Source organism: Nyctereutes procyonoides, unplaced genomic scaffold (genome assembly GCF_905146905.1).
Source record: "Nyctereutes procyonoides isolate TBG_1078 unplaced genomic scaffold, NYPRO_anot_genome, whole genome shotgun sequence".
NCBI classification, from domain to species: Eukaryota; Metazoa; Chordata; class Mammalia; order Carnivora; family Canidae; genus Nyctereutes; species Nyctereutes procyonoides.
In genome coordinates this window covers 49,743,449-49,961,168 of record NW_026575146.1, presented here as the reverse complement: position 1 = coordinate 49,961,168, position 217,720 = coordinate 49,743,449, and the positions used below count along the sequence as shown (strand labels likewise).

At 38.5% G+C, this 217,720-nt stretch overlaps 1 protein-coding gene across 2 annotated transcripts; it reads right to left on the bottom strand.

Moving 5' to 3' along the window:
* Nucleotides 1-31,375: 31,375 nt before the first annotated feature.
* TRPM6 (transient receptor potential cation channel subfamily M member 6) lies at nt 31,376-157,002 on the bottom strand. 2 transcript variants are annotated; one of them, XM_055311216.1, is made up of 39 exons: nt 156,712-157,002; nt 134,934-135,013; nt 131,799-131,837; nt 128,434-128,611; nt 125,306-125,519; nt 123,567-123,691; nt 120,206-120,377; nt 115,008-115,176; nt 114,045-114,168; nt 111,243-111,315; nt 111,018-111,118; nt 108,183-108,317; nt 107,048-107,101; nt 104,395-104,535; nt 99,898-100,032; nt 98,230-98,510; nt 96,769-96,997; nt 94,183-94,335; nt 87,855-88,001; nt 85,450-85,578; nt 83,787-84,038; nt 82,031-82,205; nt 81,710-81,824; nt 77,940-78,133; nt 74,454-74,586; nt 65,854-66,995; nt 65,552-65,664; nt 61,297-61,420; nt 57,034-57,125; nt 55,490-55,548; nt 53,914-53,939; nt 50,406-50,456; nt 48,873-48,938; nt 46,764-47,050; nt 46,352-46,434; nt 45,406-45,611; nt 38,695-38,746; nt 33,994-34,100; nt 31,376-31,851 (listed from the first exon to the last, which is right to left on the bottom strand). In XM_055311216.1, exons 1-39 carry the CDS (start codon nt 156,727-156,729, stop codon nt 31,718-31,720), a joined length of 6,108 nt encoding a protein of 2,035 aa, XP_055167191.1. In that variant the 5' UTR covers nt 156,730-157,002; the 3' UTR covers nt 31,376-31,717. The 2 variants fall into 2 exon arrangements, with proteins under 2 accessions (XP_055167191.1, XP_055167192.1); XM_055311217.1 differs by having other exon boundaries at nt 46,764-47,047.
* Between the last annotated feature and the right edge of the window lie 60,718 nt (nt 157,003-217,720).

Here is a 217,720-nt window from a genome sequence, read left to right as displayed (position 1 = left end):
CACAGAAATAGAACTGCACCCATCTTTCTGTTGGGGCACCACTTGTGCCCCATGGTTTCTAATCAGGTCTTCAAATAACTGGTCAGAGACAGCCAATTCACGATCTCCATCTATCCCAGGCTTGTGTCAATTGCCACCAACAATTGATCACAAAACTCGTTATTGAAAAGTTATCAATTTTTTTTTCAGAAATCTAGATCTAGGCAGCATTGAAACACAAAAGGCAAAACTACTTTTAAACTCTGGTTGGACCATATAAGATGACAGATATTAACCTTTTTTTACAAAAAAGATTTTATTTATTTATTCATGAGAGACACAGGCAGAGACATAGGCAGAGGGAGAAGCAGTCTCCCTGCAGGGAGCCCAAAGTGGGACTCGATTCCAGGACCCCGGAATCATGATCTGAGCCAAAGGCAGATGCTCAACCACTGAGCCACCCGGGTCCCCCAGTTATTAACCTTTGATAGCATTATCATAAATTATGAATGAAGCCAGTTTTGTGCACAAAGCATTGTTCCATTCCTAGATCCTCTTCTCTATTTAAGAGTAAGAACTGGCAACATGTTCCCATAATCACACCAAGCTGGTGTCCACAAGATATTTCAGATATCGCAGGAGAAGCCGCCATTTGGCCCCATACTCCACATGGCAAATGGCTTCTTGATCCAATTAGAGAAGAGGTACAAGTGAGGCAGATCCCGCCACACCATCTTGGTGGGGGCGGCGGGGGTGTCTCCCATGGCCAAGCCATCATGCTATACAAGTTTTCTCTCTCTGTTTTCTGAACTTGAACTTGCTAAGTTTAACTGGATGAATAAATATTACTATAAAATAAGATGCTATAAAATTCTTTATAGCTGTGTCTCCCACATCTTTAAATCTCTCAAGTTCATGAAGCAGGGCATGGCTTGTATAAGTACTCAATAATGTGTCAACTACATGTATTGAGGTCCATTCTCTTGGTCATTTTAGCTTCCCAACTATTTGCTGTCGTTTCACTGGTTTTACCCTTGAACAAATGACCCTCTTGAAGAGACACCAGATTTAGACATGTTTTTGGTGTTGTTTTTGGTTTTTTACCATAAGCAGCAGGAGGGGAAATAGCAGCCCCTTGGCAAAAGCACTGGAAGAACTCTTTCCCTTCTTTTCTCCAAAGATTTAACCAAAAGCAATGAGACAAGGAGCCTGAGTGGCTGTTAGAGGTTGAACATGACTTCCTAGATTTTCACAAACTACTCAGCCAGGCAGGAAATAAAAAATAGAGAAACCAGAGAGCCCATTTTGTTAAAACAAATTGGATCTAAAAGCCTGGATTTGGCATATCCCTCTCAAATCACCTCATCCAGTCTGATTAAGTCACAAAATCTCAGTCAAGATGAAGGAGACTCCAGAGAACTGATCACTTCTTGTGCTATTTCACTGGACAAGTAAGAAATTTTAGAGAAGCTACTGCTTTTTAAGAGAGGGACATTATATGCTTGTCATATGCATTCCTCATGCAGTCAAAATGGTGAGCCAGATGTCATTCTTACATGTCACCTTAGTCACTGGACATTTGCATGTGGCCGGAAGATGAGGCAAGCAAGAGAGAACATGCAAGATTACATAGTAGGTTTGGATGAGGTAGGCTTATCCACATTCCACCAATCAGAATTGATCCAATGGTGCCACATAACAGTAAAGTTATAGGAGATGTAGTCCACTTGTGTGCCCACAGGGAAAAGAAAGCAGGTTGGAAACACTCAGCAGTCCTGACACAAATGTGAAAAGAATCCAGGAAAGTCTCTAATTTCCTATCAGGTACTGTAACAGACATTTATTCAACAAATATTTACTTCTACTACAATATGCCAGGCATTGTTCACTAGGTACACAAATCATGAAATATGACAGATGAAGATTATGCTCTTATGGTTCAAGAACGGTTGATATACAAGAGAACAAAGACATAACATAAATAACTATAAAAGATAAATTTTATTACAACCACCACACTAACTAAAAAATAAAAAATAAAAAATGCTCTTACAGATGGTCATTTATTCTCTAACTCTACTCTTGAACTCATTATCACTCATCATTCACTCACCATTGCCCATTCTGTTTAAAAAAAAAGTAATTAATTATTAATTTCTTAATAGTTGAAACCAAATCTTCCTTTTTTTTTTTTTTTACCCCTGATTATAGCTGGTTCCACTCATTGAAATTCAGCAGAACAAGTGTGTGTCCAAACCTCTTGGTCATATCAACACCTTAAATAAAAATACACCTTTCACTCTTGACTCCCAGTCTTCCTTTTCGTACACTAAAAATTCTCAAGTATTCCAAACATCTCTGACAACGTAATCTGCTCATTTTGAAGAACCTCTTCAGAACAACCGGTAAAACAGATCAATGACATGAGGGGCACTTAGGGATTCGATCTATATCAATGGTATTAGTCATCTATGCATTTAGAACATGTTTTTTTTTACACATACTTGTGTTTTAAAACATAGGTTTTGTTATTATTCAGGTACCATGAGGCCAACAGATCAGGAGATGAGTACCATTGAAAAGAGTTTGCTGCCAAAAGTTTCCAAGAGAAGGGGGCATCCGTTTCAAGCCATATAAGACCACATGGGGAAGCACCAGCTTGGAGGCAGAAAGAATGAGGGAGAAACCCAGGAAAGAGCTTTCCTCATGGTTTCTAAGGCAAGGAACTGATGAGACAAGGTAAAGAGGTTTAGGATTGGCCGATCTGGATAATTGGACTTGGATCATTTCAGCAGGCTCTGGGGTTTAGGAACTGTCTCCAATCTTCCTCTGTACCTAGGCCTGGGGTGATTAAGGTGGGGAGACAGTGAGCAGAGTGTGAGAGCCCAATTAGAGAAGCAGTTGGGGCAGGGACTCTGAATTGGTCACTATGCATTTCAAAGAGGCCACTCAGGAGCATCATTTCCTATCCTGGGAACCTGTCAGCCCTGGTGGGGGTGGGGAGTCTTCCGTCTTTGCAGGGTCAGCACAACCCCACATGTAAAAGCATCACAATAAAAAGACAGGCTAAATACAAATTGATTTGTACATATTGACCCACAGGGGAAAACACCCAATCTCAAGTCTTATATGTGAAGAACAGAACAATTTCTGTCTTTCATGGGAAGATATTTTTTGAGATAATCATCTGTGTTTTTACATTTTACATTTTTTTTTCCTCTGGTTGAGGTAGGCTTACACCTTAGGCTCTTCGTAATTCCTTACTCCAAGAATTTTTACAAGGCAGAGAGCTGAGTCCCAGGCTCCTGAGTCTGTCCCAGCAAAGATCATTCTATCTCACCTAGAGCACCAAAGAAGAGATCTTTCATCTTCAAGGTTTGGATCATGAGGAAATAAGGAAATATGCAGTGATTGTGCTGACTGGAACAAAGACACTTTATCACAATTTCTAAGCAGGACAGAGACCTCCCTAGTGAGGGGGGGCACTATGATTTATTAAGCACCCTACTACAGCCAGGCAGTGTGCGGATCATTACAATAATAGTTTGCTAGGGCTGCTGTGATAAAGTGCCACAAACTGGGTGGTTTAATGACAGAAATTTATTGTCTCATAGTTCTGGGGGTTAGAAGTCCATGATCAACATGTTGGCAGGCTTGGATCCCTCTAAGGGCTGTGAAAAAGAACCTGTTCTGTGCCTCTTACCTAAACTCTCGGGTTTTCTGGAAATCGTTCATGTTCCTCTCCTGATAGAAATAGCATCCCGATCTCTGCCTTCATCTGCACCTGGCATGCTCCCTGTGTGTGTGTATCTGTGTCCAAATATCTCCCTTTTATAAATCCTATTGATTGGGGCCCACCCTAATAAACTCATTTTAACTTGATTACTGCTGTAAACTCCCTATCTCTAAATAAGATCACACTCTGAGGAATAAGGAGTTAAGACACCAACATGTCCTTTTTTTAAGGGACACAATTCAGCTCATGAAAAGTAGGGGAAAAAAATAATGAACAAGCACACAAGTTCCTTCCTCTCATACAGCGTGCATTCCACTGACATTTTGTAAGTCCCACCTGTCCAATGAGATGACACTCAAATTTGATCTCAAGAAAATAAAGGTTTTTCTTGAACATTTGTATGAACCAACAATACACAGATCACACAACTCGTTCATAAGGGAAAGGAAAGAGGCCAAAGCAACCTTAGAAAATAACAGGGCAGAGGGAAGAGAGAAAGTTGTTTAAGGATGCTATAAGAGGCATTTAAGAGGTAAGTGAATTAAGTGGGAACTCAGAGATTCCAACATGGCCAGCCAATCCCAAACCTTCCAATCATCCTTCTATGAGCTTTTCCCGCAGACCAAAGGCCCCACTTCTCTATTCAAACAGGAACTGAGAATTTATACTTTCTCACCGCCAGCTAGAAATGCTTAACCAGGAAGGCAGAAAATGGAATTAACAATCCCTTTACAGCTCCAAGTAGCAGTAGAAGGGATCTGCCAAGTAGGGAAGTTTTATCAGCGCTATGTTCCATACAGATACTACTTAGTATCATCTAGAATGTGTTAACAACCTCGTCCTCAATACTCTCCATCATCACCACACTTTACAAACCTAAAGTCCTGAAGTTTCCTAACAAACTTGGGTAAAATGCCATTTTACTAAGGGTTGGGGATAGGTAAGCAGGGGAGGCAAAGTCAAGAAAGATTTTGCCAAAATAAATAGTAACTCTAAACTCAACCCTCAATCCACAGAAGCTTTCCTTCTGCAAACCTCTCACCCACATTGTTGGTCAGGGAATTCTTGTTCAGGAAGCCTTGAAACTCCCTCTGCACACACCAGACAAGATAGAAACATGACACCGGTGAAAACTGTTGTTTTGTTTGTTTGTTTGTTTGTTTGTTTGTTTGTTTTGTGCTTAAAGCCATGGAATCCTAAGATGTTTCTAGTCTTGGAAGAGAAAGTCAGAATATTTTAGGTGTTAAAATAACAGGCCCCTGAAAAAAAAAATCCTTTGGTGTATGTCTTAATTCTACATCATCCATCTAAAAACCAAAAAATCTTCATCGTCATTGAGCTTTAAAATTAAAACTAACTATTCCAGGTTCGTGAGAGGGTAGGGGATTTAAGTTCTCTCACTCTAAATTCTCTCCTCCAAAACACCATAGCCCTCTCCCCCAAAAGATTAAGAATTAAATTCCTAAAAGTAATGTTATAGGAATGTGTGGAGACTTATCCCTCAGATGGTTAAATGGCATCGTGCTATGGGAAATACTCATCGACTTCTTAGAATTTAAATCTCTTCTCCAGACAAATTCAAGGTAGCAGTCAGATTGCTTTCTAATTCATGTTTCAGAGAGGACTCCCAGGTGCCATCTAGACAGTTCTGTCTCATGTCCTGCTTTTGCCTCACTCACGCCCGCCTTCTCCTTCACCCTACGAGAACAAATGCCTTGTCCAATTGCCCTCAATGGACTGTGCAGTGAAATACTTTTTAAAAATAAACTCTTCAGTGAAAGGGCCCAGATACTAGCTCAAAATGGCCAGTAAATTGTTTTTCCCCTGCTAGCTTTTCACAGAGATTGTATTAGTTATTTTTCTGGGTGTCCCGGGAGGTCAGGAATAACAACTGCCAAAAGGCAAGGCATTGTGAGCAAATGTAAAAAAAATAATAATAATAATTAAATAAATATATAAAAAATAAATAACCCGAAAAAAAAAAACCCATCTGAAAGGTAAGCACAAAAGAAAGCTGAGCTCAGAGTCCTGTCCATTTCCCTCAGCCATCCAACAAACACTGAGTGAGTGCTTGCTCTGGGCTAAGCATCACAGCAGATCCGAGGATAAAAGGATGGTTAACCTGGTCCCTGTCCTTGAGGTTTTCATAGTGTGGCAAAGCAGGCAGAGTGGCGAGCAAGAGCAGCCACACATTTAAAAGCAGTATTTATAGAGAGGGTTCTGATCACTGTAAAGAAGGAGTCATTATATCTATTTGGGAATCGCTGTAGGAGAAAATGGGGCAGATCTAGAGAAATAGGGCCATTTGAACTGAGCCCTGAGGGTGACAAGATGTTTATCAGAAGGAGTATTTCCAGCTGGGGAAGAAGCCCGAGCCAACAGAAAGCGAGACGTCTAGAACATGGAGCACTGGAGCTGCATTCTGAATATCACCCCCAGATATGTTTTGCCTGTGTTATACTTAATTACATAAATTCTGTACGAAATTGGAATCTCCAGATGCTTTTTTTTTTTAAGATTTTATTTATATATTCAGGAGAGACACAAAGAGAGAGGCAGAGGGACGCTCCCTGAGGGGATCCCGATGCGGAACTCGATCCCAGGACCCTGGGATCGCACCCTGAGCCGAAGGCAGATGCTCAACTGCTCAGTCACCCAGGTGTCCCTCCAGATGCTTTTAGAAAAAATAGAAGATCTAGCAACATTGTGCACATATTCCGAGCTGGAAAAACTGTTGCTTTTAGATAAGACATGTTTTCTCTAGTTCTGCTCTTTACTCTTTTCCCAACCTGTCTGGTTCCTTCGACGATTGCGTTCATGGGGAGCGATGACAGAAGATCAGTGGAGAGAAGTCAAAGTAGCCTTGCTACAATGGCTCTGGAATGCCTACCCGAGAAGCTTCTGTAGTTCAGTGTTTCTATGACTGTGCCTTACAGAACTGGTCACTCATAAGTTGGATCAAATACCTGATCTGTTATTTCCTTATCAATCTTTTTTTTTTTTAAGTATTGGGATTGGTTGCCACTCTTCTATGCTGGTGTATTCAAAAAAAAATCTGTTATTCATAACCACAACTACTTCTTCAGGGAGACAGTTTTTGGTAAATAGAAAACCCTCAGTTTCATTGAGGGTTTTGGATTTACAAGTTTTGGAGAATACAGAGTTCCCAAGACAAAGGAAGTACATGAGGAAAGGGGAAAAAGACACCAAGAAAGGAGTCAGTGAGACCCTGAAGCTTGGGCACTGATGGGCCAAAGGATCAATGAGAAACTGTCAGTGCCTGAATGTCCCAAAGGAGTTTTAAAGCAAGGATGGTGGGGCACCTGGGTGACTCAGTCCATTTATCATCTGCCTTTGGCTCAGGTCCCAAGGTCCTGGGTTCATCTCAGGTCGGGCTCCCTGCTCAGCAGGGAGTCTGCTTCTTCCCCTTCCTCTGCCTGCTACTCTACCTACTTGTGCTCTCTCTCTCTGTCAAATAAATACATAAATAAAATAAAAAGGGCATTTATTTAAAAATAAATAAATAAAGCAGGGATGGTAAATGTATGGTTTCAGGTTATTTGCTGCTCAAGGAACCACATGGGACATACACCCCCATGTGAGACATACATCTCCCATTGATGTGGCTTCTGATTTTTAATAATAACAACCTCAAAATGCTATGTGGCCTTGAGGATTTAGATATGCAGATACTCACAGAAATCTTTAGAAGATGTTTAGACTTCTTCAATTAGATATTAGATGGAGATGTAGAATTGGTGTGCTTTAAGCTAGATCGTGGAAAATGAAAGCTCTGGCCAATTTTAAGTTTAGAGTAGAACTTAATCACTGGTGAAATAATATTTAAAACAAAATTACATATTAAATTATTTTATGACTAATCTTAATATTTGATAATAATGTATGATTTTTTAAAAGATTTTATTTATCTATTTATTTGAGAGAGAGACAGAGACAGCAGAGCCAGAGAGAGAGCATGAACTGGGGGTAGTGGCAGAGGGAGAGGAAGAAGCAGTCTCTGCACTGAGCAGGGAGCCTGATGCAGAGCTTGATTCCAGCAACCTGGGATCATGACCTGAGCCGAAGGCAGATGCTCAACCGACTGAGCCACCCAGGCATCCCATTAATGTATGATTTTTTTCTGTAAGGAGCAACATGGGTCCCAGCAGCTCTGACACCTGAATACACTTGATGAGCATGAAGCAAGAGACTTTCTGAGGCTCTCCAGTTCTCTGGTTGGGAAATGGTTCATGGAACTCAACCCAGGAGAAGCCAGAGAATATTTTCTCCAAGTCTCCATTTGCCTCACGGGAAGATAGCGTTCTTTTAGGCAAATACCCTCGCCCTCATAGGCAAGGTTGATGCCAGCTTGCCTGATTGCCCTTTGTTAATGAGCACAACCCTACCTGTGTGGACCCGAATCGCAGTCTCACCAGTTGGTGAAACAGCTTTGGTCCATAATTCACCTCCTGGCTCCTGATCCTTTTGCCTGATGGATGCACATCCCTGTGCTTCCCATTCCAAATGGTGCCCACAGTAAAGCTTCGGTCTCACAGTAAATCATCAGCTCATAATCCTGCCTTCAGCTGCAATGAAATGTGTCCCTTAGATTTCCCAGTCTGGAGACTCTTGCCGAGATAACAAAGGCCTGCCAGGTGGTTGGGGCTCAAGCAAGCATCTGCTTAGCTTTGTGTTTGACCAAAATGACCACAGGGATGCATGTATCCACAGATGTGTTATCAGAATCAACAGGAAAAAAAAGGGAAAAAAAGACCCTAATGTCTGACTTTAAAAGAAAGCTTTATATTGTAATTCATTTCTAAATAAAAATTCCCATGATCTACTGTGTCTCTGGGCACAGGGTTTCATATGCCTTTTGAAAAGGGTACAGATAATTGAAAAAGGAAATATGTGGTAAAGGTGGCCAAAATAGGTATCAAATTGAAAAAAAAAAAATTGAATCAGCACATACTGACTGAGTATCCACTCTAATAATAGTGACCAACCATGGCAGAGTTCTTCGTACCCTAAAATGCCTTTAACATATATTCTTCACTTGAGCATCACAACGAGCCCACTATGGGAAAAACAGGTGTTACAGAAGATCATCAATATTTGTAGCCAGGACTTGCAAAATTCAGCTGTGAAATGAAAAAGCATCCTTATAGTCTACACAATATCTAGGAAAGCCAAAAGACTACTTTTCAAAAATCTATTCAAAGTAAAAAGATAATTTCATTAGCTTCATGGATGATAAATATGCAAAAACCTAAATTTTAAATTACTATATCAGTAAAAATGAAGTGAAAAAAGTCTCATTTGCTACAGTAATAAATACTATAAAATTCAGCGAATAAATTGAGAGTAAAACTACAGAACTTATATGAACAAAATTACAAACTTTCTCAATAAGGCAGAGAGACTCATCACACAGCATTCCTAAATGAAGAATGAGAAAAGGAACAACAAAAACATAGTATGTAGAAAACATAATAAAATGACTCAATAATAATTTATGAGAAATGTGTTAATTCACCTTTCTAAAGGTAGAGGCACAAATCAGATTTTTGTAAAAAATTTAAATAGATCGTGTTTTTAAGAGAGCTTTAAAACAAATTGATACAGGAATGTTGCAAATAAAGAAACTTTAAAGGACACCCTAATAATGGTAACAAAAAATGATCTAAGGATGTAGAAATAGTAGTCAGGCAAAACAGACGTCAAGGACATTATAGTATGGACTAGTTAGCTTTTTTTAAAATTACAAATCCACCTAGAAGATTCAATAGTCATCTATTTTTTAACATACTTATCACTGTAGTTTTGAAATATATATACATCAAAATTTATTAGAGTTCCCAGCAGAACTTGAAAAAGCTACAGTGAACAAAAATCACACAGACCTCAGATCCTAGAAGATCAATCTTTTATCAAGAAAATTTAGAGATTTTAATACCACAGTTAACAACTTTGATCTAAGAGATAAATATTTAACTCTGTACCCAATAAACAGAGAATGCATATTATTTTCGAAAACATGGAACATTCATAAAAATGGACTATGTATTGAGCCACAAAGAAACTCTCAATAAATTCCAAAAAGATGAAAGTACACCCCACAATGGAAAGAACTAGCAGTTAAACAACAAATAGACAACACCATTACAAGAAAGAAAAAGAAAGAAAGAAAGAAAGAAAGAAAGAAAGAAAGAAAGAAAGAAAGAAAGAAAGAAGAAAGAAAAAGAAAGAAAGAAAAGAAGAAAGAATAAGAAAGAAAGAAAGAAAGAAAGAAAGAAAGAAAGAAAGAAAGAAAGAAAGAAAGAAAGAAAACAAACCTAGAAATTTAAAAATAAACTTCTATGTAATTCCTGGATAAAGAGGAAATCAAAACTTAAATTACAAATGATTTAGAAATAAAAGTAATCTAAGCTCTAAATACCAATACTTATGGGATTATATATATATGAGTATATATTCATATGTTTTAAGAAATAAAACTAAGCTTTCAGCTCAAGAAATTAGAATGAAATAACACACAAAGTTAAGAGAAAGAAATAATGCAGACAAAAGCAGAAATTAATCAAAATTAAGGAGAGTTGATCAAAAAAACAAAGAGTTGACCCTGGAAAATGCTTAAAACAGACTTCAAGAGAGGCCTCTCTTGCCAATGCATCTACAGGAAGAAGTACCTTCACGTCCCTCTCTATCCCCCTTCCCATGCTTTATTATTCTTCAGTGCATTTGTTGTATACATATTAGTGTGCAACGAAGAATTAACCTCACCTAAAAGGAGTTTTGATTTTGCCCTTCACTACAGGGAGGTGAACTGCAGGGCCCTGGAATGTCATAATAAGAATGTCGTTGTCTTGTGGTTTTGGGCACTGGAATGTGTAAAAACGTGATTTACACAGGGGACTTTGGGCTATGCCGCATCTGTTCCAACATCTAGAGGGATAGAAGATTGAAGGTAGTAGCCCAACGTCAGGAGGGTTTGAGCCTAAAAGACAACAGGGCAAGCTGCATATGTGATTGAGCCCAGTAAAATCTCTGGATCCCAGAGGCTCAAGTGAGTCTCCTAGGTTGCCAACACTCTCTGCAAACTGTCACACATTGTGGTCAGGAGGAGGTAATGCCACCATGACTTCATGAAGAGAGGACAACCAGAAGTTCGTACCCCTCTAAGAATCTTCCCTATGTGTCTCTTCCTCTGGTTGGTTCTAATTTGTATCTTTTCCCCTGTAGCAAACTGAGTCCATTAGTACAATTGCTTTTAGCAAATTCTGTGAGATCTTCTAGTGAATTATCAAATCTGAAGGTGGTTTTGTGAATACCCTAAATTTATAATTGGTGTCAGAAGTGAGAGCAGTCTTGTGGGAACTGTTCCCTCAGACCTTGGATTTTAGCTAACTCTGGGTAATTGGGTTATTGTCTTCCTCCCGCCCCATACCCCAAAGAGGTTGTCAGCTTCAAAAGGTTTGGTTCACTGTTGTATACCTAAAGCGTATAACCGTATCTTATACATAGAAACAGCATAATAAATATTTATTGAACTGATTAATTAATCCAAGAAGATAAAACAGTTCACCTTCAAGGGACAAAAATTGCATTGACTTTTGCAACAATAAACACTGGAAGACAATAAAACGCTATTTACTAGCTTTCAGGGGGAAAAAATTATTATCCAAGATTCCTACTCCATCAATTTCTTACTCCTATGTGAGGATGCAAAAAAATCATATTAAAATATGCAAGATTGCAGAATGATCATAATTAAATACTTTTTCTGGATAAAGAAGAAGTCACTTTCAAAGACATTTACCAAAACACTAGAGGATGAGCCAAACACAAAGAAAAGAGAAAATAATAATAGCTAATAGCGCTTGCTATATGCTAGGCACTCTCCCGGGTGCTTATAATAATTCAATGAGCCTTTTTGTGCAAACCAATGAGGTAGCTACTACTATTATTCCCCATTTCCAGTGAGGAGGATGAAACATAGAAAGGCTACTCAAAATCATACAGTCAATAAGAAGTGGTACCAGGATTTGAACTGCAGCATTCTGGATTTGAGTTTCAAACTTACAGACCTTATACCTTACTGCCTTTTTTTTTTAAGATTTTATGTATTTATTCATGAGAGACACAGAGAGAGAGAGAGAGAGAGAGAGAGAGAGGCAGAGGCAAGGGAGAGAGAGAAGCGGGCTCCATGGGGGGAGCCTGACATCGGACTTGATCCCGAGACTTCAGGATCAGACCCTGGGCTGAAGGCGGCACTAAACCGCTGAGCCACCCGGGGCTGCCCATCCTTACTGCCTTTAATAAACCTGTAAACATAATCACGAAAGTTAATTGATGAATCTGAATATTTACTTCACTTATTGCAAAGCTAAACACTAAAAAAAGAGTTTTTGTTTCAAATGGTACAATTATTTGAATGTACAGAACACAATGCAGAAAATTAATGAAGATTAAAAAGTGGAGAACACATCTTTAAAACAAATATGGCTGGCTCGGTCAGAGCAGTGTGTGACTCTTGATCTTGAGGCCATGAGCTCAAGTCCCATGTTATGGGTAGAGATTACCTAAACAAATAAATAAACTTAAAAAAATAAAAAAAAAGAATTCTCTTTTTAAAAAGCTTTGATGTAATCTCTCATAAAGTATTTAAAAGAATGTCTAGCTATGATTCAAAACATACTGGGACTTTGTCAAAATAAAAAGTGTCTGCACAGTAAAGGAAACAATCAACAAAACTAAAAAGCAACCTTCAGAATGGGAGAAGATATTTACAGATGACACATCTGATAAAGGGTTAGTATCCAAAATCTATCAAGAACTTATAAAACTCAACATTCAAAAAATGAATAGTCCAATTAAAAATGAGAAGACACGAATAGACAATTCTTTCCAAAGAAGACACACAGATGGCCAACAGACACATGAAAAGATGTTCATCATCACTCAACCTCAGGGAAATGCAAATCAAAACGACAATGAGATATCACCTCACACCTGTCAAGATGGCTAAAATCAACAATACAAGAAACAAAAGGTGTTGGTGAGAAGGGGGAGAAAGGGGATCCCTCTTACACTGTTGGTGGGAATGCAAACTGGTACAGCCACTCTGGAAAACAGTATGGAAGTTCCTCAAAAAAGTTAAAAATAGAACTACCCTAGGATCTAGCAATTGTACTATTAGGTATTTACCCAAAGAATACACAAACACTAATTCAAAGGGATACATGCATTCCAATGTTTATAGAAGCATTATTTACAATAACCAAGATATGGAAGCAGCCCAAGTGTCCATTGACTGATGAAAGGATAAAGATGTGCCGTATATATATATATATATATATATAATATTATTCAGACAAAAAAAAAATAGAATAAGGGATCCCTGGGTGGCGCAGCGGTTTGGCGCCTGCCTTTGGCCCAGGGCGCGATCCTGGAGACCTGGGATCGAATCCCACGTCGGGCTCCCGGTGCATGGAGCCTGCTTCTCCCTCTGCCTGTGTCTCTGCCTCTCTCTCTCTCTCCCTGTGTGACTATCATAAATAAATAAAAATTTAAAAAAATAGAATAAAATCTTGCCATGTGTAATGACATAGATGGCGTTAGAGAGTATTATACTAAGCAAAATAAGTCAGTCAGAGAAAGACAAATACCAAGGATTTCACTCATATGTGGAACTTAAGAAACAAAACAAACAGCCAAAGGGGAAGAGAGAGAGAGACAGAGAGAGAGAGGCAAACCAAAAACACAGACTCTTATAGCACCTGGGTGGTACAGTCAGTTAAAGTATCGGGGACTCTTGGTTTCAGTTCAGTTCGTGATCTCAGTATCATGGGATCGATCAAGCCCTGAGTTGGGCTGCATGCTCAGCATGGAGTCGGTCTCAGATTCTCTCTCCTTCTCCCTCTGCTTCTCCCACTCATGCTCTCTCTAAAATAAATAAACCTAAAAATACAAAAAAAAAAAAAAAAAAAAAGAACTCTTGGCTATAGAGAACAAACTGATGGTTCCCAGAGGGGGATGGGTAAAATAGGCGAAGGAGGTTAAGAGTACACTTATTGTGATGAGCACTGAGTAATGTATAGAGTTGTTGAATCACTAGATTGTACACCTGAAACTAATTTAACACTGTGTGTTAGTTTTACTGGAATTTAAATAAATAAACAACTTAATCGTGATGAACACCAGGTGATTAAAATAAACCTTAAAAAAAGAAATAGAAGAAAAATGGAAGTAGATATTTCGGAGAAACAAAAATAAGCACCATCATGAGTCAAAATTCAATAATGACAAAACATTAGCTAAATAGAATCAGATATGAGGCATCTAATTCAAACTTATTTGGGAAGCAGATAAAGCTTCCTTAAAAAGTTATGATATGGGCAGCCCGGGTGGCTCAGCGGTTTAGCGCTGCCTTCAGCCCAGGGTCTGATCCTGGAGACCTGGGATTGAGTCCCACGTCAGGCTCCCTGCATGGAATGGAGCCTGCTTTTCCCTCTGTGTCTGTGCTTCTCTCTCTCTTTCCCTCTCTCTCTCTATGTGTTTGTGTGTGTGTGTGTGTGTGTGTGTGTGTGTGATGAATAAATAAATTAAATCTTTAAAAAAAAAGTTATGATACTTGTTTCCTGCTTGCTCATCACCCCAATTCATTCTCCATCCTTCCCTGTGCCCAATGAGTGTCTCCATTAATTGAAATTTAATTCATTGCTTTTAAGCCATTTTAAACTCTTTTCACAAATGTAATTGCTATCAGGACACATATATACACACACATACACTCTTCCCAAAAACTGAAAAATTTTCACAAAACAATACATAACTTTACCATGTATGAATCTCTCTGATGCATTCTATGATAATTTGTCTTATCTCTTTCTTTTTTTCTTTTATATGTGGCTTATAATCAACTAAATTGATTTCATGACTTACCATTGGACTAAACCTGTAGTTTGTAAAACATTGGTTTAAAGGAGGAACAAGCCAGTATGCATAGGAAAAGATACTCAATATTGCTAGATAGCAGGAAAGTACAAATTAAAACTATGAGATACTACTACATAAATATTCAAGTCTAACAAAAAACCAAAGCAAAACAGAAACAAAGTCTTTACACACACAATCACGTGAGAAAAATCCCAAAAACATGTTAAGCAGAACAAGTCAGACACAAAAGGGTATATACCTTGTGATTCCATTTATAAAAAGTTCAAGATCCAGGAAAAAATGATCTATAGTGATAAAAATCAGTACCAAGGTTGGGGCTGGGAATTGACTGGAATGACACATGAAAACATTTTCTGAGATAATGGCATTATCCTCTATATTGATCTAGATGATGGTTATATGAATAATTTATCAAAATTCACTAGTCTGTATCCTTAAGATTTCTATATTTGACTATATATCAATAAATAAATATTGGGATTTTTACAGGCTAAGACTTAGCCATCAAAGGGAAGGTGGAGAAAGAAGACTCCAGGCAGAAGGGACAACATAACAAAGGCAAGAAGGAGGAAGTACAAGGCTGTGACCTGCATCCAGAGAGGTAAAGGGGACTCATATGCCACATTGGGTTTGGACATTATTATAAGTGCAGTAGAACCCCTCTGCTGGGCTAGAAGAATGACATTAATAATATTGCAGATTTTCATATTGGTAAGTCAATCTGGTAACAATGTGGGAGATTGAATAGGCCATTGGGAAGTCAACTGAGTGTCTTAAATATGCATCTGTGAGGAGGTAGGGAGTGTGGGTTTAGGGAAAGATGGGTTGCAAAATGAATGAATGAAGCAATCAATCAGTGTACATTGGCAGAGAAATCTGGATAAAGTTTTAATAATCGGAATCTGTAGGTGGTAAGATAGTGGGTGACTTGCACGTCCTTTTCAGGTTCTTTGCGGCACTGCTTGAATTTTTCCTACAACGAACATTAGATTGTTCTTTCATATACAATAACACTACTTTCAAAAGATAATAGAAATTTACATGTAATAAACCTTGAAAGTAAAAAAAATAAAAAAAAACAAAAAACTAAAAAATAAAATAAATAAAAAAAAACCTTGAAAGTAAATACATTCTCTGACACAGGCGTACAATAACTAAACCTTAGTTTTTGCTTTTAACATGTCTTCAGTTTACATAAAGAGCCAGAAATGAGTATGTACTGACATCAGTTTTAAACACTGTAAATTACCCCTTTTCAGATTATGACTAGACTGGATGCCCTTTATTGACAATATTAAGCCTAAGCCAGCCTGTGGAGTAGGTAGGTGTATATGTGTTATGTACATAAATTTCTGTGTGTGTGTGCAAATCTGCATCAGGACTTGGCAGGTGCCTTCCGCACCAGTGCTACAAGACTTCTTGCTAAAGAACCCTGCCTTTTAATGAGTTTACCATTAAAAAAAAAAAAATTGGGACACTGCCTAGCTCCACAGTGTTAAATGAAAATAACATTCAGAGTTGAATTAATCTGATTGCATGGGATCTATTTTCCCCTTTGCTGCAAATCAGAAGAGTTTTTCAGCTAACAAGAATGGGTGCCCTACTTGAACGGGCAGCGGGCGCTGCTGCTAGTCAGAGCAGCACTTAGCGTGGCATTGCCATCATAACATCCCCAGGTTCACGGCAATGAAACTCCGGGAGTGGCAAAGTCAAATCAGTTCAATTGTCTGATTGTTCATACTCATAAAGTGGGGAAGCTGGCAGGGGTCCGGCATAAAACTTGGGAGTTCGGCAGCAGAGCTCCTTTAAGGTAATTCATTGCCCTCTGCAGTAGCTTAAATCAGAAGGGCCAGCACGGTCACAGTAAATGCAGCTCCCCACACTGCTGGAGAGCAATATCGCAGATAGCCGGCTGCTATGCCAGATGTCAAAGGTGCACTAAAAGCACTTGTTTTTGATCTACCCCATTCCCGAGAAGTACAATGGATGGGCCTTTAAGTACTGCCATAAAAAAAGATTGTGATTAATGAAGCAGCACAACTTAATAAACCAAGCTGACTCCCGCTTCTTTCTCCTAGGCATTTTCACTGTCCACAAAGCAGTTCTTTTACTTAGCAGCAGGGACATGTAAAATGTTAATCATCAATCTGTGGGCCATTAAAGAAGTTGCTTTCCCTTTCTCAACTTGAAACCAAGGGGGAAAGATAATAGGTTTGGTTAACAGAGCTGTTCACATAATGGAGATGTGCGGAGGAAAGCTTTGATAGAGTCAGCGTGGGAGCCCTGAGCGCTAATCCATCCTGCTCTTGGGACCACGAGTTCAAGTCCTTGCTGGGGCTGGAAGGTTCAGTTATGGAGGCTGGGGTGAGTGTCTTGATCTGGCTGGATGTGCGGGAGGTAACCGTACCTCAGTGAGGCCAAAAATAAGATGAGAAGGCAGGGGTGTTTTCTGTGTCAGAAGAGAGGGACCAGAGCTGCTGGTATTGTTGACTTATCTGGCCCCCTTCCTTCCAGAAAAGAGAGTCAAAGTAGCCTCCCTAGAGGGCATGTGTCTGTCTGTGAAGGGGAGGCCTGAGCAGTAGAATCCTCCCTTGCCCAGAGGCCAGCGGAGTTTTCGGCCAATTCTCCAAAATCTAATGAAATACTTCCTCTGCAGAAGTCAAAGGTATGTCAGAGATACACAATTTAAAATTTTACTCTTGACATAAGAACTGCTTTCAATGGGGGCAGGACAAGAGACACAAGGCCCAGGCACAAGGTGTTTGATACAGTCAATCAGTCTATACTAGGAGAAAAAGTCAGTTTATACTGGTAGGAAAAGAGAAACCACTGGAAAGCAGTGCCAGATTAGGGCATTTTGAAATGCCTACAGTTTGGAAAGTTTATGCTAAAGCTAAGAACAGTTCCCTGCATCTCTTTTTATTCCTTTTGGGAAACTCCTGGTCTTGTCTTGCCTTGGTAGAGAAAGCTTAAACCAGACTGTGACCAGAGCATGTATCAGGAGAGGCCTCCCACTCCTCCTAGAGTATGTGTAGCCGATGGCCTCAATGAAGAGGACCCATGGTCCCTGGCATTTTCAGAAACCTCATCTGGTCAGCTGCAATGTTACTTCCCTGCCAGAGGTTTTAATCCTCAGTTTTCATGCTTTCTCTAAAAATGGAATGGGGCAAAGCCAGTTTCTATTGTTTAAAGTCACAGGTATCTACAGGTTTTTATGTTTTTCTCAGGAAGCTTCTCCTGAGTCCCCAAGTTAGGAGGTACAATGAAATCGGTCTCTTACTAAACCAGTTGTTCCTCTTAGTCTGAGGAATACCAACCAGGCTCAAATATGCAACACCCAACTTCTCAGACCCGGACACACAGGTCATGAAAGACATGCCAACAATCTTGCAAAGCAGACTATGGCCAAGAAATCTTTGGCAGTCTATGCTGGGGCCATGATATTCATTGTTTTTGAGTTTTTTTGCTTTTAAAGATTTATTTATTTGGGAGAGAGAGAAAGCAGGAGCAGGAGGGGCAGGAGAGGGAGAGAGAATCTCAAGCAGACTCTGGGCTGAATTTCGAGCTAGACTTGGGGACCCATCTTCTGACCATGAAATTACTACCTGAGCCAAAACCGAGTCCAACACTCAACTGAGTGCACCACCCAGTCGCCGATATTTGTCTTATGAGATTTCTTGGAGCAAGGGAATGAATTAATGGGAGAGTGATGCTGAGTCAATAAGAGTGGGCTTCCTTTCCCCCGTCCCTGCATATCTCACTTAAATTATTGTATAGTTGTCAAGGAACAGATCTTGATCAAATGAGTCTGGACACTTTCTTCAAAACCTTTCATTTGTCAAGGTGACTGCATCATTCTCCCACCCTCAACCTCCAATCTCTCCACCCCCCAAAAAACACAGCAATTGGTCCAAAACACTGATGTTCCTGCTCCCTGGCATGCCCTCTGTTGAACATGCTCTTCCCCAGTCTTCTCATTCCCTAGGACTCAAGACAAGTTTGGGCCCCTCCAGGAAGTCTCCCCATGCCACGCTCTTGCGTGTACCTGCTCGCTCTCTCTCCCCTGTGCTGTAACAACTGATTTGGGTCTTTGTGTCCCTCTAGAACACACCTAGTAGAGTACCTTGTGTACAGTAAAACCTGTCCTTGTTGGCTGCTCCAGACTTCCTGTACGGGGCAGCTACAGAGAGGGAACAATCTGATTGAAAGAGCAGACTAGGGATCTTTTCTTGCTTGTCCATTGAGGACATTGTTTTCATACAGGTTTATCTTGTAGATCAATAAAATAGCAGTATTTTCCAAAAAATGGATTTGACATAAGATTAGGAAAACTTCTATCAGCCACGTATAATGGTGTTAATGGTGATATGAAGTGAATTTGGAATGGGTTGATGGTGTGAACAATTAAAGCCCTTCCCAAAAAACCCCTAGAGCCATCTCTATTGGTTGTAACTGCTCACCAAACTGAAAGTTGCTTATGGGCAGAGTCTACATTATTCTCAGTGTTGTACTACTAAGGCCAAGTAGTTTATACTCAGTGGTTGGTTACTTAATTCATTAACCCAGTATCAACTGTGTTGAGAGCAGTTCCTTATTTCTCCAGCCTGCGTGGTAAAACTTAATTCCTTATAATTACATGAAAGGCTTTTAACAAATTTCCCCCGCTCTTCTCACATTTTTGTCTTGCCACCTTCCATCTTATTCCATAATGTGCTCTAGGAATAACCACCCATGGACTCATCAGTCCCCAACCATCTCTGCTGGCTACCATTCCCTTCTCCAGGTAAATTCTTATCATTCTCTGTGAAGCTTTCCCTTCCTTCTCGATGGAGGGAGCCCTTCCTTCACTTGACTCCAAGAGCATTTTGCAAATGTCTCAATTGTGGCTTGTGGTACAGGAAGGTTTCTAAACACTTCTGTCTTACCATGGACCTGTGAGCACCCACCTTGGTGATCTTGGCATAGTGGCTGGCAAATGCTAGACACTTAATGAATCTTAGTTAAATCAATGAATTAACGACTCAACCAATAAAGTAATTGAGGAGCCACTGGGGGCGGGGGTTACAAAAAGATCACATCTAGTCTAGTCTACATGCGCTCTATCATCCATGGTCCTTGGGCAGCTTAAAAAAGAGACAATAAATTTTCACAAAATTACTCTAGAAATGGCTTTCCTTTTAAAAATTGATAAATTGAAATATTTTATTTAAATGTTTCAATTCCCCACCCACTGCCCTTCAAGAAATGATCCAAGATGACTCTTGAAAATTATTTTCAAGCTTAGGCACCTAAGCTTTATTTTTTTTTAAATTTTTTTTGGCATGTAAGCTGTTTTTTTTTAAACATATATATATATATATATATATATATATATATATATATATATATATATATATATATATATTATGATAGTCACAGAGAGAGAGAGAGAGAGAGAGAGAGGCAGAGACATAGGCAGAGGGAGAAGCAGGCTCCATGCACCGGGATCCCCACGTGGGATTTGATATCCCGGGTCTCCAGGATCGCGCCCTGGGCCAAAGGCAGGTGCTAAACCGCTGCACCACCCAGGGATCCCTGGCATGTAAGCTTTAAAGTCAAAGCACCCTTTCAGGTCTTCTACTTTGTGGAAAAGGTACGTGATAACTCTCTTCATAAAATGTAGTCAATTCCCATCTCTTATGTACATCCAAGTTTTCCACCTCCATCTTAGCTCTTGCCGTGATGAAAATTTACAGTGATCATGGCCATTCAGTGTAAGAAATGAATTAACATTCTCCACAGGACCCTCATTTGTATAGTATATTAATAGACTTCTTATGTAAATTTCTACTCTTACCTCACTGCTTCTATGCCTGCTAGCTGATTGTATGCAATTTAGAAATGAGGGCAAGATATGTTTGATTTCACATGATGTTGCTTAAAGGGATGATAAGGCGGAAAATGGGTGGGGTTCAAGCAGTGGAAGGAAAGTTACAATGGACGTATTTTATAGTTGTCACCAAATTAACAGTGCTCAGTAAAGCCTACTCTCATTCTAATTAGATTTTACTCCTTGTGTCCAATAGTTTTTGCCATTATAAATGAATTATGGAAAAGCAATAGGGAATATATATGATGATATTTTGAAGATGGCTGGTGCAAGATATGGAGAGTTAGTCAAAAATGTGTCCTGTCCTAAATAAGGAGAACTTATTAAAAATTTCTGAAGAAAGTAAGAAAAAAATCCACTCTCCAAAGCCTTACCAAAAAAACACTCCACTTTCAGAGCCACACTCACTCAAATGAGGAATTAGATCAGACTAGATAATCCCTAATTTGGTAGAGATTTATAGCTATTCATCACATTCCTATTTCTCTTTTTCTTAGATATATTGCTAGACTGCACTTGCCTTTTTACAAGTAGGCATGACCTTGTGATTGAGTTGTAGCCAGTGTTATGAAAAAAAGGATGTTTCACTTCTAGGGATGGCCCATAAAACCTCCTATGTGTCTCCTCCATGGAACCCTTTTGGAACCCCTTCTGGACCCAGGGCTGTGGATATGCAACAAGGGCAATCATGGGATCCATCTGTTAAAAATGGAAGAACCACTGTCAGCCTGGGCCCTGGAATATTAAGTAAGAAAGAAAGAAATGTCTATTGTGTTAAGTCACCACATTTTGGTGTTTACTGTTATTGCCTAGTTTTCCCTAATATAGGACTCTCTTAGTTTTGGCATTCTAGGATCAATCCTATGAACTATCATATTAGTCTTCTGTTTGAAAAGAGAAGCAGATGGGGGAGGCTATGTATATGTTGGGGTAAGGAGTATACTGGAAATCTCTGTACCTTTTTTTCAACTTTTCTGTGAACCAAAAATTGTTCTAAAAAAATAAAGTCTATTTTTTAAAAAAGAGAGAGAAAGAAGCTCTAGCTCCACCAATCTTGAGTTGGAGGCTGTCTTGATGATGAAATAAAAATGTCTCAAATAATGATTATTAATAATTTCTTAATAAGTCTATTTTGTGCCAGACACTGCCCTGAGTGCTCTATGTATGTTATTTCTAATTCTCAAAATAATCCTGCTTGGTAGAGATTAGGTTGCAGAGATAATGTTCTCTATAATGCTCAGGTACAAGAAATGGCACCTTTCTTTATTTTTCTAAATCTAGAAAGAAGTTTCCTCTCTGTAAAATGATAAGAGTCAATCTCAGTCATACTTTCCAATTATAAAACAAGTAAAAACAAAGGTAATTTGTTGGAAAACAGGGAAGGCCTTCTAACCTTCAGGACATCAGGCCCCTGAGTGCAGCCTACATGATTCATTGAGAGGCAAGAGGTTCCATTTGATCCATGACTAGCATGGACATGTAATGCTCCCTGTGACTTCTCAGGCCGTAGTTCTTAGTCCTCCTGATATCCGTGAACTAGCCCTTTCACAAGCTCTAAACCCCTCACTGAAAACACTGCCATCTTTCCTATCTACAGGAATGAATCCCTCTTCTTTTTCCTAGGGTAGACTTCCTCTGCCTCATCAACTCCGCATTCTACCCCGTCAATTTTCCAGAAATCTTAGTGAGAGGTTGTCATGTTGGGGCTTTGCAACTTCTGTAGTAAGCCATGCCTTGAGGCAAGTGCATCCACCTACCTTCTTGGGACAGAAAATAGCAAGAAGAAACACAGGTCAGTATATTATCAGATTATCCTGCCATATTCAGATGATAAAATGGGTTCAGAGAGGTTTAATAAGTTGCCCAAGATCACCAATTTTTTAGTGGTAAAGATTTAATTCAAACCTAAGTCCACTATCTCCAAAGTCTAGAGAATTTTCTACCATTCCCATTAACCCATCCTAGGAAAACTCAAGGCATGTCGCAGGTCTAAGAGACTTTTTATGGTAATAGGAAATAAATCATCCTCAATAAATGAATATTTGACAGATTCATTGAAATCCAGGTCTTATACAATCTTTTCACTACGTATCTTCAATGGTTACCCAAGCCAGGTATTCAAATAGCTACTTTCCACTTATACAAGCACACATACACACATAAAATTAAAAAAATTGTTAAAATCATTAATTTGCAGTATCAGTTTGCAACTAGAATTCTAAAGTCACCTATCTAATGTAGTAATCTTATTGAGAAGCATAAACAATTAAATCTCATTTGACTCATCTTAATGACAGCCATATAAAGATTTCAAAGTTCAGAACTTAGTCACAGAAATATCTGAATATTTCCCAAGAAGACAGAGAAAGGTTTTAATACAACAGAACATCATTTGCCTTAACACAAATTCGATCACTATTAATATAAATGATGGTGACTTAGGAAAGCCTGAGTTCTAGTCCCTCCTCTGACAATAGTTATATTAACTTTGAGTGAAGCATGATCTCTTTGGCTCCCGTTACTTTCATCTGTCTTTGTAGTTCTCACATTTTCTAATTCTACATTTCTGAAAAAATTGGTACCTCACTTGTAAAATTAATGATTCTTGGTCCACATTTGCAGTCAATATAGTGTAAAAAAGATGTAACATAATGAGAATCAACTGAAATTCTGTTGCATCCTTTGGAATTAGTCTGGAGTTTTGTAGGCTTTGGTATTCCACTCCCACCCACCCTCTGGAGAAGATGGGATGAAACAGAATGTCTTAGCCCAGAACCATTAAGTACTTGATTTATCTAACTCTCTTTGTTCTGACTCCATGCACTTCAAGCAACCCTCTGATGATAATTCATCTGCCAAGTCCTTCAGGGACACAGTGTGATGGTCAGGCTGATTAAGTTTTTGTAGTTTGCATAGATTCTACTTTTCACTAAATTTGATAAACTGGAATGTCACTAGATGTTATCCAATAGTTGTTGTATTGACCAAAAAAATCTAATTGTCTAGGAAAACAAAAATAAATAAATAAATAAATAAATAAATAAATAAATAAATAAATGTACAGTAGAGGCAGAAAATTTCACTGGCAGACACAATGCTGGACCCAAGAGAACCCACTCATCATCTTGCACTTACCTTGTGTGATGTCAAAAGGGAAAGGCTTTACCATGGACTTACACAGTCTATAAGTGGTCATTGAGGTGCAGGAAAGATTTCCTTGATATTGACAGATGCAGAGGACACAAGGTAACATTCCACAGATGCCAGTTTGGATTTTCTCATCTGATGACCTAAATTAGGCCCTGACTTTCAAATCTGCAATTCAATCTGTTCCAGAATGCATGCTCTAGAATTTCTTCTTCTTCTTCTTCTTCTTCTTCTTCTTCTTCTTCTTCTTCTTCTTCTTCTTCTTCTTCTTCTTCTTCTTCTCCTTCCTTTCTTCTTCTTCTTCTTCTTCTTCTTCTTCTTCTTCTTCTTCTTCTTCTTCCTTTCTTCTTCTTCTTTTCTTCTTCTTTCTTTCTTTCTTTCTTTCTTTCTTTCTTTCTTCCTTTCTTTCTTCTTTCTTCTTCTTTCTTCTCCTTCTTCTTCTTTTAAATTTCAGGTATAGAATTTAGTGATTCATCACTTCTATACAACACCTAGTGCTCATCACTACCAATGCCCTCCTTAATACCCATCACCCATTAAACCCATTCCCCTCACCCATCTCCCCTCCAATAACCTTCAGTTTATTCTTTTGTTAAGATTCTCTTTTTCCCCCCACTATGTTCAATTGTTTTGTTTCTTAAATTCCACATATGAATGAAATCAAATAGTATTTGTCTTTCTCTGGCTTATTTCACTTAACATAATGCTATCTAGTGCTGTCCATGTTGCTGCAAATGGCAAGATTTTGTTTGTTATGGATGAGTAATATTCCATTACATATATATATTTATAAACATAGTTATATATACAGTTATATATGTAGTTATATATATCACATCTTTATCCATTCATCAATTGATGGACATTTGGGCTCATTCCATAGTTTGGCTATTGTCAATAATGCTGCTATAAACATCAGGGCACATGTACTCCTTCAAATCAGTTTTTTTTTTTTTTAAGGCCTGGGTGGCTCAGCAGTTAAGCGTCTGTCTTTGGCTCAGGGCATGATCCTGAGGTCCTGGGATTGAGTCCCGCATCAGGTTCCCTGCATGGAGCCTGCTTCTCTCTCTGCCTGTATTCTGTGTCTCTCATGAATAAATGGATAAAATCTGTAAAAAATGAATCTGTGTTTTTGTATCCTTTAGGTAAATACCTAGTAGTGCCATGCTGGTTCATATGGTACTTCTATTTTTAACTTTCTGAGGATTTCCATACTATTCACCAGAGTAGCTGCACCAGTTTGCATTTCCACCAACAGTGTAAGAGGGTTGGTTCCCCTTGTTCCCCATCTTTATCAATATCTATTGTTTCCTGTGTTGTTAATTTTAGCCATTCTGATAAGTATGAGATGCTATCTCGTTGTAGCTTTGATTTGTATTTCCCTGATGAGTAATGTTGAACATCTTTTCATGTGTTGGTTAGATATTTGTATATATCTAGTAATAATTAGCTATGGCTGAGGTCAAAGACATTGCTGCCTGTGTTTTCCTCTGGGATTTTGTTGGTTTCCTGTCTCATGTTTAGGTCTTTCACCCATTTTGAATTTATTTTGTGTATGGTGTGAGAAAGTAGTCCATTTTCACTCTGTAAGGGCTGTCCAGTTTTCCCAACACGATTTGGTGAAGAGACTATCTTTTTCCCATTGGATATTCTTTCCTGCTTTGTTGAAGAATAGTTGACCATTTAGTTATGGGTGCATTTCTGGGTTTTCTATTCTGTTTCAATGCCCTATGTGTCTGTTTTCATGCCAGTACCATACTGTCTTGATCACTACAGCTTTGTAATATAATTTGAAGTCTGGAATTGTGATGTTATGCTCTGCTTTTCTTTCTTAAGACTGCTTTGGCTATTTAGGGTCTTTTGTAGTTCCGCACAAATTTTAGGATTGTGTGTTCCAGAGCGCTGTGAAAAATGCTGGTGTTTTTGATAGGGACTGCATTAAATGTGTAGATTGCTTTGTGTAGTATAGACATTTTAACAATATTTGTTCTTCCAATCCATGAGTATGGAATGTTTTTCCATTTCTTTGTGTCACCTTTAATTTCCTTCATAAGTGTTTTTACAGTTTTAAGGCATACTAAATGTGCTGGCTCGTATTACCTAGCTTTCTGTTACTGATTTGATCTAGCTTTAACTCCTAGGTCCCCTTTGGGTACTGATTTAATCAAGTTACTTAACTTTTAACCAGCATTTCCAAATCTTTATAATGAGCATAGCCATCAGGTTGGTGTTCAGATAAATGAAATGACATGTAGTGTACATTCAGTACAATGCCTAACACATAATGAGTGCTCAATACATGTTGCCTATAATAATAACATTAAAAAGTTACCATTCTAATTGTTATTACTGCTGGGCAATGATGATCAGCATACTGTGAATTCCTTATTTGTCCTGGAGGACAATGGTCCTTATTTGACCTTTGAGGACAGAAATGGGTCTTATCTAATAAGTCTAACCTTAGTGTAAGGGATATCCCCAGAAGCCCTTTAACAGTAAGCAAATATCCAATCTCATGAAGCTCAGCCCATGCTTGTTTTCATCTGCAACATTCATGTGATCTTTCAGAACACACCATCCTCTACTCTCTCAATAAAGCAATTCACTAGTCCTACCACCACCCGTGGTACTCTATCCTCACCCCCAGCAGATGCATGCATCCCACAATCATTTCTCCTCCTCCTCTTCTTTGTTGATACCAGCATCTCTGATCCCCAAGCCCCTATCTACAAAATTTCAAAAGTAAGTAGGGAATTCCAAAATACGGCAACACATCATAACAGTTCTCTAGGGCTGCCATAACAACAAAGTAACAGACTGGGTGGCTTAAATGAAAGGACTTAATTCCCTCACAGTTCTGGAGGCTTAAAGTCCAAGATGAAGGTGTTGCCATGTCCAGTTTCCTCTGAGGTGTCTCTCGTTGGTTAGCAGGTGGCCACCTTCTGTGTCTCGACATGATCTTTCCTGTGTGTGTCTGTGTCCTAATCTCCTCTTCTTATAAGGACATCAGTAATACTGGGCCAGGGCCCACCTTAATGATCTGATTTAATCTAACTACCTCTTTAAAGTCAAATACAGTCACAATTCTGTTAGAATTTTAACACATGAATTTGGGGGTGAAAGGAGGGGAGGCACATTTTAGCCTATAACACACACCAAGAGTTTCTTTTGGTTACCAAAAGATCCCGAGGCTCTGTAAACTCTCAGTCGATGACTAATAGAGAAACAGAGAAAAAGGTTCATTAGAAGCCAAAATGCAATCACATGATATCAATAAATGGTTCCTCCAAATGTCTCCACGGAAAGGCATTTGGACAGTCATTAGCTAAAGGGTTTCTACCATAATACTTGTGAGGACTTTGTGATACTAATGTAGCAAATGGAATTTCTACAGGTTCACAATGAAAAAAAAATCATTGGGGAAAGGTGAAAATTCTAAAGGAGGCTATAGTTGACCCTTGAACAATGCAGGGATTAGGGGTACCAACCTCCCTTGCAGTTGGAAATCCATGCATAACTTTTGACTCCCCCAAAACTTAACTATCAGTAGCCTACTCTTGACCAGAAGCCTTATCAATAACATAAACAATTAGTACATATTTTCAATGTTATATGTATTATAAACTCTATTTTTACAGTAAAGTAAGCCAGAGAAAGGAATGTTATTATGGAAATCATAAGGAAAATACATTTACAATACTATACTATAAACAATCTGTGTATAAGTGGACCCATGCAATTTGAATCATGTTGTTCAATGGTCAACTGTAGTTGCTAAAAGATGCTGGCAAGCTAGAAGCCAGAATTTTCTTATTACTAAACAGCCCCATACTGACAAAATGTAAGTCACCATTAATTAGAATTTTTGTAAAACATCCAGCTTTATAAACATCAAGATTCTAAAGCTGCTCTCCTTTATTCCCAAAAGCATCACTGGTCATGGTGCCAGATTTGGGCTTTACTTGTTCCGGAAGGCTTTCTTTAGGCAGAAGATGGCAAAAGAAATTAACTGCATAAACCTAAATACACCGAAAAGCAAAATAAATAGGAGATACTGTGAAATGGTAAATGTCCTGATTTTGAGCTATTTAATTAAGCTTCAAAACAAAAAGGGAGCAATGAGCTTCTTCCCCTCGGAAACAGAGAAATAGCAGAGACCGCTTTTGTGTTTACACTGAAACAGGTCCACTGAGCATCCTCTATAAACATTAAATAATGATCACATAATATCAAAAATGAAAACCTCTTATTATTTATTGAACTGGATCCCATGCTCACAGGAAACCTGGTGAATGAGATTCTCAAAGGGCTTTATAAATGCTCTCTCATTATTGTTCACCTTTGTTTGAAAAGGTAAGCATCTCATCTCCATTTCAGAGTTAGGGGTTAAGACAAGGGTTAGGCAAATTATATAAAGTTATACCAAAGTCTGCCAATGATACAGACCAAGGTCTGTTACTGCTCGAGGACTAAAAAAAAAAAATCTCTCTTTGAAACATTAAGCAACTTACTAATTATTTTTAGGAGGGCATTTCACAAAAATATATTTTATCTGTACATCATGGTCTGGAAAGAAAAGTCACAAAATAATAACTGTGCGAAATAAAAAAACCAGTGTGGTTTCCGGAACGCTTTCTATTCTATGGACCCACCCATGTGGCTGGAGATTTGAAATGCTATTTTAAGTCTCATTTTCCTTCAGAAGCTAACCTCTGTGGAATAAAAGACTGTTAAGGGGGAAAAAAATCTTTTCTGTCATTTGACTTTAACTTATGATAAATTAGCTTCAACTAGTTTCTTAGAAAATTGCCCAAGAAATGACTACAGAAAATTAAATACCAAGACTTCAAAGAGGCAAACACACAGCCTTCAAATTCCGACCTCAGAGAATAATCCTCCCTTTCTCATGCTTTGGATAGATGTGAGTAAAGAAATCCGACTAGGGCATGGTAATGAACCATCTTTCAAATGACTTTTCTATCAATCTTCTTTTCAAAGGGTAATAAAGTGATGATTATTTCTAGGCAGTTTCTGGGAAGTTATCATCTCATTTCAACAGTCGCCAGTAAGAAGGACTGTACTCTGGTATCACAACAATGATAAGGGCAAGAACTGGTTGAGAATTCAATAGACAAGGTATAGGTTGTTAAAAGCTATTTCCTGGAAAATTAAAACAGAGAGAGATCAAAAGAATTGTGTTGGGTCTTAAGGAATTGGTAATCATTCCCTTCTAGACTAAAAATGCAAATCTGATTTATTACCTAGTGAACAAAATCCATTACCATTTGAAGGTTTTATTATTTCTTTCAACAAATAATGTTGGAAGCTTATAATGTGCCATGTTTTGTGCCAGATGCTAGTGACTGATGGAGAAAGACAACAGACTATGATGGGGCATTTGTATCATGCCTTCTAGACCCTCAGTGGCCCATCTTGTCTAAAACCGGTTAACAAACACCAAGAAAATAAAATTATTTTTTTAAACATTCAGTAAATGGTTGCTTCGGAAGTCTTAGTCACCTAGAACTTGTTTTGCAAAGCCACAGGAAATAACAATGAGGAAGAAACACCCAAAACTATATTTGATCTCATTCCCCAGAGTGGACAGAGGCTTTAAGATGTCATGGGGCAGGAGTCGCTCCAGGAACATACAACCTCCTGGAAAGGAGTATGTGTACACAAGATGCCCTCAGAAAGGACTCCTGGGAACCCGGCTGCTTCTCTGATCCCCCAAGTCAGATCCCATGTGTGAGATGGGCTTTGTGCTCATGCAAGGATTGTAGACTTTTGTTTTTCCTGAGTGGTTCCTAAAACCAGCCCTAGCTAGGTCTTCTTTTTGCCCTAATTCACTTATTCCAGTCAGAACCTACTACCCATTGGCAGAGGAAGCATGGGACACATCACTGGATCCAACATTCTCCACAGAAATCAGGGCTCTTTTTTTTTTTTTTTAAGTATTAACCAGAAATCCAAACTTGGTACCAAAGGGAAAAAAAGGAAAAAAAAAGAAAGAAACACGAGACATAAAGCTTTTTAAGGGCAAAGAAATGCTCCGTTCATTGCATCCTCATTGCTCACACAGTTCAGAGAAGGCACTTTGGTAAAAATCTGACCGAATAAAATAAAACTGACCGAATGAATGAATGGACATCCACCCTTCTGTGGTCATGAATCACTCAAAAGTCATGACTGTCACATCAGTTTTTGCATGCAAGCAATCCTATGGGGATCTCTGATCAGCACTTCATAAGTATATTATTTTGGTGGCTTTTCTGAAAGAAAAGAAGAGGAAAAGAAAAGAAGAGAAAAGAAAAGACGAGGTACAACACAGGCATTTGAAATCACAATGCATTTGTTTTCAAGTTCCATGCCAGGTGACAAATATTTGACCAATCAATGAGTGCCTTTAGTTTGGCTCTTGGATAGTAAAACTGCCTCTTTCCACAGTTCAGTGCAGCACCCGATAGATCCCTTAGTGATTTGCAGAATAGGATAAAGCAGTTAGGTCCTGAAAAAAAGCATTAATATTTTATCCCCATTGTCAATCTAGAAATCACCCAAATGTCCTCCCCACCACCACTTCCAAGACCAAAAGTAAAAGGGGTACAAATTATTTCCTTGCAAATCGCCTAAGAACCAACTGCAACCCTTGGCAAATTAAATCTGTGGCTCTCCAGCCCTGTGTGCTCGGGCCACATGTCCCCTGAGGTATAACCTGGAAATACAGGAAGGTGGGTTAAGCAAACCAGCTCATGTAAAGGCTAAAGATAAAAAGGAGTTTCAAGCCCTTCCACTCTCTCCTTGTGTGAAAGTCCCTGCTTGTTCTGCAAAAGAGGGTGCAAAAGAGGGATGGCTGCTTCCCCAAAGGTTCTGTGCAGTGCACCGTCCTGGGAGCCTTCCTCTGGGCCTCAGAAACTGATTGGCGTGTTCTGAGACCAAACTTAAAATGCACCCCGGGGCACTCTTTTAAGCCACCAGCGTTCTGCACTGGAATGAAGTGAACACCTTCAAAGCAAGTTTTCAGTAAGAAACCCCATCTTTCCCCAGAGGACCTGATAGAGTAACTTAGCCCATGATATTATATGCACAGCTTTGGAAAAGAGAGTCGTGTTTTAGAGGTTGGCCTAGTCAATGCTAACTGATAGTACCCCGGAGCTTAAGGGAAGGGGAAATACTTCTTTGGTAATTCCTAATTCTGCATATCCTCATTCCCCTTTAAGAAAAAAAAAAAAAAAAAAATATATATATATATATATATATTTTAAAGCATGCAGGAGCATTTGTTTTAGATTTCCTTTCTCCTTTCTTCCAGAAAAAAACCTGAAATGTCCAGGCATCCTGTGATTTACTAATTAAAAAAAAAAAAAAAAAACCTCAAATGCATCTAGATTTCACCAGGATACTACCTTTTTAACTGGTGAGACCATGCAGGAGTATGGTCTCATCTGTGCAAACACATCCCATTCCCCATTCCATTGCTTTGCTGGTTGTTGCTATTCAAAGCCCTCTGCCGTGGGAAAGGAGAAAGGAAGTCAGATGGTTTTTATATCCACGTCCACACAAAAACACAATATGCGGATGAGGTAACAAACAGCAGTGGGGGCAAAGAGTCAGCACACACAGTGAGAAAATAAATTAAATTCATTTCCCTGGTTCTTTGGTGCCCACCCCCCCACCCGTCCTGCTCCAGGGGTTCTAAGCCACCAGCTAAAGCAATGAGGTAGGAAGGAGCAGTCTTCCCACTGGATCATCTGAGTGTCTTCCCACCAAACTGCAGGAGGATGAGCGCATGCAGAGCACCATGCGCCCAGGTCAGTATCTGGGAGAACCCGTTCATCAGACACCAGTGAGGTCTTTCGGCAGGTGAGACTTGAGGCTCAGAAGGCGTGTCTCAAGGAGGGCCACAGGGTAAAGCCATCCTGACAGAGGCTCTGGTGTCACCTACGTTACTCCAATCCACCTCTGTTGCCAAAGATATCACGGGAAGGAGGGCAACGGCTGGAATCCTCTCGCTTCTCCTTCTCTTTTTACAGTCGTGTGACATCTTCTGGAGAGTTCCTCTCCGTGTTCCTTGCCAGAGCCCCCTCCGTGGGTTCCATTTTGATATCAAGTCCAAAAGTGGAAGTTATCCTTCCAGGGGAATAGTCATTTCTTTTTAAATCTGCAAGGAAAACAATGAAGACAGTTACAGGGGATCCTTAAGAAGGCAGTGTCCACACGGATAAAATGAACTTTAGGTCTGGCCAAGTGCTAAGAAAGGACCCAGCTTGCTTCCTCAGGTGGCAGATATGTGAAACTCGAGCCCTCCATGTCCAGACTACCCCTCTCCCCTGGCCCCAGAGTCTGTGTGCCACCCTAACTCCCTAGTGCTGCTGTAGGGGCAGGGGAGGGAAGATGTGATTGCTAGATTCCACACACTGCGCCCTAGAAGGCACAATCTGGCTGGAGTTGAGTGAGGCCAGCCTGGAAACAGGGCATTTTCATTGCTCAAAGATGCACAGGACCAGGTTGTAATGATTAAGTTTGTTAACCTTAAATGTATATTCCCAATATTATTTTTTAATGTTAAAAGGGGATTATCTGGATATAAAACTAATACATATTATAGTTAACTGATAACCAACATTTGTTGGACCTATGCATATATTGCTTCAATCTTCACATCAATTTTAGGAACTAGGTGTTATTAAACTCAGTTTATGGATGAGAAAAATCAAGGCCTGAAGTTCCCTAGCTAGTAAAACGCATTAGTGGGATATGAGCTCAACTATCTGGCTCTGGATTCCAAGCTTTTATACTCTATTCTGAACTACCTTTCCTTAAAGAGAGGGAGAAAAAAAAAAAAAACCATAATCAAGAGCAAAGAAATATCACCTGCAGTTCTGTTTTCCTAACTAAGCTTTTTTTATATTCATATTACCAAATGTCTGAATAAATGGGGATATTCCTAATTTCCACTTAAATGCATTAACTATAGTGTTGAAAGAAAACAAAAATTAAGCCCATACGTGGAGGAATTATTGAGTTACTCAACACCCACCATCATGGGTTAAAAAAAAAAAATGATCTCAACTTTAATCATGCAGAAGAGCTAACTTGAGCTCACGGATGGAAGCAGCGAGTTATGCCTCCCGCCTCCTGTTCTCCCGGCTGATCAGATACAGTCCCCGTGTCTTCCAGAGAGGAAGCCCCTGGGCAGCATGTCCAATGTGTTGTGAACTGATCTCTTTGCCTAAGTCTGCCATGCCACTGTGAGACTGGGTTCTGAGCTGCCCCAAGATGAGAGTGACGGTCCCCCTCTCTGCCACTCCAGTCCGATCTGCCCACCCCCACCGGCTCCCCCGTTGACAGCCCTGGCTGGCAGGCTAATTCCCACTGGAACTAGAAGCCTGCTCCCCATCCCCGTCTTTGACTATGCCATGCCCATGAGAGCTTCTCGACGTCCTACCTCTATCTCCAACAAGATTAGAAATTGCCCTTCTTTGTTGTAAATTTACACCTACTCCATCCCAAGCTACAAAGGATGATGATCTTTTACTGATTTCCGATTCCGGGCTTGGTCATTTATTCTTAGGCAGGAAGGGCTACTCGGCTTAAAATGTGAGATTCCGGTCTAAGGACAAGTTTGGTATGACCTAAGAAAAATAGTGAACAAGCAGGGACGGACATGAAGCATCCGTTCTGGAATAAAAGAGAAGAATTCGACAGAGCTGGGACTGCCAGCCTGGGGACACAGACGTCCAGCTGCTTGCTTTTATGCTAAGAATATTTGTCTGCGGTGACTATATCAGTTCCGGAAAAAGTGTGCCATATTATCAAATCAGATTTTTGAAAACATGCATTGCAATATATGTTTAACGTGGCAGGTTTTTTGTAGTGAACGGCACTACTTTAATTGACAGCTGTTGTGTCCCCAGATCCTTCATGGTCCCAAGTGTCCAATGAGTAAATAAGAATTGAAATCCTGTGGACGCCACACAGGACTCAGAGCAGGAGGGGTGGGGGTGGGGGAACCCGCCTCCGTTCAATTTTACCCCAATTAAGTCGGTAAACCTCTCCCCTTGGAGAGACTGTGACAAGAATTGGGCCCAATGTTGTTTTATCACATTTTGGCAGAACCTGAAGTAAATCCCCAGTCCTTGTAATCCCTTCAGAGACTTGAGAAATTTGCAGTCAGAAAGTCAGGCCTCGACTGTGAATGAGATAAAAATGTGATTGAGATTTTCAACTCTATCCCAGGTTACAATGGATGTTGTTCTAGGAGAGATTTACTCAGAGAGAAATAGAATTGTTCGGGGCATACCCGGGAGTTTGAGCTTCCGGCAGCAGGAGTTGCAACGATGTTTTGCAATGAAGTTTCTAATTGCATCTTCCCCTAAATTGGCTGGTCCAAACACCATTCCTCTTGATCTAGAGGAAATATCAGAATATCAATGAGATCACAGCGGAGGAAAAGGAGCTCAACTAGGATTCTCGGAGATACCGAGCAGTATCCCATAGTAACCCAGTAAACTTGAAGGAGCCAACAAAGAACTGAGCGCTTTGGGGAAGCAACTATGTTAGGTTTGCAAATTTAAAATTCAAATGCACTTCAATCTTTGTACCCAACTCCAAGACCTGCTGTGAAACTCATTTCAACGCTAATCTGATAGAAGAGTGAATTTTCTATGTACCCGCAGTAGAACAAAATACAGTGAGACCCTTTGCGATGCATATGGGGTGAGAGAATGACATTCATCACCAAATGTTCTTTCTACTCGAGTACCCGAAAGGTGAGGTGAGACGTAAAACAAACTTGTTATCAGAACACACCTTCTGAAAAGATTCACATACACTGTTTCCAACCCAAAATACTTTTCAGAAGATAACTGACGTCTTCAAAAATAAATGCCTGACAAAACCCTACTTCTAGTACTCACAGCTCTTGCGACAGTTGGTTCTTATCCTGCAAACTGCTCTAGCTGGGCTCCTTGGGGGAAAGACAAGACCACGAGGACACAGTGACTTTGTGGACGTAAACTACATATGCTACGTGTAAGTGACAAAATTATAAACAGACCAGCACAGACGAGGCACATTTTGAACACTCCAGAACACGACAGATCCCTAGAGGATTCTAGGATCGATGTTCATCCACGGTTAGATCCTGCACGACGCTTTTTTCAGGCTGACACTCCGCACACCACGGAACAGAGCACACCAGAGACACTCCCAAAGAGACTTCATGAAAGGTAATATTTTATTTTAATGACATGCAGAGTGGAAACAGCACATTCTAAAATCTGAACTCAATTACCACTCTTAAATACCACGTCTTAAGAAAAAAGAAAAAGCAAACTCTCACAAAAGGAAACAATAAACTTCGCTTCTGAGGAATGTGGTTTTTCAAAAGGGACGTGGTGTAAAAATGGACTTTTTTCCATCTGAGTATTGAAACATTTATCTCAATTTCCACTTCCTTTTGGCAGAACAACAGTAGCTGCTCTGAAGATGTGCCAAGCTCAGAATGAGGGCTGATGTCAGTTTGCTCTCGGATTGCCTCGTGGCTCCGAGGCGAGGAGGTGGAGGAAATCTCTGGGGAAGACAACGTGAACAGACACCCAGGATTAACTTTCCTGGTCACTCAATCGCCCTCACAAAGTGCGGCTCTGCTGGTATCTACCCGGCTGCATAAGCTGCCTCTTGTTAACTACTCCTCTCCTTCAGAGCATCTGCTAAGGAACCACTTTAATAAGACGAACCCAAATGTGGCAAAAACTATTTGTAAAAAAAGATAGAACCACTTGCAATTTAGTACCAGAACTCTTATGATGCTGCCGCTGGAGTGAAAAATAAAGGTGTTGTTTCAGCCATTCAGATGGAAGCATTCCTTTTCTATTCTCTCTAGCGCGACCCTGCTGGAATACTCCACTCCTGCATTCCATACTGTCATTACTTCCCCCCTACCCCCACCCCACCCCTAGAAAATCAAGAAAACCCCCAACTTAGAGGGTTTTCCTGATTCTCAGATAAAAGTGGTAAACTAGATCATTTCCCTCTCTGAGCTCTGTGAAAGTTAACACAGAAGGATCAAAGTGTCTCTGAAATGTCTACACGAGGGGTGTGACCACTCCCCGTGTAGGGTAGATGGGGAAGGAGTCATGGAAACACCTATTTGTAGCTATCAGGTCTACGATCCTAGCATGGCCTACAGACTTCCAGTCTCAGTTAAAAAAAAACAAAAACAAAAACAAACAAACAAACACCTGTTTTCCAGATTTTCCACAGCACAGGAAAAACAAGTGGTAGCTTGGTTCTACAAGAGAGGTTCGCCAATTAGTGCCATGTACACAGTTTAGATACAGATTTAGATACAGATCCTGTAATCACCATCATTTTGCACTTGTCAAAGGCCCCAAACCATCAAGGCAGGAAGTGGAAAACAACCCCAGACAGCCAGTAACTGAGGTTGCCTCCACTGAGGCTCAGTGACCTGAGGAAGTGCATTAAGTGGCCAGAGAGGGCTTGGGGAGGAGCCAGATGACCGTGTCTTCACACACACAAGTGTGCTCAGGGATAACTGGCACTACACTTAATATCAGAATCTGTACCACAAACACACACACACACACACACACACAAATCCAAAAAAACACAACCCTCTTCTCCTTTGGTAGAGGAGTCTGTCCTCTCATTGACTTCTTATCCTCATGGGCAAGTTAGCTCACCATCTTGACTGAGATTCAGTTTTCTCATTTGGGATCGGGGACAGAAGAAGCCTCCTCCAAACGTTGTTCTTAAGGGTAAAGCAAACATGCGAACGCGCTTGCTTAGGCACTTCTCAAGCTACAGTTTATACCAAATCACCTGCGGATCTCACCAGAATTCAGATTCTGATTCAGTAGGTCAAGGGAGGGTCTTGAGCGTTCGCAGGTCTGACAGTCTCCCAGATGGTACTGCTGTTACTGGTCTATGGCCTGTGCTTCGTGTAGCCCACACGGCACTCAAAAATGTGTGTGTTGGTGAAACAATTAGACATTGCCTGCCACCACTATGATAAAAGTTACCTTACCCAGGAAAACCAACTGCACCCAAAATTAGTAACCTCATGAAACCAGGCAGGCTACAGCCATCCTACCAATTTCCAAAGTTCCTATCTTCAAGTCATAAACGATAAAGTTTGCCATAAGACAAGAGGTGCCCATTCTTGGTTGCCCATCAGAACCACATGGGGAACTTCTCAAAAAATATAAACATCAGAGCCCCATCCTCAGAAATCTTGATGTGATACTCATTCTCAGAAGCTTTTCCTTTTCTTTCCTTTTTCTTTTTTTTTCTTTTTTCTTTTTTTTTTTTTTTTTTTAGTTTCCTCAGTGACCTTACTAGAAATTGAGACCCACTGGCCTACAGAACGCAATTAAAATACTCAACTGGGATAATATAATCCTCTGAATTCTAAAAGTTGGAAACATTCAGGTCATATTAAATGATATATATCAAGGTCGAAATGTAATAGATGATGGAGTATACATAAACTGGGTTCATTCTATACGCAAACCATTTTTCACTGCAAAATTATGAAGGAAGTACCAGGTTCCTGGTTCCCTACAAACCCATGGGCACACAGGGCTATTGAAGAAATAATAATAATATCCTTAGCTAAAAACACTTTAGCTCTGCTAAAAAAAAAAAAAAAAAAAAAAACAATAAAGCCTTTTTCTGAACCCTAAGGGTTACAACATGAATTCCATGCTCAAATATCATAGGAGTTGGATGCATAGGGCCATTATGGCTCACCTTTACCTTCTCTAACTCATCTAGTCCAAAAGAATAGCTAATATTACTTCTAGATGGACCTCTTTGCCTACAGATAAAAACATATTTAGAGGAAATCACCGAGGAAAGGAATAGAGCATTAAAGCAATGAATGTTTACAATGTGAGTGCTGTGGAAGAAAAGTAAAAGTTTCAGATTTTATTTTACAAACATTTCCCATCTATGTAATTTCTTTTATATATATTTTTTTCTACAATCCAGACATGTACAGCAACAAAGAAGTAAAAATACCACGTGCTAGCAGTTCTCAAAGTGTGCTCCAGGCAGGCAGCATCGGAATCATCTGGGAACTTGTTACCTTATTTGACCTCACCCCAAATCTGCCGAATCACAAACACAGCAATCTGTGTTTTAACAAGCTCTCCCGACTGTGATGGAAACTCATGTTTGAGAACCGCTGTCGTCTGCCATATTGATGAGTCCTTAATCAGCACCAACACTACTCTGTCCTCCACCTTTCTCAGAAGAACCTTGGACCCTCTGCTGCCAAGTTTTCCCGAAAGCCTATACATGGGATCAAATGCCCACGGGAATTCCAAGGCCAGGCAGACAATTCATTCTTCTACATAATTTAAACTGAATCCCTGAATTAAGTCAGACAATCTGATGCTTCATATGTAAGCCCCATTGTTTTGAACGCTTGCAGATTTGCTGTTACTGACTAGCACACTCTACGCCTTTCATTTTATAGGGATGTGATAGAAGACCCAGCCCATGACAAGAACGCAGGGACTCCGTTGTGAGCACAACAAGGGAAGCTGTGTTTCTCCTATGACATTGCTTCCTGGTCAAAGCCTATAGACACTGAGCTTACCCCATACTTCCCATTTGCTTGGGCCACCAGAAAACTCAGAGTTAAATTTGCAACAAAATCCTAGTTGCTGCATTGGTCTCTATACTTTCCATTTATGTGTATTAACTCCAAATTTCATCTTATTTTATTTCCATATGTTCTTTTTGCCCCTCTGTCCTCATCTATGCATTTTTCTTTATAAAAAAAATCTTATTGTATTGGATATAGATATATAGATATCCAACACAGATATCCAGCCTATAGGTAAATAAAGCCATCTCAAAATCTTTCTAGGATCTAGGCAAGAAATATATATGTTTAGAAATTAATTTTTAAAAGCCATGAACAATGTGTTAAGTGCAATTTTCTAAATGATAACATCATAAATCAACTTACTGTTTGTCTTCAGGTTTTATAACAGATGGATCAGTCAAATTTTCTCCAACACCTCCAAAGGAAAAATAAAATACATTTAGCAAATGGGGATTTCATTTCCTCAGGAATTCAAGTAAATAATAACCAAATCTTAATTTCTTTCTTTAAACTTACATTCACCCTGTAGTAAATTCAACATTATGTGACTTCAGTGTGCCATAAAAATTATTCAGGTGAGCATGAAGATTTTAGTAAATTCACTGTCTCCCACAATCCCCTGTTATGCCATAATAAACTTCGAGGCCACAAATGAACGTTTTAGTGTTGTGTTCACGGTTACTGACAGTGGCATCCATCATTCATTTACCATTTGCCTATACTAGACATTCTAATTATATTCCCTGTAATTCTCAGCAACTAGAAAGGAAAAGTATTAGCATCCTCGTATCCTCATTTTGACAACGAGTACATTGATGTTCAAGAAGATGAAGCAGTTTGTCAGAGACTGCACAGTTCACGAGTGATGATAACAGGATTCGAGCTGAGCCAAAGCTTGTGACCCTCCCATGAGGCTGTGATCTCCGTAGGTGGAGTCCATCAGTGCTCAGCAAGGCGCAAGGGGCTGCACGATTCTGTGGATACAACCTCTGCTCCATTGAAAGCACCTGTCATATGCTACATATTCAGCATTTATAAACAGATTCTTGATCTGGATGCTGGTTACACCTGTGCTTGAGAGGTATGCTTCTGCTGTGTGCACGTCCCTGAACAAATGTTTTTCTTCAATAAGATTTAGTTTTTTAAAAACTGACACCAAAACATAAAAGGACAGCACGAATGGAATTTAGTGCTAACACTGATCGAAACGGCAATCGACCTTCAGAATGAATCTGTTATAAAATGCAATTGGAGAGGAGCCGTCTTCCACCAGCAGTAACGTGTACAGACAAGCTGATCAGATGCAAATGCATCATTTGGACATTACCCAACAACTTCAGAGATCAGCCTCTGGTCTGTACTGGTTCTCTTTGCTTGGAAGAGACCAACCTTGCAGGAAAATTATTTAAAAATCATATGAAAGGGGTGCCTGGGTGGCTCAGTTGGTTCAGCATCTGCTTTCAGCTCAGGTCATGATCTCAGGGTCCTGGGATTGAGCCCGGCAGGGATCCCTGCTCAGCAGGCAGCATACTTCCCACCCCCTCTTTCAAATAAATAAATAATCTTTTTAAAAAATCATATGAAATGTAGAGCTTTATTATGTATTTCTATTTGGTAAAAAAATATTCATGTTTTCTAACCACTATTTTAAAAAGATTTTTTTTTTTTGCCATGCTCAGTATGTTTTACCATATGCTAAACTTTTCACAAGGAAATGTAATCCTTATAGTTTGTAGACCTTTCCCCCAAGAAACTGACTTCCTTAGAAAAATAACCCATTTAGGGTAGAGTTTTCAACCATTTTTGCGTCAGGACCCTCTTTGCCAGTCTGGGGAAAATAAGGGACCCCCTTCTCAAAATAATGTTTTAAAAATGCATAAATTAAATACATAAGATTACAAAGAAAACCAAAAATACTGAAATACAGTCATCAAAGTCTTTGTTTAAATTGTTCTGCAATACATGTGCCTCTTTATTAACACATTAAATAACATAATCTAGTGCAAGTCTATAACTACCATAACATCAAGTAATACATATAAACACTGTTTTTGTGATATCTGCCAACACCATAATGTGCTATGTTAATATTGGTAATTGCTATTGCAAATAGTCATGGGTACTGCTAATACCACTGTGATTTGTGGTCTCCCCTATAATTGAAGGAAATGATGAATTTCAGTTGTAGGTTAGTGAAAATAATGGTGTAATATGTCTTCTCATCAAAGTTCACAAACCCTCTGAATTCTCTTTAAGAGCATCTGGCTTACAATCTCTTCATTCTCTGATTTTGTATAAGGAAAGAAAAAGTAAGGCTGAAAGTCAGGCTCAGGGGGAGGTGTGTAAAATGTGATCTGCTCAGCCTCTATTCTTTTTAAAGAAGTCATGGAAGGATTGGGTTCTTTATACTTTTCTCATTACACATACAAGAAGGAACAGCCTAGGCTGACTCTGCTTTTCCAAAAATGTAGTAAATAAACAGAAAAACAGACAGAAAGATAGTCCAAGGATCATCAGTAGAGAGACTACAAAGGTTAAAAATCCTTTTCATGTTTAAGTTCAGATCTAACTTTAAGCCTGGACTTTGTAGCAATGATAAGCTTTAGGCTGATGGCTAAGGAAACTGTAAATTTAAGCTGAGAATACACATAGTACCTAGGGAGGTCATGTCAACCAGGAAAAAGAAAGTTTATAGGGAAGATTTTGATGTGATCAAAATTACATCAGCTCCAGTTTACTTTAAATCTTGTTGCCTATTATATAGGCAGGAGTCAAAAGGACTGGGTCCTATTCATGGCTCTATCACCATCTAGTTATGTGACCTGGACACCTCTAATCTCTCTGAATCTCAGTGTTCTCATCTGAAAGTGTGAGTAATAATGGACCTTATCTTACATGCTTACTGAGGATTAAATGAACTGTTGTATACAAGTTGTTTCACAAAGTATCCCACTCAGAGGAAGCCAAAAAAATGTCAACTACTATCTTTATTATCTTTATTCTATCAAGACCTCGTGTAAAGTAAAATTCTATTTTCTTACCACTGGTAAAATCATGTTCTGATGATCTCATTTTCCTAATGAATAAATCCCTCTAAAAGAATGAGAGTGGAGTTTCCACAAATCTGTGTATTCCTAAACTCAATCTAACGGTTCAAAGCATAACTACTAAATACATATTTTGAGGTCCTCCAATGGCAGAAGGAACATTCTAGAGAGTGATACAATATGGAAGAAAACTAGGCATTTCAACATCTCCATATCCCCATCACACTTATTTACCAACTTTAATAAGGTAAATGCCCATGTGCAGGTGGTATGTTGCATACCCTCGCAAGAAACCCAGACACATACGTTCTGATTCCAACCACCTTAAGATACATCTGTGAACCTCTAAATCTGTGGAAATAAGTTAACTTCTTTGTAGCAGTAGAATTCATGATGATGGTGTTGATGTAAAGGCTGACTCATTCTGGAAATTGCTTTGTTGAAAAAAAAAATCTAGTATCTCCAAAATTCTTTGAAGAATATAATGAGCTGTCAAAAAAAAAAGAAAGAAAGAAAGAAAGAAAGAAAAGAAAAGAAAAGAAAAGAAAAGAAAAGAAAAGAAAAGAAAAGAAAAAGAATGCTCTAGGGGTGCCTGGGTGGCTCAGTTGGTTAAGTGTCCGACTCTTGATTTTGGCTCACGTTGTGATCTCAGAGTCGTGATATCAAGCCCCGCAATGGCTCTACACTGGACATGGAGCCTATTTGGGATTCTCTCTCTCTCTCTCTCTCTCTCTCTCTCTCTCTCCTTCCTTGGCCCCTCCCCCAGCCTCTCTCTCTCTCTCTCCCTCTGGAAAAAAAGAAAGAAAGAGAGAGGGAAAAAGAGAATGCTCTAGACCACTTTGATTTGAAGTGTAATTGTTTTTCATTGCCATTGCTGGAAATCAAGTGTTGGATTTCATATGTAATGATGATGATGCAAGCCCCACATGTAGGATTTCTAAATGGAAAGAGAGTGGAAAACTATAGTATAATTACAAGTGAGCAGAAACTGGTCAAACCTTTCCTTAGAGTTCAGCTTCCAAGCCCAGTGTGGCAGTTCCTGGGTTAATGATTGGCACTCCCTTGGAAGACAGTAGAAAGGAGAAGAAAAAGAAAAGCTGCCAGGATAAACTGCCAGAGTGTTTCTCATTCCACTTTTCCCCCAAAGCACTAGGGAGCCACAGCAAGCTGATGAAGAGTCACTGCCATTTTAATGAGCTACATGGAGATTAATACTAACGACAACAATAATACGGAGGGCTTACTATAGATCAAGAACTTGCCTCATTTCAGCTCCTTAACATGAGAGATTAATAACAAGGTAAGTGCTTAATATTATTTCCCCAATTACAAATGAGCAAAGTGGGACTCTGGGTGGCTGTCCCCGGTTATACAGCCAATTCATGGTGTAGCCAGGTGTCCTACCCCAGCACTGAAACTCCAGGGCTCTTCCTCCAAACTGCTGGTACCAGGCCTCTCAGTCTCTACCTAGTACTACCTGAACAATTATACCATCATCTCTCCAAAAACTAGAAATCAATTAAATACAAAACTGAACCAAAAACTATGAAGGTATTTTAAGAATACATATATTCTCCCCATTTTTCCCTTCCAACTTGGTTTGGATTAAATATAATAATGCATTAAGTCTTTATCCAAGTGTCTGACAGAAAATAAGTGCTTGGTAAGCATTAGCTAGTAGTTGTAGTTGTATAACTGTTCATAGTTACTAGCATAGGATTCATCTTCTTCCATTGGCCTAACCAATTGGCCAAAGCTCTCCAGTAAGTATCTCAATTTCTTCACGCTCATCCTATGAGGCCCACTCTCCTTTTCTTTGAAGGTCAGTGTTTTGACACAGTTTATTTGGAGTGGCCTATTTCTGCAATTCACATAATTGCCCAGTAAAAGAATAAAGTTAATTCCATTTTCCCCCCAAGACTATCAACGCAGCATTTGTTCTGTTTAGTGTCACTTTGGATTACTTAGAGACATAAAAATCCCCAAACATAAACATCATTAAACAAAAACCTATTCAAGTGGCATACAAAACACACTAAAGAGTCATCATTAATTCCTTAAAGTTTTTCTTTGGTTGTTTTTTTTGTTTGTTTGTTTCTGTTTTTGCTTTTTAAACAACTCCACCCAAAACTCAAAGCACAGACACTCGAATACAGATGAAAACAATCAACCTCTCTCCAACATGAGCTACAAAACCAGATGCTGTGGGCATCAGCATGCTGGGCTTAAATGGATCATGTACTTGCTGGTTTAAAAGCTGAATCATGTTGACTCTTTTAACTTTGTTTATATTGCTTCCCTAAATATTGTGTTTGAGGGTTAGAAATATAACTCTGTAAACAGTGCAGATCTGAAAAGACAGAGAGACTTATTAATAAAAAGTCTATACACGTCCTTGAACACATGGCACAAATTTCAATCAGAATTTACTGGACATTGCTCGCAATGCCTCAGGATTACGTATCTTAGTTGTGCCCAGCCTCCAAGGTTGGCTTTTGGTACAGAATCCCAGGACTGGAGAGGTGGGGAAGTCAGAGAGGACAAGGATTGTGCCCAATCTGTTTAAATGAACCTATAACATGATTATGTCCTATGAAACTCATAAAGAAATAAAAGACAGTACAGTGAGAAGGAAAGAACATATAGATGGTCAAAACAGCTTCAGTCTGCAACCTGGCTCCCTCTTCAGTAGCTGTGCAACCTTGGGCAAGTTATTTGAACTTTCTGGGCCTACGTTCCCTATAAAATCTACCTTGAGGTGCTGCTTCTGAGATAACTCTTATGAAAGTCCCTGGCTAAATCCCTTATTTAAAACCAAAGCCCCAGTCAGTGAGCCCAAGGACTAAACTTTGACCTGAATACATATTTCGTTCTGTGTCTGCAAGGAAAGCCTGCTAGAGATACTCTGTTTCGTGCTGCAGGATTATAAGTCACATGTGAGGTGTTGATAGTGGGGAGATGCACTGATCAAAGGCTTCCATTAATTATGAGTGCACTGTGTTACCTCTCTCAGACTGAGTTTGTACTCTTATGAACTGTCATATCAAGGTACACAGCAAAGAGAGCAAGCTAAATTATAAACTGCCAAAGCACTGAGCTCAAAATCAGTACATTTAAAAAGTCTATACATGTCCTTGAACACATGGCACAAATTTCAATCAGAATTTACTGGACATTGCTCACAATGCCTCAGGATTATATATCTCAGTTGAAAAATGCCCATAATTTATACTTTCCCATGTGTATAAATGCATGCTGAAGTGTTATTATGAATATAAGTTCAAGGTGAAGCCATAAAACTAGAAAATTTGGTACAAAAATCATTCTTCACTTAGGGTTGCCTGGGTGGTGCAGTTAGTTGAGCAACCAACTCTTGGTTTCGGCTGAGGTTATGATCTCAAGAGTCTTGAGATTGAACCCCACATGGAACTCTTCCCTCAGCACAGAGTTTGCTTGGATTCTCTCTCTCTCTCTTTCTCTCTCTCTTTCTCTCTACCCCTCCCTGCAGTACTCTCGCTCTTTCTCTCCCTAAAATAAATTTTTAAAAAAATCATTCCCCATTTAGATAAAAGTTTTAGATGTATTTAAATTTTAGACAGCTAATCATCTGCCTATATTTTTCTCTTGTGCTAAGTGGGAAACAACATAGTAGGTGCTCACAATCATCACCACACGATGTCTCTGAAATAAATGCCTCTCCCTCCCTTCAAAGCTAGGTAGAGCAACTCCATACATTACACATCCTAGTTCTTATAAGGTTTCTTGGGCCACCTGTCTGGTTCCTTACACTTTAGACAATTTCACAAATAATACATTCAGAAAATGGATACAATCTTTCAATTTTCAAATTAAGAAACACACACACACTATCAGGGAATGTCTCCATTAGAATACCTTAATGATGGTTTTACAAAGAAAGAACCAAGGTCAAATGTAGTTGACAACGATATGGACAAACCATCCCTGGTTTGTCAATGTTTCCCAAACTGTACCTCATGTTTGTATGAAGTCTTAGGCTATTAATCACCTTGCAAATCTAAAACCAACAGCTCTCCCCGGGTGTACTCATAGGTCCAGTGAGAGAAAGCCAACATCAGCTCCTCCAAGGTGTTGCTGGGGGCAATTTCATCACCGTTGTTGTTGTTGTACTTCCGGAAGTCTCCTGTCATGTACTTCTCAATGGTCAACCATTGGTTGGCCGAATGGCAGTAGATTAAGAAAACTTCTAGGAACCTGTAAGGGGGTGGGGGGAAAGGAGGCCACTGAGTCCCCACAAGGCAGCAAAGGTAAGACTTACATTACCAAACAGTCAGCAGCAGGGGAAATTATCTAACTATGCACATGCCTCACCTTTCTATGGCAGGGACAGAACGCAAAGATTAAGCATTTTCCCCACATTTACCCACCTCCCTTCTCTTTGAGGAGACCTTTCAACTCCTTTATGAGTATCAGACTTAACTTTTCTTACTGTGCTCCATAAAGTTCCTTGTAATTGAAACAATAACACTTTACTATCACCCCCAGCATGAAATTATATCTGGCTTGCTAAATGAATGCCAGTGTCTTGAGACACTCAAGTGAAAGTAACAAGAGTTCAATCTCAGAAAGTCCCTAATTTCTCTAAGATATCAGGGGAAGAAACTGTGCTTCAAATAGAAATGATTTTCTTCCATAATGTTCCTGGACATTAAGAACTACTAAGGTCTTCATGTTTCACACAACTGAGACGTTAGTCATGGCCTCTGCCTAAACTTCTCTTTTCCACTCATTTACATTCAGCGTTTAAGTCAAGCTATTCCTGAGACATCTAATTCTCTTTTTAACAGAACCATAGAAGAAAGAATCCAAAAATAAGATCATGGAGAACTTCCCCACAGCTCTGGCATTTCTCATGACTAAGAGGGCTGAGAAGAAATTGAAAGAAATTCCCACTTAAAATGAAGGATCATGGTGCCCATACTCCCTGTACTCACCTTGGTGTGTAGGGAATGTTTTGTGGTTTTACTTGGTTGAAGGTATAGATTAGTTTTTGAGCAGCTCTTTGTTGTTGGATTTCCTACAAAATAGGGAGCATCGATGATAAAAAAATATTGGTTTGTTATCATATGCATGCAATCAATAATCACAGAAGAACTAGAGGGCCCCCCAGTATGATTTTTAGCCTCATTCAGCTCCCACAACACTCCATTCCACTCCAAAAGCAAAACCTCTACAAAACAAAAATAACGGAATACCACCACTTTCGGAACAGAATAGGCTGTCCTCTGCATTAAAGATAATCAATGGCCTCCAATCATTACATATATAATACATACAATTATGTATCTGGGTGTAGTCCAGAACTTTCTTTGACCTATCCCTCTAAGCTCTGGGTCTCAGACTTACCCTGAGGCAAAGATGAAGCACAGTACTCTCCTGGAAGATTTTGTGCCATGACTGTACCACCTCAGGAAGAAAGGACTTCACAATGAAAACCTGCCCTGGCTTGAGAACATCGTCCTCAGACCAAGTGCTGATGACTCTCATGGCTTTACGGAGCCCACCATCCATCTCCTCACGGGACAACACCTGGATTATCGCAGCTCTCCCTCGCTGGGACCAAGAAGACATGCTTTTATCAAGGTTCAGAGGGGAGCTCTCCTCCAGCCTGTAGACAGTTACTTCTTCTCCTGCTGCAAAAAGAAATACAGGTGAGAAGTGCAATGACATCATGTGTCTGTAACAGGTTACCATGTCCTAAATAACAACTCAGAATCAGTTTAGTTTCCCAAATGATCAGGAGAGAATGGGAATTTCAATTATGCATGAACAAGTAGAGAATAAAGGCATGGATTTTGGCCATGTTATTTGTCCCATAAAGGGAGAGAGTGGAAGAGGGAAGGAAGGGACAAAGCATCAAATGATACATAAGAATTAAGTTGTTCTTGTTATAAACTATAAGTAGAGACAAACAAAATCAAAGTAGCAGGGCTAGGATTCCTTTGTTAAAGACAAATACTTTCAAAGAGATAGTTTAGCCCTATGTTTTCATTATCATCCCCTTTACAAGCCTTATTTTTTCCTAATTCCTCCTTCCATGATATTCTAATACCAAAAATATACCATATATATATGTGCATGTACACATACAGTATGTACACACACAGCATCTACATACAGTGTATATACCTACTTATATATGTGCTTTATATGGAAAAAGAGGTTTCTGCTCCCTTGGGGGTGATATCACCCCACTGAGACTTCACGGTTTAACACAGTTGGAGTTAACACCACAGTCATACCCCAGAGCCTCACCCTCCTTCCTTTGTGCCCTTGGACAAGTTACTTAAAGCCTCCCTTTTCTGATGAGTAAAATGAAGGTAAAAATAATGCTCAACCTCACTGGGTTGTTGTAAGGATTAAATATGTTAATTTGGCTAATGTGACCTGAACTTCAGACACAAACTCAATCCCAGTTACAAGATTTTACACACAAAATGCTCTTTAACTCCCAGATAGCTGCCACTTTTAGGCTGCTGAACAGGAAGCAATTCAGCCTAGATCCTAGTGTTTAATGCTTTATAACAGAAGTAGCATATTCTATACATAACTTCTGTCCAGCCTGTATTTGATTTTCTTCTTACACCTGTTTCAAATACCTTTTGTTGTTGTTGTTAATACTATTCTGGTTTACAAAGAAAGGTATTTATTCACTCTCGAATGAATTGCTTACCAAAAAAAACACATCTAGGTAATTCTTAATGACATATTTTCAAATATTTATTCTTGGTGCCCAGATAAATGCCACTGAGGTCTGTTCAGAGTTCTAAATACTTAGAGAATTTACAGTACAGCTCCTGGGTTATGAAACCAGCCACGGAGCCATGAGGAAGGAGAAGGCATTTGCATCCATGATCAGAAGCCACCTATCTGTCCCTGTGTGAAGAGAATTAAGATCTAGGACAGAGTGGGGACCCTTGTTATATTGTCAGTTGGCTGGACAGAGAGACTCTGGTAGCCTTGGCTTAATGCGAGCTTGTTTTTCTTTACTACTCTAGCCTTTAAAAATGACATTTACTATCTGAGCTAAGAGCAATTAGTTTACATGAGACAAAACAAACTGAAAACAATATACAAAGATTTCTCTTCAGATGCCTGTTAGTTTTTACTGTATTGACATTTATCGCTTTCTTCTGTGTTTATTACACATGGTTGGTTGGTTCTTTTCTTTCCTACTTACTTCCAGCCTTAAATCAGTGAATGCCAGGTGCAACATTATTGCTTTTTTCCCAACTGCTGCTCATTATAGGTCCCATCCCCACAGTACTAGATTTTGACCCTAGATGCTAGCTGACCAGTTAACAAGAATTACCACTTTAGAAAATTAATCTCACTGCAACCACTGGCAAAACAAAATTTTCCACTAAAATGATGCAAAGTACTTTCTCCTTCAATTTAATCAGATGGTATGCCTCTGCTCTGGCACAGCCTCAGGAAGGTAGAAATGGCACTCACCAAACAGTTGGATTGGAGTAAATGGTATAGTCTGAGAAAGCCTCATTAAATTGTTCCTTTCAATGGCTGCAAACAAAAACAGATTTACTGTCTTAAGTATGCATCAGTGGACTGAATTGACAGAAAGCCTCCCCCACATCAACCTATTCATACAATACTAAATTATTTTATTTCAAAGACCCCTTATTTTTGCCTTCATCAAAAATATTATCCATAATCCAGCTTTTAAAATAAACTATGCCTTAAAGGGGAAGGATATACCCCCATCTTGAAGATTATATGAGATTATATACCATGGTCTGAGGTAGGGCTATCACCTCCACTCTCCTGAATACCAAATCACAGACTAATCCATACATATGTGGAACTTTCTTTCAAAGAGTGTTCTGTGGTCTTCATTCTCTGGTTTTTCTTTTTCCAGAGCCAATTTAATGCACAGTGGACTGTGGGGACATCTACTGTTGACTTTGTGCAGTTCACCTTCTTTTCCCAGAGAGAACCGGAGGCCAATTTTAATTAGAAGCAAGTGATCTGCATTTTCCTGTTAAGAGCCGTCTCCTAACAGATCAGAGTCAATATGAGTTACAGTATTCTTCACCAGACTTTCCAAAGTTGACAGCTGGAGTCAAAATATTGGATTACTGCTGAGCTGAAAGACCCAGTTATAAGAGCCTGGAATGCAGAGCCTGGAATCCACTGAAACACTGTTCACTACTGAGGAGAATTTAGGAAAAGGCAGTCTATTCCTGGACCCTGAACACATGTCCTTGATGTAATAATAATGGTAACTGTCACACCAGTAAACTTTTACTCATGTGCTGAGCTTTAGACCGTGTAAAAGCCTTGCCCGTATATCATCTCATCCAATGCTGAGCGCAATGACACGCAAAAGACCAACCAGTGGCACAAGTCCAGTGGGCTGTTACATTGCTTTGCATTTCAAAGTGTTTCTCTCTTAATTCTCAGCTAGCCCTCTGGCAGATTGTTCCTCAGGAAGGGCAAGTATAATTATTCCCACTCTGAAAGAAAGACAACTGAAGTACTGTGAAGCAATGCTGCTTATGAGAGTCAAGACCCTCGACATCTTGTTTAATAACATCCTTATACGGTGTCTTTGTTGAACTTTCTCAGTGGTGCTGGCATTCATTTAGCAGTTAGGTTTGCTGAGGGCCAGTGAGGGTATAAAATCCTCCTTCAAAGAACTAGTTTCAGGCCCCAGTCCAAAATATGAAGATCTCTGGCTTTGGACTTGGAAGGAATTTTTAGACTTCAAGGCCACCCTTTGTCACCATTTGGAACTTGCCAATACATTTTTCTTTTCTCAATCCTACATTCTCTTAAATCCTAACAATTTGTTTCTCCAAGTAAATGACAAGGTAAGAAATCCAAATGTTCTTCTCATGAGAGTGAACAACAGCTTTTCAAGTTAGGAATCATATCAATACTTTGCAATTCATCAATATTTCTATCTACAATTGCAGAATCACAAACGTTTGGCTCAGCTGACATGTCTGACATGCACATGCATCCTACCTGAATAATGATGGTGAGGCTCTGGAGGGCTTTTTAAGGAGGCTGAGATTTCTGAAATTATAGAGAAGATTGGCATTTTAATTACAGGGCTGGAGATAAATACATGCTTATGAATATATTGCCTTCAAAGTTATTATCGAACAGGTTAATCGGAATGGCTCCGCAGCATTTGAGAAAGATTTCCTAATATCCTTTAACCACATTATTGGGCATGGTATCCTGACAGCTTCCAATCATCAATGTAATATCTCCAAACATATTTATATGGGGAATTGAAGAAAGACAGGTAATATTAGCCTCAAAGATGTATTTCCTCCGAACCAATTACACCTCTGGGTTGCAGAAAGCACTGGGCTGCCCATCACACTTCATGACATCCCAAAAGCACAATTCTCTGAGCTCCCACCAAGATGCAGTACCCATATAAAGACATTATTAATACCAAGTTATTAGCAGTCTACTTCACTGACCTAAAATGACAATAAAGTGATGAAAACAAATTAAGAGGCATATACCAGAAACAAAGGAGGGGGCGGAGGATATGACACCAAGGGACTTGTTCATGGGGACCACTTCCTGCAAGTTTAACCGGTTCTCTTCTATCTCCTCAAGTCCTAAATTACAAGTCTCCGGAGAAATCCTTTGCAACAGTTTTGCCATTTCATAAAATTAAAATTAAAGTAGAGAGCCTTAGTCTCATGGTGGTAACTGCTTTATACCTAGTAGAGTAAGCAGCATAATGAGCCCAATTTCACAGATCTCTCTGGCTTCTTGTTGCTGGATAAGGAAAGGAACAAAAATCCCTTCCTTAGGGGGTGCTTAGTATAAAGTAAGATCAGCAGAAAGGACCCTTTCTTTTGAGTTCATTCAATAATAAAAATTAAAAAGTATTCAGCTCCCACTATAGGTCATGCTAGCCAAGACAGATGTGAAGAAGTTGTGGCTCCCACTCTAGAAAAGAGAAAATGAGAAATACTAGGAGCCAAAGACATGTAAACTATAGTCACAACACAGCTGGCAAAGTAATATAATAGATGTGTACACAGGCTTATGGAACCTTTATAGACAAGCAATGTGATATTCTTAAAGAGCATAGGCATCTGAATCTGATAATGCTGAGTTTCAATCCTGACTCATTTAAGGAGCTGTGAGAATTTGTTCACATTCATTCAGCACATATTTACTCAACACCTACTATGTGTTTAAGAGAAAGACCAGTGTAAAAACATATAAAATCTCTGGTTACCTTCTAATGAGAGGAAAAAAATTAATAATTATGTAAATATATAGTACATACAGTATTTTATATATATAAGGAACTAATTATATACATATATATGTATATGTATATATATATATAGTTAGAGGGCTAAAAATGGTAAGAATAAGAGAGGTTATTATTTTAAGGATGGCAAGTCAAGACCTCTGTAATAAGGTGAAATTTGAGCATAGACCTGAAGGGAGAAATAGGTCATATGGAAAACTGAAGGGTATTCCAGGCAGAGGTGACAGCAGGTGCAAATGTCCTGAGGCAGGACTATGGAGAGTGTAGTCAGAGTGGACTGTGCTGACAGGAAATGGAATTGGAGAGTTGGAGGAGAAGCAGCAGATCAACAGGGCTTTGTAGACCACATTTGGACTTCACTTTTACAGAGTGAGATAAGATGCCATTTGAGCAGAAGTGTGACTCGATCTGACTTTCGATTTAAAAGTGTTATTCTGGCTGGGGTCTGGAAACAGACTGTCAGAAAGCAATAGTTTGGAGGTAATCCTATAATACAGGAGGATATAAAGAGTGGTATGTGGAGGTAGCAAAGTGATCAGTTTCTTGATATATTTTGAAGGATTTACTGATGGTTTGGAAGTGGGGATGTGAGAAAGCAGGAGTCAAATATGATGGAGACTTTGGCCTCAGTAATTGGAAAGGTGCAGTTGCCATTTCATAAGATAAGTAAGGAATGTGGCATGTTTTGTTTGAGATACCTTGTAGACACCCAAATGAAGGGGTAAATAGATAGGTGGTCGTATTCTGCATGGCAGAAATGTTGAGTGAAAGAATGAACATGAGCCTGGAAATCTGGATGAGGGCCAAGCTGTCAAGAGCATTGAAAACGACTAAAGGGATTTGCAGCCTATCCTGTAGGTAATGGGAAGCCACTGGAAGCTTCAAAATAGGTGACGATTTATTGTTCAGAAAGATAATTCCAGTGGGAGCATGGGGACGTGCAAAGGGAGATAAACCAAACAGAATGCTAACATAAAATGGAGAGCAAAACTTTTTATATAGGAAAAAAAAATGTTGGAGACCCTAAGGCAGAAGCTGTGGGGTAGAGCAACACAGACAGTTTCTAAGGATGGGGCTGTGGGTAGTACAGAGGCAAAGCTGAGATGGGCAGAGTTGATGACTGGGAAGGAAAGGCATTGCACACGAACTCAGAGTCCCAGTTTGGGTAAAGGAAGAGTCAGTGATCAATGACAACAGTCAACAAAGTAATACAATTAAGAACAGCCTCAAAGAAACTTCAAAGATGGATAGAATGGTCAAGGATGTCAAATGCTGCAAGTTCCATGAGGTCTAAAAAGAGGTTGTGTGATTTAGCAGCTTCAGTCATGGTGGCCACAGACACCAGGCAGGGAAGATGATAATGTATTTTAATTAATTTGGAGGTGGACAGGAGTGGCAGTGTGAAAGTTAGGTAACATCAAGAAAATGGTTATTTCTTCTGTATATGAAATGACTTAAGTGTGTTTGTAGTTGGAGGAGAAGGACTGCTGCACAGAAGCTGCTGGAAAACAGAGTGGGATGCACAGGGCCATGGAAGGGAAGGAGGTCAAGAACATGGAGAGGAGCTCAGAGTCTATGGTAGAGTTTGAGAACAGCCTTGACAGTGGCTTTGCCAGGGAGTCATCTCACACGACCCAGCCCTACTCAGTCACAGAGTCCTATGGAGGCCAGGCAGGAAAAGGTGTCCACATAAAGATGAACAGCTCTTGGGGCAGCCCTGGTGGCTCAGTGGTTTAGTTAGTGCCGCCTTCAGCCCAGGGCCTGATCCTGGAGACCTGGGATCGAGTCCCACATCAGGCTCCCTGCATGGAGCCTGCTTCTCTCTGCCTATGTCTCTGCCTCTCTCTCTCTCTCTCTCTGTTTCTAATAAATAAAATCTTTTTTTAAAAAAAAGATGAGGAGCTCTTCAGGAGTGATATGTGAAAGAGTGATGGTAAGAGTTGTCCAAGAGTCAAAACGAGCTCAGTGGCAACACCCTCACTGATGGAGAACACTGGAAAATCACTGTCAGAACAAGGCAATTAAAAATATCTGTGAACAAGACCTCAGTCCTGATTTACATGGAGAAAGACAAATCAACTTTCTACTTTTCTACTGAAAGTTCTCCTTCATACACTAGACAAAAATCCCATAGAGAATTTCAAGAGCTATGAAAATCTCAGGAGTGTGAAAGTCACCATCAATAAGTTGAAAAGAATAAGATCTTTAAATATAAAAACTTACTGTCAGCTGCATTTGAACTTCTCAACCTGTTCGAAAAATTAAAGTTGTTTAGATAATGCTTTAAATTTTTCAATGACCAAAGAAAGGAAAAGTAAGTGCAACAGTAACAATACAGCATCTATATGTCTGTGTGTGTGTGTGTTATTTTCTTTGAAAGAAAAGTGTCATTGGACCCCAATCTATATCAGTAGAGAAATGGTTTACAACCCTACAACTATTTTCATAGAAAAACAAGCATTGCATATGTGTGCAATTCACTTAAAGTGCATGCCCTAAGCTAACCGGAAAGCAGTTGTTGGATTTTGTTTTTAATTAGCTATATGAACACAAGATATATATAAGATTTAACTGTGTTTGTGTTGTTCTGGATCAATTAAACTAAAGGGTTCCTGAACTATGCAAAGCAGATGCCTACAAATGAGTCTGCGAATGTCTCCGGACAAGCCCACAAATCAGTTTCATTAGCCCACGTGGCTCCTAAATGTTGGCAGGCTGAAATTAGCTCTCTGCAAATTGTTACTTGCCCTGCTCAAGTGCACACGTGGCCATAGGCAAGTCTGAATAAATGTGCTCAAAGAATATCTCTGGTATTGAAGGTCCTTAGGGAAGAGAGTACAATTACAATTATTGTTTAATTTCATGCTGCAATAACCCACTACTCTGCATGAGCACAAACTACCGAACCTCTGGGAGGAGAGAGTCATGTGCACTTGAAGTCTAGAGGCAGGCTTGCACAGAGACCTGCCTGTATGGGAGTTCCAGAAAAAAAGTCCATCTCAAATAGAGCTGGCTGCAAACTCCAAGTCATGTTCCACCTACTTGGTATCAACTGGCCCTTCATACAATAGATGGTTTTGAATTCTGCTCCCATAGCCATATGGACAATTTGATGATATAACTAGAAAAGTCCAGAAAACACTCCAAATGAAATGCAATAATTTTGCTTGGCTGGTTTTCAAACTTTATTGCTCTGAATAAAGAAAATTCCAGGAAAATACTCCAGCCTCCAACCATGTGAGTTTGCTAGCTCCTCTCTCTTTTGATCCCTATCTTCCCTTTGGCTTAATCTTCAGTGGGTTCTGCTTTAAAGACAGATACTTCGAATGTTCATGAGAAACCAAAAATGAAAAAGATCAACCTCATAAACTAAAATTACAAATTTGAAAAAATAATCTAAAAAGAAGACTATCAGGCCTTCAGTCTTTTTCCTTAGGTCAGACAGATTTGCTCCTACTCTTTAATGCAAATTTCACAATCTTTTCTGTCAGAAAAGATAGGATACTCATTATTCCACATGTGCTTTTATTTTTGACATTGAAAAGGCAAATGGTTAAGCTGCTGTGGTAGAACATGTTTCATTATATTCTTAAAAGGCATTTAAGGGAGCTCTTATTGCCAAGAGACGGGAAAACTTGGAGAATAAATTATTTTCCTTCTGGCTGACAAAAGAAAAATATTGTCATTGGAAATACTTTTCCCCCCTATTTTTCTGACCCAATGAAACCTTTGTTCCAAATAAGGTTAAAAAAAAAATAGCAGCCAAGGATACTTAAAACACACATTTAAAAATACTCACGGGGAGTTCCTAGGGAGGTTAGTGCTCCTAGAGTTCCACAATGAATTTTTGCTCAGATCCTAAGAAGAAGGGAAAGGTCATTACATGTTCACCCAACAGTCTCCTACCCCAGAAATACATTTGCAAAATACATGCCTTGGAGGTTTACTTCTTTTTTTGACCCTTCCTCCAGCTCAATATTTCTCTTACTGGACGCACTCAACTCAAGTTGGAAAGATGCATAATGTTAGCAAAATATCTGCATAATTCAGTGTGTTGACTGACTTTAATAGAATAAAATTACTTTTATGGGGACATCATAGAGAAAATGTATTTTATACAATGATTTTTGCAGAAATGAGAGTAAACAGTTAATGATAAAAAAAGAAGGGATGAAGGTCTAAGTTGACAAGAAACATCAGTCATATATTATATCTCTATGTCCTTTGTCCAAACATTGTTGTTTCAGTGGATAATTATTTAGAATAACATTACTTTGAATTTATCATTCTATTTCCTGTTTAGATTCAACTGTTACTTCTTGAAACCTACTATATTCCACGTATCACTCTAGGCATTTGCTCTGGTGTTATTTTGTTATCCTCAAACAATAATCTCAAAAGGATGGCATTAGCCCCATTTTAGAGATACAGTTAATGAAACTCAGATGTTAATTAATATACATAGTTCTGAAACCTAGCACATGGCAGACAGGTTCTTGCCTCCACTCACTTTCAAGCAGTCTTACATTTTATTTTCAAAACTTTCCACAGATAATACTCATGAGGTTATTAACTTCGTACATACATAAAAGTAATGTGGATAGTGTTCCCAAGTCCATAGAAATAATGTTCAAACCAAGACCAAAATTAGATTTTTGGGGTTAGTTTAACTAGACCACGCTTCCCACATGGTAGATGGCAGTAAAACAGGCACATATTTGCGGATAGTAAGGAAAAATGACCAAAAAATCAGAAAACCTCAGTGTCGGAGGGTCCTTTACCCTGCAATGCCCAAAGCCCCTTTGACACATCTGCAAAGAGGTTTGCTCAGCCTGTTTGACTAACCACCCTAAGCAAGGAACTTACTACTTCCAGAAATAAACCATTCCATCCTTAGAAAGTTCCAATTGCTAAAAATTCCTCCTCAAATTGGGCTGAAATCTGCCTCCCTGTAGTTTCTATATGTTGACTCTAACTCCGCCTCTTAACACGTATTGAAAATACCTATTTTTCTCCCACATGGCAACAGTCATATATTTCAAAACAGTTTCAAAAACTTCTGAATTATTTATCTTTCATGTTAAAAACACCCACCATAAATTACTAGGTGGACAGATAACTTGCATGGAGAAAAACAAGGAAAGCATAAAGGTTGTGGGGGGGGGGGGTGGCAGGCAGTGTGAGGGGAGTGAAAAAACTGAACATATATTCAAAGCAAGGATTAAATGTAATACCAATAAAAAGTAGGAGCCAATTAAGGGACATAAAGGTAAAACAGACATGGTCAAGGAGTTAGAGAAGTATGTGCATAAATTTTTTTAATATCAAATAAGATATTTTTACCTCTTGAGACTGCTTTAAATAATCACTGACTTGTATGGCATGCTGTTCCTTTTCTTTAGTTTTCATTTTCTGATATAGAGAGGGTTCTAGACCTTGTTAAAAGAAAGAAAAAAAATTAGAGAATACATAAAAATGTGTTACATTCAAATCACATTCCTAAATAGAAAGATCTGAACATAGTGCATTCATCTAAATTTGAATATAGCTTCTTTTTCTCTTTTTAGCAAGTGGTACCAAGATTCTTTTGTCCTTTTTTTTCTCAAGTGGTTGAAAGCTATATATCCTACAACATTTCTATTCATCAGTAATTTCCTGTGCATTTATAATCACTTATGCTCCCTAATCAAAGTCAAGAACTAAATGATCCATAACTTGAGTCCTCCCTGCAGAAGAACACTTACCAATTCTTTTTACATTCACCTTCTCCTGCACCCTATTGTCCATGCTTTATTTAAAACACATAAAATTATCATTCCAAATTGTTAGAAATCCTTCCTTAACAATTGTATCAAGCATCATAGTAGCCTACTTGAAAAAATAAAACAAAACATAAGCAAAAGATAGAAAAGATTGCCAGGAGATGTGTTTCGTTTTCAGCTCTTTCTTAAAAAGGAGGCAAGGATCATTATTGTCGTTATTTTTTATACTGGTACCTATAAAATCACAGGCATGCAGTAAGTGCTCAATAATAATTTTTCAATTGGATTAATTCTGAGAATAATGCTATTAAGAGTCCTTGGCTAAATGTAGAGGGTACCAGTAACTTTTTTCTCTAATGATTTTATGACAAAAATACACACACACACACACACACACACACACAAAGCGCAAAAAAAACCTATTGGAAAAAAAATCACAAAATGTCATATGATATTTTTGTAATAGCATAAATGGTTTTACTGAGAGCACAGAATTAAAATTAAGATAAAAATTAAGATAAAATATTTATAGGAAATATTATTTTTAACTTCCTTTTCATAGTTACATTCCTCAGAACTTTTTGTATTCAGGAAGAGCTACCTGACAGGGTATCACCCAACCCTCAAAATTTATTTTTAAATTCTTTTTCAATTAATCCATAACTGAGATACACTTCAAAAAAAAATAAAATTCTTAATTCAGAGTGTAGTTCAAGGTAGACACTGGGCCTCCTTATCTCCTCAGATAACTTGGCGCCTGGAGTCAGCCTATTTCCCTACATCTTCTTTCCCATTCTTATCATCAGACTTGAGATTCTTTCCCCAAATCCCCACTATCACCTTCATCTTTCTCTATTCAAAAGTCATTAGGAAAAACTTCAATAACTTGGGAGTGGAGGTTGAGTGAAATGGGTGAAGGTGGTCTCAGGTACAGACTTCCAGTTGTAAGATAACTAAGTCTTGGGGATCTAATGTACAGCATGGTGACTATAATTAACAATATTGTATATTTGAAAGTTGCTGAGAGAATAGATCTAAGAAAGTTCTCATTATCAGAAAATTATAACTATGTGAAGTGATTACTGTTAACTTATTGTAGTAATCATTTCACAATATATACATATACCAAGTCATTACATCTTACACAAAACGTCAATTATAACTCAATCAAAAAAGAACTTGAAAAGTTTAAGACATAATAACTTAAATATCAGTTAAACTATTTATAAAAATATAAAATATAAATAAACATTTATAAATAAAATAAATACATTTGCAATTGGTTCTAGAATCATATCTTTAGATATGGGACCTGATTTATTCAATATTACAGGCTCTCATAAACTGTGATTTAAGGCAAGACAATTGAGCTATCAAGTCATATCTGTAGGTTAAGGGAGTTCTGAATAATTTAATTTTTAATGTCTCTTTCAGCTTAGAGTCCACTTGATTCTCAGTGATTTAACAGACAATTGAGTATTTTAAAATATAAATTTGGGTTTTTCAACTGTGGCCGTGACATTTTGGGCTGGATAATTCTTTGTCAGAAGGAAAGACACTATCCTATGCATTGTAAGATGTTTAGCAGCATCTCTGGCCACTAGCCATTAGAGGTCAAGAATACCTGTACCTCCTTTAATTGGCATTACCAAAAATGTCTTCAGACATTGTCAAATGTCCTAGAGAAGAGAGGTGGAAGGTGTACAAAATAGGCAATTGGTTGAAAACCACCAAGCATAAGACAAAGCAAGGTTTTAAAGAAGCATAATATCATAAATTTCAATACAGTGTCTATTTGTACCTTAGTTTTAGTATTCCAAATTATTTTAAATATTTATGAGTCCTGATCACATAGCTCCTCCTGTTTAAAAATTAGTAAAAGGGAGCGTGAGGAAGGTGGTGATGAAGTATAAGGACCCTAGGCTCACCTCTTCCCAAGAATACAACTAGATAATTATCAAATCATCCTAAATACTCCAAAAATTGACCTGAAGACCGGCAGAACAAACTCCATAACTAAAGGTAGAGAAGAGGTCACACTGAAGAAGGTATTTGCACTCATGTTCATAGAAGCATTATTCACAATAGCAAAGAGGTGGAAACAACTCAAGTGTCCATTGATAGATGAATGGATAAACAAAATCTGGATACCAATTGCATTCCCTCTTGCCATGGCAGCTATGGAGGTGTCCTGCAGAACCCCATGTTGAACATGATAGAGCTACAACATGTATAGAACCTGGGTCCCTGTATCCCTACTTGGGAGGCTCCCTGTCAAATATTTGCATAGGGCTTTGCCTAAGTAAGAATAAACCTCAAATGTGGGAAAGCAAATAAAATAATTAGTAAAGGTCTCTTATTGTTTAACACAAGAAGTTCAAAGTTCTGACCATTGCTCCCAATTCTGACCATAATCTGGCTTTATCTCACTTGTCGAGTCTTAGTTCACATTCTCTTCCTACCTCATAGTTTTCATTCATAGCTAGTTGATCATCTTTTCTCCTTTACAAACACCATTAAGGGATATTTTCCCATGGAATAAATACTATATGTCAGTTGTAATAAATAACCAGCCACAACTCATCCTGCTGAGTTCTGTGTAAGGGTCCATATCAATGTCTCATGAACCTTAAGAATTTATAACATTAGATCACCCCCACTCCATACATCAGATTAAATGAACACTCCCTGAGCCAGGTTTAACAGCTCTGGATATGAAACTATCTAAACCTTAATCTTTCTTCTCTGGATCTCAACAACTATTCCATTAAATGAACAGAAATTTTGTCCTTTTCATAAAAATTAAAAATCAAAAAGTTATTTTTCTAAATGAATGTTGCCTCCCTCTCATTCTCTCATCTCTGCTTGATAGAATAGTTAGAATGGCTAAAATTAACAAGACGGGAAACAACAAATGTTGGTGAGGATATGGAGGAAGGGCAACCCTCTTACAATTCTGGTAGGAATGGAAGCTGGTAAAGCCACTCTGGAAGACAGTATGGAGGTTTATCAAGAAGTTGTACAATTGCACTACTGGGTATTTACTCCAAAGATAGAGATGTAGTGAAATGAAGTGGCAGCTGCACCCCACTGTTCATAGCAGCAATGTCCACAGTAGCCAAACTATGAAAGGATGAAAGGAGCCAAGATGTCCCTCAACAGATGAATGGATAAAGAAGATATGGTATGTATGTATGTATGTATGTGTGCGTGTGTGTATCTGTATATATGCGTATATATGTACACATCTTTTTATTCATTATCAGGAAGCCTTAGATCTGACTTAGTAATTCCATAGGACTTCATCTTTCTAAGGCTTCCTAATAATGAATAAAAAGATGTGTACATATATACGCATATATACAGATACACACACAAAAAAAATGGAATATTACTCAGCCATCAGAAAGGATGAATATCTACCATTTACATCAATATAGATGGAACTAGAGGGTATTATGCTAAATAAAATAAGTCAATCAGTGAAAGACAATTATATGGTTTCACTCACATGCGGAGTATAAGAAATAGTGCGGAGGATCATAAGGGAAGGGAGGGAAAACTGAATGGAAAATAAAAGAGAGGGAGACAAATCATAAGAGACTCTTAACTCTGGGAAACAAACTGAGGGTTGCTGGAGGGGAGGTGGATGAGGGGATGGGGTGACTGGGGTGATGTGATGAGCACGGGTGTTATATGCAACTGATGAATGACTGAACTCTACATCTGAAACTAATGATGTACCATACGTTGGCTAATTGAATTTAAGTTTGGGTGGTCCAGGAGTATCATGAGGAAACTTTCTCACAGTTTTTGAGATCCAAGAGTCTAGACTGTTACATACTTATCTGATTAAATTTGGACACTGTGAGCCAGTTCTTGCTGCAGACCTCTTCTTCTGAGATTTTATTTTCTCCTGGCTCTGAATCCAATTGGTCATTTTGAGAACAGGTGTCGACCGTTATGACCTGGAGAGAAAGACACTTGTTGGAACACAGTGACATTAACCTGAAAACATTCTGAGTCATTAATGTGACTCATAGAGGTACTATGGTGAACAGCAGTGGTTGTTAACATTGGCTGCGCATTAGAATCACCTGGAAATCTTTGAAAATTTCCATTAGTCAAGCTGGCAGGACACAAGCACCCATGATTATTCTTTGTGGTCATGACTGAGAACAAGGGTGGGGGCAGCAGTCGTCAAACCTGAGTGTCCATCAGAATCACTCAAGGCAATGCTAAACCACAAATTACTGGGTCCCACCTCCAAGATTCATGATTCAGTAGGCCTAGAGGGAGAAAGAATCTGCATGTCTAGCAAGTTCCCAGATAATGCTAATACTGCTGATAGAAGACCACAATTTTAGAACCAGTGGCGTAGAGCAAAAAACCATAAGGCTTGGATCCAAAAAGGACTTTTGTTGGAATTCTAGAGATCTATAACTTTATGTGAACTTCGATAAATCACTTAATGTCTGTGAGCCACTTTCCTTTTGTCATTAAAATAACAGATAATCAACACTAATGGCTGCCATATGTACTAACCGAAGACAGAGAAGAAATGAGATAAATTGACAAAATACTAAGCAATAAGCAAATGCAAGTTATTAGTACCTAAGCCTGGTTTCAATTTCTAGTTAAATTCTGGCCACTTTAATGATTGCAAAAAAACAAATCTATTGAATTCATATTTTGTAAGATTCCAGCAACTCATATCATTTTCCCTGAAAAAGAGTCTTTACAAGCTAAATCTTCCCCTGCAAAAAAAGGTAATTTTACATAATTTTCTTAATACTTTTCTCTTTGCTTCTGCTTCTCATTCTAAAAAGAGCTGAGGTGCTTTAAAAAATGCAACCAGATTATTATATGGAAAAATGAAGCAGGGCATTAAGATCATGAAAGATGAAGTCCTATGGAATTACTAAGTCAGATCTAAGGCTACTTAAAATGAATAAAAAGATTCACTAAATGAAAATGTGAACAGAACACTTTGGAATTTGTGGGATATAGCTAACACAATGATTAGAGGGAATTTTATAGCACTAAATGCCTGTATTAGAGAAGAAGACAGTCTAAATCAATGACCAAAGCTTCTATCTTAACAAACTAGAAAAAAAATAGAGCAAATTAAACCCCAAGTAAACAAAACAAAAGAAATAATAGAGCAGAAATCAATGAAAGAATATTCAGAGACAAATCAATGAAACCAAGTACTGGTTCTTTGAAAAGATCAATAAAGCAGATAAGCCAGTAGCCAGACTAATCATGAAACAAAGAGAGAAATACAAAATATTAGAAATGAGAGAAGTGATGTCATTACAGACCCCACAGACAATAAGGGAGTAAGGAAACAATATTATAAATACTATATGCCAATAGATTGAACAACTTAAATGAAATGGACAAATTGAAAGATACAAAGTTCACTCAGGATGAATCAGATAACCTAAATGGTCCTATGTCTATTACAGAAATTGATTTTGTAGCTAAAAACTTTCCCACAAAGATGATTTCTTTGGTTAATTCTACCATTCTACCAAACAATAAAAATTGAAATAGTATCAATTCTATACAAACTCACCTAGAAAACTGAAGAGGGAACACCCCAACTCAGTCAATAAGCCCAGCATTACCCTGATACCAAAACCAGACAAAGACATTACAGGAAAAGAGATCTATAGACAAACATTCCTCAAAAATACAGATGCAAAAAATCTTATTAAAATATTAATATTACTTAATATTCTAAATAGAACTTCTGCATTATAAAATTGATTAATATAATTAATTATATTAACAATAAAAAGGAAAAACCATCTGATTATATCAGTAGGTTCAGATAAAGCATTTGACAAATGCTAATCTCTATTAATGACAAAAAGTTTCAGAAACTAGGTGTAGAAGGGAAGTTAACTTGATAAAGGGCATTTACATAAAAAGGTATAGCTAGAATCATACTTATTGGTAAAAGCCTAAATGCTTCCCCCCTAAAAGCAGAGACAAGGAAAGGTTATCTACTATTGCCACTTTTATTCAATATTTTACTAGAGATTCTAGCCAGTGTAAGAAGGCAAGAAAAATAAATAAAAGGTAAAAAGTAAATTTAAAAAGTGAAACTATCTTCATTTGTAGATAACATGACCATTTATATAGGAAATCCTACAGAAGCAACAAAACTTACTCAAACAAATTAGTAAATTTAGCAAGACTGTGTGGTATAAAATCAACATTTTGAAAATATATTTCTAGGGGCGCCTGGGTGGCTCAGTTGATTAAGTATCTAACTCTTGGTTTCAGCTTAGATCATGATCTCATGGGTCATGGGATCAAGCCCTGTGTTATGTTCCACATTCAACAAGGAATCTGCTCAAAGACTCTCTCCCTCTGCCCCTCCTACAGCTCACATTCTCTCTCCCCCTCTCTCAAATAAATAAATCTTTAAAATATATGTATTTCCATATACCACCAACAAAAGAAATTTTTATAATTGCATTTATAATAAAATAAAATATATTAAATACTTAGGGAAACATTTTTAAAAACATGCAAGAACTGTATATTGAAAACTACAAAACAATGCTGAGAGAAATTGAGAAATATCTAAATAAATAGACATGTTCATGGAACAAAAAACTTATTATTGTTAAGATGCCAATTCTCCCCAGGTTGATTCACAGCAATTCCACTCACCCTAGTAGGCTTTTCTGTAAAAATTGCCAAAGTGAGTCTAAATATATGTGGAAATGCAAAGAAACTAGAATGGCCAAAAAAACAAAACAAAACAAAACACCAAAAAAACCAGAACTTTGAAAAGGAAGAAAAACTTTGGCAGGCCCACATTATATGATTTCATTATTTAATATAAAGTACAGTATTCAAGATAGTCCAATATTATCCTAGACACAGATAAATGGAATAGAATAGACTCAAATAAATCCATACATATTAAGGATATACATGGTCAATTTTTGACAAAGATGTCAAAAGGTAACTCAAGAGGAAAAAGACAATATTTTTACCAGAACATGGTAGAAAAGTTGTTATTTGTATTCAAGGAAAGGAAGGAAAGAGGAAGGAATAAAGCAAGAAAGAGAGAGGAGGAAAAAAGGAAAAGAAGGAGGGACCTCAATCCTTACCTATCATCATATACAATAATTAACTCAAAATGGGTGCTAGACCTAAAAATAAGAGAAAAAACTATGAAACTTCTAGAAGAAAACATTAAGAGAAAATCTTAGTGATCTTGGGTTTTGCAAATTTTCTTAAATAGGACACAAAAATCATAGACTATTTAAGAAAAAAAAAACAAGTATTGGACTTCACCAACATAAAAAAAAATGTATACACTGCAAAAGATATTTATGAAAAGTAAAAGGCAAGATCAAGAGAAAATATTTGCAAAACATATATCCAACAATGAGCTTATATCTAGAAAAACTTCTGACAACTTAATAAGAAGACAACCCAATTTTTAAAATAGACAAAATAGTCAAATGGACAGGTCACCAAAAAAAAAAAAAAAAGATAATGGATGGTAAGTAAGCACATAAAAGACACTATGCAGCACTCATTACTACAGAAATGCAAATGAAACACCATGAGATGCCACTACCTACCCCATACTATGGCTTAAGTTAAAAAGACTGAGCATACTAAGGATTGGTGAGAACGTCGACCACGGGAACACTTACAAACTACTCCTTATAAACTGGTGGGAATGTAAAATGGTACAGCCACTTTGAAAAACAGTTTGGAAGTTTCTTCTAAAATTAAACAAATACTTACCATATGACTCTGACATTCCACTCCTAAATATTTACCAAAGAGAAATTGAAACATATGTCCACACAAAGCCTTGTGCACAAATGTTCATAACAGCTTTGTTTGGAATAGCCCAAAACTGAAAATAACACAAGTGTCCTTCAACATGTGAGCTGATAAATGAGCTGTGGTGTATCCACTCTGATGACTCTTAAATTTACATCTTCACTCCTTCCAGTACAGTGCCATTTTATAGTGTGCCTGGTGCTTTAAAAGTCAGAGAAATCCAACAAAGATAGGCTACTACCTCAATCGCCAACAACACAAAAGACACTTACTGGCACCTGTAGTTCTTGTGTTTTCTTCTTTTTCTTTGACGATCTCTTATCCTTGATTAGCATTTTTGTTTTGATCCATGCTAACTGCCCTATCTCTGAGGATCTTGAAAGATCTGTAAGGGAAAAGGTTAGCATGAAAAAGTTTAAGATTGTGAAGGAAACCATTTGGTTTTACAGGCAATGGAGAAGGGGGAGAATGAGGATACACTCAGAGGTCAACTTTTTAAAAATAATAGCAATGCATAAAATTTAATAATTCAAGAGCACATTTTTTAAACAAAAAAAATAATTTCACTTCTTACTTTTAATCTTAGAGATCTTCAGTTTGTCCTCCTTGTGGAATCTCAAACTATGACTCCGAGTGAAGGGCCTATCTCTGCGGAAAGGATTGATCCAAAAGGATGTGTTTGGCTGTAGCCATGGTCCTACCTCTGAGCAGTCACTACTAGGGGCCAAGCTTGATGAGTTATCAGATAGGGATCTGGCCCGGATCTTCCTCTGGCCTTGGCCACTCTCTTTAGAGTCACTGTTACTCGTGGAGGCCAAGCAGGTCTGCCATTTTTTCTTGATGCTAAACACGCCAGTTTCATCACCTTCTGAAAATGCCCAGTTCACATATCCACCTCCAGTTCCCATGCTCTCTACTTGGGAGGGGAGGGAGGTCACTTGCATTGGCACAGATGTGCAAATCAGAGTGGGGAGACCTTGCTCCGCCTCGTCTTGTCTGGCCGGTGTCTGAGCGATTGACCTGTACCGTGCCTCGGGTTCGGCCACTGAGCCCTGAGCTGAGACAGGTGGGGTCTGCCAAGTCAGATGAACAGGCACTTCACCCTGGGGGACCTGTTCAGTTGCCAGCACCTTTGTTCCTGCTTCCATGGATGCTCTGAACAGAGGCAAGTCAGTTTCTGCAGAGAAAGGAACTCGCTTTAGATCAGAAGGGACCAGGAGAAACTGGCCATACTTCGGCTGCCCTTGCCCATGAAGGGACACCCCAGGAGCAACTATAGCAGTTTCTGTTTCTTGCTTTTCCTGCTCATCTCTTATATTTGAAGCCTCTCTCAGATTGTCTGTGATCTCAAGAAGGGGCCCCCTCTGTACTCTCAGGGTGTGCTGGCCTCTGGCCAGGCTCCGCAGCAAAGAAGGAGGCATGCTATAATACTGGTATTTCTTCTCCCCAGAGACCTCCACGCTGCCTAGAACCCCTGCACAGATGACATTGCTCCAGCTGTGGGGAAGTTTTCTGCAAGTAGTGTGTTTTCTGCTGGCCAGGAGAGCCTCATCCTCTTGTAAGGTGTCAACAGCAGAAAGTACTTTTAGGGTATCCACTGTCAGGGCAGAGAGGTCCTGCAGATGTCCCACTTGGCTGTCCAAGGACAGTAAAGAGTCCTTTATAAAAGACACTTTTTCATTCATTTCTTTCAGTTGGAAGTACATCTCTGTAACCCTGATGGTAGAGGGAGAGAGAAAACCAATAAACACGTTAAGCCAGTGGGAACTTGCCTGGCTCTCCTCCTGTCCTATTTCCATCTTTTGGAGCTGCCTCAGCCTAAATGCTTCCCCAAGTTGGGTGAGTCTTCTGTCTTCTCATCTCAGGTGACCTCACACCCTCCTATAATTCCCACTATTGCCCCAATGAGGAGGCATGATACGTCTCCTTTTCTAGCCCTTATTTCTCTAACATCTCACAACCATGTTTCCAGCTTCCTGCTAGTCATCCCTCCAAAAGTTCCATGCATCAGCTCTATTGTATTCATTAATACATTCATTAATTTACATGATAAACATCCCCAAATCTCCTAGTGACAAGCACTATGCTATTCTGGATAGGAAAAGAAGATCTTGAGGAAGAAGCCAGAATGAGAGGAACAGAATTAATGTATGTAAATATGTAATTAGAAAATAAACGTATAGATCTTAAAAACAATCCAAGTCTACAGTTCAAATAGGCTTCCCAAGCTTCAAGCTTCAAACAAAACCCATTTTAAGAGACCTACATTCTGAGAAAGCCTGTGGCAAATTTTTGAAGTCATTTTGAATACTTTAACTCAACATTACAATGTCCGGCCATTGATTCATGTAAAAGCAACGCAAGATATTTTCAGCTGTGAAAGTCAGAAGTTAAATTGAAAATAGAATCTAATTAAATGGAATATCTGATTCAGAGACAGGGAAAAGAATGAAGGAGATGTTGGTTAATATTATCTGTCCATCTGTAAATATTTCTATATCGGGATGGGTTTTGTGCTCTCCATCCCAAAAGAAATAGGTTGAAGTCCTAACCACCTAATACTCTTAGAATGAGACCTCATTTGGAAATATGGTCTCTACAGAGATAACCAAGTTAAAACAAGGTCATTAGAGTAGGCCCTAAGCCACTATGGCTGATGTCCTTAGAGAAGGAAAATTTGGACACAGTGAGAAGATGATGTGAATATACACAGGGAGAAGACACCCTATGACTTCAGTGACGTATCTATGAGCTCAGGAATATCAAGGATTGCCAGTAAATGTCAGAAGCTAGAAGAAGCAAGGAAAGATTCTCTACTAGAGTCATCAGAGGAAGCATGGCCCTACCGATTTCTTGATTTTGGATTTGTAACCTCCAGAACTGTGAGACAATTTATTTCTGCTTTATTTCTGCTGTCATAGGACACCCAATTTTTGATACTTCCTTATGGCAGCCCTAAGAAACTAATACAGCTTTCTAAGCTTTACAATACAACAAATTATAAAATGCATCATATTTGGTTACATAAAAACAAACTCATACACATAAAAATATAAAATTTTAAAATAAGCAGTAAGTTAGAAATTATTCTAACAAATGTGATGTTTGTATCCCTTAATAAATCATAGCTTTCACAAATTGTTACAGAAAAAATTACAAAGACTCCAAAGGACGTGAACAGACAATTCACAAAAGATAAAATACAAAAGATAAGGAGACATGGTAAAAATATTACACCTCATTAGGTATGCAGGAAAATGGAAATTAAAACAATGATAGATTCCTCTACATCCTCTACATGCAACAATATTTTTTTGTTTAGCCTAGCAAATGATTAAAATAACTAAATGGTGACAAGGCTGCAACATTGGGACATTCAATTAAGCAATGTACATAAAGAGACTATGATTTCACTATGCTAACACAGATACTCCTTGCGTTATGAAATAGAATATTACGCAGCCATTAAAAATCATACTTACATTGTAGAGTGTAATTTCCTTTGGCTATTTCTGATGGTAGGCATGGGGATGTGTATGTCTGTTATGTTCTATATTCTATGCTTTTAAATTTGGTATAAAAACTTTGTAAGTTGAGAAACAATAAAAGTTAAAAATATTTATAAATAACAATTATTTGAAAAGTATTTTTGGTGTGTAAAGGTGGGTAACATATAAACTTGTATAATTTTTTTAAAGATTTTATTTATTTATTTTGAGGGGGGCAGGGGCAGAGGGGAAGGGAATTTCCAGCAGACTCCATGCAGACCACAGAGCCCAACATGGGACTCAAATCTCATGACCATGACCAGAGACAAAAATCAAAAGTCAGATACTTAACTGAGTCACCCAGGCGGCCCCAACTTGTATAATTTTAACTAAAAATATATGGAAGACTAAATGGAAAAAAGAACAAAATGTTCACAGTGCATTCTGACTTATGACATTTTTTCTTTCTTTTCTTTCCCTGTTTTATTCTTTTATTTGGACAAGTGAGTATTCTGGCCCAATTCTCAATAATGAACATCTTTGATAAACAGAAATACAGGGTGGGGGGAAAAAACCCAACCCAGCAAGGGAGGGAATCTCATCAACAGTTTCATGGCTGACATGACCATATGCAAAAATTAAGAATGATCCCTGGTCTTACGTGGAGCCTGGAAGAAGCAGTGATTATGCTATAAAGGACTTAGCATTCAGCTGCAGAAGCACTTCCCAACATAGTGTGAGACATCCCCTCTCTAGAATGTATCCCAAGTGGCATGGATTGAGAAATCCTCCATTTCTTCTTTCTGGGAGCTTGGCAGATAGAAATTAAAGAACAAAGAGGCTGATATTTTCCGTGTTTATTATATCGTGGGTAGGACCCTCTCTTTCTTACTTCTGCTACAGAATTCAACTTCTGTAACTAAGTAGAGGCTTAATAAATGCTTCCTGACCTTCTGGAACCTGCAAAACGAGAATTGGCAGAGACGATGAGGGAAAGAGCACAAAATATATGTATACTCCCTTCCAAACATGCTTAATTAGAGCCTCTCCATTTAGTGCAGTGTTTCATCTAATTCAAAAACAGAACAGTCTGAACAGCAGTAATGGAGGCTCATTAAGTTCCATTAGCAGCAGTCACATCAAATGGATACAATAGAAACCAGCGACTATTCACAGCAACAGGTAACATTCGACAATAGAGACTGGTTAGACAAATAACCTGGTCACCCCCACATCGGGTTCTCTTGCTTATTTTTTTTTCCCTAAAGCATTATGTCCCATGAGACATATTTTAATCATATTTCTAAACCACCACCTATATTAATTTAATCTAGACTTTCAGTAATTCTGACATGTAAAATAAATTCTTAGAAGTTTAGTTTCCCCTGAGCACAATCTGAGGGTGGGGGGAAGACCAGTATAGCTATTGTTTTACTGTGGGTCCTTGGAGAAGATGTTTTAAAATAAGATTATAAGGAGTGTAATTATAATCATCATGATAATTGTAATATTCTCTGAGTGCTCACTAGGTGCCAGGCATGTTACAAGCCTCTATAGTATTATTTTATTTAATCTGCATAACAACCCTATAATGGAGGCATTCCTATTACTCCTTTCATAAAAGAGATTAGGTCATGTGGCCAGTTACATGGCTAGAGATGGAGTGAAGCTTGGAACCCAGACAGTCTGACTCCACAACTAGTAGCATGAACCCCGGCACTCTGGCACCTCAGAGCAACTCATCGGAGATCTAGGCAAAGTTCTCACAGAGGCCTTAGAAGCATGGGAAGTGCTAAACAAATGATGCCAACGTTTCCCATGCTGGGGGTGCTCACGAATGTTTCTCAATAAGGTTTCAAAGTAAAATGATGACAGGATGACAGGACCTGCTCCAATGATAACGTTACTGAGTCACAATATGACTTGTTTTAAAATGTCACATTTTCCAGGGACACCTGGTAGGCTCAGGTGGTAGAGTGTGCAACTCTTGATCTCAGGGTTGTGTGTCTGAGCCCCACATTGGGTGCAGAAATTATTTAAAAAACTAAATGCAATATTTCCAAAATATAACATGCTTAAAAGGAAAAATATCCAATTAACATCTTACTCCATAGAGCAGAAAGCAAGAAATGCTGGTTTGTGTTGCTAGGGTCAAAAAGTAGCCAGTGTTCTAGAGAAAGGAGGACATAAAACAGCCTTATACTTCTCTATTTCAGGTCTCACAACTCACTCACTTAATTCTGCAAGGATATAGGTGATCTCTCCTTCACAGGTAGGCAGCTGTGCAAATATCCTCCTAATCTCCTTTCCCTTCCTCTTCAAACTAGCTCAAGCTACCTCAGGAAGTCTTCTTCCCTCCCTCTCATGCTTCCATTGTGAACTCCCCAGAGATGACCTCAACAGGGCTGACCATGCAATTAGAAGGCTGGTGAGGTAGCTCTAGCATGAGGGAGAAATGATGATGTTTTGAAAAGTGAAATTAGGCATTCATAATCAAATTCTAGAACCCATGAAAGCCTCCAGAATACTATTCAGAAGTTACATAGCCATCTACCTTCTACTCCTTCCTCTACCCAAGGAAAAGACTCAAGAGGGATATAATGATATATGATGATTGATGGTGCTGGTCATATTACAATCACCTCCACCACCACTACTACTATTATTGAATTACTTGTTCATAAATGTCTAGTTCTCAAGTTTGCACACTGGATCCATTTGACTCATAACACTACCATTTCCTAGTTTTCCTTATTCTCCTCTGTTGGGTTCTGGTTAATCTTCCCCATAAGCCCCTCTTCCCTGTTCTGCTACACAGGTGTTGGCACTCCTCAGGGTTCCACCTTCAGCCCACTGAGTTTCCTCATCCTTCTTGCTTCCTGGGCATAATCACTTCCCCTGTCATGGTTTTATTTTCTCACAAGGGGAAGATGACTCCCAAATCTCCTTGTCTAGTTCAATCTTGGCCTCAGGACTTCATAGCCTCACATATAAAGCCTCCCAGAAATCTCTGGCTAAATGTGCCACAAGAGTCTCAAGCTCAACAAAGCTAAAACTCATTGCTTGCCCCTTACCCATGTTTTTTGCACATTTTTTTTCCTATCATGGTGATGCCATTTTTCACCTAATTACCCCTGCTACAGATATGAGAGTCATCTTGGACTCCACCCTCTCCCTTGGCTGCACGTCCAACCCCTAACTCCCCTCATGACTCGCCCTTTCTAAACATGCCTTGATTCATCCCTTCTGCTATGGTCTGAATGTTTAGATCTCCCTGAAATTCATATGTTCCATTCTAACCCCCCAAAGGTGATGGTATTAGTAGGTCGGGCCTTTGGGAGGTGAATAGGTCATGAGGGTAGAGTCATCATGAATGGGATTTGTGCCTTGAAACCCCACAGTGCTCCCTCACCCCCTCCGCCATGTGGAAGACACAAGAGAAGTCTGCAACCCAGAACGGGGCTGTCACCCAACAATGTTGATCTTGGATTTCCCAGCCTCCAGAACTGTGAGCAATTACTTTCTGCTACTTACAAGCCCCCAGCCTCTGGCACTTTGTTATAACAGCCCAAATTAGACTCAGATATGTCCTTTCAAACCTACCATGGCTGGTTTGGCTAGCCCCCGTCACTCATCCTCCTGCTGCATCAACCCCTGCTATCTCCATACTTCCGATTCCGACACCTCAAATCCACATTGTAACTGAAGGCATTTGCCTAGAACTTAAATCTGTCCATATCTGACCACCTAAAAATCTTTAGTTTACAGTGTAAAGGAGGGGCTTTCTGTGACCTTGTCCTCATTCATAATCTGGGGCAAGGAGGTCATCTCATCTCATGTATTTATTCTCTTTTTAAGTTTTGAAAGAAAATATGTATTTAAAAAGAAATCACACTCACAGTTTGGGGAGACTATTGTTACTTTCACTGTACCCTTACTATCGATCAGCACTCTGCCACATAGTCCATCTCTGTTACTTCATGCAATCCTCACAGTACCTCTAAGAGCTAGGTCTATTTTTGGGTGCATCTTACACATAAGAAAACAAAGGCCCAGAGTAAATTTGCCCAAATGCACAGAGCCAGTAAGTGACAGAAGCAGGTCTTCACCTGGGCTCTCTAAACTGCTATCTGGGCATGTGTTTCCTAGGAAACAAAGAGCCAGGCTGGCCCACAGGACTCAGCGAGCATATCCACCAAGGAGGCAGAATGTGCAGTAGAGGAAAAAGGTAAGAAAAGCTCATCAAGCTCTGGCCTGAGGATATTATTTAAGGAAAATAAAATTTGTGTGCTCACAAACCTTTATTTGATATCTTTTCCTCAAAATAAAATTTGGTCTGACATTCAACCAGCCACCTATATACACATTTACATAATATGATACCAATTGAAAAGTCCAGAAATATGACTTCTACCCATAGCAAACCATTTAGGGAGTTCTTCATGTAATTCAATTTTACAGAGAGCCACATTTAAGGATTCACTGTCTATCCATTTGGACATCAGAAAAAATATATGCATAATTAGCTATAACATTGTATATAGTCAGGTCTGTGTATATTCGAAAATGAAGGAACACATTTAAGTTCTGTCAATTTGCTTCTGGGTACAAAAAAATTCTGTGGGTTTTTTTTGTTTTTTGGGGTTTTTTTTTAAATGCATACAGGCATACCCTAGCTGCAACCTCTCTGCTGGCCCCCCTGCTGGGGGTGTGGGGAGCCCAGGCGTTAAGCCCTTTCTTGGGGCCAATCGCCTCTTCCCTCCTACTCCTGCAATTTCTCCCTTGCTGGTGAATCATCTCCAGGACCATACACATTTCTTTTGTTATCCCCATGTAAAAACAAAACCTCACCTGCCCTTGTCTCCCCAGTGCAACCATCACGCAGCCCTACAGCTTCTCCAGTCCAACCCACCATTGGTGGACACACACTGTTGCCGTGGGCATTCTCACTGGCTGTTCCTGCAGCCAGGAGACCATCCCACTGCATATCTGGCCTACCTCCCTCAGGTCTCTCCTCCTCCAACTCCTCCGTGACCTCCCTGGCCCAAGTCAAAGAGAGTCCACTCAACACCACCACTGCCTCCCACCCCCGCCTCCAACTCTGGCAGACCCCTCACTACCATCGAAAAAATGCAACTAGATTTTTTCTTCATTGCTCTTTAACTGATATTAAATTGCATATTTGCATGTGTTTCTCTGTGTATTACTTCTCTCCTGCTCCCGACCCCTCTGCCTGCACACACTAGTCCTATGAAGGCAGGGACTCTTGTCTCTTCTTATTCACTATCTCTTATTCACTATCTCTGGTGAGTAGAAGGGCACCTGGAACATAGGAGGTGCTCAATAAATACACATCCATTATGGAAATACTATATGCTACTAGACAAGATTGTAGAGCACCCAAACCTCTAGGTTTTGAAAGTCCATCTTTCTACTTCTTCAGACATTCTTAGTAGAATCAGGTTTGGGGGGATGCCTGGGTGGCTCAGTGGTTGAGCATCTGCCTTTGGCTCAGGGCATGATCCAGGGTCCTAGGATCGAGTCCCACATCGGGCTCCCTGAATGGAGCCTGATTCTCCCTCTGCCTATGTCTCTGCCTCTCTGTGAGTCTCTCATGAATAAATAAATAAAAACTTTTTTAAAAAAGCAGGTTTGAGGAGCTGGAAAAAAAAGACTTATCTTTTACCTTTCTGATGTTACTCGGATTCGTTCCTCATAGCTATTATTCAGACTTTCCGTCTTCTCGTGGAAGTATATTTCCACACACTGCTCTTCAAAATCATGAAGTCTTTTCAGATCCTCCTCACTCAGATAGAGTTCTATGTAAATAAGTATGGCACATAAAAAATCATTATTTGTCTTTAATAGGAAGCTGATACAGAATAAGAGTGGCTTTTCTTCCATTTGTGTTGAAAATAAAGTATAGCTTGTGTGATAAACTTTGCTGCTTCGTCACACCAAATTCCTAATAGTAATAGAGAAGCACTATGCAGAAACAAATAGAAATACCAGTTTGGATCTTTCCTATTATTCTAAAAACAGGAGTGGGGATTTGAAGATGACTCATGAGGAACACTTTCTGTTCAATATGCTCATAGGGTAGACTGTATCTACACATTAACCAAGCTTCATTATATTTATATGCAATGGGGAAAGAATCTCATTGTCATTTTTCCTCACCACCTGTTTTGTCTATCAAAATTACATAAGCAACCTGTAGGTTAAAATCAAGATAAGATCAAGTTGAAGTCTGTTAAATTAATCCAGCAAGTGTAAGAAAGTTTCACCTTGTTACACTGAATTTGTATATACACTTGAACCTTGAGCAACATGAAGTGTGAGGGTCCACTTGTATGCATCATGGTTCATTTTGTTTTGTTGTCTTCCCAGTAAATACAGTAAAGTGATGTATATGTATTTTCTCTCTTTTACTGTTTTCTTAATATAAACCTTTTCTCTAGCTCACCTTATTGTAAGTCTCAGTATATAACACATACATTACCCAAAATATGTATTAATTACTGTTTATGTTATCAGGAAGGCTTCTGGGCCACAGAAGTCTATTATTAGTTAAGGTTTGGGGTAGTCAAAAGTTATACACAGATTTTTGAGTCCGCAGGTGGCTGGTGCCCCTAACCCCCATGTTGCTCAAGGGTTAACTGCATTAAGTTACTCTATTGGAAACAGAGACATTATTGCCAGCCACTGGCTGAGACTATCCACTTTCTTTGACATAATCATAATTAACTCACAAAAAGACACATTATCATGATGTTACAAAGCTAACACAATTCAATTGTCAGACTTCAGTGATACATTCCGTCTACCACCTTTGGCCCTCATTCTGATCTAACAGAAAAGTATACTGGCTTATGAACAAGTTTCTAACACTTGGAAAATATATAAATGGTGCTGCAAAAGGTTAAAAAGGGAGCATTCTCTTCCTTCAGTGGTTTCACTTAAATTAGGGGAAAAAAACCCATCAGAGTTCCTTCAAACTTATTAGAAATCCAAACATTTCATTATTTTCCAATAAAATGAGACAAAAATATAAATTTTAAATTGAAAAGTGTGGCAAAGAGAAAACAATATTCAGCCATAAAAATATGTCCACAATTGCAATACACAATGTTTTCTGATCTTATGGTGTGAAAGAATGCTCAGATACTGAAAAAATCCAGTAACCACCCCCCAAAACTCTAAATACTCATTTTCATTAAGGAATCTCTTATGAGTGAGAAATTTTACAGTTATCAAGATTTGATCCTTCTGTGGATTCCTGAAAACAAAACCCAAAGACCAATCAATTCCAGTGACAGGTGCAGCTTGCACATGTGGAGCATTCTTGTGACTCTCCACCAGGTGGCACTGCTGCCCCATATGCAAACGTCAATCTTCACTAGAGGATTGGAAGAAGTTTTACAAAAATTCAAGATTTTTTCAGAACTCAGGATGAACACACCTCTATCCATCAGAAATTTACTTGAGTTATATACCAGAATCTTCCTATAAGTGCAGATGAAGGTTAAGCTAAAATCTGGCCAAATCCCAGCCAATTCCAGGATCTCTCCCCCAGTTCACACTCTCCTATTAGATTACAATAGTCCTCAGCCAATGCCTGGGATGGCTCTCTATTAGAAACCTAAAGATTATAGTATAATTATAAGCCTTTAAAGTGACTTCCGTTGTAGGGTGCTGGGTAGGTCAATCAGTTAAGTGGCCAACTCTTGATTTCAACTCTGGTTATGATCTCAGGGCTGTGGGATTGAGACCGGCATGGGGTTCCACACTCAGTGCAGAGACTGCTTGAGAGTCTCTCTTCATTTCCCTTGCTTATCCATCCCCCATCTCCTCTCTCTACAATAAATAAATCTTTTTTAAAAAGTAATTCATCTGTGCTTTGCTTTCCTCATACAGTCTGAATCTATGGAGGGGATGGGTGCAGGAGGGAAAAGAAAAGTAAATCTCCAAAGTGACTTAAGAAGAGAAAAATACCTCACTAAGCCAATTACCAGCAGGAACAAAAGCATATCATCCTATCAACCTTGTCATAATACCTGTCCCCTTAAGAGCCCAGGGAAATGGAAGAGTACACAATCCCTTATCTGAAACTCCTGGAACCCAGTATGTTTTAGAATTCAGAATTTTCCTTTTCTCCTTTTGGAAAGATAATATAGTGCATATGCCATAAATGAAGTAAAACCCCTAACTGAGGGGAGGGCAGTACCCTACAATCCAACACGTTATTTTTGTAGCAAAACCAATGAATATTCATGCTACAACAGATAAAGAGAATAAACGGCTTCACAGGAGTCCCATCAGCCTCTTTTGTCCAAATGAATCTGTAACTTAAGAAGAAAAAAAGCTTTCTGTTTTCAGGGATATTTTGGATGTAGGAATGGAGATAACAATTGTGAATTTTATGCCACCCCTTTTCTCTATGTGTAGGAATTATCTAGAAATGGGCCTGGTACCAATTGTGAAATTGCTTGAGAGAAACTACAATAGGTCTGTAAAACCATAATAAGAAATGCTCTATTATAACAATTAGTGTGAGAGTCATAGCATGCAGTGAAGATGTGGATAAGCAAAATGAGCTAGGAGACTCTCAAAATAGGCAGACTTAAGTATGGCAAAAAGAGAAAGAAGAAGAAAAGGAAAACAAGAATCTACGTTTCTGCATCTTGAATTGAAAATATGAAACAACTATGCAGAATAACCTCCATTCTCAGTAGATTAGGAAGCAGAGAATCAAGACTCTGGTTAATAAGTGAAGCCGAGTCTGTCTTATCAATTTCCCTCGGTCCACGAGACCTTCTGTGACTCCTTTCTGTTTGGATTCCATCTTCAAACAAAGCTTTTCCAAGTAACATAAAGCCTTTCCACACTCAAGGAGAGATTCTGTTCTTAACCTCTTCCTTTTTTCCAGAGTATTGGTTAGTTTCCTCAAAAGGTACTACCACCACCTGATGAGATCAATGTATTTCCTTCCACCCAGGTCTTCAGCTAGTTCTCTCTCTCTCTCTCTCTCTCTCTATATATATATATATATATATATATTGAGTGACCCCCCCCAGAGCCTTCTACCCTGTGCCCTAAATTGAACTGTGTGTTTTCACCTCAGATCTCCACTCTTTACTCTCATGCTGGTGCCCCACCAATGAAAACTTACTTAATCCAACATCACCCTCCTCTTGGTCATTTGGGGCCTGATGATGGCAAAGCCGGCGAAGGAGAAGACCAACATGGCTCAGCAGGATGAAAGGTGGGGGCAGCCAAGGCTTCTGGTGGTAGGTCATGATATAGCGATAGCGATTGTATTTCCATAGCTTATTGGAGATGGATTTCATATCCATGTAAACATTACTGTAAGTTGTAGTGAAGAGAGGGATAATGTTTTAGTATAGCATCCTGAAACATAACAGATTCTCTATTTTACAACTTTTATGACTGGTTTGCCTGACATTCTCAGCAATTAGTCAATAAAAATAATAGCTATTGCACTTGTGATTCTTCATCTAGCCAAATAAGATGCATTTAATCAACTTCTACAAGCAAATATGCTCATAAGAATAATAAACAAAAGATTGAAATTACAATCACAGAGAAAATGCTAATGTTTTAAAAGCAATGAACATATAACTGCCCTCTGTCCTATTCTTGGTTCCCCATCTCTTCTCAAAGAAGAAGCTCTTTTTGGTCCAGAATGGTAAATTATAAAATCATTAATGTTTCTATATCATCAACCTTATGAAGAGATTCTCCTACTGTCAAATGTGAGAACTGATAGAATAATCCTAGTTAAAATACTCGAGTGAAAGAATATTAATGAAGAAGCGATGGGGAAGAAAACTCAGTTCATCCTAAAATACCAAGAAGCAGAGCTTCTATTTAGAAACTAGATAAAATTGTTTACATTAACTTTACAATGAATATAACCTCTTATTGGTAGGCTACCTTGGATTATCACTTTAAGGACATCAATATTAAAATGCAGATAGTACGATAAATACCATTATAGAACCAGTGATGGAAGTTGTGGTGGGTGGTACAATTATTCTAAAACAACCTATCATCCCAAATTACTTAATGTGAAGTTTGTAACAGGATAGGAGTGGGGAGGGGACACAATGGAATGTCTGCCTTAACATTCTGCTTGGGCTAATGTTTAGTTTCTTTAGAGAAAGATGGCAAAGTCGTACTTGAGGAGGACAGCCAAAATTAGCCAATAAAAATACAGGAAACCCTAAACTTGAGCAAGGATAAAGAGAAGTAGCCAGAACTATTCTGGAGAAAGTCAGCTTAGAAAAAGAGGAAGGGGAAAGTTTCGCAGAATCCATCAAGTAAATGATGGAAAGATAGAAAAGTGGTTTTAACAGGAGTTCTCAAAGTGTGGTCTGAATCAGAATCAGCATCACCCGAGGACATGTCAAAAATGTAAACTCTCTGGCCTTAGCCCAGAACTACTGGAAACTGCAGCAGAGACATTATAGTGATCTGTGTCTCAGGAACCCGTCCAGGTGATTCTGCTGCACCAGCAAGTTTGAGAACCAAGATTAAATGCTGCTGTCACTCCAAGTCTGACTACAGCCTGCCCACCAGCAGGTGGCAATCTTCACAGTGTATTTCAGGGTTTTGGTAATTCTCGATATAAAGAATCTGGAATGGACCCCTGGACAAGTAGTCAGATCTGGGTTTCTCAGCTTGTTTGGTCCTCACTGTGTTCCTCTCTAGAGTGAGAGGACTGGTCTATGTGAGGATTTCTTAACCTTTTTCTTGACTCAACCTATGATTTTTGAGAAACAAAAATCTCATACTTAACACTCAATATTATTCAAAATGTCGAAAAAAATAGCTACATTAACTAAATACCAGTAAATGTTAGTTTATAAAAAGAGATGACAGTTATCATATAATCTTGTGACAGGCAGAAAGGTATGTCTTCCCCCATGTATTTGCAATAGTCATTTTTTTAAGTATTCTGATTTATTTTTGCTTCTCTCCATTTTTATTATTATTATAATTTTTTTTTACTTAGATGACAGTAAAATATCTTTTCCTTATGGTGCTTATATTCCTGAAGAGGAGAGCCATAAACAGGGAAGGGGGGAAGTATAAATAAATTATAAAATATATTTGTATTTATAAGTGGGTATAAAGAAAGAAGAGTAGGGGAAACCAGGCATGTCAAAGAGATGGCTGAGGGAAAAGGGGCAGTACTTTCAAATGTCATCCTTAGGTTAGGGCTAATGATAAAGGGAACATGTGAGCAAAGACTAGAAAGGGGTAAGAAAATGGATCACACCAGCAGGTGATGGAAGAGCACTCCAGGCAGAGAGAATAGCAACTACAAACACACCTGTGCTTTTTGAAAACCTATGAGGGGCCAGTGTGATTGGAGAGGAAAGGGTTAGGGGAAGAGGAGTGTGATGCATGATTTGAAAAGCAGCAGGGAAGCCAGATCACTGGGGTTCTCTACTTTGCAGGAACTTTGAAATGGGATGCCACTGAGGGTTTGGAGCAGAGTAGTGACATCATGTGACATATGTTTTTAAAGGGTCACTAGGAGCTACCATGTTGATAAGAGAATATGGGGCCAAAGATGGAAGCAGAGAAATGAGTAGGAGGCTCTAGCAGTAGGGTGGCAAGGGGTGGTTGGATTGATGATCTGTTGGGAGGCAGAGCCAACAGGAGTTCCTGACAGTTTTGAGACAGAGATACAAGTGGTATTGAGAATGACTCCAAGGCTTTTGATCTGAACAACTGGGGAAATGAAGGCTTGACAGAAATTTGTGGTCTTCTGCATAGATTTGGGAATGATGACAAATATATGCTGGGAAAGAGAGGAGATCAAGAGTTTGGACATTTAGAATTTTAGAATTCTATTATACATCCAACTGGTAGTGAAAGTGGGCAGCTGGATCTGTGAGGCTGAAGTTTGAGGAAGAGATGGGGAATGGAAACATAAAGTAGAATTTGTCAGCATTATAGGACACTGACCAAGATCACCAAACAAAATGTAAATAAGAGATGAGTGGGTGCTTCAGTGGCTCAGTTGGTTAAGCGTCTGCCTTTGGCTCAGGTCATGATCTCAGGGTCCTGGGATTGAGCCGTACAATGGGCTCCCTGCTCAGTGGGCAGCCTGCTTCTTCCTCTGCCCTTCCCCACAACTTGTGTGCACTCTCTCTCTCTCTCTCTCTCTCTCTCTCAAATAAACAGAAATCTTTATTAAAGAGAGATAGAGAAAGATGAGCAAGGTCTGGGACCAGGGACATTCCAATGTTACAAGGTTAAGGAGGAGATGATGCAGAAAAGCAGACTGAGGGCAGCCGGGGTGGCTCAGCATTTTAGCGCCACCTTCAGCCAAGGGTGTGGTCCTGGAGACCCGGGATTTGAGTCCCACATCAGGCTCCCTGCTGGGAATGGAGCCTGCTTCTCCCTCTGCCTGTGTGTGTGTGTGTGTGTGTGTGTGTGTGTGTGTCTCGTGAATAAATAAATAAAATCTTAAAAAAAAAAAGAAAAGAAAAGCAGACTGAGAGGAAATGAAAAGTGAGCTAGAAGAAAACAAAGAATAAGATACACTGGAGCCAAGAAAAGAAAAGTCAACAAGAACCCCACTGTCAGCTTTCAATCTCAGACACTTTTATTCTTCCATGATTCCAATTCATTGCTTTATTACAATGCATGTTCTCCTTTCATTCTGCTTTTATTAATTTCTCTCCATTTATTGTTTTTTCCTCTTTTCTTGTGCCCTGCTCCCTATCTACCAGTAGTTTCATCCCCATATGTCAAAACTACAGTGAAAAAGGGGGAAAAAAGGAACAGAGAAAACCCAAAGGTTTCATACTCAAAATAGATTTTGATTTAAATGAAATCATTTTGATTTAATTTTGATTAATTTTGATTTACATAAAATAACCATATTTAATTAAAATAACCTACTTGAAAAAAGCAATCAACAGGTTCACCATGATGATATACTGTACGAAGAGGTAGACAGCTTGGAGAAACGGAGTAAGAAAAGAACCAGGAGGGCAAGACGGGCGGCTTTCGCAAACTACAAATAAAGAATTTAAAAGAATGAGAGATAAGATGAATCACAGTCCTATGGTTCTACGCAAATATTTAGCACATTAACTTAGCAGAATACCGCCAATTTTCAGCATCTTTAAGATCCAGATGAGTATTTTCCAGATTTTTTTCTTTTACTCTGAATATCCACAAAGGTTTGATTTCTCCATGATGGCAAAATCCCCTACACACCATCTATATCTGAAGCATAGACTTCTCCATAAATCATCCAGTATGGCTCAAATACAACATCTCGAGCAAGACTCCAAGATGGAAGCTGCTTTGGCGAAAGGATGGCCTTGCGGGCCACTCCAAAGCTCAACAGGACTATGGCCATCAAGATCACAATGTAGAACATGTTTGCTGTCTGCAAAATAGCAAGGCACAACCAGAAGTTTACCACAGATTTGAAATTTAAAACAAATCAAGCACTAGCATCATTCATAATTACACCTCCAATAATAAGACTGTCTAGTCATTGACCAAAATGCCCTAGTCCATGAAGAGCTGGGCTTCCTGTGGCTAAATCACCTCCTTCTCTCTGTACATGTTTTATGTTGATGTGGTCTATGGAGGAACAGAAATGTACTGAGGGTAAAGAATTTGTGCTTGAACAAAAAATAGGGAGTATTCAAATTAGGTCAAATAATCCTTATTCCTAGGATTATCTTCAGAAGTTGATTAGAGTCTGAGAAACTGATCAAGTCAGATTCATTTCACTTACTAAATGTACATCACCTCAACCCACTGGTTCACTGTGGCAGAGATAATTATGCCATGAGTATCTTATGAGCTCCTTGGCATTTCTTAGCCTCCCTTCCACAAAGCTGAGACCCTATGATCTATTCTAGCCAATGGCCTCTGGAGTAATGGGAAGTTATTTTACTTCCTGTCCAGAACAGTTAAAAGCCATTGGACTTTCTCCATCCCCCTCATTCCCCATTATAGGAGGCCTTGGAAGCCACATGCTGACATGACTCCATCACCAGGTGGAAGGATTCTGGATCCCTGACTTATAGGGTAGAGGTCAGTCCCCATGAACACTCATTATACTTTGCATTAGGGAGAAATAAACCTGTACTATGTCACTAAGATATATTAGTTACCTCGGTATAGTCTATCTGGTAAATACCAATGTCACCAAAACCAGAGAAAACACTGCCAGTCTAAAAGTGTAAAGAAAGAAAAATCTGTCTTTGGAGTCCAGAAGACACCCCCTTTTCTGTTCTTCTTTGTTTTCACATTATGATTCTTTCTCTAGAACTTGTCCCTTCCCTGTAAATGGGTATTTCAGAAGGAAGAACCAAAGATGATCTGGAAGTACTCTAGTTCCTAGAGGGTGGGTCTCAGGTCCCTCTACAGAGCCTGTTAGAGAACGGTAACCCACCTGCACAGGAGGCTCAGGTGAAAGAGCCAGGTAGTTCAGATTTGAAACCTGACCTCCCTACTTATGCCCTTGGGAGATCTGCTTAATCTCCATTTCCTTATATGTAAAATGTGGATAATAATAGTACCTATTTCATAAAGTCATTTTGAAGATTGAGTTAATAGGTACAAAGTACTTAGAACTGGGTGTGTCCTATAATATGTACTATTTAAGAGCTGGCCAAGGGTGAGGAGATACTTTAGCAGAAAATATTACTGCTATCCTGACATAAACCTCACCCCCAAGAATTACCATGCTTAAAGACAAATTTGCTTCAATCATATTATCTGGCCCCTACCCAAAAAGCTAATAAGCAGAGTATCCAAATCAACCAGCCAATACACTCTCCTAGGACATTTGTGAAATATGAGTTCATGGTTATAAGGAAAGCAGAGATGAAGTGAGCTGGATGTCTGGGCTTCTGTAAATAATTCTAAAAGTTAAACTTTTGTAAACCATGAAAGTAGGTAGAACCATATGGGGTCCAAAGGATCCCAGAATATATAAGCAGACCATACTCACCATTTTTGCAATCATGGTCACATACGGACCTACATGTTGATTCACAGCAAAGAAGTCCAGGAGCCGTGAGAACCAGAATATGATGTCTATGCAGTATATCAGTCTTCCCGCTGTGTGCAAAGGAGGATCGCCCCACCGGAGGCCGAAGCCAACTGAAAACAGGCCAATAGCCACAGTTTCTATCACGTTCCAGTACTCACTAATCCATACCTTCACCTTTTGAGTAAACTTCCCAGGTTCTGAAATACAGACCTAAAAGAAGAAAGAAAGAGGGAAATTTAAAGAATGCGGTATATAACTCAAGAGCCTCATAATAACATTCTTTGGTACATCAAGTGCTTGCTTACAGAGAAATTTGAATCCCACCAAACCTTAGGTCACTTGGATATTTTATAGACTTCAGTTATCCTTGGCTAATGAACTACTAAAATAATTTTAGTAGTTAAGTAGTAAAACAAGTGTGTTTTAATGTCACTGCTAGTGTGAACCAGCAATTTGAAAAACAAATCAGAAGTTTAAAAAAAAAAAAAAGGAGCAGCTTTTCCTAGCTTTCATGAATCCTAAGCTAACACAGGGGACCACCAAAACATTTTAAAACCCAGTATTACAGAGGATCTATATACCTACAATTCTATTTTCGTGAGGGATAGCCAAGTGCAGAGGACATTGGTTTGAAATCCACGAATCTTGCAATCTAGTCCTGCTACTGCTATTTAGTGGGTTTTTGAGAAATTACTAAGAATGCAATATTATAAGTCACTATAAGAAATTACCCCTGCAATAGACTATCAGACAAATTCAAATTTAAAATAATTAACTTTTTTCCCCTGAAGCAAAAAAAAAAAAAAAAAAAAGTGAATTCAGATAATGTTTTTTTCCTGAATTGTTTTCTATAAACTCCACAATGGTAACAGGCAAGCAATATACATATAATTACTAAGAATACATTTACTTAGTATAGTGGTCATATTAGCTCTGGGACAAAATAAATGTATACAAATGCATAGACATAGAGATATATGCACACTGAGATACATATACATTGATGCATAAAACAAACTTGTAACTATACGTGATTGTAGTTACAACTGCATGGATGCTAATTCTTTTTTTTTTTAAGTGACTCATTTGCAAAACTAAATATGAAAATTTTGTATTGCTTTGTTTTTTGGACTACTTGCCTCAGGGATTTTCAGCTTCAATTTTCAAAGGTGTTTAGTAAAATAATTCAAAAGCTATAAATGAATTATTTACCTACTGCACAACTCTAGTCATTTCTGGGCCTAGTGTGAAATGGAGCTGACAGTATGCAAGCAATGGTAGGCTATAAAAATCAATCTTACTAGAAAAAAAAAAAACTTCTGGGACATCAAATAGATGGAGGGCCTAACAGCAATTAGATAGCATCACTCTAAGACTGATAAAACACACTAGGACTTCTACAAAAATAATTGCTTTCAAAGAGCAGCAACCAGAAAAGTATCTGGCAGGGAGTAAGGGTTAAGATCAGAGATTTTCCCCTAAATACCCTTCCTAGAGCAAGCAAATTAAGATCAGCATTGTCTGTCTCACCCCCACCCTTGACCCGCTGTCCGTTTTCATCATGAGCCCAAAATACCTCTTTGCAGAGATGTAGAAGACAAAGATAGAAGGGATGACTCACCTCCCTGACTTTTTCAATGGCATTGGTGAAGATATAAATGATAACAAGCCACTCCTGCACGCTGGGCTGGGGCTGCATCTCCACCAACACAGTGTAAGTGAACAGCATGAGGAATGCCAAATATGCCATCTATGAGGGGGACACACATTCCCTAGACATGAGTGAGAGTCATAATGGAGAATGCCAAGCAGACACAAAGAGCCAAGCAGAAACACACACATAAGAACTTTAACGTAATAACATGGAAATATAACTGGGACTGATTTTAATCTGATTTTAAGGAAAGCACAAGAGTCTGCAGCTTTCTATTACAGGATTTAATGGAAGGAATGAAGGTCATTGTTCTCAAATGCATGGAAGGGGGCATTGACTCATCTTGTTGGCTCCTGACCAGATTTCCAGAACTCTGCACATGCCAGCATGGACACTGTCAGGCAATCAACAAGGTGAGAGGGAATCACACACTCTCCCCTCCATCTAAGCATAGAAAACATGTGTCCCAAGTACAGCAATGAGCAGTATCACGAAGTACCTATTTTCAAATGTAATGAATTGTGATTTACTTCTGCTTGGGAGGTTTGGGGTTTTTGTTTGTTTTTATTTTTTTTCATTTATTTAAGAGAAAGAAAGCACAAGAGAGAGCACAAGAGGGAGGAGGGGCAGAGTGACAAACAGACTCCCCACTGAGCAGAGAGCCCAACTCAGGGCTTGATGCCATGACCTTGAAATCATGACTTGAACCAAAGGCAGATGCCCAACCAACTGAGCCACCCAGATGCTCCTGCTGGTCGTTTTATGTTAATTAAAACCTGGTTAGTAGAAAAGTATTGTCTAACTGTGTAATTAAAAGATTATCGACATATTTATTTGCAGCGCTCAGCATGAGTATTCTAACACATGGTAGACATTCAAGAAATTCACGCTTAATTACTGTTTATATTAAACCTAGATTTCCAATATTTTCAAAGAATTAAGGCACAGTAAGCACACACACACACACACACACACACACATAATGATTAATAGCTTTGCAATCTTATCTGAAGTCTTTGTTTTCTTAAGATACATTTCCAGAAGTAGAATCGCTGGGCATACACACTTAAAACAGTGACACATATTACTCAATTATCCACCAGAAAGGCTTTACCAATTTTGACCGAAACCAACAATGCATGAGACAGTGCAGTTCTTTAAATAGACAGTGACAGTCCATGGTGTTCACTGATCGACAGATGTTTTAAAGGCCCAGATCAACTGAAAGAAGTGTGTGTGTGTGTGTGTGTGTTCATTCTCAAGGAGATGAATCATATTATTTTAACCTGAATCCCTATTTCTCAGATCTTTTTGAGCTCTACCTAAGTTTGGTATGTTATTTTCTCAGTTCAGTTCTACATATAGAATAGTCAAAACCACTTGTAACTACAGCTGCGATGATATTTACAGCAGGTGGTGTTCGGGGCAGGCATGATGGGTATTGCTGTCTCTGAGTTAAAAACCTCTTGGAGCTACCATCAGAGCCTTTGGAATATTTTGTCACATATTTACAAAAAGGGTGAAACTTCATCATTTGAAGGAAGATTTGATTTTTGAAATCAAACAGAACTATGTATGCATTTCATAAGTATATGCAATAAATGTTTGAATGAAAAAGTATATATTTTGAAATATGACACATTTAGATAAATATCCTTTTAAAATCACACTTCATATGTTTTAGAAAGACACAATCTTGACCATGAACAATTTAGAGTATATATAAAGCATCAGAAAAATAAATGCTATTAAATAAATTTGAAAAGCACTCATTACATTTAAAGTGCCGTTCATGATTTCTCTGTATCACTGTGATCAATATAAGATGTAGTATTTGTTCATAAATTTATTGTCCTCTAAAATTTTATTGTCCTCTATATATTTATAACCATATGCTATTGAAGATAAAAAGTAAAAGTTTTGCATTTTTTCCTCTATGTTATACACTATTCTTACAAATAGAAAATCAAAAAAAAAAAAAAACAAATAGAAAATCAACTCAACTGCTGAATTCTTTGCCCAAGATAAGAAAAGAATCCACCTCCATCACTTAATTCTACAACCACTGTTGTTAATGATTGTTCCACAAAGTTTCAAATGCTCCAGTTCCAGCAGAGCCAATGAAAAGCACTCAGGAAAGAAGAAAATGCTTGTTCTTTCACTCCCATAGTAGGAGCGATATGCTCTAATTCCTCACCTCCCTCCAATCTCTTTCCTACTTTCTTTGTCATTCTCGTTGTTGCTTTTTCTCCCCCCATCATGGCATTTCTACATTTTATCACAAGTTGGCAAATTGGGCATATCATTACCAAAATCATCATTAACTATTGTCCAGCATGAAGACTATATTTAATTGCTTCAATGAGACCAACCGTATAAAACCAAAACTTGACAATTGGAGCATTGTAGAACTCATAGATTTTCCTGGTCCATGGAAGGCTTTGGGGATCGCTCTTTGAATCAAAGTGCTGATTTTCATCTAGTTTCTCATCAGGGCCTCTTTCCAAATCATAGTCTTTCTGCAAAATAAATAATCATTTATTGTCAGAGTCCTAAGTAAAATACTGACATTTGAGAACATCCAAAATATGTTATATATATGAATATAATAAATATATTAAAATTAATTGGCACTCACCTCCCAAATTATAATCTTCATCTTGGAAGGAAAGAAAACTATATGTACTGTATAAATCTTTGACTTTTGGGTAAGGAGCACAGGACATGTCTGAAATGCAAGCTTTAGTCTCCAATAATGAAACCAAGACAAACTAAGCATAGTTCCAAGGATTTAAAAATGATCCCTATTCCTGTTCTGCTTTGTCTCCTTTATCAGTATTTTAGAACCTAAAAATATCATAAAAATCCCCATGAAATCCTTAATAGATAATACAATTATTTCCATCACAGAGAAGAACAAAATGGACACCCATCAGTGATAAATTTTCCAATTCCTAGGAAACTCCGGCACAGCATTAGTTCTAGAATTCTGGCTTTGATAGAAATGGTTCTCCACTCATTTATAGCAGAAGTGCTTTGCCACAAGTTCTTGCACTCTCTGAGCTTCAAGTTTCTTGAACCTCCTGCAACTATTTGCAAGTATTTGTGTTGTACATGCATTTTTCTAGGGAGAGCATCAAATCTTTCATCAGTTGACTCAAAATGTCAGTCCAAGGAGGTTAACCCTTGTCAGTGATGAGCAGTAAGTATCTGTGTGGCAGAAAAGTGGCTGTGTGATAGACTACACAGATGTACAGAGAAGAGCCTTTTAAAAGTGGGGTGGGGGGAGAATTGAAAAGAAAAAAAAAATCACTTGTAACCTGGTTGCTTTAGGGAGGAGAGAACTTACGGATGATAAAAGAGAAGCAAAAGAGATGTTACTCTACTTCACAGAGCTCTGTGTGGTTCTAATTTTTAAATAGGAAATGCATTACTTTTGTGATCTGAAAAAATATTAAAAGAAAGGAATGTTCTCTGATGCTTTTTAGATGAATACATTTCTTCAACCTGTCCACAAAAGATGTCTCCCTAGGGTCACACCTGCAAGACTGGTAAGATTTAGAAGCCTAGGAATAACTATTGCTTGAATTGTCCATAAAATTGATAAAATGTAATTTTTGAGGCTTCAGGCATCAGGATGGGCTACCTCAGTGCCTAATTAACTGCTGTCACTTATATCATTTGGGGCTGTGAAATCAGCATTGTGACCTAAGGGTGTAGGAAGTGACCTAGCTCCTAATAGGTCTGAAGCTGCCTAGAGTTAAAATAGCTTAGAACCAATGAGAAAAGTCATCATTTACTATGATTTTAATGACATCTGTACCACTTTAAAAAGACCCCAGAAGGCAATTTCAGTAATGACTATTTTATTAAATGACTTCTCATTATTTTTTCTAGGTGTTTCTCATTAAATCTTATTTACTCTTGACAGTTTGGTATGGATTATAAAGTCCTCACTGAGCCTCTCTGAGTTGAACTCCAAGACATCAACTATCATGGTAAAGACAATGTAAGAATATAAATTCTGGGACACCTGGGTGGCTCAGTCAATTAAGGGTCTGCCTTTGGCTCAGGTCATGATGCCAGGACCCTGGGATTGAGCCACATAGGGCTCCCTGCTCAGCAGGGAGTCTGCTTTTCCCTCTCCCTTTGCCTGCCATTCTGCCTGCTTGGGCTTGCTATCTCTCTCTATCTCTCTCAAATAAATAAACAAATACATAAAATCTTAAAAAATAAAAAGAATATAAATTCAGAATCAGGATTTCCTCCCCTGAAAAAATGAGTGGGAAATATCAGAAAGGGAGACAGAACATGAGAGACTCCTAACTCTGGGAAACGAACTAGGCGGGGTGGAAGGGGAGGTGGGCAGGAGGTGGCGGTGACTGGGTGATGGGCACTGAAGGGGGCACTTGATAGGATGAGCACTGGGTGTTATTCTATATGTTGGCAAATTGAACACCAATAAAAAATAAATTTATATAGATAAAAAAAGAAAGTAACAGTGTGGGCACCTGTGTGGCTCAGTGGTTGGGCATCTGTCTTCAGTTCAGGGCAAGATCCCAGGGTCCTGAGATCGAGTCCCGTATCAGGTTCCTCACAGGGAGCCTGCTCCTACCTCTGCCTATGTCTCTGTCTTCCTCATGAATAAATAAATAAAATCTTTAAAAAAGGGGAAAAAAAAGGATGTCCTCCCCTTCCCCCACCTTAGAAGAAGGTAAACACAAAAATGTTTTACTTAACTTTTATTCTACTCAAATCTCAATATAATCAATCAAACTCTCTTTCTATCTCCCTCCCTCCCTCCTCTGTCCCTCCCTCTCCCCCAACCCTCTCCCCTCTCCCCTGTCCTCCTTCCTCTTTCTAACAGGAATCTGATCAGCAGGCACATAGAATAAAATTATAACTATATCAATTCTATTGCAGTTCATACCTATTTCCCATTGTTATTACTACCATCTTTCCCACTTAACAATGTTCTGATAAAACAGATTACTCTTCAACTTCAGAAAAAAAAATTTTAAGATTTTATTTATTTATTCATGAGAGACACACACAGAGAGGCAGAGACATAGGCAGAGGGAGAACCAGGCTCCCTGTGGGGAGCCAAATGTGGGACTCGATCCCAGGATCCCAGGATCCCAGGATCCCAGGATCACGACCTGAGCCAAAGGCAGATGCTCAACCGCTGAACCACCCAGGTGTCCCTGGAAAATATTTTTTCATTATGGTTTATCAACATGTCTAAGACTAAACTTGTCTTTTTACTTCCAAACCTGCTCCTTTTCCAAAAATTCCCATATCCCTTCAAGGTGGCCTTGTTTTAACCATCAAACTTTTGGTCATATTTTCTATCTCCCTTCATCTATGCCCCATTTTCAAATATTATTTGACTCTTCATCTAAGATCTCTCTTTTCCTCTTCATGTCCATTGCTACTAACTCTGGGAAAAGCCTTTAATCCTTCTCCTCTGGATGGGTACACCAGCCTATCCTCTCCCTGCTTTCAACCTATCTTCTTGCTACATCATCCCATATACTGGAGACAAAGTAATTTTCCTAATGGTCACATCATCTTGCTACTCTGCTTATGTGAATCCACTGGCTATCCATTACCTACAGAAAAAAAACAGCACATTCCTTCATAGGATATACAAGAGTCTCCGGGATCTAGCCTCAATCTACTTTCCCAGCTATACCTGCAAATATTCCCTCCTTGTCCCATTATCCACTACTACCTGGACTCTAGCCAAACCATAGAACTTATAATGCTTAACATACATCTTGCATTTACTGCCTCTGTACCCCTATTTACTGTCTATCTTTCCATGGAAATGCTAGTTCCACACATCAAGTCCTAGCTTCATCACCTCATACATGAAGCCGCCACCAATCTGTAATCCTTACAGACTGACACAATTGAGAAGAATCTTCTTCCTCTGGTTAAGTCATTCTGCCATCTTGCTATAATTTGTTCCTAGGAAAGCTCATGCCATCAAAAGTCATGCTTTCAAAGAGTTAGGCACTAGAAAGATTTAAAGTGCTCATGGCAAAGTTCTTTTGCCTGTAGAGACTTCAGTAAGGACTTTTATAAAATATCAAAAAACAGATGCAGTAGTTGAGTCTATACAGCTTGAGGACAATGGTCTCCCTTCTCCAATTACCAGTTGTGTCTTCATTATATTAATTATCGCCCACTATTACCACAAAGACAAAGCACAAAGATCCGCTAAAAGTACATCTATGTCTCATCTGTCTTCACTTTTCTCCCAAAATATATAACACAAATTGTGTTCCTCAACTAATCAAGCACATTATATTTAATTAGCATTGTGAAATTCCACATTCCATCAAATGCTGACTCTGCCCCTACTCTCTGTTTGCAAAATTCCAAACACCAAGCAGACAATTAAAAACTATTGTTCTGGGCAGTCCAGGTGGCTCAGCAGTTTAGCACCTCCCTTCAGCCCAGGGCATGATCCTGGGATCCCGGGATCAAGTCCCAACTTAGGCTCCCTGCATGGAGCCTGCTTCTCCCTCTGCCTGTGTCTGTGCCTCTCTCTGTGTGTCTGTCATGAATAAATAAATAAAATCTTAAAAAAATATATTGTTCTAGTTAAATTCAGAGATAAAAGAACATCATTACTATGATTATAATTCATTCATAACAGAACAGGTTTGAGACACTTTTTAATAAATGTTTTAAATTGAATAATGCTGAGGTATAATGGATATTTTATCTGATTATAAGCTCCATGGTGACAGGGATCACATCTGCCTTAGTTACCGCAGTGTTCCCAGAACATCATATCTTGTCTGGCACATGGACGGTGGCCATTAAGTATTCATGGAATTAATAAATCAATATGGCCATATCCAAGTCATCCGGGTGGGCAATTTTATAAATAGGACCACTATACCACAGCCAAAGTTTAATTTTTCTGGGAACTGTGAGAACTTACTATATTTTTTTATCTTAAAAGCACATTATTTGCCATATAAGGAAGGACTTCCTTCTCTAAAAGTTTCCCTTTAAAAATGACTACTTAGTAGCATGCTCTAACCATTTATTGCCTTGAGTGTTTATTTATTATTATTATTATTATTATTATTATTTATTACTTATTGCCTTGAGTGTTTAAGAGACCTTACCTTTCCATGAACCCTGTAAGAGCCAAAAGTGGTCACATCCACTTGCAAAGTACTATCTGCTACCAACAGACAACATATTTACATGTTTGTTTAAACTGACAACATATTTATATGTTTGTTTATAGATAGATAGATAGGGAGTAAGTAGGTAGGTATGTACCTAGATAAGCAGCTTTCTCCATTGTTCATTTCAACTAAATGTGAACATATAAATAAGCAAAATCAAACAAAATATCTTACATATAAAGACTTCATGTTATTTCTAGAGGCATTAAGTCAATACTACATTTCTTATCTTTCCTTAAAAAAATTTTGAAATGTCTAAGCTCACTGACCATATCATCTAGCCAGTACAATCACAATTGTGACAACTCAATTAGCCCAGTTTTATAAGATAATTGCTCACACATTCCACAGAGGTTAGAATGCACCTGCCATCTTATATTCTGAGAACCCCAGATAGAACTATCAGGCTTAATAAAGTGAGAGTGGAAGAAAAGGGGAGAGGGTAGAAAAGAAGAATATATATATATATACCCAAATAGGCATGATAGTCAAAATATTTAACATCTGATTTGATAGAGGCATTAATCAGAAGGGATGCTCACCCAATCACAACAGCTGTCAGCCATACAAACAAATCATAATTGCTTATCTTCCATTTAATATTTAATACTTATTGAGTACATTTTTAAATATTGTAAAAAACACTTCACAAGTGCAAAAGTATATCCAATAAGATGCTACTAAAAATGTCTCGTGAAAGTACTGAGTACCAGGGAAGATGTTCACTGCACCTTCAGTAATAATTTTATAAGTAATGATCCAAGCTGAGACATAAAATGAAAAAAAATATATATATATATGCAGAGACAACATACTGGAGACCCTCCAGTGAAGATGTGTTGCAAGAGCAGTATCTTAAGTTACTCAGGAAAGTATATACATCCAGGGACTCACGTGACATTATTTGGTCACTGGATACAACAAATGAAAAAAGAAAAAAAAACTTGCAATGGAACAGTGAAGATAATGCAAAATCTAAACCTGAATCTTTAAAAATAAAGATTTTTAAGGATATGAGGCATTCTTCATTGTAACTTTTTTTTTCTTTTTTTCTTTTTTAAGAGAGGGAGAGAGGTGGGGGAGGGCAAAGGGAGATAGAGCATCATAGAGAAGGCTCCATACTCAGTGCGGAGCCTAATAGGGGGCTGATCTCACAACCCTGAGATCATGACCTCAGTCAAAATCAAGTCTGATGCTTAACTGCTTTAGCTACCCAGGTACTCTTCCTCATTGTAATTTTAGAGAAATAATAACTCTATTTATTCTACTAGTCACAAAAGAAAATAAAAAATTAAGAAGCTGTCAAGATATAATACTTTCCCAGTTTTGCTCAATCATAATTGATGCATCATACATGTTGTAGCTGATCATAGATAATACGATTAAGATTGTTAAATAAATTATTTAATAAACAAACTTTAAGAATGTGTATGTTTGTGTGCAGTCAAGACCATGAAAACTTAGTTCACAATGATATCGTACTAACCGTATAAGCGCTTTCTTTCGCACTGCTGGCGTTCTGGTCACCATAATACCACACAAACTGGAAGTCCTGGGGCTGGGGAACGTGTGACATCTCTGCTCTGCTTTTAAATTCCAATGACAAAATGGTGGGTGGAAAAAGAATACTTATGATGATCTTTAAAAGAAAATAAAGCAAAATAAGTAGTAAGGGTCACACAAGGCACAAGTATTAGTCAAATAACAAAATGAAGACTTTAACATACATAAAGTACCAGGCCTATCCCTAATTCAGTTCATACCCTGATTCTATAGATAGTTTTTTAATTCAATTCCCAATCTAGCAGTGTCTCCCCCAGAAATAGTCATGAATGCAAGCATATGTGTACAGGGATGTGTAATGCAGTGTTATGTGTGATACCAAAAAAATCTGTCAACCTAAATATCTGTCTATAGAAGGATAGCTGGTGTGAGACAACCTAACAAACAGGGGAATATTATGCAATCTTTAAAAAGATAAAAACGCTTTTTAGTATAATGAGAAGATATCCAAGTTATATTGTTAAGTGAATAAAAGCAAGTTATATAGCAATATATAGTATGTGATACTATTATTGTACAAAAAGAAATTTAAAAATTAGAAAAGTTATGTGCATATACATATATGCATTTAAAGGTTTAAAAATATGTATTCACACTATTATTATTTATCCCTAGGGGCAAGGCAGTGAGAAATATTATTTTTCAATGAACATGAGCATATTGCTTCCATAATTCTTGAAAGCCATTTGGAATGTCTTCCTAAAACTCACCAGCCAAGAACTGATGAATTCGGATCTAGACATGGAGAAGAACTGCCAGCAGCTCATTGATTTTAAGTAGATAATCCAGGCTTCTTTGTTGACTCACAACATTTTGGGGCAATACATTCAGTTTTGCTTCCTTTAAGTCGCGTTATGCATAGAATTACATGAGGATCAAAATGGTATTAAGTTCTAGGTAAAAAAGGCTTCTAGTAAACTGAAGTAGGTACAGAACACAGCCATGGGGAAAATTATTCCTCAAACTTCCAGCCATCTATACCCTATCTTGCTCTCTGCACATTTAAAAAGAATTATTGTCAGAGATTGTGTAGTTCACTTCTTTGCTTCATCTTTTCTAAGACTGAAATCAATAGATCAAAAGAGAACTTCTTCTAGAAATAATTGTTACTTCATCAATATTTTTAAAAGAGGAATCTAAAAAAAACTAAAAAAACAAAAGAGGAATCTATATGAAATAATTTTTGGTTCACATTTATCCTATTTTTGCAATCTTATTAGTGGATTTCAAATGTGCTATTTCTTTTATATATTTTATATATTATATCTTATTTCTTTGTGTTTTCTCTAGTGTGTCCCACAGAAAAATATTTTTAAGAAAGTCATTCTATTTGGGACATACATTTTTAAGTCTACAAAAAGTAAAATTTAAATATATAGTCCTCTATAGCCCTTAATGCTCATGCTTTATCCCCTTTTATTCAGTTTATGAGCATATGTATCTCATAAGCTTGACCATAACCTAAAGCTTTAGGCTTGGGTTTGATGTCCAAAGTGAAATGTCTTTAGTAGTTAAATTACTCCTGATAGTTCAAGATGAGAGGTGAGGCCAAACTCTAATGGATAGAAGAATCTGGAAATAGGTGTATCAGGAAGCTTTATAAAATAGAGCATCTAACCTACATTGGATGAACAGAACAGAAATTGCTAATTTTATTTAGTGTGTTACCAATTAATATTCTTTTTTTTCTAAGATTTTATTCTTTAAAGATTTTATTTATTACAGACAGAGGCAGACACAGGCAGAGGGAGAAGCAGACTCCCCGGAGGGAAACTGATGTGGGATTCCATCCGAAGACCCCAAGATCATGACCTGAGCCAAAGGCAGATGCTCAACCACTAAGCCACCCAGAAGTCCCCTGATTAATATTCTTAAACTGAAAAAAATTTCACTAAAAAGGCTCATTTACTTCTGTTATAGTTATCAGAGGCCATGGAGTTTGCCAAGAATGAAATCTTGTATATGCTTGTATCTGCTTTAAACTTCTAAGCACCTGCACAAGGAAATGCCTTTTGACGGATGGAGCTGGTGTAATCATCCCCATTTCTGAAAAGAAACTGTGACAGTGGAAGATAAAGTATTTGTCCCAGCTCATTCATGAGAACCAAAGACACTAACTGGTTTTCCTGAATATAGTCTTCCAGAACAAGGGGAAATGAACTCAAGAGCACAGACATTCAGAGTAAACGAATATTAAACTCTATAAAGCAAGCAAATATATCTTTTTTTTAAGTTGAAGTATAGTTGATACACAAGGTTACATTAGTTTCAGGCGTACAGAATAGTCATTTGATACCTCTATGGGTGACACTGTGCTCACTGCAAGTGTGCCTATCATCTGTCCCCATACAATGCTAGCATAATACCACCGACTCTATTCCATATGCAATATGTTTCATCCCTGTGACTTATTCATTCCATCACTGGAAGCCCGTATCTCACTCTCCCCTACACCCATTTTGCCCAACCTCTCCCCCCACCAGTTTGTTCTCCGTGTAAGTGAACGTACCTTTAACCAAGAGTTTTTCCTCATTTTCAGGCGCCCGGTCCACATGTCTGTCAGTAGCATTTGGGTGCAAGTGTGTGAAACAAAGGGCCGCAATCTTCCAGACGCAGCCAGTTTCAGACAAGTAGAATTGCTCCAGTTCTTGAGTTCATAGGTCAACAGTTTCATGGCCATTCTTTCATTCTGCTTGAATGCTTTCTCCAACACATCCAGAGCAAGTTGGCCGAACTGTCTGTAATGACACAGTGGTGAATGGCAGAAACAAATGCAGGTGAGAGTCCCAGAAACATTTTAAAAGATTAGTTAGGAGACTTGAGGAAAGATCAAACACAAAAGAATGAACAGCAACATAATAACCTCAGATTGCAGAAGCTCTTTCAACGTGATTGCTGCACAGCAAATGGGCATTCTCCCTTTACAAAAGGGTTTACACTGCAGCGTACAGAATTTGGTTTATATCAGGAGTGGTTGAGCTATCTATCCCCGGGGAGAAGCCTAACCATTCTGCAAAACAAACTATATATGGGGACCCCTGGGTGGCTCAGTCATTGAGCATCTGCCTTCCACTTAGGTCGTGATCCCGGGGTCCTGGGATTGAGTCCCACATCGGGCTCTCTAAAGGGAGCCTGCTTCTCCCTCTGCCTGTGTCTCTGCCTCTCTCCGTGTCTCTCTTGAATAAATAAATAAAATCTTAAAAAAAAAAAGACTACACATAGCTTGGTTTGGAGTTCCTTGACAAGAACTAATAAAGAATTTTTTCACAGAAAAAAACTCTTGAATACTGAATAAGCAATTAAGGGAAATCATGGAGTCACCTTTTTAAAAAAATGTTAGCAAATACATAGATGACTTAAGTAAGAAGCTAGATGTGGAGACATTTTCAGGAGGGTTGTTTTTTCTAAAAAGTAGACGCTGTTACTCTCTGGAATTTTTAAAATCACAATTATACATTACTTTCTATGAACACTAGTTCTGCTTCTTTCCTGTCTCTTATAATGCTTAAGTAATCAAAAAATCAAAACCATTTCCAACCTTTCTATCTTTTGCCATCAATGCTCTGCTTCTTTGATACTTAAAACCTCTATTTGCTTCCCTGCCTGTGAGGTACTGAAAGTAAACAAGTTTTCATTTAACTTAGTGTCAAAGAGTTTGAGAGTTGGAAGGGACTTTCAAAATCATTAACTGAACCTTCTGTGGGAGGAATCTATAGTCTCAAAATCTGGCCAATTAGTAAACAGCTGGATGAGGACTGGAAGCCACATCTCCTGACTAGAGGGCTACCTCTTTTCCCTTTATTCCACAAGGCGCTTTGAAATACCTAAAGACTGTTACTAGTAGGAGGGCCCAGGAAATGCAAGGCAAAAAGTCCACACATCTTACAAAGTCTAAGGCGAGGGAGATAAAAGTATCTAACCATTCTAAGAACTGTCGATGTTTAGTATGAAGTGAAGAGAGAACTCCTACTTTGAATAATTTCTCAGCTCTTCTGAGGCATCATCCATCATGTTGCTCTCCTTAGCTTCCTGGGCCATGGCTCGGTAGAGTTTATAGGCAATCACTGCCTTGACCGTGGCCTCCTCTCCATGCTGCCAGAAGAACATGGCCATCTTCTGTCTTTTCATTAGCACAGCCCAAACCAGCAAGTCATTGTAAGGGTAAATAAAGCCAGTAGATTCAAGGTCGTCTGATATATTTTGTTCTTCTTTTGACTTCTTCCTTGACTTATGAAGAACTACAGACTTTTCCTGTTGGAAAATAAAATAAGAATGGATTCCATAAGAGTCAGATGCAGGACATTCAATCCAATGAAACATCTCAGGTATTTCTAGGAATATTTTTCAAATCTCTGAAAAGAGACAGAAACAACAATAGAACTTTATAAACCAGAAACCAAAAATTTGGCCTTTTAGTGATCTACTTCTTTTTTTTTTTAAGATTTTATTCATTTATTCATGAGACACACACACACAGAGAGAGAGAGAGAGAGAGAGAGAGAGAGAGAGAGAAGAGAGGGCGAATCAGGCTCCTCGCAGGGAGCCTGACGTGGGACTCTATCCCAGGTCTCCAGGATCAGGCCCTGGGCTGAAGGCGGCGCTAAACCACTGAGCCACCCGGGCTGCCCTAGTGATCTATTTCTTGTTCTATCTGATAGATCCAGGGTTCACAAGCTGAGATACCCTGTGTTCATTTAGCACAACTTAAAACACTACACCTTTGAGATAGACCCAATAGCTACATGACAATTTTCAATTTCTTAAGGAAATGGTTGAAATAACATATTGGATAAATGAGAAGTATTTAAAAAAAAAAACCTCTAACCTGACTTTATAAATAAATTCATTATCTTTTATATTTTCTGCAGAAAAATATTACTAGCATCGCCAACAAGCACCCAAACTGATTGGTTTTAAGCTTCCCTTCCTTTAGTCTGATTATATTCCTCTAGTAATAGTAGCATGTAATAATGAAATACTATTCTCTACTGGGTAAACTAATCCTTTACAGCTCATCTCAGTGCCACTCCCCAACCTTCATGTTCTTCTGTATCACTGTGTACACATTTATATTTCAATATTCATTATATGGCAATATGGTTATTACTTTGAGGAGGGGGCGTCATTTCTCAGTCATCATTATACTTTCTCCACCCACCTGCATCCCAAATTCAACCAAGTACCCAACATAATGCCTGGTGAATAACCAGATTAGACAATTATTCTTTTTAATAAAAGGGGATAAGAGAGAAAATTATAAGCTTCCTCTATTTCTAGAAATAAAAGGAAATTTGTATTCATTGATGGTAATCAAGGGTAATTTTATAAAACACCCTTTCATCCTAGGAGCTATGGAAAGCAAACCTCTTTTGGCCAACATAGGAATCTTTTATATAGAAACTCCTGAGCAAAAGCATTCATGCCCAGAGGAAAGCAGGACTGAGGTAAAATGGGGAGAGTTGGATTAACACCATCACTCACGTTGTTAAATTGTTGTTATGCTGTTGACTTGTACCCATTCATTTATGGTACTTGCCACCGGCCTATGGGTAGCTCCCTTCTCCAACTTTGAATGAAGAAATGGGCTAGCCTGCAAGAACAGTTTTATTTTCATGTCTAAAAAGAAATAAAGTGGTACCTTGAATTTGTAAGGCTGGGCAGTTCTAATGAACTGGGAATGCAGCGTACTTTCTGCAGATTCATTTTGATTTCCTGAGGGGTGTCTTCGGTGAAGAGGGGGCTGGGAAAGGCTTTGAGCAAAACTGGTCACTCGCTGGCAGGTGTCATTTTATTTTTAAAATAAAAAAAATAAAATAGACAAAAAGGGAAAAGAAGATTATCATGGAAACAATTAACATTTTGTTTCTAGACAGTAATGAAAACAAAATAGGATACTGTGTCTTACCAAGAATCCAAAGGTTCTATCTCTAGCCCATGATTAGTATTTAATTATTCCCCCAGCAAAAGCCTCTCACAATTTCTTCCATATTAAGCACACTGTTATTTCCTAACATCTTAGAGACCATGTTATTTCATTCCCTATTACATATCTCCATTCCTTCTCTAGGTGGAAATTCCATTAAAAATCAATGGATGATTGAGCCTAGAACAAGCTCAGAATAGGCAATAAAGATGCACAGTTCTGACAAGAAAAAGTTCCCACTCACAAACAACTCCAAGGTTAAATTAGAAAGTTATGGAACTTCTCCAGATGTTATGTATCACCACCGGAATTCCAGTGATTAGGCCCAGTGACAACATGATTTATTGCTTATCAGCATGAAACTTCCATCAGTAAGAAACAAAAAGAAGTATTTTTATAGGGGCTGATACAGAAATGGATGATACAAACCATGGGCTTTGAGCTACTTTATTTATTTATTTATTGATTGATTGATTGATTGATTGATTGATTGAAATAAGAAGGCATCAAACAGACCACTGCTCTAGTTCAACTTCCAACACCAAAGAACAAAAGTGGTTAGCCCCAAATAACAGTAATTTGCCACCTCCTGCTAATCCTTAGTATGATATCCCAAACCAGTGGCGTAGTTTTGCTATCCTCAGTTAAAGGACCCGGCTGATGATGAAGCATTCTGTCTCTTTAATGCACACATCATGTGCATTTTTCCCTCTGTGTCCACATAGCCAACATAATAAGTCTGTCCCAAGAAATTAGGACCATTGGAGGGCCCAGAAATCTCATGCATACCAAGGAACTCAAGCACCAAAAGGGTTTCACATATTCATCCAAAAGTTATTCCCATTATAGAACAACTCTTTATACAGCCATAGAAAAACATCAGTTCTCCAAGGTAGGTTATCTCTTCCAATAAAAGGTAGGTGTTCTGTATTATTTTTGGCGGCCATCCAGTCGATACTCTGGGTTGTCATCCAAAAGCAGGGTGTGAAGAGGTGGCTAATAGGGGACGGTGGCTGAGCCTAATGTGCTCTTTTCCACAAGGTGATGGAAATGAAGATTTGCCATAATAAAAGTCACTTCTTCCTCCCTCTACCATAGCCCCACCAGGAGGCCTGGGTATAGGCAGAAGATCTGAATGAGTCTGTCCCAACCAATCATGGTGGATTCAGTTAAGTTACTATACTAACTTGCAGTTAAATAGCGATACTGGGACACCTGGGTGACTCAGAGATTGAGCATCTCCCTCCAGCTCAGGGAGTGAACCCCGGGGTCCCGGGATCAAGTCCCACTTCGGGCTCCCTGCAGGAAGCCTGCTTTTCCCTCTGCCTGTGTCTCTGCCTTTTATTTATTTATTTACAAATAAATTTATTTATTTGTAAATTTATTTACAAATAAATTTATTTATTTGTAAATTTATTTACAAATAAATAAAATCTTTTAAAAAAAGAGTGCTACTAAGGTTCATTTTTAGGGTGGGTTTTAAATTTTTTTAATTTTTATTTATTTATGATAGTCACAGAGAGAGAGAGAGAGAGAGAGAGAGAGAGAGAGAGGCAGAGACACAGGCAGAGGGAGAAGCAGGCTCCATGCACCGGGAGCCCGACGTGGGATTCGATCCTGGGTCTCCAGGATCACGCCCTGGGCCAAAGGCAGGCGCTAAACCGCTGCGCCACCCAGGGATCCCTGGGGTGGGTTTTAGACTGGTCCATAAAAACCATTGTCATAACATAAAATCTAAGATCGACAACATGGCTAGCTGTGGCCAGTGTTTGCCATACCACATAATCATCACTGACAAATCATTTATGGAAAGGTCAATGTGTTCCATGATGTATTCTTTTGCAATATTTTTTCTTTCAATATAATTACCCAACCTAAACTTAGGTATTCTGAGGTTGTCTTCAGTTTTAACTGGAAGGCCTAGGTAAGGGTTGACAGGTTTGAGAACCTGAGCTAGCACTGCTTTTGCAGACGTTCTTTGTGTCATAATATATTCTTTCTTCCAATATCCAGTTTCTTTACCCTTAACCAATAGTAAGTTCACAGATACAGTGGTCTTCCCAGCTCAAATAACTTTCCAATGAGATCTTTTAGGTTAAAAGGCAGTTGAAGAGATTCTGATAAAATTGTCATTGGCCATATGATCAAAGCGCCTATTCACACATCCAGTACATAGCAGGGTCACAGCATCCAAAGAAGGAAAAGATCTTCAGCAAGATTTCTGAAGGCATATTATCCAGGGACACAGAAAGGTTAGTGGAGGACTTCTCATAGTGGCCTCCCCAGCTGGCACACTGCCTCAGGGTTATGCTGCCTAAAGTACATCCGTGGCCTGGCCCCCTTCTGAACCCAGTGGCATGTGGCCTCCTGGGGGATCCCCTGGGCTGCACCCACCCACACAAGGCTCAGTAGCAAATGCAGTGCCTGGAGTCCATGTCAGTGCTTGCTCAAGTTACTTTATTTACTCATTTATTTTGGTTTGCATTTTATGGATATTAGAGAAGTGATAGGATCCTGACTTCTAAAATATAATACTCAAATTATTATCATTATTATTGTGATATAGGATTAATAGCATCTTCAATAGTAATCACAATATTATTATTAACAGTTACTCTGTGATCTCTGTGTACCAGGAATATGGGTTTTCCAGGTGTTATTTTATCTAATTCTTTTGACAAATTTATGAAAGAGATATTATATTATTATTCTCATTTTATAGATAAGGAAAATGACACATGGAGAGGTTAAGCTTCTCACTCAAGATTTCACAGCTACTAATGAACAAAACTAATACTCCATCCCAAATCTCTCTGACTCTAAACCATATATTTGTAACTGCTATGTTCTAATTTACTATGAGTTTCCTAAATAAATTCTACTCCTTCACTAGGAAACAGAAATGGAAAGTAATTTCACACCATTTCAAAAGACAAAAAGCACTAAAGGTACCTGGTCAGCAAGCTCCCCACTGGGCTACACCAAGAGCATAGTTGGTCCTCATACTTGTCACAGGTAACCTCACAGCAAACTATATTTCATTTAGCTGAAGGAGCTGATACCTCAAGTATGTCTTTCTGCCTTTGAAATCTCAGTGAAGATCATTTTCTCCATGACACTTGAGTGTCCTTTTGTTTTGTTCTTTTATTTCTTAAAGACAAGTTGGGCTTCACTTCACCTGATTCTTTATAAATAAAAGTCAAAAGTGGCTCAATATTCTGGATATTCCTGTGATCCCACTCCAAACCACCTTTCCAGTCTACCCTTCGCAACCTTCTAACATGTCGATGGCAACAAAGATCTCCTTGTCACTGCAAAAACATAATCTGATGTCCATAGTACTGTGCCTTTCACTGTCCCTGCTCATCTCTCAACCCCAAATGCTCCAAACTATCTTTTCTAACACGTCCATTATCCTCTAAGAAGAAAGCTCTCTTTGGTTTACTGGGCAATAGTGGTGATTTTAAGAAATGAACAACATTTTCTCTGCTAATCAACCAGGCAGCAATTCATTCCTAAACTTTCGAAATGTTCATAGAAAATAAAATATGTACGATGTACATTTTTACATATAGTACACACAGCATGCATTTTCCAATATAACCCCAACACACCTGTCCCAAATTTGTCATCTCCAGATTATGGACTCATGAGTTTATAGATATAAGCCCATTAAGTTTTTGCCTTCTGCATTTTCAAAAGGAAAGAAAAGAACTGGTCATCTCTCCCTTAAATCTTACTCAAGACATTACTTCTATGTCAGTATAGCACAGGGCACCTGGTGGCTCAGTGATTGAGCCTTTGGCTCCGGTCGTGATCCCAGGGTCCTGGGATTGAGTCCTGAATCAGACTCCCTCGGGGGAGCCTGCTTCTCCCTCTGCCTATGTCTCTGCCTCTTTCTGTGTCTCTCATGAATAAATAAATAAAATCGTATATATATATAGATCTTATATATCATACATATTGTATCCTCTTCTGTATGATGGCTAGTTATTCATAAATCTGTTTCTTCTGAGAGTTTCTAAACTCCTGATCTTTATGTTCATCCTAAGCCAACACTGTAATTTACATGTGGCAGAGACTCAATAAATGTCGATAAACACAGATGTCCATTTTAGAAGCTATTCCCATGCTAACCCTCTAAGCCATTTTTCTAAAAGTGTAACTTCTAGTTATCCCATATTTTACAAGGGTACTTATCAATTGTGGTACCTTATGTTTTCTGTAGAGGTTGTTGTAGAGGGTTCTGAAACTTTTTCTAGTGTAGCTGCTTCGATATGCTCCACCAATGAGGTATTCGATTACCAATCCAATGTCAATCAGTGTTATCCTGTAGCCTGTGAGAAGGGTATGCTGAAACAAAACCATGTAACGGATTGTAACTTTCAGTCCCCTTTTTGTTTCTCCTATTCCATCTGTTAGGACATAACCAATCAACTGCAAAGAGGTAGATTCATACATTTCAGTCATCTTCACAAACTGATTGATTAATGTGACCAACTACTGATAGTCTGCTTGCTCAGATGGAAAACCCTAGCCTTACTGTGTTTTTCATTTCACACACATCAAGTGTGTGCTTATAATCGCTCATTCTATTCTCTTTCTCTCTCTCTCTCATGCATAGATACACTTTATAATAAAATACACTTAAATATAGTATAAAAGATTGTTTTTAACTGGAAATTATATAACTACTACAATAGGAGTAAAATTACTGGAGGATATTGCCAAAATTTGCAATTTTGACATATTATTTAAAATAAAAGTTACTTAAGAGAAAGCCTGTACGAGAAGAACACTCAGACCCTCCTCTGTTTCCCTGAAGGCAGGAAATAACTCTCCCATGTGAAAGGGACCCTCCTTGTCCCAGGAAGTAAAGAGACATACTTATCACCAGAGATGCAAAATTCAGAGTAGAGAAGGCTGTATAAGCAACCCTCATTACTTTTTATTAATTTACTTCTCCAGCCAAAATTCTGTTTAGAATTCCTTACTAATTGAAGTTAAGTTTTCTTTGTTCTGTCATTTCTTCACAGATTTATTGTCTCTTTATCTGAAAAGTATAAAAATTGCCTGCCTTGCTCATTTCTTGAGGTCTCCATTTCATTACTGGGCCTATGTGTACACATAATAAAACTTCGGGTTTTTTTCTCCTGTTAATCTGTCTCATGTAAAATTTAATTCTTAGGCTAGCTGGAAGAACCTTGAGCTAAGGAATATTTCTTCTTCCCCTTCAATATACTGAATATATGTGATCCAAAATTAACATTGGGTGAGATCTTCAATCTCTCTAGAGCACTTTGCACTATGTTGATTGCATCATACACAAAATGAGATTGAAAATAGAAGTAGAACAAATAGAAGTAAGGAACATGGAATGGTGAACAAAATAAGATATCAAAACATGAGGCTGTGCCAAAACAAATATTATGGTTGGCAGTGTCTTAATCCAAATGAAGATTACTTTGACCACTTAAAACTCCACCTTACTACCTCTTCGTAACTGTCACTTCTCAACTCCCACTCACAGTACCTTTTTAAATTAAAGTATAATTGGCATACAATACCCTATTAGTTTCAGGTGCATATCACAAGATTTAATATTTTTATACCTTATGAAATGATCCCCATGATAAGTCTAGTTACCATCTTTTGCCATAGAAAGTTATTACAATACTATTGAACTATAGTCCCTATGCTGTATATTCCATTCCATTCCCATGACTTATTTATTGTATAGTTGGAGTTTGTACCTCTTAATCCCCTTCACCTATTGAGCTTATTACACTGATACATATATGAATTAATGTAAATACACTCATAATTTACTTTTTTCAGGGAACACCAAAACTAATGCTCTTAGTTGCTAAGAGTTAAGAGCATATTTAACCTATTCTACTCCCTTTTCTTCAGTTTACTGTAATGAAATCAAAGTTCAAGGAAGTAATCTAAAATCATTTTGATCATGCAAACTAAATTTACATCAGTACGGATGCTTTTGTTTACTTTTAATTTGCCAACTAAATGTCTTCCTCTGCAGTCCTTTTACTCTGGCTCTCCCACCAAGTCAACATAGCCAGAAAGCCCACACCCTCTCCATCAAGATACCAGACTTCTGAGAAATGATGAAGTACTATAAAGTGTGCCATGGATGGATTTTAATTATGGGGACAAAAATGTCTCTCTTAGTTTTCTGCAGATGTGAATAAGAGTTCTTGGCGACTAAAAGAGAAAGAATTAAAGCATAAGAGAATGCTAAAGGTTTGATAACTAATAGATGATGAGTTTAAGTCTGATTTAACTCAAAGTTTGGTGAAAACACCATGAGCAAAACATGAGCGAGGGTATAGAGCAGTGGGATTCATCCTGGCTCCCTAGAACAATGCTTAGATTCACAAAAGAAGATAGGGACCCCAAACCATCCCTCATAGTCAAAACAATAACAAGACAATGAAAATCACATATTAGTCCTCTGATAAACATGACAGAACAAGGAAATTTCTTCATTTTTCAGCAAGTATTATTATCACTGGAAATACAGTTATATTATTGAGGTAAAATTCTGATTGAAAGTTCTGTATGTCTCCAATTCATATTTTATAAGAGACAATAATTATTAGTTAATGCCACTTACTTGGTAGATCAAATCTTTTAAAACATAAAATAAATTACAATACAAATTACAAGGAAAAAAAAAGAGTAGTTTGGTGATGAAATTGTTCAGTCAAAGAGGGTAGGTAACTCTCTAGAAATTCCAAATCTACATTTTATGAAGCAAAATCTGGCAACACCTCAATCACAAAACTAAGGCAATACACAAAGAAGTTTGTACACATTCATAATTAGGTTACCATAATTAGGTTACCTGTTTTACATCTCGGACAAGGTGATGCAAGAGCATATTAGTAGGTCCTTGTTTCTGTAATAAAGAAGAAAAGAAAAATTCATTCCTTTTAATTACCATGCACTAGGGGGAAAATATTTTATTTCAGAATATGTAAATATGTAAATAACCCAGAATACTGAAATTTTTCTTTAACATCTTTAGTTATGAAGCTTACCCCAATTAGTTATAAGTAAGTCTAGTCTCTATTCTAGTCTCTATTTCCTAAGAGAAGATATAATTAGATTGAAATATTTTTCAAAGATGTAAAAAAGAAAAAAAGGATATAGATGTAGGTGGTAAAAACTTTATTTTTTTCAAGAGACAAAAATAAATTTTAATTTATAACTATCCTTTATCATATATAAATTACACAATTACAAACCCCATCACACAATTACATTCCATCAACAATTACTTATCAATCACTACTATGTTCAATACAGCTTTCAAGAGAGTCAATGAAGAATATAAGTACTTTCGTCATAGTTTTCACAGTTAATTGAAGAGACAGGGGACTTACATGAAAAAATAAGCTACGAAGATGTGTGCTCAAAGAGTTGCAAAAAAACTGTACCATAGGAATAGATCACTGTAAACTGGAATATTCACAAAGGGCTTGAAGAGGGCTTTGAAGAAAGGGTAAGATTCAAAGGACAAGGAAGTACATTTCAAGAAGCATGGTTGGCTTGAGCAATTGGTGTTTTTACAATGAGTAAGCTGGTCTGGTTTCAATAAAGGGTTTGCATAGGAAAGTTGCAGGAACAGAATTTTAACAGCCGCCATAGATGGAGATGCTTCCAACAATTCAATAAAAGCAATTTGTTCTTACTGACATCATTGGCTTTAACTATGGTCTTACTGTTTTGTTTTCTTAACTTGGTTTATGTTTCTATTTTGTGTAATTAATTAAAATAAGAAACGCAGATATGGCTAGAGGATAAAATGGATTTCGTAAGAATGTCCGTTGGTTGAGAAATCTGTCTCTCTCTAACCTATCTTTGTACGTCAATATTCAATGAGGCTTGAACATTCAATATTTAGGTTACGCTAAATCTTAAGCTAATTAATAAATGAATCTTAAAGGAGGTGATTGATGGAATGTTCCAATACTCACTGTGTTATAGAGCTCTTCCAGTCGGGGGATGGTAAGAAAGCGATGTAGGTTCACTCCGTATTCTATTAAGAGCTTCACAAAATCCACTCGATCCATCACTAAAGCATCTAACATTGCTTGTTCCAGTGCGCCAGCCTTAAACAAATAAATAAAGGTAGAAATAAGAGATATAGAAAGTAGAAATTTTTTAAAAATAGAAATAACTAAAGAATTACATATATTTGAACTGAAAACAATGCAGATACAATAATCATAAAATACAGTCTTACTAAGAAATGTTCAGGACCTGACTGAAGAAATAGCCAAAAGTGAACCTGATGAAATAAAAGATACTTTAAATAAATCTGTTCTTGTACTAGAAGACTGACAATTATAAAGATCTCATTACTTTCCAAATTAATGTACAGGTTTAATGCAATTCTAATAAAAATGCAAGGTTTCTTTCTTTGTTGTTGTTGTTATTCTAACTTGGTACATTTTCATTTAAACAATACCCAGTTTCTGAATATAAACAGGAAATTAAACACACTCACTTATTTTACTTTGACCTAAAACTTCAATAAAACTACAATAAAAGGATTTTTTTATTTTTTTATTTTTTTTAAGAAATGAATCCACAAGAAGGAGGTCCAGAGTGTCACATTTTGGAAGTTGGAAAGCAGACAGTCAAATGGTAATTGACTTAGCAATCCCCAGAAACCCAAAAGGTGAAAGTCCCCAGATATTGAATCACAAAAAAGCCAACAACCACAAAAATCTATGCCACAGAATTCTGGGGGCTCCAGGATGAAATAAATGTACACATACAGAATCCCTAATGTAGAGGACTTCCCAATCATCTTCCCCCTTTTGACTTCTATTACCACTAGCAGGAGGGCTTTTATCTTATCCAGGCAGGGGACTGGAGGATTCTTTTCTGTAAAGGGACTAAGAGAAAAGGCAGGAATATGCTGTCATCTCAGGTCCTCCCAGCAACTGGAAGCCAGATCAGTCCTCTGTGAAGCTTAAACCTACAGTTAAGCCCTACCTATGGGCTCAGAACTTCTAAAGAGCTTTCTTTCCTCCATTCTTACATAAAAAGTCCAGAATAAACACACCACAAAACATCAGTTATTAAGAATTAGACAATGCAGAAGAAGAAAACTTCAGAAGAACTATCATTAGTATCAGTGAAATAAGGTCCTATAGATACTATGAGATACTATATTTAGGATGCTTAAAAAAATAAAATAATAAAAAAAAACAAAGAACAAATTTGCTCATAGAAATTAATAGCATGCTACCAGAAACTAATAGCTCCATATAACGCATGAAAAATTAAAGTTGAGGAAATCTACCAAAGGAAAAATATGAAAGAGAAAAAAGAAAAAAGATTAGAGGAGCAGTCCATAAGTCCAACATTTAAATGCTATGAATTCCAGAAAGAGAACAGAGAAAAGAAGATGGCCCCAGCATGGAAACCCATGATTGCTAAGTTGAAAGCATATGCCCAGCATAATGGATATAAAGACTCACAACAGCACACAGCACTATGAAATCTCAAAACATTGGAAAGATTATTTTTTTTTAAGTTTTTTTTTATTTACTTATGACAGTCACAGAGAGAGAGAGAGAGAGAGAGAGAGAGAGAGAGGCAGAGACACAGGCAGAGGGAGAAGCAGGCTCCACGCACCGGGAGCCCAACGTGGGACTCGATCCCGGGTCTCCAGGATCGCGCCCCGGGCCAAAGACAGGCGCCAAACCGCTGCACCACCCAGGGATCCCCTGGAAAGATTATTTATTGAACCTCCAGAGAGGAAAAAAAAATGGTCAAAGGATTAGAAAACAAATATTTTTACTTCTCAATAGCAGTGTTGAATGCAACAACACTAAGCATTCAAAATTATTCAGGAAAATTAGCTCTGATCTTTAATTAAAATATATCAAAACATCTAAGTTCTCAGAATATTTATGTTCCATGTTCCTTTACTCAGACAGTTACTGAAGGATGCATCTCATTGAAACAAAGGAGTAAACCAAGGAAGAAGAAATGGGATACGGAAAACAGGTGTTCTAACACAGGAGAGAGGCAAAGGGAATCTCCAATATGATGAAGGTGGATCCCAGCATGACAGCCCAGAACCAGGAACAGCAGGCAACCAGTCCAGATTGTAGCAGTGAGGACAGGACCATAAACAGAAAAGTGGAGAGGTCTCTAAAACGAATGAATCAGAAAATAGCAATATGACTTGTTATTTAAAAATATGGAGATTTATAATGTCAATACAATATAAAAAATGTCAAAATTACTTCACTTTTGTGATTAGCAGGACAGAGCACTACTGTTGTTTTAGTTGCCTTTTAGTACCACTAGATGTTTCTTAAATAATATGCATGTGTTATCTTGACTCAAAAATAATATACTTGTGGTATGGTCACAACTGCAATGTTTAAAAATGAAATGTTAATAGTGGTTATCATTAGCACTATAGATAATATCTCTTCTTTCTGCTTTTCTCTGTTTTCACTTATTTCTATTATGAGTACATGACATTTCAATGCAAAAATAAGAAAAAAATTTAAGTTTTAAATAACAATATAAAAATCCAGCCATTTAAAAAAATAAGTAAAACATCCTTCCATTTACCAATTTCAATTAGCCTGAGGAAAAAAATGATTTTAGGGAGGCAAAGTTGATGAGAGAAATGTCTCAGGTATTGGGCACCCAGCTACAGAGAAGCTACCTCCATACTCCCCTCAAACCAATCTATCTCTCTGCCAATTTTTTCTTTTGACTTCCTCCTTACAAGCCAACACATGAAATATTTTTCCAAAATAACTTCATTTTAACTATACCTTCCAATGTTGTCCATAAATTAGAATGTGTTTCTTGGCAATGTCCATTCTGTCCCAAGTCATTGCCAGATTTAATTGTTCTGATGCTGCTAAATTTGTGCCTAGGGTAAAAGAAGAGAACAATCATATATCTTATTTAAAATATCAACATTAAAAAAATACCAAGTTCCATGGAATGGGAAAAGAGGAAACGTGGAAGAAATGTAACCCCCTTTAGACACTCACCCTTGAGCAGAGCCGTTAGGATTGCTAAATCAAGGTCTTGTGACTCCTCGGAATCAGCATCAAATATGGTAATCTATAAGAGTTGAGAAACAGGAAGCCATACATTTTGGAAACTAGCAAAGAAATGTTTTCAAAAAGTACCCACAAAATGTGTTCTAGAGGTAATGAATTGACCAAAACAATGCAAAACACACACACACACACACACACACACACACACACAGTTAATCTTCTTCATTAGTTACTATCTTTTTACTTATAGAAAACTTCTTAAATAGGTTAATGGAGAATTGTGAACATTTAGAGAGAAAAAAAACTTGAAAAATCTACCTATCCTACAGGAAACACATAAAAAAATTTAATACACTGAATTTACTACTCATTCACTAGGATAAAAAGAAACTCATTATCAATTCCTTATGAAAAAAAAATCATTCCTTTCGAAGAGATATCACAAGATATTGTGCTTCTGTTTACCTCATCTTAGAAACTAAGATTTTTGCTTTTTTTAATGAGAGGTGAATCCTCAAGGATTCAGTCACAAAATACATGAGGCAATTACAATGCAATTAATGAGTAGAAAGGGCAGCACAAATAATCTTCACAATGTCTGTGTCCAGTGCACCCTGCCATGAGGCTAATTTTTTTAAGACAAGAATTTTATTTCTGATTATAAAAGTGCCTGGTGTCTCAGTCGGTTGAGTGCCCAACTCTTGGTTCTGGCTCAGATCACAATCTCAAGGTCTAAGATGGAGCCCTGCTTGGAGCTCCATGCTTAATGTGGAATCTCCTTAAGATTCTTTTTCTCTCTGCCTCTCCTCACTCCTTAAATAAATTAATTAATGAAAAAGAAAAAAAGAAAAGATTGTCTGCAGTTAATGAATGTATCTCAGTCTTTCAAAATGAAATTTTGGGATGCCTGTGTGGCTCAGTGGTTGAGCTTCTGTCTTCAGCTCAGGGCATGATCTCAGGGTCCTAGGATTGAGTCCAAATCAGGCTCCTTGCATGGAGCCTGCTTCTCCTGTCTCTGCCTCTCTGTCTCTCATGAATAAGTAAATAAAATCTTTTTAAAAAATGAAAATATATTTTATATAATCAAGGGAACTATTCAACAAAAAGAGTCAAGTCTGTTGAGCCCAGATATACCACTAACTAGTCAGTCTGGGGGAAACATCTTAAGGCCACTGAATCTCAGAATCCTCATCCACAAGGTGAGAGGAACCCACTAAATAATCTCTAAGATCCCACAAAGGTAGAAAACCTATGCTTCCACAATTCAAGTATTGGCTCGCCCCTCTATGTGCATGAATAAAATCAACTCTTAATTATGCAGGAGCTGAAGACCTAATTCCTAAGAAGTGCAAACCTTTGGTACCTACTCTAGTTTCCTCTTGATGATTACATGTTCATTACTCTCTTTGATAACAGGAAGACACAAATCTCTTTAAGATGCCCATTCCTTTCTTTATTTTTTTTAATGATTTTTTATTTATTTATTTGACAGAGAGAGAGAGAGAGAACACAGGTAGAAAGTGGCAGGCAGAAGGAGAGGAAGAAGCAGACTCCTTTGCAGGGCTCAACCCCAGGACCCCGGGATCATTACTAGAGCCAAAGTCAGAAGCTTAACCGACTAAGCCACCCAGGCACCCCTAGATGTCCATTTCTTAATGGTTTTTGTGGGAAATATCAAATGCAGTAGACCACACACAAGATTTCATCTCTGACCCCACATTTCTGTTCTACCATTTTGTAACCACATGTCTCTGGGCAAATCACTTAAATTCTCTAGGTTCTAGCTTTGGCATCTCTGAAACTGGAATAAAAGATCACTGCCATATTGAACTCACTCATGGGGTCACTTCAAGGTGAAAAAAATACATCTGAAAACATGTTAATTATAGACATGGTTGTTATTTTTTTGTTATTAGGTGTGCTGAAACCAAGTGTTTGTCATGTATGTTTAGCTATGCTTTGTCCAGCCTGAGCTTGTTCAATTGTTTATTTTTGTTTTTGTTTTTGAGGCCAGGTGCTTAAGTATTATCAAAATCTTGAATGATTTGGTCTAGCCTTTGAATTCTAGAAAGATCACTGTGAATCATGACATATCTGCATATTTACTATAATTGTTGGCTTCATCTCATCCAACTCATTGATAAAACTTTGGGTCAAAGTACCCTAAAACACTAAAATCTTTTCCTGAATCTATATTATGTTCACAGACCATAGTTTATGGCCTTCATTTGTCCCAGAGTATATACTTGTATTCCCCAGTGTTCAGTGCGTTCCCAAAGATCACCGGCAGGATCTACTGGGATGTTATGACGCAGTCATCTAAACCAGCAGATTAGACTTCTTTTAAAACATGGAGCTGCTCTTTTACCCTCTGAAAATATTTATGTGTGATCTTCACTAAATGTGGTCACTTCCTGTAATACTGCTATACTAAGTTTTTTTCCTAAGTACACTCTGAAATTTGAAGCATTGTGAGGAGGTGGGGAGAGGAGGAAATAAAAAGCCAAGTTTACCCAACTAACAGTCAAGTTCTACCGAGTTCTATACAATCAAATTAAAATGAAAAGCTCCTTGTTTCAGGAGCACCTAGCTGGCTCCGTTGGAAGAGTGTGTGACTTTTGATTTTGGGATCATGAGTGTGAGCCCCACGTTGGGTGTAGAGATTACTTTTAAAAATAAAATAAAACTTTTAAAAAAAACTTATTTTTAAAAGTTGTGGAAATAAATATTACAATTGATACAAATTATCAGTTTTTAAAGTCAGTTGAGTTATCAACTCATCATACTCACAGAATCCCTGTGCACCATACACTCCATTAGAATTTGAAAAAGGTGCTTGGACTGTTTAAGACTAAAGTTAAAAGCGTTCTGAATCATGCAGATGATCTCCTCCTTCACCTGAGGACGTAGGGCCCTGAGAGAGAGAGATAAATGGTCATGACTCAGCACAATGCAGAGAAGGGATGGAGCCAGCAACTTCAGCAGGGGAGCACCTGTGTGTCCCACCCTACTGAAGAGGATTCCTTGCACAGTTCTGCTCTGAGAGCAAGTGAGCAGGAAGCAAAGGGAAGCAAGGTAGCAGGAGGCTGAATTTGAAAGCAAGCATGGATGGATCTACCAGGATCCTGGAAAGAATGCACTCTGGGGCAAGGTTCTGGAGCTGACAGATTTCTAAAACATGTTTATTAAGTAAATGGGTGCAGTCAATATTTTAGTTCATAGGCATTAGATTTACTTAACACAGGAGAAAGACCACACTTTTAAAATTGGAAGAATCACATTAGATAGACGGATGGCCAGAGAGAAACCACCTTTTTTATTTGAAAAGGCTAAAGAAAACCTTAAATAAACACAATGTATATTAATGCCAGGATGCTGATTTCCCCAATTCCTGCTCATTTTCCTAATGGGAAATGAATCCGAAGGTGATCTAGGTCCAGCACTGGTCTTCTCCCTCACTCCCACCTTGAAAGTGCTTTTACCCCTTCCCCCCACCCCACCCCACCCCAGCTCACACAGGGTTCTAGAGCTCCTGAGACAGACAGGCCATTCTTCAGCTATGGAAACAGCAACTTACATCAGTGAAGGGCATTCTGGCATTAACTAATACATATAAAAATCACTGAAAAATTAATTCTAGTCTCAATCTCTGGCCTCCAAGATATGTGGCCCACATAAATGGAGAGCTTAAAGAACTAAAATGGAGGAATAAATAGTTACCATGGCTTAAAAACTGAGAAGTCAGCCACTCACCCTTCATCTGCTAAGTGTTTGTGGGTAAAGGCCAGGAGGTCTGCAGCCCTGCCTGTGCCTTCACACACCACCACCGGGTCTTTGTCTCTCACAATCTCCCACACAGCGAGGATGACATTGGGACCTCCTTCCACCACCAGCCCCACCACAGGCACCCCTTGTCTTGAGCCTGTTTTGGATGACAGACAATACCAAACTGTTACAAAGAAACCCTATATTGGCCAGTCATCCATGTTACTTTCCTGGACACAAGTCTTTCAATTATCCCATATACCTAATACTTATGCTCACCCCTCTTCCTTCCTTGACTCACTCAGGCTTCCTTAGTTCAAGACCAAGCCAGAAGCTTGGACTTTCAATAAAGTTGCATAAATATGGTAAGAGCATCTTCAAGCTTTCCCCATTTAAAAAGTAGCCAAAGATTTTCATTAATTTAAATTTTTTAAAAAAAATAGTCTTCAAGAAATTTCTACTTTTCATTGTGGAAAACTTAAAGCATATTTTGAAAAACAAAAATATGGATCCCAATATAACTATCACTCATCTCCAGAAATGATCAAACTTTTGCCAATCTAATCAACTTCTAATGATGATATTTCTAAGAACAAGATGGAATGGGTAACTTTCAGACTTTTACATTTCAATGTATTCCACTTTTCACTGTTTAAATTTCTTATCATGAGTACACATTTTATTAAAGAAGACCAAAAAAAAAAAAAAAAAGGAAAGACCATGGAGTCTTTCTTTTTGAAGATATTGAATGAAAAAAAGTTACAGAATGATATGTATAGTATAATCCTTTTTATACATTTTTTAAAGATTTTATTTATTTATTCATGAGAGACACAAGAGAGAGAGAGGCAGAGACACAGGCAGAGAGAGAAGCAGGCTCCTTGCAGGAAGCCCGATGTGGGACTCAATCCCGGGTTTCCAGGATCATGCCCTGGGCTGAAGGTGGCACTAAACCACTGAGCCACCTGGGCTGCCCACCTTTTTATATTTTTAAAACCACATACATGAGTATGTATTTTATATAATGTTTGCATTATGTATAGGTATTTATATGTGCTTGCATGATACATGTGTGTATGTGTTCATAAATGTTTATTATATGTACATACCCGTGTATACATTTAGATATATCCATATCCATGCACGTGTATAAATATATGTACATATACACATTTTATATATACACTTATCCATATATACATTTTATATATATACATTTTTATATATTTATGTGTATATATATCCATTCTACAGTATATATAAATATTTCCTTCCTTCTCCTATATACACACATATATATATATATGACCAGAAACTCTGGAAGGGTACACATCAAACTATTAATAATGGAGAAGGGAAGGAAAGATTTGGGGGAAAATTGAGGAACTTGTTTATTCTATAGACTTACTTAACTTTTATGCTGTACATGTACTAATATATTTAAGTTAACATTTTATTTTACTTTTCTAAAGAAGTAAAATTGGCAGGCAATACCACGCTCACACTGGACATCAGAGGACTTTATCCCAGGCCCTTTAATAGACCCTCCTCTGGCCATGCCACCCCCTCACAGTTCAGGGTCTACAGGACCAATGGTTGAGAGAAGCCTGTGCCCTCTCCCCTACTTGCCCTAGACCCCCAAATTCCTGCTTCCAGGGGCTGTCGGGCCTATGCCCCAGATATGTCCTCCCCCAGGACAAACTTGACAATGACCCTGGGATGTAGGGGAGGGGAAGATAAGAGCTTGGACATACAGGCTAGGGTGTCCAGGTGACTATGTGTGTGTAAAACCCCTGGCACAGAGGGACAGAGCCAGGGGAAGAAAGAGAAGTAGAGACAATGACATAGATGGAAAAAACTTTTATAAGAAAGTCTCTTATGCTCTATATAATGAAATACTATGCAGCCCTGAAAGATGTGTTAAACTAGGCTTACTGATGTGGAAATGTACCCATATTTACTGGCAGAGAGAAGACTACAAATGAAGCATGGATATTATATAAATCCAGTGTTCAACATTTTTTAAAAATGTTGCTCTGTGTGTGTGTAGAAAATTCCTAATAGGGATGCCTGTGCAGCTCAGCGGTTGAGCAACTGCCTTCGGCTCAAGGCATGATCCCAGGGTCTAGGGATCAAGTCCTCCATCAGGCTCCCCTGCCTGTTTCTCCCTCTGCCTATGTCTCTGTCTCTGTCTCTCTCTCTCTCTCTCCCTCTGCTTCATGAATAAATTAATTAAAATCTTTTTTGAAAAAGGAAAGAAAATTTCTGAGAGAGTATATATGAAAATGTTGAGAATGGTTAGTTTTATTGGGAGATTATGGAAAACCCTTCCTTTTCCTATATGTTATCTTTGCTTTATCTGAATATGAGAGTATATAGCACTCTTACCATCACAAAAGAATCAATAAGGTAAAAAAGGGAATTCAATTTCTATTGGGTACATCTTTTTGAAGCAATAACTAATTCCCACAAAAATAAAAATATTTGTGATTGTCTTCTACAAAAAGAATCTTACTGATGCTAATTAAATTTGTTAAAAAGGAAAAAAAAATGTCAAGTTCTTGCTGAGAAACCTCACTACACAACTGCTTTTATTCTTGGCCCCCAGGGTTAGGCAAGAATATGATATCATGCCTCCAAATTAAAAGCTCCTATAATAAGACATCCTAGGAAAGCACTCTTCTCCACTGTCATGGATATGAAGAGATACCATGCATCTGATCCTATGCTTTCTATTCTTAGGGGCTTAGGAACTGACATTGGCCACATTTCAAACAGCTGAAACCCCGGAATTCCTATAGCAACTTTATGATATCAGGGGTTTAGGGGTTTTTGATTTTTTGGGTTTTTTTCTAAGTACTCTTGGCCAATATCAAGGGTTTTCCAGGGACTCCAAGAAGTCCTGCTGAAGAAAAAAAAATGAAAGAAATCAACAAAATATTTAACTATTTTCATTCCATCCAAATAAATCCTTTTTGAGCAGTACAAATACAGTAGAAAACTTCCCTAGTGAGCATTGTGGGCACAAAGATCAGCTTTGATATGTAAGAGTTTGAGGTCATTGGGGGCTTTTCTCTTTTGTCCTCCTTTCCTTTCCTCTATTTCCTTTCTTCTTCTCTTCCTTGTCCTTCTCCTCCTTCTTTTTCCTTCCTTTCTTCCTTCCCTGTGTATGTGTGTGTATGTGTGTAGGTACCATACTGGTTTTGCTCCTTCATACTGGTTCTTGTTAGAATAATGTTACCAATCCACTGAAATGGACTCTACATTCTTTTACACACAAAGTGAAACTCTCCGAATAAATCCTCAGTTTCAAGATCTTTGAAAGTAGAAGTGTTACTTGGTGCTATATGCAAGCTTCAGGTTGTATCCACGCATCCACAAACGGAGAATCAGCAGGGTTATAATAAGAAAGATAAGATTTTGCTCTCCTGGGGCACACAGTCTGATGCTGTATGAAACCCCTGAGCAATTTTTGTGGTGAGCATAGGTCAACAGAGGCAATAGGATATTTCAGGCAATCGATAGATCAGACCTCTAAAGGAGCCCTCACCCATGGGACTCTTCTTCAGAGCCAGTCCCTAACCAGTCCTCTCCTCGTCTCTCTTTTCCTCTCCTCTCCTCTGTGGGTCTCCCTTATCCTCACTCACACCTACTCCACAGAGGACCACATATCTGATCTTCTCTCTCCTTTTCTTACATAAATAAGCCTCCAACCTTCATTCACACTAAGCTCTAAGTGACTGGCAACAATTCCAAGGGTCCCTCCCACACCTACCCTCCCAACAAGGAAATTAAGCCTATATCAAAGGAGGATAAAAGAAAGAAACAGATATTTACTGAGGGCATACTATGTACCCCACACTATCCTAGGCACAGCAAGCATACATTATCTCAATTCTCACAACAAAGGGTAGACAATTCCTTCACTTTTATATTAAGAAAACTGTTCAACAAATATTAACTTCCTTGGCCAAGGTCATCGACAGTAGTAGTAGACAGTAGTCTGCCTCAGGAGATCAAGGTAAAAAAAACTAAAGGACATTCAGCACTTCTGGCCAAAAGTCAAAAGTTGAAGAGGACTTGAGCCTTTCAAGGGGCTTTGGCTCCCTGGTCTTCTGCCCCCAGGGTGGCAACATTTTGTGGAAGATTTAACTCATGAAAAGAGGCAGAGGCCCACTTTCTGCTGCCTTGGATGAAAAGTCACCATTTCTTCAGGTAGCACCTACCTTTTCACACCTCCCCTCCCTTCTCCCTCCTATAGGTACTACTGTTAAAAAAAGAGACAACAAGCTCAAAATAGAGTCACTTGTGCTAAGCTCCACAACAGCAAACCAAGATTTAATACCTTACCTAATTGTAGTTGCAACCTCTCCCAGGAATGTAACCTTTAACCAGTCAGTCTGGAATTACCTGGTTGGCACTATTGAGGTCATCTGCCCCCACCCTCACTCCACCTTCCCCCAACGGAAGGTGACCTTGCCCAAAACAATCCACTCCTTGTCAGAATAACTCCCCTGACACACCTCCTTCTGCCCATAAAAGTTTTCTATTCTGTCTATCTCCTTGGAACTCCTCTCCATCTGCCAGATGGGATGCTGCCCAACTGATGAATCACTAAATAAGACCAGTAAGATCTTTACGTATACTCAGCTGAATTTTTTTTTTTTAACACTACCAAAATGGCTATCTCAAAGCATCCCTTGGAAGCAGCACACAACACTGAAACTTTCAAAGGTCCCTATTTCTAAAAGCCCTGTCTGGTTTTAACCTTTCCCTATCTGGGGCATGAAATGCCATCTTAGCTGATCAAACTCATGCCCCACTCTTCTCAGGCCAGCCTCCTTACTGATCTTCAGTCATTCCCATTCTGGCATCAATACTCCCCACAAGCACACTAGCATCTTCTACTCATCCTACCCTACAAACAGCTGGGGGCTATGCTAAAGTCTCCACTGTTCTAGAAAACCTCTATGATGACTATGATGTCCTCTGAGACTTCCTCTCTCCTGTCATGCACAATTCCACATCACTTTCACATCCTGCTTTCTTCTGGCTGTGGGTTCACATTTGTTCATTTAAGGCGAAGACCAACTTGGATGTCTCTACTCTGTATGGATAACGAAGGAGTGCCTTTTTCCAGAGCAGCCCCCCAGCGAGGCCCTATTGGTTGAACCTCTGGTACTCACGGCTGTGTATTTTCTGCAGAGAGAGGTACTTTTCCAGATTCCTCCTGAGCTTCATCTCATTTCCATACTTGCCCACAGTCCCATCATCGGACAAGATGAAGTGGGAATGCATGCTGTTGAGTGTGGTAAGCTTGCTAAGGGGGTTGCCCAGAGTCTGGTACAGGCATACCACCTGGAAGACAGTAAAGATGAGAAGCTCAGAGCTCAAGGTCCTTCCCTGGGCTCAATTGCTCCATAAGGCCTGTCCAGCACCACAGAGCTCCTGCCAAGATTAATAAGTCCTACCTAGAACAGTGTTTGTCACGCTATCTGTGATGAAGGATCAATTTGGTTTTTTTTAATATCACATTTTTTGATGGATTAGTATGTGGTCCTATGTGTAACCAGCATTTGGCTCATCCTACATAAGGATGAGGTCTCTCTCATCCTACACAAGGATGAGGTCTCATACTACATAAGACTCATGGCATAAGTTCAATAACTCTCACACACACTGTGCTCAACACAATAAGCCCACTGGCCATATGCTTAGACATCACAGCACTGTCACATTGCTAAAAATGCTTCTAAATATTTATTTTTAATTTCTGTACTTATCTTGTCTCATACCATTATAAAACAATTCAAAGAGGTGCAGTGATATGCAGACTACATCACTATCCCAAAAATATGCCTTTCAGTAGACCTATTCGAAAACAATATTGTGATATCACTTTTTTTTCAAGTATTCCAAATGAAATGAAGAATAACAGCCAAACAACTGAATGGATATCCATCCATTCAGTATAAAAATTACATCCAGATTTTTATTGATACTTGTGGATTCTTCCTTAAGCTACTCCAATTCTTATTTGTTTTTAGAGACAAAAGCACAGTATTTGGAGTCAGAGAGTACAAGTTTAAGTCCAGACTCTTCTATTTCCTAATTTTAACTCGGGGTAACTCTTGTCTCCTTTCTCAGGCTTACTTTCCTCATGTATAAGTGAGGATAATAATTCTTACAGCAGAGGGTACTTCCGAGGCTTAAAAGAAATAATGATGGGAAAGGTACTATAAACTTTACCAACACTAGTCTTTAAAAGTTATCTTTTTTAAATATTTTATTTATTTATTCATGAGAGACACAGAGACAGGCAGAGGGAGAAGCAGGCTTCATGCAGGGAGCCTGTCGTGGGACTCGATCCCAGGATCTGGGATCATGACCTGAGCCGAAGGCAGACGCTCAACCACTGAGCCACCCAGGCATCCCTAAAAGTTATCTTTATTAATTCCTAAGTGTGACACTGACACTAGAAACCAAAAAGGAAAATAATTGATAGATTTAATACATCTTAAGCATCTTATCACAACATTAATATCATTTTTATGCAAGTAAAAATGGACAATAATAGAGGAAAGGTTAAATTATATTATTATTAAAATAACAAACAGTTCAGTAGAACATTATCAGGCATGAAAAATCAGAATGCACTCTTGGCCCCCAGAATACAATTTCCCACTAAAAGAAATCAGTCATTTCTCAAGGAGCAAAAAATATACATTATTAGCCTGGAAATCTTTTTTCATACCAAAACACAAGGAAGCAATGAAAAACAACTAGAATTGTGTTAAAAGGACTCAAGACAACTTGAAAAATTTCCACTGGCCAAAATGAGATAATTTGGGCATAATTAAAAGTAATAACTAGAATAGAATAATTAATTGAAATATACTAAATAAATTATGTTTGATACATTTCAATTCAGGAACCAAAAAAAAATCTCATTGTTCACCTTGGAGGTAAATAACAAATCACTGCTTTGAAAATTGGAAAATAAAGAGAAAGAATCAAGCATTTACTCTGCCCTTTCCCATACAACTATACCACAAGGTAAACCAAATGGTTGATGAGAAAATCCTTTAAGAAAGAATATTATAATTAAATACCAGCATTTGCAACTCAGTTGAGATCATGAATCTAGGCAAGGACATCATAAAAAGAAAAACAATCATATGTTACAAGGGAAGGACACATCTCTTATGGTATAAACTTGCACACAGAAAAGAACTTGCATTTGATCATACTTTTAGATCAAACTACCAATTTACAGGATATTCAGGAATTGTTAGTTTGAAATGTTAATATGAAAATGGCAATGTGGTTATGCATTTTTTAATTGTCCACATATTTCAGACATATCTACTTATTGGTATTTAGAAATATCAAAGTACTGGTGAATTAACTGCTAAATTAGAAATATTGGTTAAAATATTTGCTAGTGACATTATTTGATGTCTGGAATTTGCTTCAAAATATTGGAGTGAAGAGGTAGGGAATGGATAAAGGGATAGATGAAACAAAGTTAACTCTGAGCTCATAACTGTTGAAGCTATGAGATGGGTACATAGGATTTCACTATTTTAATCTGTCTACTCCTTAATATGTTTGAAATTTTTCAAAATGAAAGTTAAGGTAAACCATATACATGTCTATATTAATGACAGAGAAGTAACTGTTAAATAGTTAAGCTAAAAAAATAGATTCACATTGGTGGGTTTCTTTTACCACTTTTTTTCATACAAACTTTTTTACTATACATATGTACACATACTTAGAATTCTGGAATGATACACGCCAAGATATTAATAGTGGTTATCTTTCCTCTTCCTACCCTTTGTAATACCTGAGATTTTTATCAGAAATATACATTATTCTTATAAACAGTCTTAGACAAGTCCATTCCCTATAGAAAAACAGGATGAAAGAATCGATACACAGGAATGAATAAAGCAGAGTCCTAAAAGATAGGGAAAGAGGAGGGTCAAATTACGAATGTTCCTTGTTTTATCGCAAACACACCACTACAAGAAATTGAACTATTACTCTGAGCAAGACAGCAGCCACTGAAGGGTTTTTCATAGGAGAGTAGCATGATCTGATTTATATTTTAGAAGAATCGTTCTCGCTACTGTATTGAGCTTAGATTAGAAGAAGTGACAAGGGTGAGAAATGGGAAGGCTATTTCTATAGTCATCCAGGTGACACAAAATGGTGTCTTGGACCTGCTCAGTAACGGTAGGGGTAATGACAAAAGGTCAGATTCTGGATATATTTTTATATTTCAAGTAAAGCTGAGATAGTTTACTGATGGATTAGGTTTGCAGTGTGAGACAGAGATCATTCCAGGATGAGTCTAATGTTTTTGGCTTGAACAACTGCAAGAATGGGATCATCATTTTCTAAGATAAGGCAAGTGGGAAGACAAAAGTTGATTTGGGTTATATTACATTCAAAATGTCTTTTAGATACCCAGGTATAGTGCTGAATTGGCAATTGGACACGCATTCATTTCTTTTTGTTGTGAATAGGTTGTCTACTTACGTCTTTTCCAATAAGATCTCTCTGGTTCTCAATGACACCCCAAGGAGGGATTCCAACTGTCCAGATTTTTCTCAAGGACTGGAAGGAATGGGCTTTCAGGGCATCCCCAACGTGTTTGGACACGCCTATGAGCAATCAGTTTGGAGATGAAACTTTAACACAAAAATCATGCAAAACACCGTGACTGCTAGAAGAGACAAATGGGCAGAAATATGTAAAGGGCCAATCTTAGGGAAAGTTACTGGCACAGTGGAATGAATTTCTGATATCTTTGCTTCCTCTACTCTCTTTTAACACTTCTTTCTCCTATCTCTGACCTCTTTACCTGAACAATTCTCCTCTCCCTTTGGGCAATTTTTGTTTACAACCTCAGTTCTGCCCCTATTTTTGACTGACCAGAAAGTCCTCAAGGCCAACATGAATGCTCTACTTTGTTTTTCCTCTAACCTTCTCTACTGCCCCAACAAAACATCCTGTGGATATGCCCCTTGCTTCATTGAAGTAAATTAATTTAATAGCTTTATATACATAAACATTCCTAAACTAATGCATTCCTATTTGCCCTTTTGGAATTAATAATAACAACAATAATAATAATAGCCAGCACTGACCAAACTCTTACAATGCACCAGTAGCTTTTTAAAGGGTATTACATGTATTTACACTTTAAGTAGAAACTTTAACTTTATTTAATCCATTGTACAGACAAGAATTGAGTAATGAGGTGAAGCTGATGGTCCAGATGTCCCACCCTGAGCATGCAGACCCCAAGGATTTGTGGTTGAATGGGGTCAGACCCTGATTATTGTTTAAGAAAGCTTCATGTAGGTCTCATTTCTTATTTCTTTTGTTTATATGAGGTATTTCAATAGTCTTCACACTATTATATGTGTTCCTTAATTGGTCCTAACCAATTTTTTTTAAATGTTAAAAAAAAAAAACTCACAAAAAAGGGGTAAGTGAAATAAAGCATGTGTTGTTTAAAAGGGAAACCACAGCCCAAAATGGAATCACTTAAGCAAAGTTATCAAATTGGGGCTTAATACCTAACCTAACCTAACTGCAGTTCCAGCCTCCCCCAGAATGCAGTCTTAATCACTCAATTAGAAATTTTCTGATCAGCACCAAGGAGAGATAATCTATCACAAGGCTCTCCCCATCCACAAAGGAAGATGATTAGACCCCCTGTCATTCCCCCTAAGGGAAGGTGAACAATCCTCCCTTTTCTTTTGCTAATAACTTCCTTGCCCCACCCTCCTTCCTATAAAGGCCTTCCATTTTGTACAACTTCTCTTTACTTACTATATGGAATGCTGCCTAATTCATGAATTGCTTAATAAAGCCAATTATATCTTCAAATTTTCTCAGCTGTATTTTTGTTATTGTCTTGACCCTAGCGAGTTTAGCTCACACCCAAGCCCGCACTGTCCATACTTGCATGGATTCCATGTCCTTTCAAACCTCACCATAGTCTAAAATTCATGAAAAGACTATTTTCTTTGCCAGAAGTTTACTCAAAGTTGTATTAAAATAGCATGTTTTAACAATGATAAAAACACATTCCAGGAAAGTCTATGATTCTTCTGGGGTTTTTTCTAGTTACTATGCTTTTCATCTTTCTCATGCCACCATGTCTCCTGGGAGCACTGCAGAGCAGAGATTAGGTGCCATACTGCCTGATTGAGTTAGAAGAGGGAATTTAAAAAACAAAAGAATCTGAAGCAGGGAGTGCACTTTACCAGTATTAATGCCTTCCGTTATTATCCATGCTCCTGTTGTCTCTGCAGCTTTGACCAAACCTTGGCTGAAGATCTCTTTAAGTTTGGAGGGCATCTTGAAGTTCTGGATGCCCCCATGGACAGAGATCACCAGCTTTGGCAATTCCATCTTCCACTCTTTCAACATTAAATGTAACAGATGATCCAACTTGGTATCATAAGAAGTCCTAATATACTGGAAGATATGCATATACACATGTACATAAAATAGGAAAAACTATATGCCAGTAACAATGAACACACAGCAGGGCAGCTGAAATAGCCAAAACTTAAAAGGAAGTGTCTGAGATTTCTTTAAAAGTTCATCTTTGTATAATGGAAACATTTACTTTGAAAGGATCCCACACCCCCTGTAAGTTCCTTCTGGGAATTACAAGTCACGGTAGGAAGGCTTCCTCTGGCTTTCAGGGTTGGCCCACCAATGTTCTCTAGAAGGTCTGAGATGAGGCAGGAATACTTCAAACTGGCAAAAACCGCTACTCCAGGAAACCCATTTAAAAGAAAAAAGGCTTCTAGAAATAGGTAAAATGGGGTTTTTCATACATCCTATGACTTAATTTACTTGACTATTTCATGTATTTCCACAATTTAAATTAAATTATAATCCAGGAGCATGTATATTTATTTTACTGTAAATTTTACATTCTAACCAGTCCCTTTATATACAATTATCCCACCAAAAACATCTTTCTCTAAAACAAATACTTTTCACAAGAGTCATATTTTTAGTTAGTCAATGTAACCAAAAGAAGAGAGAAATTCTAATCAGCAGGTTAGACTGATTAGAAAACGAAAAATTTTGTGTTCTTCCTAAGATCATAGCTGGCTCTCTTTTTCCAACAGATGCAGCCACATTCAGACTGTTAAAATCATATTGAGATGAGTTTGCCAGACTCAAGCATAGCCAAACAACACTAAGATTAAGTCAGCTTTGCCTGGATAAGGGTTATAAGAAACCATAAATTAGAAAACCAAAAAGAATCACAGGCGCTGCTCTTCAGACATATGCAGAGAGAATTATTGCCTTATCTTCCAGAATGTGATAGTGACTTAAAAGAATTGTCTGTTCATCTTTGAAATTCTTAAAACACAATCCCTTTAATTACTAAAATGTTAGAATTCCTGAACATTGAGTTGGTACAGTCATCACAGTAGGTATTAGAACCTAAAGATGATCAGGATTCACTTGGTCAGTGAGAGAAATGAGTTGCCATGGCTTTCCTACATATTCAGGTAGGAGGGGAAAAAATAAAAGTTGACCTTTGTGAAATGGTCTGTGTTGCTCTGCATGGTGAACAAAGGCAGGAGGCAGCTCTGATGTGGCTCACTTAGTTCACCTCTTTCTCCTGGGTGCCTCTTTCTTTCATCTAGAAGTCCTTCTACTCCTAGCAGATACTCTGAGATTTCAGATAAACAACCTTGATCAACTAAATGATCAGTACTAGTCTTTTCTTCCAAAGGCCAACCCAAAATGGTGCTAAAGGTTAATGACTTTCTTTCCCCCACCCCCTCCTTTATAACTAACTCAGGCAGATTCTTAACTGGCCTGAATTCTCCTCAAATCCTTTGTAGAATGAGGTGGGAGGGATAAAACCAGGTATGGGAAAGCAGAGGGAGATAAGTAACCAACTCTCACAGCTCCTCTCACCATAAACATGAAGAACAATTCTGGGCTTAAATATAAAGGGATAGCTTCTTCTCTTCTGAGAAACCAAGTAAAATGCACTCAGGTACTCAGGATGTAATGGCAATCTAACCCTAAGTATAAAACCTATTAGTGATCAGACCTGTTGAACCATATTTTCTGTTCTATATGCACCATACTCTCCCTTGGCCTTCCCACAAGCCCAAAGTGTTCTTACCAAACACCTCACTCACCTTTCTGATCTCAGCGGAGGGGTCCCTACTTTCAGATGGCTTCCTTCACACACACACACACACACACACACACACACACACACACACTGCCCCAGAAAAACAGGAGTTACCCTTTCCATTTTCTTGAAGAACCCTGTATGTCCATCCAGAGCATTCCCTGCCCCTGCCCCCACCTGTAGTAAACTGTATATTTATTTCCTGTTTCCCTCACTAGACTGTAAGCAATGTTAATACATGGAACGTATGCTCTGGGACACAGCAAAGTATGAGCACCTCATAAATATTTGTCAAATGGATGAAAAAATGAGGAAATGAAGATGATTACAAATAAACATAAAAGCAAAAGGAAGAAAGACTAAAGCGAAAGGGAAAGATTACATACAGGGTTCCAGAAGAGTCAGCTTCCAAAAAGGATCACAGAGAAGAATAAAGGCAATTTTCTCACCAGCTAAAGAAAACATCTATGCACAAAGCTAAATGCAAGAGGATTAAGAATTGGAAATGTATATTATGGTAAAACTATATTATGAAACTTGATTATGACTACATTATTAAGAACTGTTGTTTCAAATCCATCCAACTGATGGTCACCCCCCAAGGTAAAGCTGATTTGAAGCTTTCCTGAGGTGGACACACCCTGCAGTTTCTCCAGGGAAATCTGCCTCTAAAAAAGCAGCAGGTGATCAACAAGCTCAAGAAAAAACATCTGCAAGATAGCTGACCTGTCTGTACTACGCAAATTACATGAAACATTATCATATTAGGGACAGGAGAAAAATTGGCCTAGAAAACCTAATTTCTGCATTTCCTCTCACAAGGACACAGCAGGCATGAACAGCCACAAGTTACTAGTAATTGGTATGGCCATGCTTCAGCTAAAACCATCTCTTTGGCAGTGACTTTTCTCCATTCCTTAAGAAAAGGGCGGCCCTTTGGCAACTGTCTCAAGAGCAATAAGCCATTCTCCTACAGAGAAGGCATAAGCTTGCTAAAGGACATCAAATTAAGAGCTGGCCACACCACACCTGCGAAACGTACAAAGTCTCTCAGACAGAAAGGAAAGAGAAGGGTCAGGTTCCAGTCATCTGATCATCTACACTTGGAGATACAATTTGGAGAAACATTTGGAGGTTATCTTCTGTTAAAAACTAGCAAAGATAAAAAATAAATTTAAAAAAAACTAGCAAAAATAATGTGAGCTATTAGCAAACCTTGGAGTGGTGGGTATGCTCTCCATCTTGAAAATTAATAGTGCCAAACGTATCTGTCGGGCTTTTCGTCGTGTGCTTTTCAACAGACCATTGCTCATTTTCATTATCATTGGCAGTTGAGATGGTCCAGGAATAATCTAGCCCATGATGGTCTCCAATCAATCGACCACAGTGACACCTTAAAGATGGGATGAAAACCAGTTTCAGAATAGAAAACTAACAATGTCAGAATAGAAAATAGCTGTAATGTTTCTACATTTTTTAGGGTAATATATAAATGACATATATAAACAAATTTTTAGAACTTCACATTAAGATTTATATTACATTTATATCACTAGGATTATCTTCTGAGTTTATCATTTTTAAAGAATTTATTTATGTATTTGTGTATTTATGTATTTATGTATTTATTTATTTATTTATTTATTTATTTATTTAACAGAGAGAGAGAGTGCATAAGTAGGCACAGTGGCGGGGAGAGAGAGAAGCAGGCTCCCTGCAGAGCAAGAAGCTCAATGTAGGGCTTGGTCCCATGACCCCAGGATCATGACCCAATGTCAAAGGCCCACACCCATCTGACTGAGCACCCAGGTGCCCCATCATTTGAGTTCAGAAACACCCTCAAGTGGTTCTCTCCCTTAGCTGCATGTTAAAATCATTTAGGGAATATTTTTTAAAACACTGTTATTTAAATATAAATATTTAAAAGTAGAGTGTTATTCACAGTAGCCAAGTGTCCATTGACAGATGAACGGATAAACAAAATGTGGCATATACATATAATGGAATATTATTCAGCCTTAAAAAGGGAGTAGTCCTGTGATATGCTACAATATGGGTAAACCTTGAAGATATTATGCTAAATGAAATAAGCCAGTCATGAAACAAGTGCTGTATGATTACAATTATATGAGGTATATACAGTAGTTAAATCCTTGGAGACAGACGGTAGAAGGGTGGTTGCTAAGGGCTGGGAGGAATGGCCAATCGGAGTTATTGTTTAATTGTCACAGTTTTATTTTTACAAGATGAAAAAGTTCTGAAGATGTGCTGCACCACAACGGAAATATGTCTAACATTACTGAATGATACACTTAAAATGGTTAAGATGGTAAAAAAATCAAATTGTACAGTTTAAACATGTGCAGTTTTTTTGTCAGTTATATCTCAACAAAGCTGTTAAGAAAAAACTAAAAACCTGTAACATGCAATAAACACTTAAGGAGAGTCAGAAAATGTCTTCATATAAAACATAATATGCACATCAAAAGGAAAGAATATTCATCAATGCAAAAAATATTCAACTTCAGAGCTATATGCAAACAGAATTAACATAAGAGTCATAAATGAGGCTTGATTATAAATATAAACAAATAATAAATTAATATATGTAATATGTAATATGTAATATAACTACAAAAGAAGGAAAATTCAATAAATATTCTTGCAAATAATTAAAAGTTTTAAAAACTATTTCAGATACAAAGACATTATTTCCACTATGTAACAAAATAAACTAGCAATTAAAAGGTTAAATCTTTTTGAAGCCAGAACTATATAAAAACTAACAAAACATAGTAATAATCATATTGGTGAAAGGACAATAAACTCATGTTTCGTGAATTAGAAAAAATCAGAGGAAAAATTAAAATTTGAGCATATGGAACTTTAAAACTTGTAGCAATGAAAAACTACACATCTGCAGACTAAGGAAATCATTTGCATCAAATACATTAGATCATATACCTATTATATACAAAGAGGAAGTTCAGTTTTATAAGTGATTCAGGGTTTTTGTGTGTGTATATGTGAAAAGCAACATAAAAACACATAGAGGTTATGAGGTTCAGCTAAGCAAGGAAACAGGATGACAACAAAAAGTCAGAGGACCATTTTAGAATTCTATATAGAGGGGCTTTAAAAAAAAAGATTTTATTTATTTATTCATGAAAGACACAGAAAGAGGCAGAGACGTAGGCAGAGGGAGAAGCAGGCTCCTCGCGGGGAGCCTGATGTGAGACTCGATCCCAGGACCACGGGATCACTCCCTAAGCCAAAAGCAGATGCTCAACCTCTGAGTCACCCAGGCTCAGGCATCACTAGAGGGGCTCTTGAACCAAAGAGTAGCGAAATAATCTCAAATGTACACAATATACATAATAGGAATCTGCTAGAGAGAAATGTATCACTTAGTCATCTTTCAGAATGAGGGTTAGTCTTCAAAATGGAAAAACATTTATTCATAAACTGAATGATGCATTTCACTGTGGCTTTTTCTAAACAGAACATGGAGGCAACCATAATTCATACTTGATGAGATAAATAACTAACCTTCCACATGACTGTTCTTCAGTCTGAACCCACTTTGCTTTAAGTATTTTTCTAGCTAATCCATTTGATCTGAGTTAACATAGTTTTATTCCAGTTTCTACCAGGTCATTTCATTAAGTTATGGCACAATGATCCCACAGAATAAACCAATTACCACCCCCCCCATTTTTTTTTTTAATTTCCATGTCCAGGGACGCCTGGGTGGCTCAGCAGTTGAGCCAGGGGACAACGTGGGACAACAGTGAGCACAGGGGACAATGTGGACTTGTGGTTGGCACCCAAAGTGCAGGAAGGAAAGGTAGTCTTGTAGGACTGAGCTCTTAACCTATAGCATCTGCTACTATATACCCAGAGATTTAGTTAATTACCTGGCAGTATTGGAGAAACACACACATACACATCAAAACTGCTGTCAGAATTAGAGATTGACAAGAGTGAATATCACTCTCAAATCATAGATCAAATACAATGCTGTATGTGAACAAACCATCTTAATTATCCAATTAAAATATAAGGGCACCTGGGTGGCTTAGTTAAATGTTCAGCTCATGATTTCAGTCAGGTCATGACTCAGGGTTGTAAGATTGAGCCCCATGTTGGGCTCCACACTGAGCATGGAGCCTGCTTAAAATTCTCTCTCCCTCTCCCTGTCTGCCACCCTCTCCCAGTCTCACTCTCTTGCTCTCTCTCTCTCTCAAAAAAATAAAAATAAAAAAAAAACAAATAAAATATAACAAGGTCAAATGAACATGTAATGCTATACAAGTATTTCAACTAGTAGAAGTTCTTGCTAAAGGCCCTTGCCACTTACATGTCTCAGTAAATCAAGTAATCTATCTATTGCATTCAAATAATTGTTCTCCTTCCAAAAAAAAATCCCACATTTCTTTTTTAAAACTTCCTTTGGAAAGGTAAATAGGATGCCCAATAAAGTCCCTACATTGAATCCATTCAAGATGTGAGAAAACTGTTCCAAAAAATTTTAATCAGAGTGTCTAAATATTAAAAGAAATTTTATTTGTCTGTCTTACCTGATTAAATTATGGCAGACCTGGCATCCTGTAGTACATCTAAATTAAAAACACAAAACCTCTGTTAGGTAAGTGATATATTGAAAGCATATTTAATGTTTATACCATAAATATCTATTATTTTCCCTGGTCTAAAAATCAGGGTTTGCTGAGTACTCATAGATCATTCCCCAAATATTCCTCCAATATGTCATTTCCCAAATATAATTATACTGCAGCAACCATGACCTAATTAACAGAATGCTGAATTTGGAACCTAAATACCTGGATTGAAATCTCATTGATTTAACAATTCCTCTAAGCACTGGTTTTCACATCTGAAAGTAATATCTGGCCTAAAGGGCTATTAAGAAGATTACCTGAGATGATGTGTGTAATGTGTCTTACAGTGGTACACTGCAGTATATATAATAATGGTGACTATCATTGTCATTATACTATGTCATTATACCATGAAGATAACAGAATCTTAGAATTCTGAGAATAAAGAAAAAACATTTATATATTTATAAATATATAATATATAAACACATAATTATATAAATATGGGTATATAATGATATATTATTTATGTATTGTATATGAATTTTATATAATTTATATATAATTATTAACAACTATTGTATATTTATATGTTTATATACAAATCATTTTAAAACCATAAAACACCATCAAATCAAAAGACAGTTGGTATGATTATAAGTATTATCCTTATTAATCTTTCTTTTTATGATTCAAAAGAAACTTCTGAAGTTGGGGGATCGTTGTGATCATCAAAGATCATATTTTAGGTATAAAGAAGTTTTAACTAGAAGAGAATACTAGTTAAAACAATTAAAGAAAAGACAGTATTCACAGAATTATAGGGTTCAGAAACAAATACTTGGGCCTTTCACTTCTTCCGGTCCTAGCCCTTTGGGATTGTCTTTTCTCAGAAGCTGCATTTCAACAACAAATTCAAAATAAGGAAAAAGATATTGTAATCAAGTCTATCCAATTAGTTTCTTATTAGGAACTACAAAAATTATCAGCAAAGGATCAACTTTATCTAAATTTAAAAACATGAACTACCACCTTTTTTTGTCCACCATCAGGAAGAAAACTTCATAAAAGCTACAATTTTGAGATTCTTACTGAGATCTCAGAAAAAGGCTGGCATAGGAAGATCCATAATCATCCATTCATTTTTTTTCACAATCCCATAAAACTAGAGACTGCTTTTTTCCATGAAATAAGTAGATCTTGGACCACTCTGTAACATGGAATTATAACCATTGATATTCTTCTTGAGTCTGTGGGCTAATGGCCTATAGGTTATCAGATTTCATCAGGTTCAAGATGATTATAAAGATGACTTTCCATTTACAGAAGCAGAAGGAGCTGCCTGAGCTCAGCCAGCCATTGTAACCACCATCACATTAAAAGAGATCATAAAAGATGAAGGGAAAAAACAAGTTTATCTTGCCATTCTGTAAACATATTATAAATGGGTAAAATGAGAACTTCCAATCATGGGGCTTACAAACCCCAGGTAATTCACTGAGGGTGGGGCTAGTAAATCTTTAACAAAGGCAAGGAACACTGTTTTAGTCATCCCCAAAGAACAAGAATTTCAGTGGCCTCACCATGCTACCCTTCATCAGCTTACAACTGTGATTTCTAAACTTTAAATCAATATAAGACCAAATGCTAAAAAAAAAAAAAAAAAAATCTAAAAATAGAGCAGTCCTCCTAATTAAAATACTGCTCTTCTATTTTTCCTTTCCTTTTAATTTCTACCTCCAAGGGCAATGCCACCCAATCTTAATTTCATGAACCCAATTACCCTGGGGAATTTTCCATAGCCTTTTATTCTCCTATCTTCCACAGGCTGCTGTTTTGAACTTTGTTCCAAGAGTAGAACTTCCAAAGAGTTCTCAGCAACTGAGGGCAAACTCAGATCATTCCATTCTGCTGCCCATTATCTGCTCAAGCAAAAAGCCTTTGGGGAAAACATGGACTATCCACATAATCTGAGCACAGTGTCCTGAAATATCCCAAATTGTCTCTATTGTCACTGTTTTCCATAAACGCTTGAGTTGGCAGTAAGGAACAATCCACAATATTTTGAATATGCGATGTTTAAAAGTTGCAGAGAATGGAGTGGTAGAATGGATGCAGCACTAGATATTTCTCCAATTTCTTTTTTAATTAAGTTTTTAAATTTTAATCCCAGTATAGTTAACATACATCATATTAGCTTCAGGTGTACAATATAATGATTCAACAATTCTGTACAGTGCTCAGTGCTCATCATGACAAGAGTACTCTTAATCCCCTTTACCTGTGTCACCCATCCCCTGCCACCTCCGCTCTGGTAACCACCTGTGTGTTCTCTATAGTTAAGAATCTGTTTCTTGGTTTGTCTCGCTCTCATTTTTTTTTCCTTTGCTCATTTGTTTTGTTTCTTAAATTTGACATATGAGTGAAATCATATGGTATTTGTCTTTCTCGGACTTATTTTACTTAGCATAATACTCCCTAATTTCTATTCTCCCACTAAGAGAAACAGGAGCATTAAAGAAATGAAATCTACCACACTAGTAACAGTGGCTCCATCAGGGTGATGTCATTATGATAAATTTTTTCTTCTTTATACCTCATTAGATCATTCAACAGATGTTTTTCAGGAGCCCACTATGCAGCAGTCACTGTCCAAGGCACCGGGGTTAGAGTAAGGTACGAAACTGACAAGATTCTTGATCTTAGCAGGTTCTACAATAATTGTATTATTTTTATAAAGACAAAGAAACAAATATTAAAAATAAATAAGTGCTAGGGGCCTGGGTGTCCTAGTTGGTTGGGTATCTGCCCTTGGCTCAGGTCATGATCTCAGATTCCTGGGATGGAGCCCTGGGTCCAATGGGCTCCCTGCTCAGCAGAAGAATCTGCTTCTCTCTCTCTCTCTCCCTCTGCCCCTTCCCCCTGCTCATGATCTCTCTCTCTCTCAAATAAAAAGATCTTAAATAAAAATAAAAGTAAATAAATGCTAATATCACAGATATTATTAAATCCTCTAGACAAATATGAACCTCTTAGAACCTCTAAGTTTCTATAAACAGTCCTCAAAATGAAAAACATAATTAAAAATTGTACCTGTGAGGGTCTTTTGAGCTAGGTATGATTTTGTTACATTCTCTCTTGTTGAACGCTCCTTCAATCCAGGATTTCTGGGACTGAAGAAAAAGTGTCGTTATTTTTATATTATAATTAGTGAGAAAGCAACATAACCACAGTAGTTCAGGTAGGCAAAATATATTTAAATATCATGGAGATGAATTAAAATGCCAAGATGAACCCCAAATAGGCTAAGCATTTATTGACTTCTATCACAGACAACATAGACACAAATAAGCCAAATGTGAACACAAAAATATTCACAAAATTAATAGATCCATAATCTTATTTTCAGCAAAATGTCCATAAATGTATGAAACTCTAGGAAGGAAGTAATGTCATAACTAAAGCATTCCCTTAATTCTGCTAAAAGTCACCTTAAAATCTTTACCATAGTCCTACTGAGTGAATTTCAAGCTCTCAAAGTTCAAAATTCTACCTCATAAAGTACCACGTAGGCTAAGATTTCATGGAAGCTAGAACCTCAGCAAGATTCTGTGAAAGGATTTTAATCTAAAATGGACCTGGAGGATATGAAAAGTAGAATCTTACACATGTACCCTCAGAGGAACAGAACTTAAAAACTGAAACACTGATTTCCTACAGAAGACTGAGACTTATCTCTTGATCAATGAATATCTGCCAAGAATCTTTCCCCATCCTAAGCCAATGAATTCACAGCTGTACTTTCCCCTCTTTGCACACCTTGCCCGTAATTATAAGCCACCCCGGGCCTTCAATGGACTCACGTTGTAGCTTGCTACAGTGTTTTCCTGAATTGCAATTCTTTTGTTCCTCTGGAATAAATCCAATCTCTGGTCATTAGGGCTTGCCCCAGTTTACCTCCTTATTAAGACAATCTGATACACATTCTGTAAGCATGGCTTACGATGGATCATGCTGCTTCGATTTGCACAACCTACACCCATGCCTGAACCCAGGTGGGACATTGGTACTTGCTCATCCTCTTAATAAATCCTCTCCCACTGTACAAAACTCAAGTCACAGCCAAGCTCTTCCATAAGCTGTAGTAAGTCCAGAAGCAGAGGACACTGGATCTACAACAGGCCCCAACCAACTGATGGGTTTGGGCTTCTCCTAATATGAAAACATTTTAGCTCTGTATGGTATGAAAATATAAGTACAGATATAACTTGATAAACACACATGTTACAGCAGTGACCAAAGGGTGGTGAACAGGAATCTATAAGGGGACTTCTGCAAACCCCATGTTAGTGCAGTCCCCATCTCACTCTGACACCTATTCTCATCCTAGAGTTGCAGGAAATGCACTGCACCAGACAATGGATTACAAATCCAGCTGTGCAGCCTCATTATCATGCTGTCTGCTGGTCCCAGATGTTCAGGACGTGCCACCCTAAAACATGCTGCTTTGGTGTATAGGTTATTTTGAGCCGTAGGCACTTGAAAAACAGCAAATGCAGTGAGAGGCTTTCTCTGAACTCTCTTTATCTGTCTAAAGACAGATCTTCCAAAAGGAATTCAATTGTCATAAATCCCTGGGAATTTCATTAACCGGAAAGGATTGACTCTTATCTCAAGAGAAGGGAGTAGAAGTCAACACAAAACACACAAGACAAACCTTGTCACAAACTATCATATCTCCCATCTTTTCTTCTAAGAGCCCATTCATCTTTTCTAAAAATCATTTGCTCTCTTCTAAATTGCTGGCTATGTCCCCTGACATTCCCCCTATTAAGATGGTATGTAAATTCCCGAATATCACCACTTTGGGGATATTTACATTTGTTTTCCTGTGATATTGCCATGACCATAATATTAAAAAATGAATATTTATATCCTTTCCTCTGTTAGTTTATTTCACAGACCCAGCCATCAAACCTAAGAGAGCAGAGGAAAAGTTTTCTTCTCCCACAATTAAAAACGAGGCATTTATGGAATCCTCTCTGGATACTTTAATGTTAAACTCATAGATTTTGTTCAATATTCACCAACCCTAAATGTAAGTGTTGACTACTGAATAGAACCGCATATAACCAGAATCCAGATGTTGTTAAGCAAAAAGGAAGCTTGGGGGCAGGGGTGGCATTGACTGATGGGTTCCTGTGCATTTTGAACATACCTAACAAGGAAAACTTCCCAAATCGAGCTCAGATCATCTTATAATCATTCTACCTCTCATCCCTTTTGCATAGTCAGTAGCTTTTTAAAAGACATTTGCTAAATTGGTAAATCACTAAAAACATACAAACTTGAAAAGTTCAGAGTCACAGAACTTGGAATGAACTAAACAAAGTGAACTCAAAATCTACTTATTACAAGAAATGACATAATCTTTTAGAATCAGTAAGCCCTGTCCCTTCTTCAAAAACCAACAATTTCATTTACTCACTCTGCAAACATTGATTAAGTACCTAATTTTTGCAAAGCGCTGAGAGAAGTGCCAAAGGGAATTGGTATGGTCTCAAAGGGCTCTTCATTCTGAATTCACTCTACCGATATATTTTATAGGTCTCCTTGCTACATGCTGGGAATTCTATGGCAGGCAAGACAAGGTTTTTTTCCTCTGCTGGAACTTGGAATAAAAAGAAGGAAACAGATAATGAAATGATATCATTTCACTTCCATGTGCACCAATCAACTATTCAAAAGAGCTCCAGAAAGGGTCCCTAAGACAGGAGCCTCAATCCACAAATTAAGCACGCTGTGCTGCCATTCATTTATTTACAAGACTAGATGTCTGACTGGTAGGACTACCTGAGCAAATTAATTTCTTCATGCCTGTTTGCTCATATATTAAAAATAGAGATAACAGTAATAATAGCACTGTTGAAAGGAACAGATAAAGGCTTAGAATTCTCCCTGGGACTTATTAAAGGCTCTATAAAGCTTAGCTATTATTATTGGTATGTCAAAAAGAAAAAATTAGCTTTTGGTGGGTGGCCAGGGAACTTAACTTTGATTTTTTTTTTTTTTTCAGAGAAAAATACTTCTTGACCTCTAAATCTTCTCCCTGGGACCTCTCACACTAAAAATGAATGACTTCTCCAGGTCCACTTTCCCCACTAGACTTGAACGCCCATAGGCCCCATGCCAGTCGTTTCTGTTGCCCCAGGGCCCAACCCAATAATTACTGAAAGAACAACAAAATGAACACACCTAAATTAGAACTTCAGGAATCCACGAATACAATTTTCCCTTCAAAGGTGTAAACAGGAAACCAGTGCCATAACAAGAACATGAAAACTCTGCTCCTGTAACTCGAGTATCTTATCTCAAAACTACAGGAAAAGAAACGCAGGCTTAAATTCCAAGAGTTTCAAACAAGTCCCAACTTCTAATGTTACTTTTTCCCCCTCCACCTCATAATGGTAGCCTTTTCAGTATACTCTGAAACATACATGGAAGAGGCCCCAGTGTTCAGGACAACAGAGAATGATTAGAAACCAAAAGTTTGTTGGTTTTAATTCAATGGTCCAAATCTACTGAGGACAAATGCCTGATGTGCTGGCTTCTGCCACTTGGAGCAGCAAACTCTCATGGGTAGTGGTTGACAGTGGAGATTATGCCATTTCTGCAGCCATCATGGCAGCTAGAAAGCTGGGTGTTTTTTATATAATATAAAAATTATAAACATATATTTTTAATATATACAACATATATATATTTGGTCTCAGGCTCAATATGTACCTCATCCTAAAATATAAGCAGATTTTACTTAAAATCTCAGACCTGAAGTGATGATGGCCACTAGCACAGAAATGTCCAAAAACAAATCCTCCAACAAAGCTATATGTGAATTAACCCTTCCCCTCACTGAAAGTGAGGCTATATTGGGGCTTCTTAGGTCTTCCAGAGAACAGCTTCTCTCTCTGGGGAATCTCTGAGAAGGCATAGTAATAGAGGTATTCCTTAATTAAAAAAAAAAAATTCTACATGTGTGCATGAATTTTTTTTTTTTAACATCCAGAGGGCTGTGTGATTGGGGGTGAAAGGGAACACAGATTACAGGCCATTTGTTGTCTTTTTAAAAACTCTTTTGTAATTAAAAAAAAATCTAATGTCTAATAAATGCTTTTCCAAGTGAAACGGACTTATTCCCTTTTATGTTCCCCACACTATCTTATATATATCATAGCATGAACAATACTTCATTGTACTTAATTTATTTTCTCTTAAAATCAACCTAACCTACATTAAGATACAGTGCTAGCTCATGTAATCTTGGAATCTACAATACTCAGGGAGGCACCAGAAGGGACCAGCAAGAGAAGTGATATTTTCAGACTCCAGATGGACATTTGATATTTTCTCTACATGGCCTCTCCTCTGGAGCAAGGACCTCTTCAAACTGAGTCACAGGAGAATAGACTTTGACAGGGCACAATCTGTTGGCTTAGGGAAACAGCTTCAGTGCAAAGCAAGCCCATCCACCTGGAAGGGTCAGCTCAGGGTCTTCTGTGGGGTTCTGTCCACATTCTACAGGGTACTGCATAGGACTAACCTGATCCAAGATTAACAGTCTCAGGCAAAGGGTGCTGAAACCTAAAATAACCAAAACTCAAGGATCTGGTTCACCCACACTGCCCCGAGTTAATCTCATTTCCAGTAAATAATCTTTCCAGCAGGCAAAATTTAGGCATACTTCAGAAAAAAATAATCTTAAATGATTTCTTCCTTTGAGGTAGAAAAAAGTGAATGCTATTTTTGCTGGTAATGATTTTTTTTTGTAACATCATTAAAAATGGAATGTCAACTAAATAACTCAAAATCTCCTAAAATGCCAGTTCACCTGTTTAGGTGAGGAATTTTGCTAACATTTCTAAATGCCTTGTTGAGCCAAGGCATTTAGAACTTCAGAATGAAGGTCTACATTATATAAACTCATAAGTACATGAGTAAAACATTTATGAATTCTTCACAGAGCCTAATGGGGACTTGGAAGAACTCAACAGTGACCAGCCAAGTAGAGCATATCATAAAGGTTCAAACTAAACTGATGTCTTGGCCTGTCCCTTCGCTTCCCTTCCCACACTGGTGAAAGTCCTCATTATGTCAGTACTAACACAATTTCAAATAGCAGTGAGGAGACATCCTTTCCTCTGCCATCACACAGACTTCAGCTTTATCCAGTCCCCTGGGGAATAAAACATGCAAATAAAACATTTATAATCGCAGATTATATTAAATCATTTTGATAAGAAGGGAAAAAGAAATAGGAAGTTCCTTTATGAGTATTCTTTACAACTGTCCCTGGGTAGTAACCTACAGAATTTAACTGAATGCTGGGCCTATTTGTTATATAACTACTTTAATCTGTTAAAGTTTTCAAATGGGATGCATCTTTAATGAAGGATAATTGGAAGAAAGGCAGGGATAAGGGGCTGAACCCTAAGAGGAAACCACCCTTAAAAGGATTTTTACACCACTCTGGAAGAAGCACTCCACTCTTTCCCATGTGATAGACTACACAAACCTGATTGAGTGACAGGTTAAACAGATCAAAACAGCCTACCAAAAAGCCCATAAAAACTCCTAGACATAGAAACTAGGGTGCCGACCCTCTTGGATCCCCTCCCTCTCCAGAAGGTCTGTACCTATCTCAATAAACTTTGCTTTTCTGCCCACCACTCTTCATCTGGTCTACCTCTTCATTCTTGGAAGGGGTGAGACCAAGAACACAGGCACAAAAGGAAAATAAATTCTGTAACACAATTAGTCTTCTCCAATTTCCAAGTAGCAAAATATTCATGAATTTATTATCCATGTACACAGATGGTCTTTATTTATGCTCCAAATATCTTGTTAAATTATCCAAAATTTTACTAGGACTTCATCCAAATGAACTACATAGTCTAACAAGCCTTTTCTTATGGTGAAACTATATTCTCTTACCACAAGTGTCCTTATTAGTGAAGCTATCCTCTTAAATAGTTGACTTCTAGGAAACTCACCATACTCTGGGACTATGACATTTTATTTGGAATTATAGGTTAAAGGCAGTTTTAGATCACCCATCGTAAGGTTTATGTATGTGCAGCACAGCAGAAAGAATATTGCAAAAGGATTTTACTTCTTGAAATTCAGTAGAGATACATACCACATATTTAACTTGGAAAAATTTTAAATTTTTGCTAAAAGAATAAGAGCTAGACGAAGAAAGGTGAGAAGAAAGAAAAAAATATTAAGTGTGAGCAACTTCAATGCCATTCTTTCAGGAGTACCCAATGCCCACGAGCAGCAGTTCTCTAACTTTTGGGGCTTAAGACCCCTTCATATTCATAGAAATTACCACGGACGTCCAAAAAGCTTTAATTTATATGAATATGTCTACCAATACTTATGTATCAAAATTTAGAATCGGGACTTTTTAAGATATTTACTCATTAGTTCATTTTATATAACAGTAATAAATCTACTTACCTATTTATGTTAACATAAATATTTTTTATGAAAAGTTTTTTAAGTTTCATAAAGTTTTTTTTTAGTTTCATAAAGATTTTAAAGAGAAAAAAGTTGTCTTATATTTTTAAAAATATCTTTAATGTCTGGCTTAAGACAACTAGATTCTCGGGCAGCCCTGGGGGCTTAGTGATTTTGGCGCCACCTTCAGTCCAGGGCGTGATCCCGAAGATCGGGGATGGAATCCCAGGTCAGGCTCCCTGCATGGAGCCTGCTTCTCCCTCTGCCTGTGTCTCTGCCTCTCTCTGCGCCCCCCCCCCATCTGTGTGTGTGTTTATGAATAAATGAATAAAATCTTTTAAAAAAAAGACAACTAGATTCTCATATTTGCTTCTATGCTCAACCTGTTGCAATAAGTGGTTTAGCTTGAAGTATATTAAGAAAACTGGCCTCACACTGCCACATAATTGGGAAAGGAAATAGTACCTTAATAGCCTTTGTAGATACTGTGAATTCATGTAACCTGGGGAAAACACTGTACAGTCACAAGAGACTGAGTAGAAAAGGCAAATAATGTCTCAGTACCACATAAAAATAATTTTGAATTTGAGGACCCTTTGAAGTAGTCTTGAAGACCCTCCAGGAGTCCATGAACCACACCTAGGAAACCACTGCCCAAAAGTGATTGCATGATTGCACTAGAGTACTGTTTCCTTGTTAGTCTCAGGCCCCACACCCATATCTTACTCTACGCATCTCACTCCAATGAGTGCATGGTAGTACTGCAACATCCCCTATGGAATCTGGTGCTAAACTGAAAAGAAGTTTCAACATAGAGAAAAAGCAATTAGAGATCAAATCTCCACATATTATGCCTAATGAGATGCTTTATGAAAGATAATTTTGATTGTATTCATTTCTAACTTTATGGTTCTAACTTTATTGCTTATCAAATTCTCCAATCTAAAGATGTCACAGAAGCATGATTAGTGGGGGATCAGCCTTTCAGAACCCATATCTGATAGGATAGAATATATTCTATCCATTTCTCTATTCTTCCTTTAAAATATTGATATCTCTAAGAATAATAGCTTCATTCATTCATTTATTCATTCATTCAAAAATATTTTGGTTGGTATATATTATTCTAATAAAATAAATAAAGCTGTGTCCCAAAGACCAACACCAACACCAAAGGGGAAAAAAACCAATGTTCATAAATATATACCAAGTATGGCACAAGAGCAGTATCTAGGACTCCTTGGAAGAAGAAGTCTCTCTACCTGCAGATATTTGGGAAGGCTTCCAGGAGAACATAAGATTTGGGAAAGTCCTTGAAAGGTAACAAAAGTTTTGGGAGGTGGTGATAGAATGCCATGGTGGTGAGAGATGCAGATATTTCAGCCTGGAAGAGAATTCAGAGAACACCTATGGTAAAACCTTAAGGTCACTGGGGAGCAGAGAATATAGAATATGAAAGAGCCAATCACCTTTAGAAATAACTAAACATAGGGTGCAGAAGAGTTCAGGGAATAACAAACAAAGAGTTACTAAACGGGATTGTGACATGATACCTGAAGTAGAGAATGGAGAAAGTTTCTCTCTTCAAAAAAAATTTGCATTATTATGACAGGAGGATGTTTCAAAGAAAAGCTAAGACATTTAGTACTGACAAGAAAGTAAGAGGAATGCAGATTTTGTCCATGATCACTGAGCAGATTGAGGGAGATTTAAGAAATAGGTTATAGGGGTGCCTGGGTGGCTCAGTTGGCTAAGCATCTGACTCTTGTTCTCAGGGTTGTGAGTTCAAGCCCCACACCCAGTGTGGAGCTTACTTTTAAAATAAAATAAAAGTCTATTTAAAAAAAAAAAAGGAAATAGGCTGCAAAACAAGAGGCAGCTAGTGTAATATACCCTGGGAAAAACAATATTACCACTAAACCAATGATATAAAGCAAAAGCCAAAAGCCATCATCAGTGTAAGCCTTTTGTATGTGCCAAAGGCTATGCTAAAGTTCTTTATGTACTTTAGCTACAGTAATATTCACAACTGTGTGATGGGTACAATTATTACTACCTCCTAATAGAGGAGGAGCAGGTTCTACCAAATACCAATTCTAGAGCACTTTGGCAATATGTTTAAGAGGTAAAATTGAAAGAAAACTTATTTTATGGTTGAGGAAACCTAGACCTTATTTGTAGATAAAAGAAAAGTCAATAAAGAGAGAGAGAAGATGTAAAAAAGAATGAAAATGACTTTAGAGACTTTGGAGTGTAGGGTGAAGAAATAGTATGAAAAGCCAAGGAGGAGGGCTCAACCTTGAAGAAAATGCACCCTCTTCTGATAGAGGCAAGGAGAGGATGACAAATTTTTCCTTTTTAGTAATTTTGTCCAAGACTCTATTACCTATGTGCTATAGAGGTCGGTTCATTTTGCTCTGAAGGCTGCAAATCTCAGCATTCCTCTTTGCCCCTTATCAAGAGAGAAGAAGGAAGATAGGAGATCTCCATGTGCAATCATGGTGGTCCCGTTTATTATTACTGGAACTTCACAGTACAACACAACAATACACTGTATGTTTTATGGATCACAAAATATAAGAGATATGGGCAGCCCGAGAGGCTCAGCAGTTTAGCACCGCTTTCCGTCCAGGGCATGATCCTGGAGACCCGGGATCAAGTCCCTTGTTGGGCTCCCTGCATGGAGCCTGCTTCCCCCTCTGCCTTTGTCTCTGCCTCTCTCTCTCTCTCTCTCTCTCTCTCTCTCTCTCTCTCTCTCTCCTTCTGTCCCTCCACCATGGCTCATTCTTTCTCTCTCTAATAAATAAATAAAATCTTTAAAAAATAAAATATCAAAAAATTTACTTGCCTGAGGAACAAGAATCTCCTTAAGCAATCCAAAATTGCTTTAATGTTCAGAAGTGATGAAGTATCTCCAACAGAACTTTGAAAATACGTGAGTATTTGAATAGCAGCAGGACAACTGACGACAAGAAGACTTCAACCAAAGCATTTCAATGAAAAAAGTACTGGTTTTCTGATTGTTATCTATAAAAGTCACATCCTCTTTGAGAAGTCATGGGTTATAGTAGAGAAAGAACAGAGGTTGGAGGTAGAGTACAGGGGTTTGTGTTTTGTCGCCCATTGACTATGGTAGTCCATTCATCGAATACAACTTGGCTGGGGGATATATAAAACCTACCTTCCTTATCTCACCAGGTTTAAAAAGGAACAGAAGAGTATCCTATTTCAAATTAACCTGTCCAAATCTGTATCCTTTGTTTCCCTCACTCAAACCTATCCCCCACCTATACTATATTCCCCAAGTGTTCACCAGTATACCCAGGTGTCCAAGTTAAAAACCAGAGCACCATCATTAATTCTCCATCCTTATTTCTCATTCAGTCAACCACCAAGACCTACTGATTTTATTTCTTAAATACCTCATGCATCAGCCCACCTCTCTGCATCTGTATTGCCACTATTCTAAAGTCACCATGAATTCTTGGTGAGATGGCCTCCCATCGGTCTTTCTGCCTCCAGATTTCCCTTCTCTGATCCTTTCTCTGCAGGAAAGCCTACTTAAAGTGAAAAGGTAAACACCTAAAACCTTTCAGTGTTTTCCCCAACGTCAGTAGGATAGTTTAAAAGTCCTTCAGCAGGTATACAGCCCACTACCTACCACATCTGAGCTGCTCCCTCTTTCACCTCATCTCTTGTCTCTCCCTACTTCAATCCCTACAATCTAATATACTAAACAACTTTGAATTCCCTGAATCCACTTCCTGCTCTTTCCACACTGTTCCCCACTGCCCTTCTTTCTCCACCAAGAGAGACATCATGAAAACCTTCATAGAAACTCTCTTTCTGAATCTCTGAATCAGGATCTCCTTCCATGTGCCACTAAGTCTTCTGTGCTTACCCTTATAACCTATTTAGACCAACTATACTCTAAACCCTGGAATACATGGAACTGTCTTGTTCTATCCTCATTGTCTACCTGACTTCTGAGTACACATTTGAGGATTATACCAGAGTTTCTTAGGTATATCCTAGAGAACAAAGGTATTGCATGGATGAAAAGAAAATGTTTTATGGCTATATAAATATATGCAACCAGTGTGACTCTCCAGAAATCCATTATTATCCATTGTTCCCCTAACTATATTTGATCAGGAATCATCTCTGAGGGTAAACACACTTGTTTGCAGAGGGTACGATTTGGGGAGATAGCCTTCCAAGCGATTTCTGCTAGGTCTCAATTCAGAATGTTCCCTCCCCTAAATTTTAAACCTTAATGTAAGATTTCTATCCTCATCTTTAAAATTTTCAGCCTACTTTTTAAAAAGCACCTTTGAGATAGATAAGTTGATTTAAAAAGACAGAGACCTTTAAGATTTTTATCTTAATCTAAGCTAACAGATTCAAGGTGGGGTAGCAATCAGGGTAGCCCAGGTGACTCAGTGGTTTAGCACCGCCTTCAGCCCAGGGCCTGATCCTGGAGACCTAGGATCAAGTCCCACATTAGGCTCCCTGCATGGAGCCTGCTTCTCCCTCTGCCTATGTCTCTGTCTCTGTCTCTCTCTCTTTTTCTCTCTCTATATATGTCTCTCATGAAGAAATAAATAAAATCTTAAAAAAAAAAGTGGGGTAGCAATCGGGTTTTGTTTTCTTCAGAAGAAAAGAATTCTCATCCAGAATAACTAATTCCACTAGTATTCCAGAAGGAAAATGATGCTTTAGTAAAATGAGTGTGGTCCAGGAAGTTGAGAAACACAAGTTTGTCAGTGGGATACCAAGAGTTCTGTGAATAATGGAAGCTGGCAGATGAGAAATTATCATTTGCTGGGATAGTTTCTCAACTTCTGTTTCTGGCTGTTACACCTGATCTTCAAAAAGTTCCAATGTTGTTTAGAAACTGACCATTCTTTCAATGCAATTTGGGAAGGAAAGGGGAAGAAATCTACCACACAATGCCTTTCCCTAAGTCACTGAGGAGCCAAACTACAGAGCAGTTTTCCCTTTTCACGGAGTTTCAGTCCACCAAGATGTTTCTTCTGGATTTAATTTCTTAAATTAAAGAAATTTCTTAAATTGTAAAATGGAAAGAAATGTATTATATCCATAAAGAAAAGACCTTGAAATGACCCATAATTATTATAATTAAAAGGCAATTATTAAAAAAAGGATTAAACTAAAGAAAAGCAGCTTTTCTCTTTTAAGGATGTGTCACTCAAATGCTCACAGTATTTCGTGATTGTATTACATAAGGAGGAATAGCCTACCTTAGTCACCTCATGTTTCAAACTGATCAAGACTCTCCTTGACCGAACTTGATTCAGGCTCTTTCTGACTTGAGTCCTTTTTCTGACTAGGTACCAACCTTGGGCTCTGTTCTTGGTCCCGCTAAAGCAGTTTTAGCAAGAATCTGCTGGGTCAGTTAGTGAAAATCCCCCACCCTTGGTATCTGATCACTCTGGCCTGCCTTCAGCAAGAATCCTGTTGAGTTGGTCTAGCAAGAATCCTTCTGGCTTTGATGTTTTCTCTCGCAATTTTCCGCCCACTGACCTCTACCCTACTCCTTGGCTGTAAATCTCCACTTCTTGCTGTACTTGGAGTTGAGCCCCATCTCTCTGGCCTACTGCAAATCCCCCACTGGAACAAACCCTCTTGAATAAGGTCTTCCTTACTATCTTTAACAAGGATCGTGAAAAATTTTTCTTTAACAAAACTCAAGCTACACACACACACACATACACACACACACATTGTCTGTAGGTCAAAGAACAAAACTTACAAAACATCAGTATCCCAGGAACTTTCAGAGACTCTCTGGTAGATTGAACCTTATAGACCTTTTCCCTTCAGCTAAACTTGATGATAGACTCTGACATCAAGAAGATTCCACAGAGTAGAGGCTCTCTTGGGTAAATGGCTCCCAGGCTTTACCTCTCACCTATGACATTCCATATTTCCTGAACCCAAATACCAGCTAGCAAGATGCAATTTCTATCTGAAAAGTCTCCTCTCTACGAGTTGCTTCTCAAGAATGTGGTTTCCCTCTTAAGGCCAGTGGCTACCAGCTCAAGAGACCAAAATATGAGACTGAATGGTTTGCCTGTTTATTACATTCAAGAGCAAAGATCCGACCTACAAAGTCTTAAGCCGATTGACCATTTCCTCCTACTTTGCTGGCATAAACACTAACAAATTTTAGAAAGTTTAAATTTTAAGACTTTGGACCCTCTTCTCTTTTTTTTGTTTTGTTTTGTTTTGTTTTGTTTTAAATCACTTTAAAGCAGACCCTAACAGTGGTGACAAAGTTTGGAGAGAATTAACTATCTAGGCCAAGGATCTATAAAGTACCCTATGGATTTAATTCTTCTGGGAGTAAAATTCTCTTTCCTAAGATTATAAGATTTAATTTACAAAAACGTCTTTAAAAGATCAGTGGAGGATATCTATTTTCTCCAGAAGGAAGGAAGATAGTTCCATATTCAAAGATCAACCTGCTCAGGCGCCTGGGTGGCTCACTTGGTTAAGCATCTGCCTTTTGTCTCAGGTCATGATCTCAGGATCCTGGGATTGAGCCCCATGTCGGGTTTCCTGCTCAGCAGAGAGTCTGCATCTCCCTCTCACTCTTCCTCTGTGCTCTCCTTCTCTCCCTCTCTCTCAAATAAAATCTTTTAAAAAGTAATTGCAAAAAACCTCACTAATTGCAAAATATATAGATATGATATATTATGAAAAATATATTACAAAAAAATAAGATATATTATGTCCTACTATAAGATAATATGCCTAGTTCCATTTAAGATAATATTAATAGCAGCTATCTTAGTCAGTTTGGGCTACTATAAACAGAATTCCATACACTGGATGGTTTATACAACAAACATTTATTTCTCACAGTTCCAGGGAACAGAAGTCCAAGATCAGGGTGCCCACACGGTAGAGCTCTGGTGAGAGTCATCTTCCTGGTTTACAATAGTTACTCTCTCACTGTATTTTCACATGGTAAACAGAGATCATCTCTTCTGTGTGTTTTCTTATAATGGTATCAATCCCAACCATGAAGGCTCCTCCCTCAAGACCTAATTACCTCCGAAAGGCTCCACCTCCAAATACCATCATAAGAGATTAGGACTTCAACATATATATTTTGGGAGACAAACATTTAGTCCACAGCAGCAGGGTAACAATTTATTCAGCACTTTCTGTGCACCCACCTGCACAAGACAAAATACTTTATGTTAACTGCCCAAGAAAATATGGGAAGTTATTATCTCCATTTTACGAATGAAGACACTGAATCAGAGAAGTTGAATGATTGCCCCAAAACACAATGGCTTATAAAAGTGATACTAGGATTCCAATATGGGCAGTCTCCAGTTCATGGAGACTTAATCACTTAATTTCACTCTCACTTACCTATAGAGATTGTACCTGCAGCAATCCCTGAAGCTGTAGAGTGTTTTAATATTTACAAATCACTTTCCTGAACATTTGATCCTCACATGAATCCCATGAGGTTGATAATAGAGTAGATAATATAATATCAAGCTTATGAAATTCCCAGAAAAACTCCTGCTATATAGCATGCTTTCTGTAAGTATCCTCAGATACATAGAGAAATATTAAGAGGATCATGAACTCCTAGAAACTGTGTACAGTAGTGCCCCTTTGTCCATGGCTTCAGTTACCTGCAGTCAATTGCAGTCTAACAAATCATCAGAAGATCAATAGTAGCTTAACGCTATGTCACAATGCCTACCTACTTCATTCATTTCACTTCATCTCACATCACAAGAAGGTTAAGAACAGTATGATAAGATATTTTGAAAGAGACCATATTCACATAACTTTATTAGCTATTGATAGTCATCTCTTACTATCCCTAATTTAAAAATTAAACTTTATCATAGGTATGTACATATAGGAAAAAATAGTACGTATTGGGTTTGATACTAACCACAGTTTCAAGTATTCATTGGGGGGTCTTAGAACATATCCCCCTTTTGTGAAGACGTGAAATGTGCATTTATCAGGAGAAAATCCCAAGAGTTGGGTCAAAAATAAGTGCCACACAAAGGATCTGAACAAATAGTTCTCCAAAGAGGGCATACAAATGGCCAATAAACACATGAAGATTCTCAACATCATTAGTCATTGGGGAAATGAAAATCTAAACCACAATGAGGTACCTCTTCACAGCCACTGGGATGATTTTTTTAATCAAAAAGTAAGAATAAGGTATGGGGAGAAATTGAAACTATCATATACATTGTTCATGAGAATATAAAATGGCACAGTCTCTTTGGAAAACAGTCTGGCAGTTCCTCAAAAGGCTAAACATAGAATTACCAAGTCCACTTCTAGGTACCTACCTAAGAGAAATGAACCTGTAAGTCCACACAAAAACTTGTATACAAATATTCACATCAATGTTATTCACTATAGCCAAAGATCAAAAAACAATCCAAATGTCCATCAGCTGATGGACAAATTAAATATGATATGGTATATTATTCAGCGATACCAAAAAATGAAGTACTGATAACATGCTACATGGATGAATTTTGAAAATATGATAAATGAAAGAAACTAGATAAAAGGGAGTACATATTGTATGTGTCTGTCTATACAAAATAGCCCAGAACAGGCAGATCTATACTTGGCAGAAAGTAGATCAGTGGTTGCCTAGGGCTGGTGAGGATAGAGGGACTAGGGGTTGACAGCTAAGGGGTGTGGGATTTCTCTTAGAGATGATAAATATGCTCTAAAATTGACTGTGCTGATAGATGTGCAATTCTGCGAGTTTACTAAAAGCCATTAAATTGTATGCTTTAGGTGAATTAGGGGTGCCTAGCTGGCTCAGGTGATAGGGAATACAACCCTTGATCTCAGGATTGTGAGTTCAAGCCCCACATTGGGCATGAAGACTACTTATAAATCAATCAATCAAGTGATACGTGAATTATAACCCAAAAATTAAGTGGGGAGCAGCATAGGCAAAGAGAAAGACTGACCCATCACGGAAAACTGCAGTAGCCCTCCCCCGCCCCCGCCATCCATGAGGGATACATTCCAAGACTCCCAGTGAATGCCTAAAAGAACAGATAGTAATGACTATGTATGCTATATTTTTTTCCTGTATAAACATACCTACGATAAAGTTTAATTTAAAAGTTGAAAATAGAGCTACAATAGACCCAGCAATTGCACTACTAGAGATTTACCTCAAAATTACAAATGTAGTGATCCAAAAAGGGGCACCTGCACCCCAATGTTTATAGCAACAATGTCCACAGTAGCCAAACTATGGAAGAGCCCACATATTCATGGACAGATGAATGGATAAAAAAGATGTGGTATACATATTCAGTGGAATACTACTCAGCCATCAAAAAATGAAATCTTGCCACTTGCAACAATGTGGGACGTAACTAGAAGGTATTATGCCAAGTGAAATAAGTCAATCAGAGAAAGACAATTATGTGATCTCAGTCATATGTGGAATTTAAGAAACAAAACAGGATCATAGGAGAAGAGAGGAAAAAGTAAAACAAGATGAAATCAGAGAGGGAGACAAACCATAAGAGACTCTTAATCATAGAAAACAAACTGAGGGTTGCTGGAGGGGAAGGGGATAGGGGAGGGGTTAACTAGGTGATGGACATTAAGGAGGGCACATGATGTAATGAGCATTGACCTCTGCCTCTGAAACTAATAATACAATATATGTTAATTGAATTTGGATCTTAAAATATAAACTATAAAAAAAGAAAAAGAGAAGACTGCTTACCGTAATTAAAATCTAAAATAGAAAATAGAATGCTAAAATAGATATAAAAATAAAGTTTAATTTATAAATTAGGGACAATGATAACTAATAAGAAACAATTACAATAAGTTATATAAATGTGGTCTCTGTCCTTCAAAATCTTATTGTATAAACTCATCCTTATGACCATGATGATGATGTGGGATGATAAAATGACTGTGTGAGGAGATGAAGTGAGCTGAATGAGCTGAATGACGGAGGCCTTGTGATGGAGTGAGAAACTACTTAACCTTGTGATGACTTGTTGGAAGGAGGATTATCTGCTTCCAGACTGGTTGAGGGAAACCACAGAAAACAGAACGACAGATAAGAAGGGACTACTGTATTTGTATAAATAACAGCCCACAGACAGAAAGCAGACCAAAAATGTGTTTTATTCAACTGGCAAAGTTTTTTCAAAAATCTTCTGAAGTAACTAATGAAATGTGAAAGCCACGAGGTTTCACACTCAAGAAAGAACCTATGTATCTGCATTTTCTATTACAATTGCCAGATTCTGCATTTCTGGAATGCGGGCTTGTGTTTCAACTTGGCCAACAGTCAGTTGGGGCCAACTGTGGGCAGCCATGTTCACTCAGTGCTTACACTGACCAGTGAACCTGAGTCCCCAGCAGGCCTGGTTTTTGAATTTGAGTTTTTGAGCTCCTGATCCATGTCTTTTATTGAATTTTCAAAGGAACTGCTTCCTCAAAACCCATTCATAGCTCTTGGAAGGAAGTAGCCAATGAATAGTGGTATTTGCTTTACTGTTAAGGAAACTGAGGTAGCTTGCCTAAGGCAGAAGGGCATGCAGCCAGCAGTAAAACTACTTTTTCCAACTATTCCCTTTATTACTCTTCTCACCTTCCTGCTGATACTTCTAGAGAATTAATTACCACATTCTGTCCCTTTTTGATTACACCTAAGGAAAACCAGTGATAAAAAACATGCCAGACATTCCAAAATGGTCATAATCAGGCTCTATAATCTAATCACAAGGAAAGTTTTGCCTAGCTCTAAGTGTCTTTAGTTGCTATGGGCAATTTGAGGGGGCCCTCCTGGCCCATATCCCAACACACTCCAAAACTAGGAAAGATAAAAAGAATGTTAATCTTGCACACATGGCAGGGGAATAAAATCCCAAGGAAGTGTACTTTCTCCAAGGTCACCTCACACACCTATTACAGAAAACAGAAGTTTCTGACAGGAATGTTTCCACCCCTGGACCAGGTAGTTTGCTCACATCAAAAATGACCATTATTAGAAGCTCTGAATCTACAATCAGCAAAATGCAGAGAGAACTTTGGTTGCCCAGTCATTCATCCCACTGGGTTTTGAGTTTGCCTGGAATAAAATTCTATGTTTATTTGGTTGGTTTTTTTAGGGGAGCTGGGGGAGCAGAGGGAGAGAGAGGGAATCCCAAGCAGGTTCCAGGCCTAGTGATGCAGGGCTTGGTCTCACAACCCTGAGATCATGACCAGAGCTGAAACCAAGAGTTGGATGCTTAACCAACTGAGACACCCAGGTGCCCCTGGAATAAAATTCTATATGTTGGCCATATATAGCTTAGAGAGAGGTAGAACAAAGCACAACCAAATTCACCAGGCCAATCTTTCCAGTCAACACGCCCAGCACCGTAGCAAGTCCTGGGATACCGGACCGCTATGCAGTCCTGGAGCATTTCAAGACAGGGATCCAGCATATAGCACAGGATCACTCCTAAAAGGATTGTAAAGGAACGCCGACATGGAAAATGCAGGGAAACCAGCGCTGGGGAAGGCACCTGCCTGTGCTACCAAGTCAACATCTTCGTTTCCAATGGAAATGGATCAGGAGGCTCTCAAGAGGCACATGCTTGCAGACTCAGAAAAAGAATGTAACCTCTAAGCCAAACAAAACTACCACTTCTCACTGCATAACTGGTCATGGCACTCTGAAATAGTCTCAGTTTATCTGTACTATAAATAACCGAGGACCTCTTCCCCAGAGATATGGAAATACCACGGAAAGAAAGGGAGAGCGGCATTAGGCCACCCCAACAATGGAACCTGCCAAACTTTCTGGTGCTAAGTGCATCAAAAGAAAGTTCCCAGGGCAATCCATTGCTACACCTTGCACACACCCTGAAAATCCTGGATTCCAGGCAGGAGCTGAACCTAGCTGCAAGTAGATTCAATCATCCTCATCAGATTCAAGGAAGAATCCCATTATGGAGTTTATGTGCATTTTGTTTCTTTTTGCTTGTCTGTTTGCTTATTTAATTGTGGCAAAATACACATAATATAGAATTTACCATCTTGACTACTTTTTTAAGTGTGCAGGTTAGTACTGTTAAGCATATTCACACATCTGTACAACCAATCTCCTGAACTCTCATCCTGCAAATCTGAAACTTTACACCCATTAAATAACTCATTTCCCTCTCCTCCCAGCCTCTGACAACCTACACTCTACTTTTTCTTTCTACAAATTGGACTACTTTATATAACTTATATATGTGGAATCATACAATATTCATCTTTTGATGATTGCCTATTAGCATAACATCTTTAAGGTCCATCCATGTTGTAGCATGTGTCAGGATTTCTTTCCTCTTTAAAGGCTAAATATTCCATTGTGTGTGTGAGTACATGTGTATATGTAAACACACCACATTTCATTTATCCATTCAGAAAACTATTTCTACATCTCAGGGGTATGATGATGTTGCTCTAATGGCAAGTTATGAAGTTTAATTTGTAGTGGTCATGATTTTATACTGAGAAAGAAAAAGAGACAGAGACAAAGAGAGCCTTGATTATATGATGTTAATACTCCAGAAGAAAAGCTAACCAAAGCTGCAGTGAACTCAATTCCAGCATCGAGAAGCATCACACCATTCCTCTCCAGCTCAAAAATAAGTTTTGTTCACTATATATTCCTAAGTTCTGGAACAGGTCTTAGCACCTAGTTGGCACTCATAAATTCATAAATATCTGTTGACTGAATGAATCCAAAGAATGATTGAATGTTCCAAATCCAACACTTTGAACCTCTGGATTGGAAAGAGATGAGGATGAGGGACAAAAAGGGAACTCTTGGAATTTCTGTTAACAGTGCTTGAACTATTTACCACAAGAAATTATTTTTGCATTGTTAGCAGAACCTTTTTAAGGAAAAATAAAGTCTGCAAGGATAATTTGTCATAACAACACATCAATTCAACGTACTTTGTGTGCATCCTTTCTCAGAGTGCAACTGGAAAAGGTATTCCACCAAAATGATGGAAAAAAATCACGAGGACATGGGATATAAGAAACACGAACCAGTGTAACAGAGGGAAAGGAAATCCCCATGATGATACTGAAGACAGAGCCCAAAGTAATAGCTGTGCATCCAACATCAAGACCAATCAGTCTGGATAGGCAATGCCGGTCAGAAAGCTGTACTCAGAATAAAATTGGTTAAAATGGGTATTACACAGGATGATCTTGAGAGAAGATTTAGGCAACTGGCAAAAACTTGTCAGTTAAATTAGTGAAAACTCCATAGAAAATTCTGGAAACACACACCAGACACTCCTGGAGGAAAACAAAAGTTAGAAGGGAAGAGTAATCATATACTACATAATTCAGCTTTTAATAGTGTATGTGTAGGAAGGCATAATAATGTTGACCAGACTAAATATTGACCTAACTAAAAATTATGGATAACTGTATTCTGTAGATGGTAGGAACAGGAAGGATCATGTGAATGGCAGATGCAGGAATGCAAAGGAAATCTAAACCTTATATCCCATCTGGAAAGGTAAAGCATGGCTACACCTGAGAAATCAAGAAGGACTCACATAAGTATTATTTTAGAGGCATGAGTAAGTACCAACAAGCTAAAGAGATGAACGTTATTGCTCTTTCAGAAAAGCTGGAAATGATTGAGGGTTCTGCTGTTTTTAGTAACAGATCTTATGGAATTATTTGAAGTTGACTATTATACAACCAATAAAACTAGGAAGTAAAAAAGGGGGAAAAAAGCACAACTAAGACCCATATTAGAATATCTTACCTAAGAATGATTTTCTTTTAAAGATCTTAATTTTTAATTTACTTATTTGGCAGAGAGAGAGAGAGAGAGAGAGAGAGAGGGAGAGAGGGGGGGGCATGAGCAAGGGGGAGCCACAGAGGGAAGAGGGAAAAGTAGACTCCCTAGTGAGCAGGAAGCCTGACTTCGGGCTTAATCCCAGGACCCCAGGATCACGACCTGAGCTGAAGGCAGACACTTAACTGACTGTGCCACCCAGGTGCCCCTGATTTTTTTTTTTAATAGGAAATAGTTGGTAGATTTCTGATGGGACATGAAGAAATAACTGAGTTACAGGGAGGATGGACATTTGGGAGTTCTAACATGGAATGAGTCTACAGAAGTGTAATGAAAATCACTCTCAGAGTGTGGGGGCTGTTCAGCCATCCTGAACACCCAGGATTGAAAAATCCAGGGAGAAAGAAAAAGAGGTGAGACATATTTCAGGTCCAATATTTACCAAGCCCTTGACAGTTAGTTCTGACATGGAGGCCCTGCCAAAACCATGAGCCAAGACAGAAAATGGTAAATAGTCAAGGTAAGAGCAACATTTGTGGCAAATCACCAGTGTGTTGTCTGGATCTTTTCCTTCTCCGCCAGGGTACAATCAACTCACAGTGCCATTCACACCCTTGTCTATCAAGGCAAGCTTAATACTAAAGTACTAGTCCCTAACTTTGGCCCCCCAAAAGCAGGCTCATGCGGAGTTTCATCTGGAATGATTTATAATTCCTAGAAGATAGGGGCTGGGGAAAGGAGGGGGGGGGTAAGAAATGTCCAGATTCTTGCAGCCAAACCCGAATGTCAGTCTAGCCAGATTATTTAATGCTTTCCCAGTTATGGCAGAAACCAAAGCAGATGGAAAAATTCACATCAAAACTTTACACCGGGGAAAGAAATGGAGGAACCCGGCTCCCACCTCGGCAGTTAGGGGTGACCCCCTTGTCCCTAGGAAGGAATGATCAAAATGCCCCGTGCGGATGGAATACCCGCATTCTTAGTGTCCCAAAGCACTGCCCTGGGTTCAAAGCCCTATTCCGCCGCCCCCCCCCCCCCCCGAGCTGCGTTCTCCTCGCCCGTAAACCAGGGAGGTGGGATGAAGGGAGGGCTGAGGCCAGACGCCGCAGGTTCCTGCCGGGTCAGCTGGGCATTGCTTTCTAAGTACCCGGCGTGGATGGCATCTGCTTTCATCTTGGAGTTATAGACGTTACTGTCCCACTTTCCGGACGGGCCAGCAGAAGCACGCGGTTTTAGCTCCTTGCTCAGGGCCCTAGTCCGCGGCGGAGCGGGCGCGCTAAGGCAGGTGTGCGGCTCCGGGGGGTCGGCGCGCCTCGCAGCCGGGGGAACCGAGACGCGCCGGCTACCGCGGTGCGCGCAGCGAACGACCCTTCTCCGCGCACGGGCGAGCCGGGCCAGGTCCGGCTGCCTCGGGAGGGCGAGGCGGGACCCCCGCTCGGACCCCCGCTCGGACCCCCGGCGGCCGCCGGCGTTTACCTTGAGCTGCACTCTCATCGCTCCCGGACTCCCGCGCGGGGCGCTGCTCCGCCGCCTCGGTCCCCGCCGGCCGGACGCGCCCCCCGCCGCTCGGGGCTGCGCCGTCCGCCCTCCCCGCGGGGCTCACGCCGAGCCGCCGAGCCGCCTCCTCTCCGGGGACGCGCCCCCCGCCCTGCGCTGAACCCCGCGCCCCGTTAGGTTTCCGCCCTGCCACCACCTCCGCGCTGGCCCCATTCCAGCTCCTGGGGCCGCGACTGCGGGACCTGCCCCTCGCTGGCCGAAATCGCAGAAATCGCAGAGATGATAATCGCGCGCGGACGCGGGGACTGGAGAGCCGGCGTTACGCAAGTCCCAGCTATTCTAGATCCCAGCGAGATACGGGCGCGACCCGCCCCACCCGCCCCGCCCCGCCCCGCCCGGGGCCCCTGGGCGCACCTGGGTGCCCGGCCTGAGGCCCTTCCGCCCCGCCAGCCCCGGGCCGCCCTGCCTACCTGCCGGCGCTCCGCAGCGGGCCGGGCTCTCATCCTTGCCTTGCAGGCCCCGCTCGCCAAGCCGTATCTGCGCCTCCGACTTGTGCAGCCGGGGCTGGGCTCCACCTCCACACGCCGCCTGTTACTGCCCGGTAGATGTGTGTCAAGACGCTTTTTCGCCTCATTTGCCTCCTGAGTGGAAGGGAGGTGCGTGCCTACCCCACCGAAGTGAAAGGGGTATAGCGAGGGCCAAGGAGAGTCCCCAACAGGCATCTGGGTGGTGTTGTATTGTTCTCGTCGCGTCCCTGTGGCAGGGGAGGACCGGAGAGGTTGACCCTTACGGCACCACTTTTACTGTCTGCGGGTTCCTGGGTAGGTCCCGCCACCACTCTGGCCAGAGTTCACTTCTCTGTGTGGTGGCGATGGCGGCAAATAAACCCACCTTCCTCTCGGAGCTTCTACTGAACCAAGAAATCCATAAAGTACCACGCAAGGGCTTTCCTGATTTCTGTTATTTTCCATGTGTTCTTCTAGCTGGGCAGGCTTGATTCAGGTCGGTCCCTGACTGTGGGTGGATCCCAGTATGGGGGCAGAGGCGACGATGCTCGCTTGTAATTACAAGTGTCGCGGTTAACGATCCCACCGTTCATCCCAGATTATTGACCTCGGACCAGGGGCACCTACCCTTTTAGTCCATTACGAATTTCTGCCCAGTGAGCTCACATTTGCAGACTCGGTTAACAGGTTTTTGTCCCCCCTATCTCAGCCTAGTTTTAATGAACATTTATTAGGAAACTTGAACACCTCATGTGTGTAGTGACATTTTGTTTTCCTGTTAACACATAGAACCTTTCCTCTCCTTGATCCATCTCCTTCTAAAGGCTAAGGATCTGTGAGCAGTTAACAGGTTCAGCAGGCCCCCTCAGGCAGGTAAGCACATCTCGATTGGTTTTCCTCCAAATATCTCCCCCATTAGGTTTCTCGCTGCACTAGACACTTGAAGCTCTCAAAAATATGCAGACCCACCAAGAAGACTGAACATTTGAAACCCGAGATTCTTGGAATCTTGGTCCACTGTGACCGCTCTTCTAGCAATTTCTTTGGTAAATTTACACGTTAGTATGGTCAGATGTTCTTTTCTGATCAAGCGGCAAGGCACAAAGTCTAAACTACCAGGGCCATTCAAAGATACACCAGGGAAATTCCAGGGCTTATGGCATCCGATGTGCTAGTTTACAAGCTGCCTTAGGTTCCCAAGCTGTATCCGAAGCACCCGAGGCATCTGTTAAAACTGCAGATTCCCAGGGCCCCACCCACCCATCCCAGACCATCGGGATTGGAATCTCTGGGGTGGGGCCCAGGAATCTGTATCTTTCACAAACTCCCTGATCAACTTAAAGGCTTATCTATAGAAGTCTCCTGGCCACAAACATACCTCTGCCCAGAGACTAGCTTTGAAATTTAAACTTTAAAATGTTCAGTAATAGTCTAGTGTGGCTTGACTCAGGCCAAAAAATATTTCCTGAGCACAGACTGTTTGTCAGGTATCCTGCTGGGTGCTGGGAAAACAAAGATGAATAAGACATTGTCCAGTCTGCAAGGAGTTTGAGTTTGTAGGAGGAGGAACAATCAAAAATGAAACAGTACCTGGGGCGCCATTGGTAACACTCGTCAATAGAAACAAGGTTATGCTTTCTCATTTGTTGCCCTCCCTTATCCCTTTCTTCCTCTTCCCATTCTTAACTCCAATGTCGCCGTCTTTGTCAGATCTCCCTTGTAATGTCTCCTGGACATTGTAAATGTTGGATTCCTGACCCAACATGGTTTGAAGATACTGCTCCAACTTTTAAAGTCAATCTAATGATTTCAGGATGGAAAGGAACAGCTGAATTTTCAGCAGAGAAAAATGGGGATGACAACATTTTTTTTTTTTAAATGTGTTAAGACCTTAACGAGTCCCAGTAATTGGGAGGCCATTAAGGGGTAGTTTCTAAGATACACATTCTTCCCTTGAAGAAAGTTGTTTCAGCTTTGACTTGGTTTTGATCGGGTTTATTTGGACAGGAGTGAGGGTTGCTGGGGCTTTTGCACAGTAATATTTCCCATCCTCTCTGGACAGTCCAAGGGGGGACGGGGCAGGGTGGGGGATGGTTGAGGGGAATAAAATAGCTCTGTCCCTTCGCAGTGAGAAGAAAGAGCACCATGGGAAAACTTGCCCAATGCATCAGGGCATATTATCATCTTTGGTCTGTGGTCCTCACTCTGGGTGGTCACTCCTTTCCTTTCTGAGGCATAAAGGAAACAGAACAAAGGCAGTGGTGTTCTGAAGGGGGTAGTGGAAACTATGATAAGCCTACAGTGTGTTCCACAGTGGGGAAAGTTTAAAGGTATGGGTGATAAATTGAAGAAGTCAGATGAGGGCGTATTGCTAGTAATGAGGGATGCAGTTCAGCTCTCCCAGTCCATTCTTGTGTGTAACTGCTTCTGTTCTTAGACTTGAGTATTCAGACCCAAGGGGTTGGGTTTGAATTTCATGCATTTATTTTCTCAAACAGCTACAAATCGAATTTCCTTTTGAAAGGAAGCAATCTATTTTCTTCTGCTTATTAAATAACTTTCCCTCTTTTCAGTGCTTTTAAAGGAAATCTCCCAATTTGTTTCTCTACTTGCTATGAAAATGGATTATTCCTCCTGTTACATAAGCAAAGGTTAAAATATTGATGGCTTAGATGCCTGGATGGCCCAGTGGTTGAGCGTCTGCCTTTGGTTCAGGTCATGATCCTGAGGTCCTGGGATCAAGTCCCACATCAGGTTCCCTGCAGGGAGCCAGCTTCTCCCTCTGCCTATGTCTCTGACTCTCTCTGTCTCTCATGAATAAATAAATAAAATCTTAAAAAAATATAATGATGGCTGGCAAGGTAGAGAGATAGGAATTCTCACATGCTTTTGGTGATGATTTTAAATGATACCCTTTTTGAAGGCATTTTAACATTCCAGTTTCAAGGCATATCCTGTTTCAACACAGCGCCAATCCTAGGATTTTATACTTCAGAAATACACAAAGATGTGTCTATAAGGATATATGTAGTGACACTTTCCGTAATGAAGAAAGATTACTAATAACACAGCCATCAGTGAACGTTGACATAAGTAAACTGTGGTGTGCACATGCCATGCAACAATATGCAGTTTTCAAAAGAATGAGTTAGATCTAAATGTACATAAGTAGAAAGGGAAAAGAGCAACTAATAAAAGTAAATATTTCATTTTTTAAGGTTTATATGTGTAGGTTGGAAAAAAAGATTTGCATGTGTATGTTGGAATATTTACAGGAAAGCTCTAGAAGAATATATGCAAAACTGTTAACAAGGGAAGGCATACTTTTATTGGAAAATTGTTCATTACTTATCTGAAATTCAAATTTAACTGAACATCCTATCACACAAGGTTGGGGTTTTTTGTTTGTTTGTTTGTTTGTTTGTTTGTTTTAAGATTTTATTTATTTACCCGAGAGAGAGAGAGAGACAGCATGAGCAGAGGGTGAGGGAGAAGCAGACCCTCTGCTGAGCAAGGGATCTTAGGACCCTGGAATCATGACCTGAGCTGAAGGCAGACACTTAACTGACTGAGCCCCCAGGCTCCCCTATCACACAAGGCTGTTACACAAGCCTACTTTGGTAGCTTCAGGCAGCTATAGGTGCTCTTTTAAAATATGCATTACAGACAATGACACCAAACCTAAGCTCCATTAGGACTGTACCTTCACATTCAACTTTGAACGGTTCTTGAAGGGAAGAAAAGAAGGGTCTTAAAACAGGTTGAGCATCTGTAACAAATTGCCAGACCAGCTGATAGATACCATCTTCTTCAGCATCTTTAAAACAAACATCTTGATACTATATTTTGTTTAGTGATCACAAACTCCTCCCATCTCAGCACACACCTCTTTGCAATGTGACTTTGCAACAGCCCTCCCAATCCCCATGAAGAGGCCCAGTCTCTTCTCCACAGCCCTAACTTTCATTGGCCAGACTTGTGGCCAATGAAACATGGCCACAGCAACATGGTTTAAGTTCCTGAGTCTAGGCATCATGTGGCCCTGCACTTTCAGCTTTCTGCCTCACATAACACTACCCTGGGGCACCATCCAGGGTAGAGATACCAGGGGGAGAGACCAGTCAACACTTAGAAGTACACAGACAATTTTCAGAATTGTGTGGCATAATCAACCGATGTTATTTTAACCTACTAAATTTGGGGGTTACTTGTTGTGAAGCAATACATTAACTCAGTTTATTTTCTTGTTGTTTTCCTCACTGTTTTTCCACACAGAATCTGTGAGGATTCACTGAAGGTCAGAAATCTTCATTATGAGTCTCACCGGTTTCTCAACTTGTAAGGTGTGAAGCCAATGAAAATTTGAACACGGGTCTGTGTGGCTTTAAAGGTCCATTGTTTTGTTTTATTTTGTTTTGTTTTTTACACACACCTTGAACATAATGAGCATTCATTAAAAATTTAGTTCGATAACTAACTCTATGAATCAGAAGTTGGTTTTTATTACTTGCATATATCAGAATCAAGAATATATTTATTTGACAGGAAATGTCTACCAGTACTAAAATTTTAACCGTTAGTCCTTTTCTCTTAAATTACCCTAAACCACCATCTGGTTGCGGGGGGTGGGGGGGACCCAAAACACTATCCAATCTATTATATTTTCCCTGAAAGGTGAATCATAGTTGTTCATCCATGGAACAAGTACTCTACTAGCTTAGGAAATTTTGCTTTTCCATTTTAGGTGAGAAAACTGAAAGACAGAAAAAAGGTAGGTTTGACTAGACGAAACCAACTAATTAAACCCTCCAGACCTGACTCAATTTATCCAGCATTTTTTTTCTTTTAACTTATTTTTAAATGAGTAAAACTTCATAGAAAGTTACAAAAAATCATATATAGGACCCCTTTGAAAGCATTTTAAATTGATATATTTTTAGTATTCCTTCTGAAATATACTTTACATTATCAATGTGTGCCATGAATTAAGGAAGGAAGAAATTACTACTTCTTGGGCACACACTGTGGACTAGGTACTTTGTTATATGCTTTATTTAAAATATATATATTTATTATTATTGGTGTTTTTGTTTTGTGTGTTTGTTTGTTTTTGTTTTTGTTTTTGTTTTTAGAGAGGGAGAGGTGAGGGGAGTGGCAGAGGGAGAAGGAGAGAGAGAACCCTAAGCAGGCTCCACACCCAGTGCTCTGCTCAATGCAGGACTCGATCTCATAACCCTGAGATCATAACCTGAGTCAAAATCAAGAGTTGCATGCTTACAATAGTGAAAGGGAATAAAGGGGAAAGGAGAAAAAATGAGTGGGAAATATCAGAAAGGGAGACAGAACATGAGAGACTCCTAACTCTGGGAAACGAAATAGGGGTGGTGGGAGGGGAGGTGGGCGGGGGGTGGGGGTGACTGGGTGATGGGCACTGAGGGGGGCACTTGATGGGATGAGCCCTGGGTGTTATTCTCTATGTTGGCAAATTGAACACCAATAAAAAAATAAATTTATTTAAAAAAAAAAGAGTTGCATGCTTAAGAGAATGAGCAACCAGGCACCTCTATGCCTAATTTTTACTTAACACATTATTAACTACCATTTTATACAGTAAATGAGTTTCTAAAAAGTCAAAACTTGTCCAGAGTCACAGACTGAGTAAGTAGAAGAACTGGAATTCCAATACAGTGTGACTCCAAGGCCCATGGTGTTTCCATCCTATCAGAGTTCCTAACCAGAATAATCCCCAACTTCCACTTACTACTGAGGTTTCATTTTGCTTTTGTTTTAATGTTACTTCACTGAAAGTATTTATAAGCCCTGAGCAAAGACTCATTTTTTTCCCCAACTAACATTCAATATGGTAGCAGGTCTACACAAAAAAAGAATTTGCAGGCACCGAGGACTGTTGAGATCTTGTTGTTGTTGTTGTTGTTGTTGAGATCTTTAGATTACAACCTTTTCTAACCAAATCGAGTGTGATTTACTTAATGGTAAAGATGCCCAACATTGCAGTAATATCCTTGAAGGTATAATAATTCAAACTTTTTGAGACAAGGTCATTAGGTTTAGGTATTAAACCTGGAATTGCTGTAATCCAACCACAAAATTTATCTAGCCCCCTTAAGTAAATAAATCCTGAGGATTGGCTGTGTGGTTCTGAGGGTTGATTGGTCTCTTCACATGATCTTTCTTCTCCAGATGGTGGTCTAGGGTAGTCTTATATGAGGGGGAAGGCCAAAGCTGCAGGCCCATATGAGGCCTAGAATAAGGAACTTCACTACTCTGGTAAAATGGAGATTGTTTTACTCTCTTAAGAATAAAATGCTGTCATAAAGGCTTCACCACCCTGTGTCCCAGAAAGATCACATCTAGAACTCTTGCCCCCAAAAACCTTACATATGATGCTAATTGATATAGTAAGATATCCATATCAAAATTATATGTTAGAAATTGGCTTAAAGATCACATCTTGAACTCTTGCCCCCAAAAAAACCTTACATATGATGCTAATTGGTATAGTAAGATATTCATATCAAAATTATATGTTAGAAATTGGCTTAAAATCTATTATTAGAGGAGTAACTAAATTACTAGATGTGTAATTATGTAGCTGTTGAAAAGTACTAATAATGAAGATTCTGAAAGAAGGCCAAAAAGGGAGCTAGAACAGTATACAGACTGCATGAGTACAAATATGTAAAAAAACCTACATAGAAAAAAATTAGAAATGGCTCCTTTTTGTTTTTTCCAAGTATTCTGTACTGTGATCTTATTATTTTTATGATTTTTAAAATTAATTAAAAGTGAAAAATCTCACGTATCTTGAAATGACTCATTGGATTACCTGAAATTGCCATTTTATACTTTCTCTGATCATTTTTTCTCCCTAATGAATAAATTCCCTGAAGAATTTCACCCATTTCCCAGACCCTTTGAGCCCAAAGTTCAGTACCAGGGCTATTGTTTTTTTATGTTTTATGATTTAGGTATTATACTCCGTAGCCAGGTGCTGCTCAACCACACAGGTTAGGATAATTTTGTTCTGGCTTGGTTGTTCAATTGAACACACAACCCTGGTGCCATTTTCTTCTTTGCCAAGGAAATGTATATTCCATCAATACTTGTAGAGATCAAGATAAATGATGAAAGAGCAACAACATAAAAATGAAAACATTTCTATGTGAATTTCAGCAGGAATCTACATATTGTCATAGCATGTATGATGTTTCCCATTGGCCTTTCACAGTGATGACACAAAGACACAGATTACACTTTGCAAGAATGTGAAGGCACAATAGTTCTAGATCTAAGCCCCTAATACCTACACCAAGCAAAGTTTACATTCCTCTCCCTGACTTTTTGTCTGCATACCATTCTGCAAGGATAAGTGATCAATTTTATATGCTATTTCTTGAACTTGCCCTAAACCTTTTGTTATTATAGACACTTTGAATTAAGTCAAGATGGCTCTTCCACAGAGCTCAAAATTCATCATATTTATTATTCTGTGAAGCCAAAAATCCCTGTGGAGACAGGAAAAGGATAAAATAGCTTTAATTTCATAAGTAAAGAAAATCAGGTCTCATAACAGAGAATTATCAACTAATGTGCTAGAATTTGGCCAGCCTATTTGTGGTATCTCCCACACATGGCATCCCATGGTACAGTCCTCAGTACACTCTAGTCAACTGTCACTTGAAGATCCCTCTGTCACCAGTCTCCAATCTTTATTGCCCACTTGGAAGGAGGACTCTTGGAGCACAAATAATGCCCCAAAGTAAAAGTTTCTGTTTCTTTCATGATCCTTCATTTTGTTTATTCCCTCCCATCCATCTTATTAAAATCTAGATTTCCCTCCTGATTGTGATGTATACTAGGAAGTTAGGGCCCACCAACTATCCAGATGTTAACCTCTCTACTACTGTGATGCTCTTGCCAATTTTCTACAATCCTGGTTATTAATTGAAATTATGTCCCTCGCAGAAAGGTATGTAGAGGTTTTAACCCCAAAATCTCAGAATGTAACCTTATTTGGAGACAGAATTTTACAGAGTCACAAGTCAAAATGAGGCCATTGGATTCAATCCAAAATGACTGGTGTCCTTATGAAAAGGGGAAATGTGGACATGTGCATAGATATGCATAGAGAAGAGATGATGTGAAGACACAGGAAGAAGACAACCTTCAACAAGCCAAGCAGAAGGGCCTGGAATAGATCCTTCCCTCACAGCTCTCAGAAGAACTAAACCCTGCTGACACCTTGATTTTCAACTTCTGACTTCCAGAACTACAAGACAATAAGATTTCCATTGGTTAAGACATCTATTTATGGCAGCCATGCAAACTAATATACTTTTCTACCCTTCAGATTCATGACAATTCTCCTTAAATTTGGTCTTCAATGAGGGACACCATAACTCCCTGTTGCCTGAAAAGAGACCCATATAGTACCTCTTGCATAAGTATGAATAGCATCCTTTTTTATTCTCAAGAGGGTCCATGTTTTTGTAGTCAGCCTACCTACACCACCCACAATCCTTCCCACAACCCTCCTCCCTTTGACCAAGAGGTTCTTCTCAATCACTTTGGCCTCTGACTATTACAGATCTCCCTTGGTGTAATGACAAAAGGGATATTCATTTAACAGCTTTCATCAATTTTTATTATGTTTTGACTATATTGTACACCTTGTAAAGATAGGAACCACTTCTTTTTGTATCACGTAGCATTTACATGGCCCAGCATGCAAGAAATGTTTTTTCAACCCAACTAAATGGAAGTAAGAGCTCTATTCTCTATTAACTCTTTAGTAAAGTATCATACTCGCTCCAAATTACCCTCTCTTACTTTAAAAGTTTTCAGGAAACAGATATAAATTGCTAAGTATATTTTATGCTGCTCTGGAATTCCCATTTAAAAAGTATGAACAAAACAAGTTGGAACATTTTAATTGTTTATGGCATTAGTATGCTTAGGCTGGCATAACTGTATCTACAGAGAGAAACCAGACATGAACAGATTTTAGTATCAGATTTCCATAAAGCGTGTTACAAAGTTGTTAAGTGCATAATTGAAATCAAAAACCACCAAAGGAGAAGGTGATTACTGCAAATAATGTATCTCATCAGTAAAATGAGCAGGATTAGAAGACACACTCCTGTGGGATATAAGCTGTATTGAAAGGGACTGATATAAGTATTTATAGACTTACAAGTCCCCTCTAGGACTCCTAACGATAGAAAACAAACTGAGGGTTGATGGAGGGATGGGGTAGATGGTGATGGGAATTAAGGAGGGCACTTATGATGATCAGTACTGGGTGTTGTATGTAAGTGATGAACCACTGAATTCTACTCCTGAAACCAATATTGCTCTGTATGTTAGCTAACTGGGATTTAAATAAAAATTTGAAAAGAAAATTAAAATTTAAAAAAAGTCCCATCTAGGACAACATAGAGAGGACACAGAAAGCCCAATCACTGCTGTTTGAGGCTCTTTGCAGAAATGGAAAAGGATATATAATGATGATCATGGGACCAAATCAGTATCAGGACTACCTAAGAAAACAAAAGTACTTCAGGTGGCTATTACTCGGAGAATGTCTGGACACTTGCCCTTCTTTCTCCCTAGCTGAGCATGAGCACTTAGTGATAGCAGGTTTAGTTCAAGAACTGAAAGAGCAGGATGTTTGTCAACATTGCCTTAATGGAAGTGCAAGGTTTCCAGTGTAACTTTTTCCAGAACAATGATGTAAACCCAGGATTTAAAGGGCTTGTGACCCGGAAGGAACTGGCTTCCTTTTTTGACTCTGGCAGGACTCTAGTCTGCAGGTGTCAATGGTGGCTTCATATTTCATCAGGAAAACCAAAGAGAGGGCAGCCTCTGTTCTTTTTTCTGCATAGACACCCCTTTCTAAAGTTTTGAATCATGTATGTGCTTGGATATGCTCAGAGCTCCTACCTGATGCTGCTGGAGCTAGAATGGGGCTCAACTCTGCCTTAAGGAGCACACTGCCCCAGGGTCCTGTTCATCTCCTTCCAGCCATGCTAGAAACTGCATCTACAAATCTATATGCACAGGATGCCTGGGTGGCTCAGCGGTTGAGCTTCTGCCTTTGGCTCAGGACGTGATTCCAGGATCCAGGATCAAGTCCCATATTGGGCTCCCTGTGAGGAGCCTGTTTCTCCCTCTGCCTGTGTCTCTGCCCCTCTGTGTGTGTGTGTGTGTGTGTGTGTGTGTCTCATGAATAAATAAATAAATCTTTTAAAACAAACAAAACAAATCTGCATGCACCTCTTTCATCTCAGAAGCACTCTAATTTTTCTGATTATAAAGGCAGTACATCCTAGTCATAGAGAATTTGGAGAATTCAGAAAGATACAAAGGAGACAGAAAGAGAGAAAGAATATGAAGAATAAATCCCTGGTAATTACTTCTCTCAGAGTTTCTTTCTAGAAACACTCTTTTCAGTGTCTCTCCACCTAGTTCTCATCAGCTCCCTGTCTTGCACTTCCTATCTCATTCTTAAGGAACTGATAGTTAATTGAGTTGATACTTGAATTATAAAAGATTTTATTTGGTGTCATTAAAACTATCAAAAAAGGGCTTTCCCTTTAACATTACCCACTGTACACAGTGGCAGTTTGTAGCAATAGAACAGGACCTGTTGAGATAGGAGTCCATCTGACACATCAGAGATACCTCCTGATGTTAAGGGAACTCCCAGAAATGCTGCATTACCACCATGTACAGCAATGACAGATATTGTTCTCACTAAGGCTCAGTTACATTCTGAGTCACATAGGCCTGGAGAGAGGGTGGGGAACTCATCACCCATGTACCTCTGTATCCATGGGAAGATTGGTTCTCAACAAACTAGCTCACAGAGTAAATGATTTCTGGAAGGGAGACTGCCTGTGTTTGGACGGCTGGAATAAGAACACAGCAGTAAGTGCTTGGGAACATTTGTGAAGAGGAGGTAGCAAGCCAACCCCCAGTGGGGAAGGTGTGGTTAATTGACCTAGGATTATGTGGGATGCCTACAAGCTGGAAGAAGAGAGAAAGAGGACAGTTCTGGAAAGTTAACTACCCTGTGAGGTTTGCTTATTCAAGTCCTTCCTCATTCCTCTTCTTTGTCTACCGAACTTCATTTATCAAAGTTCAGGTCTACAGAAGTACGTACATGTAAAACAGGAAAGGATTTGTATATTGCTCCAACGTCAATATGCCAGTTTTGATCTTGTACGGTAGTTATGTAAGCTGTTATGATTAGGAGAACATGGGACCTCTTTGTTCTATTTTTTGCTACTGCCTGTAAATCTATAATTATTTTGAAAGAAAAAGAAAAACTCAGCTCTAGAGCTTTCTGCAGCAGTCTTGCCCAACAACCAGATTCATATCGTCTTCCAACTGCTTTGGTTTACCAACCCTCCACATCATTTCCAAACCGCATCTTGCCTGCTTTCTGATGATCTGTGCCATACCACTTAGCATACACATATATTCTATATGTGTTACCTATGTTAACACATGCCTTACATTCACTGGGATAAACATGCAGATGTACACCATACTATCTCATTCACTAGCGGTTCCTTATGTGTGTGTGTATCGTGAATCCCAGCAAGACTGTAAGCTCTGTCTTTGTACCTCTTTCCTTGGTGTACTGAGGCACTGCCCACTGCTTAATGCAGGGTAGGCACTCAAGAGATACTACTTAAGTGACTGAAAAAGCAAAAAATATTAAAGGAAATAAAGAGGGGCACCTGGGTGGCTCAGGGGTTGAACATCTGCCTTTGGCTCAAGTCTTCTTGATCCTGGAGTCTTGGGATTGAGTCCCACATCAGGCTCCCAAGGGAGCCTGCTTCTCCCTCTGCCTATGTCTTTGCCTCACTCTGTGTGTCTCTCATGAATAAGTAAATAAAATATTTTTTAAAAATGAAAAGGAAATAAAGAGATAGTTAAAATACCTCACCAAGTTCTTTTTTTTTTTTTAATATGATTTGATGCCCAGAAAACATTTACTAGCCCAAGACTGGAGTTTAAAGGCATGTCTGTCTCCTCTAATCCTACCTATCACCACAAACAAGCAGTTATCAACTGAGAAGCACAAAGGTTAGTCACACGTGTGTTGTGTTGACACTTGCCATAAAATGCTTCTGAGTTCCTTAAGGGAAATGCTGAAGGAGCACTTTGCTAATTCTAGAATCCACCCTTCCCTTAGGGTTATCTTGTCTGAATCAAAGGGTGAGCAGGTTTGTTTAAGCTGATACCTTGGGTTAAAAAAAAAAAAAGGACAAATGAATTTTAAATTTTATGAAAAATGTGTACCTTCAAAGTCAATATGAGCAGTATCTCCACATTGAGAAAGTCGGAGCACGTCTACTGACATAATAAAGTATATTCTTAGAAAAGGCACCTGATTATGTAAACTGCTATTTACAGGTAAAAATATATTGGTTGTAGCCTAGAAAGAGGGACTGACCTTATAATTTTTATCTAATTTGGCCCTATGGGATAGACTGTTCTCTATAAAATATTCAGTGAAATAAAGATCAGAACATGTGCATGGCATTCTAATTTTATGGTTTATGCTTTTAAAATGAAAGAGGGAATTGTATATACGTTATATATTTATATATATGTGTACAGACATCCATATATACACATTCATATATACATATATAAGAAGCACACGTATGTATTTGTGTGAGATTTTAAATGCGTAAGATCTCTCTGGACAGATACACAAGAAGCAGGTGACAATGGCTACCTTTGGGGAAAAAATTCAAGGACTGAAGGTTGGGAAGGAAACTGACATTTCACTTTCTGAATTTTTCCACTGTTTGAATATTTTACTACATTCACAGATTATCTTCAAAAATGGCTTTTTAAACTGAATATCAATTAAAAATATTGAAACTAATGATGTACTATATGTTGGCTAATTGAATTTCAATTAAAAAAATAAATAAGGATCCCTAGGTGCCTCAGCGGTTTAGTGCCTGCCTTTGGCCCCGGGCATGATCCTGGAGTCCTGGGATTGAGTTCCGCAACGGGCTCCCTGCATGGTGACTGCTTCTCCCTCTGCCTCTCTCTCTCTCTCTCTCTGTATGTCTCTCATGAATAAATAAATAAAATCTTTAAAAATATATTTAAATAAGTAAATAAATAATAAAATAAATTTTAAAATATTTTTATCATAAAACACAGATAAAGGACATCACTTAAAACAAATTAATACCTTAGTGAATGACTATAAGGTAAACACTCTTGTAGCTACCTACCTACTGACTGGGTCAAGACAGAAATATTTGCCAGCTGCCCAGAAACCTCTCCCTGTGCCCCATCTTAATTACAGTCCTTTATTATTACATAATAATCACCCTCTTCCTTCTTCCATTATCCTGGCTTTGATAACTTCCTTGTATTTCTTTATAATTCCCTCAACCAAGAATGCATTCTGAGCTGCTACAGTCTTGCCCATTTCTTTAACTGGTTTTTTAATTTATGCTGTTTGTATTTCCCCTCCATTCCTTTCTATACTTACACTTTTTCTGTCAAATAACCCAGGCCATTTGGCCTAAAGAGATTTCCTCCAGTCTGGATTGTGATGGTTGCACATTCGCAGTATAACTATACTGTTCCTCCCTCTCACTTCTGTGCAAACTGACGATTGAATTCAAAGGCCTGATGAGACTCAGCGTGCACTGAGTCTGGCAAGGTCAAGGCTGTGGTGCGTTCTTTCATCATATGGCACGTACCGTCTAATTTTTGTTCTTCATTGTCAGCAGCATTTCATGTTTGATGCCTAAATTCATTAATTTACTGGGGGATTATAATATGGGTAATATTCCAACCCTATCATTTCATTTCATTAACTGAAATAATTTTATAGGAAGAGTCCTTCACTCATCTACTCTGGTTATAGTTCATATAGGAAAGCTTGATTCTTTCATTCCCCTAGTTTTTAAGATAATGTATAGCTGGCTGTCATTCTCAGGAGCACAACTAGTTTTTTGGCTTTGGTTTTTTAATATTATTGTGAACTCATGGATATAAGCATATCTGATGGGTTTCACACTACAGGAGCCAGAATGCAAGATGGCACCTAGTGATTCTTACCTTCTGGCCTTTACATCTTGCATAGTCCCCTACCATAAGGAGGTGCTTTGGTCTGTGTAACCAATAAACTACAGCAGAAGTGATGGTGTGTCACTTCTGAGATTAGGTTATAAAGTCTGTGGTTCCATCCTTGGTGCTCACTCACTGGACTGCTCTGTCTCTGTGCACTCAGAGTTATTGTAAGCAACCCTATGGAGAGGCTCACATGGTGAAGAACAGAAGCATCCTGCCAAGAGCAACATGAGTGATTTTTTGATGTGGATCTTCCACACCCAGATGCAAATGTACATATAGGCTGTACAAATGCAGCCTAACTGCAATCTCACTAGGGACTCTGAGACAGAGGTAAAGTTAAGCTGCTCTTGGACTCCTGACTCCAAGAAACTGTGTGATATAATGTGTCTGGCTTTGCAAAGCTTCAGAACAATTGTTACACAGCACCAGATAACTAATTTGCAATCCAGTGCAGTTCCTATCATTTTTCTTATCATTATTGAAATGCAATTTGTCCTATCTCTGGTCAGTAAGGGCCTCTTCAAATTGTCTCTTGAGATAACTCTAATAGTCTTTAATAACTACAAAACTAGAATTAGCTATTGCAAAGGGACTTTTGAACTCTTAAAATGAACCCTCTACAGCCTCTTTCCAGAAAGGTCCAAACAGGGGAACACCATAATTTTCAGGGAATATCTGTTGGCTCGTTTGAGTTTCTCCTGTTCCTACTCCACCTGCCACCTATTATCTCCCTTTCCCATCTCCTACATAGATGATGATCGTATACACAGTCTGTGGTTATTGGCAATTGTGGTTATTGTAGTTGGAGTTTCCTACTTGTCAATTCACTTGTTATTTATCTTGCTTGGTGTTCTCAGAGTTCCTGGTTCTGTGATTTGGTGTTTGTTATGAATTTGGGGAAATTCCCAGTCATTATTGCTTCAGATATTTCTGTGTACCCTTCCTTCTTTTCCCATTATGCTTATGTTAAACATTTTGTACTTGTCTCATGGAACTGGATATCTGTTTTTTTTTTCATTCTTTTTTCTCTTTGCACTTCAGTTTCAGAAGTTCCTAGTGATATTTCTTCAAAGAAGAGTTTTTAACTTTCAGTTTGTTATGTGGCATCAGGAATGGCAACTTCGGGGATCCCTGAGTGGCTCAGTGGTTTAGTGCCTGCCTTCTGCCCAGGGCATGGTCCTGGAGTCCCGGGATTGAGTCCCACCTTGGGCTCCCTGCAGGGAGCCTGCTTCTCCCTCTGCCTATGTCTCTGCCTCTCTCTCTCTCTCTCTCTCTCTCTCTCTCTGCCTCTCATGAATAAATACATAAAATCTTAAAAAAAAAAAAGGAATGGCAACTTCTAATCTCCTCACATGCCAGAATAGAGACTGAAGTCTATTTAGTTTTGTTGCAAATGTTGTTCATGGGTTTTAATTTTTGCCATAATTTTTATATGTGGGGATTTGGGAAGATCTAAAAACTATGCAGCCGCTGCTAGTATCTCAAAATCAGAAATAATGGCGATCCCTGGGTGGCACAGCGGTTTAGCGCCTGCCTTTGGCCCAGGGCGCGATCCTGGAGACCCTGGATCAAATCCCATGTCGGCCTCCCGGTGCATGGAACCTGTTTCTCCCTCTGCCTATGTCTCTGCCTCTCTCTCTCTCTCTCTCTCTCTCTCTCTGTGTGTGTGTGTGACTATCATAAATAAATAAAAATTAAAAAAAATTAAAAAAAATCAGAAATAATGTTTAATAATAATAAAGTAGTTAAGAGGTATTCAGCAAAGTGACTCAGTGCTACAATTTTAAGTTAATTTTCTTGGTTGAAAAAAAAATGACTTAATAAGCACTTAATTGTAAATTCATAACAACAAAGACAAGAATTCCCTTAGAAAAAAGTAAAAAAATATTTACAAATAGGCAATTTATTAGAAAAAAAACTCAAAGAAACGGAATAAAGCAAGATTTTGAAACTCTTTCATAAAGTAACACTAATTAAAACAACAATGAAATATCAATTTTTAACTGTTGGACTAGCAAAAATTAGCAAGCTAGGTAACACTAAGTACTAGTAGGGTTGTAGTTTATAGAAACTCCATACATTGCTTTATGGGACAGAGAGGGAATGTGTGCGTAGACTAGCGCCACCATTCTGCAGGGGAATTTGGTACTCCTTAGTCAAATTAAATAGATATATACCCTGTGATCCAGTAATGCCATTCCTGGAGATTGTTCCCAAATAAATTCTCATACTAGGTCTAGGAGGGAACAACACAAGATGTTCATCATAATCTGTAGCGACAAAGGTTTGGAGGTGGTACTGGTTTTCATCACTGGAGGTGTAAATCTGAAATGTCGTAAATTCACTTCATGAAGTATAATTGCATAAGCAGCAATTAGAAACAATAGATCTATACTATACAATATGTGTAGATGTTAAACACCCTAACGCTTCATAAAAAAGGTAAGAACCAGATTGATGTTCGGAACACATCACCTCATATGTAAATGTTTTAAATACATGGTAAAAAACAAAGCACACTGTTTTCAAAAACAGACACAAAAAGAGGATACACACTAACCACATTAGAGCCAGTCCTGTGGTAGTGATGGGGAATGGCAATAAGTAATGAGGACAGTAAGGAATATGTACATAAGTAAATAAATGAATGCATAAAAACAAGAGCAGTACCTTACACAGATCAATGATGATTAAGTACCCTAAACTGAGAAGTCAATTAATTCATTTCCCCATGTCTGAATTTCTACTAAAAATTTTTTTTAATAAACTTAAATATTTTCCCTCAAAACCTGTGCTTTTTAGAATACCTCTAATTACAAAGTACTAATTATTTTCCCATCCTAAAACCATCTCTAATTATTTTCCATTCACTGACTTCCCTTTTTGGCAGCATTTCCAACCTCATAACTTTTTATTCATCTGATTCATTCATGTATTTATTCAATAAGTATTTAAGAGTCTACTCATATATTGTGTACATATTGTTCTGGGTACTTAGAGAATATGAGAAAACCTCTCATGCTCCCTCTTTCTGGGAACCCACATTCTAATGAAACTTCCTGAAAAGCATTAGCCCATGAAATGGTTCAAACCAGCCCAAGGCAGTGCTGACCTAGTGTGTGAGCGTGAGTGGTGGATGTGAATGTGTGATATAATCCAGAGATGAGACATCATGGGAGCTCATACTAGGTCTAGGAGGGAACAACACAAGGATGTTCACCATAATTTGTATGATTATGGGTGGGTGGGAAAAATCTGCCTGTGGGGTCATAGTTGGTTGGGCCTTATAGGATGAGCAGTATGGGTTAGAGAAGGAGGAAGGGACATCCTAAGGGGAGAGCATATCTTTTTACAAAGCACAGAGTTAAGACTGAATGAAGCACAATCAGAAAGTATCAAACTGGACACTGGGAACTGGCATAGGAAAGTAAGGGCAATGAAAATGAATTAGCAGAGAACAAATTATAAAGGACTTGATCTTTTTCTTTTTTTAAGATCTTATTTATTTATTCATGAGAATCAGAGAGAGAGAGAGAGAGAGAGAGAGGCAGAGACATAGGCAGAAAGAGAAGCAGGCTCCCTGCAGGGAGCCTGATGTGTGACTTGATCCTAGGACCCTGGCATCACACCCTGAGCCAAATGCAGATGCTCAACCACTGAGCCATACAGGTGCCCCAAAGGACTTAATCTTATCCTGTAGAAGCTTCTGGAGGTGTTTGAGTCAGGAAGTGGACAGGGTTTTCTATTTTATTTATCACATGAGATCTCCAACCAAATATTGCTTAGGCTCATAGTTCTCTTTCCATCCAGTCCCCTGATGGTAGGCTTTGTGGTTGGCCTCCAAAATGGGTCCACTGAACTCCTACAACCCAGCTTTCTGTGCTGCCCCACCCCCTTGACTTCTGCCACTTCCTTTGTTTCATAACCTGACATCCTATTGGAGTTTGGATTCTGTGCATTCTCCCAACATCTGATGGTTACCTCGGTCATATTAACTGATTCATTAGTTCATTCATCAAATGCTTTTTGATCCCCTACTGCCTTCTGGGCACTCTGCTAGAAACTGAGCACACAATGATAAGCTAAAACAGAACCAAAGCCTCTCCTCATGTAGCTGAGAGGTAGAGAGAAATGTTATCATACCTCAGTATCCTTTTTTTCACTGTAAAATTCATTGTACCATATTTCAACCGTTTTCTTTCATCTGCCTAATAGGCTGAGTTCAGAGTGTCTGGTACTTCATAAATGCTCAATAAATGCTAACTGATTGAATGAATGAGTAGGTATATGCTTGCAGAATCCAACTCATACAGCAGTAAGAAATATTATCAGTCCTGAATTGGTAACAGCAATCTCATCCCTTCACAGAATTGCTGATCACACAAAAATGTAAACTCTAGGTCACAGGTCATCAGACTTTTTCTGTGAAGTGTTAGGTGGTAAATACATTAAGCTCTGTAAGCCATATGGTATCTGTCATGATTGCTCAGCTCTGCTATAATACAAAAGCAGCTGCAGACAATACGTAAACAGTGAACATGCCTGTATCCCAATAAAAATTTGTTTAAAAGGTAGCTGTGGACTGAATTTGGCCCATGGGCTCTAGTTTGCCAAACCATGCTGCAGATAATGTCATCTTTGTCAATTTTTAAGAACCGCTTTCATGCCTGTTCCATATACCCTCTTTAGTCAGGTAAGTTTAGTTGCTACATCTAAAATCTGAGTTTGCCTTTAAACCCATGTCTGACACTTTCATGGGGATCCCTGGGTGGCTCAGCGGTTTAGCTCCTGCCTTCGGCTCAGAGAGTGATCCTGGGGTCCCTGGATCGAGTCCCGCATCGTGCTTCCTGCATGGAGCCTGCTTCTCCCTCCGCCTGTATCTCTGCCTCTCTCTCTTTCTGTGTCTCTCATGAATAAATAAATAAAATCTTTTTAAAAAATATTTTATTTATTTATTCATGACAGAGAGAGAGAGAGAGAGAGAGAGAGAGAGGCAGAGACACAGGCCGAGGGAGAAGCAGGCTCCATGCCGGGAGCCCGATGCGGGACTCGATCCCAGGACTCCAGGATCGCGCCGTGGGCCAAAGGCAGGCACTAAACCGCTGAGCCACCCAGGGATCCCCTAAATAAATAAAATCTTTAAAAAAAAAAATAAACCCATGTCTGACACTTTCAATTATAGTGTTGTGAAAGGATATGCAATTTGGAGACCAACAGACCTATTTTATTCATTGGTTGGCCTTTTGGCAAGTTTTATCTTTTGAACCTCTAGTGTCTCTCTCTTTCTGCGTCTCTCATGAATAAATAAATAAAATCTTAAAAAAAAATAAACCCATGTCTGACACTTTCAATTACAGTGTTTTGAAAGGATATGCAATTTGGAGACCAACAGGCCTATTTTACTCATTGGCTGGCCTTTGGCAAGTTTTATCTTTTGAACCTCTAGTGCCTCATTGTAAATAGAGATGTGTATTTTTTAATCCTGACTCTGAAGATCAAGGGAGAAATATATGTCAAGAAATGAATGTGATGCCTACACACAGTAGCCAGTTCACAAATATCCCCCTGCTGCTGTGCTCAGTCATGTTCTTTTCCTCCTGTAAATCCTATTATCGGATTATTTATTGAGGATCTACTACATTCAAAGCACACTTTCAGGTACCTCTAAAACTACTCTAAATCTTCCCTGATACCTCTCTTGATTACTGATTCCCAAACTTGGCTACAATACAATTTACTTGGTCCTGACACTAGATAATCTGATATAATGGTTATCAAGAGTGGCATGGGCATCAGAATTAGCCCCAGTAATTTCAATATGGAGCAAATTTGAGAGTCATTGCTCCATACTAGGATTCTGGCTTTAATTGATTCAGACAGCCCCCTCCCCCTCCATCTTTCCACCTGCCACCTTTGTAACAGTACCTACATGGACATCTTTATAGAGCTAGTATCTGTTATTTACTCATATTTGTATGCATTTATTTAGGGAGAGTGGAAAAGAAAAGAATGATACATAATCATCTTCCTTTGCATTTGCATTCAACTATCAGACATCCATTCCCCTTTCCTATGGCAACAGCCTTGATTTTTCCCTGGAGCTCCACCTCTCCCTTATCCTCAGTCTACCTAGCCTGCTTGAAGCTTTACCCCCAGTCCACAAAGCTCATGAAAACAGTACACATGAAGTTTCCTAGCTACAGTTAGTGTTGCTTTACTCCCAGTGTCCTGATTTAGTTTTCTAGTTAGGGCTGCTGAAGCAAAAGGCATCTTTTCTACTGGACTGAAATCAAAAGAATATAGTTTGAAGAGATTTGGGCAGCTATTTCATAATCTCAAAGAGAAACTCTGAGAACAGAATAAGAGAAAGACAGACAGAGATGTCATTTTGAAGCACAGTGTCTAGCTATTTCTCAAGCCAGGTACAGTCCCAATTAAACTACACTGGGAGCCAATAAAATCCCTTTCTCTTCTGCTTCTTCCAGTTGAGTTAGGTGTTCTATTATTGGCAATGAAAACGATCCCAAACTGATACAGCCTCCTCATACCTCCCTCAGAACCAAATCTAATCACCTGTATATGCAGAGATTATGAGCCAGAATCAAGCCCCAGTGATTCCTTCAGCAAATATGCACTGGGTGCCTATTGTTACAGTAATTCTCAATTATTAGGAACTGCCCAGATGTTTGTAGAAAGAATACCCAGCAACAAAACTATCCTCCTACTGTTGGTGAGGCTCTGTGCTAACTATTGAGGACAGAAGGGATTGTGAGACAGGGTCTGAATTGCCAGGGTTTGTAATCACAATGGAAAGGGGCCATGGGCGTAAGAAGATAAGCAGCAATCTGGGATGTGAGATGCACAGATTTCTGAGGGAGGGCAGACATCAAACCCAAAGTAAGAAGCCTAGGCTGACAATCTTAAGGGAGCACAGGCACCACAACATTTTCATTTTCCTTTGAAACAAAATTATCTAGGAAAAGGAAGGAAAGCATTGCAAAAAGTGGAAAAGACGTATTGGAGACTTTGGAAGTTGTTCTAAATCATTTTTATACTTGAAAATTAAGGTATTTTGTGGATTTTATTTGCTTACAAATTACCCATGCCAACTCTAAATAATTTAAATATTACAGAAATTTCTTCATTCATTCATTTATTCTTTCATCAACACTATTTATTGCATGCCTATTAAGTACCAAACACAGTTCTATACACTGCGGTTTTAGCAGTAAATAAATTCCCTACCACTTGCATTCCAATGACTACAGAGTAGATTGAAAACTTTCACATTCAGCCCCCCAAATGTAGCTACTGTAAATGGTTTGGTGAATATTCCTACAAACTTGTAAATGTAGATATTGGTATTTTTTTTACAAAAAAAAAAAAAGAAAGAAAGAAAATAAGCTATACTTACTTACTATTTTTAGAAACTTGCTTTTTCTTTTTTAACTTGGCAATATAAGATGGACTGATTTCCTGTTAACAAATACAGATTCTCCAGACTCCTGGTTGGCTGAGTGGTTGAGCATCTACCTTTGGCTAGGGGCATGACCTGAGTCTCAGGATCAAGTCCCGTATCAGGCTTTCTACATAGAGCCTGCTTCTCCCTCTGCCTATGTCTCTGCCTCTCTCTTTCTCTGTGTCTCTCATGAATAAATAAATAAAATATTTAAAAAATAATAAATACAGATTCTCTTCATCCTTTTTTATGGGTTATGTAGTATTCCAGTGTATTTAGCCACTATCCTGTTTCCTGTTCATGAACATTTATTTGGTTATTTCCAGATTTTCACAATGATGAGCCATGTTGTAAAACATGTGTGTCATCTCAGTAATTTTCTGAATATTCAGAAGAAAAGTGCTTGTTAATGTTCTCAAAAATGGAATCATAGTTTGAATATAGTGGGAAAATGTGAAATTATTTTCGTAAAAACCTTATCTACTTCCTTTTTCATTCATCACTGGTATATCAAGTACATAAGATTTTTTTTAAAGATTTTATTTATTCATTCATGACACACCCACACACACAGAGGCAGAGACACAGGCAGAGGGAGAAGCAGGTTCCAGGCAGGGAGCACGATGTGGGACTCGATCCTGGGTCTCCAGGATCAGGCCCTGGGCCAGAGGCAGCACTAAACCACTGAGCCACCTGGGCTGCCCAAGTTCATGGAAAATACCTTCTAAAACCAATTTATGTAGTGCAGAAAAAAAAAGAAAGAGAGAGAAATAATCATTAGTTATTTCCACAAAATCTTCTAAGTGCCCAGAACTATTCTAGGCCTTGAAGAAATCTATTTACTGAAGAGTTCAACTTTCCATCAATGCAGAAAGACATTTCACTAACAGTTCAATTAACTAAACAGGCTGTTTAATTAATAAAAATATTTTTTTCAAGAAGAAACTGAAGCAATTTTGTTTGGCATACATGCTTAATTGGGTGTTTCAATATCTTGGTTTTGGCCTGGGATCACTTAAAAATGGTCATCAAGCAAATCTACGTGGTTAAGTATAATCTCAAGAGTATGCCTTTTACATTTTATGGTGTATAAAATCTAGCATAAGAGAAAATAAACACAAGAGCAACAAAGAGTTTCATTCACTTACCCTCTTCATAACCACAGCCAGGGTAAACTTCACTCAGCCTTCGGCCATTGAATTTTATACTGAAGTTTCCATCTACCCCACAATCTGATAAACTCCAGCTTGTGGGAGCAGCTAATGGAAATAGTGCCGTAAAAAGAATTGCTGAACAAATTTCCATGTGCTTAACCTGAAAGGGAGAAATTGCAACGTGAACAGAGTAAAAAGTTTTTAGCCGTTTTTAAACCAAGGGGGGGGTGATTTCACTTTTAGCTGGAACTTGTGACTAAGATCGCCTGGTCAGGGAAATGATTAACACTCCTGCTCCTGTCGTCATCAGCTGCTTGAGCTCCCCAGCTGCAGCAAATCTGCTGAGAAAACCGCATTGATCCTGGGCATTTGCACTGTGAATACACTGTCCTCCTTGAGCGGGTGTTCAGCGAGCAGAGCTCGACTTTGGCGTTAAGTTAGATAAAATAAAAATTCATTTAGAACCTCTGCCAACTTTGTTAGTGGCTATTTTCACCTAAGTATAAAAGAGTTTGTTGTTACCTTTCGTTTTGGTGCCCTACCTTGAAAGATGGGTTATCATTTAGATCCTGTTTCTTAAAATTTCCAACTTTAAAAAAATAATAAAATAAAATAAAATAATAAAATAAAATAAAATAAAATAAAATAAAATAAAATAAAATAAAATAAAATAAAATAAAATAATTTCCAACTTTGATAGGAAACATTTGCAGGGCCCCTAGGTTCCCTCAGCCCTGTTTTCTTCCCCACCATACTTGAGTCTAAGAACTTCAGTGCCCTTTTCAACTGGCCTTTCTCATTTTCTGGAAACCATGGGTATGGAAAGATGAGGAAAAACTAATTAATCCATGTACAGAACTTGGAGGCACCAGAAAGCCATCAAGGATTATTCCTGTTCTTAGATGATTGTTACATAAATGCTTCTAGAAGAAGCAGGAGTTGGGGGGGGGGGCAGGGAATTCCACCCAAGATTTGAGAAAGAAATGGCAGAGATTTATTTACATAAATTGTGCAGTATCTTGTGAACAGAAGCCTGATATGATATCTGCAAACACATGGTTTCTTTTAGGTGGTATTCCACTCCGCCAAGAGGGCAAAGTTGATTATGCATTTCCTGTTGAGTGGCTGAGGAAAGCCAAAACTGGGTCTTAAATACAGTGCTGAGTATGGAACTTCAGAGCTAGCTGTCGGTTGTGTTTATCATGCTATAAACTTCATTTTCCTCATAGCCCTTAGATTACTGACTTAGAAGTAAATTGATGACTCAGAGTTCTTATCACCGTTCCTGAGGTATTTTCCACGAATTGCCAAGCTCATTTTAGGAACTCAGCTGCATCACCACGCCACCCCACCCTCCACACCACCACCACAAATGGGAGTGATTTCAAAGCTGTAAAACAATTCCAAATAAATTCAATGAGTTTCCCCTCTACACCCATACACTGCTTTGTCTCTGAAATTTAGCAAGTGCTCTAAGTGAATCTCACATACTCTTAGGACACCTAAAATGATGAGCACTTTAAAGTCTTTATTGCTACTCCCTCATTTCCTTTTGTTGGGTCACAACACAGTTGAGAAGTTGGAGAAAAAAATGCCACATGTGTGCACTCACACGTGCATGCATGTGCAAGCTTTAAGTCACCTTCCAACAGTGCCTGGCACATAGTAAGCACCAAATACTCATTTGTAATTATTACTCTGTTGTCCATATGAAAAAAAGAAAAAAATTCCAAATCTTCCAGAACTGAGGTTCTTAACCTAGATTTTAATGCAACCAAGGGTTCTCTGAACCCTGAATTGTATGTAAAATTTAGGATTAAATGCATTTTTCTGGGAAAAAGGCTGTTAGGGTTCATCAGATGCTTAATAAAATGGGTCAATGACACACGGAGAAAAGGGCAAGAACTACCACCCCAGAGAAGTATTAAAAAGATGTAGTCTCAGGGATCCCTGGGTGGCTCAGCAGTTTAGCGCCCGCCTTCGGCCCTGGGCATGATCCTGGAGTCCCGGGATCAAGTCCCACATCGGGCTCCCTGCATGGAGCCTGCTTCTCCTTCTGTCTGTGCCTCTGCTTCTCTCTCTGTATCTCTCATGAATAAATGAATAAAAATCTTTAAAAAAATATGTAGTCTCCAAAATAAAGGAAAGGAAGAAAGAAATGTAGTCTCCAGGGGGTGGGCTTGTGAAGTAGATTCTAGAGTGAGAGTATCATGAAAGGATTATAGTATCACCATGTTATGGCAAAACACAATATGGACTATTTTGAATTTTTTTTAATTTTTTTTATGATAGTCACGGGGGGGGGGGGCAGAGACACAGGCAGAGGGAGAAGCAGGCTCCATGCATCAGGAGCCCGACGTGGGTGGACTATTTTGAACAACATACAATATCACTACCTTTTTTATTACAAATACTATAAGGTTACTATCATTATAGTGCAATAAACATAAATGAACAGACGATCATGGTACAGGTTCAACTGAGTCAGAGTCGGTTAATGATAGCCATATATATGTGGTATTACAAAGGTAATTAGACACAAATGATAAAGAAATGCAAGTGCCTGAAACCAACATTACCTTTATGTGGTCAAATCAAATTTCTCTCTTTTCATTCTTTAATTTGTTAATAGCTGCCATAACCCTATGCCTTAAGCATCATGCTGGGATGCTAGCTGAGTCCTACCTGCGATTGATTTCATCCTTACCCTCATCTGAGAATTGGTGCTGAGGTGCAGAGAAGTCCCAAAGAAATGAACTCTGCATATCTGGCATTTGGGCAGAGAGAAGGAATCCCATCTTAGGTTCAAAAGAAACAGGGAAGACAGAATACAGGAAATGAAGGACAGGAAATTAAAGCCTAGAGCTGGCAACTGAACCAACCAGGGAATGTCTCTGATGTGGAGAACACACTGCCCCATAGACCACTGTCACAGATTTCTGTGGGAACCAGGCATCTGGAGGAGGTAGGAACTATTGCTTCTCCCATCGTCTTGCTTCCTTTCTAGAAAGATTCCATAGGTTTGCCAACTTCTACCCTGTCCCAAATTCCTTCCACAGGAGAGAAAGTAAATACAATTCTTCCCCAATAAATGCTTTGGAAGAGAGAGAGTATGTGTGAGGAGCACAACCACTGTCATTTCTCAATCACCTATAAAATATAGTATGTTTACTTTACATTTATTTTCTCATTTATTCTTCACAACAATGCTATAGGATAGGTACCATATTTATTCCCATTTAATAGACCAAATCTTAAGCTGAAAGTAGTACAACTTGGAGAGATGTGTACCAGAACTCTCTAATTTTCATTACAACATTTTATCTTTAGCTTCTGTTTATTCTCATTTAGCATAAACCCTTATTTCTTCATTTCTGAAGAAATACTACACTTGCTGCCTCCCTGGCTTCTTATCCTCCAGAGTTTGCATTCAATTCATCTGCACACACACAGCCCCTCAAGTGTAAGTGTGAGGTGAGCCAGTATAGAGCCATCACCACTGCAGGGAGCTGGAGAGACAACAATGAAAGTGTTTCTGATTCCTGACTTCTTTGAAAAAAAGTGGAATTGCAAACACTAATATTCAACGCTTTTTCCATATTCTCAGTCACATTTTCTTTTTTAAGAAGGATATATTTTGGCATATTTGATCTTTAGGAAGTCATTAAATAGAACACTATCAAATATTTATTTAGAGCAAATAAATTCTATTATGATTCTGAGAGAGTGTATCCCATGAGTGATACACAAGTGATTTTTACTGCAGAGGCAGCTCTTGAAGCATTCTTTTGACTTGACGTCACTGAGTGACATTTGGCCCCATGAGGCTGTAGTTCTTGGTCATGTGATGGTCATTTACATGAGGCTGATTGTTTAATGGACCCCCTTAGTGCTCCATAACGATGGAGTCACAGTTGTAGTAACACTTGATAAGCAGCTAAGATGACCTAAAACAAACAAGCAAACAAACAGCAAACTAAAAAACATATCTTTTACACTAAGTAATCAGCAATTAGAACAATAAAATAAGAGCCATACAAAAGTGTGCACTGGTTAGATAAAATGTGACCCAAAAAATTCTAATCAGGTTTTTCAAAAAAGCCAAAAAGAAATATATCTTGTCTGAAGTTTGACTTTCATTTAGAGTTTTGCAAATCCTAGAACCATGCATATATCTATATAATACATTGATGGGTTACAAAAAAATATGAATCATACATATATAACTGTTCATTTGTCAATAAATGCATGTTCTTAGATAATTACCTAATAGGGTTATCTTGTCTACCTTTCTGGTGATTAGGACATCTCTAAGGGTGAAGATCATGTTTCCTGATCTCCCAACCTCTGTATAAGACTCTGGCTTTCATTCCTGTGAAATCATTCTTTGAAATACACCAACAGCTTGATTTGTCTGTTGCTAAGATACATCTTCTTTGATTTCTCCTAACCTCCATGGCATGTAGCCAAAGAGAAACTCTCTTACCGTCCTTGATTTTAAGATACTACACTCTCTTCCTCCCTCTGTGACTGACTGCCCTTCTTCTGCTTCCTACCCTTTCCAAAATGGGTGTTGGTCCTAGGTATGTGGTCAGTCTACTTCTGTCTTTTCCCTCAATATCTCAATCACTCACTTTGCTTCAATAGGCACCTCTAGGCAAATGACTCCAAAACTAGTAGTTCAGCTCCAAGTCTTCTCTATTCAGAGATTCCTGACTACCTGCTGAACATTTACAACCAACACCAAGTTTGGTTCAGCAATTTGAAACTTGCCTTGACTTCATCCTCACAATCCCTGTTCTTACTTCTCTTTTTCCAGGAATGATCCAGTAACTCTCTTACCAAGGTTTGAAAATTCAGGATCATGTTTTATCTCTTTGTCTCATGGTCCCTTCCCACTCACGAGTATAGCTAATCATTGCCTAAGTTTTATGGGTTTTTTCCTTCATTAAAAACACTTCCTTCCATTCCTTGTTAAAAATTATTTTTCACTCCCATTATTATTCTTTTACTTCAGCTATTCAGCCCCACACTTCTGGGTTATTACAATTTCCTCCTGGTTGATCTCTCTCTCTCTTCTCTATTTATATGCTACCAAATAACATTTTCTTAGAACATCCCTTCAATAGTATTCTTCCCTGGTCAATGAGCTTCAACAGTATATGGCAGAGGTTTAGACCAAGGCTTTTCAAAGTTTAAGGCACATGGAAATCACTTGAGATTCCTCCTAAAGTGCAGATTGGAATTCAGCTGGTCTGGGGTGGGGCCTGAGAGTCTTCATTTCTAGGTCCCAGATGATACTGATGCTGCTGCTCTGTTTGTTAAGAGTTTATAACCTGGGTCATGTTCAAGTCTCATTCTCCTGACCTGCCAAATGGGGAGACTAATAGCTAATCGCAAGGCACCCTGCCCTTGCCCCATTCAATAAAACAGACAGAATGACTTTGTTAATATGTAGGTCCTACCATGTCCCTCCTCTGATCAAAGACCCCAGTGCCTTCTGTCTCATTTAGGGAAAAATTAAGTCCTTATAGCTAGTTGCCTGCAAGATCTGACCCAACCTTTGCCTGCATAACTTTATCTCTTTGCACTCACCTTCTAGCCACACCACCCTTCTTGTTTTCAAAACACCAAAAAGCTTCTTGCAGGCTTTTACTCTTGCCTTTTCTTCTGCATAGAATGCTCTTCTATGCATGGCTTATTCCCTCCCTTCCTTTAAGCTTGGACTCAAAGGTCATTTTCTCAGTGGTATATATTCCTTCACTTACAATCTAAAATTGTGAACATGCTGGGGTGCCAGGGTGGCTCAGCTGATTAAGCAACCAACTCGTGATTTTGACTCAGGTCATGATTCAGGGTTGTGGGATGAACTCCACATCAGGCTCATGCTGGATGTGGAGTCTGCTTGGGATTCTCTCTCCCCTTCTGCTCCCCCACTCCATTCATGCTCTCTCTCTCAAAATATAAAATAAAATAAATAAAGTAAAATAACAAACATTCCTCTGTCATCACCAGCTCCTTACACTCCCTTCCTTGCCTTATTTTTCTCAGTGACATTTATCTAATATACCAATATCTTGCTTATAAAGTGTAAGCTCCAGGAAGGCATAGATTCTTATCCACTTTAACTATTTAACTATTATTCACAGATATATGTCTCTTTCTTTTGGCTGATTCCCTAACACCTAGAAGAGTGAGTACCTGATATATAATGGGTATAAATAAGTATTTGTTAATTGAAAGAGGAATGAATGAATGAATGAAAGTCCTAACTCTATGATTATTATGAAGATAAATAATATTGCATACATAAAGCATTTAACACCCTGCTTGGTTGATTTCATAAAAACAGAGAATAGAATGGTGGTTGCCAGGGACTGGGGAAGGGAAAAGTCAAAGGGCACACATTTTCAGTTATAAGAGGAATAAGTTCTGAAGATCTAATTCACAACATGGTGGTAACCATAGTTAATAACAATAGCATATACTTGAAAGTGGCTAAGAGTATTGCTGAAGCATTCTCACTACAAAAAAAGAGTTACCTACTTTAACTATGTCAGATGATAAATATGTTAATTATTTTTATCTTGGTTTTGATATATATATCAAAACATCATGTTGTATAGTTTAAAAATATATAACTATGTTTCTCAATTGTTCCTCAAAAAGCTAAAATTAGAAAAAGGAGTGGTTGAAATATAAAATTATAATTCTTTCATCCTAACTCACTCATCCTTCAATTGTAAAATGGATAAATTATAAATTCTAAATAGCTACATGTGATAAATGGATAAATCTCAGTAACATAATATTAAGTAAAAGAAGCCAACACAAAAGAAAATTACATATATTTGTGTGTGTGTGTGTGTGTGTCTGTGTTTAACAACATGCAGAAACAAATCTAGAATGACAGAAGTCAAAATGTTAATTACCTTTGGTGGTAGGAGGAACTGGAAAGATGCAGTCATCTGAAGTGCTGATTCTGTTTTATGTCTTGATCTGGGTGGTACTTACACAGGTGTGTTCTCTAGGTAAGAATTCATTGAGATATATACTCATGTGTGTGCACTTCCTGTTTATATATTTCAAATAAAATATTTCCTTTACATGAACAGACATTTCTCCAAAGAAGACATACAAATAGCCAACAGACACATGAAAAAAATGCTCCATATCATAAGCATCAGAAAAATACGAATCAAAATCACAATGAGATACCACCTCACACTAGTCTGAATGACTAAAATGAACAAGTCAGGAAATGATAGATGTTGGCAAGGATATGGAAAAAGGGGAACCTTCTTACACTGTTGGTGGGAACGCAAGCTGGTGCAGCCACTCTGGAAAACAGTATGGACATTCCTCATAAAATTGAAAATAGAGCTACCCTATGACCTAGCAATTGTACCACTAGGGATCCAAAGGGACACTCGCACCCCAATATTTATAGCAGCAATATCCACAATAGCCAAACTATGGAAAAAGCCCAGATGTCCATCAACAGTTAAATGGATAAAGGAGTGGTGCTGACTGACATCAAAAGAAAGCTGAGATGGCAATCCTTATATCAGACAAATTAGATTTAAAATCAAGGACTGTAATATAATATATATATAATTAAAGGGTCTATCCAACAAGAATATCTAACAGTTATAAATATTTATGCCTCTAACATGGGAGAAGCCAGTTATATAAGCCAATTAATAACAAAATTAAAGATACAACAATAATTATACAATAGTAGTAGGGGACTTTAACACCTCACTCACTACAATTGATAGATTATCTAAGCAGAAGATCAACAAGGAAATAAGGGCTTTGAATGATACACTAGACCAGACAGACCTCACAGATATATTCAGAACATTCTACCCTAAAGCAACAGAATACATATTCTTCTTGATTGCACATGGAACATTCTCCAGAATAGACTGCATATTGGGTCACAATAAAGTCTCAACTGGTACCAAAAGATTGGGATCATTTCCTGCATATTTTCAGACCATAATGCTTTGAAACTGCAACTCAAACACAAGAGGAAATTTGGAAATAATTTAAATACATGGAGGCTAAAGTGCATCCTACTAAAAAATGAATGTGTCAACCAGGAAATTAAAGAAGAATTTTAAAAATTCATGGAAATGAAAATGAAAGGACAACTGTTCAAAACCTTTGGGATGCAGCAAAGGTTTTGCTTACAGTCCTAAGAGGGAAGTATATAGCAAATAAGCCTTTCTTAAGAAACAAGAAAAGTCTCAAATACACAACCCAAATTACATCTAAAGGACCTGGAGAAAGAACAGCAAATAAAGTCTAAACCCAGCAGAAGAAGAGATATAATAAAAATTGGAGCAGAAATCAATTAAATTGAAACCAAAGAACAGTAGAAAAGATCAACAAAGCTAAGAGCTGATTCTTTGAAAGAATTAATAAGATTGATAAACCCCTGGCCAGACTTACCAAAAAGAAAAGAGAAAGGATGCAAATAAAAAACAACCCTGAATGAAAGAAGAGAGATCACAAGCAACACTGGAGAAATACAATTAAAAGAACATATTATAAGCAACTATATGCCAACAAATTAGGAAATCTGGAAGACATAGACCCATTCCCAGAGACATATAAACTACCAAAATTCAAACAGGAAAAAATAGAAAATCTGAATATACCCATAACCAGCAAGGAAATTCAAGCAGTAATCAAAAACCTCCCAACAAGGGGTGCCTGGGTGGCTCAGTGGTTGAGCATCTGCCTTTGCTCACTCAGGGCATGGTCCCGTAGGTCCTGGGATAGAGTCCTGCATCAGGCTCCCTGCAGGGAGCCTGCTTTTCCTTTTCCTATGTCTCTGCCTCTTTCTGTGTGTCTCTCATAAATAAATAAATAAATAAATAAATAAATAAATAAATAAATAAATAACCTCCCAACAAACAAAAGTCCAGGGCCAGATGGCTTCCCAGGAGAATTCTACCAAATGTTTAGAGAAGAATTAATACCTATCCTTCTGAAGCTGTTTCAAAAAATAGAAATAGAAGGAAAACCTCTAACTTCTTTCTATGAGGTCAGTATTACCTTGATCCCAAAACCAATCAAAGACCCCACCAAAAAGGAGAATTACAGACCAATATCCCTGATGAACAAAGATGTCAAAATTCTCACCAATATACTGGCCAGTAGGAGCCAACAGTATATTAACAAGATTATTCACCACAACCAAGTGGGACTTATCCCTGGGCTGCAAGGGATATCTGCGAATCAATTAATCTGGTATACTACATTAATAAAAGAAAGGAGAAGAACCATATGATCCTCTCAATAGATGCAGAAAAAGCATTTGAAAAAGTACAGCATCCTTTCTTGATTAAAACTCTTCACAGTGTAGGCATAGAAAGGGAACATACCTCAATATCATAAAATCCATATAAAAAAGCCCACAGCAAATATCCTTCTCAATGGGGAAAAACTGAGAGCTTTTCCCCTGGGGTCAGGAACCCCTTGTACAGTGTATAGTGCAGGCCCACTATCACCACTGCTGTTCAACATAATACTGGAGGTCCTAGCCTCGGCATTCAGACAACAAAAAGAAATAAAAGGCATCCAAATCAGCAAAGAAGTCAAACTCTCACTCTGCAGATTACATGATACTCTATATGTTTCCATAGAAACATATGTTCCCAAAGACCCCACCCCAAAATTGTTAGAACTCATACAGGAATTCAGCAAGGTAGCAGGATATAAAATCAATGCACAGAAATCAGCTGCATTTCTATACACTAACAATGAGACAGAAGAAAGAGAAGGTAAGGAGTCAACCCTAATTGTATCCAAAACCATAAGATACCTAGGAATAAACCTAACCAAGGAGGCAAAAGACCTATACTCAGGAAGCTATAAAACACTCATGAAAGAAATTGAGGAAGACACAAAGAAATAGAAAAACATTCCACACTCATGGATTAGAAGAATAAATATTATTAAAATGTCTATGCTACCTAGAGCAATCTATACATTAAATGTAGTCCCTATCAAAATACCATCAACTTATTTCACAGAGTTGGAACAAATAATCCTAAAATTTGTATGGAACCAGAAAAGATCCCAAGTATCCAAAGGAATGTTGAAGACCAAAACTGGTGGTGTCACAATGCCAGACTCCAAGCTCTATTACCAAACTCTAATCATCAAGACAATGTAGTACTGACAAAAAAAAAGACACAGAGATTAATGGAACAGTATCAAGAATCCAGAAATGGACCTTCCATTCTATGGTCAACTCATCTTCAACAAAGCAGGAAAGAATATCTAATGCAAAAAAGTCTCTTCGACAAATGGTGTGGGAAAATTGGACAGCCACATACAGAAGAATGAAAATGGACCATCTCCTCACAACATACACAAAAATAGATTCAAAATGGATGAAAGACAGGAATCCCTCAAAATCCTAGAGAACACAGGCAGCAACCTCCTCCACCTTGGCTGCAGCAACGTCTTGCTATACATGTCTCTAAAGGCAAAAACAAACTACTGGGACTTTGTCAAGATAAAAAGCTTTTGCACAGCAAAGGTAGCAGTCAACAAAACCAAAGAAAACTGACAGAACTGAGAAGATATTTACAAATGACATATCAGATAAAGGGCTACTATCCAAAGTCTACACAGAATTTATCAAACTCAACACCCAAAGAACAAATAATCCAATCAAGAAATGGGCAGAAGACATAAACTGACATTTCTCCAAAGAAGACATATAAATGGCCAACAGACACATGAAAAAATATTCCAATCACTTGGCATCAGAGAAATACAAACCAAACCCACAATGAGATACCACCTCACACTAGTCTGAATGGCTAAAATGAACAAGTCAGGAAACGATAGATGTTGGCAAGGATGTGGAGAAAGGGGAACCCTCATACACTTTTGGTGGGAATGCAAGCTGGTACAGGAACTCTGGAAAACAGTATGGACATTCCTCAAAAAGTTGAAAATAGAGCTACCCTATGACCCAGCAATTGTACTACTAGAGATTTACCTCAAATATACAAATGTAGTGATCTGAAGGGGCACCTGCACCCCAATGTTTATAGCAGCAATGTCCACAGTAGCCAAACTATGGAAGAGCCCACATATCCATGGGCAGTGAATGAATAAAAAAGATGTGGTATACATATACAGTGGAATACTACTCAGCCATAAAAAAAATAAAATCTTGTCATTTGCAACAACATGGGTGGAACTAGAAAATATTATGCTAAGTGAAATAAGTCCGAGAAAGACAATTATCATATAAGCTCAGTCATATGTGGAATTTAAGAAACAAAACAGAATTATAGGAGAAGGGAGGGAAAAATAAAACAAGATGAAATCAGAGACAGAGACAAACCATAAAAGACGCTTAATCACAGGTAACAAACTGAGGGTCGGTGGAGGAGAGAGGGTAGGAGTGATGAAATGAGGATAGGGAGCACATGTGATGTAATGAGCACTGGGTATTATATAAGACTGATGAATCACTGACCTCCACCCCTAAAGCTAATAATTCATTATATGTTAATTAATTTAAATAAAAATGTAAAAATAAAGAAATAATGATGAATTATATATATATGTGTGTGTCTATATATATGTATATAACTATTATATATAGGACTTTAATTTTATATTTTACATAAAAAGTCTTTAATTTTTTCTATTTTTCTTTGCTTTCATGAACTTCCAAAATGGGAATTTATTATTTATATAATTATATATTTATATAGTCAGGAAAAGAATATTCATTATTTAAAAAAATTAATTTATAGCATTCTCATTCAAGATGGTGACATAGGAAGATCCTGAATTCATCTGTTTCAACACTGAGGCTAAAGCTACATATGGAAAAATATTCCTTTTAAAAAGCTTAAAGTCTGGCTGAGTGACAACTACACATCAGGCTAATTAGAAGAAAACAACATCAAACCAGGTAGGAAAGGCTAGAACACAGTCTTGCAATTAAACTCCATCCCCTTCAAGGAGACCTACAACTGGGAACTAACTCAAAATCCAGAGCTTCTTCCTGAGGAGTGAAGGCTTACAACCCATATTAGACACTCTAACTTTTAAGACCTGAACCTGAGAGATGAGCTGCCAAATCATCTAACTTTGAAAATCAATGGGATTCATGCCCTGAGACACACAAGACTGAAATGATCTGAGAAATACCTCTCAAAGGGCTTATGTGCTCAGACTCACCTGCCTGGAGCCTTAAACCAAAGGGAGCCGATCACACCCAGACTTAAAGAGTGAAGAAGGGACATGTGCTTTTGTTAAAAGCATTGGTCTGAGAGGCAGGCATCCAACTGAACACGCATATCTAGGAGCTTGCCAAAACACTTTCCAGGGATGGAGACTGACATGTACCATCTTCATACTTTCTCTTTGCTATGCTCAAAAGCCCCAGTATTTTGTGGAAGGGAGATTTTACAGGCATCTGGTGCCCTGATTTTTGTAGCAGCTGCCTAGGGCATGCTTCTTGATCTCCTGAGTCTGGGGCCCAGAGGAACTTTTGTTCCTGCACCTATGGGACTGTAAAAATTGGTATCACCCAGAAAGATATTCATATCCCTGTCTGGCTTCCTAATTTTTGTGACTGAGGCTAAAGCTACATAGGGAATACCTCTATATAACCTGGTTCTGGTGGCCTGTGGGGCTTCCACTCATGAGCCCCACAGATTATAACCAATAGAAAAATAATTCTTTTTTTTTTTTTTTTGATAAATTAATTTTATTGGTGTTCAATTTACAACATACAGAAAAACGACCCAGTGCTCATCCCGTCAAGTGTACCCCAACCCAGTGTGCCCGTCACCGCATTCACCCCACCCCCCCACCCTCCTCCCCCTCCACCACCCCTATACAATTCCCAGAGTATATAAGTCTTTATGTACTGTCCCCTTTCTGATATTTCACACACATTTCTTCTCCCATCCTTATATTCCTTTCGCAATATTCCATATTCCCCAAATGAATGAGAACATACAACCGTTTGTCCTTCTCCGGTTTACTGTGGCCAAAGTTTCAAAAAGGGTTGGGTTTTTGCCTAGTTTCTATCCTCTGGGATTTTGATGGGAACTTTCTCACAATTAGATCTTTCAATCGTATTTTGATTTATCTTTGTGATGGTGCAAGAGAGTGTCCAGTTTCCATTTCTTCTGCATGTGATGTCCAATTTTCCACACTCATTTATTAAGAGACCAGTCTTTCTTCTAGTGATCATCTTTCCTCCTTTATCGCATATTAGTTGAGCATCAAAGTTCAGGGTCCACTTCTGGTTCTCTGTTCTGTTCCATTTGATCTATATGTCTGTTTTTTGGTGCCAAGTACCACACTAGCCTTGATGAACACAGCTTTGTAGTACAACCTGAAATCTGTCATTGTTGCGATGCCCCCAATATGGTTTTTCCTTTTTTAAAATTCCCCTGGCTGTTTGGGTCTTTTCTGATTCCCACAAATCTTAACAATATTTTGTTCTAATTCCCACTGAAGAAAGTCAATGTATTTGATAGGATTGCATATACGTGTTAATTGCCCAGGGTAACATTGACATTTTCACAAATTTAATTCTGCAATCCATGAGCATGGAATAGTTTCCAATCTCGGTTGTGTCTTCCCTCAATTTCTTCAGAAGTGTTTTCTGATAAGTTTTTAGGGTATATTTTTGAGAACCATTGAATGTAAATGGTTTTCTCCAACCTTTTATTTCAGGTGTAGTTGTCCTTCTGTCGTAAAATAGTCTCTTGTAGACACAAATAGATGGGTCCCTGTTTTTTTATCCAGTCTGAAACTCTGCGCCTTTTGATGGGTCATTAAGCCCATCACGTTCAGAGTACTTAACTTCTTCTTAAAGGGGAGTTTTAAGAGTCCCCCTTAAAAATTCTTGCAGAGCTGGTTTGGAGTCACATATTCTTCTCATTTTCTTGCTGTCTTGAACTCTTTATCTCTCCTTTCCCCATTTTGAATGAGAGCCTTGCTGGATAAAGTATTCTGTTGCATGCTCTTCTCATAGGGACCCTGAAATTATATCCTGCCAGCCCCCTTTCTGCCTCACGTCTCTGTGGGAGAGGTCTGCTGTTACACCCTAATATTCCTCCCCTAGAAAGTCAGGGACTTCTTGTCTCTTGCTGCTTAAGGATCTTCTCTTATCTATGGAATTTGCAAGCTTCCACTATTAGATGTTCGAGGTGTTTGAACGGTTTTTATTGATTTTAGAGGGGATCTCTCAATTTCCTTGATCGAATGCCTGTTTCCCTTCCCAGATTGGAAAGTTTCATCTAGGATTTTGTGCAAATACATATCTAGTCCTCTGGCCCTTTCGGCGCCACTCGGGAACCCCATTAAACGTAAGGTTTTTCTCCTCAGGCTGTCGTTTATTGTCCTTAATCTGTCTCATAGTCCCCTCATTGTTTAATCTTTTTTCCTCAGTTCCCCTCTTGCCATTAACTTTCCTTCTATGTCACCACTTCGGTTCTTACCACCTCGTTACCCTCGTCCGTTAGACTTCTAGTTTGATTGCATCTCAATCATGATTTTTATTTCTGCTGATTGGATCTAAATTTCTGCAGTCATGAAGTCTCCGTGAGGCCTTAATGCTTTTTTCTAGAGCACCAGTAAGCTGAGAATAGTGCTTCTGAATTGCTTTCTGACATTGAAGTGTAATCCAGATTTTTAACTCTGTGGGAAGAGGGCTTTTCTGATTCTTTCGTTTTGATTGAGGTTTCCTTCTATCATTTTGCGCATGCAGAGTGCCAGAAACAATGTATTGAGAACAACGAATACAAGGGAGTCATCACTGCCCCTCTAGCTGGTCTTCAGGGAGGGGCCTGTTGCGTTGATTTTCAGGTTTAGCACTTGGGAGCTGCTCTGCCCTGCCTGCTGCAGGCTTTGCGGGGGTTCTTTTACCCCGCCAGGCCCCAGAAGGAACAGCACAGTTGCTATGGCAACTCTGGAAGCCTGGATTCAACCTCCGCAGGAACTAAGGGGCGCGGGGCTCTCGCACTCCGCCCGCAGGGCCTGGAGCTCCGGGCGGGGCCGCCAGAACTGCTCAAGATCGGGTCAGGAGCGTCCTCGCTGTCTCTGGCCCTCCCGGCCTCTGCCTGTCCGCGGGAGCCGGTATCCTGGGCCTGTGTCCCGGCGAACCCTGTCTCCGGGCCTGCGCTGTTGGAATCCGCTCTGCCCGCCACTGCAGCTCCCTCCCTGGAGCCGCTCCCGAGCCCCTCCGAGCTGCTCCGGCCCCGCCGTGCGCGCATGCAGCCCTTAGGGAGCTCGGCGCACTCAAAACACCCGGGCGCAGGTGACTGTTTATTGTCCCCCGGGAGCCCGAGGGCATCCCCGCCCTCCAGGGTCCTGCTCCAACGTCCCTGCGAGCCCCTTTCCTCCTCCCGCCCGCCCGAAGGTTGGTTGCAGCTCCAGCTCCTCCGGTACGGGGCTCTCCTGACCTGGGACACTCGCCCCTCCTCAGCCCGGCTCCTCCTCGCGGGGCCCCTCCCCCTCGTAGGCCTTTTGTTCCTTTTATTTCTTTTTCCCGTCTTCTACCTTGATGGAAGCGCGAACACATCTCACTTGAGCATTCCAGCTGGTCTCTCTTTACATCTCAGGCCGATTCGTAGATTTTCAGGATGATATTTGAAGTTATCTAGGTAATTTGGTGGGTACAGGTGATTTTGGGGACCCCGCTCTTCCCGCCATCTTGCCCCTCCCCCCCCCTAGAAAAATTATTCTTAATCATCTACCATCTCCAGAGCATAGCAAGAGGCAACAGACCCAGGAACTCAGTCTTTCCATGAAGGAGCCCTATTAGCTAATTATCATGACTGAGGTCTCAGGGACAGGATTCTAATTAAACATGCATCTTGGGGCTGACTGGAAAACTTTACAGAGACCTCAGAGGGCATGTATTACATTCAAGCTTACTGATGACATGCTCTGGAACACCACTGTTTCCTGAAGGGTAGCTTTACAGATATCTTTCTGCAACACTAGTTTTTGTGGCTGCTACCCAGGGGACAGCTATTGATCACATAACTCTAGTGGCCAGGGGTGCTTCCTGTCCTAGGTCCCATGGGATGATGACAATCAGAAAGATGTCTCTTGGTGGACTACTTCCCCTAAGGTACTACACAGATAGCAAGCTGAGGAAGAACCCCCAATCTTCTATGAAGGAGGCTCCTTTACTTGTCCTGGAGTTTTGGCCTGAGGATCACACTGCAGGTTTGGCACACATTTACTGGCCTATAGAGTTGTTCTCCAGGAATTAAGGCTATGGATGCCACCTTGGTGCTCTCCTTCTGCCTTGTTTCAGCTTGCTAGAATCTCCCAGAGAAGGGCTTTTATACAGATCTGCAGCCCTGATCTTTGTGACTGTTGTGCAGTGGACATCTCCAGATCACCCAGCCCTGGATGACAAATGGGCCTTATGTTTGTGGTCCAACAGGACTGTATATAGTTGCACAGGTTTAAAAGCTGATGCCTGAGGATCTGGCATTCAGTCAGCTGGAATCTAGGTGCTAAGATCTTCCTCTTTAGGACACTGACAGGTCTTGGCATATCCTGAATGAGTGGGAGCTATTAAAAATATAATAGGCTGCTTGAACAAGTACAAACGTTTGAGAGACAACTAAGAGCCAAAGTGGGTTGAGCAACAAGGTTCATCTCCTACACAAGGCCTCTCCTTCAAGACTAGGAGAGGTGGCTGTTTCACCTGCTATAGAAGCCAACACAAAGTATAAAGCAAAATGAAGAAACAGAGAAAGATGTCCCAAATGAAATACCAAGATAAAATCTCAGGAAAAAAAAAAAGTTTAAAGAAATGGAGATAAATAATTAACCTGGTAAAGAATTTAAAGTAATGGTCATAAAGATGCTCACTAAACTTGAGAAAATGGAACAAAATTAAACCTCAACAAAGAGATAAGGAAAAGAAAGAAGGAAGAAGGAAGAAGAAAGAAGAGAAGAAGAAGAAGAAGAAGAAGAAGAAGAAGAAGAAGAAGAAGAAGAAAAGGAAGAGGAGGAGAAGGAGGAAGAGTAGGAGGAGGGGGAGGAGGAGGAGGAAGAGGAGGAAGAAGAAGGTACCAAATAGAAGTCACAAAGCAGAAGAATATAATAACTGAAATGGAAAAAAAAACAATAGAGGGGTTTAACAATAAACAAGATGAAGCAGAAGAAAGGATCAGTTAACTAGAAGGCAAGCAATCAATCAGAGTAGTGAAGTAAAAGGAGAATTTCAAAAATGAAGGTTGCTTAAGGGACTTATAGGACAACATCAAGCAGACTAACATTCATATTTTAGGAGTCCCAGAAGAAACAGAGAGAGAAAGGGACAGAAACCTTATTTGAAGAACTAGGGGCAGGAAACCTACCTACCCTGGATAAGGAAACAGACATCCAGATCCAGGAAGCTCAGAAAATTCCAAATAAGAGGAACACAAAGAAATCCACACCAAGGGATCCCTGGGTGGCGCAGCGGTTTGGCGCCTGCCTTTGGCCCAGGGCGCGATCCTGGAGACCCGGGATCGAATCCCACATCGGGCTCCCGGTGCATGGAGCCTGCTTCTCCCTCTGCCTGTGTTTCTGCCTCTCTCTCTCTCTGTGACTATCATAAATAAATAAAAATTAAAAAAAAAAAAAAGAAATCCACACCAAGACTCATTATAATTAAAATATCAAAAGTTGGGGTACGTGGTTGGCTCAGTCAGTTAAGTATTTCCATTCAGCTCAGATCATGATCCCAAGGTCCTAAGATTGAGCACCACATCAGGCTCCTTGCTCAGATGGTAGCCTGTTTCTCCCTCTCCCTCTGCCTGCCACTCCCCCTGCTTGTGCTCTCTCTCCCCCTTTCTCTCTCTCTCTCTCTGTCAAATAAAATTTAAAAATCTCTAAAAAAATAAATAAATATCAAAAGTTAAAGACAGGGAGAGAAATATTAAAAGCAACAAAAAGGAAACAAACAAACAACACAAAACTTCTTGCATACAAGGGAACCCCATAAGACCATCAGTAGATTTATCACCAACAGCCTTACAGCCTTCCTTACTGAAGGAAGTGGTATGACATATACAAAGTGCTGGAGGAAAAAACTTCAACCAAGAATACTCTACCCAGCAAAGTGATCATTCAGAAGGGAAGAAGAGATAAAGAATTTTCTAGACAAGCAAAAGCTAAAGTTGTTCATCACCACTAAACTGGCCTTAGAGGAAGTGTTAAAGAGACTTCTTTAAGCTAAAAAGAAAGGGCACTAATTTGTAACAATAACACATATGAAAGAATGAACTTCACTCATTAAGATAAATGTATAGGAAAGGTAGTTGCTTAATCACTAACAAAGCTACAATGAAAGTTACAAAATAAAGGTACTAAAAGCTATTACAATAATTAAGGAATACATGAGATAAAAAGATATAAAACATAACATTAAAAACATAATATGTGGTGGGGGGAATAATAATGTTGAGCTTTCCAATGGGATCAAACTTAAGTTTTTATCAGCTAAAATACACTATTAGAGGTATAAATTTTTATATATGTCTCATGGTAACCACAAAACAAAAACCTAAAGTAAATACACAAAAGATAAAGAAAGGAATATAAGACTTCCACTAAAGTGATTCATCAAACCACAAAGGAAGAAAGCAAGAGAATTAGAAAAGACAACAGAGGAACTACAGAAACAGCCAGAAAGTAATTAACCAAATGGTAAGTTTAGTCTATTTACATTTAAAGTCATTATTAATATATATAAGTGCATGCCTATCAATAATGACTTTAAACATAAATGGACTACATTCTACCATCAAAAGACATAAAGTGGCTGAATAAATGCAAAAACAAGACCCATCTCTATGCTGCCTAGAAGAGACTCATATGCATGATATTCCATGCAAATAGAAACCAAAAGAAAGCTGGGGTAGCCGTACTTATATCAGAAAAAAATTGAATTTAAAACAAAGATTCTAATAAGAGGCAAAGAAAGACATTACATAATGATAAAGAGTAAATCCAGCAAGAAAATACAACATTTGTAAATGTTTATGTTCCCAACATAGGAATATATATATATATATATATATATATATATATATATATGAATATTAAAAGATCTAATGAGAAATAGAGCAAAACAATAATAGTAAGGAACTTTAATACACCACTTGTATCAGTGAATAGATCAAACAGAAAACCAATAAGGAAAAATTGGCCTTAAAAGACACATTTGACCAGATGGGCTTAACAGATATTTATAGAACATTCCATCCCAAAATAACAGAATACACATTCTTCTCAGGTGCATATGAAATGTTTTCCAAGACAGATCATATGTTAGGCCACAAAACAAGTTTTAATAAATTTTAGAGGATTGAAATCATATCAAACATTTTTTTCTTATCATGATAGTATGAAACTAGAAATTAATTTCCATGAAGAAAATTGGAAAATACACAAATATGTGGAGATTAAACAACAGGATACTGAATAACCAAGGAGTCATTGAAGAAATAAAAGGAAATATCAAAAAATAACTTCAGATAAATGAAAATAGAAATGTAACATACTAAAATTTATGGGTTGTAGCAAAAGCACTTCTTAGAGGAGAGTTCATAGTAATAAATGCCTACCTCAAGAAACTAAAAGGTCTTAAGTAAATAGCCTAACTTTATGCCTCAAGTAACTAGATAAAAAAGACAAATGGAAACAGACTGAGGAGGGGCAAGATGGCGGAAAAGTAGGGTCCCCAAGTCACCTGTCCCCACCAAAGTACCTAGATAACCTTCAAATCATCCTGAAAATCTACAAATTTGGCCTGAGATTTAAAGAGAGAACAGCTGGAATGCTACAGTGAGAAGAGTTCGCGCTTCTATCAAGGTAGGAAGACGGGGAAAAAGAAATAAAGAAACAAAAGGCCTCCGAGGGGGAGGGGCCCCGCGAGGAGCCGGGCTGAGGCCGGGGCGAGTGTCCCCAGGACAGGAGAGCCCCGGCCCGGAGAAGCAGGAGCTGCACCAATCTTCCCGGGCGGAAAGGGGCCCGCAGGGATTTGGAGCAGGACCCCAGGAGGGCGGGGATGCCCTCAGGCTCCCTGGGACACTAACAGAGCAACTGCGCCCCGGGAGAGTGCGCGGAGCTCCCTAAGGGCTGCAGCGCGCACGGCGGGACCCGGAGCAGCTCGGAGGGGCTCGGGCGGCGGCTCCGCGGAGGGGGCTGCGGGGCGGGAGCGCGAATCCAACAGCGCAGGCCCCGGAGCACAGGGCGCCGGGACACAGCCCAGGATCCGGCCTCCCCCCGGGACAGGCAGAGGCCGGGAGGGCCCAGGACAGCGAGGACGCTCCTGCCCCCAGCTGAGCAGATCAGCGGCCCGCCCCAGGAGTCTCCAGGCCCTGCAGATGGAGAGCTCTGTAGTTACTGCGGGAGCTGACTCCAGGGCTCCAGAGCTGGCCGCCGCCCCTGCGGTTGTTCCTACCGGGGCCTCACGGGGTAAACAACCCCCACTGAGCCCTGCACCAGGCAGGGGCAGAGCAGCTCCCCCAAGCACTAACACCTGAAAATCAGCACAAGGGGCCCCTCTCCCAGAAGACCAGCTATACGGACAAGTTCCAGGGGAAGTCAAGGGAGATACCCCCCGTGGGTTTTTTTTTTCTTGCTTTTTGATTTCTGTTTGCTTCCCCCACCCTTTTTTTTCCTTTCATTCTCTTTCTCTTTTTCTTCTTTTTTTCTTCCTTTTTTCTTTTTCTCTTTTCTTTCCTTCTTTCTCTCCTCTTTTTCTCCTTTTCCCAATACAACTTGTTTTTGGCCACTCTGCACTGAGCAAAATGACTAGAAGGAAAACCTCACCTCAAAAGAACGAATCAGAAACAGTCCTCTCTCCCACAGAGTTACAAAATTTGGATTACAATTCAGTGTCAGAAAGCCAATGCAGAAGCTACTGGTGGCTCTAGAAAAAAAGCATAAAGGACTCAAGAGACTTCATGACTGCAGAATTTAGATCTAATCAGGCAGAAATTAAAAATCAGTTGAATGAGATGCAATCCAAACTAGAAGTCCTAATGACGAGGGTTAACAAGGTGGAAGAACGAGTGAGTGACATAGAAGACAAGTTGATGGCAAAGAGGGAAACTGAGGAAAAAAGAGACAAACAATTAAAAGACCATGAGGATAGATTAAGGGAAATAAATGACAGCCTGAGAAAGAAAGACCTACATTTAATTGGGGTTCCCGAGGGCGCCAAAAGGGACAGAAGTCCAGAATATGTATTTGAACAAATCATAGCTGAAAACTTTCCTAATCTGGGAAGGGAAACAGGCATTCAGATCCAGGAAATAGAGGGATCCCCCCCTAAAATCAATAAAAACCGTTCAACACCTCGACATTTAATAGTTAAGCTTGCAAATTCCAAAGATAAAGAGAAGATCCTTAAAGCAGCAAGAGACAAGAAGTCCCTGACTTTTATGGGGAGGAGTATTAGGGTAACAGCAGACCTCTCCACAGAGACCTGGCAGGCCAGAAAGGGCTGGCAGGATATATTCAGGGTCCTAAATGAGAAGAACATGCAACCAAGAATACTTTATCCAGCAAGGCTCTCATTCAGAATGGAAGGAGAGATAAAGAGCTTCCAAGACAGGCAGGAACTGAAAGAATATGTGACCTCCAAACCAGCTCTGCAAGAAATTTTAAGGAGGACTCTTAAAATTCCCCTTCAAGAAGAAGTCCAATGGAACAATCCACAAAAACAAGGACTGAATAGAAATCATGATGACACTAAACTCATATCTGTCAATAGTAACTCTGAACGTGAACGGGCTTAATGACCCCATCAAAAGGCACAGGGTGTCAGACTGGATAAAAAAGCAGGACCCATCTATTTGCTGTCTACAAGAGACTCATTTTAGACAGAAGGACACCTACAGCCTGAAAATAAAAGGTTGGAGAACCATTTACCATTCAAATGGTCCTCAAAAGAAAGCAGGGGTAGCCATCCTTATATCAGATAAACTAAAATTTACCCCGAAGACTGTAGTGAGAGATGAAGTGGGACACTATATCATACTTAAAGGATCTATCCAACAAGAGGACTTAACAATCCTCAATATATATGCCCTGAATGTGGGAGCTGCCAAATATATCAATCAATTAATAACCAAAGTTAAGACATACTTAGATAATAATACACTTATACTTGGTGACTTCAATCTAGTGCTTTCTACACTCGATAGGTATTTTAAACACAACATCTCCAAAGAAACGAGAGCTGTAAATGATACACTGGGCCAGATGGATTTCACAGATATCTACAGAACTTTACATCCAAACTCAATTGAATACACATTCTTCTCAAGTGCACATGGAACTTTCTCCAGAATAGACCACATACTGGGTCACAAATCGGATCTGAACCGATACCAAAAGATTGGAATCGTCCCCTGCATATTCTCAGACCATAATGCCTTGAAATTAGAACTAAATCACAGCAAGAAGTTTGGAAGGACCTCAAACACGTGGAGGTTAAGGACCATCCTGCTAAAAGATGAAAGGGTCAACCAGGAAATTAAGAAAGAATTTAAATGATTCATGGAAACTAATGAGAATGAAGATACAACCATTCAAAATCTTTGGGATGCAGCAAAAGTAGTCCTGAGGGGGAAATACATCACAATACAAGCATCCATCCAAAAACTGGAAAGAACTCAAATACAAAAGCTAACCTTACACCTAAAGGAGCTAGAGAAAAAACAGCAAATAGATCCTACACCCAGCAGAAGAAGAGAGTTAATAAAGATTCGGGCAGAACTCAACGAAATCGAGACCAGAAGAACTGTGGAACAGATCAACAAAATCAGGAGTTGAATCTTTGAACTTTTTGAACTCGGCCACAGTAACTTCTTGCAAGATACATCCACGAAGGCAAAAGAAACAAAAGCAAAAATGAACTATTGGGACTTAATCAAGATAAGAAGCTTTTGCACAGCAAAGGATACAGTCAACAAAACTAAAAGACAACCTACAGAATGGGAGAAGATATTTGCAAATAACATATCAGATAAAGGGCTAGTCTCCAAAATCTATAAAGAACTTAAGAAACTCAACAGCAAAGAAACAAACAATCCAATCATGAAATGGGCAAAAGACATGAAGAGAAATCTCACAGAGGAAGACATAGACATGGCCAACATGCACATGAGAAAATGCTCTGCATCACTTGCCATCAGGGAAATACAAATCAAAACCACGATGAGATACCACCTCACACCAGTGAGAATGGGGAAAATTAACAAGGCAGGAAACAACAAATGTTGGAGAGGATGCGGAGAAAAGGGAACCCTCTTACACTGTTGGTGGGAATGTGAAATGGTGCAGCCACTCTGGAAAACTGTGTGGAGGTTCCTCAAAGAGTTAAAAAGAGACCTGCCCTACGACCCAGCAATTGCACTGTTGGGGATTTACCCCAAAGATACAGATGCAATGAAACGCCGGGACACCTGCACCCCGATGTTTCTAGCAGCAATGTCCACAATAGCCACACTGTGGAAGGAGCCTCGGTGTCCATCGAAAGATGAATGGATAAAGAAGATGTGGTTTATGTATACAATGGAATATTACTCAGCCATTAGAAATGACATATACCCACCATTTGCATCAACATGGATGGAACTGGAGGGTATTATGCTGAGTGAAATAAGTCAATTGGAGAAGGACAAACATTATATGGTCTCATTCATTTGGGGAATATAAATAATAGTGAAAGGGAATAGAAGGGAAGGGAGAAGAAATGGGTAGGAAATATCAGAAAGGGAGACAGAACATGGAAGACTCCTAACTCTGGGAAATGAACTAGGGGTGGTGGAAGGGGAGGAGGGCAGGGGGTGAGGGTGAATGGGTGATGGACACTGAGGGGGGCACTTGATGGGATGAGCACTGGGTGTTATTCTGTATGTTGGCAAATTGAACACCAATAAAAAATAAATGTATTATTTAAAAAAAAGACAAATAAAGCTCACTGTTAGTAGAAGGAAGGAAATAACAATGATTAGAGCAGAAATAAATAAAATAGAGATTTAAAAAGACAACAGAAAAGATCAATGGAACTAAAAGCTAGTTTTTTGAAAAGATAAACCTTTGACAAACTATTAGCTAGACTCACTGAGAAAAAGAGACAGGGAACTCAAATATATAAAATCAGAAATGAAAGATACAAAGAATCATAAGAGACTAGTAGGAACAATTATATGCCAACAAAGTAAATAACTTAGAAGAAATAAATAAATTTCTGCAAATATATACCCTACCAAGACTGAATAATAAAAAGAGAAAATCTAAAAAAATTGATCATCAGCAAGGAAGTTGAATTAGTAATTAAAAACCTCCCAACAAACAAAAGTCCAGGACCAAACAACTTCACAGATGAATTCTACCACCAAACTTTCAAGGAAGAATTAAAACCAGTCATTGTCAAATTTATCCAAAAAACAGAATAGGATGGAGCTTTTCCAAACTCATTTTACAAAGCCAATATTACCCTAATATCAGAACCAGACAAGGATGCCATAAGAAAAGAGAATTACAGGCCAATATCCCTGATGAACATAGAGGGGAAAATCCTCAATGGAGTATTAGCAAACCAAATTTAAAAATATATTTAAAAAATCATACACCATGGTGAAGTGGGATTTATTCCAGGGATACAAGGATGGTTCAACATCCACAAATCAGCCAACATCATACATCACCATCAAACATATAATTGTCTGAATAGATACAGAAAAAGCATTTGGAAAAATTCAACAACCATTTATGATAAGAACTCTAAACAAAATGGGTGTAAGAGGGAATGTACCTCAGAATGATAAAGCTAACATCATACTCAATGGAAAAGCTAAAATCTTGTCCTTAAAGATCAGGAACAATACAAGACATTCCATTGCTCACAGATTGAAAGATACTCCATGCTCAAGACTGGAAGAATTAATATTGTTAAAATGTCCAAACTCTGTCACCTGGGTGGGTTATTTAGTTAAGCATCTGCCTGAGTTAAAGCTCAGGCTATGATTTCAGGATCCTGGGATTAAGCCCTGCACTGGGCTCCCTGCTTAGTCGGGAGCCTGCTTCTCCCTCTGCCTCTGCCCCTCCCTCTGCTTGTGCTCTCTCTCTCACTCACTTGCTCTCTAACTCTCTCTCTCTCATGAATAAATACAATCTTTTAAAAAATAAAATAAAATGTCCAAACTCTGCAAGGCAGTCTACAGATTCAATCCAATCTCTACCAAAATTCTTTTTTGTTTAAGAGAAGAGACTGGGGAGAGGGGAGGGCAAAGGGAAAGGGAGAGAAAGAATCTTAAGCAGACTCCAGGCCCAGTGGAGCCTGACACAGGGCTCAATCTCACAACCCAGAGATCATTACCTGAGCCAAAAACAAGAGTTGGACATTTAACTGACTGAGCCACCCAGGTGCTTCAATTCCTATCAAAATTCTAATGGCATTTTTCACAGAAATAGAACAAACAATCCTAAAATTTGTATGAACCCATGTAAGACCCTGAATAACCAAAGAAATCTTGAGAAAGAACAAAGCTAGAGGCATCATACATCTTCATCTCAAATTATATTACAAAGCTATGTTAATTAAAACAGTAATGGTAATGGTAATAGCAAAAAACACACACACATAGATCAACAGAATAGAGAACCCCAAATAAATCCATGCATATAGAGTCAATTAACAACAAAGGAGCCACAAATATATAATGAGGAAAGGATAATTTCTTCAATAAATGGTACTGGGAATACTGGACAGCCAAATGCAAAAGAATGAAATTGGACCACTATCTTATACCACACACACAAATTAACTCAAAATGGATTAAAGACTAGGGTCACCTCACTGGCTTAGTCAATGGGATATGCAACTCTTGATCTTGAAGTCATTGATTCAAACCCCACATTGGTGGTACAGTTTACTTTTTAAAAAGTTTAAAAGCGTCAGTTAAGACTTGAACATAGACCTGAAATTATAAAAATCCTAGAAAAAAATGTAGATGGTAAGCTCCTTGACATAGGTCTTGGCAATAATTTTTTGAATCTGACACCAAAAGCAAAAGCATCAAAAGCAAAAATAAACAAGTGGGACTATATCAAACTAAAAAGCTTCTGCACAGGAAAGAAAACCATCCACAAAATAAAAAGGCAACCTATTGACTGGAAGAAAATATTTACAAATCATATATCTGATGAAGGGCTATTAGCCAAAATATATAAGTAACTCAAATGACTTAATGGCAAAAAATTGTCCAATTAAAAATTGGGCAGCTCTGCTCTTACACTATTAATGAGAATGCAAACTGGTACAGCAACTCTGAATAACAGTATGGAAGTTTCTTAAAAAGTTAAAAATAAAACTACCCTAGACCTAGCATTTGCAGTGTTAGGTATTTACCCAAAGGACACAAAGATACTGACTCAAAGGGTAAAATGCACCCCAAAGTTTATAGCAGCATAATCAATGATAGCCAAATTATGGAAAGACCCAAAATGTCCAACTCTTGAATGGGTAAAGATGTGGTGTATATATACAATGGAATATTATTACTCAGCCATAAAAAAGAATGAAATCTTGCTATTTGCAATGACATTGATGGAGCTAGAATGTACTATGCTAAGAATAACCATATGATTGCATTCATATGTGAAATTTAAGAAATAAAACAGATAAACATAGGGGAAGGGAAAAAAGAGATGTAGGCAAACCATAAGAGACTCTTAACTATAGAGAACAAACTGAGGGTTGACGGAAGGGAGGTGGGGGGTGGGCTAAAGGAGTGATGGGTATTGAGGAGGGCACTTTTTTTTGTTTGTTTTTAGTTTTTATTTATGATAGTCACACACAGAGAGAGAAAGAGGCAGAGACATAGGCAGAGGGAGAAGCAGGCTCCATGCACCGGAAGCCCGACGTGGGATTCGATCCCGGGTCTCCAGGATCACACCCTGGGCCAAAGGCAGGCGCCAAACCGCTGTGCCACCCAGGGATCCCAAGGAGGGCACTTGTGATAAGCACTGGGTATGATATGTAAGTGATGAATCACTATATTCTATTCCTGAAACCAATATTAAACTGTATGTTAACTAAGTAGAATTTAAATAAAAATTTGAAACAAATGTAAATAAATAAATTAAAATGGGCAGATATGAATAGACATTTTTCCAAAGAAGACATATCTGGGCTAACAGGTGCATTTCTGAAAAGAGGCTCTGCAACATTAATCAAGAAATAATAAGTGTTGGCAAGGATGTGGAGAAAGGGAAACACCTGGGCACTAGTGGTGGAAATGTAAATTGGTAAAACCACTATGGAAAACAGTATGGAAGTTCCTCCAAATATTAAAAAAAGAAGTACATATGATCTGGTTATTCCACTCATGCGTATTTGTCCAAACAAAACAAAACACTAACTTGAAAAGATATATGCAACTCTATGTTCATTTCAGCATTACTTATCAATAGCCAAGATATGGAAATAATCTAAGTCTCCACCCATGGTCGAACGAATAAAGAAGCTGTAGTATATATATAAAATGGAATGTTATTTAGCCACCAAAAAAGAATGAAATCTTGGCATTTGCAACAACATGGATAGAACTTGTAAGAATTTTGCTGAGTGAAATAAGTCAGACAAAGTCAGAAAAAGATCATTACTGTATGATCTCTTATATTTTGAATCGATAAATATTAAGTAAGTAATAAAGTAATAAGCCAAGCTTACAGATACAGAGAACAGATTGGCAGTTTCCAAAGGTGGTGAGTGAGGGATGGGAGAAATAGATTAAAAATTAACTTACAGTTATGTACAGATAGAGAGCCATGTACTACACTAATCCCTTTGCCTACAAGACTTTACAGGTGCTTGTTTAACAATGGCAGACAGTAATCAAATGATGCCTGTAAAGCTTAGGGTTGGAGTGACATTAGACATTACTGGATGCACCCACATTTTTGCACCTGTAGTTTTACAAGCTCAAGTTAGAAAACCTATCATGTTAATAAAAATAGAAATATTGTTTTTAAATTTTAATAAGCATTACAGAATTATGTAATAATGTCCTTTGTAATTATAATAATTACCACCTTTCTTCTAAAGGGTAAGCCAACATATTTTAAAGAGGTGATTAAAAATACAGAGCCACTTTAATGGAGAGCAATACTATTTAAAAAATTCCAAGTGTTCAAAAGACTCATTAAACTTTAGAAATACTCAAATAAAATATTCAACATCATTCTAGCTTAAAATAAAAACAAACAAAAACCAGAATTAGCATAATAGGACAAAAGAATGATGTTTATATCTATTCAACTTATTCTACTAGATCAGAGAGGAGTATCTATTTTATTTTTTTACTTATTATCCTTTTATTTTTTCAAGTTTTTACTTGAATACCAGTTTGTTACCATACAGTATATTAGTTTCAGGTGTACCATATAGTGATTCAATACTTCCATACAAAACCCAGTGCTCATCACAACAAATGCACTCCTGAATTCCCATCATCTACCTAAACCATCCACTCACCCACCTCCCCTCTGGTAACCATCAGTTTGTTCTCTGTAGTTATCTTAACTACTCTACTAATTATTTCTTGGCTTGCCTCTCTCTCTCTCTTTTTTCCCTTTGGTCATTCATTTCTTAAATTCCACATATGTCTGAAATCATATGGTATTTGTCATTCTTATTTTGCTTAGCATAACACTCTCTAGCACTCTCTATATAATATATACATATTGTATAATTAATAAATATATACAATATGTATAATAATACATACAATATGTATATTATAAAATATATATACATGTATAATAATACATACATACAATATGTATATTATATATTATATAATATTGTATAACATACATAAAACTGTATATAGTTATTATATATTACATATATAATATATACAATATGTATATATATTATATAATATTGTATAATATATACAAAATATGTATAGGTATACTATATATAATATATATACAATATGTATAATAATAGCACTATATAATATATACATATACAATATGTATATATTATGTATATATGTATATATTATATATAGTTGTTATGTATGTATTATATATACAATATGTATAATAATATATATAATACATATATACATATATACAATAATATATGCAATATGTATAATTATACAATATACATATGTATACATTATACATACATATACATTATACATATTGTATGACATATATACAATTGTATAACATATTGTATGACTTATATACAATATATATAATAATATATACATGTGTATATTATATAATAATATATAATAGAATATTACTCATCCCTAAAAAGCATATATATATATATATATGAATATACATATAACACATCTTCTTTATATAGATAAAGATATTACATCTTCTTTATCCATTCATCAGTTGATGAACACTTGGGCTGTTCCCATAATTTGGATATTGTTGATAATGCTACTATAAACATCAGGGTGCATGCGTCCCTTTGAATTAGTGTTTTTGTATTCTTTGGATAAATATCTAGTAGTGCAATTGCTGGATCCTAGGGTAGTTTTACTTTTAACTTTTTGAGGCATTCCCATACTCTTTTTCAGAGTGGTTGCACCAGTTTGCATTCCACCAGCAATGCAAGAGAGTTCCACTTCCTCTACATCCTCACCAACACCTGTTGTTTCTGTATTGTTGATTTTAGCCATTCTGACAAATGTGAGGTAATAATCTCATTGTAGTTTTGATTTCCATTTCCCTGATAATCAGTGATGTTGAGCATCTTTCATGTGTCTGTTGGCCATCCATGTCTCCTTTGGAAAAATGTCTATTCATGTCTTCTGCCTGTTTTTTAATTGGATTATTTGGTTTTGGTGTGTTGTGTTTTTTAAAATTCTTTATATATTTTAGATATCAACCCTTTATCAGATATGTCATTTGTGGGTTTTTTTTAAGATTTTATTTATTTACTTGAGAGAAAGAGAGAGTGAGAGCAGGGGAAGGAGCAGAGGGAGAGGGAGAAACAGACTCCTCGTTGAGCAGGGAGCCCGACTCAGGGCTCGATCCTTGGACTCCAGGATCATGACTTGAGCCAAAGGGAGATGTTTAACTGACTGACCACACAGGCACCCCCAGAGATGTCATTTGTAAATATCTTCTCCCATTTTATAGATTGCCTTTTAGTTTTGTTGTTTCCTTCACTGTGTAGAAGCTTTTTAAATTGATGAAGTCCCAATAGTTTATTTTTGCATTTGTTTCTCTTGCTTCAGGAGACATATCTAGAAAGATGTTATAACCAATGTCAAAGAAGTTAGTATTTGTGTTCTCCTCTAGGACTTATTATGGTTTTAGGTCTCATATTTAGGTCTTTAATCCATTTTGAATTTATTTTTGTATATGGTATAAGAAGTAGTTCAGTTTCATTCTTTTGCATGTTACTATCCAGTTTTCCCAACATTGTTTGTTGAAAAGATGGTCTTTCTCCCATTGGCTACTCTTTCCTGCTTTGTCAAAGATTAATTGACCATATAGTTGTGGGATAACTTCTGGGTTTTGTATTCTGTTCTATTTGTCTATTTGTGCCAGTACTATACTGTTTTGATCACAACAGCTTTGTAATACAACATGGAGTCAGGAATTTTGATATCTCAGGTTTGCTTTTTTATTTTTCAAGGTTTCTTTGATTATTAAGGTCTTTTGTCATTCCATAAATTTTAGGATTGTTCATTCTAGCTCTGTGAAAAATGCTGTTGGTATATTGATAGGGATTGCACTAAAAGTGTATATTGCTTTGGATAGTATAGGCATTTTAAGAATATTTGTTCTTCCAATCCATAAGCATGGAATGTCTTTTCATTTCTTTGTATTATCTTCAATTTCTTTCATCAATATTTTAGAATTTTCAGAGTACAGGTCTTTCACCTCTGTGGTTAGGTTTATTCCTAGGCATCTTATTGATTTTGGTGCAATTGTAAATGGGATTGATAAATTTCTCTTTCCATTGCTTCATTATAGATTACTAGAAATTCAGCAGATTTCTGTCATTGATTTTACTGCAAGTTTACTGAATTCATTTATCAATTCCAGCAGGGTTTTTTTGGTGGTCTTTCAGGTTTTCTATATAGAGTATCATGTCATCTGCAAATAGTGAAAGTTTTACTTCTTCCTTGCTGATTTTATTTCTTTTCTGTTGTCTAATTGCTTTGCTAGGACTTCCAGTACTATGTTAAATAACTGGTGAGAATGGACATCCCTGTCTTATTCGTAACAGTAGAGGAAAAGCTCTTAGTGTTTTCCCATGGAGAATGATATTAGCTATGGGATTTTCATATATGGCCTTTATTACATTAAGGTATGTTCATTCTCAACCCACTTGGTTGAGGGTTTTTATCATGAATGGATGTTGTACTTTGTCAGATGCTTTTTTGTTAATGTATTGAAATTATAATATGGTTCTTATTCTTTTATTAATGTGGTGTGTCACATTGCTTGCTTTGTGAATATTGAACCATGCTTACAATCCAGGAATAAATCCCACTTGATCATAGTGAATGACTTTTTAAATGTATTGTTGGATTTGGTTTGCGGTATTTCATTGAGAATTTTTGCATCCATGTTCATCAGGGATATTGGCCTGTAGTTTTGTTTTTAATGGAGTCTTTAACCTGATTTTGCTGTCAGGATAATGTCAGCCTCTGGGAAACTAACAAGAGGTGGTAGAAAGGGGGGTGGGGGTGACTGGGTGATGGGCACTGAGGGGGGCACTTGATGGGATGAGCACTGGGTCTTATTCTATGTTTGCAAATTGAACACCAATAAAAAATAAATAAATAAAAATGGATAATGTTAGCCACATAGAATGAATTCAGAAGTTTATCTTCCTTTTCTATTTTTTTTTTTTTGGAATAGTTTGGGAAGAGTAGATATTCTTTTTTAAATGTTTGGTAGAATTTGCCTGTGAAGCAATTGGCCCTGAACTTTTGTTTGTTGGGAGTTTTTTTTTTATTACCAACTCAATTTCTTTGCTGGTGATTGGTCTGTTAAAATTTTCTATTTCTCCCCATTTCAGTTTTGTTAACTTTTATGTTTCTAGGAATTTATCCATTTCTTCCAGGTTGTCCAATTAATTGTCATATAATTTTTCATAATATTCTCTTATAATTGTCTTTCTGTGATGTACTTTTGTTTTGTAACTTTCATTGTAGCTTTGTTAGTGATTAAGCAACTACCTTTCCTATACATTTATCTTAATGAGTGAAGTTCATTCTTTCATATGTGTTATTGTTACAAATTAGTGCCCTTTCTTTTTAGCTTAAAGAAGTCTCTTTAACACTTCCTCTAAGGCCAGTTTAGTGGTGATGAACTCCTTTAGCTTTTGCTTGTCTGGAAAATTCTTTATCTCTCCTTCCCTTCTGAATGATCACTTTGCTGGGTAGAGTATTCTTGGTTGAAGTTTTTTCCTCCAGCACTTTGAATATGTCATATTTATGTCCTTTCTCTTTTTTATTTGGCAAGTCTGGCTAGAGGTTTATCAATTTTATTAATTTTTTTCAAAGAACCAGCTCCTGGTTTCATTGGTCTATTCTATTGTTTTGTTGGTTTTTCTGTTGTTTTTGTTTTTTTAGTTTCTATATCATTTATTTCTGCCTGAATCTTTATTATAATTTCCTTCCTTCTGATGACTGTAGGCTTCATTTATTGTTCAGTTTCTAGCTCCCATAGATGTAAGGTTAGGTTGTTTTTTGAGATTTTTCTTATTTCTTGAGGTAGGCCTATATTGCTATATACTTCCTTCTTAGAACTGCTTCTGCTGCCTCCTCAAAATTTTGGACCTCTGTTTTCATTTTCATATGTTTCCATGCATTTTCTCTCTTACTAGATTTCTTGGTTGACCCATTCATTGTTTAGTAGCATGTTGTGTGACCTTCATGTATCTGTGGCCTTTCCAGATTTTTTCTTATGGTTGATTTCTAGTTTTATAACATTGTGGTCAGAAAAGGTATGTGGTATGATTTCAATCTTTTTGTATTTGTTGAGGTCTGTTTTGTGACCTAATATGTAATCTATTATGAAGAATATCCCATGTGCACTTGAAAATAATGTGTATTCTTCTGTTTCAGGTTGGAATGTTCTGAATATATCTGTTTATTATGTGTTTCGATAATCTGTCCATTGATGTAAGTGGGATGTTAAAGTCCACTATCATTATTGTATCATTATCAATTAGTTCCCTTATGTTTGTTATTAATTTTATATATATGGGTGCTCTCATGTTGCGGGGCATAAATATTTACAATTGTTATATCCTTTTGTTGGATTGTTCCCTTTATGATTGATTATATAGTGCCCTTCTTTGTTGTTTTAAAGTCTACTCTGACTTTTGACATCCATTTGTCACTTAACACCCATTTGCATTATAAATGTTTCATCACCCAATCACTTTCAATCTGCAGGTGTCTTTAGCTCTAAATGAATCTCTTGTAGGCAGCATATAGATGAGTCTTTTTTTTTTTAAGGTTTTATTTATTTATTCATGAGAGAAACAGAGAGAGAGGCAGAGACACAGGAAGAGGGAGAAGAAGCAGGCTCCATGCAGAAAGTCCAATGCAGGACTCAATACCGGGACTCCAGGATCACACCCTGAGCCAAAGGTAGACACTCAACCACTGAGCCACCCAGGCGTCCTGAGTCTTGTTTTTCTTATCAACTCTGGCATCCTATGTCTTTTGATTGGAGTGTTTAGTCCATTTACATTCAGCATAATTATTGATGGATATGTATTTATTGCTATTTTATTACTTGTTTTGTTGTTATTTCTGGAGATTTTCTCTGATCCTTCCTTGTCTTTGTCACTTTCAGGCTCTCCATTCCATTCTATTCAAAGAGTCCATTTTAATATTTCTTTCAGAGCTGGTTTAGTGGTCATGAATTTCTTTAGTTTTTGTCTGGAAAACTCTTTCTCTTTCTATTCTGACTGATAGCCTTGCTGGACAGAGTATTCTTAGTTGCAGGTTTTTCCCATTCAGCACTTTGAATATTGGCTTGCAAAGTTTATGCTGAGAAAGTTCCAGGTAGCCTTATAGGTTTTCTCTTGTAATTTAATGACTCTTTTGTCCTGCTGCTTTAAAAAAAAATTTTTTTTTAATTTATTTGAGAGCAAGAGAGAGAGCACACAGAGGGAGACAGAGAAGCAGACTCCCCACTGAGCAGAGAGCCTGATGTGGGGCTCAATCCCAGGACCTTGGGATCATGACCTAAGCCAAAGGTAGACTCTTAACTGACTGAGCCACTCAGGCACCCCTGTCTTGCTGCTTTTAAGATGCCAAGAGCCTCCAGTCATTGCCCCATGATATGTTTTTTAAAATACATTTTTTTTAATTGCAATATATCTTGATGTTGGCCTACTTTTGTTGATTTTGATTGGTGTTCTCTGTGCTTCCAGGATCTGCATGTCTGTTTCCTTCCCCAGATTAGGGAAGTTTTCAGCTGTTGTTTCTTCAAATAAATTTTCTGCACTCTTTCCTCTCTTTTCTTCTGGGACTCTTATAACGCGAATGTTAATTACATTTGATGGAGTTACTGAGTTCCCCAAGTCTATCCTTGTTTTGCATAATTCTTCTTTCTCTCTTTTGTTCAGCTTCATTACTTTCCATTACTTTGTACTCTAGAGGTCATTAATTTGTTCCTCTCTTCTTCCAGCCTGCTGTTCTTTGCATCAAGCCTATTTCTAATCTCATTTACTGCATTCTTCAACTCTGATGGATTTTTTAACTCTTTTATCTCTTTGGTACTGGTCTCACTGATGTCTTCTATTCTTTTCTCAAGCCCAGTGAGTTTTCTTTTGGTTGTTGCTTTAAAATCTCCATTAAGCGGGATCCCTGGGTGGCGCAGAGGTTTGGCGCCTGCCTTTGGCCCAGGGCGCGATCTTGGAGACCCGGGATCGAATCCCACGTTGGGCTCCCGGTGCATGGGACCTGCTTCTCCCTCTGCCTGTGTCTCTGCCTCTCTCTCTCTCTGTGTGTGTGTGTGTGACTATCATAAATAAATAAAAATTTAAAAAAAAATAAAATAAAATCTCCATTAAGCATGTTACTTATATCTGTTTCACTTAACTCTCTGGCCATGGCCTTATCTTGTTTTCTCATTTGGGATAAATTCCTCTATCTTAGCATTTTCTCTGTCTCTGCCTTCTTCTCTGTGTTAGAAAAGCTAGTTATGTCTCATGCTCCTGAAATTAGTGGCCTTATGAAAAAGTCACATAGTGTCCAGGCCCTGGAGCTTCTAGAGTGAATCTGGTGTGTGCTGTGTGCACTCTGCTATTTTGTTTTGCCTGTTTTATCCTTTAGGCCAGTAATCTGCAGAGGCCCCTGCCTGAATGTGGTGAGTTTTAACTGGGTGTGCTCTGGTCTGTTTGTGATATGAGACTTGACATCACCCCCACCAGAACTGAGACTATGCAGAACTCTCTAGTTGGGAGATGTGGTGTGGGCAGAGGTTTTGCTGGTCTTCTGGGAGTGGTGTCTGCTGTGCTGGGACTAAGGCAAGCATGACTGAGAAGAGCTGTTCCACTAGGGCACAGGGTAGTGGGGCTTGGTGTAAGCAAGTTAGGCAATGAGCGTCAGTAATGTGCTGCTTCCTGCAGGTGACTCTGTTTATGCTGAGGGGTGGGAGAGGGAAATGGTGCTGCCAGGCACTCCTTGCTTCCCAAATAGGTATCTTCATGAATGCTGCCTCTCAGGGATGCACTTGGAGAAGAGTAAACAATCTTCCCTGTGTGCCCCAGGTGTTCTTTAGATCACTGTTGCCAAGCTGTCTGGGTTGGTTGCCTGCCTTCTTTCCAGGAGCAGGTGCAGTGCCCTCCGGGCCCTATTCCTGCCAAGCCCTCTGTCCTTTAAAACTTCAGGCTTTAAGCCCCACTGGTTGCAAAAAATCATGAAATTCAGCCCTTTCATTTTCAGAAATTAGGCAGTGGCTTTTGGGAAGGGTTCTCCTTATGCATTCCTGTGTATTCCTCTCTTGCTTTTTACCATAATGATGACTCCCTCCTCTCTGCAGCACATGATACTTTTCTCCCCAAAATCACATCTCTGCACCTCCTACTTTCTTTGATCCACTTTCAACCTCTTGAATTTTAGTTGTGAAGTTTGTTCTTTCTGGGGTTCTGTCAGTCTTCAGGTCGATTTCTATGATATTTTGGATGACTTGACAGTTATCTAGTTGTGTTTGTGGGACAAGGAGAGCCTAAGGTCCTCCTAGTCTACCACTATCTTCTTCTCTCTATATTATCCTTTTTTTTTTAAAGATTTTTATTTATTCATTCATAAGAGACACAGATAGAGAGATTGGCAGAGACACAGGCAGAGGGAGAAGCAGGCTCCATGCAGGGAGCCCGACGTGGGACTCGATCCCAGGTCTCCAGGATCAGACCTTGGGCCGAAGGCAAGCGCTAAACCACTGAGCCACCCAAGGATCCCCTATATTATCCTTTTAATATATTGTTAGGTATGTAAATATTTTTTGAGAATTTTTGTGTTTATATTCATAAGATGTATTGATCTGTAGATTTTTCTTGCAATATATTTGTCTGGTTGTGGTATCAGGCTAATGCTGACCTCATAAAATGAATTGAAAAATGTTCTCTTTTTTTTTCTGTAAGAGATTATATTATTTCTTCCTTAAATATCTGATGCAATTCTCCAGTGAAAACATGTAAGTCTGCAGGTTTACTTTTGGAAGGTTTTTAACTAGGAGCTCAATTTCCTTAATAGATAAAGAGCTATTCCAAATATCTTTTTTTTTTTTAAATGAGCTTTGGTAGTTTATGTCTTTGAAGAAGTTTGTCTGCTTCATCTAAGTTGTCAAATGTATAGGAATATAGTCATTCATAATATTTAGGGCTCCAGTGACGCAAATATATACATATTTTGGTATTGTCTCATAGGTTGCAGAGGCTCTGTTCATTTTAAATTTTTTTCTTCTTTTTTTAGATTGGACAATCTCTATTGATCCATCTTCGCATTCACTGATTATTTCCTCTGTCATCTTTATTCTGCTGCTTAGCACATTTACTAAATCTTTTATTTTAGGTATTGTATTTCCTCTTCTAAAATTTTCATTTGTTTCTAATTGTTTATATTTCTCTTTTGAGAAATTTTGTTTTCATTCAGTTCATTTTCTTTATGGAGCACAGTTTGGATAGTTGCTGTAAAATCTGGAGTAATTCAGGTAGCCCTGGTGGCTCAGTGGTTTATTGCTGCCTTCAGCCCAAGGCGTAATCCTGGAGACTTGGGATCAAGTCCCATGTCAGGCTACCTTGCATGGAGCCTGCTTCTCCCTCTGCGTGTGTCTCTGCCTCTCTCTCTCTCTCTCTCTTTCTCTCTCTCTGTCATGAATAAATAAATAAATAAATCTTTAAAAAAACTTGGAGTAATTCTAACATTTGGGTAATCTTGGAATTGATATCTGTTGATTGTCTTTGAAAATTGGTCACATTGTCCTGATGATTTATATGTGACTATTATCTTTCCCTTTAAAACTGGCCACATTTTTCTTTCATTCTTTTAATGTCAAGTATTTTGTATTGTGTCTTGAATATTACTTTGTGAGACTATGGGTCATGTTAAAATCTTCTAGACGATATTAATTTTTTTCCCTACACAACCCAGTTAGGTTCATACTGTAAA

What these genes read in the sequence shown, in the direction of transcription:
- TRPM6 (XM_055311216.1), bottom strand. An exon ending in TCTGCAGAAAATACACAGCC is followed by an intron (nt 115,177 to 120,205) that starts GTGAGTACCAGA and finishes CATCCAAAACAG; the next exon opens with GCTCAAGACAAGGGGTGCCT. An exon ending in GGAAAAACTCTTGGTTAAAG is followed by an intron (nt 94,336 to 96,768) that starts GTACGTTCACTT and finishes TTTCTTTTAAAG; the next exon opens with ATCATCATAAGTATTCTTTT.